Source organism: Gobio gobio (assembly GCF_949357685.1).
Source record: "Gobio gobio genome assembly, chromosome: 11".
NCBI lineage: Eukaryota > Metazoa > Chordata > Actinopteri > Cypriniformes > Gobionidae > Gobio > Gobio gobio.
In genome coordinates, this window is record NC_137104.1 from 16,828,930 (window position 1) to 17,103,037 (window position 274,108).

General features: G+C 38.4%; 6 protein-coding genes across 14 annotated transcripts; 4 read left to right on the forward strand and 2 right to left on the reverse strand.

The window, feature by feature from the left end:
* The first annotated feature begins 2,410 nt into the window (after positions 1–2,410).
* Positions 2,411–72,047, forward strand: pag1 (phosphoprotein membrane anchor with glycosphingolipid microdomains 1). 2 transcript variants are annotated; one of them, XM_079830031.1, is made up of 9 exons: positions 2,411–2,653; positions 50,534–50,565; positions 51,329–51,480; positions 52,047–52,268; positions 55,058–55,106; positions 58,834–58,930; positions 59,012–59,541; positions 67,431–67,487; positions 67,632–72,047. In XM_079830031.1, the coding sequence occupies exons 4-9, from the start codon at positions 52,102–52,104 to the stop codon at positions 67,944–67,946; spliced, it is 1,215 nt and encodes a 404-aa protein (XP_079686157.1). In that variant the 5' UTR covers positions 2,411–2,653; positions 50,534–50,565; positions 51,329–51,480; positions 52,047–52,101; the 3' UTR covers positions 67,947–72,047. The 2 variants fall into 2 exon arrangements, with proteins under 2 accessions (XP_079686157.1, XP_079686156.1); XM_079830030.1 differs by lacking the exon at positions 51,329–51,480.
* Positions 72,048–72,895: 848 nt separating this feature from the next.
* znf704 (zinc finger protein 704) lies at positions 72,896–132,823 on the forward strand. 2 transcript variants are annotated; one of them, XM_079830032.1, is made up of 9 exons: positions 72,896–74,180; positions 78,922–79,151; positions 117,000–117,103; positions 120,091–120,332; positions 124,083–124,183; positions 126,935–127,193; positions 128,162–128,272; positions 128,650–128,747; positions 132,139–132,823. In XM_079830032.1, exons 1-9 carry the CDS (start codon positions 73,935–73,937, stop codon positions 132,251–132,253), a joined length of 1,506 nt encoding a protein of 501 aa, XP_079686158.1. In that variant the 5' UTR covers positions 72,896–73,934; the 3' UTR covers positions 132,254–132,823. The 2 variants fall into 2 exon arrangements, with proteins under 2 accessions (XP_079686158.1, XP_079686159.1); XM_079830033.1 differs by lacking the exon at positions 128,162–128,272 and having other exon boundaries at positions 73,315–74,180; positions 132,139–132,822.
* Positions 132,824–144,195: 11,372 nt separating this feature from the next.
* tpd52 (tumor protein D52) lies at positions 144,196–172,379 on the reverse strand. 6 transcript variants are annotated; one of them, XM_079830037.1, is made up of 8 exons: positions 172,233–172,379; positions 151,178–151,299; positions 150,807–150,955; positions 150,443–150,544; positions 149,396–149,422; positions 147,620–147,661; positions 146,260–146,308; positions 144,196–146,178 (listed from the first exon to the last, which is right to left on the reverse strand). In XM_079830037.1, the coding sequence occupies exons 1-8, from the start codon at positions 172,249–172,251 to the stop codon at positions 146,056–146,058; spliced, it is 633 nt and encodes a 210-aa protein (XP_079686163.1). In that variant the 5' UTR covers positions 172,252–172,379; the 3' UTR covers positions 144,196–146,055. The 6 variants fall into 6 exon arrangements, with proteins under 6 accessions (XP_079686163.1, XP_079686160.1, XP_079686164.1 ...); XM_079830034.1 differs by lacking the exon at positions 172,233–172,379 and adding an exon at positions 159,053–159,652; XM_079830038.1 differs by lacking the exon at positions 149,396–149,422.
* A 1,514-nt stretch (positions 172,380–173,893) lies between these two features.
* zbtb10 (zinc finger and BTB domain containing 10) lies at positions 173,894–234,669 on the forward strand. Of its 2 annotated transcripts, none has more exons than XM_079829578.1 (4): positions 173,894–174,878; positions 181,315–182,236; positions 189,672–189,847; positions 233,791–234,669. In XM_079829578.1, exons 1-4 carry the CDS (start codon positions 174,222–174,224, stop codon positions 233,812–233,814), a joined length of 1,779 nt encoding a protein of 592 aa, XP_079685704.1. In that variant the 5' UTR covers positions 173,894–174,221; the 3' UTR covers positions 233,815–234,669. The 2 variants fall into 2 exon arrangements, with proteins under 2 accessions (XP_079685704.1, XP_079685703.1); XM_079829577.1 differs by lacking the exon at positions 233,791–234,669 and adding an exon at positions 192,534–193,155.
* A 22,764-nt stretch (positions 234,670–257,433) lies between these two features.
* hey1 (hes-related family bHLH transcription factor with YRPW motif 1) lies at positions 257,434–260,939 on the forward strand. The gene is made up of 5 exons (XM_079828907.1): positions 257,434–257,672; positions 257,928–258,003; positions 258,122–258,205; positions 258,550–258,631; positions 259,061–260,939. The coding sequence occupies exons 1-5, from the start codon at positions 257,587–257,589 to the stop codon at positions 259,693–259,695; spliced, it is 963 nt and encodes a 320-aa protein (XP_079685033.1). The 5' UTR covers positions 257,434–257,586; the 3' UTR covers positions 259,696–260,939.
* Positions 260,940–263,422: 2,483 nt separating this feature from the next.
* Positions 263,423–272,752, reverse strand: stmn2b (stathmin 2b). The gene is made up of 5 exons (XM_079829539.1): positions 272,498–272,752; positions 266,517–266,612; positions 265,982–266,157; positions 265,667–265,858; positions 263,423–264,635 (listed from the first exon to the last, which is right to left on the reverse strand). Exons 1-5 carry the CDS (start codon positions 272,514–272,516, stop codon positions 264,576–264,578), a joined length of 543 nt encoding a protein of 180 aa, XP_079685665.1. The 5' UTR covers positions 272,517–272,752; the 3' UTR covers positions 263,423–264,575.
* Between the last annotated feature and the right edge of the window lie 1,356 nt (positions 272,753–274,108).

Consider the following 274,108-nt stretch of genomic DNA (forward strand, 5'->3'; position numbering starts at 1 on the left):
TTCATAAGAATATCCAATCCAGACTTAAAACTGTGTATGTTGTCAGAGAAATTTGCTAAATAATGTCCTCTACAGAGGCAAAACCTCTATTCTGGGTCAGGAGGATATTTCTGTCTCGTGCAGAGTGGCATTTATATTTAGATGTCACTTCCGAAACTTTCCCCGTCGGTCCTCTTAGCAACAATAGTTTTGTTCAATTAATTTTATAGACTGTAGCATCGAAAGTGAGCCAAGATCGCTACGATCACTAAAATGCTGTTGCTTTGTCAGTTCATCGCGATTTCACAAAGTTACGTTATAAAAATGTCAACAATAAATCTCTTACTTAGGCTACATCGTGTCTTGACTTTGTTTCATAATGAGAGGTTTCATGATCCTGCATTAACTCTGAATAAAAACTGCCTTTTTGAGCGGAGATTCTGACTGTTGGCTACATTACTCACCCATGCAAAAACATGCTTTAAATACACTCACCTAAAGGATTATTAGGAACACCATACTAATACTGTGTTTGACCCCCTTTCGCCTTCAGAACTGCCTTAATTCTACGTGGCATTGATTCAACAAGGTGCTGAAAGCATTCTTTAGAAATGTTGGTCCATATTGATAGGATAACATCTTGCAGTTGATGGAGATTTGTGGGATGCACATCCAGGGCACGAAGCTCCCGTTCCACCTCATCCCAAAGATGCTCTATTGGGTTGATATCTGGTGACTGTGGGGGCCATTTTAGTACAGTGAACTCATTGTCATGTTCAAGAAACCAATTTGAAATGATACGAGCTTTGTGACATGGCGCATTATCCTGCTGGAAGTAGCCATCAGAGGATGGGTACATGGTGGTCATAAAGGGATGGACATGGTCAGAAACAATGCTCAGGTAGGCCGTGGCATTTAAACGATGCCCAATTGGCACTAAGGGGCCTAAAGTGTGCCAATAAAACATCCCCCACACCATTACACCACCACCACCAGCCTGCACAGTGGTAACAAGGCATGATGGATCCATGTTCTCATTCTGTTTACGCCAAATTCTGACTCTACCATCTGAATGTCTCAACAGAAATCGAGACTCATCAGACCAGGCAACATTTTCCAGTCTTCAACTGTCCAACTGTTTTGGTGAGCTCGTGCAAATTGTAGCCTCTTTTTCTTATTTGTAGTGGAGATGAGTGGTACCCGGTGGGGTCTTCTGCTGTTGTAGCCCATCCGCCTCAAGGTTGTGCGTGTTGTGGCTTCACAAATGCTTTGCTGCATACCTCAGTTGTAACGAGTGGTTATTTCAGTCAAAGTTGCTCTTCTATCAGCTTGAATCAGTCGGCCCATTCTCCTCTGACCTCTAGCATCAACAAGGCATTTTCGCCCACAGGACTGCCGCATACTGGATGTTTTTCCCTTTTCACACCATTCTTTGTAAACCCTAGAAATGGTTGTGCGTGAAAATCCCAGTAACTGAGCAGATTGTGAAATACTCACACCGGCCCGTCTGGCACCAACAACCATGCCACGCTCAAAATTGCTTAAATCACCTTTTTTTCCCATTCTGACATTCAGTTTGGAGTTCAGGAGATTGTCTTGACCAGGACCACACCCCTAAATGCATTGAAGCAACTGCCATGTGATTGGTTGATTAGATAATTGCATTAATGAGAAATTGAACAGTTGTTCCTAATAATCCTTTAGGTGAGTGTAGATGCATTCGACGCTCTCAAGAGCTCGGACACAAATGTGCAAATCTGTTTCGCCAATATTCTAAGAGTATCAACTGAGGGTACTTTTGCTTGCGTTTGAGGGTGCTGCTTCTGAGTGCGAGATGTGTTTTGAAGGAGGCCTGGTTTTGAAAAGCGCTCTGAAGGCAGGGTTGGATCTTATGCTTTCAAAGCTAGCTTGCTAGCCGCTCCGAAATTGCCTAACCTACCTTTAAGTTACTTATAGCTAAAGTTCAGCAAAATGTTTCATTGTCCCTCTCTCTTACACTGACTTATGTCGTTAAAATGTAATGTAGGCCTACAAGATAAAGATATGATTTGTATATCAATAAAAATATTTAATTGACTAAAATGTATATGACTTTGCAATGTAAGCATCATAATAAAATATAAAAATACATGATTATGGAACTATACACTTTATTATAGGCCTTGATTAAAATGCAAAACTCAATTCGAAAGAGCATAAAAGGGTTAACAATAGCCTAGCCTACTTGCTCTAAAAAAACCTCGCTACACAAAATGCCATTACTTATTTTTATTTTTGTTTGTTTTCACACCATCCATACCACAAGCTGAAAGCAGCAACCCGTGAACACACCCGCTTGCGATGCTTTGTTGCTGTGGCCATATGGGCAGAACTACACCTCCCGTGACACACTGCGCTGCTGGGATCTGTCACTCCACCCCTCTGCATCTGTGAAGTGTAGCGGAGGATCTCATTCGCAGCAGGCACAGAGTCACAGCAGCCCCGGACCGGTATGGTATGTGTGTGGCACACATCTCAGTGCGCACTGCAGCTCTCCAGCCTCACTGGCACTGTCCTCTGTGAACATTTGTAAATACAGCATGTTGTTTGAGTGCTGCCGGGAGCTCGCGGAACCTGCGCTGATCCTATAAACTCGAGACCGGAGAAACAGCTGATCCACGGATGGTCGTCTGGGGTAAGTGGTCCTTTAATATCAGCCCACCCGAACATTACATGACTGAAAAAGTTGCGCGGAGGGAGAAATGTCTGTAATGAGAATGTACCCGTTAAGACTGTGACTACATACACTGAACTTCTCTCATATATTTTGTATGGCGCGCGTGAGAGAGGACGGACACTGTATCCCAGTGCTATTTATTTATACAACGGAATTCCCTGCATACCGATTGAGGGGAAAGTGGAATGTAACGGAATGAGATGGAGTGAGTAAGTCTGGATGGTTAGGTGTTAGAGAGTCAACGCATAGCCTGTTATCGTGTAGAGACGAGAGTCATCTGTTGATTTCCCAGTTTTGCTCCTGTCTGTATAAGAGATATGGGATGTGTCAATACAACTAACATGTGATTTACCTTGAACAAAAATTATTCCAACATGTAAACAATCACTTGAAGACAGTGAGTTCTACACTTCCATAGATTTAATCTTCCTTTAGCCTACGTATGCATAATAAATCATTTGTTCATTTATGAGATATGAGCTTAATACTTTCCAAAATTATTTTGATTTACCGGATCTAAAAAATTTCCAGTGGTGTAATTATCCAGCAAAAAGTACTACATATTTTTTATGTAGGCCTACTTTCAGTAAATTACTATATATATATATCATTTAAAAGTAATTACAAAAATAATTTTTAATCTTAGTTGCTCTTTGATGAAAACAAAATGAGCCATTTCATTTCATCCAGTCTTTTAAAATCTATAATCTATATATATATATATATATATATATATATATATATATATATATATATATATATATATATATATATATATATATATATATATATATATATATATATATATATATATATATATATATTAGGGCTGTCAAAAGATTAATCGCGATTAATCCCATCCAAAATAAAAGTTTGTGTTTACATAATATATGTGTGGGTACTCTGTTAATTATTATTTATATATAAATACACACACAAGCATGTATATATTTAAGAAAAAAATATTATTTTTATATATAAAACATTTATATTTATATATATATTATAGATTATATAAATGTATATACAGTATATACATGCAAATATTTCTTAAATATATACATGAATGTGTGTGTATTTATATATAAATAATAACAGAGTACACACACACACACACACACACACACACACACACACACACACACACACACACACACACACACACACACACACACACACACACACACACACACACACACACACACACACACACACACACACACACACACACACACACACACACACACATATATAAAATAAAATAATATTAAAATAATAATAATAAATGATTATACCAAACTGCTTAATGCTAACATTTCTTTATTTCCAAACCCCAACTATTTTAGCTTTTCAATAAGTCTATTTTACAATCTCTGGACAGTTACATGCCAGACAAAATGCAAAAAAAAAAATTTTCTTTGTTCTTTTTTTTATCAGGCCGCAATTTTAGATCCGGTCAAAACAAATGAGCATCACATTTATGCTTTAATGATTTGATCAAAAGGCAAATGAAGACCTTTGATTCTGTAATATGTACTAAGTAACTTGCAAATAAAATGTCAAACACACACAATGCCTTTCTAACATTATTGAACAAGTCTTCTACAACTTTATCTTAAACAAATAGACAGATCTTTTTTTCCCCACATGCTCATTTTATGCAGCTGATATCAAACCTTTATATTTCCTGGTCAGAATAGGGCTAAGGGTAATGCCATTAGTTAGTGCATGAGATGCATGATAAAGGCTAAACACATATCACGCATAACTCATCATTACATAGATCTGCCAGATGGTTATCTGCAAGTCAGCAGTGTGTAAATACCAGTTCACTGTAAATGTACCCTCTCAGCACAAAATAAAGCCTATTGCGACATAAAAACGCCCTGACAGCCATGAACGCAGACTTCATAGCAGGTTTTTAAGTAGGATCACAAAGTATTGTCTTAAATCCATCGGTTTCCCCACATCTAAGAGGCATCTAGACACAAAAGCAGTTGGATTGAGGTCAAACACTCGGGACAGAAGCCCTGCCTCACATGTTTATTAGGCAGATAGTGTTTTTCTGGTTGGCAGAGCACAGATTCAGGCTCCGTTCCACTGCTGGCACTCTCAACTCTACAGCAGTGCAGGTTTTACTCTGTGTCTGCACCTGTCCTTTACACTTTAGTTTGCCCCGACTGATTCCTGTATAGCAGAAACCAGATTTCATGCTTTGGCACAACAGAGCATTGTCAGAAACGGTTTTTATTGTTGGAACTTTGGACTCTGTTCTGGCCTTGGAGCTGTTTCTCAAAACCGATGCAAATGAGCACCAGTGGAAGAAGGCTTTTGAATTCAGGATATGACGGTTCGCACAGCTCTGGTGCTTCATGGAGTTTTGCTCATAAATGTCAAAAGAAACGGTGGGAGTGAAAGAAAGTGAAGTTTCCCTCAAAGGGTTTGAATCTTAAATGGAACAGAACTCGTTTGAACTGCAAAGTCTGAAGCTGTTTTTGCAATTGAGAGTGTCTGATTGGATCCATGGATGTTTCTACAGCTGTGGCTGGAATCTGTTCTATAGGGGGTGTGCTAAATCCTCTCAAATGGGACACGATGGGGATGCCGTGATCTAATGGTATATAATCCTCAATGCATAAATGCATATTCTCTACATTATCATTGCACTTAATGTTATTGTTGTTCAGCGCTTGTTGCTAAGATACACAGCAGGAGATGAGATGTGATGTTCAATGTGAGTAAACAGAATAAAACCAGATGTTCTGCTAATGATCATTAAAGAACAAACAACCAGGGTGCAAAAATCGGAGCTGCTTTGATTCAGTAGGAGTAGAAAACATACCCATGCAGGTACAGTCAGTGACCCAAGTATATGTGTAGTCAAGGAAACAGGAAGCACTAGAATTCAGCTTTTCTTTTCAGCATTTCTCTGTACATGACTGACCTTTTGTTGATTAATTCACATTTAAACTTTTGGTTAAAGTTGTCTGCTGTCAAACAGATGTCGTTGAGGACAGTGCGTGTAATGTTAGACTTTTGAATATACTCAAATATTTGAAACAGAAAATCAGTAAATCATCATGGCAGATGGATTGGAAATGTTACATAATGTTACTTTGACTAAACTGTATGTCTAAGCAAATGATAAAGGCAAATCCATGAATAGTAGAGACAGCTTCCTGATGATGATGATAATGTTTCTGAGAACGGCATACCAACAAGAGCTGAAATTATTCCTCGAGTCAAGATATCCTTAAAGGGTTAGTTCACCCAAAAATGAAAATAATGTCATTTATTACTCACCCTCATGCCATTCCACATCCGTAAGACCTCCGTTCATCTTAGGAACACAAATTATTTTCATTTTTGGGTAAACTAACCCTTTAATGTTGAAACATGGAGGTGTTCAAGCACTAAATAAAGAGTAGAACATTCATGATGCGCATCCAAATTCACTTACTTATGCACCATTTTTTGCCGTTTTGTAGTAATTTGTGTGATTTAGTGTTTTCACACTGAAAATTCCAAAAAGAAAGTGCACTTTAAAGGGATGGTTCACCCGAAAATGAAAATGAATTTACTCACCCTCATGTTGTTCCAAACCTGTAAGACCTTCGTTCATCTTCAGAACACAAATGAAGATAATTTCTAATGAAATCTGAGAGATTTCTGTTCCTCCATTGACAGTTTACGCAACTACTACTTTGACGCTTCAAAAAGTTCATAAAGAGATCGTAAAACTAATCCATATGAATTGAGCGGTTTAGTCCAACTTTTAAAAAAAAAACTAAATCGCTTTATATGATGAACAGATTGAATTTAGGCTTTTACTCACATATAAACATTAGCACAGATCAGTTATGGTAAACAGAAGCTCAAGGATGCTTGCTTGATGTGTGAGAACCAATGAGGTTTATTCTCGCATAGGAGGTATAGCGCATCAAGAAAGTATAGTTGAGCTTCAGTTTTATGTTCGATGATCAATGTTTATATGTGAATAAAAGCCTAAATTCATTGTGTCTCTTCAGAAAATTTTGATTAAAATGCTTTTTTAAATGCCCAAAACTGTCACTTACTGATCACAGCAAGCATTTTAGAGAACTATTGAGTTTCTTGAAAAACATATTTAGTTCTAATGAGAAATGAGAAGTGATGTGGTCAGCAGAGTGACAGTTTGAACATTAGAAATATAATACATTTTTACATTATGATCTGACAGTAGCTTTCTTAGATGTCATTAACAAATGGATTAGTATTTTAGTACTTTACATTCTTTTTAATTATCTACATTTAAAGTTAACTAACTGTTAGCTAACTTGTTAGCTTTTTCTGCAAAACTGTAGAAAAAACCTGTAGTATAACACAAAAATGAAAAATGTGTCATCACTTACACTTACAGGCTTGGAAGGACATGAGGAAGGACATTTTCATTTGTGGGTGAACTATCCCATTAACATGTCATTTTCATCACACATCCACACTATTTCAAATTGTTTTAGTATAATTTGTCATCGTGTAGATTTATGATGAAAAATAAAGTTGCATGATTAAATTTTTTAAGTGATTTAAGTGTCTTAGGGAGTTATATTTTTTCTAGATTTAAAGTCAAAAGTGCTTCTAATTGAAGAATCACCCAACTGCAGAAAACTGCACAGCGAACCTAACTAGCTTAATATAGTGAACAATGCATTGAACGTTAAAAATTGACCCAAGACACGTGAGATAAGTGATGGGTTATTGAGTTACTTTTTGATAAAGTCCTGTAATTGTCATTAAAATACTTTCTAGAAGTTGTTTTCAGTTGTAGATCATGCTTTATTCTTTAAGGGTAAGGCCATTGCGAGTTTTTGTTACAAGGTACAAAATTCCCATTGTAGGTGTGTAATATATTATGATTTGACATGAGAAGAACTACAATATCTGCATAATGAACCAACATAAAACTAATTAATGACACAAAATGTTAAATTATGGGAAGCCGCTGCAGTCAGTTGTCTCGCTCCTGAATCACAAAATGAATGTGGACAATTTCTCTCGCATGTTGTGTCGATAAAATGTAACTCTGGAATGTCGATTCTCCGCTTCGATCTGTTTTTTTTTTTTTTTTACGTAAAACTGACAGCGTTAGCTGTCATCAGACATGTTTGGCCGGTCTCAGACACAACAGGGCTTGCCTGATCTTGTCGCACTCTGTTATCGAACGAGGGGCCAATTGCAATTTTCTCTGGATAACAGGGAGGTATGTTTGATTGTTGTTTTGTTGACTGCACTCACTCGCTCCATGCCGTTCAAATAGAAATTGCTTCCTGCTGAGGAAGTGTCTGACTCCTTCACGTAAAAACAGAGCAAATTTAATTAAACCAAATTATCAGAGTGGTGCTGGGAAATCAAAGGCTTCTGGAGAGCGTATATAATGTGCTACATCAAGCTCACCCTGTGTGTCATTTGCTTCCGTCCCCTATGGGTGGTCATGCTGCAGATAACTGGACTATTAGAGTAATGTGACATCCTATCATGACTTCAGTGAGCTACTACAAAGCCACAGATAATCATGGATTATATTCTTTTGTTACGATTAACATTTCACAGGGACAGTATAAACAAATAGGAGCCATGCAAGAGGTATATAACTGTACAACAGGAATAATAAAGGCATCATAATCGCATCAATTTGTAAGCCAACCTAGACATTTATTTGGACATAGGTTCCCTTGGGGAATTTCTAATGGGTTTTTAGAACAGTGGTTTCGGATTTATGAGTGAAATAAGATCTGTGGTTATTATTACTTGAAGAGACTTTGTTCTGCATCATAAATTACACGCAGTCATACCTCGAACATGGTTTCAAAACCAAGTTGCTGACAGTTGCTAAGTATAACTACAATGGTTGTCCGATTTATAAAGTATAGCTTTTTTGTGGTAGCTGTAGTCCTCATGTAGAAAATAACATTTACAGTTTGTATGGCCTAGGGCACACAATGATTTCAAATATACGTTTGAGGAATGACTGCAATTTCAGTTGTACAACAAAACAGGAATTGCTAATTGTATTTGGGGTTTTAGGACTACAGAACAATTGTGTGCTAAAAATATATAGATTAATCACAGTCCAGTGTTTCCTGCTGTGCCGAATGTGTGCCGCCGCTGCTTATGGCTAAATAAATCCTATTTTACTGATGGTGTGAATGTGAGCAGTCTGAAGTGCATAAAAAGTACTTCAGTACTTGAAAAGAATTGCACAAAAGCATACAGTGCAACAAAGGTCTGAAAACCCTTGTTACGTTATAGTATCATTCGAAAAGGCTCATCGTTTCTGGTTTGAATGAGTAAAAAAAAAATTCTTTACTGAATAAACTCATTGAATTAGTCAGAGTGGTAAACATTTGACTTGCTTACATTAATAGTTTACTTCTCAGTATCTCGAAATGAAGCATTTTGTGTAATTGAGGTTTGTGTGACTAATAGACCGCATGCGCCAAAGAAACAAACATGCAGCCATCTTTAGAATTGTGTCTTTGCACTTCTGTTTTTGGGGTAGCTCTGTATATTTCTATGGCTTTGCTGTCAAAGAGTAATTAGCTGGTGAAGTGGATTTACTTATTGTAGAGTTATTGAAAGTTATCATGAGCATTGTAATATTTGAAGTTGATGTCATAACACATGTCTGTAGACCGGGAAGATTTTAAAGAGGTCATAAAAAAAAGAAATAAAATTTTCAAATTTAAGAGGTCATCATACTATAAGAATATCGTGTAAGTTTCACAACTGAAAACTTCCTTGTTAGTCCAAAAACAGCTTTTATTGTAACCAAGCCTAGAGAATTACTCACTGTGGAATGTGTCAATCTATATTTGAAAAATCGACTCTGCTGAAGAAACTCAATAATTTTCGCTTTGGCCCCGCCCACTGGCATGTTAGTGAGATGACGAGGAGAAGAGAGCGATACAGAATCACTGGACTAAAAATAAAATTATCTTCAAAAGGATCCTAATGCTAGAAATGTGGTTATTTATTTTCAACAATGTGAATATCTCAGTTGGCCATTATTTATTTGTATTCGGTACATTTCACTAGAGGTTGACCGATAGTGGATTTTATAGATACCGATAACTAGGTTGGACGCACTTGCCGATAACCGATTAATCGTCCGATTTAACTGGATTAAAAAACAAAACAAAAAAACATAAGTAAAACAGTGCTGAACTTTATTACAAAAAATAAAAGACCGGTACTGATCCATGAAAATGTGCTAAATTAAAAACCTATGAATATGAATATTAAAATGAGAAGTTCTAACAGAAAACATTCCAAAAACATTAAAATATTACAGGTCAAATTTGGTCCTTTAGCAATAACCTAGAAACATGCATGTACATTTCCTAGGTAACACTATGCAAATCCCAATGCAACAAGGATGTATTACCTTACATGAACTATAAGCATTATGCAATATGCATTTTTACAGCATGTATTATTAATATGAGCACTACAATTGTACCTTGATCACACATGTTAGTCCATAGTGCATTAACCAAGGTTAACAGATAACATACTAACAATAAACAATACTTCCACAGCATTTATTAACCTTAGTTAATGTTACAAATGGAATCTTATTGTAGTGTTACCATTTCATACAAATCCAAACAGTCTGCTTTTTTAGAAGGCGATTAACGTTATCTAATAAAAAACGAGTGCGCTTCTGCTTTCTTTCGGCAGCATGACTATACAGTTTGCTTTCTCAAGTCACTAATCTTATATATGCAAAATTTGGGTCGGACTTGCGTGTGTTTTTATCACATTGTTTTAACTGCTTGAGGTACTGCTAATGTTAGCGTCATCTCAGCCTCGATGACAAACATACACACAGCTGTTCTTTACCTGCCAATGCAGCATCTAGTCAACAAATTAATTACTTTATAATGATTTGGAAACAAGTACTGTAGTGTTCTGTATTAGTACCGTTTTGCTGTCATGTTTTTAAACGCGCATCAGCCATGGTGCAGCCTTACGTGTGAATGTAAACAACAGTTTTTATTTCGCCTCTAGAGGTTGCTCTCGTGCTATATAATGCCAGCTGACCCTTCTCAGAGCTCTCTTACTGTGTAATGATAGGTAAATCAGTCACAATTTCGGCGCAAACTTTGCAAACTGACTTTTATATGGACTCGACAGTAATGCCTCAACATGTAAGTAACTGTGTTAATTCTATTGCCTGATCTGTGACCAGTGATTTCTGATATGTATTGATTCATGTTCAGACAGATGGTCTCAAAATCATTTATGGCTGATTATGTGTCAGTAAATCAAACCAGTGACTAAACGGTCAACTTCACATTGTTTCTCTTAGTAGGATGAAAATAATCTGTTATTTAAACTGTGATTCAATTATATATAGAAAGCGATCAAAATGCTCCCTTTACAATCGCTGGAGCTGTCAATCAAACAGAGCGAGTTCATCAATGGCTAAATTCTGGACTCTCGCCAAAACTCCCGTTATAATCAACAAATCTCTTATTTACATTGTATTTGCACTATTAGTTATGATGAAAGCATTCGTTATTGTGCAGAAATCGAGTTGCAATGACGTGTCTTTGATAGGCTACATGCTCATCTCTACAACCTTTAATAACACAATCTAAATATAATGCCATAGATCTTAATATAATGCTATAATCAACACTTTTCACGATTAGTTAACCTTGAAACCGTAATAGTAAAAATGTGAAGAGAGTTTTCAAGAGAGTTCCACATGTAATACATACTATGTCATATGCAACAATGTTAGCCAATCACAGCAGTGGGCGTTTACACTGAAGTCTCACAACAGACACGCCCCTTCAAACAAAGCGCTCAAATCAGAGGGCTAAAATCAGGGTAGGAAAAATGCCTTTTATTTATAAATGAAGACCATTTTTTGATGTAAAAGTCATAACACTATACGTGCACCCCAGGAAACGTTATAAAACAATAAAACAATGCAGTTCATGACCCCTTTAAAACGAGCAGGTCATTCATAAATTCGTAAGATCTTCACTTTATGCTGTGGACATACAAACTGGAAGATGGAACACAAAGTGTGCTGCGTTAAAAAGGGGCGGGGCTACATAAGGTCTATTTCAGTATCATTACTGACTAGTTGTTCATATGACATCCTTTAGTTAAAGATACACATTTGCAACAGAGTTTTTTTATAATTTTGTATGTAGCGAAGGAGCTACCCACTAATGCTCATGTAGTACTAGTGTTTATGGATTGTCACTCAATTATGTTCTTGCAACAACTGCTGTGAATGGTTTTAGATGGTGTGTCTACCTTCATGTTTATGATTGATTTAATTGAGAGTTTTCAGCTGAATGTTGGGTCTGTGGGGATGTCTGAAGGGCTGCAGACCGGGGTTAGTTTGGCATGCTGCCCGTGGGTTTATATGGCACACGGAGGGTTTTCAGCCTCTCTGCCTCTAACCATTCAGCCATACAGAGAGAGCCGAGCACTGCCGTCCAGTGCAGCCTGTTTGAGAACTGTTTATGAGAAATGAAAAATTATGGTGAATGTTTTTTCCCTCTTCTGCTTATGATTTCATTTCAGGTGCAATGTCATGCAATGTGGACACTGTAATGCAAAGATTACAGCGTCTGTCCTGCGGGCAGTGGCTCATGACCGAGCTGTACAAATGCTCTTCTGTTTGGTCGTCTTCAGAAGAAAATGAAGGGAGGCATATTTACTCACTGGCCACATTCAAACAATGTTTGTGTTGTTAAACAGAAATGTGTGAGTCAGGTTCCTGATGCGCTGCTGAAATAGCAGGAACGTGAATGAAGGAAAACTGCAATGACAAGCCATTTACGCTCATTTATCGAGCAAGGATTGTGAGTAGGGTTGCCAGGATCAGCAGAGAAAAATCTTTTTAGGAAAATACATTTTTCTCTCTTATTTTATATATCACATATGCCGTTTGAGAATTAAGTAAACCATTGATGGCCTCGCTTCTCAGTTACTCTACTTTAAGAGACCCGACAACAATTTTATCATATTTTTGGATCATTTCTGTAAAATTGCTCTTAACACATACAGATCCTTTACAGACTTGTATTATAAAAAAAGAGTTGCTAAGGTAGAATTGTACTGTAATATTTTAAGGCGGGGCTTGACAAAGGGTTGGTTGTTAATGTACATGAATATTTTTTATTTTATTCTGTCATTTTTAGCACTCTTTTCAAAACATTGATTCAGAATATTTGAAACAGTTTTAATACTCATTTTCCGCAGTATCGATACACCGTAAGTATTTAATAAGTATATAGTCTGTTGTGCATTCAAGAGTGACACTGTGATCATTTACATGCGATCAGCTCGTGATCCAGTGTTTTCACATTTGCATAATTTCCAACTTTTTGTGGATAGATGATTACATAATTTCACTAGATTTGTAATTAGACGTGTTTAGGGTTGCAGAAAATTTCCAGGAAACTTTCCAGAAGCTAGAAATTGTGGAAATATTTCAAGTTGGAAACTTGACGAGAATTTACGGGTATTAATTGAAAATTTGGGTTAATTTATTCTAGGGATGCCACAATTTTCAATATAATATTGAACCGTTCGGTACGGCATTCACAGTTCAATACGCGCTTGTGAATTGCGTGCACCTGTAAAACACGTGATTACTGGACTAAGTAGTCGTCTTACTGCGCTAATACTGTCAAATACACACAAGGTTAACATAAACACAGTCAGTTATGTCTAAAGTGAAAGTAAAATCGGCGTGTGTCTGTATATTAAATGCATGCAGGTCTTAAATTGACAGCAGCGCAGCCTAGTTAACACACTGCCGCTTGTCCTTAAAGGGACAGTTCACCTCTAAAATCTTGTCATTATTTACTCACTCCAATGTTGTTCCAAACCTGTATTCATTTCTTGATGACAGAATTAATAATTTTTTAGTGAACTATCCCTTTAATGTTAATACAACAACAAAAGACAAAGAGAAAATCACTCACTGCTCTTGACTGAAAAACGAATACAGTAGCTAAGAATCAATGTATATTTTATAGTGAAGTCTACTGTATGTAGTGTTTTATTTTTACATGTATTCATTCAATTTCATACTTAAATGCTACTGAGCTGCCAGTGTAAATTTTTATATATATTTATTTTATATTATACAATACACTAGGAATGTGTACAAGGTTTTTCAATTCTTTTAAGTAAAATAAAGAAAGAGTATTGCAATAAAAAATAGTATTTTTTTCTCCTTAATCTCTTGCTGTTCCTGTCGCCTAAGAATAGAAGAGCAAAAAACTGATGTGACAAGCCATCAGAAATGAACCGAACCGAAAACCGTGGTTATAAACCGAGGTATGTATTGAACCGTGGACTAAATTGAGCATCAGCGTCAGTTCTGGCCGGCCAAATAGTCAAGACGCTGCTAACGCTATTGGTAACAACACTGTCTCATCAGCTGATTTGCATCAGCTGTTTCAACTCCCCTCGCTGCTAATGGCTACGCTAAAAGCAGGGCGCCTATTTAAAGCAGATCCAGTTCGCTTTTACTACTTGCTGCTCGCTGCTTTGCAAGCCTCCCCACTTCCTCCTGTCGTGTATAACGTGGCATTTGTTTATGTCATCGTTGCTGCTCTGTTCATAGGGGGAATAGTTAAGCTCTCCCAGTCCTAAACTGTGTGAGCGTTCCCTAATGCTGCTGCTGTCCTCTGACTCTCTGCTATTTCATGGTGCTCATGAAAGGTCAGAGGACTCCCTGAACAGAGCCATAACGCCAAAAACAAATTTAATTGCTATTCAAAAAAAATTCTAAATCATTTTTATTGTCTTGTGTGTTCTTGACTTAATGGCCCTGACAGAACTGTATTGTTGCATCCCTAATTTATACAAACTGTATCATATACAAATATAAACATTTTGCTTGGTCATAAGTAAACATGCATGTAAACTAATAAAAATGTAAAAAATTACATTTTTGAACTTTAATAAATTCTTTCCTTCAACAACAAAAAAGCATGGATGTTTAATAAAATAAACGTATTCCCTATGATCCCCCTGCCAAAAAAAAGTACCATTAAGAAATTTGAAATGCAAGCATTTTCTCTTAAGCCTCTGGCTTCTGCATCAATCCTCAATCGCCCTGCAGTAAGTAGTGTGCTGTGTGCATGTGATTAAGAAATGCACAGGATAGAAATTCATTTAAATTTGCATCAATTGCATCATCTGAGGGTGTGACCTGTTGTCACAAACTTAAAGGTCTTCCTGCAGTTTTACAGTTGTATTACAATAGTAATATATTGTGTTATAATTATTATTAATATTATTATTAAATAATCCCCTTCAGAGCTATCTGGCCTGAGGAATCTCAAGCAGCAGAGTTTCAGTTGATAAGAAAATACTTTGACCATGGTTCAATTTTTATGACCTTGTTGTGGCATTTTTTCTCTCTGTGGTATCAAAAATGATATTCAATAAATATTTTACATTGGATTAAAGTTAGAAATTTCAGTATCGTGACAACACTAGAGGTATGAAAAGCAAATTAAAAATATGTTCTGTTCCCTTAAATACGGACAGTTCTGTATCATGCTGGATGGCTGGCTACCCTATTTGCACGATTTGCGTTCAATTCATTCCTTTGTCTCAGGGGACGTAAACTTCCTGATCACTCTGATCTGGTGGCCGCCATCCTGCATGACGGGGGAGGGGGAGACCATATCTGTAATGTTATATTGTAATAACCTGCATGCAGACTAGACTTTTCTTATTAACTAACCCTCCCCTTTTCCCTTCCTTTCGGAAATGTGCCATTATCAACAGAGGGCATATTAATAAAAGGCCTTGAAAAACAATGGCTAGCTAATAGAGAGCTGCCCTAGCCACTAGAGAGCTGCCCTAGCCACATCTGTGTCCAAACAACTTCAAAGAACTTTTTTGTGTGTGTGTGTGTGTGTGTGTGTTTATGACTGGGCACTTCGCTTGGGCATTGGATCAACAGTAGTTTCGAGAACAGGAAGTGCATGAGAGTTTGGCAGTAGTACTTATTGCTGGAATCGATTATAAATGAGTATTTGTTTTGCATTTTTGAAATGACTTGTAGAAGTGAAACAAAAATTATTCTCCAGTGGTTAGTGATGCTGTGAGATGATCAGGACACAATGAAAAAAACTTAGAATAGAAAGATGCAAGAAAGTGTCATAGTTAATTACAGAAGGGCATAAGTGTGATGTCTATATTTCGATTCGTTCTGTTTTTCTTTGTACTCTTGTCATATACACAGAAACAGTAGCTGTGTTCTAAAAACCTAGTGCCTCACTGCATCTACCTAGGCAGCCTCATAAATGAAATACAACCTCATATGGGACTGATTTGGAAAGCTCTACACAGACAGGAAGTTTCTGAACCAGAAGTCCTACAAACATTGCTCCTTAACTGCGCTCACATGTCATGACAGTAGCAATTTGGTGTTAGCGTGATGCTATGCTAAAAGTACCTGAGGGAGAATGAACCACGAAAACACACAATATTCTAGTTGTATGTATGGAAGTTCTGCCTTTTTAATGCCTTTTTGGATAATTTTCACATTGGATACAGTTTTTCTACAATTTGAGATGGAAGAGAGGGGAAAGATTTTAATGCTAATTTGAAATATGTTATATTGACAAATAGGGCTGCGCAATATATAGAAATGATCGAAATATCGCAAATGTACATATCGCAAGGGCACGCAATATCTGAATGATTTTAATAGGCTACTTCAACATTGTGAAAAGTGTACGTTTTAGGTCGATGCATATATCATAGAATAGACTGAGCACATGACTGTTACTTATGTGACTTGCTTGACGTTAAAAAGAGTTATTAAATGCAATAACTTGCGAAAAACAACTTGCAGTCTCGTGCTGTCTGACACTCACCATTCTTTTTTTGTGTCTTGTTACACACTCGAACTGTCAAATACACACACAGTTGTGTCAAAATGGCTGTCTTGATGAGTATTCATGTAAACACAGTCGGTTATGCTTTAAGTGAAAGATATCAGTTGGGGAAAGAAATAGATTTTACACACTTAAAGCAATATCGTATCGCATATCAAATATTGCATTATTTAACAAGGATATCGCATATCGCATTTTTCTTCAATATCGCACAGCCCTATTGACAAACTGATTAGGTGACTTTGGTCTTGCCTCTTTCAAGCACACTAGCGTTCAAAAGTTTGCGGTAAGTATTTTTTGCGGTATGTATTTCTTCTTAAGACATTACGTTTTCAAATGAATGCTATTCTTTTTAACTTTCTATTCACAAAAGAATCCTATAAATGCGTCACGGTTTCCACAAAAATATTAAGCAGCACAACTGTTTTCAGCACTATTCATAATAATAAGAAATGCCTCTTGAGTGTCACAGACACGTCAGGTTCCACCCTTCACCAATCACAGCACACTCCATCCCAAGAGTACTGATCACTATCACCTGCACCTCATCATGGCACTCATCACCAGCACTATAAGAAGCACACGCACACAGCACTCCACGTCCGGTCTCGTTCGCATATACTGCTACCTATGCTTACCTCAAGGACTCTCCTATCGATACTACCTGTCTCCAGCGTGTATCCCTCCTTCCGTGTTTCCTGTCTACTGTGTGGGTGTGTTCCTGTCCGTCCCTCTGACCTCCAGCGATCTCCAGTCTCCTGCGATCTCCAGTCTCCAGCAATCTCCAGGCTCCAGCGTCATTCAACCCTCTATGCAAAAGACAGTAACTCTCTCACTCATATCACCTTCCTTACTACCATCAACCGCTTAACTCACCTGCTCCACTTCCCATGCTCTACTGTGGTCAATAAACTCCCATTCCTGTTAACACCTGTGTCTGCCTCCTGTCTACATGTAACATTGAGCAGCAAATCGGCATATTAAAATGATTTCTGAAGGATCATGGGACACTGAAGACTGGAGTAATGATGCTGAAAATTCACAAGAATAAAATTATACTTGAACATATATTCAAAAAGAAAACAATTATTTAAAATTGTAATAATATTTTACATTATTACTGCACAATTTTGACTGTGTCTTTGATAAAATAAATGCAGTATTTGTATTACCAGTCCCAAACCTTTATTGAATGTTATTGAATAAAAAATGACATTTCATCTGGCCACCATTGAAGTGCATTATGGGATTGTCTTGCTTTAGAATTTAGACAAAATGAGGTATAATTATGCTGCTTATTGATTGGTAACATGAAAATGATGTCTAAAACTTCTAGTAAGTGAAGCAAGAGTTCTTGTGAGTTGCCTGAATCCTTACCAGGATGAAACCGGACAGCACAATAACATAATTTGCTCTAATGGCCCTGTAATATGAATAGGCCACATCATTGAATTTCCCTCATATCTTTGCTTTCAGCAGTGTATGTCAAAGCAAATCAGTAATGGGAGCACAACAGCATGGTAAAATGATGCGATTAGGGCCATTACCCATGTTACTCCATTATTTGTTGCCACTGTGCCCATCTCTGGGGCTGTTTTCTGACAGAGCAACATTGAGTCTATTGAAAGAAAGTGTTTGTAAGCAGTGGAAAAACCAGCGACTGGTGGCTTGCCAGGTCAAGACAATATGGAAATGTCTTTCCTTCAGTCTCGGACAATAGCTTGGGGCTCCATTGTGAATCTGGCTTTGCAATAAGAGACCCCTCTGAAAGACCATGGGACCGAAAGCACTGTCATGCATTGGTTTTGGTACGAACTGAAGGAATGCTTTCTTAAATAGTTGTATTATTATCAGAAACATGTTCCCAGTCCCACTTTTCAGTCTTGAGGTTCTTAGGAATGTGCATGTTTTGTGAGTGGGGAAATTCTCTCCAGGGAAAAGGGTCTTGCATTGTCAGTTTTTTTTTGTATGTGTGTGAGCGCTGATTAGTGTGACAACCATGGGTCTACAGACATTATTACAATGATAATGGCCACCGTTTTTTGATGCCTTCATAGTATCCGCTCACCAAAATAATTACCGGTCATGCTAAAGGAATAATGCTGAGGATTATGCTAATTCATACCAATGTGATTATGTGAATGAGCTCTTCAATTAATCTCTCTCTCTCTCTCTCTCTCTCTCTCTCTCTTTCCCTCTCTCTCTCTCTCTCTCGTACGCTTGTACGGCAGGATAATCTGTCCAAATGATACCAGTGTTTGTCAGCCATTGCCTTAATGGAGCAGCCTTCTCCCATAGACACATATGGCCTGAAAAGCTGCAGTTGCCCCCCTTATGTTGCTGGATTTGAATTAATGCTGCATATTTCAGTAGACCAGACTAGTTTAAGGATCGTTGCTGTGGTCTGTCTCCCTGTTATCTTTAATCATTGTGTCAGAGCTGCTAAAAAATGCACTTTTAGAGTTTCACAGCAGGGAAAACTCCAGCACTGAATTTGATCCAATTGGTTTCTCAAATTCCACAGCACAGCTATTGGAATTCTCTATTTTAAGCTTGGAGATTATCATTTAGAAGTGAGAAAGCTTGAAGAGGCCAAAGCTAAGATATATGGTTATGGTTTGGTCACATTTGATCAGCGTTTTCTCAAAATTCAGTATTTGTGCCCTGTTTTCTACACTCTAAAAAAAAAATGGTGCTATAGCACTAAAAGTGTTTCTTTGGTGCGTAATCATAGGGGAACCACTTTAAGTGCTGTATAGCACCAAATCTTGGTGCTTCAGTGGTTCTTCACCAGTTCTTTGGGATGACCGAGGTGCTATATAGTACCGCTACCATATACAGAACCTGTTAAGAGACATATAGCACCATTTTTTTAGAGTGTAGTAAAAAAAAATCTAAAACTCCTCAAAACAATACATTTACTTGAGAATTAAAATGATGTCACTGTAAAGAAAAGTTGCAGCCTTACATTTTTTAAGTACAATCAACTTGGATGTTGGAAGTTATTTATACTTAAATTACATTAAACTGATCGTTTCGCTAGATAAGACCCTTATTGATCATCTGGTACCGTTTGATGTGGTTTAAAGCCCTTTTGAAGCTGTACTGAACCTCTCATTTGGACCTTGGCTTGAACCGTATGGGGTCTATTGACTTCCATTATATGGAGAAATATCCTGAAATCTTTTCATCAAAAATCTTCATTTCTTTTCGACTGAAGACAGAAAGACATTGATTTCTTGGATGACAAGGGGGTGAGTAAATTATAAGCAAAAGTTTATCTGAAAGTGAACTAATCCCTTAAAACATTTGTTGAATCATGTATAACTTATACAAATAAGTTGAACATTGCTTAACTTATTTTGATGAGTTAAAGCAAACATATGTTGTCATAACTTATTGATCATATAATTTTTAAAGGATAATAAATATCACTAGATTTTGTTGAGTAATGCTTAAAAGAAGCATTAAAAACCTTTATGAACAATTTTACAGAACCCTTCAGATGATTCTAATCTCAAAGTTGAGCAGTTGTGCCTAGAGGAACATTTTATTGCTCAAATTGTTTTCATGGCTCTAGAGACCTCGTGGATTTCTCATTTTGATTTAACTTTCAAATGTGAATCAACTTTGTCTCATTTATCTTAAAAATGGACACAAATTAGACATTATGTACACTATAAAATATAATGTAAAAAAAAAAACGAAAATGACAAATACTTATTTAGTCTTTGGCTAGTCTTTTTGTAGTTAAAATATCTATAAATTCTTAAAACAATCATTTTTAACTTTCAGAAAATGTGTATTTAATACAAGAGTATTTTGTCTTACTGCACTGGGAGATTTTGTGACTTGTTTTATGAACAAGTGATGAAATTGCCAATGCAATAAGATAAAATACACTCCTATTAAAAATTATTTTGCGGTATAAAATTAATGTGGATAGCATGTCATGTCATTTGATCTTTGAAAAGAAATCTTTGAGCTCATATTGAAATCTGTGATTTTAGAGGTACCTGTCAGGGCTTCATGCAGGCCAGTCAAGATCTTCCACACCAGACTCAGTAAACCTTTTACTAATGGAATCCTATGAAAGCACCACTTTGAGTCCCGTAGAGGACTGAGCACTTTAGCAAACGCTCAAGCAGAACAGAAGAAAAAGCAGAAGAAAACCTGAGAACTGTTTGTTTGTCCTCATCTAATGAGAACTTTAAATCAGGATGTTCCTGGCCTTATTTTAATCATGTGAAGTTTGATATTTGACATGTAATTTAAAAGAAACATTTAGAGGCAGAGAAAGGAAGAATGAGGGGAGGGGGGCGCGTGTGACTCAGGGTTTTTGTTTTTTATGTGTGGCAGCAAATGGAGAACAAATGGTGGTAGCAGGAAGAAATCAAGGGCAAGTAAAAAAGGAGCGGGACTGAGGGTGATTCAGGATGTATGAAGGGGAAATCCCATTGATAATCACACACCAGGAGATGACTGAGAGAGACCTGAGGGTTATTTAGTAAGAGGCATGTTGTACAAGACATTGTTCAACTGTTAGTTTCATCTAATGCTTGTTTTCAAAAAAATTTGATGGATTTATCAAGTCAATTTGTGTTTTTTATGCATAATGGATTAATAGCCTATCCAGAATAGTGTTGAGTTTGGATTTTAGAATAGTGTTGAGTTTTTGGATTTCAATTAGACTGACCACAATTTAAAGCCTCAAATATAAGACAACAAAACCTATTTTCCTTCCATAATATCATGTTTCGGGATGAAACCAGATTCTCAGCGATCAGAGAACGTACCTTTTAATACAAGACTTTTTCATCTTACTGCAAGTTATAAGCATATTTTGGGGAACCAATGATGGAAAAAATGAAGGATATTGGATATATTTACTGGAACACCAATAAAAAAGATTGAAACTCAATTAATCACTCTTTAAAATGAAGTCATTTTCGCTGTATAAATAGCTGGTCACATTAACAAACCGGTGGCCTCCAATGTTGCCAAGAAGGTCGTTTTTAGAGGCTTTTTTCCCTTCTTTGGAAGAACATACACTAATGGATTGTGCATAGTAAGACCAAAGTAGGGTCCATTTTGATTTCATGGTGACCTCAACCATCCCTCAAATTTCATCAGATTCCTGCTGATGGGGCTGAAAGTGTTTCTCTTTCATTTGCCCCTCATTTTCAATCTCATCCCTTCAAATATGTGACAGGTCTCTTTTCATCGCCCAGGCTCCTTCTAGGCTGGATGCCAGTATTATAAGAACTTGTGATTTGTAAGTGAAGAAAAAGTACTTAAAGAACACAGGCAAGTAAATCTTTAGCTAACCTGTCTGCCGTGGTTTCTGTGAGACCTGTAAAAGTCGTAAATGTCATTTTTCCATCCTGACCCTCATTTGTCATTGGTAGGGACTGCGAACTAACAGGACCCTAAATCACACGTATACATACGATAACACACACTCCCCCAAGAAATCAAACTTCCACCCCAGCTGTTCCTGCCGTTTAACCGCCACTGAGCAGAAATAATTGCTACAGAACGTTCCGGAGAGTGACTTTGCGACCGAATCGCAGCGCGAGCCGAGAGGCCAGAAAGAGGCACAGACCATCAAAACAGATGCTTCATGTTCCCTCCAAAACTGTGAATGAGCCTTTATGGTTTGGACTGGTGCTAAGATCTCTCACATTACACTAGCTTTGTCTCTTCACTTCACACACAGTTCTCCATCTTTTCAACTGAAATATTCTAGACTAAATCCTTTTCACACCAAAATACTCAAGCAGCATGAAACCACAACATCTATACTATAACTAAATCGTAACTATAGCAGGAACGCCTTGTGGTTTCACACTGATGGTGTTTTGGTTTAGTAGCTGAACTGCATCTTCATACAGAAATAAAAAATAATAATAATTCAATACTATATTGAATATAAAACTGCATTTAAAAACTGCATTTCGTTGCCTTGTACTTGTACTTGTGTAATGACAATACAGTTGAATCTAATCTAATCTAATCTAATATTTCCTTTAATAACAGCCAGAAAATCATAAAGTTGTTTATCAAAAGTTGGCCACGGTGAATTATAACAAACTTGATAGTAGTGAAATTTGATTTACACTGAGACGCATTTACACCCAAATGATTACTAATCTACCTAAAATGAAACCCAAACCCCATGGCTATCTGTGAAATGCTTAAATTCAGTCAGATTTACTGAATAGAAACTGCATGTTTAACTTCCATCAATGCTGACAGACATATTTTTCCAGCAGTTCCCCCAGTATTTGCACGCCAGTATTGGCTGCTGATTCGACTTGGCTGATATTGCTAAACACTGTGCTGATAAATAGTTTTATTGTACATTTTCACTATATATTGCTGAGTTCAACACCAAAAAGTTTTGCTTGGGTGGACTGTGTGAATACTGTTACCTTGCAAAATGGGCGGTAAAATAAATATGCGTTGCTTCATGGTGACTCAGAATGCTGTAAAGATTTTTTACATTCGCTTTGAGAATATTTTAGTGTGATTCATCGGCTGCTAATGTCTCACACTAACACTCTTGGTCCATTGTCTGTTTATTTATAGGTTTTTCTCTTGATCTCTCTAATTACTTAGCCTGTCTGTGCTGGGATTTAGGGAGGATACAGTATTTTTCTGGTGCCATGACCCGAGCGTTCTTGTATTTTAATACAGAGCAGTGGAGTGGGCAGAGAGATGCCTGTCGTCTGCCAGATGGGCACTTAGATTCTCCATTTGGCCTTTTATCCCACAGTTAGCATTCCCGACAGTACTCGTCTTCCAGAAAAATTGCCCAAGTTCAGGATTTCAGCCAGAGGTGGGAGGGAAACTTTGGGAATTTTTTTCTAAATAAACTGTCATTTGAAATGTTATGTTATTGTAGGCTGGAAATGTTACATATTTTAGAATATTTGGCAAACCATGTAAAACGATCTTCTCTTTTGTGCGGCTTTAGAGGAAGTTTCCATGTCCGCTTTAGCATTTATATGAGAAGACAAGTTTACATTAACATAAAAAAAGGGAAATATTTGAAACTATGATGTGTGCTGGAACGACCAGGCCACATGTGTTGATTTGGTCTCTCTGAAGTTTTCTTTTCGCCAGCACTAGGGATAATGCTGGCATCTGTGATGAATGTGAAGCTAAGGATTATGGGAGAACAAAATGAAATGAGCAGAGTTGCCCGCTCATGGTGTGCTACATGTTTGTCTGTATCAATCCTGATGTTGTGATTGGACACAGATGTGGATTCTTGGACTGTGGTCATACAGTATATGTACAGTACTTGCCAACTACAATTGTTGGAAAAAGGTAATCACATGTTCAAAGATTCGGGGTTGGTAAGATTTTTTAATGTTTATACTCTTATGCTCACCTGGGATGCATTTACAGTAAAAACAGTAATACAGTGAAATATGATTACAAATTAAAATAACTTTTAATATATTTTCAAATGTAATTTATTCCTTACATGATCCTTCAGAAACCATTCTAATATGCTAATTTGCTGCTCAATAAACATTTCTTATTATTATCAATGTTGAAAACAGTTTATTTTAACAGTTTAGTGTATTCTCACTCGTCCAATTCACCAAGATACGTTGCGTTGCAACATCCTTTCAAGTCTCAGTCAAACTGTTTTACTTGAAGCTTAATTTACCATGTAGTGTATATGAGAGATAAAGTGGCTATCATACGGAACAGTCCATCCCCTCTGAGGACAGGACAGACGGGAGAGAGAATTACATCGGCAGCCGGAGTCCATCACTAGTGATTATAGTATCACAGCTTTGATGCCCTGTGTCGTAACTCCATTAAAGGTCCTTTGTGTGCTGTCATCTTTACAAACCAACCACTCGCAGAGAGAGAGAAAGAGATGGACTATACGAACAGCTGTGACAAATACAAGATTGTAAAAAGAAAGGATCACATTAAAAAGAAGCTGTTCCAATGAGCAACAATTATAATGCTTCTGAGATAACAACTTGTTTTAGCCAAGTGAGGCAACATTTACAGAGAAGGCAAAAACAGACAAATGAAATTAAAAAGTGACGATTTTACTCAATATTTTTATGTGCTGTTTATTTTTATGCACATTAAAGCATTGTGTTTTCTTAGCAACATTGTGTTAGCTTAGCAACATGCTATAGGGAATCAGTTGTGAGTCAGGAATCTTGATTCATGAGAGGGTGTTTCAAAGGTTCATTTCAGTTAGGATATTCATATTCATATATAAGACAGCTGTGAATGCATTAAGACAGCAAGGCAGCTTGCTAGGTTTTAAAATAGAGTCTCAGACTCAAGAATGTGAATAGAATAGAATAGAATGGAATGCAAACTCCAAGATGACAGCCTCAAAATTCGCAACTGTTAGTGTGGGGTTTAATGTCAACTATACGGTAACATTTTATTTTAGGGTTCAATTCAGTTCAGTTTATATATTGACTGTTTATTGGTACTTATAAAGCATATATGAATGCCTTTTTCTGCATGACCTTATTCTACATCCCTTAATCCCACCCAATACCTAAACTTAACGCTAGTAATAAGCTATTAATAAGCAGTAAATTTTGGAAGTAAACTTACCAACTAGTTATTGTGTGCATGGTTTCTTTTAGTAGATGTTTTATACAGTAATATTGTGAAATATTCTCAGAATATTTATTCCTGTGATGGCACAGCTGAATTTCAGCATCATTACTCCAGTCTTCTGTGTCACATGATCCTTCAGAAATCATTCTAATATCCTGATTTGATGCTCAAGAAACATTTCCTTTTATTATCAATGTTTAAAACAGTTGTGCTGCTTATGTCTTTCCTCACCATTTACGAAATCTTCCGCCATTAGTTATGACACAAAAACCCTTCCCCGCCATTGAAATAATTTTTTCGGCAATCAGTGTTTTTACTGTTATTGGCAGGGTTGCCAGGTTTTCACAACAAAACCTGCCCAATTGCTACTCAAAACTAGCCCAAAACAAGCTCAATCTCGTTTCAGGAGGGATCCCCAGTAAAAATCACGTTCCGGGGGGTAAAATCTGCGGTGGATAAAACATTTTTGGCCTGCTAAAATTAGCATTCCCGGGGCTAAATATCACATTATTGGAGTCGCTTCAACCTCCGGACATGAAAAACAGCCCAATTCCGCGGGAAAGGGGGCACTGTTACGCATCTTCTGAAAGAGTATAGAATCTCAGGATCAAAACACAGGAAAAGACGAAGCAGAAACAAGCGATAGAAGCTAGTGCTAGTGCACATGTAAAATAATGCAATCATCAAACATTAAACAGTATATAAATCAAAACTGTGTAACGTTACCAAATGAAATGTCGACCCAGGATAAGGTATAGGACTGTGCAACTGTGTGTTGATGGACTTGATCATCGTTCTAAATCGAATCCAATTTCTTTTGACTAATTGCATGTTCAGATATTCCTCAAATATTCTGGGGGTCATGAAAGTTTTGTGAAAAGGCTGGCTCTGGCTGGCAGGGAAAGAGTTAATATTTCTGTGGAAACCGTGATACTTTTCTTCAGAATTCTTTGATGAATAGAAAGTTCAAAAGAACAGCATTTATTTGAAATAGAAAGCTTTTGTAACATTATAAATGGGACAATTTGATGCATCCTTGCTTAATAAAAGCATTAATTTCTTTATAAAAAAAAATAAACTTACTGACCCCAAACTTTTGAATAGTAGTGTATATCTTTCAGACTCAGATCATGGTGTGACTCCCTGTAGGAAAACAGTCAATCCTCCCGCTTCTCAGATTTTTCTCCTGAGAAAACAGATCCCTCACACCTGTCTCCTGAGAGAGTTTCAGAAGATATCTCTTATAGTATGTTAGCAACTGTCTCTTTTGTGTCTATTTTTATTTCCCCTAAGGACTTTTAGTCTCTTGAGGAAAGAAAGAGCTTCTGAGAAATAGCATTTTCAAACAAAACGCTAGGCCACTTCTGACTTCTTGCTTAGCAGAAGGGAGATTCACTCTTTCTACCTTCCTCGTTCTCTTTTTCTTCTTTCTTGTCACATACTCGCTCTCATCTTAAAGGAGCCCACATCAAAGCACCCATTTATTGCTGGTTGGCAGGTGTAGGGTTTTTAGGACTGCGTAATGATTTTCTGTCAAAAACAAACCTCACATGGTCTTGATTTTTCCGCTCATAAAGCAGTGGGGTGTACCTTTGGGGTGTCACTTTTTGTTAAATTAAAAGTCCTAAAAGAAAAGAAGGTTAATACATTTTTTTTTAAAGTAAAAACTTGCTTTTAAAGCATTTGACTGTTTGCACTTAAAGCAAATCTATGGAAACGATACTTAAGCATTCATCATCTGTTTTTTGATGCACACCCAAATGGCTTGTTTGGTTCCCGTTAATGTCTAGAAGACAAATAATCAGAGTAACTATGTAAAATATATATGACCATTTCTACTGAGCACCTGATGAGCAGCTGTTGTTTTTCTGAATTGGGACACTTCGCTTCATTCAGTAGAGCTTCGTCATAATGGATGAGGAGAATTTGCCTTATTTACTGTAACAGGCTCATAATCTCCAGTGAAAATAGTGAATAGTAGCACTTCCCTAAGGACCTTACCGAGATTTTTTGGTGTAACAGTTTTTTTGTCCAAAGCATTGTTCTTGCTCATGATTGCAAGGGACAATATGAGAAACTGAAACTTTTCAATTGAACAACAAAACGGTTTTAAACCACATATGAAAAGGGGAAGTTGTAGTTCTTTCTTTTTAACAGCTCATGTTTTCAACATCACATGTTTTGTTCCTTTGGTGACAGTGACTCGAAGAGTTTGACCCGTTTGAGACCTCCTTCATCCCTGCTCTGAGACACTGTCCTAATCTCTTATTGACCTAGAAAATTCATTGTCCCAAGCAGAATGTCAAGTACAAGTACAATCATTCGTCACAGATGTGTAGCGAGGCCTTTGAAGGAAAGCGGAAGCAGCAGGCGTGTGTACTTTTTCTCCTCACTTGTAATTTTACTAGTTTCTGTGTTCAAGCAGACGCAACAGCATGTTAATCCACTACAGATTTGTGTTTAGCTTATGAGATCATAAACCTCCAGTTCATCATGCCATTGAAAACATTGATCCATATTCCTTTGTTATTCCTAATGCTGGTGTATTTTTAGGCTGGATTCTTTCTATGCTGCTGAATTTATGTTTCCTGTTGCCTTGTGCTCTGTCTGGTTTATTTAAGGCCCTCGAGGGTCCCAGGGCCAAGGCACTAGCCTTGAAAGAGTCCCTAGAAATACCTCCTGGTGGTATGGCATTTAGGCATATAGGGCTAGACTTGCTCTCTCTTTAATTATGAGGGGCTGTACAGACTCTGTTTACTGCAAAGGCTCAGAGAGGAACTAATCCATCATCCTGTTTGTCAACTCCAGCGGGAGTCTCAAACAGCCTGATATGTGGAGAGAGACTTTGGAGAACACAGTCCTGAGTATGTGAACACTTCTTCTGTCACAGGTAGAAATACTGCATTTGCTCACAGAGGATTACAAAATATTCCCTTTGTAGCATTTCAGGCAGTGTAGGAAAGAAATGCGATCTCTTTCTAATTCTTACTGCATGTGCTCTCAAAAGGAAAATGTACTCAAAAATGTCAGGAATTCCCCACCCATTACATTATATTATATTATATTATATTATATTATATTATATTATATTATATTATATTATATTATATTATATTAATTATATTATATTATATTAATTATATTACTAATATATATATTATATATATATATATATATTAGGTCTGTCAAAAGATTAATCGCGATTAATCGCATCCAAAATAAAAGTTTGTGTTTACATAATATATGTGTGTGTACTCTGTTAATTATTATTTATATATAAATACACACACATTCATGTATATATTTAAGAAATATTTGCATGTATATACTGTATATACATTTATATAATCTATAATATATATAAATATAAATGTTTTATATATAAAAATATTATTTTTTTCTTAAATATATACATGCTTGTGTGTGTATTTATATATAAATAATAATTAACAGAGTACACACACATATATTATGTAAACACAAACTTTTATTTTGGATGCGATTAATCGCGATTAATCTTTTGACAGCCCTAATATATATGTATATATGTATATATGTGTTTGTGTGCGTGTGTGTGTGTGTGTGTGTGTGTGTGTGTGTGTGTATAAACACACGTCTACACACACATATAATATTTAAAAGGGACTTTTATTTATTTATATAATATATAATATTATTATACTTATTTTATTATTATAGCCTATTATAAATATAATATAATATTTAAAAAAGGAAAAATATATACTGTCTCTCTATCTGAAAAATTATATAATTTTATTTTTTTGTGTAAACTATCCCTTAAATTACACATTTCCTACCCTTTTCCTACTATTATATTATATTATATTATATTATATTAATTATATTATATTATATTATATTATATTATATTATATTAATTATATTATATTATATTATATTATATTATATTATATTATATTATATTATATTATATTATATTCATTATATTATATTATTTATATTATATTATATTATAGTCTTTTTCTTGTTGTTTTGTCGTCATAAAAATAACATAAATAAAAAATATTTTTTTAAACAAATTTTAAACCACCTGTAACTGAGGTATATTCTAAATATAAAAGAATGGTAGAGTCCACACCACAACTATAGCGATAACAACAGAGAGGAACGATTATTTTATTTTCCAGGTGATGAACGATTAACACATTGACCAATCAGAATCCGGCTGACTATAAAGAGCTTGAGCATTTAAAGCAGCAGGAGTCAAAAGCTGCAGAATGCACTTATAATAAACAGAACGATATCCTCCACTGGTGTGGATGCTAATATAGTTTACCGTTATCGTTCTTGGTGTGAACTGGCCTGAAGTCTATAGCTAATGCAGTATTTACTTGATTTCTCGTCAGCCCAGCATTCAGATAGTTATTGTTTATACAGGATTGAGGTCAGGGTCCCGCAGTGGGTATAAGGTTTTCGAGCTTGTGAGGGGAAAAAATATGATAGCCATTAAAGAACCATTTTAACAGAATTATTAATGTCCCCGTAGGTTTGAGGAAAATATGAAAAGCGAGCTGCCGGACAGTGCGCTGGGACTCGGGTGCTTCATCATATTTCATGCTAACGACGTGGTCTTTGAACGGCTGCTCAAATTACATCCTGATAGAGTGATCAGGCAGAAAGCCAGGCAGACATGATGGGCAATATGTCAGCGCTGAAGAATGGTGAGGGAGGGCGTTGGTGTGTATGGATGTGTGTGTGAACTTTACTTCTTCAGCTTTATGTATCTAGGGAATTAATGCTCTGATAGGAGAAATTAAGGCAGTCAATTAAGATGTAATTGTTGCTAATGGAAGGTGGTTTTTCAAAACCTTTCAAGCCAGATTTCAGTACACACACTAAGGAGGATGTGAAGAGCTGTGGGGCTTTTGAGCCGTAGGTGTGGAATATAGTAACACTAGCCTGATTACTAATGTACCAACACATTTCCTAAAAGAAGTAGGCTACCAGTGCTTACAAGACAAGGCAGAATAAGAAAAGAGTTGATGTTTTAGCTAAGATTACATTCAGAATTCAGTAGCCTATTATGATTCAAAATATTCTATCATAGTTATACATTTACATCGGACGCCTTTTGTTTGAATTAAATCGCTCCGATTGATGATTCCGGACATGCTGTTTAAATGAACGCTAAATAAAGTGATCGGGTCGATGTGCGTGTTTATATGTCGCAAGCTTCAAATAGGAATTGACCTTATGACACACTACAAGATACGTTCATGTTATCAGAATTACTGTAATTATTAGATGGCAACTCTACTGAGATTCTACTGTTCACATCCTTGAACTATTTGTTTCTATGGCAATGAGGAAGTGCAGCTTATTTATTGATGACAGCAAACACTATAAATTCACCTTGATATGTTATTGCTAAAAATATAAGAACAAACTAGGTAACACTGGCTGTAATCAAATGTCTTCAATAAAATATATACAGTATAGAGGTTGCTAATAGTTAAAGCTGTTGCTATTTTAATTGTTTTATACATCGTCACAACGGTCAAGTGAGAGAAGAAAGAGCTTTTAAAATGGTAATAAAATGTAATTGGGACTTTAATGGGTTTTACAAGTTGGAAACTGTAATTATGGTAATTCTGACATGAAGGGAAAGCAGCAGAAGCTCTCAAGAGAATGCAATTACACATCGTATATAAATGTATCATTAATAACTAGACAGGAAATACAACAAAACATGTTTGAGGGTGGGAAGAAATGTCTTTATCAATCTCAAAAAAGATATGAAATTGATATTAACAAGTACATCAGGGCCTGCAAACTCCTTAAAGGGAAGAACTTGAACAGGCTTTTTTGTAGCTGATTGTACCAGTCTGAATCAACACGAGCATGCACACTCTGTAGCACTAAAGATAGGCAGTGGCGACTGGTAAAGACCCTCCCCTGCAGGATAATCGACTGCTTTTAAATCTGTGGTGTTGACTACAGCCAACTAAGCACCTAAAAGTGTCAAACACGTCTGCAGATACAGCTTCACAGCTTGCTAATGTATTCTCCTGCTCAGACTGAGCTCTGTAGGGCAGGCAGTCGCTTTAATTGGTTCATTTCTATTCTGTTACCAGACTATCTCAGTCGACTCAGCTCAGCCGAATCGCTCCGTATTATGGATTCCCTTTTTTGATTCATTTACTGTCATAAACTACTGGATTATGAGCCCAATAAGAGGAGAAATGACTGAGTCTGTAAATCAAAATGCTAATTAATTAATGTAATTGATTAATATTTGCTTTAATGAAAATAGCTCTATTACAATACATTGTTTTGGTAGACCAGTATAGCAGTAGAGGGCCCTCAGAAAAAGTTCTATATAGAACCTTAAGGGCCTGATCAGACAGAACGCGTTTTTCAGGTTTGAAAACGCGAGGCGCACCGCACTGCCTTTTTTGGTTGACGTTTTTGGCCCCGATCAGACAGAACGCGTTTTTGCAGTGAGAGGCACCTTTTTTTGAATAGATTTGTGTTGGCAGAGAGCGTTATGCACGCTGCTTATGCGCCCCGGGCGCCTCGCATTTCAAGTGTCTGCTGCGCCTCGCGTTTTTGAAGGAAAATCAACTCTGAGCAGAAAAGTGCCCGACGTCATCGCGTTTTTTTCCCCATTCTCCAATCGAATGAATGGAAAGGCGGCCTTCCGTTGTGGTGAAAGAAACATTTTTAAAAAACACAGCACTGTTATATTCTAAATGAAAAGGCCCCGATCAGACAGATTGCGTTTTTCAGGTTTGAAAACACGAGGCGCACCGCACTGCCTTTTTTGGTTGACGTTTTTTTATTTAGAAAATAGCAGTGCGCTGCGTTTTGTTTTTTATGTTTCTAGGCCACCCCGAATCAGCTGTGCTGTCAGTCTCAACATAACCGTCACCACAACGGAAGGCCCACCTCTCCATTCATTCGATTGGACAATGGGGGAAAAACGCGATGACGTCGGGCGCTTTTCTGCTCAGAGTTGATTTTTTTTCAACTTCATGCGCTCAGAGTGCTCCTTCAAAAACGCGAGGTGCAGCAGGCGGTTAATACGCGGGGCGCATAAGCAGCGCGCATAACAGAAATCTATTCAAAACAAGGTGCCTCGCACTGCAAAAACGCGTTCTGTCTGATCAGGACCAAAAGGGTTCTTTTAGGTGCTTCATTAAAGAACCTTATGCTGCGTTTACACCGAATGCGAATAGAGCATCTGGCGCGAGTGATTTCCATGTTAAGTCAATGGAAAGGCGCGTTGATGTGCGTCTGGAGGTCCTGTGCCGCGATAGACGCGTTTTGCGCGGTGCGATAGACGCGATTCCGCCTCATTTACGCGTCGGACGCGAATTGAGCGTCTTGCGCGATACGCGCGTTATGCGCGAATGGTGCTTTTTGTGCATTCACGCGTTTAAAGCAAATTGCAAACTGATGTCCGAGTTGAAAAATGTTCACTTTGGCGTCAATTCGCGCCGCGTTAACGGTCATGTGGTAAAGTGACGTGATGAGAAACCCTGCATAATTTAAAAATACTACTATTGTGTCACAAAATGTAGTTTTAAGACTTTTTCAGGTGAGAATGTAGTTGTTTAAAGCTCAAATCTGTGGTTTATTTATAAAAAGAGCGCCTATTTAAAAAAAATTATCTTGTGTTTTTGAAGTTGTGAGATCCAGGCGATCATTAACGTATATTTAAATATACATGCAGTGAAGATAATGTAGGAGTTGCCTGGACATTTGTGTGGCTATTAATGTTTAATATATTTTTTTTAAGAAAATGAAAAGCGGCAGAGGTGTTTTATGACATATATTTCTCCTGAAGCGCCTTGAACACGTGTCTATTTAGCTTCAAACGCTCAATTTTTACACGCGTCCAATTCGCTGTGGACGCGTGAATGGATTCAAAATGTTCAAGCGTCCAAATAGACGCGGTAGACGCGATTTTGACGCTCTATTCGCGTTCGGTGTGAACGCAGCATTAAGGCTTCCATAATGGGATCAACTTATGGATTTTATTTGAATACAATTTTTATTTTGATTAAATTTTATGAATTTAACAGCCACATAGGCCTACTTTATCACTAGAAAATGTTTAAATAACCCATTAAACATAAAGAAATCAAGACATTTCTCCTTTTATAGAACCTTTCTGGCATAAACGATTCTTTAAAATTGAGTCAAGAATCCTAGGGTTCTATATTGAAACCCAGTGAACCTTTTTTACAAAATTGCACAGTTCATAATTTACTCTTAATGTCGTTTCCAGACCTTTTGTGTCTCTGAAGAAAGCAAGTAAAATAAATGATGATGGAATTTTCCTTTTTGGGTTAATAGTAGCCTACTAAATACTCAAAAAACAGCATGTTTGATAAAGTCTTGTATATTGCATATACTGTTTGATACCAACCAGGCCGTATTGGTGCAATTCCACCATTATAGCCTTCATTGTCATTCAAATGACCCTTCATTTCACGCTGAGGTCGTATAGCTTCCATATTTCCCATCTATACAGGCTGATATTGAAACCCAGTGAACCAGTTTTTACAAGAGTGCACAGTTCTCAAAAATAAAAATTCTGTCATAATTTTCTAGTCATGTCGTTCCAGACCTGCATAACTTTTGTTCTTTAGGACATAGTTTTTTAAAATGTCCATACAATGAAAGTAAATGGGGTCCAAAAACAACATAATTGTATGGGGGTGGGGGTCGTTGGTGTTCCTAAAGAAAGCAAGTCATTAAGGTTTGGAACAACATGAAGGGTAAATTATGTTGGAATTTTCTTTTTGGGGTTAATTGTACAAAATGAATGTGTTGAAATGACAGGCATAAAAATGACACCTACTAAATACAAACTACAATTTCTTAAATCAGATGTTACTCAAAAAACAGCATGTTTGATAAAGTCTTGTATATTGCATATACAGTATTATACCAACCAGGCCGTATTGCGCATTTCCACCATTATAGCCTTCATTGTCATTCAAATGACCCTTCATTTCACGCTGAGGTCGTACAGCTTCCATATTTCCCATCTTTAGAGGCTGATATTGCTTGATGATACTGTACATATTGTGGAAGCAGAGGATGTGATGAGATATATAGAGAAGGAGACATCCTAACAAAAGCAATATGGATTCATAGCCTGTGGTGGCTTTGCTGATAAATGGTGTGTTGGAAAGGTCAGTGTAATCGCCAGGAGAGCTATGTGCTAAACCCAGTCTACACACACACACATACATACACAAACACGCAACAGACACACACTTGTTTGACCAGCACCCCCACTCCATGTGTACTAAATCAAATAAATCAGACGGAAGGGGGTGGGGTGGGGGGTGATTCTGTTCTGAGGAGCTTCCCCTCCCCCACCTTCAAATAAATCACATGGAGGTGCAGCCCAATTCTGCAGACACCCTCTCTGCTTGCATTTCAAGAAAACCACAAGGAAGGGTGGAGGGACGAAAGCATTTTTTCAGTTAAATATGAAATATTATTCATTAATGAATCCTAGGTATGAACACATTGATATAAAACAAGGATTTTGGACAAAGGACCGCTAAAAATCTGATGCAAAGGGTCCCTTCCTAAAACATAAAGGCCTACAATAATATTACTAATATTTTATAATGATATTATGATGACAGTGTTGTTTCTGAAAATCAAATAATTGGCTTTTATTTATCTTAAATATTAAAATGCTATCTGGAAAATATTTACTTTCTATTAAGTTAACATTGTCTTTAAGTTCATTTTAGTTTCCCCCCAAAAAATATAATCATTGTTCATTTTCAGGTCAAAAGTCGAATATAGTGTCATACAGCTAGTTAGCTCTGAATTACAGTGCCAAGAAAAACCTCCCTAAAAAGATAAACAATTACTCAGAACGTGTGTGTTGCAAGAATTGAGAAAAAGGTTATTACTTTTTTTTAAGTAATTTTAAGTAATACAAATATAATTGTTATTACTCCTATAGGGTGGAACAAACCACTTGACAGTTGGACAGTTTCACATCTCACTCTCTACATGAAATCAGACATGTCATCAGTTGTGGTGAATAAGTGCATGTTAAATGGATGGGGTGGGGTTTCATTTAGGCGTTTACTGACAGCTTTTAATAAATCCATTAGCCGTTGCTGAACTTAAGAGCTCTTATGAAGAGAAATATGATACTCCCATTTCATGTGTCCAGTGTGTTTCTTATTTGCTGCATTAAAAGCTCATTGCCCTGCAGCAGCTTCTCTGATAGGCTGAGATGTATGTAAGCTGGACTGGTGATTGGGTGTGGTCGTGCTCGGTTCAAAGGTTTTAATAAGTGACTAAGATGATGATGATGATGATGGGATATTCACAGGGAGGAAGCTCTGATGCTCTGTTTTGTGATTAATCCCTTCAAAGGTGGTACACTTGTACCTTCCCTGCAGAGCAGACGGAGAGCAGGGCAGGAGTTATTCTCATACTGCGTGCTAATCCCTTTATCTGCACAGCGATGCCTCTCACTGGAGCTCCAATGTAAACGCACTTCCATTGTGCCAGTGCCGAAACACTCTAACCCGAGGTGCCCTAATGACTACCGCCCTGTAGCACTCACACCCATCGTTATGAAGTGCTTTGAGCGGCTGGTCCTGGAACACCTAAAAGACTCTCTACCATCCACATTGGACTCACACCAGTTTGCCTACCGCAGCAATAGGAGCACAGAGGATGCCGTTTCCATGGCACTGCACTCTGTGCTCACCCATCTGGACCATAAGAACACGTATGCACGCATGCTGTTTGTTGACTTCAGCTCAGCATTCAACACTGTCATCCCATCCAAGTTAATAGCCAAACTTGGAGACCTGGGCATCAACACTTCAATGTGCAACTGGATTTTGGACTTCCTAACTGACAGACCCCAGAATGTTCGTTCAGGATTCACCTGCTCCACATCCATCACACTCAACACTGGTGTACCACAGGGCTGTGTGCTAAGCCCGTTTCTCTACTCCCTCTTCACCGCCGACTGCAAGCCTGTGTATGGATCTAATTCTATCGTCAAGTTTGCGGACGACACTACGGTGATTGGTCTCATCAGCAACAACGATGAGACTGCCTACAGGGAAGAGATCCAGCACCTGGCCACATGGTGCGCTGATAATAACCTGCTCCTCAACACCACCAAAACGAAGGAGCTCATCGTGGACTTCAGGAAGGAGTCAAGAGGCACACACGACACCATCCACATCAATGGAATGGCTGTTGAACGTGTCTCCAGTTTCAAGTTCCTGGGGATCCACATCTCGGCGGACATGTCGTGGACGACCAACACCTCCAGCCTGGTCAAGAAGGCTCACCAGCGCCTCTTCTTCCTGAGGACACTGAGGAAGAATCAGCTCTCCTCGGCTATCCTGGTGAACTTCTACCGCTGCGCAATAGAAAGCATCCTGACCAACTGTGTGGCAGTGTGGTATGGGAGCTGCTCTGTTGCGGAGCGCAAGGCACTGCAGCGGGTGGTGAAAACTGCCCAGCGCATCACAGGGACTCCACTGCCTGCCATCGAGCACATCCAGAGGAAACGCTGTCTGCATCGAGCTCGCAGCATCCTCAAGGACTCCTCTCACCCAGCCCACAGACTGTTTTCTCTCCTGCCCTCCGGCAGGCGTTTCAGGATCCACCGGACCAGGACCAGCAGACTAAAGAACAGTTTTTTCCCCAGAGCTGTCTCTTTATTGAACTCAAACCCCCGCTGATCCACTTCCCTCATATACTGATAACTCTCCTACCTCTCATCCACCTTCACTTTGTTATTTGCACTACCGACTGTTTATCACAGTAACAACTGTTTACATATGCATCTTACACTGCCATATCTTAACTGGATTATGCTCATTTGCACTGCTGACTGTATTTATAGTACCAATGTTTACATTTGCATTTTTGCACTGTACTTCTAAATGTAATATGCAACCACTTTCCACTGCACTTTACACTTTTTTTTCCGGATAGCTCTGTCCATAATTTATTGCACTACCCTAATCCACTGCTATTCCTCATATTAGCCTAACATATTATTGTATACCTCTATCTGTAAAATTCTGATTATAGTAATAGCCATCTGTATATTGTATTCATAGTACATATTCACCTGTAAATTCTTTTTATAGTAATAGCCATCTGTATATTTATTCACTGTACATATTCACCTGTAAATTCAGTTCTGTTTATAGTAATAACGTCTCTCTATTTATACATATTTATACATATTCAGTACATATCCATGTCCTGCACTTACGCATCCATTGTATATCCTGCACTTGCTGCTATTGCACTTCTGGTTAGACCTAAACTGCATTTCGTTGCCTTGTACTTGTACTTGTGTAATGACAATAAAGTTGAATCTAATCTAATCTAATCTAATGTCAGGCAGCAAAGTTATCGGCATATCTATCAATCTAACTTATATGGTCTCTCATTGAGAGACATGTTCTGCCTGTTAATCTAATAAACATTGTCTCACCAAGACAACCCTTTCTCCTCCCCCTCTCTCTCTTTCTCTCTCTCCCTGTTTCAATTTAGTGTGATTTATTGGCATGAATATAAATATGTTTTATAGTTTCAGAAAATACAATTAAAAATAATATTTCGAAATTCTTTAATGTAATTTATTTTACATTTTAATTTCAAATTATTATTATTTTTTACATTTATTTTAATAAATATAAATTATCAATCAGCATATTTAACAAAATGTATACAAAATGAGTTATTAGAGGTTAAAAATAAGGCCAAATATGACAATACTTGTGGTATTCTAAATCTGCATATAGTAATAGAGACAGATCACTCACTTTGTCTTTCTGATGGTGTAGATATAAAAATATATTCTCTGTTTTTGAAACTCAACTGCTTGCAACATCAGGGTTCCTAGGGAGAACATGTAATGTTAAAATGTATATACCTCGAATGTTCTCTTTGGATCAGTTCGACCCCTCACAAAATGACTATGTTTCCACCATTTGTCAAAATATAGATATAGATTGATAGATAGACAAAGTTCTGGCAAGAAAGTACAGATTGTGCAGACTGATAGGTCCTTAACTCATTTGTTAGCGATCGCATTGTCATCTACATAGCTCAGCTGATTGGTTGCTGTTGTATCAGCGGCCAATGAGCTGCGGCTCAATATTCAAACAAATACCGGGTGTCTGCACAGTGCACTTTCTGTCAAGACCAAGTGGCAATCTCCTGCGGTCTCTCTTGAAGCTAACATGGAAGTGACTTTAACTGCAATTCATCGACTGACCGCTTGAGACAGGCTTTAAAAAGGGAGTCAAATCTGTATCTCCCCCATGTTAAACTGCCCAACTTTACAGCAGAAAAAAAACATGTTTACAGCCTGGTAAAAAAGTGGGTCTATACAGCTAATTTTGCCCTTCATAACAACTGTTTAAATTCTATTAAGCCTTGAAGTTCTGCAAAATTAAGGGCATGGCCACTTGAGTGACCAGTGTATTGCCACTATGGTCGAGCTAGGCGGGCGTGGTTTCAGAAACCAGGCACCTCAGCTCCACCCATGTCCCGCATCTTTGCCCATTTTTAGTTATTCCGGGAGTGACGCGTGGTGACGCGCTGCCAAAATGGTAAAACGGTAAAACTCAACTGTTTAAAGAGCACCTATCATGGAATTTTGAAATTTACCTTTCATGTAGTGTGTAACATAGATCTAAGTGAACAAAAACGTCCTGTGATAGCTTGAAATATGACAGTGCACCGTATATATAGTTATTTTCTTTCAAAAGTAAGAGTCGACTCGGAGTCATTTTTAAGAATCGTTAGAAGACCGAAGCTTTTTCTCTGACTAGATGACGTCAACTTGTCAAGTTATTTGAATACGATACGCCCACTTATTGCACTCCAAGACGCCAGTGAAAACTAGAAAACATCATGGCGACGAGACGCTGTGTTCTGAAGTGCCACTCAAAAGCAAACTTCTTTCATCTGCCCAAGGATGAGCATTTGAAGACTAAGTGGCTTGAAGACAAACCATACATCGTCGCGATTGTGTGTTTATTAGTCGTCAAATGTATGTTTCGCGATCTCAGGAAGCTTTTATTATGGACTTCTATTATGGCACATGGTTCTTCTTCGTCTGTCTGTACCATACATGGACTACATGTGCACAGAGCGCCCTCCGGCTGCCAGTATGAATTGAAAACAACACGTAAGAGACTCAATCGCTCATGATTAGTCTATAACTGCCCATTTTGAGGAAGTATTGAATAAAAAATACTCCTCTGTTTAGAAATTTGACACAGACATATGAGAATCTATCAATATGTCTCCTCATCTGCACACTTTTGAACTAAAAGCCCTGAGGGATGTTGATTTGTCGCGAGTCTTCGTGAGGAGAATAGAGGAGTTTTTTTATGAATGAGATCAGCTGAGGCTCATATTACAATCAAACAGTACCGACGCGGTTTTCATATTCATAACTCCTGACACATATTAACAAATTACTGTCACTATAAGACTTTGATGGGCGTTCCGTTTCCGAAAATATCTGCACAGACTAAACCAATCACAACTGACTGGGTCATCGGACCAATCACCGCAGATTAGCGTCACGTAAAGGCGGGGTTTTGAAAAGTGAATCACTAAAGGAATCATTTGAGAATCGCTGTCAAAACAGGTAAAAATAAATGCATATTATAAGAAAACTAAAGTCTTTTTTGTCATTGCATGCATGCAAAACTGTTGTTGGGGACTTCTAAAACAATATTTGGAACATTTTAAATGCCATGATAGGTGCTCTTTAACTCTAGGGGAGTTGGAAAATGAGCCTATTTTCAAAAAAAGTGAAGTGTTCCTTTAATGTCAATATTTAATGAACAACGTACTTCGGGAATTTAGTTTTATTAACGGGGAATCAGAATGCCAGGATGGAGAGGGTCATTAGCTCCGGAGAAATGCGATAGCTGCTGATAATACTGAAGGAGCTTATATACCGTATGTATGCTGTGATAGACATCATATTCCTATAGGTAGACGTATATTAGCTGACAGTCAGCTGATGCGAGCTTGACTAACGTGACCTGCCAGAACTAATGCTACGCTTGATTTCAGAAACCCTCCTCCTTCCCCAGCTCCACCTGTATCGATCTGCTATGGGGGTTATTGCATGTATGTTACAGGTGGTGCAGCAACAGCAACATGTCTTATATGCTCACAGCAATGAATGTATTGGCAGTAGCAAGTCTCTGTACTCGCATAGCATAGCAGATCTATTCCGCCAAGACCTAGCATTGCCATATCCATTACCATGCCAATCTGTTCAAGAGTTTTCATGACAGAATTACTGTTACTTCTATAAAACTAAAAGTATTAAATTACTTTTGTGTAATATCTTGTTTTGATAAAGTGGTAGTTTGGCAGACATTTTGCAGGCATGTTTATTTGAAAACTCTTAAAATTTTGCTACAAGTGTGGGGAAATACACTTGACTGAGTTCTGTCAGTCACACACACACACACATTTACAGTAGGATGTGCCTCTTTTTGCAGAGTGCAAGCATTGTTTGGCCGCCCGTTGTCAACACAGTTCAGTGGTTCAGTTCTGGTCTAAATGTGTTAAGGAATGAGATAAAGGTCAAGAATAATCTGTGACGCTCCCTGTAACTCTGGCAACATGTCACTGTTCATCTGTCAGCGCTGAATGTGTTTAGCATTTTAAAATGATGCAGTCGCTCTGCCAAATCTCTGCATCTATCTGCAGCGCAGTGATCATTTTCTTGCTCTGCTTGATTAGCACCTGAGCATTATCTCCGCCACAATGGCTGGGAAAATTTGAGAAGGGAAATTTCTCTTTGTTTGTGCTGAATACAGAGAGAGGGAATTCAATACGAATGAATTGCGCCCACTGATAGTGTCATTTATTTGCTCATGCTTTAGTGTCCAGTTCACTAAAGGAATTTGCAAATCAGTTAACGTGCAAACATGCCTACAAAATCCGTACTGAACTCAATTTGTACTGACAATTTGTGCAAAAATAGCACAATTTGCCCCAGAGTGCTTTACTTTCAGCTGATTTCTCTCTCTCCTCTAAATAAGCAGTGTCAAATTCATTTACTTGAGCTGGCACAGCCTGCTTTTTTTCTCCTGTGTTTGCTAAAGTGTGAGAGAGAAAGCGGAAAAGTGAGTGGAATAGGTTTACACAAGCTGATGTGGAACGACAGCCAAGTGAACCAAGGCTTTGCTCGTTTAATTTGGTCAAAACAGGGGATACTGGAAAAAGAGGCTAAATTAGAGAGAAAAAGGGGGAAAAGCGAATAAGGGGTCTGTACCAATAGACCAAATCCCAAATACGGGATAACTTTCAAATGCACCCCCCACTCACCCTCACAAATTCCCGACACTTGTGTCATTTGCACTGTTTTTTTTAAAAGGTTTATTCTTGTTTTTGCTGTGGTTGAGGGTGTTTTTGTGTTTAAATAATGTTCACAACTTATAGTGGAACATTAACGCTGAGTCTAAGTTGTTTATTACAAAATAAACGTCATGCCTGGTTTAATAGTTAGGCTATACAGTGTAGCATTAATTCTATTTAAAAAGATTCATAGGTTAATGTTAATCTAGGTTATGCAAGTGTATGTGTTCAGGTGTACTACTGATTACACTTTATATTTTCTACTGTAAATATGTGGCTCTTATGATAAATTTGCAACATCGTTCCTCATTTGTATTGTATCCTTGTGAAAAAGAATTAGAATAAAGAATTAGAAAAAGAATAAAAGGCCACTTAAGTCTACTTAAAGAGAGTACACTTTCATGACTCTTTCTTAACACACTTAAATACCCTTTTAAACGTACACTTTGTAATAAAGATTTACTTAAAATACACTTTAAATGATTGTTTCAATAATCGCTTGTCGTGCTTTAAAGAAGTGTACTTATTGTGATGTGTTGCTAACATACTAAATCACATATAAAGTTTTTTTAAACTAAATGCATTTAATATAAATTTAAATGATAGTACATTTTAATTTCATTGTAAAAAAACATGCATTAAGTTCACACTTAATCCTAACCCTAACCATACAAATACATGCTGTTAAATAATATTAATCAGTACTTATAATTACACTGTACACAATCTAGTGTAACCATATATTTTCTTATAAAAGTATATTATTTACGTAGTATTTTTTTGGGGGGGGTTTAATCCCAAGACGATAACCGGACATCACTCGCTGAATTAAACATGAATCAATGAATAATGAGGTCTTGTGACAACAAAAGCATGTAAAAGCACCTAAACTCGTCTCCCAGCTTGGTCTAGCTGATCTTTTGGCTGGTTTTAGAAGGGTTTTGGCCCCTTTTCAGCTGGTTAGACTAGTTTATATCTTAGGGTGTTGACTGTTTTCACACTCGGCAGGTTTGGTTCAATTAAAACAAACCCTGGTGCGATTGCTCTGTTAGTGCGGTTCAAGTGTGAATGCTACCATCTGAACTCTGGTCTGAGCAAACAAATGGACCAAGACCCCTGAAAAGATGGGTCTCAGTCTGCTTTCAAACGAACTCTGGTGCGGTCCGACTGATATATGAACGCAACATGGACCAAAGACATGTAAACGAACCAAAAACAGGACAGGACAGAATGCTCAAGCATGCCTGTTTTTTATTGTCATAGTCGCGATGTTGCCCATCACAGTACGGAGGGATTCCTGCCGCTGTTTTGACTCCTCGACACATTTTATAAGCACTTGTTTGCTGCGCACTAACAGAGCAATCGCAAAGCAAACATGCCAAGTGTAAACAACACCCTAAATGTATCATTTTCTTTTTTTGGTCCAAACCAAAATAACCAAGAGAACCGAACTACAAGTGTGAAAACATCCTTAAACCAGCTAAGACCAACAAACCAGCATTTAGTATGTTTATTTCAGCAGGGAGTGTATGAGTGCATAAAACTCAATAAATCATTATTCCATTCCCATCATACCCTGTGTGGATGCATCTCTGTGTGTGGTTACTGAGTGTTGGTTCGAGGGAGGTCAAGGCAGGCTCGTGGTACGTGCAGTAGGAAACGACAGTGTCTCCAGAGACGGCCCTTAATGGGACATCACTCTGTCTGTCTGTGGGAGAACAGAGAGGCACAGCTGTTGCATACACACTTCAACACACTGCACGGGAAGCTGAGACTGTGGTTTCATAACTCATGGGCTTTTCGAGAGCAACGCGTCCTCTTTAAACATCTGTCACATTTTAGAGAAGGATGTCAATCCAAACACATGCTTTCAACCTATCTGTGATATGTAGAAGTGTTCCACAAACAGCCGCTTCCTCTGTGTTTTATAGTCTCTCTGCGGTGATGCAGCGATTCTAGGCCGTCTGACCTTCGCAGATTGTTATTAGTGGGGGCATTAGTACATGCCGTTGCAAGTTCTCTTTATATGCAAGCCATCAGGGGATCGATTTCCATGCCAGCTGATTAACCCATGGGATGAGTGCGGTTGCCATAGAGACACCAAGTCAGTTGATGTGGCCATTTTAATTGGAAGGGCCCTCTGGCTCGCGCTCGACTACGAGCTCGCTGATTGGGTAGTCGGTTGCTGTAAGGCACAGATGACAAACCATTGACCCAAGGAAATTGCTTCCTGTTCATCTGCCCCCAAGACTGGTCTTAATGAAACCTTCCACAGTTCATTAGCTGTCTGTAAAGGGTATTATTTCATCGTCCTTGTCTCGAAGGAATATGGGAATACAGTGAGGATCAGTTTTATTCTTCTAAACAAGCTGTCCTCTTTTGCTCATCCCTCTGTTTCCACCCAGACACATGGCCTTGTAGCATCCAGACTCAAGATGGCCAGCGTTCTCTCTTTCTCTCACTATGAATTGGCCTCAGTCTGGTAATGAGGAGGGGGTTGGGCGGACAACTGTGTCCTGACTGTTGTCATATTGGTCATTTTGTGAAGCTGAGGATGTTGTAGAATGTTGTTGCACATAAGCTGCAGTGTTGCGTTTAAAAAAGAGCTACACTCTTAGAGGGCATATTGCAGGTTAAATTGAATATATAAATGAAAAGTTAATGCAGGATTTAAAATATTTTAAAAAGACATGAGGGCACAAATTTAGTGGATAAAGTGACCGTTTCATTGTAAAAAAAAAGCGTCTTTTTTTTTTCAACATCACGTCATATTACGTCACAAGAAGGAGTCGTTCGCTGGTTCTCCTCACACAACTCAATTTGTCTCCTCTAATTGTTGTTCTGTCTAATCTTGGCCTGTCCCTAATTGTATGGCTGTGGTCCGTGATATAATAATGAATAAACATTTACAATTTCCCCAGCGTCCAAACTGTCATTGCGATCAATTGTTTTCCAATTGTTAAAATCAACCGCACTCCTTCCCATTACGTCACTTCCGTTTTTGCCATTTTTAGATGCGGAAGTAAAATTCTCTCACAAAAACGACTCCAGAAGCCTTAGTAGCGTATTTATAAGTATAAATCTTGTTCCTAAATAATTTTTCTATACATTGACTCACTGGGGGCTCTAACCTGCAATATGCCCTTTAAAAATAAAGGTTCTCTATTGGCATTGATGGTTCCACGAAGAACTTTTAACATTCATGAAACCTTTCCATTGCACAAAAGGTTCTTTTATTGTGGAAAAGGGTTCTTTAGATTATTGAAGGGATAGTTCACCCCAAAATGAAAATTAGATTTTTATCTGCTTACCCTCAGGGCATACAAGATATATGTGACTTTGTTTCTTCAGTAGAACACAAATGAAGATTTTTAACTCCAACCGTTGCAGTCTGTCAGTCTAATAATGCATGTCAATGCCACTGAACGATCGGTTTGTGCGAGAAACCGAACAGTATTTATATCATGTTTTACCTCTAATACACCACTATGTCAACTATGCCGGAAGTGACCGCGCGCTCAAGGCTGTTGGACATAGTGGTGTATTAGAGGTAAAACATGATATAAATACTGTTCGGTTTCTCGCCCAAACCAATCGTTTTGTGTCTTAAGACAACAATGTGTCGTCACGAGCCGCAGGGTTTAATTTGCATTTGTCTGTGCATGTTTTTTTTTTACCCTCATAGATTTTGTATCTTGGATGCCGTGGGGGTAAGCAGATAAACATCAAATTTTCATTTTTGGGTGAACTATCCCTTTAAAATGCAAAGAATGTTGAGAAAATAATGGTTCTTTTAAGAACTGTTTAATGAAGTGTTCTTTGGGGAACCAAAAATGGTTCTTTAATGGTATCACTGCAAAAAAATGAGTTTAGGTTTAGGGATAAAATGTTTTTTATGCTCATCAAGGCTGCATTTATTTGATCAAAAGCAATATTGTGAAATATTATTACAATTCATATATATTTTAAAATGTCATTTAAATGATGTTTTAAATTACATTTATTGACTAGAAAGTTCAAAAGAACAGCATTTATTTGTACCATAAATATCACTTTTGAACAATTTTATACATCCTTGCTGAATAAAATGTCAATTCCAATTCATTCGTATTAAATAAAAGTGTGAATCATTTAGAACAGGATCACTCAATTCATTGAAAAGTTTTCATGAACTAATGAGCCAGAGCTAATGTCAAGATTTTCAGTGAACAATGGTCTGTTCTTTACATAACGCTATCGCATGACTTCAGATGGAAAACTTGAAATCTAGTGCAAATTTTGGAGCATTTTGACCTCATTCACCTTCATTGTTTAGAAATAAAGTTTAGAATATTTAAAAAAAATCCCCTTATGTGTTCCAAAGAAAGCCATATGGGTCTGGAACGACATAAACGTGAGTAATGATGACACGAACACAATTCTTGGTTTTGGGGGAACTCTTTCTTTAAATTAAGCAGACTGAACTTCCTGTCACAGTGAGTGCAATGTAACGGCAGACGACATGCACCCCCGTGTCCAGCAGAGAGCCAGAATGCGACATATGTCGAATGTGTCATTCTACTCTAACATGGCCAGAGAGAAGCTGTGAAACCGTTGGTGTTTTATAAGCTAACAGCCTCTTGATTGACACCTATGGAAACTGTATTATTCTAACCCCCTCCTGCTGCAAATATTTCATCATTTTAAGCTACACAGAATGCAGACTTCCATTAGGGGTTACAAATGCCGCAGTATTACAATGTTCTTTATTTAGAGCGTGCCCCTTCCTCTGCTGGAGATGAGTTATTATCAAAGCTTCTGTCAGCAAAAAAACTTATAATAACAGAGCATCCACAAAATTCCTTATTGCATTACTCCTGCTCCAGTGCAATTATTTATTCAAGAGCTGCCGCTGGCGTTCGCATGAGAATCTTTTACCGGATGCGTTCTCAGCAGCAATCCAGCTGTGCTTTTCCACATAATCCCGCCCTCTCTGTGACCCCTGGGGAGGAAAGTTCTTCGCTGTAAGGTTGTCTGTAACTATAAAGTAACTATATGCCAGACATCTGTAGGTACAATATGGTATCCACACTTTTGTCCTATTCTGACCCTTGGCAGCCAGATGCTGTGGATTTATAGACACAGATACACGGGATCTTATTTGATGGTATATCAAAGGCTCCAGATGGAGGTAGTTCTTAAACATGATCTGGCGATCTGGATCTTGAAGGTTCTTAGTGATTCTGGCAAAGAAGTGACCAATGGCTTGCCCAAAGTGTGTTGCCAAGGACCACAGTTGCTCACCTCGATCTGGGACTGCAGCCTTTCCAAACACATTCCCCCATTAAATGGCTTTTCCAGTACCTTATTTTATATGGCATGAAACACACAATCCTAACATTCCATGCAAAGAACTCAGTGAGAATGGGCCCCTTATTTCATAAGCTATAGTTGTGTATTAGTGTTGCTTGGTTTAGGTATTTTATTTAGAGGGTTATTATTTGAATGATCGATGATGGACAATGGGTACCAAAATCCCATAGACAAATATGAGCCTGGACCACAAAACCAGTCATAAGTCGCAAGGGTATACTTGTGGCAATAGCAACAATACATTGTATGGGTCCAAATTATTGATTTTTCTTGTAATGCAAAAAATCATTAGGATATTAAGTAAAGATCATGTTCCATGAAGATATTTTGTAAATTTCCTACCTTACATATATCAAAAATGTATTATTAGTAGCCATATGCATTGCTAAGGACTTAATTTGGACAACTTTAAAGGTGATTTTCTCAATATTTTTATTTCGACCCTCAGATTCCAGATTTTAAAATAGTTGTATCTCGGCCATATATTGTCCTATCCTAACAAACCATACATCATTGGAAAGCTTATTCATACTATGCTGGCTTGTTGGTCTCAGCTGGTTTAAGGGTGTGTTCACACACTTGTAGTTCGGTTCTCTTGGTTGTTTTGGTTTGGACCAAAAAAGAAAATGATCAGTTTATACTATTGTAGACTTTGGGATGGGTACTTTGGACTTGGGCTAGTAAGCATCTTTGAATAGATTTGAAAACACTAGGAATCATACACTTTGTAAATAGATACAGAGGAAAAACTGGGCATCACACACGACTGAGGATCACTCTACCAGATTTTCAAGTCATTACGAACAGAACAAACTCACGCTTTGTTGCCTTTAGACTCTGTTCTCCGACTGGATGGAATCAAACTTTGAAGCTAAACAATGGGAGACTGCGACCATCATACAATACGCGATTTTGTGTGAAATCTGTCAACTCAAATCCGCAGACAACTTGTCCAGACTGTAAATCAGGGGAAAATCTGGGCAAATGTCGTGTAGTGTATTCCAGCCTTTAGCAACCACATACCAACGTGTTAAAAACCACTCAGGACCAGACTATAAAAAAGATGGACGACACACCTTCACTCTCTTCCATTGTAGAAAAGCTGCCAATGTCCCAATATGGCACTAACATCTTGGAGCCAGAGTAGTGAGCACGAAGTAGAGCCATGCTATCAAGGCCCTGCCCACACTCTTGAAGAATCGGTTATAGTTTACTGCAGAACATCTCATTATGTTGGTGTGAAACAGTTATGGAAATGTTGAAATAAAAATTAAAGCTCCAATCTTCTCCTAAAAATCCAGAAAAAAAGTCTGTTGGTGCCTCAGTGACTACTTCGTTCAGAGAAGCTGTCAATCACAGCTGTCAATCATGGCGTCACACCCCCGTTTTTATAGCATCGAAAAACTTTTAAACTTTTAAAAAACTTGAACTTACATCAGCGTGATAAAAACGACCTAAAACGGCAAGAAACCATCTTTTTAAAAAATTTATTTGAAGTGTAATTTGATTGTTTAGTTTGTCTCACGTCCCATTAGATTACATGGAGAGGGCGGGGTTAATTAATTAAACTGCATCCAGCCACCTGGGGGTGATCGAAACGTTTTGGTTTCACTTTTCAGGACTCGGCTCAGAACACCTTAGCAAGTGCAAAGAAACTTTAAAGGGGGGGTGAAACACTCTCAATCTCATGTCAATCTTGAGTACCTATAAAGTAGTATTGCATCCTTCATATCTCCGAAAAGTCTTTCGTTTTATTATATTTATAAAAGAAAGATTCACTGTGCAGAGTCTTTCTGAAAAAAAAACGAGCGGCTGGGGGCATATCGTGTGGGCGGAGCTAAAGAATGACGAGCACGCGAAGCTATTGCGTTGAGAACGTCTGAAAGCTGTGAAATGACATCCTTAAACGTGGAAAAAACGTTATCATAAATAAACCATTGAGATCAATCAGATTTAGCCACACAAATATGATCCAGAATCAGATCTAGAGGCTGAAATTGAACAGGTGAAGCAGTAACAATGACTACAGCAGGACGTCTCTATGTGGTATGTACTGTAACCGATATATTTGCAACATTTGTGCTACATAGTTTTACAACATTTGTGTGTGTTTACTCGTGGTTTATGAGGACATCATTTGGTTAATGGATTATTGTATGCGATTCAATGTTAGCAGTAGCAAACGGAACGGCTTTACACATCAGACTAGTGTGTCTTTACATAGAAAGACAATGGAATAGTAGCGCATTTGAATGAACGAGTCGATAGCTAACAACACAAAGACATTTGAAGCAGTTTTACTCACCGCCTGCTTCCAACACACGAGTCACGACCGTGAACCTTAATCGCTGGGACCGCTCCATCTTTCAGCATTAGACAAGCTACAAATGCAGAGTTGAACTGTACCTTGTTCATAAACCATTGTCGCCGAAATTCAGGGAACAAACAAAACCACTTGCACAACTCCGTTGCTGCTCCGGAAAAAACAAACTCCAGCACTGTCCCTTTAACGCAGGGTTCTTTGAGAAGCTGTGCAGGGTTGTCTTGCCCTGACAACCAAATCACACATCTTTGGTGACATTGTTGATTTCGTGAAGTCCTGTGACTGCAGCGTGCAGCCGATGACTTCCCTAAAGCCGAGCAGAGCGGGTTAATGGGCGAGCGTTTGCTCTCTCGCTCTAGTCGTGCGCGCGCCCTTCTGGGAGAAAAGCCCGTACGGCCTATACAAGGACATTCCGCCCTTGCTGACGTCAGATAGACCCATACTCGGAAAAAAAACTTTCCGAAACTTATGAGAAACCGGTAGGAGTATTTTTGGCACAGAAATCGACTCCATCTAACGTCCAACTTTTTCTTTTTTTTTTGAAACTGTCCATGTTTAGCATGGGAATCCAAGTCTTTAACAGTGTAAAACAGCATTTCACCCTCCCCCCTTTAGACAACCACACACCCCTTAGTACTGTGTACAAAATCTAGTTTTATTGTTTTCAATCTATCTTCATCTGCATGTTAAACTCCCTGATATGGCATTAAATACATTCATTAGAGCAAATCATTGCACAAACTATCTTCAGATCATGGTTGCTATAGTTACTCTGGGGCTTGTTGTGAGGATCAGGTTCTTGATGCATGTTCTTCAGACAGATGTACAGATTTGCTTGAACTGCTGAACGTCACATGCTGGTGCTCGCATGCATTTTAGCCGAGGTTTGAGATGTGCTCATGCTGTGAGACTCATAAGTGCTCTGCTACTGGGAACCAATGATCCATAGACTTCCACAGACCCTGAATGCAGAATGTATCATTGCATAGGAGAGTCACTTTGTCCTTTGTTTTTTTCATTATGAAGCTTTATGTAACTGATTGTGATTTATGGTCAGTCGTTTGTAGGTTTGACTATTAGTATCTGGTAATTCAAGATTGCACATGTCAAGATGGTCTGCAGAATGTGTTGTCTGGTACTACAGTGTGTGCAGAGCTCCCTTCCTCAATCTAATCACCTGATCTCTCTGTTTCCCTGCAGGCAACAATCACCGGAGCCAAACAAGTCTTCAGGTAGGACTCGTTTTTTGGTACTGAGAACTGTGCAAGGCTGGTTTTTAAAAATGTGTTCGTTGTTTTTTTACAGCTTTTGGGGAAATGTGTTTTTCCCTACAAATGTATTTTATATATGTGATGTTTTTTGTGGTAGTTATATTTTAAAAAGATACGTTACGAATGTTTTCTTACGATATCCGTATGTTTTTAATCTTACACAGACAAATACAGAAAGCCCAGACTGCACGTATTTGATTACTTCTTTAGATCAAAAGCTAAAAATGTATTAAATAAACACAATCGAAATTAAAAACACTTTTTATTTGTTTACTTTCATGTCATGTGGAAATTAGCCAGCATCAGAGAACCGTGAACATGGACATGTGTTGTTAAATTATTGAAATATTAATTGTTATAGTTAACATTTTTATCAAATAACGTTCATATTTCATTCAAATTAAACCTACACTACTGAAACTAACGCATAGGAGATGTGCACACTTTAACAGTCATTATTTACAAATGAGTTTTAGAATCGGTTACTTAACATTTGCATAGTTACTCGAGTTGCACAATTGGCTTTTTCATCTCATACAAGCCTACTGTAGTTCTTCTGGCACGCATTAACTAAGAGTGGGATGATTGTATTTGCATTTTTTTTTCCTAAAGCCAAAAGACTTGAAAACAGCATGAAAACTTTGCATCTGTTCCGAATGAATGCCAACTTTATGCTCTTCATGTATTTGGGTGGCTTTCCATTTTTCTGTTTCTTATCGGAGAGTTTGAGCAAGCGGAGAGGAAAGACTCACCCCTCGGAGAGGCAGCTGAGCTGTCCATCTCCTCTCACACAAAAGATCAGAAGCGCTGCCCGGGCCTCAGTCTCCACTGGGATGCCAGCCATTTGATTGTTATCTGTCTATTCAGCTTGTGGAGGTGGGGCCCGCCATCACACATCATCCTGGACCAGGGCTCTGTTTAATCTGGCTTGGCTTTTTGGACTGCCGTCAAATAAAACTAGCCTACATGTTTAGGTTACTGAGTGAAAAGTCCAAGAGCCATTTGTTCTGAAGGTGCCGAGTTCACTGCAGTACCGCATGACAGGATTGTGCATCTGCACTAGTCTGCCCCCTTGTGGCTGTTGATTCGCAAAGCTCATGTAGACAAAGAATTCTACCTCAGTGAGGGATGTTTGCAAGTTTCTTCCATGACGTCATTTGGATCTGAGATTATCTATCCAGTTATTTCACCGTTATTTCACTTAAATATATAAACAATCTGACTCAGGGTCTGGATTTCACAGTTATTTCACTTAAATATATAAACAATCTGACTCAGGGTCTGGAACAAAAAGGTTTCAGATTTATAATAAGGTTTCATATTGTTCTTATTAATCTGATTTGGCCTGCTGATTCTATCAAGTTCAAAGGTCTTTTTGGTAAACCATCAAACGTTTTTATTCTTCTCTCCTCCCCCATTCTTCCATCCATTTTTGTGTCCAGCCTCTGCAGTGAGGTGCATTTGGTCGATGAAGGCGACTCATCATTGTGATGTATAATGGCTCCTGCTCTGAGTGCTATGTTGGGGTCAGGGGCCATGGGGTCAGAGGTCGCGGGGGCGGCGGTGCTGGCTAAAGGGGAGCTGGCACTTGTAGGCACACTCACGGGACTCACAGCTTTCCTGCTGCTCTCTGTCCTGCTGCTGCTGTGTGCGAGCTGCCAGGGGTGAGTAACATTAAAAACAATATTTTTTTGAATATTGTATTGTTCCAAACCTATAGACTATTTGGGAGCAGATGTCACAGTTACGTCCAGGGCTGTTGCTAGCAGGTAAAAAGGTGGTGACGATTCTAGGGGCCCCCAGCTTTAGGGCGGCCCCTGCGATTTTAACCGAGGGGGCCCACAGCAACAACCTGCACTAGGGCCCCGAATAACCAAGCTATGGCCCTGGTTACATCACTGCAGTTGCGCGTACGTTGTGGTGGCAGAAAAACAGTGGTAATAAGTGGAAGAAAACGGGCGAGATCCACAGAATAAGCGAAAAAATGCCTTGTTGTGACTTTGGATGTCAGAATCAGAATTTTTACAGAATACCGTCGTCGAAGACACTATTTGAAGCTTAACGCAGTCGTTTATGGTTGCAAGTCATTAAATGAATAGACAAAACCTGCGATGATTACCCTACTATTAAAGCATGAATTTGGTTTAAACATTAGATCTTATATTCACATATGCAGTTCATAGGGGGTATAATCTATTAGCCCTACAGTTAAATAATATTTAAACATGGTACATTTTTATCTCTCAATTCTGACTTTTTTCATGTCTGACTTTTTTAACTTGCAATTGTCAGAAAACCCGTAAGATTAAATTAATTTAAATTTAGATTTGAACCCGAGATTTAAACTCGATATTCTGCCTTTTTTTGAGAAAAAAAAGTCAGTATTGCAGGATATAAACTCAAAATTCTGAGGGGAAAAAGGCAGAATATCGAATTTAAATCTCACAATTCTGACTTTACATATCAGAATTGTAAGATATAAATTTGACCTTTTTTATTATTTTATTCCATGGCTTCCATAGACTGCTATTGCAGAACTGTCATTTTCTGCCACCAGGTATAGGCTCCACCCACAAAACACCTAAAGGGTCTATATAGCATGGAATCTGCACCTTCAGAGAATTCCAAAGAATTGGAATGCCATCAATCACAAAATTCAACACATCCCCTCACCCCTTCACTCTTTATTACATATTTTGTCTAGCTGAATTATACGCTTTCTAATTTTTATGCTTTCAGCTACTAATATGAGGGTCAAACTTTCATCTCCACTGAACACATTTGAACAAATTTGACCATACATTAATTCTGCTGGATTCCACTGATTTTGTTCCAAATGTTAACATGTTAACAAAAAGTCAATTTAGACCTGCAAATGAAAATTAACTTTTATTTTACACAATATTTACTGAAAATGTACTAAATCATTTGAAAACAAAAGGTGCACTCTGACTAGTCAAGTAAAGTCACATTTATTTCTATAGCGCTTTTCACAATACAGATTGCTTCAAAGCAGCTTTACAGTGATGATAGGAAATTAATTTTGTTTTAGATGAAAAGCTAAAGTAAGTTTTTGATTGATTAGTTTATGTTGTAAAAACTGATTTCAAAATGTGAAAAAATATATTGCACAAAATTAAAACAATAATGTCAATTATTATTGTGTGTATTAATATTATATAAGTGTGAATCAAAGAATGAAAAAAAACTCAAAAAATCAATAAATAATAACAAGCATGATTTCTTCCCTTAAATGTCTTAGTGTGTGTTTTGGTCATAATTTAGACTTTTTAAAATCTAATTTCTGCTTTTTATCTCATAATTAGGACTTTTAATCATAATTTAGATTTTTAAGTCATAATTTTTACTTTAGATCCAAAATGTCAAAAAATATCAACTGTTCATCTCACAATTACTTAGCATGTCATATTTTTAGCTGATAATGATGGCTTTTAAAATCATATTTTCAACATTTTATCTTATAATTATGACTTAGCATGTCGTATTTTTGATTTTTTATCTCACTATTATAACTTTTAAAATCATATTTCTGACTTTTTATCTAATAATGAGGACATTTAAAATCATATTTTCAACATTTTATCTCTTAATTATGACTTTATGATAATTGAAATGAGCGGATCAGTAATATAGTTGAATATTTGGTGTCCCCAACTGAGCAAGCCAAAAGCCAAAAGGCTACAGAATAACAAACTGTTACCAGAACAACAAACTGTTACTATTTAAAAAGGTAATAAAAAATAGTAATAATTATTAAAAATATATTATTTTATATATATATATATATATATATATATATATATATATATATATATATATATATATATATATATATATATATATATATATATATATATATATATATATATATATAAAATATTTTTTTTATAATATATACATTATAAAATATAAATAAAAATATTTTGGATTTAGATTTTCCGTTTATATCTCAAAGTGGTAAAATAAAAAATTAAATAGTGAATTAAAAAATTGGCCTGGCTCATAAATCAGTCTGTCGCTTATGTTTAGTAGCCCTATATATATCATGGATTTAAGTAACGTGCCATGCATTTCTTGACCAAATCAGTTGTAAATAATAATAATTATTATTATTAATAAATATTTTTATATAATAGTCAGACGTAAAATGTATACATATTTTCCTATTAAATATTTTTCTATTTTATTTTAACGTATTACCAGCAGTAAACTCCCAATGGTGATTTCCTTTGGAGCAGATAAAGCTTAATCCTTGATTCAGTTCTGTATTAAATGTGATTTTTAAATGCTTTGTTGTCTAGAACAAGGCTTAGTTTGAATCTTGGAGTATGATTTGAATATTCCCGGTACAATGACAAAGCAACAGATAATAGATTTAGAGTGCACAGCTAAAACAAAATTTCTCTGTAATGCCCTCCCTCTGACTCCACAGGCAGAAAAAAGGGGGGCCGCCAGGAGACCATGAAAACCTGATGAATGGGGTAAGCAATGCTTTTCATCTTAGCCTGTGCTGCCTCATTGCGGCTCAAACAGAGCCATACAATGTCCCTGTGAACCAGTCCTCTTTTTTTAATTTCAATTACTCAGAGTCCCAAGATTACGTGAACCATCTTTAGAGTGTTTTAGTCACGAGAATGTGTGACCGCTGTGCTCGAGGGGATGGTAAAGTCGGGAGAATGGACGGTCATTGTGAGGCCCGGGTTTTGTGGGAGGAAAGCATAAAGCAGACAGATTAACATTTTTGTTTGGCCGCAGGGAGATGAGAAACTTCATGCATGAGTCGCCTTTCACTCTGGGTCTGCTGCGTCTTGAGTGGGTGTCTTGTGTGAAATTATCATCCGAGGAAAGAGTTCAAGAGTTCAGGAGATGTTTAGCAATCAGGAGATTAGTGTGACCTACTGAGGGCATAATTGACTGCTTAAACACACACACATATCCATATACACATAAACAGCTGTATAGGCAGGGTCTGTGGGACTGTGTTATGCTTGAATTGTTCATTGTAAGTGTCATGAAATGAGGGGCTGCCAGCATGTGTTCATGGCTTGTTGACCGACTGCGAAGGCTTCTGGAGCACGTACGGATCATGGGGTCACATCACAGCCAGATCTTGATTTTATGTTTATTATAATGTTCATCAGGTTGTGTTTACCTCAACTTTAAACGTTAAAAAAGGATAGTTCACCCAAAAATGAAAATTAGCATGATTTACTCACCCTCAAGTCATCCTAAGTGTATTTGCCATTCTTCTTTCAGACGATTACAATCTGAGTTATATAAAAAAATATAAGGGCTAGCACTTTTATGGACTTCAAAACAGAAACAGCCATTCACTGCCATTAAAAAGCTTGAAAGAGGAAATGTTTTAATATAACTCAGATTGTAATCGTCTGAAAGAAGAATGTCATATACACCTAGGATTACTTGAGGGTGAGTACGTTTTCACATTTTTGGGTGAACTATCCCTTTAACTACGCAACATTTGCACTAAAATAACAGCACCATGAAAGCTGTAAAATGTCTAAACTCTGTGGCTCTTATGCAAATGATGGTAATGACAGCCATTGGTTATGCACACAGTACAACAGAAACTTCTGTATATCAGGAGTTCGCAACCTTTTTTGGTTTGTGACTCATTTTGGATTTCACAAGCGTAATTAGATGACTTGAAAATTACGTTCTTAACCCTTCTGTTCTGTGTACATTTCAGCAATGTTTTTTTGTGTGAGGTCGAAATGCCCACAGACATCACCGATTGGGTAAAAATGTGTACAGACTCTGTAAAACTCATTTCAGAGATGTCAAAGTTGCTTTTGGGGTCTATTTGACCCAAGCCATTACAGGAGGAATAACAACACATAGTTAGTTTACTTGTTGTTGACTGTGAAAAGAACTAACAAATCATTTGAGCACATGCAGGGATGTAGTTGTGAAAAAGAGGTGGGTAAACTATAAAACTCAATGGGCATCCTGCCACGCATTGGAAAAGAGATAAACCACCACTTGTATTGACTAAAGCTTAGTCTTTTAGATACTTTGCATGTCAAATACCTGATTGCAAACAATTGCACCACCTAAAACACAAATATTAAAAAATTTGATTGAGATGGCCAATCAAATCAAAGTATTTATTCACTAATGTGAAGAATCTCTGGACTAATATATTTAACGCAAATTAATGCAAATATTGTTTGCATATAGCCCCAAAAGGATTATTTCCCAACTAGAATTAGACCTAGAATTTCATTCACTGTTCTGTTTCTTTATGCTTTATAAAAATATATATATATATTTCCCCAATGTTCAAGACATGGTTACAACTTTGCAATAAAGTTTAAGTTTTACAAATGTTCCTATAGGGGTGTAACAGTACCCTCGTGTCACGATTCGATACATATCACGATACGGAACTCACGATACAATATTATTGCGATACTCCAAGACATATGGTAAATGGTTAACAAAAAATGTACTGTTTATCAAAATGCTAAATGCTAAAATACTAAAATTCATTTAGTATTAAATTGGGGGTGAAATTAATAGGCTTGTAACCCAATGCACAGAACAATGGTGACACCAGAATAAAAATATTCATGATTATGATACTAAAAAATACAGAATTATTATGACGAATACGCTTGCACGCTGTCACTGAGATATTTGGCATTATCATGACCCACAAATATTTCCTCATTTCATTAGTATACATTATATTCAACAATATATATAGTAGTTTAATGACACTAAAACTCTGTATTTTTTATTTTGGGTTACTATACACAATACCGATTGTCACTATCCACGATACATATTGTTGCAGTTTTGTTTTGCTATATATTGTTACACTCCGATTAAAAATTGTCAATATACACTACCATTCAAATGTTTGGGGTCAGCTTTTTTAGATAAATGAATACTTTTATTTATCTAGGATACATTTTATGGATCAAAAGTGACAGTAAAAACGTTTACATTGTTACATAAGTTTCAAATAAATTCTATTCTATTGAATGTTCTATTAATTGAATGATCTTGAAAAAAGTATCCCAGTTTTCGCAAAAATATTAAGCAGCACATTAGAAAGATTTCTGAAGGATCATGTGACACTGAAGACTGGAGTAATGAAGCAGAAAATTCAGCTTCGCCATCACAGGAATAAATTACATTTTATAATATATATTGAAATATAAAATGTTATTTTAAATTGTAATATTTCACAGTATTTCTGTTTTTAAAGTATTTTTGACCAATTAAATGCATCTCTGGTAAGCATAAGAGACTGCTTTAAAAAAACAAATAAATCGTATTGCCATTGCATTAACTGTAATTCATTTATTTTAATTTAAATGTGAGCAGTTCATAGTTTAACCAATTGTAAAAAATACATTTTTATTTTGAATCAACATTTCATTTTTTTCACATTGTAGCTGATATTTGTTACATTATACTTTAAGTTCAAGAGGAGCTATAGTCAAGAAATAACTTTTTTTATTTGATTAAAAATGGGGTTGTGACCTCAAGGTTGAGACCCTCTGTATAATATAAAGTGAGTATTAACGATTGTGAAATGCTTAAGCAATTGCCTGACATTATCTGTCTGTTAACACTGCAAACCTCTTTAGTTTTGATGGATATCCGAAGGCTAACCTTTGCACGATTATGTACATCTTGCCTGTCAATATATTGAGGAAGGCTTCATTTAAATGGCGGTGTCTGTCACAGCCTGACAGGTTAAATGGGGTCTTTGTCTTGCTGTGACAATCTGAGTGGCTCTCAGCTTTAACCTTCTGTATCTGAAGGACTTCATTACCCTGGCAACAGGCATTTTCAATGGGCTGCCACTAGGTGGTCCCATAGTGCTACTGCATGGTGTTTTTGCTATGGGTTAAAAGATGAAAACAAAGAGCTCGATCCAAGTGTCTTTGTCTCTGGTCTCTTTATAGCAGGGGTTCTCAAGCTTTTTTGGTCCATGACCCAATTTTAAAATTGAAAATCCTTGCACCCCTACCAGTTTCACAGAGTTAAGCCATGTACGCTTCCGTCTCGACAAATTACGTTACACGGATATAAACACATTTTACATTCTAAACCCATGTGCATCTGTGACGACCCTGCTTTTGCATGCTGTCTGAATAGTGATTGCATCAATGAATAGTGTTTAGTTCCCAAATAGTGCATAGGTAACATTTATATCCTGTTTCTCTGCAGGTGTCAGAAAAGGAAACATGCAGTCAGTCAATAGAGAGCCATGGCACTGACTTGGCGGTCAGCAGCTCCCATAATGGGCCTTTTACAAGTGGTACAGGTAACAGTTCTCCCCCAATGTCTCACTGACACTGTGTGCAACTTGTAACAGATATTCACTCTCTTCCCCCTTTGTCCTCAGTACTCACGGACACAATGGACACAAGTCCCCAGCCTTCAGAAGACATGCTGTCCAGCCAATCAGAGCTCAGATCCTCTAAGTATCACCAGGATCGTGAATTACCCAGCATTCCACCCACTGATACGCTCAAAGCAGCGGTGGTCGATGCTCAAGTTGCCTCAGGAGATGGCACGTACGAGGTGTTGAAGGACTGCGCCTCGCGTGATGTCAGTGTCGAGGACTGTCTGTACGAGACGGTGAAAGAGATCAAGGACATTGGCCAACCGAACGGTACACTTAGCCCAGAGGAACCACCTGCACCTCTTCTCAATGGGCACCCAAGCCCTGCTACACCAGACCACACAATGCTGCCCAATGGTGTTGAGTACGCCTCCGTCAACCTCAGCAAGAAGAGCCGCTACAGCACTGACCTGGAGGCCAGGCGCTACGCCGCCATTGTGAATCCCGCGGATCCCGAGGAAGAAAGACCACCTCCCATACCAGATAAAGTACTGGATGAGAATGACAACCAGCAGATTCCAAATGGACAGGTAGGGCTACCAACTTCTAATAAAAGTACCATTGTTGTCCTGTAGAGTTAATAAAACATTTTTTTTTTTTTAAGTAGAGTTTACTGCAATACATAATGTACCTGCACTTGTTTTGCCTGGCAGAAACTGTACAGGTACTGGATTTAACTGAAACTCTGTACTACCAATACTTCAGGAAGAATGTTATTATGACAGTTTGTACATTTTAGTATCGATTTACCAAAGTACCTGTGAGTTGGTACCTTAGAAGTGTCCAATCCTTCTCTTGAAGGGCACCTTCCTGTTGGGCTTAGCTCCAACATACCTGGCAAGGTATGCGTCCAAAATTGCGTTGTGACAGAGGATGTACTACATTGCATGAAAAACTTACTTTGCCGTATTATTGTACAACATTGTAATGTCACTACAACTTCAGTCACGTAACTTCCCCGCCTTATACGAATCCTCTCCCATTACCTCATGGGATAGTAAAGAATCCATAGGATACCATTTACAGTACCACTTTTGCTTAAGCCCCGTTTCCACCGAAATTACTCTGAACAATTTGTACCAGGAACTTTTTTTCCGACAGACCTGCTACTGTCTGCGTTTCCACTGCGGTCTAAAGTACCGTGAAGATCAGGCAAATTAGTCCGGTAACATAGGACTGCGCGTGACCAGTCAGCGACGGACAGTAATCATTTTTGTGCGACACTGTCTGCAACAATAACAAGTATGGAGGAGATTCAAGCTGTGCTGGTTTTGCTGGTTATGTATTGGTTTACTAACGAGGTAATTAACAAAACGGCGGAAAAGAGACGAGCACTGATACTAAAGTGTTTTCTGAAAGCTCGTAAAGCTAGATTTAAAATAAGACAACGTATGTTATCAGCCATTACGGACATTGACCGTGAGATGGCTCAGACGAACGTGCGCCATCAGACAGAAAGAGCAAGACTGATATTTACTGAACGCACAACGAACCTCGCAAAAGACTTGCTGCGTGAGCTCAACCAATCAGCATGTTCAGCGCCCAGTCCCACCCCAAGTCCCTGAACTTTGAAAAAGTACTACCTCGCAAGCAAACCTGGTTCCTGCGGTCAAAACACACCGAGTACCACTCCAAAGTTCCTAGTTCCAGGGGAAAGTTCCTGCGGTGGAAACGCGGCTTTATATACCAGTATATGGTTGGGAATAGTCACAGTACACTGGTGTTGATGATAACCATGATTTTTTAAAATTGTAATATTGATATTGTGTTAATATTACACATATGAAAATATCGCAAATAATCTTGCGACTGTTTGACACTCCAACATAGTAGTTGGTTAGTATTTGCACCTAGTTGCAGTTAGTATTGCACCTTATCCCTGGTTGCTACCCATCATAAATGGTAAAAAGATGGAGTTTAATTAGGGTTGACGGTAAAAACTAATGGCCTTCCAGGAGCATGATTGGACACCCATGGGGTAGCATGTAAATCTCATGGTAAATGAATGTGGCAATCATTCAGTAGTACCATGATACATTTTACTGTATCATGGGATACCACAAGACTGCTGTAAAGGTACACTAAAGTGAGTTAACAGCATCAGTTGCTGTCCTGCAATAATCACTTCCTTTAGCAGGAGCTTTTCCATCTCACTCAGGAGTAATGCGACCCTTCACACGTATAATCGAGAACAAAGAAGAATATTCTCAGAAACCGACCAAAAATGACTGCACTAACATTCAGTGCGAGTCAAACTTAGAGACCACAAGAGAACAGTGTGTTTCCAGTTTAATTACAATCTTTTAGGATATGTGCTATGGTTGACGGTGATATGCGTACACCCGCCTGTAGAATACAAATGTAGCCGTCTGTAGAGGAGAGCAGACAGGCTACTGTTGTGCCCGCAGTCAATGTCTGCGCACGTTGTAAGCATCCACTACAGCCACACATTACTGCCGTCAGCCGTGGACGCTACGCACCTCTTTTGTTCATCACTCCCTCGTGCACTCTCGCTCTGTCAATCTCTCTCTTTTGCTCACTCTCCTTTTGTTATTCTCATTTCATTTTTTGCCCTTTATTTCTGCTTTCTTTGTACTTGTACAATATCAATTGTATGTCTTTTCCACCAAAATGGTGCTAGTTCTCATGCTCAGCCAGAGATCTGAAAAACTCTAACCAAAAATGACCCGACGCTTCCACTGACTTGAGTTGACCTACATTTATGACGTCTTTGTTTACAAGATTTGAGAACATACTTTAACATCAAAAATGTTTCGATCAACTGAGTACGCATATTTGATATTTGTAAACAAAAGAATTTTAGTCGGATTGAGAAATAAAGTGTCGGATGCGACATGACATATAGGAATGGGATATTCACCAACTGAACTAATGCTAACTGTGAGTGTAAGTGCGTTAATTCTTTGTTATTTCTCATTGGTTATTCACGGTCACGTGGGCACAGGTGATCACTTCCGTTTTCTTTTATTATTTCCTTTGTGGGATTGTATGTTATGGTTGGAAGGGGCGAGTAGCGGGACCAACTTTCTGTTGACCGTATTTGTGCTGGTCTACTCATGTTTTTATGTGCTTAATAAACCAAAAAAGGCGAATTAAATCGTCCTTTAATATCAAGATGACAGAGTGCGAACGAGTCACAAGCCCGCTACCTAACCTCTATGTGGCTATTGGATGCCGCTAATAGTGAGTAATCAAGTTTTGCTTTGCACCAGATTTGCCGGCCCTCTGGCTTCTGACATCAATGGTTCCTGATTCCAAACCAGCAGATTTTAGGGGCCAGGGCAGAGCCAATTTCCCCAACCTTTCTTCAGTGGAAAATGTGTGTAAAGGCCGGGACACACCAAGTTGACGTCAAAGAACTAGCGGTGATGAAAGCTGACTGAGTTGTCGCCTGCGTCTCGACCAAAAATCTGTGCTCGAACACACCAAAAGGACTAAAGGCGACTGTCAACTAGCATGTGCGTTCTTCACCTGCGTGTAATTAAATATCTTTCTATATCAGCAGGTATCAAAAGCAAAACTAGGACTGCAAAACTAAGCAGCACTTCCTTACCATTTTAAATATCAATCACGCTGATCACTTTCTTCATTCCATTTGACTGGGTAAACCCAGCCTGATCTGCCGGCAATTTGATTTCGCCCTGCAACTCCGTCTGGAAACCTGTACATTCATTTCTACTGCTTCTGTTAAACTTTTGCGGGAACCAATCACAGACTGGCTTATCCACCTGGCGTGCTGTTGGAGGGTTTGACACGATGACGGATAGAGAAGCGATGGGTCGTTGCCTGTTGATCACGCCTCTTGTGGTCTAATTGGTTGAAGGACTATCCAATTGCATACAGAGTCATTTGAATTATGCTCGTTTATCACGCCTCTTGTGGTCTGATTGGTTGAAGGACTATCCAATTGCGTACAGAGTCATTTAATTTATGCTCGTTTTTTTACACCTCTTGTGCAGTAGAAAATACATAGCAGACTCCCCAGACCAATGTTCAATCTTAAACTGAGATTGGTCTGGTGATAGCCAGACAAATGAAAATTATAAATGATATAAAATTAAAACAGTGTTCTGTCTGTTCCGTCTTGACTTCTTTGCTCGCTTTCATCACTTTCCCCTTTATTCTCGTGCACCGACTCATTCGCTAGGCTGAACAGCCAGAGTTTTCTCTCATCTACGACCCAACACCGATGCAACATGCTGAATTGGCCCAAAAAACCCAGACGGCTTCCGACTAGAGCCAACAGTGTGGAACACACCAACTAAAGCTGGCCGAAGGCTTGGCGTGTCCCGGCCTTAATGGTTCCACTGGATCGGGCACTCAAGGGGCTTTAGTGAATCTCTTTGGAAGTCTTGGGGTAACCTGTCCTCCCCAGTATTCAGTAAAATCAGCGGTTTACTCTATTATCCTCTTGATAATTTCTAGAAACTGTTTGTACCCCTCTCCTACTACACTGTGGGTTTAAACTTGACACCTGTCATTCCATATCCCAGTCAATGTGGTCTGATGTAGACATGTAATGGGGCAGCAGTGATTCATCTTATCAGTCACATGTTTGTGCTAACATATGCGCATAGGGATCAGAGTGTTCCTGCTGTCCACTGCCTGACAGCTCACCCTCATGATGAATGAGACGGCAGAGCATGTGTTTACAGGTACATCAGTCTGCGTTTAAAAAGAAAATCTGTCAGTTAAAGCTGGGATGCCCAAACTGACAAGCGCATGCTGTAACACATGTATGCACATCGGACACATTGCCTCATTAGTTCACGGTATGGACTGTATTCTTGGTTATTTGAGCGAAGCACGCAAGCCTGGCTTGAGCGGAGTGCCATGTGTGTCATTATGCATTGGTGCCACTGTCACTATGCTAGCGTGATGGACTGAGGGCAGCTGTCTTTGATAAACTGTGTTTTCAGCACACCAACACCCAGAAGTCTCCTGCTGAAGGGAAGGACTTTTATTGTTAGTGCTGTTGCCTTATAAAAATATGCGTGGGTACATGCTGACATTTGTGTGAAAGCAAATACTAATTGACACCAATTGTGCGCAGTACTACAGGCCGTCGCCTCATGCCCGCGCTGTACTGTCAGCATCCTGTCACTCTCAGGGTATCTTCCAATGCAAACTTCAGAGAGTATTTTGCCATTGGGGTATTTAAGGGAACGTTTGCGTTTAGTCTGAAGGGCACTACAAACGAATATCAATAGGGAAGTTACCCACCAATCATTGCATACCACCTCAGTACTATGCAAAATTTGGCTAAGATTTGATCCACCTCAGGTATCTACGCTGTTGTTTGTGGGTATAGTTCTTTTCAAGTTAAGCCAGTTCACTAGGTGGCCATATTTGCTACGTCTCCGGGCAAGACCCCCTATCTGCCTGAATAGGGAAGTACTGAAAGTGCTTGGCAAAAAATCAGCAACAAAATCTGACATAAACTGCCCCATAATGTTGTCTCTTAAAAGCGTATATTACAGTTTGGTCTAACAAATGTGCATGTGTAGTCCTAAGCGCAACTAAATATACTTTGTAGATTACATGTAAATATTTATTAATATACATTTTTATGTATACATATGAATATGATATATATATATATATATATATATATATATATATATATATATATATATATGTGTGTATATATATATATATATATATATATATATGTATATATATATATATATATATGTATATATATATATGTGTGTGTGTGTGTGAACTGCTTGCAGAATGTGAAAATGTGAATAATTTTAACTAAATAAGAGAGATCATTAAACATTTTTTATATAGTACTGTCCTGAATAAGATATTTTACATTAAAAATGTTTACATATAGTCCACAAGCCAAAATAATTGTTGAATTTATAATTTAAAAAAATGTGATGGTTGTTCATGAGTCCCTTGTTTGTTCTAAGCAGTTAAACTGACGTTTATAACCCAACGTTCTTCAGAAAAATCCTCCAGGCCCTGCAAATTCTTCAGTTTTCCAGCATCTTTTGCATATTTGAACCCTCTCCAGCAGGGACTGTATGATTTTGAGATTCATCTTTTCACACTGAGGACAATTGAGTAGGGCTGTGCGATATTGAAGAAAGATGCGATATTTTTGTTAAATAATGCGATATTCGATACGATATTGCTTTAAGTGTTTAAAAAAATCTTTTTAAATTATTCAAAAAAATATTGAAAAACTGAGAATGATACCATTTATGTGTTTTCACATTCTTTCTGGAAAAAGAAAGCATCGGTTCTGGGAAAAGAAAGCATTGACAGTTCGAGTATGTAACAAGACTCGAAAAAAAGAACGGCTTGTGCGCACATTTTGGTGTGCATGGCGGACAGCATGAGACTGCAAGGAGTTGTTTTTCGCAAGTTATTGTGTTTAATAATTCTTTTTAACGTCAAGCAAGTCACATAAGTTACAGTCTTGTGCCCAGTCTATTCTCTGCTATATGCATCAACCTAAAACGTAAAATTTTCACAATGTTGAAGTAGCCTATTAAAATCATTTAGATATTGCGTGCCCTTGCGATATGCATATTGCGATATGTACATTTGCGATATTTCGATAATTTCGATATATTGTGCAGCCCTACAATTGAGGGATTCAAACACAACCACTAAAAAAGTTTGAAACATTCACTGATGCTCCAGAAGGAAACATGATCCAATAAAAGCCGTGGTGAAAACTTTTGAACAAGATGAAGAGGTCCAATTTGACTTATTTTGTTTAAATTTCAGGTTTTTTTTCATTTAGTACTGCCCTTCGGAAGCAACAGAAGATACTTACATGTTTCCCGGAAGACAAATTGAGTCCAATTTACCTTGATCTTCTTCATATTCAATAAGTTTTCACCCCCCGGCTCTTAATGCATACTTTTTTTTTTTTTTTTGGCAACTGTACAGTATATTGTACACCAATCAGGCGTAACATTATGACCTTACATTGTGTTGTTACCCCTTTTGCTGCCAAAACAGCCCTGAGCCGTTGAGGCATGGACTCCACTAAACCCTAAAGGTGTGCTGTGGTATCTGGCATCAAGATGTTAGCAGCAGATCTTTTAAGTCCTGTAAGTTGCGAGGTGGGGCCTCCATGGAAAGGACTTGTTTGTTCAGCTCATCCCACAGATGCTCGAGATCTGGGGAATTTGGAGGCCAAATCAACACCTCAAACTCGTGTTCCTCAAACCATTTTTGCTTTGTGGCAGGGTGCATTATCCTGCTGAAAGAAGACAGCCACCAGGGAATACCGTTTCCATGAAAGGTTTCCACATTTCCACTGCCATCTATGTGGATGTTACTTTGACACGTACCACCAGACTGTGTACAGCCTTCGTTCACCACTGTTCCTTCCTTGGACCACTTTTGATAGATACTGACCACTGCAGACCGGGAACACCACACAAGAGCTGCAGTTTTGGAGATGCTCTGACCCAGTCGTCTGGCCATCACAATTTGGCCCTTGTCAAACTCGCTCAAATCCTTACACTTATCCATTTTTCCTGCTTCTAACACATCAACTTTGAGGATATATATATGTGTGTATGTGTGTGAATTTATGATTAGATAAATATGGCAATTTATATCATATTTATGTCATCATACACAAAAACCCTAATATTTGTGATGATCCTGATCTGTGCGATGATGTTGCAGTGCGTTTTAAACGCTGATGATGATTATTCATTTCTTATATGGACAAATCAATGGAAGAGCCACTTTAATTAATATAGAGGGCTGGACAGAGACAAAGGCAAGAGTGAATTAGCAGATAAGCCCTATTGCAAGAGACATTTGTTAGTTGTGATGAGGTCAGGGGAGACTTCGCGGAGCTACGCGGATGGGCTATTAAATTAATTGCTTTGCTAATTAAACCAATATCACCGCACATCTGGCTAGCTCCTGATGCTCATTTTGCGTGATCATAATCAAAGCAAAACATATTTCAAGTTCATTGGGTGAGGTGGCTTCATCAAAACAGGCTTGACATTTTGGCACTAAAATTGCTTAGGATTAATCTTGATGGGGTTAAAGCAAATTTTTCCACTCGTCTGTATTCTCTCTGTCAGTGAGGTGACTGAGACGGGGATTGATATTCTTCTCCAACAGCCAAGGTGTCCGTTATTGATCCATTGTAGGATTTACTTTGTTAATTAATGACTGTTATTGATTCTCTTTGTAAATATACAACCGCTCTTCCAAGGAGAGGAACTGTACATTTGATTTCAATCAGTAACTCTTAAGTAATGAATGAGTGGCTTCGGTTTTGCATCAATCAGTCCTTGACACTAGCATGTGTCAGCTGAAGTGAGCTATTTCCTGTGCGGCTGTACGTTTAAATTGATTAAATATGTATTTAACTAATGGTCTCGTTTCAATCATTGTCCTACAGTTACACTCCCCGCCGATGACTCCAGAGCTTCAGGACAATGCGTCTCCGGACAGCGAGGTAGGGTCTATCAACATCTCAGAGCCTTGTGAAGACCAACAAGTCTTTGTAGGCTTTACCAACAATGAATAATATTTGCATTTTAATATCACACTGAACCGAGCCTGTGGAGTAAAGATGCCTCATTCTCTGTTGCATTTTCAGTTATCAGACATGTACTCCAAGGTAGTGAAGAATACTGTAAAGGAAACAGAGAACGACTACAGCAGCATCGGAGAGATCAAGGGAAGGGTGCCGGAGTCGACTTCCAGTGATCTTTATGCCACAGTTGGGGAGGATTACCCAATGGCTCTTGGCTCCCAGCCTCCGGAAGGGCTTACAGAGAATGCAGACCCTGCGTACGAGACCATCAAGGTCTCCAAAGCGGCTGAAGAGGCTCATCAGGGCAATGGGATCGTGGAACCTGACTACGAGAGCGTGGGGGAACTGGGTCTGAACGGGGACATCTCCCGTCTCTGACCACCCATATAAGGGACTGTGGACAGTGAGAACTCACTTCTCTGAGGTTTTGAAGTGGAATTTGGGGAGGTATCATACGAATAATGCACTTAACCTTTCCTGATTGAATGTTTCTCAGTATAGCATTTATGCACCCCATTGTGTTTGAACATTATTAGTCAAAGGGTTCATTCAGACCTGTGACCCAACATAGGAAACGAGTCTCTCAAAAGAGGGTTTATTATGCTATTCATGTGAATATATGGGTACCACAAACCCGAGGCGCCCCTTTTATATCAGCTTTTATATCATTGGCATAATTAATGACATACATGGCCAGTTTCATCCCCAACACTTTCTGAAATAGCTTGCAGTAGGAATGCATCTAATACAGAAGTGGCATCTCCATTTGCTAAGCGGGAGTTTTCAGTGCGTTTGTGTGTTGTTATAATAATGTCCCTGAAAGCAAGGATAGCAATGTTCTCTCCAGCACACGCGCCTGCTCAGATATAAGTATAGATGCTCCAATCTATCGCTTTTCCACGGTCGTTCCCGCTCTAGTGCAATCACAAAACAAACTGCTAACAATTTTGTTCCCACTACTGATATCCACTGATGTAAAGCTGTAATTACGGCTAGAGTTCCATTAGTGTGGATTAGAACCCCAAACCCCTCATATACAAAGGAATCATTTTTGCTAGACCAAAGATTCAGAATTCATATGTAGGAATATCCAGCGAGAATGACTGCTGCATCAACAATGTGCGGACAAATGTATCAGTTTAAATGATTTTAAGACACTTAATAATGGTAAAGACTTCTCAGATTTGACACTTGATCAGTATATTACATAGACTACTTATTAGAGCAGTAAAATATCATGTTAAATAATTTTTGCATATCCTAATTATATCATTATTTTGTGACATAACAGCACATCATGTGTAACCCCCTTTCCCACATGTCCCCACCGCTTTTCAAAACAACGTCACACCAATGGCTGTTGTCTTATGAGAAATATTTTATTCATAAAGTGTACTAGTAGTTTCCACGCTTTTGCACAGCGCACCTGCTGTATGCTGCACTCTGCACGCCCGTTTTCACGTGATGCTAGTTGAGCAACTGACATGGTTGTGTCCTTATATAACCCCGAAAAGAGAACCAATCAGATACAGTCAACAGCAGACCTCTCAGCTCAGTTCAGTAAGGAAGTACACTCATTTTAATCATTCAGAACTGCTGGAGCATTTTCGTTTTACAAGTGGTAAGCGAGTGATGTTCACGCAACACATATCAAATGATAAAAGAAGAACATTTAAATGTAGCCATCATTCTGAGCCTTTTATAATTAATGTGTCAAATGACAGGCTCAGGTGAGGAAGTGATCTTTAAGGTACGCAAAGTTAAGCACACTCATGAGTGTACTATAAGGGTATCAATGAAAAGTATCTATTGCTGGCGTTCAGTTGTTCACTAATTGCCATTTGTGATGTAATTGAGCTATGTTGCATCAATATGTGATTTTTTTATTGACGCAGCTGTATTGAGTGTATCAGATACATTATATATATTTCAGATATTGTTCGGTTTTTACATGTAATAGGTACGCAACATTTCAAAAGGCTGAAAAGCACAGGGGAAAAGAGACGTCATGGTACTGCCACACTGCAGCTTTGCCTGGCAGCTTAGTTAATGTACTTTATTATCAGGTATGCATTTAGCTGCTTTTACATTCATGTAGCAGTGTAATCAAAAAGCATAGCGTGTCCAGACGCCGCATGCGACAACTTCATGCCAAGAGACACCTGTAAATATTCAAATGACTATTTTGATCTGTTAAATTATATCACTGTTGGTGTATGAGTATGCTTCGGTAATAAGTGGCTCTCAAATGACAGCATGAGAACATTTTATAGTGTGTTTGTATTGAGGAACTAATGAAACTTTAAAAGTCAGCGGAATACATGCTGCTGTTAGATGCAGTTTTAATTAAAGAAAGTTTTTAAAAGGCTAATAGCAGGAATATGTATTGCTTTCTTATTTAAAATGTGAGGTTTAAATAAGGACTGTGGATGGAGTCCCAATGTCGTCTGTGTTTGCTTGTAATGGTACTTTGTGTTGGTACAGGTTCCATATTGAGAAGAACCTTGTTATAGTTGATATCATGGTGAAACTTCTGTGTACCAAATCTACAAAATTCTGTGTATTTAGTTGTAAATAAGAATTAATTTTGCATTTGTTTATTTCATTTTAATCTTTGTATTGTGTATTTGCTTCTTAAACAATATAGTCATGCTGGACTAATAATGTGTGTGCGTGTGTTTATCCACATCGATGATTTATTATATATAACCTACAGTACATTTTTCCTTAAGAGTGCTATATTTACATGGCAATTCAAGTAAGACAAGGACATTTACTGTATATTGCCTTAGTGCACAAAAACACAGTAAAATCTGTTGATATTTAATCCGTCGATACATACTCTCAAGTGTAGAAAAACAACCTGCAACTAAGGCAGTTTTATTATCATGTCAATGCACTGCACTGGTATTAGGGGACTTTAAGAACTTATTTCACTGCACAGCCTGCTATTGATTGAATCTGTGGTCAAAGCAACATTCATTTTCAATGCAATACTCCATAAGGGAGCTGTGGCAAACAAGGGCACTGAATAGATTTTTTTATTTTCACTTCATAAGGATAAATTGTTTCTTAAACGATTCTTTTCAGCCATGCCTTGAGGGGTTATTCCTATAGAGAGTTTGCTATATACGAATCATGCCCACAAGCACACAGTAATTATATACATTGAGAAATGATCAATGCTACCATCAATTCAGAACTTATATTGACAAGCACATACAACATACATGTGCATGTTTGTGTTTAACGGGACACAAAGGAAAAAGTGCCCAATTAAGGCGTCACAATGCAAAAAAGAGGGTGGATTACTTCTGAAATGTTATCGGTACAGATTGCACAACTAAAACTCTAATAATGTAAGAATCTTTGAGATGGCATTGTATTATTATTTTAATTAAAGAAATAAGAAGAACATATTCCTGAAACTACACCTTTATCCAGAACAGAAAGAGAATTACATATAGTTTCTAAAAAATGCTTTTTAATTGGGTTGTTTTAACCCAGCGATTGGGTTGTTTTAAGCAAACATTTAACCCAACCGCTGGGTTAAAACGACCAATTCACTGGATTAAAACAACCCAAAGAGAAGGGGAGCGCGGGGCACAACCTAACGCGGGGTTAGTTGTAACACGCATGTTTTAAACCTTTCCACACATGCCAGGATGACGAAACTAAGTGTATTTACTAGTTGCCATATCAACATTATTTAGAGAAAAAATAGCGCCAAAATTAAAAAATCTCTGGAAGATATTACTTAACATGTATTTAACCATAGCAAAAGTAAATTTCTTACTTAAGTTTAGATGTCATCTCTGTTTTTTGTGTTTATTTAAAATAAGACAAATCGATATTAAAATCTGTTATTTAACAGTTGAGATCGTTCTTTAATGCTGATCTAACCAGCAGAAGACACGAGCCGCGGTTTAAATCCCAGTTGTGCAGGTGGGGTGCGTTGTAACACCCTATTAGAAATATGCCATTATATTCTATACTTTTATGAATTCTTTTCAGAAACCATGAGAAAATGGTGAAAAATGACTGAGAGTCAATGTTCAGAAATTATTCATTATTATTATGTTTTTAACTATGCCGTTTAGCTGTAGGCCTATTTAGCGATGTGTTTGTTGTCAAACTCAAAAATGTGTATATTTTTAATGATTAAAAAATGCCATTATTTTGTTTTAAAAAGTTAATAATTGTATTTTGTTGACAAAATATTTTAGTTTGTCTTGGATATTTTTTTGATTATATCAGGTAACATTTTAAGCTGTCATTTGGTCATGTTACAATATGCCCCACCACATGTTACAATGTGCCCCATGGGGCATGTTGTCACATTTCACTTCCATTCTTTCGGGTTAAATCAAGAAAAAAGTATACACTGTATTAATGAAACAAAACCACATAATTGTACTAGACATGTGTGCAATTAATGTGGGAAACAATAAATACTCTGAACCCCAAGTGGATTTACACAAACTGAGAAAGTCAAAAAGCGTTAAGTTGTGCCCCGCTCTCCCCTATAGCCTACTGAATGAAAATCTAAAAAACTTTATTACAGATAATTTAATAATTTGTGCTGATAAAATGTATAGTTTGAATGCTTTGTAAGTCACTTTGAATAAAAATGCCAAATACATAAATGGCATAATAGTGAAATGTAAACTTTCTAATTAACTATAAAATTATATCATTTTGAACTGCAAATAAAATAATTGAGGCATAGTGGTTTTTCCATGTGTCTGAAGGGAAGATATTTCAGAATGAGTTTAAATATTTATATTTATTGTAAGTACTGCTGATATAGTAGGTCTTCCTGTTTGGAATATGCAGTTAATTTCAGTGTAAATATCTCGATTCAAGTTTGTGACTGATAGTTTACATTACATTGATATTATTTGTCATAATACATTTTAAGGGAGTAACCTGTTAGACTGGATGTTAAAGTCTATCCCTGTGTCCAAATATGCTCACTTCCACGAAAAACAGTATGTGAAAAGAGTAGTGCGTCACTTATCTAATGTCATTAGGCCTATTTAATTCATGTATATATGGGAGAGTTCAGCCAGAGATGAAAATGTCATCATTTATCATTTACCAATTGAATGTTGACAGAGGCTGTTATTTATATTCTGCCATCTCGTTTTGTGTTCTATGTAAGAAATTCATACAGAATTGTAACAACATGAGAATGACTAACTGATGATAAGATCCTCATTTTTGGGTGCGCTATCCCTTTAAGACGTCAAAAATAGAAATATGTCCACAACGTTTCCTTCCTCAGCATAACAAATCCTTTAAATATTTGCATTATGGTCAGAGTCAGGACAAGTTTTGGTATGTGGCAAGTGTGATTGATTTCGCATAAACTAACAGTCATTCTACTGACTACTAATGACAAGTCACAACATTGAGGACCCTCGGGAATCCCTACCGCCTGTCAATCATTCTCGCCGGGTCACACACTCTCACATTACACTCATAACCCAGTTTTGACGGGTTATTATCATCACTATTATTGATGTTATGTACATTGACCAACCTACCTAAATAATAACTACTCAAAGACTCTCGTCTCTCCATCCTTGCGTCGTTGTTTTAATCGCCCGGGCCGCTGCTTGTGTTTGGAGGGAAACTGCAGAAGAAAGCGAGCGCGAGCGAGTGGAGGCGTGTGTGCCGTGAGCCAATGAGAACGCACACTGGCTGCGCGAGCGCACATGTTTACAGGCGACATTCCGCCGGTACAGCCAGTGGCTTTTGAAAACCAGGATGGACTGTATGGAATGGAGTCTCTCTCACGCGAAACCGGATTTGCGCTGATCTGAGTGGAAACAACGGGTTATTTCAACAGCACAGTCGACACTGGCGACGTTGATTAATATTATAATATGAATTAAATTTCTGTTCGGCCGCGCCTCGGTGATTTATGACATAAATGCCCGTGGTGTGTATTGTGAAAAATACATCGTGTTTGTCGATCCAAAACTGCTGCGCCGCTCCGTGTTTTACTACGACCCGCCAGCTTTAAGGGAACGGCAAGCAAAACAAACAGGTCGACAGAAGAAAGATATCGGTTGCCGGTCGGTTGTTGGGTCGGTCGGACGGAGAGGTTATTAAGCGTAGCTCATTTGCATATTGTAACGGATCATCGGTTTCGTGTCCCGAACATGCGCGCTCACGCCGGTGAAATATGTGGATGCGGTCCAGATCTGTGGTGATGTTGTCGTATTATTCGCATCTTCGGCCCATGATGACGGTCGGTTCGTTCGGGTTTTGTCAACGTGACATTTCTTGTTTTTAAAGCTACATTGTTGTGCACCAATTAAAGTAATTATATTTGCGCATTTCATTGATATATCAGCTATGCATACGCGGCGGCTGGTGAAGCGCTCGGTCATTGGGAGCCGCGTGTACGCGCCGGGTTTAACGGGAGACGCGGCTCCGCTCACGGGAGTGATCCAGGCTGTCAAACAAGACAACAGAGATGCTTCAACCGGCCATCGGCGCAACGTGTACACGGTGCTCATGCAAGACGGGAGCTTGAAAGAATACTCGGAGGAAGAGATTGCACAGATGACTGCGAAAGCACCGCTGAAGTCGAGCTTGAAGGTGTGTGTGGTCAGCTGGGCTTGTTGTTGTTGTTGTGCTGCTGCTGCTTGTCGCACACAGTGTTGTTTACAGTGCATTGAGAGATTGTTTGTTTGATGGTCCAAATAGTTCTCATCTGAATGTGTGAGTTGATATTGCAGTAATCATGCTGAGGACGAAGCCCCGTATAAAATGACTAGGGAGTGACATGGAACTGGAACATTTAGGGGCCAATTACTTTTTTTGTATTAGAATTGTTCAGAAGCGCCGGTGTCCATGCTCATAATCTATTGCATTCAACTTTTTTTTTTTTATAAGGACTGTTTTGGCCTCGTTGTTAGAATGGGAATAGCTACAAATGACGGTGAAGTAGGCTAGATTGAATATGCAATTATTTCAGTGCGTAGCTTCTTTAATTTTTAATGAAACTATGCAATTGTTAGCTATAAAAACAGGCTAAAATGATTTAAACTATATTTTCTAGCTTTATAATTTAGTTTGACATGATGCTGCTAGTTATCCAGACTGTATTTGTGCAATATAAATATTTTGTGAGAATATTTGGAGAAAAAAATCTCTCATCTTACAGTCAAACCAAAGTTCTCCTTTCAGCACGAATCCATCTTACAAGTGGATCTCATTAGACAACTAACTTATTTTTGTAACATATTTGATCGTGACCGGTTTATTTTCAATCGAACAGTAGTGAACTCAAGGGCTGAATCCGAAATCGCCCCCTATACCCTCAAATAGGGCATTATTTGAAGGGACAGCCATTTGTAGTGGTGTCCGAAACCATAGTGGACGTTATTGAGTGCACTCATTCTATCCCACATTGCACCGCAATAACAAGTGTACAGCCGATGTACACACACCGGCTGTCCGACTTCACGCACTCGTTTTCATTCACTCCTTCAAGTGAACTATATTAGTGGACTAACGAAGGGAATAGTGAGTGATTCAGCCAATTACTCTGGCTCTAAACGATTCTCTGGATGATTCAAATCGAGAGAGCTCGACGCTTTTGAATCTTTTGGACTGATTCATTTAAAAGAACATGTTCATAATCATTTGTTCGCGAACTGGACATCTCGCGCTGTGCTCATGGCGTTTAGCAAATACAACACAACAGAAAGATGCAAAATAGATGCTGGAAACACTGACTATTATGTAATAAAACTATCCCACAAGCGCGAGATGAAATCTGACGAAACTCCATATGGTAAACACGAACACAAAGTTTCTCCGACTGACTAGATTTTAAACAATTGTCATAAAATAGCGTTGTTTTGTTGCCTTTGTGGCCGTTTTAGTCGCAGTCTGTAGCCCTGTAGGGTCTGTGTAAGCCGCTGTTTATCTGACTTTAGTGGGATGATAACAGTGGCAAACAAACCCGCTCTGCAGCATTCACGCGCCAGCAGAAGCATCTGCGTGCGCGCGCGTAGGTTACATCTCTCCGCTGCAACCTGCTCTTTAGTGTTTTCGACATTTATTGCTTTTACAGTGAGCGAGTTTTTGTATATATGTCATTTGATATTTAGTTACTGCTTTAGATCAAGTTAATTTTATTCAATGAACTCGGTGTGATTGCACACTAGGCTGAGTTGCTTGCACGTAATTGCAAAATACAAAGGTTTTTTTTAATATAATGACCTAATTGCAGTCAAGTTATACAGCCTGAGGTGCCATATCAAAACAAAGAGGGTCAAAATGACAAGAATGGCACCAGTTCTATTTCACTCTCTTACAATCAGAGCTGTAAGACTTTGGTTAATGACATCAGGAAATAATTTAAGTAAATTACAATAAAAACAATTAACGTAATAACTGAAATGTTCATGCAATATTTGCGATCAAATTTTATTTGGATGTTGCTGTACATTTAATGGTTTGTACCACGTGTTTGTTTTTGGCAAGTATGGCTACACCTTAATCTTTACTCTCTCAAACAGACAGACGTTTCATTTGTAATCAGATATAATTAAGAGCCATTTTTCAAATGTAACACAAGCTACTATTAAATACAAGACATGGGGACATCTTCTCTGGTGACGCATGATGGGGAAAAAGGTTAAGATGTAAGCAATGCAAGCAGGGAGGGATGTGAAACTAGGGTGGGGGCTAATGGTCCCGGAGCAGCTGCTTCATAACGGCAGCAAAACGGAGCTCTACAGAGGGTCATGCTCATTGAATCTGGGGCTTTGGCAAGGCGCCTGAATTCCCAAATGAGTGCCATTCGGCTTGGGGGAATGCCACTTGTTGACTGCATAGTAAGGAGGGGCTTCACGTTAAGTGTGTTAGTGTGGCATTTCCAGACAAAGGCGGACTGGATTGTTTTCGTTCCCCTGTTGTTTCCACTGCTTAATATCAAAATTTAATTAACCCACACAGGCTGTCTACCAGTCTTAACTCTTAATGCACCAAGGCTTTGTTTCTTGTTTACACTGAGGTTTTGACCATGATGGATGCATGCAACCCTCTTACAGAGGCAGAAAAGCAGTAGATGTGTTTGTTATGGGTTTATAAAGAGCATCATTGTTCATCATTGATATTTCAAACGTTGAGTGCAGCTTGAGTCCCGCACGTGAACGTGCATAGTGTGTGCGTTTATTTTCCTTGTGAATATTCAAATATAAATAAATAAATAAATAATTTGTAGATAATTAATTTCGAGTGCTCATCTGTGTGCATCCTGCTCTCAAATCTAATTAATTCTCTTATTAGATCAGCCAAGATCTGTTTAAATTGATTAAAACCCTCTAACTCTTTAGCAAAAACAAGATCTCATTTGAATAGTTTGACTGGCATATGAATTGTGACCCATATTTGATAAGTTTGGAGTCTGCGCTCCACGTGAGGTGAGAAAGCTGTGGCTGTTAAAATGCACAAAGCAAGGGTGTGTGTTTTGAGAGAGAAAGACAGAACTTAATAGTGTGTGAAATTTAAATTTGAAGTTGTCAACTGTGCATTTTTGATTTGACGCTTGAAAGTCCTGCACAACATGATGCCGGTTTAACAAATCTGTTCATCTCTTGAAAATACGCCAAAGCCTGGCATTCATCTTTTACGTGGAGTAGTATTATTCCTGCCCTATGACAGGTTTAAAGGAAGAGTTAAAAATTGTCATCATTCATTCAATATCATTCTGTTTGGATGCACCGGTATTGAAATGATGGCTGATAGAGATGAGCTGATATTTTCATGCTATGGCTGATAGGGGTGTAACGATACCCTCATGTCACGATTCGATACATATCATGATACTGAACTCGCAATAAGATATTATTGCGATGAAGACGTAAGGTTAACAAAAAATGTAATGGGGAGAAAATTAATAGGCTTGGACTTAAAAATATTCATAATTCTAAAGCTAAAAATACAGAATTATTTTAGACGAACATGCTTACACTCTGTCACTGACTAGATATATTTAATGTAGGCCACTTTTTACTGGAAACATAAGACATCTGGCATCATCAGGACCCACAAATATTCCCAAATTGCATTATTAATTTACACATCACAGGCACAATGGGAAAAATATATATTTATTTTGAGATTTGTATACTACATTTAACATTGTCATTAAATTATTAACATTTTTAAAGGTTAAGTGAGCAATAGATAACAGCAAAATGTAAAACTAAGGGACATTATATTCACAATCACCTAGCTATTTTTATACTTAATAATAAAATCTCTAATATTGGCTGATAACTTATTGTGCGTCCCTAGTTTTTCTCCCAAAGCTATTATTTGAAGATTTGGAATATTGTGTATAAGCCATATAGTTCATGTTTGTGGTGCATCTGTATCCTTTTTGGAAGCTTGAAAGCTCCGGTCCCAAGTCATTGTTTTTGCATAGAATAGAGCAGTCAGCACATTCTTCAAACTTTCTTCCTTTGTGTTCTACGGAATAAAAGAAAGCTAAATGGGTTTGGAACGACATGGGGGTGAGCAAATGATGACAATTGGGGAACTTTTTTTTAATTAATTCAACACTGTTTATTAAGATAACCACACTTAACTACTAGTGGTGAACTCCTCAGTTTTGTGTGTTGTTTTAATGTTTTCTAATACTGTTTTTAGTTTGAGTTACTTGAATTGGTACTGGCTATTGAGGCAGGTAATCAATCCATTTTATTTTTAACTACATTGTAGTATGTATGTAAACTTCCAGATGCTCAAAGCTCAGCATGATAGGCGTTTACCCTCTCTTCAGTCAAACTAATCGCGTTACGGTAAGATAATGATCTGTACTGCACGCCGCTCACTGTTAGATCATGCTCTCCGCTGGTGCATGCGGTGATGTGCGTTGTCTTGGCCCCTGTCTGTCCTTTCTGTAGCGTGTACCACAGCTTTAGTCACAGTAAATAGAAATGTCTACGGCTGCTGTGCAGATGAGACGTGCAAGAGGAAAAGCTGCTCGTCTTTGCATTAGTGTGGTCACGGATGGTGGCTTGTTGTGTTGTGCTAAGGGGGAAATAGCTGAGTGAGGGGGATTTATTTTTCGTTTTTCAGCAGTGTGAAGATATTCTAAAACAAACACATGCCTGCAGATCAGTGACTATGATTTCTTGGTCCAAAACATTGTTCAGGTGCTTGTATTGACTGCTGTATAAATTACAAACAGTTTAAATACAGCCTAATGCGCTGTGATTGCAAGCAAACAAGCCTCACAGTAGGGGTCTAGCATTAACGGCCCCCGTAGGTGTAAATAGGGCTTCATTGACGAGAAACTCGAATGTGTTTTCCTCTGCAGAGCACTTGTAACGGTGGCCAGCGGGATGGGCTCACGCAGGGCCAGAATGGGGGAGTGCAGAGAGTAGAAGCGCCCTCCCTCAGTCCGGAGAGCATAGAGGAGCCACGGGTGCTGGAGCATAAACGAACGGGCCGTGCGCTGGAGCCGGAGAAGGATCACACCCGCTCCATTTCTCTGCTGGAGCAGAAACGCAAGGTGGTCTCTTCCAGCATTGACGTACCACAAGCCAGGTAAGGCTACGGGATGAGCACCCTCTACAGGCACTGATGAGAACTGAAGGAATTATGTATGGCATTTACTACAAATGGTTCGTTTCCACCAAGCGGTAAGGTTCAGTATAGTTCAGTACAGTACGCAATTTTTGCTGTTTCCATTGTCAGAAGTTGGGAATGGTACCCTAATTAAGAAACCATACTGTACCACTTTTTTGGCACCCTTCCGTTGGGGAACTTAGCACAGTAGTCCAGTACTAAAGGGTGGAGCTAGACTCACTGCAGAACGTTGATTGGTTGACAGAGAATCGTCACTTGCGCATTGCTTTTTCAGCTGTGTTTTTCCTTGCAGCCTTGGCTCAAACAAAGCGTGTCTTCTTCTTGTGACAAACAGCCACATGGTGAGAAGCAAGAACAAGATTTGCTGTATGTCGTCCATTGTTGATTACTGTGTTGCTTGCTTGCTTTGCGCGAGAATGACATCCATCGCTATACCACGCCTATCATAGGGGTACTGTTGGTGGTGTAAACGCAAGCCGGATCAAGGTTTATGGCAGGGCTGTTACCACCATAGACATTGAGGGGGACAAGTCCCCCCCAATAATTAGAAATGGCCAAATTGCCCCCCCCCCAATATTTGAAATTCTTGCACTCCATTACACAGCGCTCTAGATGTTATTATGACAAAAAGTAACATTTTTAGTCTGGTCTGCCGACGCTTGTCAATATCAAAATGATTAAAATGGCCAATCAAATCAAAGTAGGCGGGGTTTTACGGTCTCGTTCACAGTCTTCACACAGACAAGCACACCAATCTATCGCTTAAAGCTACACTGTGTAACTTTTTTAGTTTATTCTTAGCTAAAAACACTTAATTCTTTCAAAAATATATGTGCTCATTAATGTATATTTACTTCTTTCAAGTAATAAAGTATTCTCGTAAGTTTATAATATGCCATTGAAAATACATATGGGTAAGGGGTTTGAATGCGGGTCGCCATGTTACCCCTCCATCTTGAAAGTACATTAGCCAAAGAGGGACAAACCCGTAAATTCAAGCTTCGCCTTTCGCGTTTTAACACTCGATGGCACTGTGTCGAATGTGGACGAGGTCGAACTGGAAGCCATATTAATCTTGGACTAAATCGGCCACCGTAGGAGTTAAAACGAAATCGGAATTGAGAGGAAGAGAAACTAATATTCACTGGATGGTCATATACCTTTTAACTACTAGATGGGGGAAAATATCACACAGTGTAGCTTTAATGCCATTGCGGGGACTTTCTTCTTTCCGGTGAAATCACAAAACAAAGTGCACACAAATGTTTCCATGCTCTTAATATACAATCATTGAACATCTTTGATTTTAATGAAGAAGAAAAAAACTATATGAGGGTGAATTAGAACCTGGAACCTTTGACACAGTTTACAAAAATTCTACCTCTAGACCACTAAAGAATTCAAATGTTAACAGCGGATGTATGGATTTATTCACTAACGGGAAGAATCTTAAGACTAACAATATTAATTTGACGCAAATTAATGCAAATATTGTTTGCAAATAGTCCCAAAACAATTATTTCCCAACTAGAATTAGACCCAGAATTTCATTCACTGTTCTGTTTTTTTATGCTTTATAAAAATAAAAAAAGACATAGTTACAGCCTTGGTTTACAGTCCCGAATCGCACTGTACTGAACTGTACCACTCGGTGAAAACGAGCCATATTTCTTTTCGTGTGTGATGCAAGTGAATACTTTCTGTATACTAGAGCTGCACATTTAATCATTAAAAGATTGCGAACTGGATTCAAACACCCATCCGATCTCATTCCTAAAGGGCAAAAATTCACCTTTGACAAGAAGAGCAATTGTCATGTATAAGTACTTCACAAACAGTCTTTTTAACCACACAGAATCGTTATTTCTGTGTTACAAATATTCATATTATCACAGAAGCACTAGGATAAAATATTATAGTTTGGATATAAACACTGATGTCTATGGTAGTGATCAAAATAGAGTATATCATATATCATAGTAACATGGTGAAACAAATTGTATCGATTACATTGTTACCCCACCAGGTGGTGACAAGACATTTAAACAAATGTATATGTCATTGAATCATTCATTCAAGAGATTAATTCCAAAACACTGATTCATCCATTAATGAAACAAGTAAAGTATTTATAAGTGAGTCATTGAATCATTCATTCAAGAGATTTGTTCAAAAACACTGATTCATACATTAATGAAACAAGTAAAGTATTTATAAGTGAGTCATTGAATCATTCATTCAAGAGTTTTGTTCAAAAACACTGATTCATCCATTAATGAAACAAGTAAAGTATTTATAAGTGAGTCATTGAATCATTCATTCAAGAGATTTGTTCAAAAACACTGATTCATCCATTAATGAAACAAGTAAAGTATTTATAAGTGAGTCATTGAATCATTCATTCAAGAGATTTGTTCAAAAACACTGATTCATACATTAATGAAACAAGTAAAGTATTTATAAGTGAGTCATTGAATCATTCATTCAAGAGTTTTGTTCAAAAACACTGATTCATCCATTAATGAAACAAGTAAAGTATTTATAAGTGAGTCATTGAATCATTCATTCAAGAGATTTGTTCAAAAACACTGATTCATCCATTAATGAAACAAGTAAAGTATTTATAAGTGAGTCAATGAATCATTAATTCAAATATTTTTATTATTATTATTATTATTTCAGATTAATTAAACATTTTAAATAAACTGCAGAAATTAACCTCTAGTAAATTATATGTTATTTTGTTAAGTTGTCTCTGTTCAGAATCGTATGAGACTCGTGATCTCTGTTTGATAAAATTTTTTTTTGTGATTCTCAATTTATCCAGAATCTGTATACAGTGTACTGACCATTTTAGTGATTATAATGGGTTCTATTTGCTTTTGACGCGACACAACGCTCCCATCCAGTGTAGGCAAATGGCAAATATGATGTTTTAATTGTACAAAGATCAAAGGCATCACATTTCAAAAGATCAGGACAAATTTGATTTTATGTCATGACCCCTTTGGTTTGAGGATTTACTGTTATATATTCACTAAATGAAGTGAAGTATATGCTTGTTATATTTATTTAGCACTGTGAAGTGTCAGTGTCAGTCAGACCACCAGTATATTGATACAAGCTTGTTTGTGGTTTGTGAATCTTGTGGTCTGAATGCTTGACAACATTTGTATTTTTTTGACACCTCTAGCATGCAGCAAGCTGTAGAACTACATAAACATTGATTTGTTTGTCACATGTTATTTGTACCCGCTCACACACTGTTTTAAGTGACTTTTTATTTTTTGAAATACCAAAAATCTATTGACTTACAGCTTTGTGTGAATTACAACATGAAGCATATGCCGTCTGATAGCTCTATTACTACACTCAGACTTATTTGTTGACGAATTATTGATCATCCATTCAGGAAAAAAAAATGTCTCATTGAGACATTGAGAAAGTTGTTTTATGGCTGACAAAGATGTTTATTATTTCTTTCTGCGTTAATTGGCCTTGCATGCTTGATTTGCTATAGGTTGACTACTGATATCTCCGGGTGTCATATTGATTACCTGAGTGGTGCTCTACTTATGAAGCTCATTATTTTTAATGCTTATAGAAAACTGCGATTAATCCTCCATGTACAACATATGATGTAGTTTTTCTTGCCACCAGGGACGTCACTAGGATTGAAAGACTGGGGGGGCTTAGCCCCCAGGGTTTTTGTAACTTTGCAAAATCTTTGCACTCCCATCTAGAGCTACACTTACGTCAACAACCAGTCAAGAAACCAAGATGTTAACAAGTAAAATGTGACAGACATATCCTCTTCTTCCCTTTCTACTCTTTTAAAGAAAAGTGACTGTAATGTTAGCTTTTAGACACATCAAAGCTGCATGGGGGTTAGCTGCAAAGCTGCGTTACTATAAGCAATGACTTAAATGCTATCTGTCTGCTCATGTAAATGTATGAAAAAGTAATAGCATACTATAATTAATTCCTCTCTATATAAGATAAGTTGTCCACAGAATGCTATTTAATTACACAGAACCGCATGTATTCAACCCATTTTTTAGCTAAAATACAAATCCTACAGCTAAACCTAAACCTACAGCTTTACTCTGTACAATAGCCTAATGACATAATATTATTTAATATTTGAATCACAGCTTATATTGTGTTTTGACATCGACAACCCAAGTGCATTTTACCTCAAACTTGCGACTAGTTAACTTTCTAAAGTAGGTCCACATCTCGGGTCGACATTAACACACTGACAAAATTATATTCTGAATTAAAAATATTTTATACCACTTTTTAATGTGTGATTGTGTAAAGGTGTTCACGAGATACCAACCTTTCGCGAACTTGCTTTCAACGTCGAACACTCGTTCTCAAGAAGACAGCGGTGTGTGTGTGTGTGTGTGGGGCGCGCGTGAGTAAGCAGCGAAAGGAATTGCAGCTGAACGTTATTTGCTCTATGAAAGACATTGATAAAGACGAAAACTAAGGACATTTAATCTATCATTTTATTTTAGTTAGTTTTGCCAAACACATTACAGATTTGGTTAGTTATCGTTTTTTTTTTTTGTAATGCCTCTTTATTTTACAGTTAATTGCAGTAGCGCTCCGGTCTGCACGCTCTGAAAGCTGCCACAGTTCATACCAATATGCAACGACGAGACGCGGTGCATCATCTTCATAGCACAACACTCTTTGTATTTCTGTCCAACTTCCGACTTTTCGGCTATTTTTTGTAGCTGGATATATATAATTTGTTGCATCTAAATATGAATGAGGATACGGTTATTGATAAATCTAATTGTTATTGTTGTTCTTATTATCATTTAGGGGGGCTTAGGAACATTTTGGGGTAGCTTCAGCCCCCCTAAAATAGGCCTAACGACGTCCCTGCTTGCCACATCTCCATCCTAAAATAATTATTGTAGAATATTAGCAGTTCAAACTGTCTGTAATTTAATCAGTATTGATAATAATAATTGCATTTTCCCAGTTATCTGTGAATATTAAATCACTCTAAAAAATGCTGGGTTAAAAATAACCCAAGTTGGGTTGAAAATGGACTAACCCAGCAATTGGGTTGTTTTAACCCAGCGATTGGGTTGTTTTAAGCATACCTTTAACCCAACCGCTTGGTTAAACCACCCAAATGCTGGGTTAAAACAACCCAATTGCTGGGTTAGTCCATTTTCAACCCAACTTGGGTTATTTTTAACTCAGCATTTTTTTGAGTGATAAATTAACACTTTTATTAGATTTCTATTTCAAATAAATGCTGTTCTTATGCATCGAAGAATCCTGAAAAAAATGCATCACGGTTTCCACAAAAATATTAAACAACCGTTTTCAACATATATGCTATAGTAATAATAAGAAATGTTTCTTGAGCACAAAATCAGTATATTTGAATGATTTCTGAAGGATCATGTGACACTGAAGACTGGAGTAATGATGCTGAAAATTCAGCTTTGCCATCACAGGAATAAATTACATTTGAACATGGGCGTAAATTTCATCTAACAGTTGGGGGGACAATAAACATAAAATTTCTCAAGGGCAATTTTTGAAGGGGACACAAATAATACAGCCAAAATTGTACTTGTAAGTACTGTGTATTTGTGGCATTTTGGTGCACTGAAAAATGATCTCATGTCCGTTTTTCTTTTCTGTGTCATTTAATCTGGCCAATAACACAAAGTAATAATTGTTTAAATATGAGTTATCATAGGTTCACCACGCGGTAATATAATTATTCAATTATCTTGCTACTTCCTCAAAGCATTGAGCAAAACCCAACACATCTGTAGATTTACAATATTAGCCTAAAGGCTAATATCTGTTCACACAGAGGCTTATCGCCATGTTAGTTGTAGTGGGTGATTTACAACAAGCTACCAAAACAACAATCGCTAAAATATTGGACTTATGCTGCGTTCACACCAAACGCGAATAGAGCGTCAAAATCGCGTCTAGTTGGACGCTTGAACATTTGCGCATATACAGCAAATTGGACGCGCGTATAAATTGAGCCTTTGAAGCAAAATAGACGCGCGTTCAAGGCGCTCCAGGAGAAATATCATAAAACACCACTCTGCCTCTTTTCTTTTTCATTAAAAATATATATTAAGCATTAATAGCCACACAAATGTGGTTCCGGCAACTCCTACATTATCTTCACTGCATGTATATTTAAATATCCTTAAAAAAATTAAGTTATGAAACTTCTCTTTGCCCTCAGTCAAAACGATTTGTCAGACAACAAATGATAGATTCATGACACCAAAGATCGCCCGTTAGATCCACACAAGACGAACCACTACATGACATCAGAGCCAGCTGCAAACGTCAGAAGGATTAGCCGAGGAAAGGCTGCTCTCGCCGGGGTTGATGAGCGATGGGTGCCCGGTGATCGCCTGGATCTCACAACTCCAAAAACGCAAGACCATTTTTTTTAGTCTCTTATAGTCTCTTTATAAATAAACCACAGATTTGAGCTTTAAACAACTACATTTCCACCTGAAAAGTCTTAAAACTACATTTTGTGACATAATAGTAGTATTTTTATATTATGCAGGGTTTCTCATCACGTCACTTTACCACGTGACAGCAGCGAGCAGGCTCCTGATTGGTTAACGCGGCGCGAACAGGACGCGCAAATGAGGACCTCCAGATGCGCGTCAAAGCCTCTCCATTGACTTAACATGGAAATCGCTCGCGCCAGACGCTCTATTCGCGTTCAGTGTGCACGCAGCATTATAGAAAAATACATTGGTTTACATAATTTTTTGTCATTGCTAATTTATTAATAACTCAGCATTGTCTGTTTTAAAGAGAAAAGAATCACTTCATCCGATGTTTAAAGTGAATAAAATAGCCTTAACAGCTACTTATTGGAGTTCAACATCTACTGAAGAGCTGTGTTCTCTCCCAACGGACTTGTATGTGTCTGGGTGAGGTGCGCGCCGCAGTGGACCAAACCACTGTGGGGCAAGAGAGCGGGGACTCAAAATGTTTAAATTTAAAACGCATTTTTGCCCCGTTTGCATTTGTATTGTTTTACTAATTACACAATTATTATTAGGTATATATAATATTAAGTATATAATATTATATTATTTACAATACACTATGTCGTTTTTAAATGCTATTTTTAATATAAAATAGGGCCCCGGGATTTACGCCTATGCATTTGAAAATATAATAAAAAATAAAAAATCTATTTAAAATTGCAATAATATTTCACAATATTAGAGTTTTTACTGTATTTTTGATCACATAAATGCAGCCTTGGTGAGCAGAGACAAAAACATGAAAGAATCTAACTGATTCCAAACTTTTGAACGGTAGTGTATCATGCACCTCTAAGCTGAGCAATTCATCATGACCATATCCTGGCTAAAATCGAACCATTTTTTAGATTTGTGTGCTTGAATTGATTCAGTCTCAGTGCGTGTAACCATGTTTGCTCATATATTTTCTTTTCTGTGTTTCTTTTGGACAAAACAAACCTCAAAGCATGTGTATGTTGAGCTCTGAAGTCTATTACTCACGACTTTGGACAAGAAGCAGCCGCAAGTTTAAATATCTCAAAATAATTATGGTGCCTTTTTGTTGGCAGGGCTGATCCATTTAGACAAACACAGACAAAGTTCTGGATAGTGTGCTTTTTGTTTTTTTTAGCTCCAAGATAGTTGATCGACCCCTCAAGCCAAAGTAACATGAGGATTAGCTTCACTGTTATTGTGTAAAGTGTCAGAATCAATATATAGAGCCTTGCGACAAATGATTTTATAGGGCGTACAAAAAGACCATTAGATCCCATGGGCCAAGAGTGTATTGTATGTAATCATGTGAGCACCAAGCACTTAAGTTGATGAACACAGAAAGGGGCTCTTTGACAAAAGAAAAGATCAGATATTGGTTCAGCAGCTTCTTTTAAATTTGGTAGCTGATATTGGTGTGATTACTCTGAAATTGTGATTCATTGCTTTGAAACAGTCATGGTTCTACCTAAATGGGAACGGGTGACACATAAGCAAAAGAATGGAGCGTGTTAGACTAAATCGTTGTGAGAAAGGCGATCCGGGTACATACATGTGGTTGGAGATCAGGCCGCACTCTCTTGAAGTCGTGATTGCAAATAACAGTGACCTAGATGCAGAAACTCAGTTTAATATCACAGGGCTGGAGCTTGTAAGTAGCCACTTGGTTTCTTTTCAATCAGCGTTCAATGGAGAGTGTGGTGGAGTTTATTTGGTGACCTGCAGGTCTAGGGGGGGTGGAGGGGGCCACACGTTTCCCACCTTTATGTCAGCTGTTTTATGTTTGTTATTGGAGACCGAATAGCTTAGCTCATCATATTTGTTTACAGTATTACACCACAAGCATTCTGTCTTGTATATTAGTTGACCGAACATGATTATTGACCTATCCCCCGGCTGCTTTGTTAAAAGAGAGGTTTATTAAAAGATTTTGAAATGCTGGAATGTGGAAACCATTTTTGGTTCCTCTTTTCAGTAGTGTACAACAATATTCTACAGCAGCTTTGTTTTTTTTCTGTAGCAGGAAATAACCTATTTGAACAAGAGCAGTTTGACTGTAAAGTTGCAGGCCTGACAAATAGCCTTCACTAGACTAATTGCAAGCAGGAAATGAATGATGATGGTGTGTGTGTGTGTGTGTGTGTGTGTGTGTGTGTGTGTGTGTGTGTGTGTGTGTGTGTGTGTGTGTGTGTGTGTGTGTGTGTGTGTGTGTGTGTGTGTGTGTGTGTGTGTGTGTGTGTGTGTGTGTGTGTGTGTGTGTCTCCCTTCAAAAGAACAGTTCGACCAAAAAAAGAAAATGTGGGCATTATTTACTCACCTTTAAAATGATGAACCAAAACCATATGTCTTTCGGTGATGCTCCGAAAAGAAAGTTCTGGACATACTGGGCTGAAAAACCAAAACAGAATAATTAGTATTATTTATTTTTTTTGACTTTGTTTGGAATAACTGAACTAATTAAAATATTACACACAACGTTTAAAATATTGATGATATTTTTTTAAATATTGCACAACTCTATAGATGGAATGTTATGGCATTTTTTCGGATTAACATTTTCAGTGGCTGACATTTTGTCGCGTTCCCTTTTTCCATACATTGAAGTCAAGCAAAATTATGTACATTTAAGTTGTTCATTTAAATTCTCAAATAAAATATGGTGAGAATGATGTTCAGTCTCAAGAATCAATGGCATCATTTGCAGTATTTTTATAGTTTATATGACTTTTGTAGTCCGTTTTAAGAGGTTCAGCGGAGAGGAAGAGTATGAGTGAATAGCCTCACTTAGGCCACGCACATACTGTAACGTTTCAGGAGTGACAACCGCATTTAAATACAGGAATGAGTCGTCTTAATCATTATTCCATGAGTGTATGGAAAATCCCAAAACTGTGATAATTGACACCATGGCAACCATAACATTGTTTTGTCATCTCGCGTGTTTAGTATCCACTATTTTGACCAAAGTAATAATATTACAGTGATAAAGGAGACGTTGTTTTCAGCAAGTTAACTAAATATTTAACAAAGACTGTTAAAGCACAGTCGATAGAGGTGTTGTTTTCTTCACAAGAAAACTTTCTTTTACCATGTCCACCTATGCGTTTTTGGGGTTGTTGTTTAAACTTGGCTCATACAGCGATTGAGTTTATGTAGTGGAGTTATTAAAGTGAGCAAGTGCGTGTCGCAATATTTCGATCTTATTTTCAGTATAAAGTATTTCAATGTATTTAGTTTGTTATAGGCTTGATCTTGTTCAATGATTGGCTTGTATGATCTGGCAACACGAGTCAGGCTTGTACCGTTTTACTTGTGATTTCTGCGTCAGAGATGGAGCTCTCATATCTCTCATTGTACACCATTAACAACTAGTTGTTCAGTTCCATACACACTACGCAGAATTTTTGTAAATACGGTTGTCACTACCTGCATTTTTCAGGAGTTAATTTGGTTTAAGAATGCACTGTAAACCCTAACGCTCAATATAAGTAATTGGTTTGAGCAGAGCCAACTCAAATTAAACCAATTAGTTCAATCAAATTAACTTTTTTATGAGAATTTAGAACTTTCTTTTTCTTTTGAGTTGACACATTTTAAGTAATCTGAATTGTTTCATTGTTTTGAGTTTTATGAACTTGTTTCCTTTGATTTAGACACACTTAAATGTAACTTAAATTCATCATGGTGACGAGTAGAGCATGGGCTTAGTTTGAGAACAGATATACAGTGTTAAATGTTATATACTGCTGTACTCACTCTGCAAATGCTATGCTATGCTAATGCTATCAAAGCATTATGTTATCAATTAGCAAGGTAGCATTTATTTAATTATCTAGTTAAAGCTAGCCAAGTTTCCACTACTAAAAATATTTAAGTTGATAGTTGATGTTAAGAGCAATTCAAATATATGAGTACAAAATAAAAATCTGCAAGTTTTGCCAACTTATTCGTGTTTGCAGTGTGCAGTTGTCACTCGTGTAAATTACTGGACTGTGTGTACAGAACAGGATAAAGCACTAAAAGGTGAACTGACAACCGAATTTTGCTGCAGTGTGTACGTGGCCTAATAGTTGTCTCTGCACAATAGAGTGTTATAACAATGACACACATTTTCGGACCTTTAAAGTAAGAGATTTGTGATCCTGAATCATTGTTTATGGGTCCTGAAATATAGCTTATTCACCTGTGGGAGACCGAGACTGTAGAAGAGACTGTGGTCAGGAAACCACATTGGAGGATTCTCCAAATGAACCTATTGCTCTGAGAGCTCAGTCCCCTGAGTCTATCAAAATAAGCCTTTGCATTACTGTGGTAAAGCTACGAAAATGAATGCAACCAAATTACTAGGTTTCCTATAACCTCTCATACAGCCATATTGCTTGAAATACGGGGGTGACCTTTGCTGATGCTTTTTTTCTTTTAACAACAAGCTTTTTCCTTCCTCCTTTTTCCTCCCTGTTGATCCAGTGTCGGGATGTGCTGGATGAAGAAAGTGGGGAGGGGACTCCTCTGGCCAATATGCTTTCTCAGTAGAGCAGCTTAAGTGGCTGCCAAAGAAAACAGTTCCTTCAGTAAGCGTATGGCGGTTGGGCTGCAACTTTAGAGAGCATGTGATTAACATCTGAAAAGCACCACTGTTTGCAAAAGCTGGAGTTCTGCGATGCTGGATTCTTTCCAGCACTCTCACAGCAAACAACTGGGTGTCTTATCAGACTGGACACTGCATGTTTTTCTTTTTTCCAGACTTCCCTGAATTTCACAATGATTTAAATAGTTTAGAAATAGTTCCTTTCTGATTGGCTCAACATGCAGCAAGACGACGACGCAATCCAGACACACCTGGTTAAACTTAGTAGCAGGTGGTCAGTGACTAACACACTTTTTAAGATACAAAAGTGGTGCAACTGTTTCCCCATTAGTGATTTTTTTCCCCCCTTTAGTGGCTTAAGCCACTAAAATACATTATTGTGTTTTCTGTTTAAAAAATAATTAGGTGGCAATTTAATGGTAAAATACATGCAATAATATGATAGGTTTAGGTTTAATGTAGAGGTAGTGTTGTTAAGCCCAAGCTATAAAATCAGTCATCTGGAAATTGTGTTAAAAAAGGCTATCCATGAATAGTTTCTCTTCCATTGCTAAGCAATAATGGCCTTTTCCATAATAAGCTTTAAATCACCGGACGCTTGCATGTCACAGCTTTGGAAATCAGACCACCTGTGCTGGTTTGGAATGAAATGTGCTGGATTTTTTTAATGCAAATTAGTGGTTTAATTAAAAATCCCTGAATATCAGTGAGGGGGAGTGGCTAAGAATGGATTATGTCTTTCAGAGCAATAATGCAGCTAGGTTGTTGGGTTGTCCTCACTAGCTGATTAAAGGGTTAGTTCACCCAAAAATGAAAATTCTGTCATTAATTACTCACCCTCATGTCGTTCGACACCCGTAAGACCTCCGTTCATATTCGGAACACAAATTAAGATATTTTTGTTGAAAGCTGATGGCTGAGAAAGGCTTCAGACAGGCCTCCATTGGCATTCAGTACATTTACATTTACCCAAGACCCATAAAAGGCACTTAAAACGTTGTTACAAACTCCATCTCACCACAGTGACTCTATAATAATTTTACGATGCGACGACAATAGTTTTTGTGCGAAAAAAAAATCAAAATAACACCTTTATCCAACTTGTTATTGTCTTCCGTGTGTGCCTCCACGACGCATGCACGAGAATATGAAGTAGCGCCGGGGTTCGGGAATCCATGAAATGCACACTTTAGTCCGATTTTGAGAACTACGCCGAGACCTAAAGCACGATCAATGTAGAATCCAACAGCTTAGATTAGCACGTCTTCCTCTGCTTGTAAACAAATCGCTTCTGGGTCATGTGTCCGAATGCCGGATCTGCGTCATATTCTCGCGCATGCGTCGTGGAGGCATACACGGAAGACAAGAACAAGTTGGATAAAGGTGTTATTTTGATTTTTTTTTTGTGCACAAAAACTATTGTCGTCGCATCGTAAAATTATTGTAGAGTCACTGTGGTGAGATGGACTTTGTAATGACGTTTTAAGTGCCTTTTATGGGTCTTGGGAGTATTAATGTACTGAATGCCAATGGAGGCCTATCTGAAGCCTTTCTCAGCCATCAGCTTTCAACAAAAATATCTTCATTTGTGTTCCGAATATGAACAGAGGTCTTACGGGTGTCGAACGACATGAGGGTGAGTAATTAATGACAGAATTTTCATTTTTGGGTGAACTAACTCTTTAAAGTTACCAACATCACCATAGCTCGATACCAAACATACCAGATCAGAAATGGCTTCCCATTTACATCCAACCTCCCTAAAGATGCCTTTCTGAAGTGAGTCATTTGTTTAAAAGATCAAAGTATGATTCCATCAGCCTTTCTAGTCACGATAATATGTGTACACGTGTAACACGCTGCTTTCAGTTATGACAATCCCTGATGTGTTGCCAGCCTGTCAATTTAAAGCTGTCGACACAAGTCTATTTACATTTATTAATGTTGTAAATAATGAAGTATCGCCTCGTTTTATGAGTTTAAACACTTCTATACTGCAGTCATGGGAGTAGAAATAAATGTTCCAGCTGTGTAACTCTGACAGTCATGTTACTGTAAATCACAATGTAAATCAGTCAGCGGTGGAGAGACTACTTTAAATGTAATTGCAGCACGGCTTTTCATTGCATGCCGCCAATTTGAAGGTGTGTTAAGAGTGCCAAAATATCACATCAATACTGAGAACATATGCAGTGCTTTGTTTGAATTGTTGTTGGGTTGTCTCATTATTTTAAGAGGCTGCAACTATGAGTGTGAAAGGATGAATTGATTGCATGTTCGAATTGATAAGTTATGTGCTGTAGCAATAATCAAATTGACTAACATCACGGTTTTGCCTTTGAAATACAGTCCATTTGACTTTCAAAAAGTGTTCTCGGTCAGAGTTTCACAAACAAGGATTCATAACGACACTATGGGAGATTTGTGAGATTTTAATAGAAATGCCGTAGAAGATTTAGTAACGATTTACAAAAAGGTCCCACAGTGTTTATTCATCTTTGTTAACGTTACTTTGTAACTGTTATGTTCAGTTTGAGTCTCGTTTGCTTTGTTTCTGGTAACTGCCTGTCTGAGTTGTCATTAGTCTCCTTGATTAGTCATTCTGTTCAGCTGTTTCCTAATTAGTTCCCTTTGTTTGTTCCATGTATTGATGCCCTGAGTTCTCTGAGGTCTGTTTTTCGTAGATGTGTTGTATTTCTCCACGTTCTCCTAAGTGTTAGTCATTAAAGGCCTACTCAAGTGCCTTGAAACGCAGCATTATTCAATGTGTTGACGTCATTTCCACTGAAACAGGAAGACAGGGACATATCGAACTGCTCCCTCCTTTTTTAAAATAGCCAATAGCGTTTAATTTATATCACGGCTCCTAATCTCCTCCATATCGCTTTAAAGTAGTATTCTGTGCAGATCCGATACGTTTTATGTTCTGTGCCGACTCGCGCATATGATCCGCTCTGTGCTATCGTGTCTCTGGACTGGCGCAGACATGTGTGCACGATGCGGTTTGCATGACACTAACGTGAAACCAGACTTCATTCGCCCCAATGGAAAGCATGTTTACACTGTCTGAATCGTTCCCTATCCCCTATATAGTACACTATGTGCCATTCACCATGTAGAAAATAGTAAATGTGTGAACAAGTGACCAATTTTAGCCGCAGCTATTTATAAGGGGGCGGGACGCTTCAGATTCTAGAGAGCATTTGATTGGACAGAAAATTGCAGAGTGATGACATCAAAATCATTGATCCATATTGACAGAAGTGAGAGACTGTTGAATGCTTATATCTTCTAAATGCGAATTTTGTCATTGTTTTGGAGCACACTGTAGCTTATAGATAACAGTAAGGCTAACATATTCATACTTCAAGCCAAAATACAATTTTGATTTCACGGGGACTTTATTTTGATTCTCCTTCGTTGTGCGATTTTATATATATATAACTATCGTGTAACATGTTAGCTCAGGTATATTAAATAAAATTAATACAACTTTTGATTTTGAAAATAAATTTGCTGAAATTAACTAAGATTAGTATTTTTCGTTATCAGTTCATGCTAAATGTTAACTTTTGAAATCAATTATATTAATAATAGTGCTGTCAATCGATTAAAAAATTAACTAATTAAATCAGACATTTTTCTATAATTAATTATGATTAATAAACCCTAACATTTTAAGTTTTTAATATATTTTTATTTAGTAATAATTTCACATTTAATCTCAAAATTAATGTAGAAACAGCATAAATCCAGTAGCTTATATTTTAAATATTTGTTTAATGGCATATTTTTTTATGAAAGAAGGCATCACCGATACACTTATAATTATAAACCTATAATAATAATGGCTAAAATTGAGAAAAAAATCAAGCAGTATTGAAATATCGCTGGGTTTGTCCATTTTCAACCCAACTTGGGTTGTTTTTAACCCAGCATTTTTTAGATTATACCAATACTGCTACTAATGTCTCTGGCATTTTTCAATTTCAGCCAATTATTATTATTATTATTATAGGTTTATAATTATAGGCATTCAGCATTATAATTTTTTTTTTTTTTTTTTTTTACATTTATTAGGCTTTAAATAATAAAACCACTTTGAATTTAAGTGATTTTAAAACAATATTCACATAAACCCATTATATAAATGTCACATTTACCCGTGCCCCTCGATATATCATGGCTCAATTTTTTTCTATTGGCCCAGTCAGACCATTTCAGATATTTACTTGCCCTGAAAATGCACAAAAAGTTATTGTTTCTGTTGTTTTTGACCCATGTGACCTTGTAAACAGTGCTTTAAGATTTAGGTCTAACAGTTAGAATATACAGAAATTGAACAAAGTCATCAAACACTTCACAGTCTGCATAAATTATAAATTGATATAGATGAATCCTTTTTAAAGCTAATGTTATTTAGTCAAGAGCAGTGAGTGATTTTCTCTTTTTTCTTTGTTCTTTGATTTACATTAATGACAGGCAGCAGGTTTATTAGGCTGCTGTGGTTTTGTCCGTTCAAACTCTGTCTGAAGCGGCTTTCTGTGCGCACGAGTGTGCGTGTTTCACACAGACAGCGCACGCCAGTACCACACCGCATTCTCTTTAGTGTCTTACTGCGCAACCCTCTAATGGTTTAAAAGCATTTGCATGAATAAGAGAGTGATCATACAATGTAACACTAGCCAAAGGATGACCGGGGAAAACGGATACTGTGTTAATTGCGTTAAATATTTTGTAACGCATTAAACTGAAAAAAATTAATTGTGTGTGTTAACACGTTCATTTTGACAGCACTAATTAATAAATGTATTATATTAATTATATATTACATTTTTGAATTTGGTTAACACATTTTTTGACCGATAACATTGGTCTAATTTTATACTGTGTATTTGCCTTAAAAGTATATATTTATATAAAATATTATATAATTATTATGAAATATTTAAACTGAACTAACAATAAACCTTAATTATGTATAAGTAATTAAATATAACATTTGTAAGTATAAATATTTACTATAAAGATATATAATTCATTTAATTTATTAAAAGTGTAACATTAGATCAAATCATAGTGATAATTTAAGCCATGGGAGTTCACCTGAGAAAAATGGTTGGTTAGGTTCAAGTCTGGATATAAATGTCTCCGTTTCTCTCTTAAATAAAGGTAATTGTAGCCTAGTTTTTATGAGTCTCCTCTTGTGGCTGCTGTGAAGAACTAATTCAGTTGTAGTTGGGGGCAAAGATTGTCTGGCAGGGGGGCATCATGATGTCGAGTTACTCAAGCGTGTCCTATTAAAGTAAACCTGCGTAAAATGTTCTGCATTTCTAATTATACCTTTCAGTTTTGACAGTGTAGTTAGTAACATAAATTATTGATCTCTGTCGAGCTGAAAGACTTTATTAATTAAATGGAGATGTACTAATTAAGCTCTCAGCATGGGGGTGTCGCTCACCAATTGTGGCATAGTTGAGGGAGATGAGAATGAAGGGAGACTTTAGGCTGTGACAGTGGGAAAGTAATGCACAGGCTTTTTTTCACTATTAAAATACATAAATTTCTCCTATCCCAGTTCAGTGTGTGGGTTGACTTCCTGGAAGAGCAGGAACATTGCAACTCTGTGGTGTATGGCTCAATGGCATGAAATATTCCCGCAGTCTAATATATATATATATACAGTGAGGAAAATAAGTATTTGAACACCCTGCTATTTTGCAAGTTCTCCCACTTAGAAATCATGGACGGGTCTGAAAGTCATCGTAGGTGCATGTCCACTGTGAGGGACAGGGACATAATCTAAAAAAAAAAGTCCAGAAATCATAATGTATGATTTTTTAACTATTTATTTGTATGATACAGCTGCAAATAAGTATTTGAACACCTGAGAAAATCAATGTTAATATTTGGTACAGTAGCCTTTGTTTGCAATTACAGAGATCAAACGTTTCCTGTAGTTTTTCACCAGGTTTGCACACACTGCAGGAGGGATTTTGGCCCACTCCTCCACACAGATCTTCTCTAGATCAGTCAGGCTTCTGGCCTGTCGCTGAGAAACACGGAGTTTGAGCTCCCTCCAAAGATTCTCTATTGGGTTTAGGTCTGGAGACTGGCTAGGCCATGCCAGAACCTTGATATGCTTCTTACAGAGCCACTCCTTGGTTATCCTGGCTGTGTGCTTCGGGTCATTGTCATGTTGGAAGACCCAGCCTCGACCCATCTTCAATGCTCTAACTGAGAGAAGGAGGTTGTTCCCCTAAATCTCGCAATACATGGCCCCGGTCATCCTCTCCTTAATACAGTGCAGTCGCCCTGTCCCATGTGCAGAAAAACACCCCCAAAGCATGATGCTACCACCCCCATGCTTCACAGTAGGGATGGTGTTCTTGGGATGGTACTCATCATTCTTCTTCCTCCAAACACGTTTAGTGGAATTATGACCAAAAAGTTCTATTTTGGTCTCATCTGACCACATGACTTTCTCCCATGACTCCTCTGGATCATCCAAATGGTCATTGGCAAACTTAAGACGGGCCTGGACATGTGCTGGTTTAAGCAGGGGAACCTTCCGTGCCATGCATGATTTCAAACCATAACGTCTTAGTGTATTACCAACAGTAACCTTGGAAACAGTGGTCCCAGCTCTTTTCAGGTCATTGACCAGCTCCTCCCGTGTAGTTCTGGGCTGATTTCTCACCTTTCTGAGGATCATTGAGACCCCACGAGGTGAGATCTTGCATGGAGCCCCAGTCCGAGGGAGATTGACAGTCATGTTTAGCTTCTTCCATTTTCTAATGATTGCTCCAACAGTGGACCTTTTTTCACCAAGCTGCTTGGCAATTTCCCCGTAGCCCTTTCCAGCCTTGTGGAGGTGTACAATTTGGTCTCTAATATCTTTGGATAGCTCTTTGGTCTTGGCCATGTTAGTAGTTGGATTCTTACTGATTGTATGGGGAGGACAGGTGTCTTTATGCAGCTAACGACCTCAAACAGCTGCGTCTAATTTAGGATAATAAATGGAGTGGAGGTGGACATTTTAAAGGCAGACTAACAGGTCTTTGAGGGTAAGAATTCTAGCTGATAGACAGGTGTTCATATACTTATTTGCAGCTGTATCATACAAATAAATAGTCATACAAAAATCATACATTGTGATTGCTGGATTTTTTTTTTTAGATTATGTCTCTCACAGTGGACATGCACCTACGATGACAATTTCAGACCCCTCCATGATTTCTAAGTGGGAGAACTTGCAAAATAGCAGGGTGTTCAAATACTTATTTTCCTATAGGGAACTGGAATGAATTGCTATTCCTCTGATACAAATACATTGAGGAAGAAAAAAAGCTGTATATGATTAATGTGATTTATTTGCAAAATCTATATCCCTCTCCCACAGGTTTACGGCTTATAAAGATTACCAAGATTACTGAGGACCGAAGATTACTGGCTTAAACCAAAACAACACTGTATAGATTAGATGTTATGACTTTGATTTACTCATGCATGCTGTAATGTAGATATGGAAGGTCTTTACTGACCACAGACATTTTAGTAGACCACTTTAAAGGGCTACTCAAGTTGAGGTTAGCTCATACTATTCTTGGTCTTTTGGTGATTTTTCAGCGGTGCGGAGGGAATGTTCCAGATGCTTGAAGAATGTCTGATGAAACACTATATGTATTACATGTTGCAGAGCCTTTGCACTGAGGTTTCGTTATATTGCCCAAGGGATGGAGTATCATTGTGATCGCTAGCTCTCAGCTTCATCATTCAGAAGCCTCATTATGCCTGTTGCACTGAGGCACAAAAACTCTCTCGTGCACTGTGAAACTAATCTAACTTTTTTTAGTTTTTATCTGCATATTTTTCTTAGCCACTACAAATAATACCGCTAAACAAAGTGAATGAATCTAGAGACGCAACTTCTCAGAGAACATGATTACAATAACTGTTGACTGTCAGAAGGCTAAAACTCTCTCTCCGTGAAGCATTTCCAAATTCACCCCCTCCTCCGCTACTGCAATCATCAAAGCTGCACTTTTTAATAAATTATTCAGCTTCAACAATACATTTCAAGACAATTACTGTCAGACTGTTCCTGTTATTATGCATAATTCGGGGTTCTCAAATTTTGAGGACTGTGATACTATAGTTTTTCACAATTAGATTTGTATCCACTTCTACTTTTGATCTGATTGTTTTTAAATATGAATGACAGTAGTGACTTTATTACTAATTACATTCTAAGGGCCAGATTTACTAACCGCTTGCGTCAGTGCAAACCCTATTTTGGCATTAAAAAACTACTGTCAGGAGACAGTGAAAAATTAGATCTGAAAAGGCGTGGACAGGGTTATTTTTGCGGCGGACCTTATTGCTTATGCATTTGTAGGAGTTTCTAGCCTGACAAGCCAGACCCACATCAAGATTTGCACCATTTGCAGGGCTCAATCCGAGAGGCGGGATAAACGGTTGTCTTTCAAATTCCCTCTGCACACAATAGGATGGCGCTACAACCAACCAGAGCGGTATCAGTGGTGACAATCACAAGCGGGTTGTGGCTGATTCCCATGCGTTTTCCCACCAGCGGAGCTAGTTGATAGATTAAACTTTTGCCGTATCCGGTCGGCAAAACTCAGAACACATCTTCCTTTTTAAAGAATGTCTTTGTTAGCAGGGATTTCACGCGGAACCCTCACAACTCTGCCGACATTATGTTAAGCCTGCCCCCCTATACACGATGTGATGGGCCTGACTAGAGCTTGGTTTTTCAAGCTCGCAAGTCAACGGAGAGTTGCTAGAGGACCCTGGATGCAAATTACATTTGCTGCCGCTAGGGTGCATCTAGATTTCTAGGCTAAGGAGTTTCCCTTTCAGGTGCAAAATTCATGAGAAGAGAGTATATAAATAAATCATGCAAGCTATTTTACTAAGGTTTGCGCTTGTCAATGTACTGGTGTTTGCACCATTATTTACTGCACAAAAAAGCACGTCTCAAACCAGATGCTAACTGGTTGACTGCACTGGTCATTATGGAAATGATCAGGTTACGTCTGTGTTCTTTAATTTGCGCGTCATCAGTAGATCATGCACTGAACTTTACACTCCCATCAGAGCTTTTTTGGAATTGCGCTCTCTTGCTAATTTGCCCTATTCAGCAAATCTGGCCCTAAATCCCATATCAGACCAGTTGACCAATACAAGAATAGACATGAAACTGCTCTTTTAATTCTTTCAATTAATAATATAAAATTGCTTAAATAATTTTTGAACTAGCCAAAGTATTTAAAGGAATAGTTCACCCAGAAATGAAAATTATTTGATAATTTACTAACCCTCAAGCCATAGGTGTATATTGCTTTCTTATTTCAACTGAACACAATCAGAGGTATATTAATTAATATCCTATGTAATGGCATTGAATAGTGCCAGAGTTTTTGAAGCTCCAAAAAGCGCATCCATCCATCATAAGACTCCAGTGGGTTAATAAATGCCTTCTAAAGCAACGCAATGGGTTTTTGTGAGGACAAATATCCATATTTATAACTATATAAACTATAATCAATGGCTTCCGGCAATGGCCGTGTGTGCGTTCTTTAGAGAGTTTAGTTCTGCCGGAAGGGTGACCTCTGACGCGACGAAAACTCAAGCTCCTCTTCTCTTATATCAAAATCCACCAAAACTTTTCTTTAAAACTTCTCGTTTTAGACTTCTAATTCGTGATCAGTGTTTTTTCTCTCTCTGTTCTTCCTTCACTCTCAGGTGCTGAGTGCCAAAGATACCCCTCCATCTCACTATCTCTCTCTCTTACCCTCTCCTTTCTGTTTGTACCCTCTCTCTCTCGCTCCCTTGCTCGCTCACTAAGTTTACGCTTACACTTTTCTTGACAAATTGTAGTTTAATTAATGGCATAATAGACAAGAGCAGGTTTGTTAATCTGTGTTTAAACGCAAGACCTAAAGCATAGATTTCCTTTGTTTTCTCATCGTATTTAAAAAATAAATAAATACATTTGTATTGACTTGGTGCCAAAGTACTTTTGACGCTATCAAAACAATGCTTAGCAAACAATACTTCAGTACAAGTGAAATAATTTGATCCTAAGCTTTTCTTAAGAGCTGCTGGTGCTGATCTTCGCATTCTGTGCTTTGAGAAGCATGTAAGGAGAACGGCTCAGATCCATTTTTCTCAGTTTGTTTTTTCTCTTTGTGGATGTGACAACAGGTAAAGTCTCCCCTCAAACCGCCCTTCAAGAAAAATGTGGGCCATGTTGTGTTTTTCTTGCTATACAAAGACTTCCCAGTCTCCTCTGAATGCCTGTGGCTGGAGCTGTGTGCTGGAGTAAACAATAAGACGGTCACGTGAGGCGCAGCAGCAGCAGCTCTGCAGCATCTGTGGGAGCGGCTGCACTCCTCTTACAGGCGCTGAACTTTGCTCCGTTTGGAAGGACGGCGATCGGTCCTGCCAAACCCGAGAGGCTGCTCCTCCTCTGCGCTCAGAGGCTTGTGTGCGTTTTGAAGTCTCTTGTGTAACTCGAGGAACTGTGAAAGCGAGGGGTTAGAGCTTTGGCACTACCTCACAGCACGTAGTGACAGGAAACGCTGCACAAATGACTCGGCCAACTCCCCCCCTCTTTCATTCTTTGTCTCAGTCGTTCTTTACGCATTGCTTGTTGCTTCGCAGCTGTCTGCCTATTAGGGATCTGGAAAATAACATATTTTTGTCTTGGAGTCGTATAGTGTCTGGGTGTGTGTGTAATAACATTTGCTTTTTGGTTATCAGCCAAAACTATATGTACTTAAAAATCTATAATGTCTGTAAAATGCCCTACTAAAAATTACATTTTAAAAGACAAGTTCATTTTATTAAAAAAATATATATATAATAATAAAAATGGTCTGTGTGAGCAGCGATGAAACATACATTTTTAATTTGTCATATATTTATATAATATTTGTTTTTGTTTAACAGCACAATATGCAATTAAATATATAACAATAATTTATTTTAATAATTTAATTGACAAATTGATTTTATTTCTAATTAATAAAATAATAATAAAAAAATAAAATATTGTCAGTGTGTTATTTATCATGAAACATATTTAAAAATATATATATATATTTATATAATAGTTGTTTTTTGGTTATCAGCAGAATATGCAATTAAAAATCTATAATATTATATACTAAACAGTTGTTTTCTAAAAATACATTTTGAGACAAGTTGATTTTATTTCTAATTAAAATAATACAATAAATAAAAATGGTGTTAGTAGTGAAGAAACAGCAATATTTTATCACTCTTATTTTTTTTTAAAGATTTTCATGCAGATGTCATTGTTAGTTTTGTAAAAAAAATTATAATTATACATTATTATTATACACAGCACTATTTTACTTTTTGGTTTTTGGTTTTAGCCATCACCCGATTAATTAGTTATTGGCCAAATTTAACACTTTAGATATGGAAAATTAATTATCAGTTGACGTATAGTCTGAATATTAACTCAATTAGCCTGTCGAGTAATCATTCAGAAAACCCAATCCAGTTGGGTGAACTATTTCTTTAAAGCACTGCAGCTACAAAAATGTCATGGACAAACTAGTTGACCTCCAGTATCATCTTTGTTTTTTGTCTTTTCTTTCTTGTTGTATTTTCCAGATTTACGTTGGATATTTACACTAGAACAAGCCATTGGCATAAAAAGCCACCGTAATGTGTTTCACCAGTGATAAAATGGGGCTGAAGCCCTCTTGAGACTCCAGTGGCTAACTTAACCCCCCTTTCATCAGCTTGCTGTCATTCCCGGGGAAGGTAGAGCGCTATGTGACGGCCATAAATACAGCAGCGGTCCTCCCACAGCCACTTAAAAACAATGAGCGCGCCGTCCCTTTTCTCCCTCTGTTCTTCCTTCACTCTCAGGTGCTGAGTGGCAAAGATCCCTCTCCATCTCACTATCACTCTCTCTTACCTTCTCTTTTCTGTTTGTACCCTCTCTCTTTCTCGCTCCCTTGCTCTCCCCCTTTGTCTCTGTGGCTCGTGTTTTTCTGCGGTGTAAGAGAACGGCTCGTCCAGCACTGTGCAGGGCATTGAGCTACACCTCCTCTCGCTTTCAAATTTACATAAGGAACAGTAGCCTGGCGCCAGCTCTACCTTAACCAGGGCATCTGCTGCTGTTTACCAAAAGTGCGTGCACAGAATCACCATGCCTTGACGAAAACAAAGGAAAATGAGTTTACATGCTGTTACTTTATAACTTGTTTACAGTTTTGGAGATGCACCTGTTTCAATTATGTGCTAAATCACAATGTGACTCTCATGCATAAATCAAAAAAATATAAGCATGAACAGAGCAAAAGATTTTTACATTTTGTGAATGTAGATGAGGTTGCCAAGGTGTTCCTGTGTATGTTGTGATGCCTAAATTCACTTGTAATATTTAAAATGTTTGTTTTTACTGTTAAATCGCCTAAAATCTAAAGGGGGACCATGCAGTTTGTGTTGCTGCCCCCTCATATCTGGAATAGTCTGGCACTTCACCCATCTTTTTGCTCTTGCTTATATGAGGAGATTTAGGTATAATTATGTATTTTGAGTTATACAGTCAAACCAAAAATTATTCAGACAGACACCAGATATAATTACTAGTGGGTGCAGGACACTATAGTTCATTTATGTAAGTGAGGATAGCAAAATAAAATAAACTGTGACATTATACCCATAAAGTCTTCATACAGTGGAATACCAGTAAAATGTATAAAAATTTGGGACCAAAATTATTCAGACACTTTGACCTGACCGTGTTTTTTCTTGAATGGCTAATACTGCGCTCACACCGAACGCGACTTGAGCGTCTGGAGTAGGGATGGGCATTTCAAGCAAAAATAATATTCGATGATCGCTGGGAATTGTTTAATTATTATTCGAAAATCGCTGCATGCACACATGTATAGGCTACACACACATATAAACCGAGAGAGAGGGAGGGAGACCGTTCACGCTCTCAATCTATATGTTAACAAACTGTTTAATTCATCAGGGAATAGGCCATATCATTATCTAATTGTAACATGCTGAAACATGTGAGTTCCATGTTAAGTCAATGTAAAGACCCATTGACACCCGTTTGGAGGTCCTTTGGACGCGCAAGTGGATTCAAGATGTTCAAGCATCCAACTGGACGCGATAGAAGCGAATTTGACGTTCAATTCACGTTCGGAGTGAACGCAGCATTATGCAACCGTTTACACCACACACTGAACAAAAGTGAGCATTGCTTGGTAATTGGTTGACCTAAATTGGTATTATCTAATTGTGTACTTAAATTTAACAGCTGATTGGTTGATTGTAATCCATTACATACCTTTCTGAGTTATCTGACATTATCAAGATGAATTTGTTCTGACACAGTTTAACTCTGAGTTCTTGTCATATTTTATTACCATTTTCTAAACTATTGCAAATAAACTGTGATAATGTGAGAATGTTGAAGGTGTCTGAATACATTTTGGTTTGACTGTATATTTGTTTTATAATGTTATATGATTTTATAGTAGGACAGGGCAATAAAAAAATATCATATCAAGATCACAATTAAATGTTATGTCCATTTCGATGATAGGCTCTGGATATTTTGCTCGATATGGATTAGACAACAGCCAGTCAGTCTGCAAGGAGCCAGTGAGGGAAACGAAAGCGGAAGCAAAACCGAACTTGGGTTAGGAAATTGTTCCAAAAAAGTAACACAACGTCAATTATATGGAAGTGGTTTGGGCTTCTTAAAAGCAGCGAAGAGCAGATTAAGGACACCGAATCCATTGTTGCGGTTAAAAATGCATGCTCTTGAGATGAGTTATACCTTTTACCTTGAGTGCCACGTTTTTAGAGCGCCATGTCATGCACAGGTCAAACACATCCGTCTAGTGCATTTACATAGAAAAACAATGGAAAAGTAGCGCAATGGAATGCAAAAGTCCATTCTGTGTGAACAAAATATGTCGTTAGTCAGTTCCAACCAAGGAGGAAACGCAACAAACCTTTTCCATCACCTGAAAAGGTTCCGTCCCAGTGACAACACAAAGAGTACAAAAATGCGGTCCCATGTTAATCTGTGTAGCATAATGACTGGTTTACAATGTTTACATTTTGCACTTTTTACTCAGATTACCTACAAATCATTTCAAACAGTGCATAGTTAATATTTTTATTTTATCTAACAGTGAACCTTTTTATATAGGTTGTACCTCTTCAAATATTTAAGATGTTTACTGCCACTATTTTAAAGGGTTAGTTCACCCAAAAATGAAAATAATGTCATCTATTACTCACCCTCATGCCGTTCCACACCTGTAAGACCTTGGTTAATCTTCAGAACACAAATTAAGATATTTTTGTTGAAATCCGATGGTTAAGTGAGGCCTGCATAGCCAGCAATGACATTTCCTCTCTCAAGATCCATTAATGTACTAAAAACATATTTAAATCAGTTCATGTGAGTACAGTGGTTCAATATTAATATTATAAAGCAACAAGAATATTTTTGGTGCGCCAAAAAACAAAAATAACGACTTGCATAGTGATGGCCGATTTCAAAACACTGCGTCTTGAAGCTTCGGAGCGTTATGAATCAGTGTTTTATCATGAACAAAACTTTATGTATATTATATTGCATTTCTGTCAATAGATCCTCCTAAATATTAAACAGTGGACCTTTAAGGCAGAAAAGGCATGTTTGCACAGTTGAAGATTATTATGTTATTCTATTTTTGTTAATAAACTATAATCTAAAATGTAATTATTGAACCCTCTGGCTTCTCCAGTCTTCAATCGTTGTCAGGATACTCTTCAAGCTGGTAGCATTATCAAATTATAAATTGTGTGTAATAAATGGAAAAAAATATCATGATCATACTTTTTTGCCATATTGTCCAGCCCTATTTTATAGAATAAAGCACTTTAGTCAAAATGAGTGTTTTTCTAAAGGTGCTATAGAAATGCCTGTGATTTGAAGGATTTGTTTTCATTTTATTTAGTTTTCTAGACAATTAAAGAATTTTAATACCAGCCAATTATCGGTTATTTGATATAAAAGTTGACTATTCGGGTCTCTATATATATATATATAAGACCCTCTTCATTGCATGACTATGAGTTAAAAAAAATAAAGCTGAAATCAAATAAAATATACAAATGTAAATATTATATGGAAAAACAAACGAAAATTTGAAATGTTAACTAACTAAAAGAAATAAGTCAAAGTACTCAAATTTGTCAAATTTGAATAAAATAAAATAAATTAAAGCTTAATAGAAATATTTTTCACAAAAACCAATAAAAATGACAAAAGGAGGTAACAATTACTTAAAATAACTCAAAATAACACTGCCACAAGGCGATATCATTGCATGAATTATGTGAAATTAGTACTTATTGCTAAGGGTTTGTTCAAATCCCTAATTTTACTGTAAATATTAGCAATCGTGACATTGATGTTGCCTTGGCAATCACCACTTTATATACTTTAAGCATGTCTTTCTATTGAATGTGTTGTGTGTGTGTGTGTGTGTGTGTATTGTTGTTCTGCAGCTCTGTAGCAGAAGGTTTATGTTTCCCCCTTTCTTTATGCATAATGTTGATAAACAGATCACATATTAATGGAAGCTATGTTCCTTTGAGCTTCTAACCAGTCAACTTCTCACTCTTAACCATGCACCTGCCATTTTTATTACATCCCTTAGGCGGCTTTGTCAGGAGTCCGGTGAGGAATTAAAGCTGGAAACCACTATAACTCCCCTAATAAGTGTCCATAACACGCTCGCAAGTGACAGGGTCTTTGTCCAGCCCTGAGGCTGTTAGGACATGATGTTCAGGGGAAGACGTCTACCCCCACCACACACATGCTCTCTTACCCATCAGCCCCATCTCATGAAGTATGGAGTTTTATGAGGCACTCCAATACCCCCCACACTGTGTAATTGGGAGCGTCTCTGTCGTAGTGATGGCTCCCTGGGGGAGATGGGTGATGCGGGTGATGCTGGAAGGGGGATGGAGGGGGTCACGTGCTGGCGTGAGGGATGGTGGGCATGGGAATCTACGAGAGATAGGGACACTCTGCCTTTGACATTGAAGCATAGACTTTAAAAGGTACATCATTACCCATAAATCAAAGTTTGGTAGGCAGTCTACGTCCGTTCTGTTGCTTTAAGTCTGTCTAATGTGGAGAGAACAAGGCATGTCTCTAACGGGATGAATCACAGGTGTTTGTGTGCTTGCGCTCAATAATAATCACATTGTCACCAGTGAATTCCAGCGTGACATTTGTACTCTTGACCTCAGCTTTGTGCGTATCACTGTTGTTACCACAGACTGCTGCCTTCCTCCAGGGAAGTTCCTACTTATGAGTTGTTCAGAAGATATGTTCAAGTGAATTACACATTTTAGGCTATATATATATCTGTGTGATATTTCATATTCCAATTTTAGTTTTGATGGCCAGTAGATTTTAGTTTAACTGGCCCTGACAACATTTTCACTGGCCCCACCACAAAAGAATGATCCTTTTTTATTTTTTAGCTTCACAACCCTTCAAAAGTTTCTGATTCTGATTGGTTGAGCCACATTGAAGCCATTGTAAATTACTCTACAAACATACACCTGTGACCTTGTTACATTAGTATTAATTTATACAGTATTATTATTATAACCGTTTATAACTCTGCTCCTCGTCATGCCTAACAACGCTCCTTAGCTGTTCTTTATTCACTGTAAACCACAGCTTCTTGAGACGTATTGCTATAATTTAGCAAGGATCTATTAAATTGATCAAAAGTGACAGTAAAGACATAACAACATTTTTAAACACTTTGTAATAAATGCTGTTTGTTTGAATTCTCATCAAAGAATCTGGAAAAAGTTCCCACAAAAATATTAAGCAGCACAACAGTTTTCAACATTGATAAAAATAAGAAATGTTTCTTGATCACCAAATCAGCGTATTAGGGTGCTTTCACACCTAAGCGTTTGTTTCAGAATCTGGTGCGTTTTTTCCCCTTGGTTCGGTTTGTTTAGGCATATGTGAACACGGCAATCGCACTCGGATCCGCACCAAAATAATCGCCTGAACGAGGTGGTCTTGGCCCGTTTGCGAACGAATCCTGGGGCGGTTCGCTTGAGGTGTGAAAGCAATCCGACCCAACAGACCAACAAACCAAGTGGTATTATTATTCATAACGGGAAATGTGCTATAATAGCAATAGTGTCTGATTCTGTGAGTACATAAGTTATCACAGTTGAAAACCAAAAGTCCCTCTTCATCTTAAAATGTTGTGTAATTGCGCTTCTCTTTGCGAGAACGATGTCCTTATGAAGCCTTGACAGTGTTTGCGTGTGTCTTGAAGCAGTTAACCTCTAGACAGCGCTGGGAGATCCAGTGAGAGCGTTTGAATTTGCTGCAGTATTAATGCAAATGTAGTATATAATTTAACAGACGAAATGACGGCTACATTCATATGTTTGCTTTTGTCTCGACAGTTACAAAAAGCCACAATAAGCTCATGGAGTGAACTTGTCAATCATCTTGATGGATGATGCAGAGGAAACTCTGACCAATAAGAGGACAGTTGTGCTCACATGTGACTTACATAAACACATTTTGGTACGCTTTGAAATGTTGCATTATGAAAGCGAACCGATCCAAGAAGAAAGTGCAACATTGTAACAAATTAAGTCCCTGTTTCGGAACAAAACAAACGATCTATAAGATTGAAGGATCATGTGACACTGAAGACTGGAGTAATGATGCTAAAAATTCAGCTTTGTCCGCACAGGTTTAATTGACATTTGAAAATATATTAAAATAGAAAAGTATATATTAGTTTGTACAAATATTTCACAATATTACAGTTTTTACTGTGTTTTTGATAAAATAAATGCAGCTTTTGAAAGCATTTCTTTTAAAAACATAACTTACTGACTCTAAACTTATGAACGATAGTATTTGTATATTCGCTTACGTTTTTTTTTTTTTTACATTTCATTTTCTTCACAAAAAATAGCTATAATGTAACTTCTACATTCATAAACAGTCTTTTGCTGGAAACCGTTTACATGTGATGCATAATATCTTTATACTTTGGTTTGTAGTTTTCAACACATGCCAAGTACATTTCTACAAAACCTTATCTATGTTAGCCAGCTAGACGAGGTTATCTGGTGGAAAATCTGCAGAATTTGCTGTGACTGCTTAGTGAATTTGGCCCTTACAGTTATTATGACTTATTATGTCATTATGGCTCGCTCGCTGGGGGGAATTAAGGCAAGATTTTCTTTAAATCTGCTTTGAAATAACACTGTATGCATTGTGAATGGTGCTCTACAGATTAAACATACTTATTATTAAGAATACCAATTAGTATTTTACAATGATTCTTTAATTGACTCACCCCTAACTCACAAAGTTACCTTAAAAAAGTCATTTACTTGCCGTCATGCCGTTTTCTTTCTTGAAGAACAAAGATATTTTGAAGACTGTTAAAGCAACATTAAACCCCTTTGACTTTCAAATAAGTAACAAAGAAATAACATTTATGGCGTGTATAAATAATGACATAATTTACATTTTTGGTTAACCTAACCCTTAAGAAAACCCTTAGTTTCCAATTGGTTAATACGACATTGTAGTGTCCCATCTCATAAATATGATGATTCCGACTTGAAGACAACATGTGAATCTGGCAGGTAGCCAGCAGGAACACACAGGCATTGATATGAGTTCAGTATTCAGGGAATAGAACAGGACCAAGTGTGATCAGCAGTCATTGTTGCCGCTGTAGACTTTATAAAGACTCCTTTTTCACGTGGTTGCCTCCTCTTTTCACTATCACCTCGCTCTTTTTCCTGACAAAAGGGGCGGCTAAATGAATTGCTTGCAGCAGCAACAAGCTCTGTATTCCCATCGCTCATTAGGTCAGACAGAAACATCAATTCTCTGAGTCCATCAAAGCAGTTGCTATGCCTGCTGAACGACGCGGCTCTTAAACATCCCAGCGCTGGCTTTGTGAATGCAGTTCAGGTACTCCGTCATGGCGCCTCTCTGCTGGGGGAGGTGACGCAAAGTCTACGGTTGGTCTTTTGCCGGTTCCTTTTGTGGGTCATATCTTTGTGTGAACTATACTGTGGGATGTAGACTGAAATGTAGGGCGCCGATGCCACGTCTCATAGATGCACAAGACCATATTTCACATTCATTTCTCCTGAGGTGGGACAATGTTTGAGGTTTGAAGTATATAGGTTAATATACATCACTGATTCCCAACCTGGGATAACCAGTGGGTACCAGTGGGTACTTGGAACAATTTAGTGTGGCAAATTAGGTCAAAAGGGAAATATGAATAATTAATTATCACTTGGGTAAAGGGTTTTAAAGATTATTTGTTAAATATAATAAATAATTGTGTCTGATTTGTCTCAGTCTTTACATTTAGGTTTCAGTTAACCAATAAAACGGGAAAATTTTATTAAAACAAGTAATTGTGATATGCAACCCATATTTTTCATTATTGAATTTATTTAGTTGTTAAGTGACTTTTATATCATTAGGCCTGATGTGATTATAACATAATCTCCTAATCAACATTGTTTGATCTCATCACTTTTATAATTTCATGATTAATATGTGAACGCTCTTGTTAAAGTATTATCAGTGCTTAAAATGCATTTTTTGCATGACAGCAAATATTTTTGGCCTTTACTGGCTAGACCATCTTTAAATGCTATATAAAAATGTGATTTATTTTAACTGTTGTTATTTGTTGATGATATTCTAATACACACAATAAAACAATAACAATTGTAAATATTTTTATATAATAGCATTATAGCAAATATTGATAATCTTCTTAATAATACAAATATTTATATTCATATTATATTAATAGTAAGAATATTTTCAAATTGATTTATTATTCATGTCATTCTACCCCTGTGCAATATTTGTGTACAAAGGAAATGAAACATTATTGGATTCCAGGTCTAAAGTGACATTTTATCATCCGCCAAAGTTTCATGATTGTGACAGCCATAACTAATGATGCAAAATGATATTCAGTTAAAATGAACAATTACCATTTCTGAGCACATTTCTGTTCTCAAGGGGTATTTGGGCACATATTGTAAGAAAAAAAGATTGGAAAACACTGATATACATGTTCAGAACAAAGATGTTCACCTGCAAATGCAGCCATTTTTCTTCGACGTGCTTATCAGAAGCTTGTCATATCAAGCATACTTGTCTTTTCTTTTCTTTTTTGACCCAACAGCATAAATGACTGGGATTTTTCACCTATTCTTTCCTTCATGTAGGCTCTTTTACAGTGGCAATGTGTAATGGAGTCAGATAAAGCCTTGTTTTCTCTTTACTTCACAAACATGATCTGGTCCTACTGGTAAAAAAGAGCACTATCCTGAGGTCGAGGTTAACCCTTAATCCCGCAGTTCTTACACAGTCCATGTTTTGCAGGAATGTGGAAACCTCCCTCTTTGTGAGCGTGTTTACCCTCTTCACATTGAGGAGCGCTCATGAACACTGCGGGGAACTGTAAAAACTCGACCCAACCATGCGGGGTGGGGGCAGGGGTGGCTATAAATGCTGTACGAGCGGTCAGTATAGCCGAAACGCAGCACTCTATTTTGTCTGTTCTGTTTGCAGATTAGCAAGTAAACAAGGCTGTCCAGTATTAAGGGAAATCATTGTTTGACTCCAGCTTTGCATCTGGCAGTGGGCCAGTTTTCACAGGCACAATGTTTATCCATACTACAGGGAGCTGGGCCGTGTGTGTGAGGTAAGAGGAGGCTGGCTTTGGGCCGCTGCCAACCACTATGATTTCTGGACCGCCTCGAGCATCCCTGTGTTGACCGACAGTACCCCCCTCGGGCCCCTGAGATCGGCGCAGCCCACACATTCAGCGTATCCCGTGTGAGCGCTCAGCCTACGGGCGTGAGGAGAGCACTTCTGAAGCCGGGGTGGAGGGGGCGAGATGAAACGAGCGTGGCATTGAGAACAAAGAACGTGCGTGTGTTTGTGCCCTCTGTGTCAACGACACGCTCGACCTGTAATGATACAAAGTAATAGATGATGAATGGATTAATCTTTGCTTTAATCAAATTAAAAAGAGATAATATGTGTGTATGTATGTCAGGTTGCCAAGGTTAATGTCTCTCGACTCTCGCTCCAGAGCGTTTTGCAAGTTTGCCTTCCAAAGAGAGAGAAAGGGGGAAGAGCAGTTGTGTGGTAGAGCGTGCAGTAGATTCAGTCATAATCAAAGCTGGAAACAGTCTTGGATGGGTCCTCTGGGCGGAGCAGATTCAAGAGGGTTTCTAAAGTTTCTATGATAGACAGGGTTCTTTTAGTCCGACTTTTAACTGTAAGAATACAGTTTGTTCCATTTTGCAGCTTATTCTGTCCAAGAGCTGTTAACTTAGACAGAGATTGTCTGAAGTGACAAACCACCATTCGTTTTGTTTTGTGTTTTTTAGGAGTGGCATATAGGTAAAGTAAATCCAGTGATTATTTCCTCATAAGCATGGTGAATTTTTTTGTGTGCTAATGCATCCAGAGGTCCGTGGATGTACCGTCTACAGCTGAGACTTTAGGGTCTGGAACAAAACAGCTGATAATTTAAAGACAGGGCCTAAAATTAACACTCACCAAGCACCAAATGCGAGTAAAAGTTTGTGTTGGGGAGTATATGAAATGGTGTCAATCACCAGTTGGCTGGTAACATTTTTATGAATTCTAACAATGCAATTTTATTAGAACATAAACGTGAACAACACTTGGGACAGTTGACGGGCCAGTGCTGCATCATCCCGAAAGTTGTAAGCCTTGCCTATTTAAATATTCAAGCGCAAGAAGACGCGAAAGGGAGCTCATTTCATTACTCGCGCGCTGTGTGGGAAGTTTTGCGTTCTTGAATCCATTCTTCAATCCATTTGGGTACTTAAATCCTTTCTTGAATCCTTACCTTCAATAAGGATTCAAGAATGTTTATTTAAACCGTTAAGACAATCCAGTGTCATTTTACATTTGATTAGTTTATACCTGAAAACTACTGTTACTTGTTTTAATAATTGTTTTAATTTATTTTGGCTTGTAGTTTTAGCTGTGGTATCGAAGTTGAAATAAAGAATTGTGATTGTTTTTGTTTTTTTTCACTGGTATTTAAAAATGTTGGGGTTATAACTGCCTATTTTTGCTAAATTGTTTTCATGGCCGGTAATATTTATGGCCGGTAAATTTTCTTAAGCCACAGCCATTGGCAGGTTAGTTTTAAAGGCCCTGTTTGGAGATTTGACTTTCAGCTTTTGTCGTTTCCATCACTTCAAGAGCAAAAATGCTCTTTCTTTAAGTTTCTATTCTATCCTATTATCAAAGTGACAGAAATATTTTGTAATGTCTTAACTATTTCAAATAAATGCTGTTCTTTTGAATGTTCTGTTCATCAAAGAATTCTGAAAAACATTGTGGTTTCCACAAAAATGTTAAGCTGAACTGTTTTTATCATTAATAATAAGATAATAATGGTAAATGCTTCTTGAGAACCAAATCAGCATATTAGAATGATTTCTGAAGGATCATGTGACAGTGGAGTAATGATGCTGAAAATTCAGCTTTGCCATCACAAGAATACATTTTGAATATATTTTAAACATTTTAAAATATATTCATATAGAAAACAAACGTGTAATAATATTTCACAAAATAATTGCAGCCTTGATAAGCATTAGAGGCAAAACATTATCTATTTTTTCAGTGATCTAGTGACTTTAAAAATGGACGTCGATGCAACCCAAAAGATAGGATAATTAATAGTACATCAGCACAACATGATGGAGCTCCGTTAAATTTTAAGGGCGACTCTAAAAAGTAATGCATTACAAATCTGATTTAAATGGTTGGAAAATAGCTTATATATGCAGTATATTCACTTGACCGCTCACCAAATATGTATTGATGTGCTAAATTAATGCTTGCTCAGTAACCATAAACAAAAACGAAATCGCTCTATTATAGTCAGTGAAGCCATCTACATTGGAGGCCATTCACGACACATTTCGCACACTATAGTTTTCTGCTTGGTGTAGATTATAAATTGCGCCGCAGGTATAAATGGCAGAACACATTTGTACTGCCGTACAATATATAGTACAGTCATACCACCTGAGCTGCACTGTAATGATATTGCACAGGAAATTGAAAGATATCAGCCCATATACGCCTCCGCTATTTTATCTTTTAAAGGTATGTGATGGTGATTGGATCTTTGCACGGCTATAGATAAACGCTGGGGGCTCGGTCCATGACCATATCTGATGAGTATCTGACAGTCAGAGGTCACAGTCACAATGCTACATGTTTATAGCAGGTTAACGTTTTATAATGCCTCAATGTCTCTCATGCATATTTGTCCCATGTCGTATGCAGATTTTTACGTGGATGACAGTGATAACAGAACATAGGAGCTCACGCCAGGAGGCTTGAGGTGTCTGATTTATTGCCCGTTATTTAGAAGGAAATGAGCGTCATACACTAGTGACTGTAATAAATGATGGACGGCCCAGCTCGAACCAACTTCAAAGGAATCTCTCCGCTCCCTCCTGTTCTTGCTCAAAACCGAACAGGAAGGGGATGGCTGCAGGGGAGGAGCTGCGTGCTCTGGTTTTTCGGGGAATTCCCCTGATTTCCCCAGTGCTATTTCAGAGTTATCAGTGTTTACTGACACTGAAATGCTCTCTGAATTCTGAATGGAGTGCAATTTGTTTTCGATCGTATTGGTACGTTGAATGGTGCTGGTATTTTGTCAAACCGCAGTTGCAAGGACGAATGGCTTGAATGAGTCCACAGTGATTAAATGCAAGACTGATATTGGCTTTGAAAAAAGTGACTGTAATCCAATCAGTTGTTATTATATCCCCCTAAACCACCGTTTTGTTTTAAACTGGAAACATCTTTTCTGGCACTGTGGGCACAGGCCTCCCCGATTGACTAATTAAACACAAAGGTCCAGATGTCTGAAGGTACGTAGGAGAGCCTTTCTCTGGCCACCCGCTCTATCATTTGTCTTGCGAGTTTGGACAGCTACAAAAGTTGGCACATCTGTCCATTGAATCGCAACAGATGTCTGCAGACTGCCTCCCTCTCCTGGCTGGCAGTCATCTCACGCATTTACCCCCATGACCAAAAAAACCCATTGACGTTTGACTTCGTGCAAATGAGGGAGGCCACTGGAAGAATTAACGGGTATTAATGACTCTTAAATCTGGGAAATTCATACCCAGGCTCATTTCTACAACACGGTCATTAATTTATACCTGCCTGATTGGAAATGAGCAGAAAGAGCATGATCATATTGTCCCACTCCTATTGAGACGTCAACGGAGATGGGAGATGAGAGATGAGAGTAAGCCAACATCAAATGAGATACAGCGCAGGCTCAGTTCACAGCAGAGTGTCTGTTTTTCTGTTCTTTTTCTCTATTTGAGAACCGTAATACTCCCATAATGTGTTTTTCCAGCTTCCTGGTTGAAGATATTCTAGTGATGATGGGATGTGCAAAATGACATCTTTTCATAATCTTCTAGTCAAGTCCTGTGTAATTAGGCTGGTTTATGGTCATGATCACCAGAGACTGATCAGATGTGTTTCTTAGGGGGACATGCATCAGAATTGATGGATTATTAAGACGCGTCCTCTGCCCACGAGACCAGTTGATCATTCCAACTCATCCCTAACCACGGCGTATCTATTTGCAAAGGTTGTTTTTGAAATCACCACACTATATGAATCAGCCCTCATACAGTTTATGTAGAATGGGTCATGTTGTGAACTGTGTGGATGAGCACACCGGTGTGAAACTAACGACATTGACATACTTTCACACTCGCGGTTTAGTCCGAAATGGAGCACAGTTCGCATGAAGAATTGGTCATGTGAAAGCTGTCATGTGGTTCCGTGAGCACACTGGGGTACCGAACCATCTGAGTTTGGTTGCATTGGAACTGTGGCTCAATTTGCGTGAATGTGAAAGTAACATGGACATGGGTTGCACGCTTGTAACTTGCGCTTTAGCCGATAACGAAGTCATTAGTTCAACAAAACACATGCAAGGGATGACAGTGGTGATGATTTACCTTGGACACGCAAGAGTGTGCGCCAAGTGTAATTGCACATAGTGAGTGCAATCAGAGTGGCTAATGAATGGCTCGCAATCCGCTGTCTCTACAAAATTGTCCGTTTGCAAGCAGCAGAAAGCCGCCTACATGCGACGCACATACAGTAAACCCACAGCAAACGTGCCTAGTATGAAAGCCCTCTTAGTCTCCTGTCAAATGTGTGTTTTGCAGCTCTATGTATTGCCCACCATCTCGTTTAATTACTATTCATAAATGTGTGGCCGGCTTCACTCCCGTGGCTTGATAAGGACACTAATGACTCATGTGATTTGGGACTTCAGAGATCCTTTTTGTTCAAGAGTGGCAATATATCACATGTTAATTACACAGGATCTAATGCATTTCTTGAAATTTACAATATTCCATTGGATGAGAGATATTAAAGCTCTTAATTAGCCGTCATCCAGGAGCACCAGCGTGGCATTATCTGGGAAGCTCCATCACTCCCAGTGTGCTCTCCCAAGGTGACCAGGAAGTAGCTGTAATAGTGGGGTCCTGGGAAAAGCGGCATCGTTGGCAGCCTACCGTGATTTATCCGAAAGCCGTAATGACATCATACTCGCTGCATGAGAAACATAAATTAGGCCTATCTCTAATGGAGGTCCCGGGCTTCTCTGTCAGCCAGAGGTCTCTCTCTTTCCCTGTCTCTCTCTCTCATATGAGATTTCATGCTGTGCCTTTGGCGGGGCAGCTCAGGTTTTCCCAGGAGAGAATGTGCTCCTGTGAGCTGACAGGTGAGAAGATTTATTACTCCTTCCACACGTCAGCGCATTCATTGTCCATCCTTCAATCACAGGCATAAAATACCCATCTGAGATTGTACAGATGTCCTTTGCCATATAAAAACAGCGACATGTCTTTCATGCAGCCCTTTTTTATTGTTTAGAATCCGGTAAACGGCGCAACATCAGCCGGTCCGTTCCCAAAGCGGAAACGGGTTGCGTCGCGATATCATCATTTGCCATCATGCTATCATAAAGAGACATGTTACACTGCATCTGTGAGTGATGAGAGTCATCTGTCAGGACAGATGTTCCTGTTCTGTCCATCATAGGAAAGCTTTGCGGTGCAGCTTTTGAGATCCCAGAACAATGAACGCAGCAGCTGGCGTGGAAGCTCGGAGCAATGTGTATATCATTTTTGTGGCCTGAATCAAGGAGGTCTTTAATACTTAACCATTAAGGCCCCAAATATACTCAAGGCGCAGTCCTTTTTCGTTCTTCGCTTAGAGGTAAAAACAAGTTTTGAAATACCCGAGCAGCGGTATACTGTTAGTGAACATCCCGATGTAAATGTGTGCTGCACACATTCCTCTCAATAAAAAAATTAACACAGCAAAAATGACAGCAGTGAGAAACCAGCAGTTATGAAAGCATCTGATCAAAGCGATTTGGATTTCATGATGAGTTTAAGTAATGTTTCTTGCTCTTGCAGGAAATCTGAGGAGGAGGTGGACATGGACAAAGTGACAGCTGCCATGGTGTTGACCAGCCTGTCCACTAGTCCTCTGGTGCGGAGCCCTCCTGTAAAAGTTAGCGGTAAGTAAATTTAGATCATAACTACACCCTGATCTCAGCCCTCATGAAGTCATTTTCACACTCTCTGCTTTGAGCTGCAGAATCAGCTTGCTATTTCCTGTTTTCACTGTCACATGCGCATGAAAAAGTGAGATGTCACATGAGACAGTGCATTAGTTCAGCCATCATGAGACCAGCTTTTGCGGTCTTAAAACTGTCATCTACCAATAACTTAAAGAGGCCATATTCTACATTTCTGTAGCATTGCATTTTATTCCCTGAAGTCCTATTTGATGCTAGTAAACCTTTCACCAAAACAGTCATAAATGAGTTTAGATTTTATCTCTGACCTTTTTTTGATACTGTACCTTTTAAGTGTTCTACATCACTTATCAATTCTGATAAAACAATCATGTTTTCTTTGCTTTACCCTGGGCAGAAAGTCATATGTTGACAGTAGATTTTAATCATATAGATTTCTGGTGAAATCATTCTTCATTTAGTTCACCGCTTACAATGCGCTATCACTTTAATTCTGCATGTGCAGCAGAGCCAAAATAGACTCTGTGTAGAAACGATTGCTGCGCTGCTGCATCTGCACCACTCCCGCTCCTGGAACGCATTGCCGGACTGCATCCGTGTTCAGTGTGAATGCTCTAACCTGTTAACAGCATACATACTGCAAGCGGATCTTGTGGGAAATTGTCATTTAAAGGGGCTGCATGATGTAAAACTACATCTTACCTCAAATTTAGAAAAACAAGGCAACATATGGGATAGCACTCTCATCGTGGAGGTGGAAAAACAAAGTTCTGTATGACCCGCAAGATTTAAATGCAAAAGAAAAGGCATGGGAGTCCGCTGTTTGTGTGAATGGTAAGTTTTATTTAAAGTGCCCCTATTATGCCATTTTAACGGTTCCTGATTGTGTTTTGGATCTCCTACAAGTTTACATGCATCCAAGCTAAAAAGAAAGAAAATTATTTTCTCATAATATACATTGCACATCACCTAATTTCTCAAATAGTTTGAAAACGGTTTGTTCGAAGATTCTTCTGACTCGCTAAACTCCTTTGCGACCAATCAGAGCCTACTCTGCTCTGATTGGTCAGACGGCCCAGTCTGTTGTGGTGTCGGAAACAAAATGGCTATTACGATATCTGAATTTCAGCTCCGGAGGCTTCCTCGGCACTTGATATACAGTGATACAAACAGTAACAACGGCGTCAGTTTTACCGTGTCAATTCCTGATCCTTTCGAAGTGCATACAAAGTGGATTCGCAGCGCTGAAAACAGCGTCTTCTCGACATGTCGACAAAACAACCCAAACACTTCCAGGCCTCAGCTACAACTACAGTGTTTGAGGGCAGGTCAAAGTAGACATTGTTTGCGGACAGCCAATGAAGGCAATAGGCTGGCATTATGTTACGTAGGTATTACTTACATTGTTACATTGGTATGTAACAGGAAGTAAGACTGGAATTCAGAGGTGGACAAAGTACACAACTCCATTACTTGAGTAAAAGTAAAAATACTATTGGTTAAATATTACTTAATTACAAGTGAAAGTTGTAAAGATAGATTCTTACTTAAGTAAAAGTACAGAAGTACTTGCTTTTAAAAGTACTTAAGTATCAAAAGTAAAAGTAAACGCATTGTTTTATTATTGTTGCATTGTTGTATGAATGCATGCTGTTCCATCATGGTGGTTTAAGCCAGTCATGCTCCATCTGATTTGCTAGCATAACTGATTTGAATACTTGTTTAAAAGTTACAAAGCTCTTATCAAAGTCAAAATCATACTAGGAAAGAAAGGTTTCTACATTGTGTTTATTTGACAGTATTATGTTAAAAACCTATTTCTAAAAGGACAGTTAACATTATTAGCCCAACTATGTTTTTGCATGCTAACTAACACCATTGTCGAATGTTACCTATGCGTTAGCGCTGTATCCACAAGGCTATGGCAACTTGGCGGGTAAATCTATAAATCATTTGACCAACCATACTTCATACCAGTGTTAATTTTGACAACAAATTTGTATTTAGTTTTAGTCATAGGCTTTTGACTATAACATTTTAGGCATCTGAATTGTTTTAGTTTTAGTCTAGTTTTAATTGACTATAATAAGATTTTAGTAGATTCAATAGACTAAAATTCAGTACTAAAATTCGGCTACAACTTTCTACTTCGAGGGCCTTGATAGAAATGTAGTGGAGTAAAAAAGTACGATATTTGTCTTTCAAATGTAGTGAAGTAAAATAAGTTTCCAGAAAAAATACTACTCATGGAAAGTACAGATACTCAAAAACTGTACTTAAGTACAGTACTCAAGTAAATGTACTTAGTTACTGTCCACCTCTGCTGGAATTGCAGAATCGATTCTTTCTTTTAGGAGACAATAACTTTATTTGTTGTGCACTTTGATCTTTAAAACTTTGCAGACCGTGTCAAAAAATTCAAAAAAGCATAATAGGGGCACTTTAAAATGTTTGTGATACTACCTTTTAATGTAAGTACCATATGTTCATACTGTATGTACCATGTTACAACTTCTTTGTGTGTACAGAGAATCACAATGCTAAAAAAGCATTTTCAGTATAAACGTTTAAGTCAAAATAATGAATACATGGATAACTAATAGTTGTATTTGTGGTACTCAGCTGCACACGGCAAACGCGTCCATACATACTGCAAATGGATCATGTTTGAAACGGGCGCGAGACCTTGATGAAGATGTGTTATAACTTTTGAAGGCCTTTAATGGAGCACTATAATTGTGGCTTTTATGTCATATAATTAGGACTTTAGCTTTCTGTTATGACAGTGTGTTAAAGCACTACTGCACACTGAGAGTTTCATAAACTAACATGACGTTAATGTCTTTTCACTCCTCATTACACTTAATTGAAAGTTTAGTGTATTATAAAGCAGCATATATGTCGGGATGATGGTAATTATTATTGCACTTAATGTGTCTTCACTGTGTTCCATTCTCTCCTTACAGAAGGTCTAAATGGCTCCTGGAAGGACGGAGGTTTCACTCCATCCAGCTACAGCAGCAGCGGATACTGGAGCTGGAGCGCGCCCAGTGACCAGTCCAACCCGTCCACGCCATCCCCGCCCCTGTCCGCTGACAGCTTCAAACCCTTCCGGATGCCCAGCCTCAGCGGCCCGCCAGACGACAACATCGATGAGCATGATGGCAACAGCTTGCTGTTCGACGAACCCATCCCCCGCAAACGCAAGGTTGAGCCACTGTCATCTCACCTTCACTTATGGAGATTTGATCAGGCGTAACTTAGTTAAGTGCTACTATAGGAAGAATGGATAAAGGAAGATAATAGATTTACAATGAGCGGCACGCAAATCCGCAGCCGCCCGTGTCCCTGGCACAGTTTGTAATCCTTGAAGTGAAATTCAAATGCAATTTAGAATGAGACAAAGACTCTTGTGTGAGTGCGGAATACTTGAATATTTGCATATTCATAGGCACCAAAATGGCTTTTGCAAATATTGAATATCTGCAAAAATAAGTTCCAGTATTATAGGTTTATTTTTAATTATGGCTGGTGTAAATTGGGTTAAAATGAGGAGAAAGAAAGTTAGAAGTGGTTACAGTGTATTGAGTATCATTTAAACTGTTTGTGCTATATTTTACTTTCTGTATAACATGAATATTCATTTCTCTAGTTCATTTTTGGTTGTACAATAATACTGCTCCTGGGATTTCATATATATTGTTGACTCCTTTAGTCTAAGGAAATTGTTTGACAATCATCAGCATAATGAAGAAAGAAAAAAACTAATCCGCTGATTCAAATCAGGCCAATAAGAATACATTTTTTAAAACTCTTAAGTTAAGGGTGTCTACAATATCTAGCATCAATCAAACACTAGTTAATGCCATCATGCCTTCTTTTTTAGGGCTGTTAATGTATGTGATTCAAGTGGACTATAAATTGTAAGGGGAACATTCCAACAAATGTAAAAATGGCTCAATTAAAATGGTAAAAATGTCTACAGTTTTTATTTAACAGATATAATACAACAACCTTCTACAAAGTGGGAAAGGAAGAGTCATTTGGTTGTGAATAGGACTACACTGGATGTGTTTTTGACTCACTAAAAGTAACCGGTTTAAAAGAGTCATTTGTAGTAAAAGGTAGAAGCTGGGATTTTAAGTCAATTTTGAGATTGTTCAAACGAAGACCATGATGAATGGAAAAAGCCCTAATCAAAGAACTGCAGAAAACTAGCGCAAAAACAAGATTGCTACAGTTTTCCCTGTGTATTTCAGTGCACTTTCAGAAATATGCAATTTGAGAGATGAATAATGATTCAATTATTTTATATGATTGACAGCCCTTGTACTTTGTATTTTATTCCCGCATGTGACGTGACTCCTGAATTTATAGTGTAACGTGTAGAGTAGATGTGTAAAAGTGATTTATATCTGCTCTCATACAAGCATTGCAGACAGATAATTTGAGAAGTTGTGGGCACATATTTCTTTACTTTTAATAACACACTGTCCTCTCTGGGATGTGGCTCATTTGGAGGTGCCATTACTAGACATGATGACGCTGTGTAGAGAGGCAATTTACTTGTCTTTACGAAGATAAGTTACCAATGCACTAGGCTGCTCACAGGCACCAATCTACTTTATCTTCCAGTTCGTCAGGCTCATGTCAGGTGCATCCCTGATTCTGTCAGTCTTCCCTCATTTGTGGGAATGAATAGACCTCCTTTATCTCAGTTATTGTCTCTCTAGCTCAGGATTCCAGGACAAAAGCAGTTGCAGTGTTTGTCAGTGCCTTGTTTTCATTATCACTACTATTATCCTTGCATTTCATGCCATTGACATAAATATATTACATTTTTGTTGCATTTTGTATTATAAGAACTTACATTTATTTTATTTCAGCTATTTGCCAAAGAAACATTTCTCATTTTCATTTAGTTTAACATTATGTACTAAAATAATAATTAAAACTGAAATTCAAAAACTAATACACAGCTCTGGAAAAAATTAAGAGACCACTTAATTTTTTGCAGACCTGTATATATTTTTTAATTACTAGAAAATATAAAAATTACAATTATTATTTTATAATTTTTAAATAAAAGTATTAGTTTATTATTTATCAACTACAATAGTATCGCAATGCTTAAATAACACTAATATACTCATATAAAGAAATGGACAAATTTTGTAGCTGTATATCTGTTTTATTTCTAAAAAATATAAAAAGTCATATTTACAGCCATTACAAATTAAAATGTAATACCTTGGTACAGTCATGGTTCTCATACTGAATGATTGCCGTTTTCATATATTTACATGGCCACTTCAAGGTACTTTAAAAATACCTTAAAACAATAGTGGGTAACACTTTAGAATAATGGTCATTAGTTAACATTAGTTAACTACATTAGTTAACATGAACTAATAATGAACTGCACTTATAAAGCATGTATTTATCTTTGTTAATATTAATTTCAACATTTACTAATGCATTCTTGTTAACATTAGTTAATGCACTGTGAACTAACATGAACAAACCATGAACAGCTGTATTTATATTAACTAACGTTAACAAAGATGAACAAATACAGTAACAAATGTACTGCTCATGGTTAGTTCATGTTAGTCAATACATTAACTAATGTTAACTAATGACCATTATTCTAAAGTGTTACCCAATAGTGTTACCATAAAAAACTGTTGTAGTACTATTACTATACTGAATATTTGCCATATTCATGTACAATGGTACTTACAACCTTCACAAAAATTACTTTGACGGTACCATGGTACAGTGAAATTATCATGTGGTAATATCATAGTACTCTTCATTTCTCATTTTAGTGTTGTACATCATGGTGTTTAGATGGTACTCCAAAGTACTTTAAAAAACACGGTAATAAACGATAAAAAAGTGCTATGGTACTGTTTACTTCTTGTGTGCTGATAGGTGGTGATGCTCCAAAGTATTTTTATCAAATATTATGTCCGTAAAACATGGTAATACCATAGTACTTTAATAAATACTGTGCTAATGAACGATTACCATATGTAATGGCATTTACACACTCAATGGTACTTCAAATAATACCGTGGCACTATCATGGTTACCATGTCCTAAAAATCTTAGTAGTACCATTTTAGGTAATGATTTCACATTAATTCCTACAGATAAATCTAATTAATAATGCTGTTGATGAAGAAATGAAATGCCTTTTAGATTAATTTCTAGGAATTGCTTTGAAATCATGAGCTGCCTCCGAACACATCAGTCAGTCATTTCTCAGTGTCATTCCTGGCAGCAGCTTCTAAAGAGTCTTTCCTAAAAGAAGAAAAATGGCAACGCTTTCTCCTTTGACCTTCAGCTGCCTTCTAGAGAGTTGACTTCAGCACGAGGACACCAGCCAGTTTGAACTGTTGTTAATTAGTAGCTGGTTTATAGCACTGGGAATTGCGGCGCTGTTGTCATCCAGGGACATGGTGAACCGATTATGCGGGAACGAGCTGCTTTGTTTGCCAGACCAACACAATGGCCATCCAGAGAAAATTAAATTAGCGTCATGACAATGGTAAACAAACTACCACATGCCGCACCGCATAAAAGCATATGTCGAGAGATCGAAGTATTAAAAATTTCATCTTCACTTATGCTTTCAACTCGAGTGCAGTTTTGACACAGGAGCCGCAGCTCACAAATGACAATTGTGTAATTAGTGCAGACACATTGTGTGAAAAATGACATGAGCTTTGAAAGACTGCGCTATAGTGTCACTCTCAATGCCGACCAATTACCAGACACAGAATAGAGCAAGAGAGACGTCTAAGGTGGGCGTCCTGCTGAGGCTCTGGGTTGCGCTCACCCCTCGCATCCCCACTGTGTTAGTCTTTTGTGAGCATCTAAATGCTGGGTACAAGAGGTCTGCCAATTGATGTGGATTAGTGTACTCACTGTGCACCTGTGTCCTTGACAGAACTCCATGAAGGTGATGTTCAAGTGTCTGTGGAAGAACTGCGGGAAGGTCTTGAGCACAGCCGCCGGGATCCAGAGGCACATTCGAACCGTCCACCTGGGGTAAGGCACCTGTGGTAATCACAAAAAAATCGTCGTATTCACAAACCACCCACAATACATTTTTAACAGGCGCTGAAATACCAGTCATAGTCATTATTTTCAGCACAAGCACGCCTCATTTTATGTCAGTTAGGCTTGTTATAGATTGTGCCTTATTTCCCTTGAGCAATAACGCATGAGTAATGAGTAACGCAATAACGTAATGCAAATTGTTAATGAGAGGGGTATTTAATACATTACCGTTCAAAAGATTTTTGGTCATTTTTGATCAAAAGTGACCGTGAATAAATACATTTTTAATAATTTGCAAATAAATGCTTCAAATAAATGCTATTCATCAAAAAATCCTGAAAAAAAAAATGTTTCCACAAAAATATTAAGCAGGACAACTGTTTTGAACTTTGATAATATGATATGTTTCTTGAGCACCAAATCAGCGTATTAGAATGATTTCTGAAGGATCATGTGACTGAAGTAATGATGCTGAAAATTCAGCTTTGCCATCACAGGAATGAATTACATTTTAAAATATGTTAAACTAGGAATTGTATTTCAGTTGTAATAATATTTCAAAATATTCCTGTTTCAATGTATTTTTAATCAAATAAATGCAACCTAGAGCATAAGAGATTTAAAGGCGGATCAGTCCTGCTTGTGCTTTCAAACGCTCCCGCTTTCAAAACACTCAAACACTTCCATGTGCTGTCAAACGCTCCCGTGCGTTGATCATTGCAGCCAATCACAGACATATCCGATGAGTGCATGAACACAATGGCCAATCAGAGGTGTTGACGATTCCGCTCAACAGCGCTCAAAGCATCAATTTTTTTTAAATTTCAGTACTGACTTGATACCGAAGTCGCTACTTTTGACAACACTACCATAAAGTGTGGGAAAACGGTTTAATCATTGCAGATTATTATCGTGTTCACTGCATTTCTCTGTGTATTCACACTGATCATTTTATAATCGAGGTAACGCTTTGAAATAATCCCAGTATATCAACCCAAGCATACAAAAAAGTATTTGAAATTCTAAGTTTAATATTTATTAGCAAAAAACTTTTCATGTACACTCGTGTACACATGGGCTGAAACCTATTCACATTTTTATGCTGTTATACCATCTCTTGGCTGACATCCATCACCGTGATCTCTGGATAGCATATAGTGAGAGATAAGAGACAACAACAGGCTGCTCCTGATTCAATGTCAAAACATGAGACTAATTCCAGCAGGATTATCACCATGCTTACACTATTACGCTGAGCACAAAGTAATGACAGCAAAGGCCAGATGATTGTGAAGGAAGGTTTATGTTTCTCTCGGCTGAAGTCTAATTAAAGCACACAAGTGTCAGTACTACTGGGAGATAGCGGGAGCGCAAGGATTTTTGAGAAGATCTCTTTTGCAGAAGTATGGTTCAGTAGAAGGAGAAACTGACAGTTTTATGCATCAAGTAACTGTTGAAACATTCAACGTGTAAAGTATTGTACAATATACCATACCGTACTATACTACATTATACTGTAGAACACTACATTATAATATACTACAGTATATCATACTGTAAAACAGAATGCTACACTATACCATTGCCATATTATACTACACTATACAGATTCTTAAAAAATACTTTTAAGGATGCATTAAATTGATCTAAATTGACAGTAAAGACATTTATAATGTTACAATGCAATTACAAAGTAAGATAATACAGTTAGATTTCTATTTCAAATAAATGCTGTATTTAAACTTTAATCAAAGAATCCTGAAAAAAATTATCACCAAATCAGCATATTGGAATGTTTTCTGAAGTATCAGGAGGCATTATACTATGCAACTCATACAACACAACACAATAAAATACCACACCATATTATACTACTACACTGAACAATATATTATATATATTATAAACAATATACAATATATTGTAAACACAACACTTTTGTTTTAGCCCCCATTTTTCATGAACTGAACTCAAAGATCTAAGACTTTTTCTGTGTACACAATAGGCCTATTTCGCTCAAATATTGTGCACAAATCTGTGTTAGTGAGCACTTCTCCTTTGCCGAGATAATCCATCCACCTCACAGGTGTGGCATATCAAGATGCTGATTAGACAGCAGGATTATTGCACAGGTGTGCCTTGACTGGCCACAATAAAAGGCCACTCTTAAAAAAAAAAAGTTTAAGTGATTGTAAACCATTTAAGCACAAGACGAGGTGAAAGATAACTAAATTCTGCACAAACAGAGAATGGAGTCAAACGGACACATACACACAAAATGATCTCAAAATACCCGTCTCAAGCATGTATTCTTAGTAAACACTGTCGGTTATGTAGTATAACCCTTACTTTTATTTGTAACTTTTTCTATTGTATTTGTGCATGTTCTTATTTTATTATTAACATTTGTCTTGTTCACTTGCCTTTAGTATTGTTTGAACTGTATTAGTTAGGCTAGTAGTCTTTACTGTGGTATCGAATAAGTACTTAAAGTGTTCTTAATTAAAAATGTAAAGAAAAGTTATATTTTATTCATATTAAATCAGGCAATTAAAAAACAGCTTCAGCTTCAGTGTGGAAGAACTGTGATTTGTCTTTATAGGGCTGTACAGTATGACAGAAAAGCATAGTGCTGTATAGTATAGTAATTAAAAGCAGTTATATTAGTAGTGCACATTAGAAATCTTAATGAAAGTAAGTCATAGTGTTGATATGTTTCAATGATCTGTCTCTCTTCAGGAGGAATTGTGACTCAGAGTGTAGTGACGGTGAGGAGGATTTCTATTACACTGAGATTAAGCTGAACACGGACTCTGTGGCGGACGGTTTGAGCAGTCTGTCTCCTGTGTCCCCGTCTGTGCTGTCTCCCCCGCCGGGTTTGGACCAGAGACAGCCGGATGGCACTAACGGGGCGAAGAGCGAGAACAACACCACCACCCCTCTCAGTCGCTCTGCTCCAAGCGCACTCTACCTAGTGCACGCAGACCACGCCTACCAGGTACAGCCCATCCAATCACAAGGAGTTTACGCACATTTACATAACATTACATCACTTGAGAGATGCTCTCGGTACACAACCTCTAGACAGAAGTCAAATGAATAGGGCCTAGTAGTTCTATGCAATTACAGAAAGAAAGAAAAACATTTAAAATCAGATGACAGCCTCAATATGACTGAAGATTCAACAGGCCAAGCTGTGCATAAAGATAAATGACAATATGGAGGATGAAAATTTATGATGAGAAGTCAGATTTCTCTTGATCACATACATGGCTGTTCAAAATTTTAGGGTTGGTTCTTAGGAAAAAAAAAAGTATTTTAAGCTCACCCAAGGCTGCATTTATCTGAAAAAAATGCAGTAAAAAAGAATTTTGTGAAATATATTATTACTATTTAAAATGACATTTTTCTATTTTAATATATTTTAAAATATAATTTATTCCTGTTATGGCAAAGCTCAATTTTCAGCAGCCATTACTCCAGTCTTCAGTGTCACATGATCCTTTAGGGGGCTGGAATGGCGCGACACACAGTTTATGTTCATCCCTAATCCCCTATCATGTTTCACACAAAACAAAACTCTAGAGCAGATGCTAATGGCTAGTATGCCACTTTACACGACTGCGTTCATACAGCGTTTTGTTTTTTTAGGAGCTTGACAACCCCATTCTATAACTGAACTGACACCTGCACATTTTCAGGACTCATAACCCTATTCTCGACTAACCAGGACAGGGATTGAGAACCAATAAACAGACTAAAGCACAAAACAAAATGATAAAAACCCTGTTATAATAATAACCTTTTTAAACAATGTATGGAAAGTTACATAGCTTTAAATGACTGTGATCGATAAAGGAAAGCCCACTGCTTGAATGGTAGATGGTTATAACAATATATACATGCAGCCCAGTCATAATCCCGGGCCCGTAGAGACTCTATATCAGTGTGACTGTCACTCCACAGGCCACAGCCCCTGTTACCATCCCCTCCACCAGCTCCACTGGCTTCACCCCCTCCAGCAGCAGTTTCAGTATCTCCTGGCAGTCCCCACCTGTCACTTTCACTGGCACCTCTGTGAGTAAACCACACGCACACCCACACACACTCCTGTGCCCATCACACACATGCACACACTGAACTCCAGTGTGCCTTGCATTAGACTGTCCCCTTATACACACCGATTGTCTCTCATAATCACCCACTGATCTACCACAGTTTGGCCCCTCGTTTGATTGACAGCGATGTCAGGTAACTCAAATGAGTCAGTCTGACAAACATCTCATCACTGATAGATAACCAAATACCAAAACTCTCACAAAACAAGATAAACAGACACCATTTTATGCTCTCTGTTTCTGTAAATTATGCTTTGAGGTTTTTATGACAGGAAATGGATGAATGATGTCTTTGGCCGCGTGTGAAGGATTTTAACCGTCTCGCTCTGACTGCAGGCCTCTCCCACTCACAGCCGGACGCAGGGCTTTGGGGAGCAGCGCTCTCAGACCATTGCAGTGCTCTCATCTCCGCCCAGAGCTGCAGGCTCACTCAGGTACAGTCTTAAATACACTTCCACTTAAACCTGAAGAAATGAATATTGTACTTTAAAATGGCTGTGTATAATAGTTAGACCTGATGAATGCTGGAGTAGCCGTAAGGGACATTCTTAAATGTTTTATGAGCGTCCAAATCTAGCCGCACATCATAAAATCTGTAACTTGTGTAGAAAACTACAATTAACAATAAGTTCTGTTCTCTGTGATGCCAATCCATTTTTCATACTGTACATTATAGGGATAAAACGATTACCGTTTTCACGATAAACCACGATAAAATTTAGTGAAGGTTAGTAATATCGTTTAAAATGTAATTATCGTTAAAACCGCGTGTGATTTATCTCGATTTTGAAAACTCACAGTAAATCTTGTCCAGTCAACGTCAGTCTGGTGCAGGCGCGGTGCGCAACGCTGGTTTTTGAATGAGAAGAAATGGCAGATGGCAGTGACAGCGCCGGCGGGAGATTGTTCAGACTTCTAAAAGGACCAAATCTGAGGCGTGGTCATATTTTGGCTTTTACAAAAGTCCTGAGGGAAACTTAATCGAGTATGGTCACCCTGTCTGCAGAACATGCCAGAAGACAGTCGCTGTAATAGGGGGAAACACTTCAAAACTACGAACGCAAGGCAAGTGGACTTTGACCTCAATACCAAAACTAACGATACGTCTGGGAAATAATAACGTGAAGCGAACGAACAAATTCAGACAAGACTAGGGTGACATTTAAGGGATAATAATCAGGGACTTGACATTAAAAACCGCCATTTGCGGGTGTAATGTTATTTCGGCTGCACACTAGCCACTATGGCGGTTGAACTTATTATAGTCTTCTCAAAAGCCATCTGTTATAATCGCGTTGCGCATTATAACCAATCACACGTGTTTCTGTTGAGTTTATGAATGCAATGTCTCATCAGAGGCGTTCAGATTAGCCAGAGTTTTGTTCAGAGTGCGCGCCGCTCTCACTCGCTGAAATCTGCACTCAAAGCAGAGATGTGTGTGTGATGTACGCAGGAGATTCATTCATCATACAGTGGTTGACTGTTTTTGTTCTATTTCAGCAGTGAAAATTGTTTTAAAAAAAACACAGCAGAAAAACAGCGCATCTGATATGACCGGCATAAAGTTGGCGAATTTAGGGACCGTCTCTAAAGTTACATACAACATTGGTAACGTTTTAAACGTTTCAAACTTCAATAGCATTTGAAGGGAATGACAGTCATAAAACTGACTGTAAAGTGTTCATAAGTGTCAGGTATGATGCACATATTGTGATATTTAATAAAAGAAACCAAGAAATCATATGGAAACATGGAAATGCATTATTTCACTAGGATACTGTTTGGGCTCTTACACAAAATATGCTAGATTTAAATGCATCATTGCTGAACACTGATGAGATTATTGCTTGAGAATATATTTACAGAGATAATATTAGAGATTATATTTACCACAAATTATTATTTATGCGTTGCTATTGACAACGGCCATTATAAGGAAGGAAATCCCACAGAATCTAGCTTAAAAAAAGTGCATAGAGCTGCTTGATTTATTTGTTGTTTGTTGATTTTCAAATATAAAACTTGTTGAAATGTTTTAAGTGTGTGCATCTGTTCTTTTTGATCTTTCATCTCATTTGAACAAAACCGTGATAATATTGATAACCGTGATAACTTGGGTCACTATAATCGTGATGTGAAATTTCCATACCGTTTCATCCCTAGTACATTATCATCTTGTCTAAATGTCTAAATTCACTTGATTTTAGTTAGGGTAACTAAATTACCTAACCCTAATTACTGATTTTAGTTTTTAGTGTTTTTATTTTGATTTCGACATTATCGTCCAGAATTTGAATGTTTTTATTTTATCGTTTTTATATTGCTTGTATCATGTTTGCTTATATAAAAAAAAATGTATATAGAAAATTAATAATAATTTGTACAAATAATATGATAACAATTATGTACACTCACATGAGATAAAAATTCCAGCCATATAAGGGACATTGAAAATCTGTTTTATTCTGTATTATATATATAATACTAGGGATGTCACAAGTACCAGTACCTGTCGGTACCATGTGAAATTATAAAAATTTGACGATACCAGCATTTCTGTAGTAGACTCCCGAGTATATTCGGTACCTGCAGCTGCGTTTAGTGGCTTCCGTATTTATCTAAGCGCAGGGCTCCAGACTGTAGCCAAATATATACTAGTGTCTGTGAATATTAAACTGCAAAATACTATTTAAATATTACTCCTCCATGTTCTGCGTCTCTGTGTGAATGATGGGGCGCAGAGGCGCGGGCGGGCGTTGTCTTTGTAGTCTCTGCCATGTGTCACTATCATAGACTGTAAAAAAATATATAACTATATGAGGACACGAACGCATAAACCGTCACTTCATGAGAATTTATCGCTTAATTTGAGAAAACTGTTATATCATGAAACAGACACTCAAAGGTCTTCATGGCAACCCGTCAAAATAAAAGTTTGGTTTAAAAAAAAAAAAATTGACAGAATATATCAGTAGGTTTATACAGTAGGTTTAGCTATATGCAATAATAATACGTCTCTACTAATAATACAATTTATGCCTAGATGGTTGATTATTTTTTACTTGATCTTTTTTTTAAAAACAATGTTTACTTTTAAACAGCATACAGCCTTTAAATGTTTGTATTATTTACTTATAATGATTATCATCATAAATAATAAACTTAATACATTTAATTAAAAAAAAATTAAATAGTTAAATAAAAAATAAAAAACATTTAGAAATTGGTACCGAGAACCGTAAAATTTTTATGGTATTGGTACCGACTACTGGAATTTTGGTACCGTGACATCCCTATATAATACTATATTATTTGAGGTCACGTGACCCACATCTTACTATTTGACAGTTAATGGAGGATTGACGCTTACTTTTTTTTCCCCAAGGAGCTCATTAAAAAACTTAAGGGGTGCAATGCAAATTTATCAAATAATGTGTTTTACCTTTATAAAGGGATACAAGGAGACATTTGCAAACAAAAATTATATATATTAGACGTCACAATCATTGCTGAAGATTTTATCACAGTATTTTCCATTCATAAATTGACCTCTTAAAATAATAATGAAGATGTTTGTTATACCATTTAAAATATTTAAAACTTTTTTTCGCAATCATGCTCCTAAATACATTTTAGTTTGCACAGGTCGATTTTAAGTGAGAAACTCACTTTCTAGCCCTGAGTAAATAAACATAAGCTTCAGATGAACTTGCCTTGAACTCCAAAATTGAATTACGCTAGTACACTATTTTTGCTAAATGTTTACTTTTGTATGTTGAACAACTTTTGTGAATCTGTTTTTGTGTTTTGTTATGTGCTGTGCAGTAGGAAGTCACGAGGCGAGGGGAAGAAGTGTCGTAAGGTGTACGGCATGGAAAACAGAGACATGTGGTGCACGGCCTGCCGCTGGAAGAAAGCCTGCCAGAGATTTGTTGACTGAAACAGCTGAGACGGCTGAGACATGAAAACAGGGTGGGCTTCCTTCTGCATGCATAGCATAATGAAAAACATCCCTTCTCTTTGTTACTGACCACAGACCCACCCTGCCTCACCTTAAACCCACGTGGACCCCGAGGGTCAAACCCTTATGCATTCCCTCCCAAACCAACGGACGCACTCTCAATCTTTGAAGATTCCCAACTCTCGAGTTGCTTTACACTGCAAAAAAAGACAAAGACTTGTGATCCATCTCTTTTTTTTGTTCGTGTTCGATATACTGATTAAAAACATTCTTGTCAGTTCCTAAAGGACCAGTTGAGGCAAGACCAGCCTCTGTCCAAGCTCTTTTTAAAAGAGAAGAAAGCTCTCTTTCAGACTGTGCAAGAGTGCTATAAAACAGAAACAGAGAAAGTGTTTCTTTTTCCATGGGCACTTTTTCTGCATTTCTCCTGCCCATTTTATTACAGGTTAAGGGTTGGACAGCCAGAAAACCCTGTCTTCTCAAGAATGTACCACCACAGGGTTTGTTTTGAGATGTTGACTGGACAGCTCTCTTGAATTCATCAATGCAAAAAAAAAAAATTCAAAAGTATGGGAAGAGAAAGACTTTCAGCTCCCCTTTTCAGCCGTGCTGTCACAAGCAATTGCACCTACAAAAGATGGATTTTATATCTCTGGTTTTATATTTGCGTTTACCAATAGGACATTTCTTTCAGGGATGCGATCAGTAAAAGCAAAACCAGCAGTTAGATTTAACGGCAGAGAACTCAGTGCTTTTTGTCACAGGAATATCTTCTTGCTACCAAAAAGGGTTTTTTACGTGCCATTTTCTTTCCTTTTTTTTGTTGCTGTGTGTAACTGACTTCAACTGAATGAAGTACAAAGACTGCGATCATTAAAATCCAACAGCACAGACTTGCATCAAAGTTGGCAATCGCAAGAACCAGCCATTCAGGCAACGCAACCTCTACTTCCCTTAGGACTCCATCAGCAGGAATGAACTGCATTCATATTAGAGCCATAAATGAGCCCGCGGTGGTTTTACACCACAGTCTGTTGCCTAGAGAGGTTCGACCAACATGCCTGGGTAAAGAGTATACAAACTTTGCAAAGTGGTTAATTTTACCTCTGAAAGGTGAAGAGTTCTTTTCCTCTCACCTTTTTCCTGACCTCACAGGTTCAAGTAAGAAGTAATAAAAATAGCAAATGCCACATCTACTCCAGCGCAGAAGCTCACGCTGGAAGCACTTAGATGTGGTGTTGTTATTCTTCTGTAGTTGGTACAGTATCGTGTAACATGGCGGTTACAGGAGGATGGACGTCTTTTCACGATGGGATTCTTTGCAAAAGATGATAGAATGAAAATTGTTTGAGACCCACATGACATGTCGACACTTGGTTTGGCTTTCAAGGAATACGGCAGCTCAGTTGGAAATCGTAATCTGGCACTGTTTTGGTGGCTCTGATACAGTCTACATAACATCGACACAAGCTAGTTATCTCATCATATGCATGCAAACAGTGTTCATTGTGATCAGCACAATTGTCTGTTTCTGTTTTGTTCATCACACGGTTCCCTTCTCACTTACTATCGATATGTGTATATAGATAAGGTATACAGGTATTAATTTCTCCAAAACTAAATGTTTTAAGCCCAGAGTAACACATGGTTTTATTGGTAGAATTTGGAGTAAGGCTTTGTTCACACTGCACATAAATCTGATTCCATTTCAAATTAGATCCATTTGTTTAAACAGTGTAGTTAATATCCTATGCATCTAAATTGGTTAATTTAGGAATGATCTAACAATCAGGATGATGACAAGAAACTACTTGAAATCGAATTTCTTCACACCTGATATGGATGTGGTTTAGATCTTTAAAACTCAAAAAACTTGATTGATTGACAAAAAAATCTGATTTTTGCGGCTTGAATAAAGCCATAGACTAGGCTAATAAAAAACAGGATCTATAATTAAAATTCATGTAAAATAAATATACATTTGACTATTTAAATAGCATCTCCAAAACAAAAACATTGGTTTAGTGTGCTTTGGGTCTTGTTTATAGAGTTCATGTTTATCAAACAAGATATATATGACTGTTTCCGCATTTTGATCTATAATTTTCTATTTCCCCCCACGTTCTGTTGACATGATTCAACAGATCTTGCATGGAAACGGTCTCTAGCGTCTTTCCATATGACGGGAGGCAACCTGTTAGTGAAAGCACAGCTATGCTGAAGCCACACACCAGCACCCAAGGGCTCTAGCACTCCAATTCTACTCCGATGCCCATCAAAACATTTTGTGATCTCACGCCAGAGATGAAGACGAGTTTCAATAATTAATAGCTGCGTATTTTGGCCCCTCAGCTGGTGTGAGGAACATCTCAGAGGCTGCTGCTTGTCCCTCCATTCCCTTCCTGGTGCTATAATAGACCAAAGGGTCTGAGAGATCTCAAGCTGATGTCTACAGCTGTTTACACTCAGTATATACTTGAGGAAACTCTTCATCACGTTTCCAACAAATGAGATTGAAGTCATTTTTAGGAGCGAGTTTTGGTAATATATTTCTAAATGCTCTAGTCTCGGATAAGCTGTTGTGTGAAGTAATTGTACTTAACATCACGGTGCATTTTATTTCTAATGATGTTTCGCACACCTGTCACCTTGGTGCTTCGGCTGAGGTTTTGTTAGCTAGGCCACGGTGCATTACTCGTGTTCATCGGGGGTGCTAGTTTTCTTGTGCACTGGCCTTTGTTGTGTTGTACAGCATGAAATTTAACAGACACACGGTGCATATCGAGCTGCAACGAGTAGGTTGTGTTTTCACAATTTTCTTTGTTTATGGCCAACTTCATTCACAAGTTAAACCGTATATAATGTACCTACAATACATATATAAGCTACCTGGTAAACAGTATTTAGGATGCTGCTCATGAATACCTATACATGGGTCCATGTCTCATAGTAATGCAGTACCAAGCTTTTATCGTTCAGATCTAGCTGGACACCGAGGTGTTAGCTGTCTTTAACCTATAAGTAGTTCTGTGTAAACATACCGCATAGGTAATAACCAAGATAACTAATAATACTGTTATATTACTCAAAAATGTGTAACTGTTCTGATCCATATTTTAAGCTACTTTAACACACCGGTGTACAGATTCTAGGGAACAGAATATAGTTCTGCTTCTTGTTCTGAACTTTCACAAGGTCCAGAGTTTAACATGCTAGCTAGTCGCCATCTCACCAGAAAATGGGGTGCTAATCGGATACCCATATGGCTTTTGGTGGTGTTAGTGTTGGATTTGTGCAGATGTTTAGAGTGGGTGTGTGTATCCTATGTCAGACTGACCCAATCTGAATGTCTTTGCTTAGACTGAATCGTTTGTGTAACTCCAAACCGCCACTCCGCTATAGCCAGATGGCAGATGGGCCACTCAGTAGTGTACTTACATAACTTGCATGTTTGTGTCGAACCACAAACAGAAAGAACGAATAGAGGCTGTAGATAGTGCAGATACTGAGTCTGCAAAAAAATTAAAGAGAGGCTGTAGTCGAAAGGAACATTCCAGACTGCACATTTAAATCTTTTTGTTATGAAACAGTGTCATCATAATAGAACTTGCTCTCTCTTAGAGGGCTTATAATCTCAGCTGTCATTGGACAGTATTAGCATTCTGCAATGCATAGTACCGACAAAATAGCTGCCAGGTCCCCGTGGTGCATGATCAGGTCATGTCTATCCTAGTTCAGGGGGTCGAGAGGGGGCCTGAGAATTTTTGTTTTTGTTTTCTGTGAAGGGGGACAGTCCCTCTGACCGCTTTCAGGAATGTATTAGTATGAGGATATATAGGAGTCTGACTGTGCCTTGGTGAGGTCTGATATTGTGCGTAGAGATGCACAGAAAAGCAAAGGAATGTTTCTGGTGTCGGCTTGTCTGAGTTCATCATTTCATCTGGATTTAAACGTGTGAAAGTGGAGGCCCTTTTTTTACTGATTTAAGGACTAGATCTTGCTTTTTTTTCCTGCTCAAAGTGTCTTTTAATGAATTTGAAGGGTGGGGGTGTATTTTCCCGGTTGTGCTTTGTAAAAGATTTTTAGCTACAATATTGTAGTTGTTTTTGTCTTGTTGTTTTCATCTCCGGTTTTGGAAACGCAGCGGGAAACATTTAATCAACATTTCAAGCAGGGGTTTGTTGAATACTGCTGCGTTTTAAAGATGGGGGGACGTTTTTCTTACGAGATGCTTAAACAGTGAGATCATCCATTATTGTCAGAGACTAAAACTCCAGTCTAACAGATAAGACCATGCATAGGAGAACTTAGGGTTATGAATCATAAGCTTGGTTGGATTCCGATACAGATTTTTGCATTTCAATCATCAAGTCGGGCTGCATGATTTTGGAGGGGGGTCGAATTGCGAATAATTTAATTATTTATTTGTTTGTTTGATAAAAAAATAAAAAAAACCTTGATAATAATTGAGTTTCGCAATTTAAAAAGAAAATTTTTTTTTGTAGGGCTGCACAATTTGGCCAAAATTTTGTAATTTATATATTAATATGACTTCATTTATAATAATAATAATAATAGTACCGTGGAATTACATTTTCATTATTATTATTATTATTATTGAATTAAAATAATAAACAAATAAGAAATATTTTAATATTTTGCTGTCAAATTTAGAGAAAGTACTTTAAAAAAAAGTCTATAATAATGTTATTTTACAGTACAACTGTATAATAACAACATTATATGACTGCCTTATTTCTTCATTTTCAAGTGTTAAAGGAACACGCTGACTTTTTGGGTCTTTAGCTTATTCACCGTACCCCCCAGAATTCGATAAATCCATACCATTCTCATCTCCGTGCGTGCCATAACTGTCTGACGCACCCACCGCTAGCCTAGCTTAGCACAAAGACTGGAGGTAAACGGCTCCAGCTAGCCTACTGCTCACTAAGTGACAAAATAATGCCAACATTTTCCTATTTACATGTTGTGATGTGTATAGTTACATCGGTGAAGACCGACGGAAAATGAAAAGTTGCGATATGGCTGGACGTCTTTTCACGATGGGATTCTTTGCAAAAGAGAGAACTATTCTCTCATTCCTGCGTAATAATCAAGGAACTTTGCTGCCGTACCATGGGTGCAGCGGCGCAATGATATTATGCAGCGCATGAAAATAGTCCCCTGCACGCTCTCTGTGCAAGCAAGCAGGTTGTCACGTTGGTTATGTCTATTTTCAGGCACTGGGTAATATCATTGCGCCGCTGCACCCATGGTACGGCAGCAAAGTTAATTTATTATTACGCAGGAATGAGAGAATAGTTCCTAGCCATATCGCAACTTTTCATTTTCCGTCGGTCTTACTACACGATGTTACTACACACATCACAACATGTTAATATGAAAATGTTGGCGTTACTTTGTCACTTATTGAGCAGTAGGCTAGCTGGAGCCATTTACCTCCAGTCTTTGTGTTAAGCTAGGCTAGCGGTGGGTGCATCGGACAGAGTTATGGCACGCACGGAGATAAGAGTGGTATGTATGGACTTATCTAACTCTGGGGGATACGGTGAATAAGCTAAAGTCCCAAAAAGTCGGCGTGTTCCTTTAAACCATCAAGCTTTTATCTTAGCCATTAAGCTTCACTTTTGTAGACAACAGGCATTTTTGAGAAAACGATTGGCATATGTTGTGATTCCAAATGCACAAGCGATCCAAACTCAGAGCACACGCAGAGATGAGTTTGTGTGGAGCAGCATTTACTGCGAACCGAGACGCTGAAAACACTGGATGGGGAGCTGCTCGCATGTAAACAAACACACGCTTCCCTATCAAACACGCAGCACATGTATTTATTGAAATCGCAGCCTTTGTGATTTTATTATTGCACTAAGCCATTTGAGGTTTATTTCGATCAATCATGCAGCCCAACTTCAAAGGATCCCAGAGAAAAAGCCGTACGTAATTCAACACATTTCTAACTCAAGCCATGGGTTGTGAGAAAGAAAACCAACAATGACCCATCCAAAAAGGACTGCATGGGAAAGTAGGCTAAGCGCTCTGAATGGGTTATCTCACTGCTGACCATTGTCAATCAAGAACCATGTTAACCTCAAGAACTCAAAGACTGTCGCACTGGATTTTTACACTTTTTCAAGTATTTACTTATCTAACTGTATTTTTTATTACTGCATGTGCATGCCGAAGAAAACAAACAAAAAAAATATGATCTGAATTTATGAATGTGTTGTTTGTGATGTTTTATCTGTAAAAACAGGCACAGGGCAGGCAGGCTGCTGTTACTATAGGAATTTCTTGCAAAAACCACTTCCTCTGAAAGCGTATTAATTTTCATCATGCGATTTCAGCACATTTTCATGGCATGTTCTGCCACAAAAGGACCCCCCGATAAAATAAAAGAATTAAGTTAACCCTCATGTCTTTCCAAACCCAGTTTCAGTTTTTTCACTGAAACGCAAAGGAGATGTTTGGAATATTTTCAGTCCAAATGCAACCAAATGCAACAGGCCAAGTTTAAATATGCAATTGAATGTGCAATCAAGATTTTTCTTTTTTTGTTCCCCAAACAAATTCATGACTTCAGAACACTTATACAGCCCACTACATTTAAGGTACTTTTATGTAGTTTTTTTGCATGGGGAAAAAAAAGCAGCGTGAACATTCTTCAAAACATCTCCTTTTGTGTTCCACGTGAGAAAATAAGTCATACAGATTTGGAACAACTTGAGGGTGAGTAAATGGCAATTTTTATTGATTGATTTATTTTTCGGTGAATTATGCCTTTAGGAGAGAGTGCTCGAATCTGATTGGCTGAAGCGCTGATAGAAACTGCCATATTCTTCAGTCATTCCATTGCGAAAGTCAAATTTGTGTGGCTTGTTCTATACTTAGCAGCATGTGCTCACATCTAGTGAATGGGTGGATGGGGGGGGGGGGGGGGGGGGGCTGCCATAAAAACAAACAGATGCTGACAATAAAATAACCAGCGTCTGACCGCCGGAGCAGAGACTATAATAACAAATGGCTGATGAATACTACATAAGCACTTAGAAATGATCCAAATCAGAGGACCAGTTCATCTCAAGGACCAATGTTGTCAGCCCAAACTGTGCTTTTTATATTTTTAGTTCACACATTCTGTCCCATTGTCTGTTCTTTTGACATTCCTGATTTCACAAGTATTGTTTGATGTTAAGGATGGGCATCTGATGCCCTGTGCACATGATGGAAATCTACTGTGTAAAGAGAAAAAGGGAAAACTCAGGATGTCTTCATCTTTGCATAGCACTGCTAGCAGGAAAGAAAGATGCAGCAGTTGAGTTGTAAAGCCATAAAGGAAAAGAGATGTGTTTGGGTGATCCATGCCATTTACCAAAATTATTGTTTTGACCAGTAAGCAATGTCTAGACTATATTCAATAACTGTGTACTATCCATTATTGCACATTGATTATATGTATATTGAAGCTGTTCATTTAAGAAGGTACTTAATGTCTCTATGCCAATGTGAATTATAAAGTCATTGATGGGGGACAGATTCTATTATAGATGCAGTAGCTATGAATAAATGGATGGTTTATTTATATGCTTATCAAAAAATATTATCAAGAAAAGGGACAGCTTTGAAATTGGTGGGTTTTCAAAAAATGAATTCAACTTGATTGTACCATGTAACTTTGTGACATTAACACTAACGACACAGCTGAAATTGTTACAAGGTTAAAAACCAAGAAACCCAAAGACTATCTCTCAAATTTGACATGATAGGCTATGATAACACAGCTAATAGTAAGTAAACTGTATGAATGTCACATAAACTTAGCGTAAAATTAAGACACAGTAAGGGCCGGTTCACACAGAACGCATTTTTCCATTCAACTGCGCTACTTTTCATAGTTTTTAATGTAAACGCGCTAGACTGACATGTTTGACCATTGCGCTCATGTCTTTTGCAGGGTCTAGTGCATGACGCAGCATTTTAAAATGTGGCGCTCAATATAAAACAAGATAAACTTTTAAAACCCCGTCTCTAGACCTTTACGTTTTTTTCTTCTTCACTGACTGGCGTCTCGCATTTTATCCGCAAAAATGCGTTCTGTGTGAATAAGGTGCTGTCACATCTTTTTATTTAGGCTATTTGCGAAATTTTGCGATCATGACATAGGCCTACTATTAACACAAAGGTCACTTCCAAATATTCGTATATTGCTATTAGTACTATATTAGTAAACGCTGCAAAATCGAATTCGAACAGTTCAACAAACATGAATCCGAGCAGGGAAATGTTCGTCTCACGCGAAATTCCAGATTGCTTGAATTCCTATAGAGTGCATCAGGTATGACATAACTTTGTAGGCCAATCGGTAGTTAGCATCACACTGGTTCCCTCGGGGGAAAAACGACAGGATTTTTCCAAAGGCTTTTGGATTATCGCAGAAAAATAGCTCTGTGTTCAATAAAGGTTTATGATACTCACACGTTTTGTCCATAAAGATAATTTTGTGAATAATTAAGCCACTTTTATGTATTTTTAAGCCGAAATGCAGTCGCCAGAAGTAAAAAGCTAAAGGTTGCTCGACTTCAATGTCACCACCACGTCCGAAAACTCTTTCTCGGTTTTAAGTTTGAGTAATTATAGTTTAGGAGAGCACAATTATAACAAAGCTGTAAAAGCAGACTGAGTTTATTCGTTCAACGTAATCTCCCTGACAACCTCTGTAGTCCTAAAATCACAAGTGGGGTAATACTGGTGTATTTTATGTCGTAGAATAAAACGTGAAAGTGTCTTGGGCTTGTGTTCACCACAAACCTTATTTCAGCCATTTAACCAAAAACCCAATAAATAAAAAAAACATTGACTTCTGCATGAACCGGAAGTGCTAAAATGCTAACTCGCTTCCGCGTTTTGGCCTACAAAGTGACGTCATACCTGCATTTTTGCCTGAGGAATTTCGCCATACAAAGTTAAATGTGGCCGCACTTAAAGTCCATAAACAATAAACGGGTTGTTGCGTTTAAGAACGCCAGAGGCAGCGCAGCAAAAATAAAAAGGAGAGTCTCGAGGCACGTTTTAAAAACGTGGTTCAACCTCAAAGGCGTAAGTGTAGCAAATAGGAAAACAATCGAAAGTCAGTTTTTCAACGCAAAACCGCATTCTGTGTGAACCACCCCTTCTGCCTATTAAATCGTGAAAATGTTGAGATGTAGATGTCGCCTGAAACACACTGACCTGTATTTGAAGTGATGGGATAAATGAGCTGCTCATCTCACATTAATAACACTTCACCTGCCAGTTCAAGCCGAGTGCGTCGCAGTCTCGCGCCAGGCTCACGTGCGTAACCCCAGCGGGGGTTTGACTTCACGGGCTCCATCAAACTTTACATTTCTGTTAACCCATCATAACGCAGTGCAGAAAGATTTGAGGCGCAGGGTTCAGAGGCTTTTCTTAATGCTGCTGAAGGCTGTTAGCCGGCAACAATTAACTCTAATGAAATGAACAAAATGTAGCCCTAAACGGTGTCAAGTATCAGCAGAAACGAGGGCCTTAATTAGAGGATATTTTTAAGGCGTCATGCCACTATATTTTGTCATTGTGAGTGTCTAGTCCGTGTTCACTCGGATACAATTATGCAATTTTATGCTTTAGTGCACAGGTTCGCGCAGCAACACCTGACAAATAACTCGTAGGCCTAATAAAAAATATTTTTTACACCGCTCGCAGTTACGCGCACTAGTCTCGTCTGTGGATACCATATCATGGAACTGATGATATTTCATTATCTGGACTTGATAAAATATCGCAATACATTAACAGAAAGCACTTGCTATATGTACAATGTCTTACAATGTTTATCTAAATGCATCGTTCTGTTTCTTTTCGTTTCCCCAAAGTATAGATTTTCATCTTCCTCTCGAGGGAGAAACACTTGGTGACTGTTATTATTATTATCTATCTCACTTGCTGGCTGTACTAGTTTTTAACTCTGAGCTGTGTGTAAATAGAAACTGCCATTGTAATTGTGCTACGGTGACAATGTTCTGGTGCTCGTCAGTGCCGCTGTTGTTGTTTTCTTTGGTGTGAAGACCTTTCAAAGGTGCCTGTGTTCATATGAGCTCCTGGTTATTGGTCACGAAAAAATAAAAACGATTTTTTTTTCTCCCGTCAGCTGTTTACTATACAATGTCTGCTGGTGTGTATTTATTCATCTAAATAACATGGCCTAATGTGCTTATTTCAGAAACTGGCCTTGATTATAATAGGTTGCAGACTGAACTGTTGGAGTTAATTAGCAGCCTTCGGTCATTCAAAAAAAAATGCTCACAAAGCTTTCAAGTTTTGGAGTGTTTGCAGACCCCATGGTAGACGACTAATTAAAATAGCCTTTAGGATATTATGTATGAAATGTAGGCTTAACTATTTGTAAATATTGACTGGGAAAATGTTTGAGATAATTGATTTTTCTCAGTAACACTTAATTTTACAGTGTCCTTGTTACATATGTTACGTGTACTTACCATAGTAGCCTAATAACAGTAAATTATGCATAATTACATGCAACTAACCCTCAACCAAACCCTATAGTAAATACATGTTGTTAATCAATATTTCTCAGTACTTAAATATATTATAACACAGTAACAACGACACCTTAAAATAAAGTGTAACCGACTTCTCATAGTTCTTTGTCTTTATATTAATAATATTGTAACATCCTGTAAAAATGCTAAAACATGTCGATTTAGTGTGTTTATAGACTACAAGACACGTCCTGAATTGCATTCATGTGGACTGTAGGCCAGTGATGGGCTTGAAAATAGTATGAAAATAAAACATACTGTTTCTAGAGACACTTTTTACAGTGTCTATTCAAAGATAATATGACAGAAATGTAACGTCTACTCTGAATTGTCATTTAGTTGGCAACTATCAATTACGGTGTATATGTGACTTAGTCAGTACAGCGTAATTTGATACAAAATATTGACAGCCGTAAAAAAAAAAGTTACATTAAAGGGATAGTTCACCGAAAAATTAGCCCATGATTTACTTACCCTCAAGTCATCCTAGGTGTATATGACATTGTTCTTTCAGACGAATACAATCTGAGTTATATTTAAAAAAATATCCTGGCTCATCCAAGATTTATAATGGCAGTGAATGGCTGTTTCTGTTTTGAAGTCCATAAAAGTGCATCTATCCATTAGAAAAGTAACCCACACAGCTCCGGGAGGTTAATAAAGGCCTTCTGAAGCGAAGCGTTTGTGAAAAATATCCATATTTAAAACTTTACAAACTGTAATCTCTAACTTCCACTAAGTGTTGTACGCGCGTTCTAGCCTAGCGTAAATTCCGGTGATGAACACGGAAGCACAGAGGATAGAGCAAAACAAAACTTGGTTTTCACGAGAACTAGCATATTCACATCAGAGCGTCTCTCGTGAACACGCGTACGACAGTTAGCGGAAGTTAGAGATTACAGTTTATAAAGTTTTAAACATGGATATTTTTCTTACACAAACGCTTCGCTTCAGAAGGCCTTTATTAACCCCCTGGAGCCGCGTCGAGCACTTTTATGATGGATACATGCACTTTTATGGAAACAGCCATTATAAAGTTTGGAAGAGCCAGGAGATTTTTTAATATTACTCCGATTGTATTCGTCTGAAGGAAGAATGTCATATACACCTTGGATGGCTTGAGGGTGAGTAAATAATTGGCTAATTTTCATTTTCGGGTGAACTATCCCTTTAAACCATTAAAGAAAAGTAGAATCTTGACATATTAAAGTCACCTTGAGAAAGTAAACATTGTGGTGCCATCTAGTGTTCTGTAGCAGTAGTACAGCTGAGAAATACAGCTGCGTTGACTTGCTGCAACATTTCAAAGAATGACTGGACAAAGACAGTGTGTGATGTGCTTTATTATGCATCGGACATACAAAGCAACAAATGTTTATATTAAAGTAGTTCTAGTCTTTCAGGGTGCTAATCATAAATGAACAACAGCAGATTTAAATACGACTGCTACCCAAAACAAAAGTCCATTAGAGACATTCAGTGTAAAGCAACATTCATATTCAAAAGATGTGAGGAAAGAGGGAAGAAACGTACAACACCTGAGCTACAGTATGACATCGGTGAGGCCGAAGGGGGATACAACAACATTTTTGGTCGCACTGGAGATTTCCACCCTCCATCTATCAAGTCACAACACAAAACACACTTAAAACTGTTTTAAACAGATTACCGCTGACCATAGTTTTCATATTAGATTTTTTTAAATAGGAGATCACTACCAGATCTAGACTGATAGAGCAAACACGTTGAACTTAAACCTCTGTAAACATCTATATTCCTATATATTTCTCACAACAGCATAGCAGCAAGCATACAGCATTTGCTTGTTTCTGTATATCAAAGCAAAATGCAACAAATGTAAAAGTACACTCGAATTAAGTGCCAAGAATGAAATATTCATGTATGAGAACACATCTGCTTTGAATGCCACAACCGGTTAAGTACCACATGTAGAAGCCCCTGCACTAACTAAATATAATACAACCTCAAACAATAATCAATACAAAATATACTTTTATTTAACCTATAACATCAACTTAATTTTGAGGTTTAAGAACTACTAGAATTAGTGCTTGGAAATATGATGTAGTTGCGCTGGATGTAAAGCTAATCATTTTATATTAGCACTGCTTTTTGGCTGTTAGACCGTTTAAAACAACAGAGAAGAGGTGTCATATAGTCTAAGAGACTATGATATCTATCCTTCTGATAATATGTCCTGTCGCCAATTACAAAGCCATCAGAAACACCATCAAAGTGAGATTAAAGGAATACTTGACCTAAAAATGAAAAGTGTATAATTTACTCAACCTCGAGTTGTTCCAAACCTGCAATTTCAGTCTTCTGCTGAACACAAAAGATGATATATTGAAGAGTGTCAGTTAGTAATGGGCCCTATTGACTTTCATAGTCAATCTTTAGCTACCCATATTCTTCAAAATATCTTCTTTTGTGTTCAGCAGAAAAAATACATTCAGACAGGTTTGGAACAACTTGAGGGTGAGAAAATGACAGACATTTCATTTTTGGGTGAACTATCCTTTAAAAATCTCCCTATGTTTAGCAACAAAAGGCACTGGGATCTCAGTGGTGCATCTATCCTAACGCTTGAAATATAAAGTCACAAAGCACGCAAGTTCATTTTATGACACAAACTCTCTAAAACTAGAATCCAAAGAATAGAAAAAGATTAAGGAAATATTGTAACGTCACTACTGTTTGATCATATTTGGTATTAAAGTAAAAGTACACAAAGTTTAAAGTACACACTTAGAGACAGAACTCATGTTCTGCATCTTTGGCAGTTGTTTAAAAAAAAAAAAAAACGAAACGGAAAAATAGCTATATACACAGACAATGAAATTTGGTTAATTTGGCTGGCCATTTTAAGCAGTTGGATGTCTAACAGAAAATGTACACAAATAAGGAAAATCAAATTAAATTATATATTTTAACTTTTTATAATGACTTCAGGATTCTTTTTTCTTCAAAAGGGACATTTGAAGGACAGCCTGAACATACATCTCACATTCTAACACAGTGTAGGACTACCACGTCCCGTCTGGAGATGAACCAGACTCCAGTAGACAAAAGTGGCCACAAAGCAAAGCTCACTAACTATGCTGTGAAGCGGAAGGAGGAGAACAGGAGGTAAAAAGAGAAGAGCGTTTTGAGGGTGGATCCTCAGTGCGGTTGTTGATCTGGTAGAAGCGTTCCCTCTGGCTGTTTAACCACTGGCTCTCCGTCAGGTGTGGAGTCTGAAACCTCTTCGATATCGCCTGTCGATGGTGTGGGGCTCATCTTAGTCTGCAAAGTCAGAAATGAGACTGGGATTTTCGCCATTTTCAACTCGCATACACAGTGTTTATATTATCCGTGTTGCTTCACCTTTAAGGTTTCCACTTTATCCTCAAATGACTTGAAGGTGGGTGTGTTCCTGCAAGAGACATGATAATGTTAGAAAACAGACTCTTCACACTTCACAATCAATATGCCTTTCATCCGCTATAGCTGTGCTCCAAAACAGTTTTATGTATTGGACAATCCTGATGGCTTTCCAAACAGTAGGAGACCAAAATTATGCTGCTTTATAAGATATATATATATATATTTCACGGTTCTCTGATGTTGGTTAATGGTCACATGACATGCAGGAAAACATCTCAAATATTCCTTCTAATATGTTTTTTTATCAAGTGTTTTATTTTCATTTGTTATTAAATGATTAATTTACAATATAGGGAAAAGAATATGTGAATATTCATATTGACATATGTGTATATGTGAAAAGAAACACAAAGTGAGACAACACTAGCACAGCCATGTAGGAAATCGGTTGCCAGGTCAATAGATCGCAACTTCCGGAAGTAAAATCTCCATTCAATTTCTCCATAGGGAAATCGATTTTTACTGGTAACTTATAAACATTTATAGACAGCCATTATGTGAGCTACGAGGTTGTTAATCGATAGTATTTGCTTCTGTTGAAGCCGTTAGCTCGCATTATTTCAACTTAGTTTTAAAATAATCGTGTTTAACAGCAGAATTCATGGTGAAAACTACATTACCCATGATGCTGTACAGAAAATTCCACCAATCAGTGACGGAACGTTCTCGTTAACTCACTCCTATGAAGCACTGCTGTATGCTCTCTAAATACTTAATATATATGCATATTTTGCAATACTTTTGCAATGCTTCATGGGATTGTAGTTCTTTCTATCACTAAAGCCGTTAAGTACACAGTCTTAAATTGTACCTTTTGTATTTTTGTCCAATTTTCAAATACTTTTCTGCTTCAAATCAAAGTTTGTAGTGTTGTGATTCACCTCGTAGCTTGATTCGTGGCTTATAATGCTTTAACTTTTTTGAAATCTCTATGGGAGAAAAAAAAAAAAAAAAAAAATCCTGTGTGTTCTGTGTTAGATTAACTGAGACTTGTTACAGCACTTGCATACTGTAGCCTCTGACTGTTGTAGTTGCTTCTATTGCTCTCATTTGTAAGTCGCTTTGGATAAAAGCGTCTGCTAAATGACTAAATGTAAATGTAAATGAGAAATGAATGGAAATAAATAATTCCGAAACCAGTGCCACTGAAAAATTGGGAGGGCGCTGTTGCACTCTATTATACAATTAAACATCATTATACAACAATGTTGGACCACAGAATGCCACAACTGACCAATCAGAATCAAGTATTCCTGTGAAATGCAGAGGATTATGTGGGTCTGTCAGAACTGTTCCTTACCTCATCACTGGCATGCTAGCCGAATGCTGTATGGAGCGTATACTATCCGTCAGCAGCAAAGAAGAGCAAATAGGAGTCAGCTAAAGCTGTGAGTATTACACGTATTACATGAGGGGAAATCAAGTCATGCACCTACACACGTCTATGAGTTAATAATCAGCATGAAAAAACGCCTCAGCCCTTCATGCTGTGTGAAATTGAGTAAGAGTATAAGGCTTTAATCCATGAGGGGTTTAAGACTTTATTACTGCTATCATTGACTCGGATTCACACCACAGCTGGGACGCCCAGTTTGGATGAACAGGGTGTGTGAGAGAATTAGCAGGGTATGAACAGGGTTTAAACAAGTCTGCATCACTGTCAGAGGGGATGATATGTTAAGCAGAGCGACAGCAAGAAGAGCGATAGACTTGTGTGGAATACGAGCACATACACTATGAAGAATGCTGAGAAACAATGAGAGGTGATGCTGCTTTTAATGACAGGAAGCAGGACGGACGTCTTTGCATAAGACTGATGGAAAATCGTCTTATTGACTTCTATTCTTTCAATCTTTGATGACAAAATCAATTTAAAAAGCATAATACTTTGGGTGTTTTTTTAGTTACAGGAATAGTTCACCTAAAAGTGAAAATTGCCATGATTTACTCCAAACTTGACTGTTTTTCTTCCGCTGAACACAAAAGAAGATATTTTGAAAAAGGTTCTGGACGCATTGACTTTCATTGTACGTAGTTCTTCAAAATGTATCCTTTTGTGTTCAGCGGAAAAAAAAACAGTAATACGGGTTTGGAGTAAATGATGATGTCAATGATACATTTATGCATTAAAGGGATAGTTCACAAAAATGACACTCATGTTGTTCCAAACCCGTAAGACTTTCATTCATCTTCGGAACAAATTAATATATTTTTCAGAAATAGAGTGATTTGTGTCTCTCCATTGACAGTCTACACAACTACTACTTTGACACTTCAAAAAGTTCATAAAGAGATCGTAAAACAAATCCATATGTATTGAGCGGATTAGTCAATTTTCTGAAGAGACACGATCGTGATGAACAGATTGAATTTAGGCATTAATAAACATTCATTAACACACATCAGTTATGGTAAACAGAAGCTTAAGGGGTTGTTCACACGTATTTTGCATGCTTAAGTTCATTACTTTAATTTTCATTAAAAAAAAATTTTGGGGGGTGCGGGTTAGTTTTACGATCTCTTTATGAACAAATTTAAAAAATGCACTTAAGCATGCAAAAGATGAGACGTGAACGACCCCTTAAGCTTCTGTTTACCATAACTGATGTGTGTGTTAATGAATGTTTATTAAAGCCTAAATTCAATCATCACATAACGTGATCGTGTCTCTTCAGAAAATGTGGACTTATCTGCTCAATACATATGGATTTGTTTTATGATCTCTTTATGAGAATTTTGAAGGGACAAAAATGGCAGTTATGAGGACTGTCAATAGAGGGACAGAAATCTCTTAGATTTCATTTAAAATATCTTAATTTGCCTTTCGGGTTCTGAACAACATGCACACTCATATAGAGAGATGAGAGCTCTAGTTTTTTGGGGTGAACTATCCCTTTAAAGTAAAGGTTTGAGAAGAAAAAGTATGCATGCAATGTTGAAACATGTAGGGGAAGAAATGGGAGACTAGCACTACCTCTAAGTACATGCCACACTATAAAACCATTCATCACACTACAGAGAAGTGTAGCAGCCAAAATAACCAGCTTTTGTTTGAAGCCACTGTAAACAGTCTTACCCAAAAGAATTGGAAAATGACTGTAATCTGTAAATGGCAGAGGTGTCATTAGCGAAAACAGTTAACAATGTTGCCAGCGTTGCAGCAAGAGTGTCGTGAGATGGTGAAATTGAGCACATGTCAATTCCTTTGACTTCAGTGTATGATGTGGGTGTCTATGGTTAATGGTTTTATTCTACCTCAATTTTGGTAATTCCACTGTGTGTGGGTGCAAAATTCAGTCCTTTGCCATTTTGTCCAGTAGTGTTAAGCTAAGGTACATGTATGTATAAGTGGTGATCACAATGGCTACGCTCACACAGATGAAGCAGACTGAATACGGTCTGTATGATCAGATAACTGAATTCAAGTCTCAATTGTCTCAAATAATGCCTGTAAACACACTGACAGACAAATAAAGCACCTACCAAAATGTTCAATTGAGTCATTAAAGAGAAAAAAAGCTCACTTTACCATTTGATGAGCTGCATGTATGAGTATTGATCAATGTTTATATTTGAATAAAAAAAGATTGGGTCTCTTCAAAAGGATTACTTTTGCAATGTCCTTATGAACTTTTAGAAGTATCAAGGTTTTGGTTACATGGCCTTTCAATGGAGGGGCAGAAATCCCGAATGGTTAGAAAGTATTATGGGTTTGTAACAACATGAGGTTGAGTAATTGATGAAAAAACAACTCCTTCAACTCATCATCTGGTCAAAAAACTCCACCAAGCATTTAGCAGGACTTCTGTCTCATTCTCTGACCACATAACCTCCCAAATTTGCTCTCAAATTGCACTTGTGACTCCTTAAAGTCACATTGGGAAATAGATTGAGAAAAAGAAGGTGAATGTGACTCCTTAAAGTCACATTCACCTTCACTAATTTTCATAAAATAATTGTGTGAACTGGAGTGATAACGTTATCTGTTGTTGTGTGAACGTAACCAAAGTGGTTTGGAACAGACATTATTAGTAGGTATTAGTGAGTATTCATTCATTTGTTACTAGGTCAAAAGGGTACACTGGATGATAACTTGGACAAGGACTTCAATTTCCCTTCTCACCTTACGTCCTCCAGCTTTCTGCTAATGGCTGAGCCCACGCTGGAGAACGCCGTCGTCGCCTTCTGACCCACTTGGGATAGGGTCTCTGAGGTCTTCTTATACCTGTACAGCACAGATGGGAGGCAGATGTGTAGAGAAAATGTGTTACCAACAGCACAACATAACCGTAAAACACAAGATCATGTAATTCTAACAGCTGGAGCAAGCTAGTAAAGTCAAGCATGTTCACAACTGTATTCCTTTAATGTAATTCAGTTAAATAGCAAGTGTGAATGCACAGCAGAAGCATTGACAGATGGAGCCGCTCCGCAGCAGCAGTATAAGAGGCAGCACGCAGATGCCTGATGCGAGTGAGGGCACGTACGCAGTGGAGGTGGTGACTTCCTGCCAGCCCTTGCTCAGGTTCTGTTTAAACTCGTTGAGTGGAGAGATGCCCAACTTCCGCTTGATCTCCGCCACCTGCTTTTCTTTGGCTGCCAGCACCTGAGAAAGAGTCTGGATCTCATCTTCCACCTGTAGGGAAACAGGATAGAAGAATTCATCTGGTAAGACTCAGAAAATTCAAATCACTGATACAGTTTATCCATAAAAGACTGGTCCAGCTAGCAGCATATGTCAAAATAGCGAAGAAAGTAGCCTTGAGAATCAACCATACTTGGCCTGAGAGAATCTCAGCCATCGAATGGCTGCAGAGACATTGGAATCTGAAATATAACTGGACTGAGGGAGGTTGACCTTAGCTAGTTCACTGCAGAGATCAGATTGCTCTTTCTCAGTTAGGGCCATGCAGGGTGAACAGGGTACTGCATCCACTGCATCTTCGCCTACTTCTGGGATGAAGTCTGGTCCCTGGGTCCCTACAAAAACAAAGACATGCTATATGAAATATTTTAAGGTGATGTAGACTACTAATAAAATTGTTGGCCTAAGAAAAGGCCGCAGGTTTTAACCCCACAAAGGGCAATGGAATGGTGAGACACTTTGTATGTCACACTATATACAATATATACATTAGAAAAAAAGTTACAATTCAATACAATACAAAGTCGCAATTATGAGAAATAAAATCACAATGTGATATTTAGTTACAATAATGATAAAAATTCACATTAAAATAAATAAAGTCACACTACGAGATTTAAAGTTACAATTATGTGAAAAGTTGCAATTACAGGAAATAAAATTACACTGATTTGTGATTTTACAATTCCAAGAAAAAAAGGCGCAATTACAATACAATCACATTGTGAGATATAAAGTTAAAATTAGGGCTGAAACGATTCGAGTTACTCGAATTCAGAAAAGCCTCGAGGCAAAATCATCTGTATAGCTTCGTGTAGTGCATTTAACTACAAACGGTCATGTTGGAGAAAGATAGTGTGAGGACTAGCGGTTATATCCGCGGGTCAGGTGGGTAAAGTAATAAAAAGTAACATTCTAAAAATTGCGGTTGGATGAGAGATAAATTTGTTGATTTTAATAACGACAGAACTCATTTCATGGTAAAACGCAATGAATGTGTCATTCTTTAACTTTCGACTTCAGCTCATTTCAAGATCAGAGACTGCAATGCGAGAGAGAGCGGCATCAGCACTGGTGATATCATTTAGTCTAGGTATTTTTAAATGAAGACAACTGTGTGTTGAGCTTCAGGATGCGACGCTAAGCATTTAAACCGCTTATAAGCTTCATTTGCGGCAGTTCACGGAACTTTGCGCGTCAGCTGAAGAGATACTAGCACTCGAAACACATAACCAGCATGAATGGAGTTTACACATGCATCACCATCATTGTGATGTGTATGTGAAAAGTTTAATGAAACATATACTTGATATCACCGAAATACACCATTAAAATGTTCTCAAAGCTAAGCGCAACAAATAGCAGGACGAGCTGTAACTGTTGTGTGCGCGTGATGCGCCGCGTTCGTGCTTTCAGAGCTGCAAATCTGACAATATAATTTTAACATCAATGTAAACAGACAAAAAATGTAATGCCAATATTTAAATACCAAAAACTCTTTGCTTGACTTGGTAATATATAGTTGTATCAACCTAAAACTTCACATCAAGAACATCCAGGTAAACAAAGACACCTGAACTAGGGGTGGACGATTATTTTTGTTATTAAAAATTAGAACTAAAAACAGTAGTCTTCACATGAATTACATATATACTGATACATAATAAAGCTACAAAGGTTATTCAGCCAAGAGCACGGAGTGATTTTCTCTTTTTCTTTTGTTGTTTGACAGACAGCGGCAGGTTTACTGTATTAGGCTGAGACCTAATGCACGGATCCTATTGACACGCATTTGGTTTCTTTCCCCAACTGATATCGTTCACTTAAAGCATAACCGACTGTGTTTACATGAATACTCATCAAGACAGCCATTTTGACATAACTGTGTGTGTGTGTGTGTGTGTGTGTGTGTGTGTGTGTGTGTGTGTGTGTGTGTGTGTGTGTGTGTGTGTGTGTGTGTGTGTGTGTGTGTGTGTGTGTGTGTGTGTGTGTGTGTGTGTGTGTGTGTGTGTATGAATTTGACAGTTCGAGTGTGTAACAAGACACGAAAAAAAGAATGGCTTGTGCGCACGTTTTGGGGTGTGTGTCAGACAGCGCGAGACTGCAAGGAGTTGTTTTTCACAAGTTATTGTGTTTAATAACTATTTTTAATGTCAAGAAAGTCACATAAGTAACAGTCGTGTGTCCAGTCTATTCTCTGCTATATGCATCAACCTAAAACGTACAATTTTCACAATGTTGAAGTAGCCTATTAAAATCATTCAGATATTAAGTGCCGTTGCGATATGCATATTGTGATATGTACATTTGCAATATTTCGATAATTTCGATATATTGTGCAGCCCTAATCTGAATTAAACACAAACACATCTCTCGTGTTTCCTCACGCTCCAGCAGTTACTCCTCCATGTGCTGCATAGGTTTTCGATGGTTTAGGTTATTTAAGAAATGTAATTTCGCCAAAGAAGGTTTTTTTTTTAAAGCAACCTACTTCAGTGTAGCTTATATGCTTTGATAGCATTGCGCTTAACACTGAGAATGTGAATAATTGTAATGTGACGATTGGGTGTGGAGATCTAAATCACGATGGTTTGTTTTTAAGAAGCTGATTCGGTGATGTTAGAGCTGATCCGCCCATCTCTAGTATGCCCATCTCTACTCTTGTTCTTGTTCCAAGTATTTTTTTGCTTCTTACAAAAGCCACAAAGCCTTCAGAAGACAGTAAAGGCTTATGTCATGCCTGAGCTGAAGCTGAAACTTGAAAGTTAATTTGCACAACATAAATGCAATGTTTAGGCATTATATTACTATTATTTTGATTTATAGGTTGTAGGTTTAATAGTAAATAAAATAGTTGATAGTAGTTTTAAATGCATTTTGTATTTATATATTTGCATTTTGAATATAATATGGCAATTGAATGCACTAAATTGGTTTAGTTTTCAGTTATTAATGTATGCAATTTCAGCAATAAAATGTAACATTTTTCTAAAAAGGAAACAAATTAGTTGTTCACTTTAAGATACCCATCTTATTTTCTCTTGTATATTTAGTATTGCTCTTTAATAAAGAAAAAGTACTTATTTTCCGATTACTCGATTAATCAATGGAACAATTGGTAGAATACTCAATTACTAAAATATTCGATAGCTACAGCCCTAGTTAAAATTACGATAAAACATCATATTATATTTATTATTTTTTTCATTTATATTTTTAAATTAATATAGTTACACTGTGAGTGGCAATCACCTTTGTATTTTGGTATTCTGAAGCAGAAATTGACTCAAACAATTAGTTCCGGAAAGGAAAAAAAAAACATTATATAATATATACAAAACAAATATGCATTTTAGCACCAAGTAAGTTTTAGTTCACTTAAAGTTGAACTGTCTGAGTCCTGTTAGCTCAGTGGTGAGTGGTAAAAAAGATCCTAGTTCTGATTTAGAGATTGTGTTGAGTCAGACAAAAGACCAGGAGGCGAAAGAAAAACAAAGGAAGATGAGGAGGGCAGAGAGAAGTCATGTGCCAAAGAACTTTAAAACTTTATAAGGTGCTTGTCACATGATGGACACCCACCCAAGGCCTTACGCATGTCTGGAAGATGTACTTTGATGCCTCCACTGACAGGCCATGCAATGGAAATACTAAATAAATAATTAAACTCCTGGATGACACCCTTCAGTGGGCTGATAACTAGGAAGAAAGGACAAAATTTCAACACTGTCAATCAAACTGACGAGAATATGACAGCCCTGAATGAATAGATCTGCACTGCACTGTACTGTATAGTACACTGTAATGTTATCAGCTGATGTTTTGATTTAGTCAAATCAGTGGTTTTGTGCTTCCCATGATTATTGGATTAACAAAATTACCTGATAAAACCATTCACTTTGTTAAACACCGATGCCAGAGCTTGGACAGAATCAGCCTTTTCTATGTTAAAAGTAAAAAAATAAATACAATTATAATAATTAAAAGTAAAATTTAAAATCAAAGCTCATGTCGATTTGATGGACCTAATTTTATGCCTACCTTCAATAAAGGTCAAATCTGAGATTCAGGTCTCAGCTTACAGCTGGGAGGTTTAACAAATGTTTTGAGGAAGAAACTCACTGCAATAAAGTTGCATCACTTGAGGAAGGTGTGTAACTCATTGTTTGGTACTCAACTTGTTTGGTATTTCTGGAAAAACTGGTAGGCTGGCCTTTCATTTTAACTCGCCACAAAGGTAATTAGGAACAGAAGTGAGGAGCTTGTCTGACAACAAATGTTTTAAAAATCTATATAAATTCTCTCTCTCTCTCGATCTTAAGTGATATATATACCGATCAGGCATAACATTATGACCGGTGAAGTGAATAACACTGATTATCTCTTCATCACAGCCCCTGTTAGTGGGTGGGATACATTAGGCAGAAAGTGAACATTTTGTCCTCAAAGTTGATGTGTTAGAAGCAGGAAAAAATGAAAAAACCGTAAGGATCTGAGCGAGATTGACAAGGACCAAATTGTGATGGCTAGAGGACTGGGTCAGAGCATCTCCAAAACTGCAGCTCTTTTGCGGTGTTCCCGGTCTGCAGTGGTCAGTATTATATCAAAAGTGGTCCAAGGAAGGAACAGTGGTGAACCGGCAACAGGATCATGGGCGGCCAAGGCTCATTGATGCACGTGGGGAGCGTAGGCTGGCCCATGCGGTCCGATCAAACAGGCGAGCTACTGTAGCTCAAATTGCTCAAGAAGTTAATGCTGGTTCTGATAGAAAGGTGTCAGAATACACAGTGCATCACAGTTTGTTGCGTATGGGGCTGCATAGCCGCAGACCAGTCAGGGTGCCCATACTGACCCCTGTCCAAAAACCCCTGGCCGAAGGCACCAACAGTGGGCATGAGCATCAGAACTGGACAACGGAGCAATAGAAGAAGTTGGCCTGGTCTAATGAATCATGTTTTCTTTTACATCACGTGGATGGCCGGGTGAGTGTGCACCCATGGCACGAGGATGCACTATGGGAAGAAGGCAACCTGGCGGAGGCAGTGTGATGCTTTGGGCAATGTTCTGCTAGGAAACCTTGGGTCCTGCCATCCATATGGATGTTACTTTGACATGTACCACCTACCTAAGCATTGTTGCAGACCATGTACACCCTTTCATGGAAACGATATTCCCTGGTGGCTGTGGCCTCTTTCAGCAGATAATGTGCCCTGCCACAAAGCAAAAATGGTTCAGGAATGGTTTGAGGAGCACAACAACAAGTTTGAGATGTTGACTTGGCCTCCAAATTCCCCCGATCTCAATCCAATCGAGCATCTGTGGGATCCGATCAAGTCCGATCCATGGAGGCCCCACCTCGCAACTTACAGGACTTAAAAGATCTGCTGCTAACATCTTGGTGCCAAATACCATAGCACACCTTCAGGCGTCTAGTGGAGTCCGTGCCATGACGGGTCAGGGCTGTTTTGGCAGCAAAAGGGTGACCAACATGTTGGGTTATGCCTAATCTGTGTATATAGGTGTGTTTGGCATGTTTCACGTCTCTTCACAAGACTTTTGCAACTTGATGGGAGTAGGAAAGCATACTCAACCATACTTTGATAATGCAATTAATATAATACAATTATTAATAAAAAAGGTTATTGGAAAGCACTGAACAAAGATTATATGAACTGGTTACATTCTTACTAACATGAACAGGATGAATACAATACATATCATACAAGTTTTGGCCAAGTGGGAGTGAGAATGTTTCAAAATTAGTAGCAGTAATTAGCAGTTTGAATAAATTAAAGTGTTTTCCCACCTTCTATGTTCACTTCAATGTCTATTTGATACCCAGTTATCTCTCAAAACAAACTTCTTTTGAAACTACATCTGCTGACTGTTATAGTTACACACTAGCGCACTGACACTGGTGTCACGTTCATTCATCATGGGAAAGTGTCATGTCATCCAAGTTCAATGGTCGATTTGAAACAGTTGAGTGGTTTACAGGAGGACTCACATGACATCACTTGCATAGTAATTATGACTTGAGAGGGATGAGCACTTCCTGAAAGATTTTATTGTAAAAGCACAGTTCATCTACAGAGTTGTTTTGCAGTATAAAACAGGTTCAATGCAAACAACATTTGTGGCTCATTCCTCCAACGGAATTCTTTGCAAAACACACACACACACACACTGTTTTTTATACAAGATCATATCATTCAAGTTAACTTTCTCAATCTTTTTTTCTTGAAGTTCTTTTATCGCTTGTTAGAAATAATTTTTGGAAAGTCATGTGGCATTAGCTTAAAAACTGGCTCATTACCTTGATGTGGTGGGAAAAAAAAGATAATAAATAAATAAAATGACATTAAAAAGATGAGCTGTAATGAAAGCGTTTCAGATTTGTTCAGACATCCCAGATTTCATCACCACCTTTACTGTCACAATTTGTTCAACATCTGTCCTCTAGTTGAATCGATTTCTCCACACATGGATTTCCAGAATAACAAGATTACGAACGGCTGCCATCTCACGAATCACCATATAAAATAAATATTTCCAACCCTGATGTGCCATGATGGTTCACAGATGGCTTGATCAATGACCTCTCTGTATAATGAGATTGAGGGCCCTGTGTAAACACACTTGTAATTTGTTAACCAAGTTCACTGCTCTTCCATTTAGTGATTAACATCTTAACTGCATTATAGTAACACTGCTGGCCACGGAACAATTTATAGATACAGTTTTACTGTACCGAATGGTTAAGCGTTTGTCATTTGAGTATGTGTTAGTTCCGACGAGTCCTGTCGTCCTGTTAATTCAATAAATGTTTAAAGGGCCCTGCACTGCGGTTCTGTTTCTTTAAAGGGCCATATCAAGCATAAGGCTATTTTAATTTTTAATAAAAGGGTTTGATGAAATATGATAACATACAGGCACAGTAGTAACATCTGTTATCAGTCCATACTAGAGAATTTTATTTTATTCCTTAAAGGAAGATTATTGTATATTTAATTGTGCATGCTATTTTCCTCTATTTTTAGATTTAGATTACATTTGCCGGCATTGAACAATCACTTAATTTGATTGTTAAATACACTAATAACTAAAAACTGTTAAATGTAATCTTTAACAAATCTCATCATGAATATCTATAGTTCACACTGTACATTATAATGTTGTGATGCATTAAAATTAATTTAAAAACATTTATTTTAGTTTTTAGTGCTGGAATTAATTTATTTTTATTGCCCATTTATCTGCCATAATATGATGAAAATACAGATTTTAAATATCTGTGCATTACTAGAAAACATTCTGTATTTTCAGAACTCAAAACCTCAGTACAAAAAGAACATTTATTGAAACTAACCTGCAAAATCGAATTTGCACATGAATGTCCACATTTACACATCAGTGATGCCTATTAAGTGATCAGAAACTTGGCCCACCCAGTCTCGGTGAGGTAATAAGGAGAAAGCAAGATAGATACCATTCATCTTAAGCACCAGAAAAACTGACTATTATGTGTAGGAACCAAATTCTGTGCTGTTCTTGGATTTGTGTAGCACCTACAGCTCTGCATATCCTCCTACAGGACCCCAATGATAGAAAGGAGGAACTGGTTTAATTTTTAATAAGGTCCCTGATTGATTCAGTCTGATATTTCCACATCTTAAGGGGATGTGGGCGGCATTTCAAAATACAAATATCAAACATACACAGAAAAATGAATTCTAACAGCCAAAGAGATGGAAAATGGCATGGAAAACTAAAATATGACAAATTACAACCATCATAAGTGGTATAATAAAAAATGGCTATTAGAGATGGCACATTTCCTCAGACTGCACTAATCTGGTGTTTGGGGAGTTATTCTGCAAATTGACGGCCCACCTGAACAACATCTGCTTCTGACGGCTGAGCTTCTCCAAAACATCAGTAATTGGCAGGAAGAGGGCTCTCCCGTACTTTTCATAACATTCTTTGTCTTCGTCTTCCTACCACTGCTTGTCTCTCACTATTACACTGACAAACACCAGTCCACACCTAAACACACACAGACATCCACTCAGCACCTGAACAAACAGTTACCTCTGAGCGATGGTACGGGTGAGCCAGGGGGAGTGAAACTCTCTTTGGGTGACAGGTAGAGGTAGCTGGTGTTCACTCCCTGCTCAAAGTTGAACGGAGACTTGTACTCCTCGACAGGTTCCTCCATGCTGCCCATGAACAGGAAGCTCCCTGGACACTAAGTGATTACATGTGACTGAGCGTGTTAGGATCACTGTGCCGATTGTCCCCTGTGCTAGCTATGGTTGCGAGTTTAAGTGTGTGTTGCGGATCCTGCAGCGCTAGCTCACATGATGTCCAGCCCAAAACGACGACGGCGGCACGTTAATAAGTTACCTCTCCAGAGCGACCTATTTCCATCCCAAGCCGACACTCCCAGCTGTAATCTCAACGGTCCTTATAGGGATTGTTGACAATCCTGTAAAAGTGCCAGATTCTCAAGGTCTGAAAAAAGCAATCGCCATCGTCTTTAGCTGCTCCTGTGCTCAGCTGTCTCATGCTCAGCCCCCTCCATCTATCTTATCATCCATGGGAAATGAAGATCCATTTGTCCCCTGGTCACATGGCACTGGGGCAAGCCCACGAAAGGAAGCTGTAATCTGTGGTGGCCCAGATTACAGTGCTAATCCATTACAAAAGGCCTCCGCATCGCTTCAGATACACACTGCACAAACCATTACAGACTGAAATGGATTCAGCCAAGCGCAAGACATTCAGAAGTGCTGATCCATAAAGGCCAACACACACTCGTGGGTCTTCAGCACCATTATACTGCAAACATATACCACCCGTGCTGCATTATATTGTGGAATGCAGATTTCATAGGTTTTATTAAACTGGGGAAGATCATGATTTTTTGAATATATTGAATATAACAGCCTTTTTTTATATATTTTTTAATAATCACATAGTGGTCAGTTTTGTTGCCAGAGCCACAAAAATATTGATGGCCATCTGATATTTATTTTAAATAAATCGGTCATGAAGCAGTAATTGCGACCAACTTTTTTTCCTTATTTTGACATATCAGAGTGAAATGGCTTCTCGAACAAGAAAAGATGTAGGGTGGAACTTGATTTTGTCCAACAGGAATTGATAGGATTCTTGGATCATTGTCGTTTGCTAATTGCTGCGGTCTCATGTGAGTGACAGACTGTTGGAGAGGATAGATTATTGTCCCGTACTTGCACTGGTGCACACATCATCAGAGATGTCATTGCGAGGGGGAAGGGAAATTAATGTTTTTGATTAAAGATTGCAATGGCACAAAAAAAAATAAAAATAAAAAAAGATATATAATCATGTAATCGTCAAATAAATTAAGTTAAAATAATCACGGCAAAATTCCATTAAAAAAAAATAATTGTCCATTTTAATTTCATGGCGAGTAAATTTTTTTTTACTTTAAATATTTTACTATAAAAAATATTATTATTATTAATAATAATTATTTCACTATAATATATATATATATCTGATTGGATGACGCCTGCGTTGGCGCTTGAAAAGTTGAGAAATCTTCAACTTTTGCCGCTTGCAACGCGAGTGAAGCGCCGCGACGGAACCCACAATTCAGTTCGGCAACACATGACGTCACCCATTCAAAGTAAACGAGAAGCGTTGACCCGACGCCCCGTGTGAATGCGGCCAATCAGATCACCCTATGCAAATATCCTAGAGCAGACGCTAGCCAATCGCGTTCGTTTAAAACACCGGTGAATGAAGAGTGAATGAAGAGTAAAGAACGATCTAAAATGGAGGAAAAGCTAATAATTGCGGTGGATAATCACCCGGTCCTTTACTACCAATCATTATTTACATACCGGGACACAAACTGGAGAGACCAGGCCTGGAAGGAGGTGGCAGAGACGGTTGGAGAATCTGGAATATATCATGCTTGTATTCCGTCCGTGCTCTGTTTATCATTGAATGACAGCAGCATATCATATCATGTGTGGTTCAAATAGGCGCTATCCCCCAGCCAAATGAGGAATCAAATATTAAAGTGATCAGTTTTCATACACAAAATAGTCTCACAGACTAGCTGTCAAAAAAGGTGCTTTTTTTGTGTTGTGTTGTGGTCCAAGCGGCAAGTAATGTGATTAGCTGTTGTCACTATGACGGTCGCGTCAGCACCAAGCTTCAGCAACGCCCTCCATCAAGCGTTGACGCCGAAGCCCCGTATGAATGCGGCGTCACTGATCACGAGCGTCTATGATCACGACGCACCAGATGTCGGTGGGACGGGAGGATGACGGCCTGGGCGGGGGATAGTCGGTTCTGCAGCGGATAGGTGTCGGTGATGATCCTCAGCTCTCCATCAAGGTTGCTGTTCACAAAATTAATTCACCTCTTCATCGTTTTTGTTTTGTAAGCTGTTATGTAAGTTGTTGACTATAGTAACTAACAGTACTAACAGTAACTCGAGATCGAACTGATGCGTATGTGCTCTAGTTATGATCGTGTTAGTGGAGGAGCCAGGCTTGGTGGCTCCAGTGCGTCATCGAGCCACCGTTTTAGCCCCGCCCAGAAAATCCTGAACACAGCAACGGTGAAAAACTGTTTAACGGTCTAACTTCTGAATTCAGTACTTCATAGTTCAGAGTCTTTGTAATGTGTTTCAGCAATACATTTCTAACATTTATAATGTGTTTAGAAACAAATCTCAGAATTGCCTTTACAGGGACTTTAAGTACAAATATACCGCTTTGCTTGCTAAACGTATAGTTTAGCAAGCAAATTTGCAGCCCGTATCGGTCATCGGCTAAGGCTGATGAAAAAAAAAATCGGTATCGGCACTAAAAAATCCATATCGGTCGATCCCTAGTTTCTTTCACTGGAATAACAACCCCACACCAAACTTCACACTTGGCACAATGCAGTCAGGCAAATACGTTCTCCTGGCAACCACCAAACCCAGACTAGTCTATCAGATTGCCAGATAGAGAAGAATGATTTGTTGAGACTCCAGAGAACACGTCTCCACTGCTGTAGGGTCCAGTGGCGGCGTGCTTTACACCACTGCATCCGATGTAAGTCTTCAATGCAGCTGCTCGGCCATGGAAACCCATTCCATGAAGCTCTCTATGCACTGTTTTTGAGCTAATCTGAAGGCCACATGGAGTTTGGAGGTCTATTGACTCTGCAGAAAGTTGGCGACTTCTGTGCACTGTGCACCTCAGCATGCTCTGACCCCGCTCTGTGATTTTAAGTGGCCTACCACTACGTGGCTGAGTTGCTGTTTTTCCCAATTGCTTCCACTTTGTAATAATACAACAGTTGACCGTGGAATATTTAGTAATGAGGAAATTTCACGAATGGATTAATTGCACAGGTGTCAATTTATCACGGTACCACGCTTGAATTCACTGAGCTCCTGAGAGTGACCCATTCTTTCACAAATGTTTGTAGAAGCATCTGCATGTCTAGGTGCTTGATTTTATACACCTTTGGCCATGGAAGTGATTGGAACACCTGAATTCAATGATTTGGAGGGGTGTACCAATACTTTTGGCTAATATATATATATATATATATATATATATATATATATATAAAATGTTTATTATTGTCGTAAATATTGTAATAAGTAAATATTTATTGCATTGCCAGAATTTCACTATCAGCACATGCCTACAAAGAGTGTAAACACTTTCTACATGGCTCTGTTTGTTTAAACAGCTTGATGTAGCAACACCTCCTCCTCAACCAATAATGCCACTCTGGGACGGGACTATATCTAATGCCGATTTTGCTACTGAAGTTTAAATCAGAGATGCATGCTATTAAATCAACTCTGACAAAATCACAATACATAATAGTCAAATAAAAAGCATGCTCAAATCGTCGCAATATTCATAAAATTGCCTGGAATTCCATTTGGTACCCCTAGCAGTGCGGAAACACAAACACAACACTGTTCGTTCCCAGTCCAGTTTTCATTTCCCTTGGTTTTAAAATATGCACATGCTATGTATGACACACCCTCTACACAGCATTGTCCCTGAGGAGCTGGAATTACACATAACTGCCAGACTACAGTCTTACGTGGGACGTGTCTGCTCTCTCTAGTAGAGATCAGCCAAAATAGTCAAAGACAAAAAAATCAGGTTATAATGAGAGTCACAGCAACTCTATTCAGCTATATTCATATGGGCGTACGAGAGCTAAGTCGAGATGTCTGTGCGTGTCAATTAACACCATAACTAAATTCACCTCACACGTCTAGGACGACAGAACCTTGACGCCTCCGCACCTCTGTGTGCAGGTTAGTACCCGGATATTTGCCTTTCACTAAAGTCCTTATTGGCTTCCATCCAGACTAAATTGCACAACAAAAGCCTGCAGATGTTCAAATAGAGACATGAATGCAATCCGCAACCATCGGCGAAATGTAATTTATGTTCCTTTGCATGGCAAATCATTTTCACACAAAACTAATACAATGAATTTTCATTAACACTTCAGCACATGTTGACAAGTTGAGACAAAGCCTTTTTTCATGTGCTTTACAGGGGCTTGGTGCATTGTGGGAGACTTTCAGATCATGTGACAAGCCCCCACAGTTAGAAGGGCCTGTCTATGACAAAATAAAACGGAAACAGAACAGAGAAATTCAATGAAGGAAGATGCTTGACTTCCCTTTTTTTTTTTTTTTACGGACGTATTGTTTAAAAGAGGAAATAAGCAATAATCACACTTTTTTTTTTATGACTAAACACTGTTAAACAACACAAATACATGGTAACTTCCACCTCTGGCCCAGTAACATTCCCATAACCCCACATGGAGTGGCTGTGATCTTCACAATGCCAATAATAGGATGGGTATGGATGGAATCACATGACCTCATATAGAGTTGGACAAGCCTTTTAATGGGCTCGTGCCTCGTCAACATCAGGAACCCTTCAGAACTGGATCTCGTATGACTTGCATTTAAACTTAGAGAGCTCGAAAACATAAACACCCCAGTAAAGAAACAAAGAGCACATTTGAAGCACCTAATAAACCACAGCTTCTAATCAATTACTGGGTTATTCCAAGCGCATTGCGTCCCGTGATTGGGGCAAACGAGAATCATGGGACAGTGCGACTCTAGCAGCCTGGACAGACATAGGAGAATAATAGGCGGGAAATGGAGAAGGTTCAGCAGCTTATAGGGTGGAAAAGGGTTACTTTATTTCTTCAAAGGGTGTAAGAATTGGCAAAAGCATGACTAATTGGAAAATGGACGAGATTTTAGCCAAACACGTTACTGACATGGTATGTGAGGGGCATTTTGTGAGGGGTATTATTTTCTACCGAGTCCGACGCTACTGAAATTACACAATCTTAAGGTTGGCTGTTCAAAATTGTCTGCGTGTTCACATGAGTGAAAGAGGATCAGTTCAGAGAGTTGGAGGGTCACAGGGAGGCCTCAAGTTTCTCCCCTCAGTGCAATGTTAGTCCACACCTTTATTAGGCCAAAACTCTCAGTCATATGAAAAATACAATAAATAAGACAAATGACACATTTGAAATAAGGTGAAAACGGTTATTCAGTTTTATGCCATGAAAAAAGATCCTGCTGATTTAATGATCTAAACCATATTTTGGAAACGGTGAGAAAGCGGTTCTACTGCTACAATCACACTATGAGTGAAATGTGATCAAAGGAACCTGTGAGACATTCACACAGGCAGATGCTTCAGGAAGATCTTGCAAAATCAGATTACAGTCTATCAGTGAAATAAATGTGTGTTATTGCACTAAAGAATTGAATGATTAGTGAGTTTTTTTGTAATATTACAACCACAACAACACATTTTACTATTAATGTAAATATCACATTGGTTTGGCGGTCTTAAAGGAGAAAGAGCCAATATTCAGGCCCACAGACACTAAATCTAGATTATGTCATGATTTACTCACCCTCGTGTGGTTCCAAATCTCTATGACTGACTTTCTTACGTGAAATACAAAAGGAGGATGTTCTTTCTGTTGTTCTTCATACAGTAAAAGTCACTAGGGGCTGTTAAGATTCAAAAAGGCACAATTTAGGCCAAGTATCATACACTTACAATAAACATATTTAAAGGGATATTTGACCTGAAAATGAAAACTGTCATCATTTACTCACCCTGTATGCATTTTTTATTCTTCTGCTGAACATAAAAGAATGAAAAAAGGTTTGTAACCAAACAGTTGATGGACCCCATTGACTTCCATAGTATTTTTTCCCATACTATGGAAGACAATGGTTTGGTTACCCATATTCTTCAAAATATCTTATTTTGTTTTCAGCAGAAGAAATGTATAAATGATGACAGAATTTTCATTTTTAGGTCAACTATTCCTTTAATGACAGCTTTGCATAAGGAATAAATCAAAAACTTTCATTACTTTTGCTTAAGTTTTTTGTGTGTGTGTGTTTTTTTTTTTTTAAGTCATGTAGTGTATTCCTTCCTTCAATGCTGAGAACATTTTCATTGGAACTTTTTGTGTGAACTAGTTCTTTAATGGAAAGCTGAATTTTCAGCATCATTACTCCGCTCTTTAGTGTCACATGATACTTCAGAAACCATTCTAATATGCCAATTTGGTGCTCAAGAAACATTTCTTATTATCAATGTTGAAAACATTCAAGATGTTCATGTAATACGTGGCACATTGCAGAGCAGCGCAAGACAAACATTTGTGGCTAAAAAGTATATAATTTTGTATATTTTTTTGAAAATGACCAATCGTTTCGCTAGATAAGACCCTTATTCCTCGGCTGGGATCTTGTCGAGCCCTTTGAAGCTGCATTGGAACTGCAATTTGGAGCTTCAACCTGTTGTACCCCATTGAAGTCCACTATATGGAGATCATTCCTGGAATGTTTTTCCTCAAAACATTAATTTATTTTCGACTGAAGAAAGAAAGACATGAACATCTTGGATGATGTGGGGGTGAGTAAATTATCAGGACATTTTTATTCTGAAGTGAACTACTCCTATAATACCTGTGAAACATTTCTGGGATTCTTTGATTAGGTCCAAAGAGTTAGCCTGGTCTTACCAGACTCTCGTACATTTCATTTGTACATAGAGTCTGGCCAGTCTCCATTGACAAGCGTTTACTTCCTTGAAGGCGCGTACTCTGTTGAAGTTTAAAACTATTGGATCTGCCAAGAGTCACTCTGGATCTGCCATAACCAATCGCTAACGTTTGGTCGTGACGTATGTCACGCGCCGTTCGCCTTTGATTCACACCACCTCAGTGTCAGTGATAAAAAACTTGTGCATTCGGATTGTGATTTATTCACTGTGGAGAGGAGAGTTTTGTGATCCGACACGCTGCTCTCATGGTGCATATCTCGTGCAATCATAACATGATTGTATGCTGTAGGGATGAAACGGTATGGAAATTTAACATCACGATTATAGTGACCCAAATTATCACGGTTATCAATATTATCACGGTTTTGTTCAAACGAAATGAAAGTGTTCAAAAAGAGCAGATGCACACACTTAAAACATTTCAACAAGTTTTATATTTGAAATTCAACAAACAACAAATAACTAAAGCAGCTCTAAGCACTTTTTTAAGCTTGATTCTGTGGGATTTCCTTCCTTAATGGCCGTCATCAATAGCAACGCATAACACATAAATAATAATAATTTGTCGTAAATATAATCTCTAATATTATCACTGTAAATATATTCCCAAGCAATATTCTCATCAGTGTTCTATCAGACACATTTAAATCTAGCATATTTTGTGTTAGAGCCCAAACAGTATCCTAGTGAAATAATGCATATCCATATTTCCATATGATTTGACAGTTTATTTTATTAAATATCAAAATGTGTGCATCATACCTGACACCTAGATGAACACTTTACAGTCTTTTTATGACTGTCATTCTCTTCAAATGCTAGTGAAGTTTGAAACGTGTATAACGTTACCAATGTTGTATGTAACTTTACAGACGGTCCCTAAATTCGCCTGCGTTATGCCAGTCATATCAGATGCGCTGTGGTTCTGCTGTTTTTATTAAACCATTTTCGCTGCTGAAATAGAACAAAAACAGTCATCCACTGTATGATGAGTGAATCTCCTGCGTACATCGCACGTTTAAATCGGCTCTGAGTGTAGATTAGATTACAGCAAGAGAGAGAGCGGTGCGCGCTCTGAACAAAACTCCGCTAATCTGAACGCCTCTGATTATGAGATATTGCATTCATAAACTCAATAGAAGCACGTGTAAGTGCTTATAATGCCCAACGCGATTATAACAGATGGCTTTTGAGAAGACTATTATAAGTTCAACAGCCAGAGTGACTAGTGTGCAGCCGAAATAACGTTACACTCGCAAATGGCGGTTGTTAATGTCAAACCCTGATTATTATCCCTTAAATGTCACCCTAGTCTTGTCTGAATTTGTTCGTTCGCTTCACGTTATTATTTCCCAGACGTAGGTTTGGTATTGAGGTCAAAGTCCACTTGCCTTGCGTTCGTAGTTTTGAAGTGTTTTCCCTATTACAGCGACTGTCTTCTGGCATGTTTGCAGACAGGGTGACCATCTTAGATTAAGTTTCCCTCAGGACTTTTGTAAAAGCCAAAATATGACCACGCCTCAGATTTGGTCCTTTTAGAGGCTGAACAATCTCCAGGCGCTGTCACTGCCTTCTGCCATTTCTTCTCATTCAGAAACAGCGGTGCGCCTACGTCAGACAGACTGCCGCTGACTGGACAAGATTTACCGCGAGTTTTCACAACCGTGATAATCACACGCGGTTTTAATGATAATAAAATTTTATACGATATTACTAACCGTCACTAAATTTTATCGTGGTTTATCGTGAAACCGGTAATCGTTTCATCCCTAGTATGCTGTAAATAAAATGTCATGTGCTTGGTATAAGAATAAATGCTGCCGTAAATAACAGCCCAATTCAAATGTTTACGTGCTTCTTTTATTTTTTGAGCGGTGATTAAATATTTTGCTCTTGTAAACACTTGCCAGCATTTAAAGAAATACAAGTATAGAAATGCAAATTACAGCTCACGCAACCGCACGGTCCTCTGCAGGGGTCTAACAAGGATATAAACAGTGAATTTTGAAGTGATATATTCTTGAAAACTCAGAGATGTGGATTCAGAGAGCAAAAGCAGTCAAAAGCAGTCGGTAATTCAGCCTGGGTTTTTTTCGCGGGTGGTGGGAGACGGACGGCTTCAGCCAACTCCTTCACCACTAACGGAGCGAGCTGAAAAAGACATTTCCCGGACCATAACATCATGGCCACCAACAAAACTCAGCAGTGATTGTTCTGGCTCTGTGTAACGGAGTTTGTTTGTTCAGGGAAGAAAGACGCGGGAACCGGCGAACGTTTAACAACATTTAATCAAATAATAAAACACAAAATGAAAGTAAAAGGCGGCAGCCCCTCACGGACAACTGCAGCGCACATGCATCACAAAACGTAAACAAAACACAACTTAAAATCCAGGCCTGGTCCTCTCTCGTCCTTCACCGGTGTCGCTCGTCCTTATATGCCTCCGTGCTCCCTCATGAGAGGACTCGAGACCGGTGTGTCTAATTCTCTAATCACGCACACCGATCTCGCTCACTCGTCCACCTGCTTTAACTTCTGGACATTCGTCAGCGGTGCCACACACTCGCATCTCTCACCGCCGCCATTACTGAACTACAACTCAAACTAGCGCATGACACCAACGTCATCGCTCTAAGCCACTCCCTCTGTTCGCTGATTGGACCGGTAAAAAATTGTTCGGGAGAAAACCTAAGCATCTACCACAGTCCCAGACGTAGTACTGAAGGAAAATGAAAATTGAGCGGAAGTATGTAGGAGGGCGGAGCCAGGCTACCAAAGAGTAGCATTTACATACATTTTTTTGTAGCAATGTAAAAGTCTCTACTGTTACTTTTGATTTAAGGTGTACTATGTAACTTTTCCGTCCGCTAGAGGTCGCCTATTCAAAACAAAAGACGTAGTTTGACGATCTTGGAATCTTGGGACATGTGGGGCCGGCGCCAATCCCGCTTTTCCTGTCATGAGTATGAGGTAACGCAGCTATGTTTATCATATTAGATACATTTGAGCGTGTTGAAAATGATGTTATGACGTTACTCTGTGCATTCGCTCGGCGGCTGCTATGACACTTGTTGCACACTGCAGTGAGAGTAAAGCATTTCTACAAAATAAAACCGGAAACCGAGGGTAACGCAGATATGACGCCATCGACAGGCGACTACCTCACACGTCCCAGTTCCTTGGTTAAAATAATTTTCTCATGATTTACATATAGTTGGTAACATTTGGGATATTGTAAGTACTCGACTGAACAAAATATATAACACTGGCCTTGTAGTTTTAGGATATTTTACTGAAAAAAAATTACATAGTGCACCTTTAATTGAAAAAAAATCTTACTTTGAACAGTAGTGTAATGCATGTGTGCACGCACAGAGAAAGAATGACAGATATGTAGCTATAAGCCTTGAACAATGAGAGTATTTGGAGCAATATCTGAAACATCTTCTTTAAAATTAAATTGGAAAAAAGCTTCCTGTGCTACTTCAACTTCGCATGAAAACACGGAAATGACCAGACTCAAGCCATCACAAATCTGACATTCTGCTTTGAGCTCTGTTTTCAGTGAGCTGACATCAAAAAGACGGAGAAGTAACTGCGTAACTGTTAAAACACGCAGACTAGACTGAGTTAAACACTGCAGAGCACACGGACATTTCCATCAATGAGATCAAAAGAATTCCCTTCTAGCTTTTGGCAGTGGTGTAAACTTTCAACCTTGAGTTGCTGAACAGTCCACCGAACGGATTCATGCAAAATGTGCAATGACCACAGTCATAACAGAACAAATGCAACTCTCACTCTCTGGCATTAGAAGATTTGATTGCAGCTTCCTCATTCCTCCCTGTAGTTATGTTAATCTTTCGTCTTTTTTATTTTCCTATGTTGCCATGACAGCAAAAGGAGAACAGTGTGCAGATCCACCAACAACTAGTGATTGGAGAGGCAAATTATGAATTAAAAACATATGCTGATTTTGACAGTGTTAGATCAGATGTCCTTATCCACAGGTTTGCCCATCGCTTTTCTCTTGGGTGAAAGGTCTTCCATTGAAGACTCACTCACTAATGCAACAGAGCTAAATAACTCTACAAATCATAGCCACATTCACTAACGGAGTTCTTGGCACTTGATTCATAAGATGGGGGTATAACTGGTTTTTAGAGTACTCTCATAAGGTCAGTATACCTAGGGTAAACAAACACCTCAGGTTTTGTCCTGCACTTTGCTTGTCACATTGCACAACGGCCCATGGGCACCAGCTGCCAAAAGACATGGGCACGCAGAAAAAAAAGAGGAGCAGATGGCTGCCCTGCGTGAGAGAGATGAGGGGAGGGGGACAGAAGATTCAGACAGGAAGGCTCTGCCTCCCGGGAAGGCTGCTCACCGGCTCACAGCAGCCCAGGAGGGATGAGAGAGAACAGGCTTCTCAGATCCAACGAGTTGGGCGGAGACGAGGTGACCGTGATGAAGACAGGATGGTCAGGAGGTCAGAAAGGACTATGAAAACAAGCACGAGGTGACCTATAGTGACGTCAATGATATTTTTTCCAAGATGTAAACATAAATGACTGTATCTGCCAGGCCTTTATTATATATTTAAACAAAGGCAATATCTTAAATCAGTTTTTTGCCAAAAATGTATAGATTTGTTGTCATCCTCATATGAACTAGATTTGAGAAATATTTTTGTTTGTATTATATAGCATTATATATGGCCCGAGAAGCTGGAAAAGGCTCAAGCATCCCCACGACCCTACAGAAGAAAAGCGGTATGGAGATTGGATGGCCATATTATATATTTACAGAGTTTTATTTAAAAAAAAAAAAATATATATATATATATATATATATATATATATATATATATATATATATATATATATATATATATTACACAGTAAGGCAGTAAAAATTGCATTTATATTAATAGGTGTCAATGCTGATCAAAAACATGATCATAGTAAAATTTGGAAAACAGACTTTCCCCAATAATGGATAGTGTTTTAACATAATATACTATAATAATGTATTTGCATATATAGACTATATTTGTTTTACATTTTTTCAGTAAAATATTACATCAAAACATAGGGCATTCCAGCCTCTAGTCTAGTAACACAATAAATACCAAAGACTAGACTAGACTAGTCTAAATCAATAGAATGTAGGCCACTGCGTTTCCAGACAGATGATAACCTCAACACAAGGCATCTGAAACACAATTTGAGAACGCTTTGAGCTGGAAAAATAGCACACTCCAGAAAAACAATGCCGTCTTAGCAGACTATTTATGTAATAATGAAGTGGCAGAACAGAAACCCAAGTTGGCCAGATCATATCAGAAGAAACAGACCACATTACCAAAAACCTTACATTATAATGATCAGGTATGATCCTGCTGATGATCTGACCTTAACTATCATAACACAAGTTCTCATTTCTAGGTCCAAACTCTGCATATGAACAACATCACACAAAGGGAATAAAAAAAAAGAGATGATAAGGAAAAGGGAGAAAGCTTATTAGTCTTGATAAGAAAGCTTATCAATAGTCTATGCTTTATTTTATACAATGTAATGAATTAAAATAGAAAGATGGTTTATCTGCAATACATTCAAATACAAACTCAATAAATGGAATGGCACGATAGAAGCTGGAAATAATAGAGAGATGAAAAGAGAAGGTTTATCATTTACAGCAGGTGTTTAAAGCTAACATATGGTTCAACGATGCTGCAAGTAAGTTAAGCCCACGCAAGTTAAATAAATAGTCACAAACATAATTATTAATAAAAAATAAGGTTTTGCTGTTGGATAGTGGGAGACTATGGTTCTGGTAGTTACATATTAAGTTAACAGTATTCAAAAACACCATTAATTATTAGATAACAAACTATTTATGATGTGCGAAACTACTCTAACCCAAGTAAAATCCCGGTAAATATCTATCTTGATTGACTGTCACATTACCAATATTCATCAAAATCAAACAACCACTATTCCATTACCAGCTGTTGGCTGTGCTAACAAACAAGCTAGCTAACTTCTGAAAGTTGAGTTTTGTTGCATTTCTAATCTGTGCCGACATGACATGTCACGTTCTCAGAAGATTTCAGTTACCTTGATCGGCTTCCTCCATGTCGTCTTTGCGGATGCTTTATGTTGCGAGTTATTCTGATCCTTGCGGTCCCTCTTTCCCACTTCTATCTCGCAAATTTGAGCTCAAAGCTGCCACTGCAACTAGGCTGCTGCTGCGCGAGGTGGGGTGGGGTCGTACGTGACGTCAGGACGCACAGCACGTAGATATGTAAACAGACAGAGACGGGCACGCGGTCCCACCTGGCGCGCCCACTAAAGACTAAAAATGCGTTCGTTTATTCAAACTTATTTATGTTATTATGTTAATTAAATTAACTAAAAGAAACTAGATGTGAAATAACCATTTTATATTGCCATCTGTGGCAATCCACTATAAACTATATTTCCTCTGAGCAGGTTATAAAATAAATACTAGTCTGTGTTGACATAAATACTAAGAAATGTTATCACGTATAATTACAATAATAATAACTATATTTTATTACAAATAATTGTAAATAAACAAATGTTTCACAGTAAAATAAAAAATACACGTCAATTGCTATTGCATGTTTTAGAATTCTTTCTTTCTTTTAAACGTAGACCTCTTTTCTATTTAAGAAAAGAAAAGACCAGTTTCTGATTAACGAGGAAACCATTCTTTTTTTCACCAGGCCAGAACTAATATGAATTTTTTATTTATGTTAGTTAATGAATAAGCTTTCTAATTTCGCCATGATGGGGAAAATTATCAGCAGAGGAGAAAAAGCCATGTCAGAAGAACTAGACGATTATTGCTGGCTTATAAATCGTCAATCATGTTGGTGCTGTTGAAAATTACGCCACCCACTGGGTGACATGATTTAATAACATAATCCTACAGTAGGCTATATTTTATACAATCTATATAATATTGTTTGTTTGATTGTTTTGGGATGTTTCTTTAACCCCCATATCATATAGCCACTATAATAAAATACAACTAATGTAAACGTAAATATTGCTTTTAAACTGTACATTTTTATAATTCCATTTAACTTAACTCAAAATAATAACCTATACGGTATAAATAACTCTATAATATGGATTTCAACTCGATTTCCGTCATCAGTAGGCTATACAATTCAAAGGGACTGAAAAAGTGCAATGAACTTCACTAGTATATCCCTTGGTTCACGTTGATTTAGTCTATTTAAAAAGGCAAATTTTACTTAATGCAGCAATTAATTTAGACAGCAGCGAAATTAAACTTGACACAAAGTTTTCTATTTATTTTTTTACAGTGTATAGTAAAAAAATTATATGTACGCGTGTGTAGCGACAAATTCGATAAACAAAGTAATTCAATTAAATTCAATTAAAATATTTTGCCTTTAATTCAAGCTCACTAAGATAATGTATTTGACAAAACGGCGTTGTTAAAGTTTCTAGATTTCCCGGAATTCATAAAAAAATATTAAATAAAGTTTACAATTTACAATATTGATAACGAAAAAACTCCGTCACCACCTGGAAAATACACCTATGCACGCGCTCGTTTTAACTCCAACCAGCCCACCTGTCCCGATCACCACGACTCGCGCGACAAACATGGTGCGACGTCTTTAATGTCAAGCACAGGGGAGGGCGTGAAAGGGATACAAGGACTTATTGGTTCGAGACGTGTAGCTCTATAGATGAAAAAGCATGCGGAAAATGGGTGCAGTCATCGACACAAAAGACCCCTGGCTGTTCGTCGTCACCCCCATCTTCCTTTAACACGAGAGCCCCCCCTCCTCCCTCTGACCGAGATGCATTGTGGGGGAAGTCGTTGCCATTCGACCTCTGCGGGGCCTGCGCGGACGCAGACAGAACCCTGAAATTCATTATGCCTTTAAAACCCCTATTTATTTCCGCATAACCTACATACTCTCACCAGGAGGCCGGAGCGCAGAAAAACGGCTCATTTCATGCGGAATACTTAATTTAAGAGAGCTGCGATCGGATTTTTGTTTTGTTGGGAAAGTGTAGATTGTAATTTATTTCAAGAAAATGTCCGGAGAGCGAAGCCGCAGGTCGCTGGCTTTCCGAGGAGGTGGATTAGCCGTCACCGGTGCCAGTGCCGTCGGAGGAGGCAGCAACGGCAACAGCTGTGAGGCCCCGGCCTGTCAAGAACGACATTTGAACGGGAACAGGCCGGATCAAGAGGACGATAGGGATTTGGGGGCGAAAGGACCATCGCTGGGGAAAGTCGAGGGCGGGGGGTCCGTCAGCGACAGCACGGAGCCGGAGGAGGACGAGGACCCGGAAGGGGGCAATTGTACAGCGGGGAAACATCATGACAGAGGCGCTTTAAATCGCGTAATGGTGAAAACCGAGAGTTGTAAGTGGGCGACCGGCAACGGCGTGAACCGGGAGGACGGTAGCACGGGAGAAGCGGGGGAAGCGGCCGCTAGAAAGCCGCTGCTGGAGATGAGACCTCATACGCTGCTGTTGCAGAAACACTCGCTCTTCCAAGACTCCTGGCTGCAGGAGTTTCCCTGGCTCAAATTTAGCCAGGAAACAGGACTGATGTCTTGCTCCTGGTGCCATAACATCGCCACCAACAACAGCGACGAGCTGGTAAAAGGCAGTCGGAATTACAAGCGGGCCTTGCTGCTGAGACATCACCTGTCCTCGGAGCACGGCAGGAATGACCCGACCAAACAGGTACGTTTACACTGCGATATAATGGGGACAAGAACACTCGGATAGGCGACGAAGCCGAGCTGGGCTGTGCTATTCGGTCTTTAGTTAACACATGCCGCTGTTTTCCCTTGTCTTTTTGGAGCGGGAATGCTGTTTTTCAAGCTGTTTAGCGAGCTAAAGGTCTGTTAGCTATAGACTCAGGTCGGAGGTAGCAGGTTAGCATGTGTGAGCTAACTGGATCAGCGCTGTCAGTCAGTGAGATGAGCTCAAAGACCCACGACTAGGTGATTTTAGAGCATAAAATCGGTATTTGTGCGGTCATTTGAAGCCTTATATAAACTGGGCCACCGATAATATGTGTGTAATCGCATTTTTACATGATCGTATTCTCTATTTAGGTGATTTTTATGGAATTTATTATATTAATTATTTAATAGACCAAAAGTATCATAAATGAGGACTGTGGCTCTCCCTGTTTCCTGCGTTGCACTGTAATTATCAACCATGGTTGTCATGGTAACTAACCTGATGGCCACAAAGGTCACACAATGGCAAGGGCTTGACCCTGCTACCTTTGGGGAGCCGCACCCCTTCCCAACCCCCTCGCTGTAAAAAGTGACCTCTGGCACATCTCACCCTCCCCTTTTAGGGCACCTAAATTAGAGGCATTGTGTTAGGTGACTCCCCAAGATCCATAGATAGCGTGTGTCACTTGCTACATTGGGCTGGAGTGAATTATTGTCATCTGTAACAACATGCAGGTCACTGCAATGGACAGAATAAGATTAGGCTTGAATAAATCATATCAGCATCTGAGAAACACTTTTGTAAACATAATCCGCTGTAATAGTGATAGATACCTCGTTTTTGATCTAGATGCAGTGTATATTCTCAACCATGTCTTCTAAGATAAATTGTTATTGAGCAATATTTTTTATGCCATTCAGAAGATGCAGTGTTCCTGGTTTTGCTGTAGAATCCCTCAGGATTGCGTTGTATGATAATGTCCAGTCAGTCGTATCAGGGTGACACAAAGTGTTCCTCTAACTCAATTTATACCCCTCACTAATTAGGCAGGAAAGGAGAGATTACTGCCGCCTCCCTAGCAACAGAGGGGTTAAGAAGCTACAGCAGATCTGAACTCTGTTAGGCTTTCCTGTTTGCTCACTTTCAAGTGACCTCTGACAGTCAACCTTTTTACAATACTTTTTGTGTTGTATACATATGTGGGGTAAATGTGTTAGGCTACATTTATTACACCGGAATAGACATGCATACACTACTGCGATTTTATATTTAGTTTGTACATATTTTGATTCAAAATTCCGTTCAGACCTGCATCCTGTACACGTTTTGACCTCAGTGTACGCTGGTATGATTTGCGACTCTAAACTATGCAAAAAGCTGGTGACACTTTTGTGTTGAATTGTGTTAGTTGAGTACGCTACTCAAGCAAAAGACATCAGCGGAGCCTGCCGAAAAGCAAAAGAGGAAGAGGTTTTTTATTACTGTACTGCAAAAATGTTTACAACGCCAGCATAACTTTGTTATTAACCATCTGAGCTGCATTGGTCCGTGATCGTCTAGCAGGGCTCGTCAAAAGTCAGAATGATTGAGTAGTCAATCAAATCAAGACAGGCATTAACGGTCAAAAAGTGTAGCTGAACATTTTAATATTTGACATGTTTCATGATATAAATGTTAAATGACCTACAGTAATATACAGGGATGTTTCGTAATTTTTAATTGAAAATATATATACGTGATTCGCAATGGAATGGCTCAAGTGTGTTTTGAGGTTATGGTTAGGATAGTCGTTTAGTTTGCATGAAATGCAAGTTTCTTCCCTATAGTGATGTATATCAGAGTGAAACGGCTTCTCAAACAGGAAAGAGGGGAGGGCGGGACTTAATTTTGTCCATCGGGAATTGATCGGATCGTTGGATCGTTGTGGTTTGCCATTGCTGTGACAGGTTGATCCCACCCTCACACCAGTAAACACGTCATCAGAGAACAGAAGAGATGTTGCTGCAAGAGGGAGGGGAAGTTATTTTGATGAAAGATTATGAAGGCATAATAATGACGCGTAGTCGCGCATGCAAAAATCATCGCATTATTCATTAAAAACCAAGAACTGGTCATTTTGATAAAGTGGTGACTTTAAAATAAAAATAATATTTGCAAAGTTCAAATGCATTTTCATTGTTTATAGGGCGATATATCATGATTTGCTCTATGACATAAAAATATATCCGCCTAGCACAGGAATACTTAAAGTTATTTTTACACAGATTGATAAAGAAACATTATACTAATATTTCATATTTACGATATATATTTCTGATTTACTTGTGATTTTTTTATGCCATTGACGTCTTTGGAAATGAAGAATATGATGGCGTACATGGAGATCACGAGATCTCGTGGATGAATAGTATCTGTCTTAAAGGAGACTAATTGGGCAAAACATTAGGATGTCTGCCGTCTGGGTAAAGAAAGGCTGTTCTGATAGGCCACATCCTCCAATAGCCAATTTCATAATTGTGATCTATTATGTTCTTCAGTGCAGTGTCTGTCCGTCATAATGGGCTAAATTTCTTCACTGGTCCATATCAAACTCCCGTAATTCAATTACCCCTAAAGAAGGGTATCTGGGTTGCCTCACTCTTCAGTCTGGACTTCGCCCTCAAAGTATTTGGCCCCTCTTCCCGTTATTAGTGAGAGCTCCAATGAAGACGAGGGTCTCCACCCCTGTACTGTCTGCCCCTGTGAGATATGTGTGTATTGGGAGGCTTGTTGTGTTGTTGGTGCTGGTGGTTGTGCTGGTGGGGGAGAATTCCCAGGAATTTTGTATCGATGAGCCCTGCTCTTTGTTGGGAGGCCCAGATCCTGGCATTCCCCTCCCACACCTTGGGTCAAGCACACTGCTGTATTGTTCATGCATCTGGATGAGGGGACCAGGCGCTGGCCTCAGGGGCTGGGATGGCTCAGGAAGACTATGTGCAAGGAAAACAAAACCGCCGTCCCTGTTGTCTGAGGCACAATGTCCCCCTAACGTGCCACTTGTGTAGTGTATTCTCACCGCGGCCCTGGTAGGTGATAAAGGCACGGCTCGCTGTAGCTGAAGGCTATGTGTTTAAATTTTGGGGAGCTATTGTTGGTTTACGGTGAATGGAAAATGTTGGAAGTGTACAATAGAAGAATGGGTGTTGGCAACTCATCGCCTGAAGAGCTTTAGACGGCTGTCTGTTCAACTGCAGCACAGGAGAACGGCAGCGGTATTGGTGGTGGTTGTATAATGTTCCCATTTCGCATCAAAATGAAAGTCTGGGGTGGGTAACCAGAGAGAGAAACCACAGCGAGTTTCGTATACGACATGTTTAAGCAGAAAATAACCCGTTTCCTATTTTTTGATGTGTCATTCTGAATCGGAATATGTTTTTTTTTCTTTGATGTATACACTGTTCAAAAGTTTAGGCTTGAGTCTTTTTGAAAGAAGTCTCTTATGCTCACCAAGGCTGCATTTATTTGATTTAAAAAAATACAGTAAAAACAGGAATATTGTGAAACAATATTACAATAAAAAAATAACAGTTTTCTATTTAAATAGTTTTTAAAATGTGATGTATTTTGGTGAATTTTCAGCAGTAACCATAATACTTTTTTTTCCAGGATTCTCTAATGAAACGAAAGTTCATAAGAACAGCAATTATTTGAAATATAAATCTTTTGTAACATTATAAATGCTATTATTATTACTCTCAATTTTGATCAATTTAAGGGATTAAATTATTAAAGGATTAAAAGGGATTTAAGTAAATAAATAAAAAGAAATACGAACAGTACAAGTTCCAGTTCTGTTGTAGTTATGAAGTAAACTATTTGCAAATAATACATACATGTTTTAAATATGCATACATTCACTCTTATTTTCTTCTGCCTAATATGAAAAAATCCAAAACGTTTCTTGTCACGTCAAATTCAGTTGTGATTTACATAGTCATATTTTCAATTCAAAATGGTGAAATTTCATAAAAAATGTCAAGTAGTTTGCATCACTTTATATTACTGTTACTGTTGATAAAAGTTTTTATCGTAAAACAGTGGTCAAATATTAAATGTTTAGCCACTTTCATCTTATGCCACACTCTTTTACGGCTAAAGTTTCGAGTTAGAATTCGCACTAACAGTAAGTCCCGCCTTCTTTGATTTGATTGGCCATCTCACTCATTCTGACAGTGGCGAGCGCTGTTAGACCGCTGAGGCAGACCAACCTAAAAATTTAACATTTTACTTTTGTCATCCTAGTAACAAACAGAGCAGTGTGTAATGGAGTACAGCATAGCAGCATCAAGAATATTAAATATTGGGGGGGACAATTTGGCCATTTCTAATTATTCGGGGGGACTTGTCCCCTTCAATGTCTATGGTAGTTACGGCCCTGCCTTGCTGAATAAATGTATTAATTTCTTTCAGAAAAAGAAATGAACATGAAGAGCAAACATCTCAGGGTTTCTCATAACATCCAGGCAGTTGTGAGTGTAAAAAAATAGTCTGAGAAACACAATTAGCATCAACCGTATGAGATCACAATTTTGTTTTTTATAGATATTGTAAAAGTAATGTGTTTTCCTTTCATTGTACAGTTTGCAAAGTTTAATGTCGTACAAAAGGTGGAACGCAAATGACCCAGTAGCAAAACTGTATAGTGTAGACAATAACAAACATTCAATTAAGAAAAAGACCACGTCGAATTTCAAACCGTCACCACAGACTCATTTTGACTGATTTTAATGGGGGGAATCCTTAGAAAGCATCTGTTCTCTTGTAGTGCGTTTACACGTGGCACATCTGGAGAAAGGATGAACTGCGTGTGAGCGTGTATGAGAGAACGGAGGGGAGAGAAAGAAATGGAGGTTAATTCTGGACTAGTATGTTCTGACACCCACTTTCGACTGCCACCTCATCTGTTCTCTCACCATAGCTTGGCTTGGCACACAGTCAGGCTCTCTCTGGATAGACAGAGGCGAACAATAGTGGGGACATTGTGACCACAAATGGATGTTCATTCTTGTCTAACACCCCTGTTCCTCAACCTCATGCTCATTCTTCAAACCTGCTCTCCACCAGACCCCTCCGAACTCAACAGTGCTGCCATTTAGACTTTTACTTTTTATTTTTTGGATTTTCTGTAAACCATTTCTTTAAAATGATTTCCTCATTAAAACCATTTACTCACCCTCATGTCATTCCAAACCCATATTTTTCAGTGTAACCCAACAGGAGATTTTGAAGAATTGCATACAGTTCTCATTCAGGCTTGCCATGTCCCTTTTATTAAAGAAACACACAAAAAGCCGTTTTCAAACAGGCTCCTCAAACACGTCAATGTCTGCTGTTGTTCGATCAAACCGATAGTACCATCCCACACTCACACCATTAGTTGCTGCTCAGGATTCTCAAACAAACAGAGAAATGTAAGGAAAGCGCCACTGAGACGGTATTTGCACACAAAAAAAACTACACAGCCTCCTCCTCTATAATATGACTTCAAAAGACTTGGAATACAGTGCGTAAGCAATATGGACTACTTTGGGTTTCTTTTTCACAGTTTCCCAAGAAACATTAAACTGCATTTTTCAAAGTATTATCTTTGACTCATACAGGTGTACATGAGAGTGAGTAAATTACATAATTTTATTCCAGCTCTGATTTTGTAATTCCAGTTGTCTTTCGCAACCTTCATGAGTAGTTTGCTAGGGAATTGTAAGTGCTTTCTTCACAAAGCTTCAGTGTAGCACTAAGGAGTAGTGAACAATGAGCCTGGAGGAAAGGACTGGCATTGTGTGGAGAAATGGGGTTGCGCTCTCTCTCTCTCTCTCTCTCTCTCTCTCTCTTGCTCTCTTACTACTGGTCGGGCTTGCTGTTGCTGGATCAGGCTACAGTAATAACCCCTTCTACCAGGACAAGCCCAGCAGTGTGGAGGAGGGGGCTTGGAAGGCCTCCGCCCTGAGAAATAGATTTAATCTGAATTACTCCAGCAAAAACCCCAGCTGTGTGGTAGGAGGGGAAAAATGTAGGGTGATATAAATTTCAGCGTGGATTAGGACATCTGCTTTGCAGTCCAGAAATATATTGTGAGGATTCACTCCCATTGGTAGGTACCAGCCGGTTCTCTCTCTTTCTCTCTTAATTGTGAGAGCAGATGATGGGAGATTGATGGTGGGATGGGATAATGGCCAAATATTTCTCATCTTAAAGAGCATTAACAAGGGCATAGAGCGTGCTTCCTGTGAGTGGGGGTTTTATCGGTGCTATAGTTCCCACATTATTGCAGCTTTCCAGCCTGTTAAACCAGTTCTCTTGTCGGAGTTGTCACTGTACACCTGCTCTCCACCTTGTGTTTACACTGTAGACTAATGCTGATTGTCATTTTTGTTTGTTGTCACTCCACTAGGAGATGGAAAGGCCTGAGGATGTGGAGAGTCCAGAGGTGGAGGACTACAGGAACAAGCCCAACGAGAATTCGTACTGCTACCAGCTTCTGCAGGAGCTAGACAAGCAACGCAAGAGCGGCATCCTATGTGACGTCAACATCATGGTGAGCGGCCAGATGTTCAAGGCACACAAGAACATCCTGGTCGCCGGGAGCCGCTACTTCAAGACCCTCTACTGCCTGACGAAGAGCGAGAGCTTTGACCAAACTACGATCACGCACCTGGATGTGGCAGCCGTGCAGGGCTTTTCCGTCATCCTGGACTTCCTGTACTCTGGCAACCTCTTTCTCACCAGCCAGAATGCCATCGAGGTGATGTCCGTGGCAAGTTACCTCCAGATGACCGAGGTGGTCCAGTCCTGTCGCGCCTTCATCAAAGACGCCCTCAACATAAGCATCAAGCAGGAAGCCCCCGACTCCGTGGTGGTCGACTACAACAAGCGCCGGACGGTGGCGAAAGATTGCCAGGGTGCCGACAAGAAGCCCAGCAACTTCTGGGCCACCAGCATCCTGTCCAAGCTGTCCATCAAGGCCAGTGGACATGTGAAGGAGGAGCCCAGCGACGTGGAGGTGTCTGGGGGAGAAGGTTGCGCATTGGGAAGCTCCAGTTGGGGAGGAGAGAATTCGTCAGAGTCCACGGAGATGGAGCCACAGGGTCCGGGGCAGGTGTTCATCTGGAACGGTCCAGATCCCGGCACTGGGGTGGCCATCAAGAGGGAGGAGCATCCTGTGCCGGGCAGCAGAAAGCGGAAAAAACAGGCCGCCAAGCGCTTTGTCTACAACATCCCACCTGAGCCGGAAGAGGGTTTCGACGAGGGCATGTTCATCCAACCATCTGCCTCCTACACCAGAGAGGACTTCTCTTACCTCTCAGAGAATGCTGGTACGTTACCCATCATGCCCTTTTCTCCTCTACAGGTGCTTCAATGGCTTTTCAAACCAAGTCCAAATCAAGAAATAGAAATAACACACCCAGAAAGGTTACATGAAAAAGGTTTTTATTTCCTTGTGTGCTTGAAGTGTCTTTTGAGCTCTTTCAGGTCTTGGGAGTTTGGTTATTTGAATAATGTTGCCGCCCCATTCTGTAGACTCATCAGCACACTTTAGTGCTGTCATTAGGATTGTCATGTATGACAATAGTGTTTTCGACACCTCTCTCTCACACAAAGGCCAGTATGCATTTCTTTAAAGCCTTTGGTAATGGTATAATCAGTGATGAATACACAGCCTTGAGGAAGAGGTCATGCCATGTTCCAAATAGCATGTTATCACACTACTAGCACTATTTGTGAATTTGACATGTAGAGTACAAACCGAGCACATTTTCAACATGCAAATGGTTTACATTCGACTATTTCGACAAAGTTGATTAGAAAAATGGCTTGTATCTGTGGATGCGATTAGATCTTAGGTTATTTACATCAATTTGAATATGGTTACATGTCTAACATATTGTGTACTGTATTAAAAAACAGCAGCAGCTGTATTCAGTATGCAATTTTTTAGTGGGCCTGATCAAAGACTGTATACCAAGACAGTTGGCACTGGTATTGCTGTGAATGGAAGAAAGTGGAACACGCAGCAATATAATGGAATAAGTCCTGCCTTCTAAATATGAGCCAATCGCCAATAGTCGTTGCATCACTGCTTCTGCCGTTAGAAGCTCTGGTTCCCATAAAACAGTAAACAGTATTGAAACTCATGCTTAGGACTGGCCAACCAACCTGAAATATACACATTTTTAAACGCTATTTGATAAAAAGAATTTAGAAACATTTTATTGCTGATTTGAAATTTAAATGTGAGTTTGGCAAGCACAGTGTTTTCCATTCAAGTAGATAGGAGTTGGTCTTGAGTGAAATCTCTGTCAGGAGGCGTTGCAAATACGGCCACCAAGTGAACAGATTTTCAGGGACTTTGGCTTGATGCAGTAGATTACTTGTAGTATAAACAGACCTTGAATCAAACTTTTTTGGTTTACTCTGCCTTATGTTACGTTATATTATTCATAATTTATCAAAATGTATTAACTTGCTCTGTCTCTGAAATGACTTAATTTCTGTTGAAGTCTGCTTAAAGGGATCGTTCACCCAATAATGAAAATTCTGTCATTTTTGTCCTACTATTGAAGTCAATGGCTACCGTCAACTGTCTGGTTACCAACATTCTTCAAAATATCTTTTGTGTTCAACAGAAGAAAGAAACTCATACAGGTTTGGAACAACATAAGGGTGAGTTCTGGGTGAACTATCCCTTTAAGTTTTAACCAATGGGTGTCGGCAATGTTTAAGGGGGCGTGTAGTTCATTTGACCTCAAACTCTGGTATGAAATGCGCACTTTTCACAATCCAAACAATTCCCTTCCTACATTTTTCTAGTTTCAGGAAAATGGGTTGCGTGTGTCATTTTATCTTGACTTTAACAGTATTTACAGCTCACTCACTATAGCTGTTGGTTCTTCTGTGTATGTTGTCACATCCTTTCTTTGCAAGCAGGAATATCTCTTGTAATTCTAAAGCACATTCTTCAACCTTCAGCTGTGGCAGGCAGCCAGCCAAGGTCTCACATTATGATTGCTCCTCGTCAGGCCCTGTGTAGCTCAGGGCCACAAGACCATCTTCCCTTTTTAATTAGAATGGCCAGTTCGTTTTCTTCTGCCCTTATTAAGGGAGTCGACCCTCCCTCCGCCTCATACCGCAAAAACCTGCGTAATCTCCAGTCTGCCGAGCTGTCATGCTTCAAACTCTCTGCCCCCATTAAGCAGAGCAGCGTGTGGTATAGTATCATGTCTTAAGTGACGCTGTTCTGAGAAGAGGCTTTCTCTCGCCGTCGTCGACTCCTCTAATGCAGGATAATGAAGTAAAGCAGAGGAAACGTTACCCTCAGGCTTCCTAAACACTCTCAAATGCACTTAGCTCATATTCCTGAGGGCACTTAAATGTGCGGAGATGACGGCTCACACCTGGCAGGCATGTGTGTGTGTTGGTGTATTTGCCTACACATGCCTACGTATGCTTACGTATTCGTCTGTGTACTTACGTCCATGTTGACTACCCACTTCCTTTTTCACACATGGGGCTTTTCTTGTGAAGGGTATGTAGATTAATGCCTGTAAATTTAACCTGTTAATATAGGATTAGTTAAGAAAAAAATTAAGTTGTGTGTGTGTGTGTATATGTATATACTGTATGTATGTATGTATGTATGTGTGTGTGTGTATATAAATATAAATATAAATATAAATATATATATATATATATATTAGTGCTGTCAAACGATTAAAATATTTAATCGCGATTAATCGCATTAATGCCATAGTTAACTCACAATTAATCACAATTAATCGCACATTTTTATTTATTCTAAATGTCCCTTGATTTCTTTTTGTCCCATTATTTTTTCTTATTTTAATGCTCTTATCAACATAGAAAAGTGGATCGGCTTGCTTTGTTCAAATGTTTGTTTTATTGAAAACAACATTGGCATACTGTAGTGTTCGATTTCACACCAACATTCTCACTTGAAGCAGTCATTCACACTTGGAGCAAATAATCGCTCACACAATGTAACACTGTCCATCAATAAAAGGGTGAAAAAAAATACTTTGTTGCACAAACAGCCCCTTCAACAGCCCTTTCTAAGGGATCAAAACAGGGTGATACAAAATAAAATTACAAAGTGCACATGCAAGGTAAACTAGGACTCCGCCTATAGTGCAGTTAAACCAGGGGTCGCCAACTAGCGGACTCCGGTCCAAATCCGGACCGCGAAGCCTTTTGACGTAGGCTAATGAAACAGTTAACGTTGCAATGCTCACTGTTGCGTTCAGACCCAGACGCGCGGTCAAGCATGCAGAATCACACCGGACGCGAATGACGCGACATGCACGCCGCTTAATTCGCGCCGCAGAATGTCTATTTGCGTCTTTGCATTGACTTAAATCACTCGCGCAAAACGCTTCATTCGCGTCCGGTGTGAATGCACCATCAGAGCAGAAAGCAGCGCTCAAGACAAGCACTTTTAGTTGAAGACCCCTGAGTTAAACCATGGCATAATACGTTTCTCATTTCGGCGTCTCACGCTTGCCATCCACGTCTACTCTTTTAATGGCCCAAACAAGTGTGGGCAGCCGCAGCGTGCCTGATGTTTTGTTTCCGGTCTAGCTACATCCGGAGTGGTGTTGTAGTTTTTCTAACGTTACTAGTTGCTGCAACAGCATGTGAAAAAACTACAAAGTTTGTTAGACCAAAAAGAACGTTAATCTCGCGATAAAAAAATTGACGCCGTTAAAATAGGTTTGCGTTAACGTCGTTAATAACGCGTTTAACTGACAGCACTAATATATATATATATATTAGTGCTGGGAATCGATTAAAAAAATTAACTAATTAATAAAAAAAAATCCTGTAATTAATCGCGATTAATCGCAAGTTTTTAATATTTTGATATTGTAATAATTTCAGTTACTCTCCAAATTAATGTAGAAACAAGTTAAAGACAGTATATTTTAAATATGTTTTGTAATGGCATCTTTTTATGAATGAAAGCCAGTATCACTGATACTAATGTCTCTATAAAAACATTAATGACGTTACATTACAGTATAACTGAAAGCTCCCAATTTCAAAAATTTATTAGGCTTTAAAAAAACAACTTTTAATTTAAGTGAACTTAAAACAATCTTTACTTAAACCCATTATAATAAATTTTATTTTTACCTGTGGCCTTCCCTGTTAGACATATACAGAAATGTAATAGTTATCAAACACCTTTCTTAACTGCATAAATAATAAATTAAATATAGATTAATCATCATTAAAGCTACAATTTTCTCTGTTCCCGTTGTTCTTTGATGAACATTAATGACAGGCATCATCAATGCTCCTGTCACTTTAAGAACGGCCGCTGACGAACATGACGCGAATCTGACGCGTTGTCCCGCGCATCTCATTTCCTCACAACTCTTTAAGTTCATTTAAGACTTTATTTAAAGGGTTATGTCACCCAAAAATGAAAATTCTGTCATTAATTACTCACCCTCATGTCGTTCGACACCCGTAAGACCTCTGTTCATCTTCGGAACACAAATGAAGATATTTTTGTTGAAAGCTGATGGCTGAGAAAGGCTTCAGATAGGCCTCCATTGGCATTCAGTACATTTACACTCACAAGACCAATAAAAGGCACTAAAAAACGTTGTTACAAAGTCCATCTCACCACAGTGGCTCTAAAAAATTTTTACGATGCGACGACAATAGTTTTTGTGCGCAAAAAAAAAAACTAAATAACACCTTTATCCAACTTGTTCTTGTCTTCCGTGTAGACCTTCACGACACATGCGCGAGAATATTACGCAGATCCGGCGTTCGGACAGATGACCCAGAAGCGATTTGTTTACAAGCAGAGGAAGACGCGCGTGTCAAAGCTGTTGAATTCTACATTGATCGTGCTTTAGGTCTCGGCGTAGTGCTCAAAATGGGGCTAAAGTGTGCATTTCATGGATTCCCGAACGCGGGCGCTACGTCATCTTCTCGCGCATGCGTCGTGGAGGCATACACGGAAGACAAGAAGAGGTTGAATTTTTTGCGCACAAAAACAATTGTCGTCGCTTCGTAAAATTATTTTAGAGCCACTGTGGTGAGATGGACTTTGTAACGACAATTTTAGTGCCTTTTATGGGTCTTGTGAGTGTAAATGTACTGAATGCCAATGGAGGCCTATCTGAAGCCTTTCTCAGCCATCAGCTTTCAACAAAAATATCTTAATTTGTGTTCCGAAGATGAACGGAGGTCTTACGGGTGTCGAACGACATGAGGGTGAGTAATTAATGACAGAATTTTCATTTTTGGGTGAACTAACCCTTTAACTAATTTAAGACTCCTAATATGACAATACTCAAAATTCTCTGTATTGTTGTTATTGTTTGTTCAAGAGCAAAAGAGAACTCGATGTGAGCAGGAGACTGACGCGAGTTTGTCTGTGCGGCGAGTGTGTGTGTGTGTGTGTGTGTGTGTGTGTGTCAGAGTGTCCCTCGATTAGCTGACATGAGACGCAGCCACACAGACAGGACATTGACATACAGCGCGTTCTCTTGTGTCTTGTCGCGCTTGGAAGCATTTACATGAATAGGAGCGTGATCATGTAACGCTAGGCAAAAATGGATATAAAAACGGACGCTGAGTTATTTGCGTTAAATATTTTGAATGCGTTAAGCTGAAAAAATTAATCGCCCGCGTTAACGCGTTAATTTGCCTAGCCCTAATATATATATATATATATATATATATATATATAATTTTATGTATCTATATATACATACGTACGTACGTACATACATATATACAAAATATACATAGCCTACACACACACATTTTTAGTTTTCATTTGTTTTACACATTTTTATTAGTTTTTAAAATTAAAAAATTAAAAAACGATTTACATTTTTTTTTGTTAACCATAATAACACTGGTATCATGTAGCATATTCACTTTCGGTGTGGACAGGCAATTTACTTTTTCCCAAAAAACTTTCCATGTTGCGCCTGAATGAGCCCTGTCTGTTCTCTCTCACACATCACACAGCAGGATCCGTCACCATAAATGCTTAAGTCCTTTCCAAACTGGACGGTTTAATTGTTGATTTGCGGTAGTGACACATACACATGCTCTACCCCCGATTCTCCCTTCTGAGGTGCAGCGCTGCCAGGGGCCGTCCCGTCCTAATCCTGCTAATGCAGCCCAACTATCTCTGCCATTCCAAATATTGACCCAGGCAGAGTGGACCCACTGCAGAGGTACTTACAATGGGATCTGACGGCTTTGGCCCGCCAGCCTGCTAATCCACAGTGTGTAAGATGATCCACTGTTAGGGCTTCACCCATTTATTTACACATCATATCGCGTTCACACACCCACACAGACACACATTTACAGTTGCTGCCTTATGCAAAGTAGTGATCTTTATAAATAGGCACGTATAGTGGTGTAAATTTAACAAGGATTTATCCCTGATGCGTTACAGTGAGAGTGAACAGTAGGGCTGGGATGTACAGCAACATCAACACAACCTCACCACAATGTTGCAAACATGAATATCTGTACTCAAAGAGGGGTATTGTTTTCTACAAATGTGGTTATTTAGTTAATGCTAATGCACTTGCGTACTTGCATTATGTTTTGAATTGCGTTTGGATACTTTTCTGAAAACAACAGTGGAGTTACTAGCTAGAAGCGTTTGCATTCATTTACTTGCGTAATGGAGTATATTTTGGGCCTTTTTGAGCCCGTTGATGTTTCCTTAGGGGGTTGAGGTCAGTCTTGGCAAATAAAGGGTGGGGTCGGTTTAAACCTTGAGCCCATTTACTACCAATCTCTCAGTTGTGGCGCAGCAGGTCTCATCCTGCATACTGTAAGATTCCCAACGAGGAGAGTCTCGCCATTTGCACAATCTTGAGCAGTCTCATGACTCAGGCATGGCCATTGAGATTCCTGGGTTAATCGTTAACCATTTTAAGTACCGACAAGCCCATAGTAACAGATTGAACTTTAATTTTGAGCCTGCCGACACAAATGAACAGCACAGCTGCTGCCGGGCCTCCTTTAGCCCGCAAGGTGGTGTTTAGAGCCTCGATTGAATTCCCAGGTGATCTGGCTCTCATCACCTCCTTGGCAACCTGCTTGACGACCTTTTTGTTTTGCCCATTTTGCCTCAAACAAAGCTGGACCCCCCCAATATCACATGTAGTACAGACAGCTCTGGTCTAATTGTCACGAGGCAGCGCTCCCAAGAGAACTCGAGTGTTGGGATGAGTGTTTTCAGCAGCAAAATGCAGAGATTGCAATTCCAACTATACAGTAGTCTCTCGCAGATAAACAATCAGACTGTTTAGGCAGTTTCTCCATGTTAATTTTGAGGAAAGAAATGGTTACCAGAAGGAAAGAGTTCTTGCTTTTCATACAGCTTGTTTATCAGTACAAAATTGCATTAGACTAATATAGTTATGGCCTCTGGCATGAGGTTTCCATGGCAACTGGCACACTTTCACAATGCGTTTTTATTAGTTTTTTTTCTTTGCGAGGGTGACACTTAAAGGTACATGCAGACACGGCATTTATATGCACTCATTTTCTCTCTCAGCCACGTAAAGCTACTTTTTGCATGCCACAACTGACAATTAGAACTGAAAATGCAAATGGAGACGATCCTGCCTCTGACAAGAGAAATTACATCGGCTGCAAAATCTCATGCTGAATTGTTTATATCCTAGAATTCAGTGTGAAAAGTGCTGAGAATCTGTTTGTTTGTGTGGTTTCTCCTAGGTGAAGCGCCTGAAAATGCCCTTAATAAGCTGAAGTGTCCCCACTGTAACTACATTGCCAAGCACCGGCGAACACTAAAGAGGCACCTGATCATCCACTCGGGCGTGCGTTCTTTCAGCTGTGACATCTGCGGAAAGCTGTTCACTCGCAGAGAACACGTCAAGAGACATTCCCTGGTAAGCCAGAAACATCAAGTCTTGTATGTGGGTGAATCTCACTTAAACATTTCACCCTCAAATCTAAAGAACAATTCTTTTCGAGATAAAAATGAAGCCTATTTTTAACACCACAACAAATGTTTGCATTGTGACATGATTGTCATGACAGTTGAGCATATTTTCCTCCATATATATATATATATATATATGTATGTATAGAGCTTTTCACAATACATATCGTTTCAAAGCATTTTTACAGAAAATGCATGTCTACATTACAATTTAGAGTGATCTGTTATCAGATCCAAGTTATGCATTTCAGAAATGTACATATACAAATCACAAAGTTAGCTAACAATGTATTAATTTAAGGAAGAAACAATTAACTCATTAAAGTAATGAATACATGTTAACAAATGATTAGGATATATAGAAAAATTTAGCTTTGGTGCATGTTGATTTAGAGTTTGCAGCATCTGAAGTCCTCGCAGGAGTTAGAGTCCTCTGGAGTCATTTCTACACAGGTGTTGGGGCATCTGAAGTCTTCATAAGCGGCTGGATACAAACTGGAGCTGGCATACTCTCTAGTTACCTCAGGATGGGCATCCCGAGATAAAACAGAAAAGCAAATGGAGAATAATTAGTGTACCTGCTGTTCATAACATGCATATCGTTTGGCATTTGATCTGATGTAACTGGAGTACAAGGTTAGGAGATGCATTATGGGAATGCTTGGCTAAAGAGATGCGTCTTTAATCTAGACAGGGAGCCCTGAGCATTATCAGGAATGCTATTAGGAGCCAAATGCGAAAACGCTCTCCCTCCTTTAGTGGACTTCGATATTCTAGGTACAACCAAAAGTCCAGAGTTTTGAGACCTTAAAGAGCGTGATGGATTGTAAGGCGATATAAGATCGATTAAATACACAGGAGCTAAACCATTTGGGGCCTTATAATCAGTAGCAATACTTTGTAATTGATACGGAACTTAATAAGTAACCATTGTAGAGATATTATATGATCAAATATTCTTGACCTAGTAAGAACTCTTACTGCTGAATTTTGGACTAATTGTAGCTTGTTTATTGAGGATGACAACCAGTTAGTAATGTATTATTACAGTAATCTAGTGTAGAGGTCAGGAATGCATGAACTGCATCAGAAAGAGATAACATGTTCCGTAGCTTAGCTATATTTTTGAGGTGGAAGAAGGCTGTTTATGTAACAAATATAAAATTAGATTTTTGAAAGTTAAATATTAAGATATATAATATCTAACTATATAGATATGTGTATAAAAAAATATATATAAATAAAAACCTTTAATATATATAATATGTACACCGATCAGGTATAACATTATGACAGGTGAAGTGAATAACACTGATTATCTCTTCATCACGGCACCTGTTAGTGGGTGGGATATATTAGGCAGCAAGTGAACATTTTGTCCTCAAAGTTGATGTGTTAGAAGCAGGACAAATGGGCAAGCGTAAGGATTTGAGCGAGTGTGACAAGGGCCAAATTGTGATGGCTAGACGACTGGGTCAGAGCATCTCCAAAACTGCAGCTCTTGTGGGGTGTTCCCGGTCTGCAGTGGTCAGTGTCTATCAAAAGTGGTCCAAGGAAGGAACAGTGGTGAACCGGCGACAGGGTCATGGGCGACCAAGGCTCATTGATGCACGTGGGGAGCGAAGGCTGGCCCGTGTGGTCCGATCAAACAGACGAGCTACTGTAGCTCAAATTGCTCAAGAAGTTAATGCTGGTTCTGATAGAAAGGTGTCAGTTGGGAGCATGAAATTGTCCAAGATGCCTTGGTGTGCAGAAGCATTAAGAGTTCCTTTTCACTGGAACTAAGGGGCCAAGCCCAACCCCTGAAAAACAACTCCACACTATAATCCCCACTCCACCAAACTTTACACTTGGCACAATGCAGTCAGGCAAGTACCATTCTCCTGGCAACCGCCAAACCCAGACATGTCCATCAAATTCAGATTGCCAGACAGAGAAGCGTGATTCGTCACTCTAGAGAAACGTCTCCACTGCTCTAGAGTCCAGTAGCGGCGTGCTTTACACCACTGCATCCGACGCTTTGCATTGCACTTGGTGATGTAAGTCTTGGATGCAGCTGCTCGGCCATGGAAACCCATTCAATGAGGCTCTCTACGCACTGTTCTTGAGCAAATCTGAAGGCCACATGAAGTTTGGAGGTCTGTAGCTATTGACTCTGCAGAAAGTTGCCGTCTTCTGCGCACTGTGTGCCTCAGCATGTGCTGACCCCGCTCTGGGATTTTACGTGGCCGACCACTTCGTGGTTGAGTAGCTGTTGTTCCCAATTGCTTCCACTTTGTTATAATACTACTAACAGTTGACTGTGGAATATTTAGTTGTGAGGAAATTTCACAAATGGACTTATTGCACAGGTGACAACCTATCACGATGCCAGGCTTGAATTCACTGAGCTCCTGAGAGTGACCCATTGTTTCACAAATGTTTGTAGAAGTGTCTGCATGCCTTAAACATGTTTAATTATAATGTTAATGTTCCATCCAAAAAATAATGTCTTATTTTATTTTTTTGACACCAATAACTTGCTTAATTAGGTTTTGTGAAATTCACCCACAGACTAATCTCACTCACAGTCCCTAAACTCAATAATAAAATATATTTTTTCACTGACTAATATCCATGCCATTCATTTGCAGGTGCACAAAAAGGATAAGAAATACAAGTGTATGGTATGCAAGAAGATCTTCATGCTGGCGGCCAGCGTGGGCATACGGCACGGTTCTCGCCGCTATGGCGTGTGCGTGGAGTGCGCAGACTCCCACCAAGGCACACAGGAGGGTCTGGAGAGCATGCAGGAACTGGAATTCGCACGCGACGAAGACTTTGATGAGGCCGTAGAGGGAGACGAGGACATGGAGGCGGAAGAGGGGGAGCCCAATGAGATTGACCAATCCAACTGCGAGGGTGATGCGGGTGCCATTCCCGAGAAAGACTAATTTAGACATAACCTGGTAGAGAAAGAAATCAAAATGCAAAGAAAAAAATAGCTGGGAAACAATCAACAATTCCAAAGTGCTATCAAACCTCTTTGTTGCACGTCAAGTTATGTCAAAGAGATCTATAGCTTTGTTAGAGAGGGAGTCCAATATTTAAAGATTGTTCTATGTGTCAGAGTCTGGGCCGCGTGCCTGTCAGAGAAAGAGGTATAATGATATATAACGAAAAAAATCAGGTTTTTCTGTGATGTAATTTTTTTTTTTTCTTTTGTAGGGGATGAGGGTGTACAGCGTTTTTGAGTTAAAATAGGCCAATCATATTAAAAGAAATATTAATTATTTAATTTATGAAGAAAGATATTATGGTCTTATGAAATTATAGAATTAGATTTTTTTTTCTTCGTTTTTTTAAATGTACGTCAGCTTATTTTCAGTTCATAACTGCGCTTCCTGACAGACCTGATCGTATATTGCTCGGAGGAGGACCTCGACAAAGGAGCATTATAGAAATTCCGCCTACAGGAAGATTTTTTTTTTTTTGTGTGTGTGTGTGTATGCGTGTTTCCTTTCTAGTTTAATGTTGTCATGAAATTTTTATGAAATATATAAATATATATATATATTTTCCTTTTCCCTGCACAAATCTTGGAACCAAAAATCTGTTTTGTGACTCTAATTGACCACAGCCATATTTATGATTAAGTTATACAGGGCTGTTAGATCGTGCCAAGCAGAACGCACACCAAGATTCTTTTGCAGGACACAAAACTACTGAAAATGCTGAGAGAACATAATGCAGAGAAATATAAGCGAGAAAAAAAAAAAACGAAAAAGAGAAAATGATAAAATATAAGGGGAATCTATTATTATCGCTAGCTTTATTTGAATCACAGCATCACAGTAACACTTTATAAAGCATTTTGACATTCACTTAAAGCTTGAATTTTGCCAAATGATGGAAACGTTTGGTGCTGTAACGCTTTTATTTTTATTCTTATTTTTAAATACTGGACCTACAAGCTGTATATGATGTTAATAATCGTAAAGCCTACTCAACTCAGTTATACTAATCAGCTTTGTATTTTACACTGTTGTGCTAAGGAGCCTATCAGGTATGCTTTTCTGTTTTTAACGTCTTTTCTATTACATGCACATGCATACATACACACACACACACACACATACATACCATTTGTTGTTGTTAAAACTACTGGCAGTACTTGTATAGATAGAACAACCTGATGTTCTTGAGTTGGTTAGTGGTACTGAGCTTACTTTGAATCACTTGAACGACCTGTGTACCGTTTTTTTTCTTTTGAAGAATGCAGATGGAAAGAGGTGGTTTGCAATAGACTCCCAAACGTTGGTTTTGGTCCCCCTTAACATTTGCGATCATTTCGGTTTCGTTTATTTGGACTCTGTCACGTGTCTGCTGAGTGGAAAACACTTTGCTTGTGCTGACCTAGAGCAGAAGGTCTATGAAAACGCATAGACGGGCACTTACTGTTCTACGTTCGATTAACTTCTTATTTCCCCAAAGCCGGTCTGGATGGAAATAAATTGAAACTGTTGTGTTTTTATTCCGTGCGGAACTTTTCTTTCTTTCTTTCTTTCTTTCTTTTGACATTTCATTATTTAATGCTATGTGTATTGACTCCAAAATGCAATCAAGACTGTTAATTTTTATTGTCCTACCAAAATCGTTGTTTAATTGTTAAAGATAATGTATAAGAAATCCAGGTAAATATTTAGTATAGATCCTTGCTTGTGTATGTTGTCAAATTTAAATGTTTTTATTCTAAAATCAATCATTCACTTTACCCTTAGATGCATATATTGTTTTATTTGTCCTTCCTTTTGAGGTTATTTTGTTTTTGTTCATTCGTTGTGTTTTTTTTATTTCGTTTTAAGCACATATTTTTTAAGAACTATTGTTTGTGGGTTCAATCCTAGGAGCAGGATTTTCTGTTCAAATGCAGTGGATATATTGAAGTGCTATACTGATACAGAAATCGTCTATCTTTCCCTTTACTCGAGATGAAAGTGTATTTTAAAAGCTGTATAGAAGATCCTGTTTGTATTACTTACCTTCAGATCACTGTGGGAGGGATATTATATAGATATTTAATGAGTTGAATTAAATGATGGCTACACCGCTGCAGTTAACCGGTTTAAAACCTCAGCCTGGCTTTCACTGTTCTCACCGACCTTCTCTCTATTCACGTTCACGTGCACGTTCACCATCATGTCAGTTTATACTTTTTCTTGTTTTGTCTGTGTATCTGTTCAACTCACATTAATGTACTCCTTTGACTTTATGCTGTATATGGACATAACAGACAAAAAAGAAAAAAAAAACACTACAGATGAAGGTTTTTTTCAGCTGTATTTTATAAAAGCTGTTTCAAAGATGTATTTTTCAACTCTTACAGTGATGCAAACGGGGCCACTGGCTCACCTCAAACACAAATCAAATCAGGTTATTCTTTTTATGTTTTTTCAAGAATTTAAATGAGTACTTTTTCCTTCTCTTTCAATTGTACTACTGTTCCTCTATTATAAATTTTAAAATAAAACTTTGATATTTCTCTGTGCTGTACTGTCTTATTGCACCAATCAGAGGAAGCCGTGAGGGTGCTCAAGGGTAATCCGTCATATCTTGTAATTCTATGTATTTATCAACGTTGACCTACAAATTTAACACATTTTACTCCATTGAGCCTTGTTAAATAAACAGAAAACATGTGAGCTGCTGAAGTTTCTGAAGAATTTTGAAATAAAAGCTCAAATCCACAATATTTAGTACAGTGGCATTACATATACAGGTGCTGGTCATATAGAATATTGATTTATTATAGTTGATTTATTTCACTAATTCCATTCAAAAAGTGAAACTTGTATATTATTTTCATTCATTACACATAGACTGATATATTTCAAATCTTCATTTCTTTTAATTTTGATAATTATAACTGACAACTAAGGAAAATCCCAAATTCAGTATCTCAGAAAATTAGAATATTGTGAAAAGGTTCAATATTGAAGACACCTGGTGCCACACTCTAATCAGCTAATTAACTCAAAACATCTGCAGAAGGCCTTTAAATGGTCTCTCAGACTAGTTCTGTAGGCTACACAATCATAAGGGGAAGACTGCTGACTTGACAGTTGTCCAAAAGACGACCATTGTCACCTTGCACAAGGAGGGCAAAAGGTCATTGCAAAAGAGGCTGGCTGTTCACAGAGCTCTGTGTCCAAGCACATTAATAGAGAGGCGAAGGGAAGGAAAAGATGTTGTAGAAAAAAGTGTACAAGCAATAGGGATAACCGCACCCTGGAGAGGATTGTGAAACAAAACCCATTCAAAAATGTTGGGGAGATTCACAAAGAGTGGACTGCAGCTGGAGTCAGTGCTTCAAGAACCACTACGCCAGCGTTACTCAAAGTGTGGGGCGCGCCCCACTGGTGGGGAATAGAGACGCGACAGGTGGGGCGCGACAAACGGGAGGAAATGTGGTCATTTTTGAGCCCATCTTTATTACCCTTTTGAGCGGTCCCACATGTGGGATTTTTATTTCGGTGCACCTGAGATGAGATGTGCTGCGCTGGTGGAAACAACATGAGACCATGACACCGCGACTGTCAAGATGACTCGCTCAGTGTTTAGAGTGCCGCGGGGCTGGCGCTATGCAACGCATCGCCACAAATGAGTAAAGCAAGCCAACACGCAAACGGCCGCAAGTGAAACAGAAAATAGGCTACGTCTTAGATGCTCAAAAACACAATCATCTTCATTAAAACGAATGAGACTAAATGCTCTTACCAGTGCTCAGGTCGCTCTCTCATTTTGTGGTCTTTGATCTTGAAATGAGCTGATGTAATGCAGCTCATCTGTTGCTTTCGTTGATGTGAACTCCGTTAAATGTGCATATAGCTCAGACCGGGAATTGAAGATCGGATTTATAATAATTTTGTAGATAGGTGTAAGGATAGGACAAACAGCATGTGTTTTGTGTGTGTGTGTGTGTGTGTGTGTGTGTGTGTGTGTGTGTGTGTGTGTGTGTGTGTGTGTGTGTGTGTGTGTGTGTGTGTGTGTGTGTGTGTGTTTTTTTTTTCTCGATCAGCCCGTTTTGTTTGTGAGCGCCGTTGCGAGCAGCCTGCCTCAGCTTGTAAAAAAATTCCTTTTTTAGGCTAAACGTTTAAATTAACATTGTGATGCTTGAAATGTTTTATATCTATGGATTTTATTATAAGCAAGAGACAAGTCCAGTGTTGATTTGAGAGGCTAAATTAATCAAACATGTGGTTAACTAACTGTCGGCTGCTGGCCGCTTGGTCGTTACTTAAAATAAAAAAAAAGATTTAACAAACAAATAAATGCTTCAAACATTTTTCTAAATTAACTTAATAAAGAAACGAAACGAAATATAACTACTTTGACATTAAAAACAAAACCGAACTATTTTAATGGCTGCAACAATGTGTAGGCCTAATAGGGAGGATAAAAAATAGAAGGAAAAAAAACACGGGCTTCAGTCGGACTCAGGCTGAAAATTTTGATAAGCTGTCGAACACGGGCCGGGCTAGGGCCTCAGTGCTTGATAATAAAAGCACTCGCTCAGTGCTTGATAATAAGAATAATAAAAAAACCTACTTTAGCTTTTCTTCTAAAGCAAAATGTAGCCTATTTACGATTAGGCTATCACTAAAGCTTTGAAGCAATCCGTGTTGTAAAATGCGCTAAATAAATGAAGGTGACTTAACATATCATGCACACTGTTTATTTTAGGTTTCAAACATTTAAATACACATAAGTAGGCCTACTAGTAAAACAATACATTTAGAGTTTGTAGAATAGGCCTACACACTGGTGTCACTAGACGCAGCAATAACAATCCATTCAAAAATAATTTGCCTACGTTTTATTCATATCAGATACACGTATAGGTAACTAAAAAGTTTACTATATTCTTCTCCCAGTTCACCGGTCACTTACTTGCATGTATTTCGGGAGAAACTGATAAATTCACGCGAATCCGACTGACAGGACTCTCTGAACTGCGACGCAAACAAACATAGGCACCCATCTCACGTTATAGATCAAAATCAAGATAATTTATGAAGGTTTTTAAATGGCAAAACACACTCACTTGCACATATTTGAGAATTCGATTATTAGATTTTATGACATGGTAAGCAAGTTTGTCAAGTTCGTCTGATATATCGGCTGATATATATATATATATATATATATATATATATATATATATATATATATATATATATATATATATATATATATATATATATATATATATATATATATATATATATATATATATAAACACAACGCATATAGATTTCCCTTACATTAGTTATTTGTAGTTATTCATGATCCCTCAGCCTCTCTAAAATAATGTGATAAAACAAACAAGTTTATTTTTAAACTGCATTATGGTCAAAACAGAGGAACATAAAAATATATTAAAGTTCTGATAAATAAAATGTATTAAAACTATGAAACACCAACACTCATAATGTGGTTGAGCGGTGTTTCATCCATTTTTATAATTTTGTCAAATATTAATTTATCGGCCATCATAAATACTGATACTGATAGTTTGGAAAAAATTTGTTGGGGCGATTGGGGACAGGTGGGGCTCGGAACCCTTCACTACCTCCAGAGTGGGGAATGGCAGAAAAAGTTTGAGAAACACTGCACTACGCACAGATGTATGCAAGACATGGGTTTCAGCTGTCGCACTCCTTGTGTCAAGCTACTCTTGAACAACAGACAGCGTCAGAAGCGTCTCTCCTGTGCTAAAGACAAAAAGGACTGGACTGCTGCTGAGTGGTCCAAAGTTATGTTCTCTGATGAAAGTAAATTTTGCATTTCCTCTGGAAATCAGGGTCCCAGAGTCTGGAGGAAGAGAGGAGAGGCACACAATCCACGTTGCTTGAGGTCCAGTGTCACTCTAAAAAAAAAGGCTCGTAATCATAGGGGAACCTTTTTTAGTGCTATATAGCACCAATTTTGGTGCTTCAGTGGTTCTTCAGCGGTTCTTCAGAGGTGCTATATAGCACCTTAGTCAAAGAACCGGTGAAGAACCTCTGAAGAACCGCTGAAGAACCAAAATTGGTGCTATATAGCACTAAAAAAGGTTCCCCTATGATTACGAGCCAAGAACCATTTTTGGTGCAATATAGAACCTTTTTTTTTTTAGAGTGATAAAGTTTGCACAGTCACTGATGGTTTGGGGTGCCATGTCATCTGCTGGTGAGGTCGCAGCCGTATACCAGGAAGTTTTAGAGCACTTCATGCTTCCTGCTGCTGACCAACTTTATGGAGATGCAGATTTCATTTTCCAACAGGACTTGGCACCTGCACACAGTGCCAAAGCAACCAGTACCTGGTTTAAGGACCATGTTATCCCTGTTCTTAATTGGCCAGCAAACTCGCCTGACCTTAACCCCATAGAAAATCTATGGGGTATTGTGAAGAGGAAGATGCGATATGCCAGACCCAACAAGAGCTGAAGGTCACTATCAGAGCAACCTGGGCTCTCATAACACCTGAGCAGTGCCACAGACTGATCGACTCCATGCCACGCCGCATTGCTGCAGTAATTCAGGCAAAAGGAGCCCCAACTAAGTATTGAGTGCTGTACATGCTCATACTTTTCATGTTCATTCTTTTCAGTTGGCCAAGATTTCTAAAAACCCTTTCTTTGTATTGGTCTTAAGTAATATTCAAATTTTCTGAGATACTGAATTTGGGATTTTCCTTAGTTGTCAGTTATAATCATCAAAATTAAAAGAAATTAACATTTGAAATATATCAGTCTGTGTGTAATGAATGAATATAATATACAAGTTTCACTTTTTGAATGGTATTAATTAGTGAAATAAATCAACTTTTTGATGATATTCTAATTATATGACCAGCACCTGTACATCGATCAAGCATAACATTACAACCTTCCTAATATTGTGCTGGTCCCCCTTTTGCTGCCAAAATGTCCAGGCATGGACTCTACTAGACCCCTGAAGGTGGGCTGTGGTATCTGGCGCCAAGATGTTAGCAGCAGATCCTTTAAGTCCTGTAAGTTGTGAGGTGGGGCCTCCATGGATCGGATTTGTTTGTTCAGTACATCCCACAGATGCTCGATTGGATTGAGATCTGGAGAATTTGGAGGCCAAGTCAACACCTCAAACTCATTGAGCTCCTCAAACCATTCCTGAACCATTTTTGCTTTGTGGCAGGGCACATTATCCTGCTGAAAGAGACCATAGCCACCAGGGAATACGGTTTCCATGAAAGGGTTGTACATGGTCTGCAACAATGCCTAGGTAGGTGGTACATGTCAAAGTAACCATCCACATGGATGGCAGGACCCAAGGTTTCCCAAAGCATCACACTGCCTCTGCCAGCTTGCCTTCTTCCCATAGTGGCATCCTGGTGCCATGTGTTCCCCAGGTAAGAGACGCACTCTCACTTGGCCATCCACGTGGTGTAAAAGAAAACGTGATTCATCAGACCAGGCCACCTTCTTCCATTGCTCTGTGGTCTGGTTCTGATGCTCACGTGCCCACTGTTGGCGCTTTCGGCAGTGGACAGTGGGTCAGCATATGCAGCCCCATACGCTACAAACCGCAATGCACTGTGTATTCTGACACCTTTCTATTGTGCCAGCATTAACTTCTTGAGTAATTTGAGCTACAGTAGCTCGTCTGTTTGATCGGACCTCATGAGCCAGCCTTCACAAGAGCTGCAGTTCTGGAGATGCTCTGACCCAGTCGTCTAGCCATCACAATTTGGCCCTTGTCAAACTCACTCAAATCCTTACGCTTGCCCATTTTTCCTACTTTTAACACATCAACTTTGAGGACAAAATGTTCACTTGCTGCCTAATATATCCCACCTACTAACAGGTGCCGTGATGAAGAGATAATCAGTGTTATTCACTTCACCTGTTATGCCTGATCAATGTAGGTTACAGTGCAAATCTTTTGAAAAACAAAATTACTCATACTTGCATAAGCACAGTTGTATGCCTATTACATTAGACTATTTGTATTTAATGTAATATGTGTTTTTCCTGAACCTTGTCACTCTAATCTCAACTTCCTCTAGACACACATGAACCTAACTTTGCCAAAAAGTTCCTCAATTATGTTATGAAAGATATTGCAGAATGATTTGTTTATATTATATTTACTTCCTTTTTAAACAATTTGTGCAAACATGGACAAACATGACATAGGCCTACTTTTCATCTCCATAAATACTTTTAGATTGTGATGTCAGTCAAAGAGAGGATGTTGTAATAGCAAAACGCCCCCAATAGTAGGTGTAGTATGAAGAGCCCACGATGTTCCTCTTTAGAACAGGACTGATGAGACTCGTGATTTCTCACTTATGTATCGCACTGCACTGCCGTCTAGTGGCCATTCCCCGACATCGTACTTATTTATTTATTTATTTTCTAATTTAAATTTAAATACATTTTTCAGAATTTGACGCTTTATTTATTTATTTATTTATTTACTGACCACCTTGCTACTTATTTACTTAATTAGGATATCCAAGTAATATTTTGATACAATTTCGTATCAAAATTAGCGCCATCTTTGATTTTTAACGGGAATGACAGCGAGGCTCTTTGGTGGGTTGCAGTGTTATTTCATGTTTTTAAATTGTTATGCTGACGAAACACTGCAAAAATATGTTTCCAGGAAATGTCAGTGGACAAAAAACTAGCTCTAAGAGCTTATACGGCTTTTTACAGAGGATGCCACTGAAACACGGTAAGTCTATGCCTCCATCGCTTTCATATCTGTCATGGCGCTGCTCTGAATAAGGTCTATATAGGTTAATAATAATAACAACAGTTAAGTGTACATATTATATGGTCGTGTTGAAGGAGGGTAGTAATGTGTCATTTGTTTCACATTCAGCGTTTGTTCACTGCTAAAAACACACAAAACAGTCTCTAAAGTCTAGCCCGGTTACCTCATTTTATTTTATTATGGTTTGTGTGAATGGTGGTAGCTGTAGCTATATGTACATGTCGTCATAACTGTTTGGTGTTATTTCACAGGCTTTATTTCACATAAGCGGTGCACAATAATAACTGATATAATGATAGGCCTATATCGACAGTTTGAAGTTTCATGAAGTCCCGCTTCTGTCCACAAGATGGCAGACAATTAACGTTACATTCTCGCCAACGTCTATCCACAAGGAAGTCCGTGTTGTTGATTTTCTCTTTATAATAATTCTGACAGTATCACCCAGTACCTATAAAACCATCTGTCCTCAGCGATTCATATAGATCAAAATATATATTGAACTAAATATATATTTATAAACATAAATGTGTATTGTGAAGCAATAGTAGTGCTATATGCCCTGACGAAAGAGGCTAATATACTCTTGTCAACAGTTTTCTACAACATTTATAAAAATCACAAAATATCAAGGTCAACCTTCAAACTGAAGCTCATATTTTCATATTTGACCTGCTACGAGGTGTTAAATCAACCACACAGGTGAGTTTAATAGTTTTGAAAATGTTAATTGCTTATGTTTTCTATAACAACCTTTTTTACAGTCTATGGTAACAACCAATTGATGATTCCCTGATGCAGTTAGATTTTACCTGTTTTTCCCCGTTGTGTTCAATGTTATAAATTTAGTATATTCAGTTGAAGAATATATTATTTATATTCATTTGAAAGTAGGTAAATAGGTAACTTAGATGAAAAATAAATAGGTTTTGCAGCCTAAAATCCAATAGTTTTTAAATATATGTGTAAGTGTGTTTGTTTGGCCAAGTTCATTCATCTGAGTGAATGTTTGTGTATATGAGTGTGTGTGTTTGTTTATGCATGGTGTGAGTGCGAGTGTGTGTGTGTGTGTGTATGTATGTGTGTGTGTGTGTGTGTGTGTGTGTGTGTGTGTGTGCTGTTCAAACATGCCCCTGGGCAGCCACACACTGGCTCATTCTGCTGGCTGTGTGAGAATGGATGGCTGCTTTTGTGTGGGTGTCTGTCAGTGCTGTTGTGTGAAGCTGGCCCCATTGTGCCCGACCACTGTCCCTTATTGACACAGGACCTTCTTGTTGCCTGTTCCCATGCTCCGACCCTCTGGCTTGGCCCATCAGCGCCTGAAACCGGATCCACTGAGCAGCGTACCGGTTGCGTTCTCTCTCTCTCTATGTCCTGGTGGTATTGTCTGCTGTCGTATTTCATTCTAAAGTGTGGTCGGGCAAATTAAAGAGCAGCAGGTAATGGTGCGGTCATAGCTGTTGACGGTGGCCTGTGGCGGCCGTTTATTGAGGCCAGGAGTGAATGCTTGCGGTTGGTTTCCCTCTCTTTTGTGTCTCCTGTTGCATGTGGTTGTGTCCTCTGTGACGGCATAGTTTCACAAGAGCTGATGAGGTCAGATAGAGGACGGGGCTGAGATTGAGGCAGTTTTGAAGGTAGGTGAGGAGATTATTGCCCTGGACCTCCCATGCCGTACGAGGCAGGTGGGATGGATCGCAGGTGTTAACTTGAAGAACAGTCTCAGCTGGAACGCTTAGGCTCATGGGTGCTGGGGTTTTTGTGACTCCAGGGGTTATACACTAAATTCCTTTATGTAAAAAATAAAAATATCAATTCTCCTTCATCTCGTAGTCTTTAACACTAGAGTTTTGGAGGTTCACTGCTTTCAATAGTGTCACGTAAATTACTCGTGATTAGAATTACCTGTCTGATTCATGAGGTAACCTAGACTAAAATGTTAGCTTATCTTACCATTACATTTAGTTTTGTTGGTGTAATCATGTAACGTATTTAGGTTGATTTAGTGATGTTAAATAATATTTAGACTTGAAGAAAATCAATTAATTTAGATTTTTTTAGGTTAACATTTTCTTCAGTTGAAAAATATATTAAATATAATTTATATAAAGTTAATATCATATAATTTAACATAATTAAATATGACTGAATCAACTTGATTATATTAGCTTACACCAATTAAAGACATTTTTAAGGGCCAGAATGGAAAGAAATCATTGCATCAATCATATTGTTTGTATATGTTTGGATTTATGCAATCAATGTAATAGTTACATCAAAATATAGATTGTTTGAATGTTATACATTTCTAAAAACATATTTTTCTGTGACTCACCCCATATATATCATTTTAGATATATAATTAAACTGCCTGGTGATACTTTACACTGCAGTTTAGAGTAATAAGCAACTTAGATCATAATTATGAGACAAAAAGTTGAAATTTTGAAAAAAGGAGTTTTAAAAAGTTTTAAAAAAGAGAACATTTATGCCATAATTTCAAATTTTGTCATAATTTTAATTTGTATTTCTTAATTATGACATTTTGTCCTATAGTTATGATTAAATGTCATAATTCTGACTATTTATGTCATACTTATAACTTTTTTTTGTCTATGATAAATTATGATTTACCAAAGCATATTTTTTAATGTGGCAGAAATAAGCTTCCATATCACTATGACCGTGTCTTATTTGATCAAGTGAATTTGTGACTCATGGGGAACCAAGAAAGCTGTAGTTTCATTTCTTTTCCATAGACTGTGCTGCTTTTGTGAGAATAGATGTGAGAGATCTGTCCGTTATAGAGTCGTTTGGGAGGCATTTTTTGGCCTGTGTCACAAAAGCCGCTTCAGTTCACACGCTGGAAGGATGTTCAGTATTGTGAACCATGGGGGTCAGTTTTGAAGAGCCAGTCGCTCCCCTGCCCTGGCACACTGGGGGCATTAGCATGTGAAAAAGGAGGAAATAAAGTTGTCAAGTTCGCTCAGTCCACACCGCCTCCCCCCCACACCCCTTTATTCCAGCCCTGTTTTCCCTACTCAACATTAAGTCAAGCACAGGAGTGATGCCTGACAGCTCACACACACTTCAGATGGCTCTTGTGCCTGCATTGATCAACACATATATAAACACAAATCAGTACAGAGCCCAGAGTGCTATAAGACTATTTGATGCCAAATTGGACCCCTGAATATGACAATATATGTGTGAGTTTGTACCATATTGTCAGGGAAATAATGTCGACAGTTTTTTTTACCCACTATAGTGTACTGTAGGTGTAAACCTAAAGAGAAACATTAAACTATAGCAGTCAAAAGAAAAAATAATTGCTATTAATCTCATGAATACAGACGAGTCTTAAGAAAGCAAGATGCAATGTTTTTAATAAATACATATAAACACATTTTATTTTAATATTGATTTTTGTATTTGTAATAATAAAAAACAATGAAATAATTATAAATAAAACACACAAATATATACTGTATAAATAAAACACACACACAAATATATACTGTATATGTATTAGTTTTTTATGTTAATATATATATATATATATATTAATATATATTTATTATGTATTATATTTAATTTTCATATGTATAATGTAATATAATTATATATATATATATGTATATATATATGTATATATATATATATATATATATATATATATATATATATATATATATATATATATATATATATATATATATATATATATATATATATATATATATATAGTGTTTTATTTCAATATTTGTTCATATTTTAATATAATTATACATACACTTAAATTTTTTACAATGTACAACATTATATTCTTTACATTTTATTTATAAATATTTTATTGTTTATATATATATATATATAAAATTATATATTATATTTATTATTATTATGTATGTATTATATGTAATATGCATATGTATAATGTAATATAATATATTAAAAAATATTAATAATTAAATATATATATATTAATATATAATTATGTGTTTATTATATATGTAGAGTGTAATCAAATTAAATAATAAATTATATATATATATATATATGTGTGTGTGTGATTTATTTATTTATAATTATTTTATTTTTATATATATATATAATATGTATATGTAGAATGTTATATTTATATATATATATATATATATATATATATATATATATATATATATATATATATATATATATATATATATATATATATATATATATATAAAATTAGATATATACACATACATATATAATATAATATTTTATATATATATATATATATATATATATATATATATATATATATATATATATATATATATATATATATATATATATATATATATATATATATATATATATATATATCATTATATAATTTTTTTTATTTCAATATTTGTTCATATTTTAATATATTTATATATACACTTGAAATTTTTACAATGTACAATTTAAATTATATTCTTAAAAATGTTCAAGAGTATTTGTGAGGACCTTCTAACGTAAGGTCCCTTGTGGTCCCTGGACCCCAGTTTAAAAAAAAACTGCTTTAAGAAACTAGGAATTACTGGTGCGACCAACTGCATGCACGTTTTGATAACAAAAGCACACATATGCATTATAATAAATGTGTCTGCAGTTGGTAGATGGGTGCCATACAGGTGTGTTTATGTCTACAGCCGTGCACGTTAATACGAGTGCGTGCGACAATCCGTCAGAGCGTGTTTGTGTACATAGCACAACTGCGTATGTGAGCGCTCAGCCATGTGTGCACACGTGTGTGAGTGTACGTGTGTGTGCCTGACGAGGTGCTGGTTCCCACAGCTCTGATCTAATTCGGCTGTAACCCAATCTCCGTGTGAGCGCCGCTCGGCCAGCACTCTCCCTCCCACCGGCACTGCATTTGTGTGTGTTTGTATGTGTGTGTGTGGCAGCCACTTCCCCTGTTAGTCCCCCAGGCCCCTCGGCGCAGCGGCTCGCCCGGATTGGTTTACTATGTCAACTCTGGGAGCCGGCAGCAGCAGCCGCGCTCACATGCCCCGATGCATCCTGTGCGCACACCATCCTGACACCTTATACCTGACATTCAGCAACTGCAGGAACGAGGGAACAGCAGAAGGGAGGAGAGAAGCAGGGAGGCGCGGTGGGTGGGGGCGTCGGGTTTCGTGACATTTTGCCTGCCGGGACCATCGGGAGGAGAGAGAGGAGACGAGAGATTGCGTGTTTGCATGTGTGTGTCGGTGGAGGTTCACAGACAGAGAAGAAATAAAAACAGATGTGGAGAAGTGTGGGAGAGTGTATGTGTGTTTGTTAGTGTGTGTGTGTGTGTGTGTGCGCACGTGGAACAAAGGCCTGCTTCACTGAGTTGAATAACAGGAGTCCTTGAAAGAATGCTTGTTAATTATGGACCCCCGGGCCTGTGGGGGGACGGGTGGATGCTGGTGTTGGTGGAGGGGTTTGGTTTGGTGTGCTTGTTGTTGTTGAACATGCATATGAGCAGTGGAGGATTGTTTTCATAGCAGCTCTGCTAATAAGAAATACAAAACTTGTCAGTTTGACATATGCATTCACGCTGATCTTTAACGAATAGTTCACATGCTTGTGACAAACCTGGATGACTTGCTTTCTTCCGTTGAACAAAAAAAAAATTCTATTTCAAATAAATGCTGTTCTTTCTTATTATGGTTTCCACAAAAAATATTAAGCAGCACAACTGTTTGCAACATTGATAATAATAAGAAATGTTTCTCGAGCACCAAATCAGCGTATTAGAATGATTTCTGAAGGATCATGTGACAGTGAAGACTGGTGAATGGCCAAAGGTGTATAAAATCACGCACCAAGGAATGCAGACGCTTCTACAAACATTTGTGAAAGAATGGGTCGCTCTCAGGAGCTCAGTGAATTCAAGTGTGGTATTGTGATAGGTTGCCACCTGTGCAATAAGTTAATTCGTGAAATTTCCTCACTACTAAATATTCTAGGGTCAACTGTTAGTGGTATTATAACAAAGTGGAAGAAAATAGGAACAACAGCAACTCAGCCATGAAACAGCAACTCGTATGGGGTCAGCACATGCTGAGGTGCACAGTGCGCAGAAGTCGCCAACTTTCTACAGAGTCAATCGCTACAGACCGCCAAACGTCGTGTGGCCTTCAGGTTAGCTCAAGAACAGTGCATAGAGCTTCATGGAATGGGTTTCCATTGCCGAGCAGCTGCATCAAAGCCTTACATAACCAAGTGCAGTACTTGCCTGACAGCAATGTGCCAAGTGTAAAGTTTGGTGGAGGGGGGGATTATAGTGTGGGGTTGTTTTTCAGGGGTTGGGCTTGGCCCGTTAGTTCCAGTGAAAGGAACTCTTAATGCTTCAGCATACCAAGACATTTTGGACACATTCATGCTTCCAACTTTGTGGGAACAGTTTGGGGATGGCCCCTTCCTGTACCAACATGACTGCACACCAGTGCACAAAGCAAGGTCCATAAAGACATGGATGAGCGATTTTGGTGTGGAGGAACTTGACTGGCCTGCACAGAGTCCTGACCTCAACCCGATAGGACACCTTTGGGATGAATTAGAGTGGAGACTGCGAGCCAGGCCTTCTCATCCAGCATCAGTGCCTGACCTCACAAATGCGCTTCTAGAAGAATGGTCAAAAATTCCCATAAACACACTCCTTAACCTTGTGGAAAGCCTTCCCAGAAGAGTTGAAGCTGTTATAGCTGCAAAGAGTGAGCCAACTCCATATTAAACCCTTAAGAAAGGGATGTCATCCCAGTTCATGTGCATGTAAAGGCAGATGTCCCAAAACTTTTGGCAATATAGTGTATGTATAGAACAATTTATACTTTTTAAAGAAAAATGTTGAGTTAATTGTTGATGTTTGTCACTGTAGTAATTAAAGCGAATTAATAAAATACTACTAAAGACAAGTATTAGAATATTTTATGGAAAATATAAAAAAAAAAATTAAGCTTAAAAACTCCTGATTTAGTGTTTCACGAAAGAAAGTCCTGTTCCTCACACAAAACTATTGTATGGCTCGAAATGTAGTGTACAAGTATCACAATAAAACACTCAAATCCAGGATTTAATAGTTTGAAAAATGCAAATTGAAGCTTTATGAAATTAAGCTAGTTTGAGTTATACTTAAGGTTAGTGAAACTCATTTAAAGCAGGGTGTTTTAAATAATAGATAAAAAAACAGATGTAATAGTTTGGAAAGACATAATGAGAGTGAATAAATTATGATAGAATTGGCTTTTTTTGGTGAACAAACCCTTTAATATAGGACTTAATGATGCTAAAGAGTCATGTGTTTCCTATGCTTGGTGTTATATTGCTGCTGGCCAGTAACTCTTACAGAATGTGCTCTGTGCTAAATCACTGCCATCAGCGTCTCATCTAGAGTAAAGGCTCAGTTACACACTGCTCACAGATCTGTCAGTCAGACATCTGTGGATCCTGTGCTCTGTCAGGGCTTGTCTGTTTCACTTTACCTTAGGGCAAACACACACACACACACACACACACACACACACACACATCTTCTATTTCCAGTCACACGTCTTACGACTCACCTCGAATTCTTAACACACACTCTCGTTCGTTCCCCAGCCCCATGACAAACAAACTCGCTCGCACATAAACACACACACCCCATTCCCAGCCCCCTCAAAATAAACATTGGGTATTCACCATCACCACCTACCATGTCAAACAAACAACACACTCGTTACGCTTCTCTCACGGTCCTAAACCTCCCCTGTCATTCATCGAGTCCGAGAAACACTTTTACATTGACATCCTCTATCATAAACAATCAGAAGGCCACACAGTTTTTTTTTATTTTAAGTTTTGACCGCTTTCATTTCATTTGAACATTTTTATGTGTGTGTTTTAGTGTGCTGTGTAGACTGAAAATAACTCTGAGAACTGAGAAGAGATGACATCAAAATACATTAAATATTGATGTATCACATCAGGCAAAAGGGTTACATTTTGTGTGTGCGCATTAAAACATATTAATTAAACTTTTCATTTGAATGTACAGCGATGAGCCAATACATTATGACCCACTTGCCTAATATGCTGTTGGTCTTCCATGTGCTGCCAAAACAGTGCCGACCCACCGAGGCATGGACTCCACTAGACTAGGGCTGGTCCGAATACCATTTTTTGAGCTTTGAAGCTTTGGTAGTAATCGACACCGAATATTCGAAGCTTCGGAGGGAAGGGGTTGAACATTCTTCTCTCTGATAAAGGCAGGAATCTCGAGAAGCGGCGCGCCTCACGCGGGCAGGGCTTATATGCTCCGAGAACGGACACTGCACCAGTGATACAAAACACACAGGTCTGTTCCGTCCCAGTAACAAGCTCCTATATTTTGTGTTCAGGCATAACACTTCACATCACTTTCCCACCGCGGCACTGCCCTCACCGTCGTTTTGATATATTATTAGTAAAAATAATTTCGTCTCGAGAGTGAGAAGCTGAATGACAAGATGATCGTGGAAGATTTGGTTTCAAAGTGAAATGTAAAAGCGCCTATTTAAGTGAGTTTGTCATTGTACTGTTTTGTTGCTGTGTTTTTCATTAAGAATAATAGGCAAATTAACCCACCATGCAAGCAACCCGCCCCTGAATTGGCGCTAATTCTAAACCGACAGTATAAAATGTGCACGGCCGCACTGTCATTCATTCACGACCGCACAGTGCACAAGCACTGTAATGTGACGATGAAGGAAAATGTCCCTAACGTAAAGAGGCTAATACACGTTTGATTCTATTATTCTATTTTCCACAATGTCAAACGAACGCAGCTTAACCCAAAATGCAAGCTCAGGCATGCGCTTCTTCCATATAAGCTCAGTTGTGCACTCTAGACAGAGAGTACTCAGTTGCAGCCTTGCAGGGAACACTTAGCCTAAGCCTAAGCCTATTTGTATTTCGCCAGATTTTATAGTGCAAATATTCAAGCACGAATGAGAACCGTTTCAAAGGCGGATGCCAGGTCTGCGAAAGAAAAAAACTAATATTCGAATCCGAAATTGAAATTGAAAATCGAATACCAACCCACCGAACGAATATTCAAATATTCTGGTTCAGCCCTACACTAGACCCCTGAAGGTGTGCTGTGGTATCTGGCACCAAGACATTAGCAGCTGATCCTTCAAGTCCTGTAGGTTGCGAAGTGGAGGTGCAGATCGAAGTGCAGATCCTTCAAGTCCTGTAGGAGCCGTGGATCGAACTTGTTGGTCCTGCACATCCCACAGATGATGAAATGGCTTGAGATCTTAGGAATTTGGAGGCCAGAGCAACACCTTGAACACTTCATCATGTTCCTCAAACCATTGCTGAACAATGTGTGCAGTGTGGCAGGACGCATTATCCTGCTGAAAGAGGCCACTTCCACCAGGGAACACCATTGTCATGAAGGGGACAATGTGCAACAATGTTTGGCACGTTTCAGATTTACGTCCACATGAATGGCCGGACCCAGGGTTTTCAAGTAGAACATTGCCTAGAGTATCCTGTCGGCGGTTTGTGGTTTGTCCCTCCTCGGATCACTGCTGGTAAATTCTCACCACTGCTGACCGGGACCAACACACAAGCCTTGCCGTTTCTAAGATACTCTAACTCGGTCGCCTTTGCCTTTAAAATGCCCTTGTCGAAGTCGCTCAGATTTTTATTCCTGGCCATTTCTCCTGCATCCAACACGTTGATTATGAGAACTGATTGTTTGCTTACCATCTATTCTACCCAGACCTTAAACACTATTTTGCCAAAAGTTTTGGGACGCTTGCCTTCACATGAACTTTAATGACACCCGATTCTTAATCCGTAGGGTTTAATATGGAATTGGCCCACCCTTTGCTGCTATAACAGCTTCAACTCCTCTGGGAAGGCTTTCCACAAGGTTTAGGAGTGTGTTTATGGGAAGTTTTGACCATTCTTCTAGAAGTGCATTTGTGAGGTCAGGCACTGATGTTGGACGAGAAGGCCTGCCTCGCAGTCTCCACTCTAATTCATCCCAAAGGTGTCCTATCGGGTTGAGGTCAGGGCTCTGTGCAGGCCAGTCAAGTTACTCCACACCAAACTTGCTCATTCATGTCTTTATGGACCTTGCTTTGTGCACTGGTGCGCAGTCATGTTGGAACAGGAAGGGGCCATCCCCAAAAATTGTCCAAAATGTCTGCTGGTATGCTGAAGCATCAAGACTTCCTTTCACTGGAACTAAGGGGCCAAGCCTAACCCTTGAAAAACAACCCCACACCATAATCCCCCCTCCACTAAACTTTACACATGGCATAATGCAGTCAGGCAAGTACCGTTCTCCTGGCAACCGCCAAACCCAGACTTGACCATCAGATTGCCAGACAGAGGAGCTTGATTCTACACTGCATCCGACTCTTTGCATTGCACTTGTTGATGTAAGGCTTGGATGCAGCTGCTCGGCCATGGAAACCCATTCCATAAAGCTCTCTACGCACTGTTCTTGAGCTAATCTGAAGGCCACATGAAGTTTGGAGGTCTGTAGCTATTGACTCTGCAGAAAGTTGTCAACTTCTGCACACTGTGTACCTCAGCATGCGCTGGCCCCGCTCTGATATTTTACATGGCCGACCACTTCACGGCTGATTTGCTGTTGTACCCAATTGCTTACACTTTGGTTCAATACTACTAACAGTTGACCATAGAATATTTAGAAGTGAGGTAATTTCACGAATGCACAGGTGGCAACCTTTCACGGTACCACGCTTGAATTCACTGAGCCCCTGAGAGAGACCCATTCTTTCACAAATGTTTGTAGAAGCAGTCTGCATGCCTTGGTGCTTGATTGTATACACCTTTTGCCATGGAAGTGATTGGAACACTTGAATTCAATGATTTGGAGGGGTGTCCCAATACTTTTGGCAATATAGTGTACGTGGCCTTGCGAAGAGATATTTGCTTCATCTGTGACTGGTCAAAATGTTTTGGCTTACCAGTGTTAGATAGTTCACAAATAAATCCGTCATATCATCTGCCTACACAAAAAAAATTGGTGTAGGATTTAAGGTGCATTCACGCCATGTCGTGATTACCGGAATTACGAGATTCCAACTTTTAAAAAGCGCTCTTTAAAAAGAACCCTGGGAATTTTCTGAGAGCTCCAACTTGTATCACGGCTTTGTACCACCTGACCTCTGCAGATTCATTTATGTGTTGAAAGTGTTGCCATAGAAAAGGACGTGACAGCCCGAGGACATGAACAGCTCCGGGTAGAACGTCACATGGTGTGAAAGTAGCATTTATTCTGCACTCTAAAAAATATCAACAAACCTACATTTTTAAACCCAATGGTTGGCTTTGTCCATATTTGACCCAAACATGGGTTGAAACAGCCAAGCATTTTTAGAGTGTACATAATGGAGATCCGCCATGTTGAGATCACATGCCCAGCCAAATATTTCTCAATTTATCTCTGTAAAAGCCAATATTATAAGAGACTTTCGAATTCAGAATGAATTTATCGTTTGGGGTTAGTTAGATTTTTAAAATGTTTTTGAAAGACTTAGGCTCAAAGCTGCGTTTATTTGATTAAAAATGGAGTAAAAACTCTAATAATGTGAAATATTATTAAAAAAAAATTAATCTATTTTTAGATGTTATATATTCCTGTGATGTCAAAACTGAATTTTCAGCATCATTACTCCAGTCTTCACTGTTGAAAACAGTTGTGCTGCTTAATATTTTTGTGGAAACTGCAATACTTTTTCAGGATTCTTTGATGAATAGAACATTTAAAAGAACAGAATTTATTTGAAATAAAAATCTTTTGTGGAATTATAAAAGTCTTTACTGTTACTTTTGATAAGTTCAATCAGTCCTTGCTGAATAATTTAATTCCAAAGTTACTAATGTCTGTGCGTGTGTGTGTGCATGTGTGTGTGTGTGTGTGTGTGAACATAAGTGTTTATACGTGTGATGATGGTTGGGTGAGTGGCATCAATGTCACATGCCTTTAGGGAGTCTCGGATGAATTGAAACCAAGTGGTGAAATCAAACCCTGTAGTTCCTCTTTGGCCCTCCGCATGCTGACACATGAACACACATCTCTTTCCCTGTCTGTCTGTCCACCCATGTCCCCTTTTTGTTTGAATCTGTCTAGTTTGCCCATTCGACTGGGTTTGTGTCACTGGCCTGTTGCTATTGAAAGCCCCCCTAAGGTCCAGTTCAGCTGCACAATGGTCCCAGCGCTCGCCACGTCCCCTCTCCTTGTGTGCAGAGTGACACATGACATCACTCAGAGGGCCCTGAACCCTCACAGGGCCATTCAGAGCCCTGGGTTTGATGCTGAGACTCACATGAGCTCCAGACCAGCGTCTGAATGGGCGGAAAACTCTAAAAGACATCAAGACTCCTCACCTCTCACTGCTTGAAGGCTGACGGGTCTCTGAAACAATGATGGAAAAGGTTTCAGAGAATGAACTGATATTATTACAGGTCTCTCTGGAGTACTTGATTCTGATCGGTCAATTGCGGCATTCAAAATGAATGTCTTTTTATATGTTAAATATTGTATGTGGGTCAATGTCAAAAAGTTCTTAAAATGGACTCTTTACATTCATGTTGGTTTCATATGGTTTTTGCCATATGAACAAGAATGAGAAAAATGTCGAGCGGGACTTGATTTAGTTCATCGAGAATTGATTTGATCATTGGATGGTTGTGGTTTGCTATTGCTGTGATGTCATGTGAGTGACAGGTTGTCACTCCAGTAAATATATCATCAGAAAAGAGATGTCGCTGCAAGAGGAAGGGGAAGTTATTTCAAGTTACAGATTACAAGGGCACATGAATAATAATAATAAAAAAAGATTTCATAGTGACTAATTATTTTCAAAAACAAGATATATATCATATGCATTGTATATAAAAAATGGTCTAAATATATTTTATATTTAATGACCTTGACACAATCATGAGGGTCTGCAATGATCTTCTCTATGATACTGTTCCTGTTTTTTTTTTTTAAATTATTATTATAAAAAAAAATTTATGTATGTTTCTACATGATTGTGATTTGGCAGGCAAAAGCTTTTTAATAAGCAGTGTGCAGCAATTTGGCCTTTTTTTCTAAGAAAAATATGTATTTATTAATTAAAATAAATTATTTTAAAGAACGTATCAATACATTTTAAAGAACATTGTTTTAATGAGGAGTTTACTTTATTATAATATCAGGATGGCTGTATTTTTCACTTCATGCCACCCAAAAAATATCAAAATAAACTGTAATTCAGAAATTATGAATAGCATTTTAATGTACTTTAAAATAAATTAGTACATGACAAAAAAGAGCACCATGTCATTGTTTTTTTTTTTTTTACATTTGATGGCAGGATGGCACAGTGTAAAGAGCAGTAATGAATTATGCATAAAGTGGGAACATGACATCATGACAATGTGACTTTATGAGTCACAATCACCCACTATATTAGATCTTATATGTTATAAAGTAAATTCAGATAAAAACGGCATATAGGTGATGAGGTTTAGCTGGTTTTCTCACAGTGTAGGGAGAAAGGAAACATAACTAATGGTCTGTCACAAATGTATCAGAGAGAAAGGTCCTTGTTTCAGGGGCACCGGCTCTTTTCCCAGTGGCTCCTCTGTGCCAGCTGTCTTGGCCGAAGAGCTCTCCGGCTTTCCCAAGCTCTAGCCTGTGGGAAAATCCACACTGGCCAATAATTGATTCCGCCCTGCCAGCTCCATTAGCGCTCAACACGGTCAAGCGGCCAGTGATCTACAGACAGCCTGAACGAGCGAATGAACACACACTCCCCCATCCGTCCCTCCCTTGTCCCCCTTCTCTCTTTTTTTAATTTCTCCCGTTCCTCCATCTCTCTCTGTCTCTCTCTCTCTCTCTGGTGCGGGTGCACGTCTTGTAAATTTGACCTTCAGCACAATTAGTGCCTGTGTGTGACCACCTGTTTGCAGGCCTGGCCACCTGACCGTCAATGTTCAGGCCCATTTATATGCAGCAGGCCAGCATGCCAGCCAGTGTTCACGCACACAGACACACACACGCCGTTAACACTTGCACAGCCCGAAGCTCAAATCCAAGGCACACACATGAAGGATCAGATGTACTGCACACCATCAACACCCTAAACTATTAATAACTAGCTAGCTACCTACAAAATTAATGCAAATCTAAACATATCCTCGCTATACACACACACACACACACACACACGTTTAGTTTCAATGTTTCATTGGGAATTTCCATAGACATGATGATTTTTATACTGTACAAACTGTATATTGTATCCCCAAACCCTAAATCTACCCCTAAACAACCCTCACTGAAAACTTTCAGCATTTTGCCAATACACACACACACACACACACACACACATATATATATATATATATATATGTATGTATGTATGTATGTATGTATGTATGTATGTGTATATATATATATATATATATATATATATACATATACACTGAACATATATAAATTATGCAATATAATAATATTAATTCTTATAGTTAATTATTTAAATAATGAATTAATTATGAATACCTTATGTATAAGTTAAACATGACATAATTCACTATATGGGTCAATGACATGACGTGCATATTTTTGTGTCAGAGTGTATTATTTCCTTTTAAAAGAATTTGATGAATTAATGACATATCACTTTATTATATAAAACCTATTTAGCTTGAATTAATTTTTAGTGCATTTAAATAATACATATTATTTTATTTTTTGTTATATTAAACCCCCAAAATATCTAAAATAGATAAGATTTATGTTTGAAACCTTAAACACATTTTATAAATATCAATAGTTTTAAAGCTGAGAAAATGTAAAAACTTTTGTCCAGCAATTTGTAGATTCTTAAACGTCAGGGTGGCACAACTGCAAACATGGCTCTTTTATTATGAATTGACAAGGTAATAACAGTTAACATTATAATGCATCATTCAGAGGATCCTTGTTTGTATCTCTTTCAAATACTGGTAAAAACTGCTGAATCCAAGTATGGGTAGGACAATACACTTTCCAAGTCAGGTGGTATACAACTAGAGTACACAACTATTTGGTTGTACCACCTGACATAAAAATGGTTATTTAACAACTGAAACTTCTTTAAACACATTGCTCATGGCTTAAAAATATGCATTACATCAGTTTTGACAAAAATTTTTTGGGGGAAAACACCTTTTTTGAAGCTTTATTTGCCAATGTCCCGTATAGTATATGTATACGTGTGTTAAATATTTGTGATTAAAAAGAGGTATTGTAAGATATTGCTCGCTTCTTGAGACAGTTTTATCTAACTATAACTATAGCTTATTTAAAACTACAGTTTTAAATAAAGCTAATTATAAAAGCTATGCACTAACCCTACTTTAGTCTCAAGTAGCCAGACTTTTGTTTATCTGTATAAATTCTGGTCCACCAAACTCAAAAAATACACTTAAAAAAAGGGGTTGTCTGACCGATATGTAAAGCAACCCACCACACTTCCTTCTATATGACATTTAAGGGCGAGTAAATTGGAAATCAGACATGACTTTAAAAACAAAGCGGTATGTACAGTCATTCTTGTTTACTTACTAAAAGTTTCACAGAGATTTTTTGCCCTGGATCATAAACATTGGCAAAACAATCTACGTTTTTTTGCGGCATTGCAGCGTATTAACAAAACCCCACGCACCCTAATTTCTGTATTTCACAGAAGTTAGCCAATCAGATTGCAACTGACAGTCTTAGCTTAATCATGCTATTTTTGTCTGCGAAGTGCATCAGACAGTCCATGAACAGTTCAAACTCTTATGCTAGACTCTTAGATATTATGAACTACTATTCCCTTTTTGGATGTCGCCAAAGTATAGCTGGGTTACGTAGACACAAACACAAAGATGTACCCTCACACACATCCCGCTCAGCTTATCTGTCTCCTCACCACACCCTTTTATCTGACAGATCGTGTTCTAGTATTCGGTCTGGCTCCCATTCAGTCCGTGTGTACCCTATGGCGTTCCCCACAGAGCACCAATTTCATCCCATCACAATCATTCCGGCCTTTCATTTACATCAAAGAGGGACGCTCCTGCTCCTTCACTCTCATCTGCCTTTCCGCTTGCTATTTTCATTCCTCACGGCGCTCTTTTGGTGGAGTTCAGTTTAGGCCATCCTCACGCTATTTTGACTTCGTACTAACTACTGCAACGCAATTACAAAGGAAAACTTCAGAGTCATACTGTGAGGGCTTGAAATCATTAATAGATGTATTGATTATGAAGAATGAAAACTTGTATGACTGACATTCTTCTATGCAACAAAAGAAGATATTTTGAAGAATGTTCTAGTCGCTCATTTCCATGAAATTACAATGAGGGGGAATGGAGCGTTCAAGGAAAAAAGATGAAAAGGCAGCATAAGCATCTTAAAATATCATAATAGTAGCAGATTAGTGAGTAAGGGAATGAGCTAAACTCGAAAGCGAGTGATTTGAGAATGAATCATTGGGACTTGTTTTATAAACTGAATCAAATGATTCATTGAAAAGATCTGAAATGAAGGAACTTTATTTTTTTTGGTGAACTTTCTTTTTAATGGAACACAATGAAATGCACATGAATGTAAATCGTAATTCTTCCAATAAATCCAGTAATTTCTCTGTTTAAGGTTAAGGCGGATCAGGATTAGAGCGTAAAGAAAGAGGCGGAGGCGAGCGCCCTTATCTCTGACCAGGCCTGTGTGTTTGACCCAGCGTTGACAGCAGCGTAATTGGGGTAATTACACCCCTTTAAACCATGCACCCCATTCCCCCCCGTCAGGCTTGAATGTTGCCCCCATTTGTTTGCTATGAAATATTAACTGGAGTCAGCTGCGCACACGAGAGAGTGGTGGTGCCCTCCCTGCTCCGGCACTCCCCATGCCACATGTCTGATGAAAGGTACGGCTCTGCCTTTACCAATTAGGACACAATGGCAGGTCGATGTGTCTTTCTCACTGCTTGTGCATCTGTGTGTCTCATCTGATCAATGAAGGAGAGAAAACAACTAGCATGAGGAGGGAGGGAGATGAATAGGTCAGAGGACGAGGGGGGAGGATCAGCTAATTCCTGCTCTGAACACTTGCCATGCTCACTCATTTTGACTAATACCTTTAATATAGCCTTAAATGATTTTAAGCCTGTATTGAAGGAATTAGTCAAATCATATACTATGAGTTTCATATTTATTTGTCCATTCATGCACATTTACCAAATCTTATTTCATTATTGGGTTATGTACATTGTAATTGTGTCCTCCAAACTAAAAATCCTAAAAAATATCTCCGTAATAGATGTGTAAATAGTCAGGACGATGCAGTTTGTGATATTCGTATTAGGGAAATTTTCATGTGTTGTAATTTTATTCAGTGTATTAATTGCTGTTAGCCAAAAAAAACAACTATCTATATATATATATATATATATAAAATTGGGGCAGCCATATTAGGTGGAAATGTTCAATGTTATAAAACTTTTTTGGTAGTGTAAGGTGTGTTTAAATGAATTCATTCATATAATAAATATATATGCATATCAATATTAATATCAAATTATCAATATATATATTCTATATTCATTTATCATGCACATTATATATATATATATATATTATATATGTATAATGTGCATGATACATGAATATAGAATAGAATAAAATAATTATTAAATGTAATAATGTGGTATTAATAAAAATAAAATAATGTAATAATTAATAAACATCATATAATTAATCAGGGCATAACTCAAATTTAACCTGACTTCAGATACTGCTTTCTGGTACTTTTAACAGACACTGATGTAACAGTTTAGCCAGTAAATGTAAATAAAAAAAATAAAATATATATATATATATATATATAAAAAAAAAATATATATATATATACATATATAAATATATATATATATATATATATATATATATATATATATATATATATATATATATATATATATATATATAACCCCAAATCAAAAAAAAAAAATATATATATATATAAACCCAAATCAGAAAAAGTTGGGACAGTATGGAAAACACACAAAAAAGAAAAAGAAAAAGTTGGGACAGTATGGAAAACACACAAAAAAAAAAGTGATTTGTATTTCATTGCAGACAATATGAACACAAAATATTTCATGTTTTGTCTGGTCAACTTCATGTCATTTGTAAATATGCATCCTTTCCTGTCATTCAGACCTGCAACACATTTCAAAAAAAGTTGGGACAGGAGATATTTAGGGCTAGTAATGAGGTAAAATGGTTAAATAATGATGTGATTTGAAACAGGTGATGTCAACAGGTGATTGTAATTATGATTTGGTACAAAAGCAGCATCCAAGAAAGGTCTAATCCTTTAGGAGCAAAGATGGGCCGAGGATAAAAAATTATCGAAATGTTTAAAAACAATGTTCCTCAAAGAAAGATAGGAAGAGATTTGGATATTTCACATTCAACAGTGCATAACATAATTAAAAGATTCAAGGAATCTGGAGGAATTTCAGTGCGTAAAGGACAAGGGCGCAATCCTAAGCTGAACAACCGTGATATCCGATCCCTCAGGCGGCACTGCATCAAGAATCGTCATTCATCTATAAGCGATATCACCACATGGGCTCAGGACTACTTTGGCAAACCTTTGTCAAGTACTACAATACGTAGTTACATCCACAAATGCCAGTTAAAACTGTACTGTGCCACAAGGAAGCCCTATGTTAACAGTGTCCAGAAGCGCCGTCGACTTCTCTGGGCTCGGAGGCATCTGGGATGGACCATCACACAGTGGAAACGTGTACTGTGGTCAGATGAATCAGTATTTGAGATATTTTTTGGGAGGAATGGACGTCGTGTGCTCCGGACCAAAGAAGAAAAGGATCATCCAGACTGTTACCAGCAACAAGTCCAAAAGCCAGGGTCTGTCATGGTATAGGGTTGTGTCAGTGCCCTTGGCAAAGGTAACTTGCACTTCTGTGAAGGCACCATTAATGCTGAAAAGTACATAGAGATTTTGGAGCATAATATGCTGCCTTCAAGAAGACATCTTTTCCAGGGACGTCCATGCATATTTCAACAAGACAATGCAAAACCACATTCTGCACACATTACAAAGTCCTGGCTGCGGAGGAAGAGGGTACGGGTACTTGACTGGCCTGCCTGCAGTCCCGACCTGTCTCCAATAGAGAATGTGTGGCGTATTTTGAAGCGCAAAATGCGACAACGAAGACCCCGTACTGTTGCCCACCTTAAGACTTGTTTGCAGGAAGAATGGGACAAAATTACACCTGAAACACTTCATCACTTGGTGTCTTCAGTCCCTAAACATCTTTTAAGTGTTGTGAAAAGGAATGGCAACATTACAAAGTGGTAAATGCTTTACTGTCCCAACTTTTTTTGAAATGTGTTGCAGGTCTGAATGACAGGAAAGGATGCATATTTACAAATGACATGAAGTTGACCAGACAAAACATGAAATATTTTGTGTTCATATTGTCTGCAATGAAATACAAGTCAAAGTAAATTTACAAATCACTTCTTTTTTTTTTTTTTGCGTTTTCCATACTGTCCCAACTTTTTCTGATTTGGGGTTGTATATATATAATGTGCATGATGAATATAGAATAGAATAAAATAATTATTAAATGTAATGATGTGATATTAATAATAATAAAATAATGTAATAATTAATAAACATCATATAATTAATCAGGGCATAACTCAAATTTAACTTCAGATACTGCTTTCTGATACTTTTAACAGACACTGATTTAACAGTTTAGCCTGTAAATGTAAAAAAAAAAAAAAAAAAAAAAAAAAAAAAAAAATATATATATATATATATATATATATATATATATATATATATATATATATATATATATATATATATATATATATATATATATATATATATATATATATATATATTGTAAGCAAAATTTGTATGAGGCCTAGTCCACACGTACACGGGTATTTTTATAACCGGAGTTTTTCCTCCTCCGTTTTAAAAAGCAATCGCGTCCACACAAGCACAGTTTAAAAAAAATCTCCGTCCACATCAAAACGCAAAACCGCGCTATGATTGGCTGCTTGATTTCCACATGGGTCCCATCCACGGCACCGATGCACTGAGGGATGCCATGGGCTCAGTGAAACCCTTCTACAAGTTTACTTTGGAATCAGTGACACTGACAGGTAACTGTAGGGGCAGGGCTCAAGTGGACTGAAGCTTCACACACTTGCCTTACTATGTTGTATTTTTGTATTCTGGCGCCTCTGTTCTGCAATACAATGAGATAACTGCGCATGTATCTGTATGTAATAAGCGCTGTTAGCAGAGTTATTAAAAGTTACGTCCGCCATTGCATAGACTCCACTCATGTATAAACAAAAGCGATAACGGCGCACAATCTGATGTCAAACAAAGGAGAGAACGGCGCACATTTCGACTTAACAAGCCGAAATCTCCGGTTTCACCGTCTACACGACAACGCTGTAACCGGAGTTTCTAAAAAACTTCACCCTGGCCGGAGTTTTCAAAAAAGTCCGGTTTCAGTAACCGGATACTGCGTTTGCGTGTGGACGAACAGCCAAACCGCGTAGAAAAAGCTGCGGTTTTGAAAATACCTGTGTTCGTGTGGACAGGGCCTGAGTTGATGGCTTATTTGCCAGCTTTCTGTGATGGACAGTGATAATGTTTTTTGTTACTGTAACTTTCCGTGTGTGTGTGTGTGTGCATGCGTGCGTGTGTGCGTGCACTGGTTTGACCTACATTATGAGGATGCAAAGTCCTTATATTGTGGTGCGTTTTCAGGTTTCAGGCTACGCCCCCCTACATTATGAGGACATGCCAATGTCCTTATAATTCAAAACGCAAAATAAACATACAAAATTGTTTATTTTTTTTATGTAAAAATACAGAAAGTTTTGTGTGATGGGTAGGGTTAGTGTAGTGGGATAGAATATATGGTTTGTACTGTATAAAAGCAATTACGCCAATGGAATGTCCCTGTAAACCACCTATACCAGTGTGTGTGTGTGTGTGTGTGTGTGTGTGTGTGCGAGGTGATAAGTGTGTATGCCTCTGTTAGCAGCTGAGAGTGCAGTCTTTCTGCCCGTCTGTGTGTGCAGTGCCACAGCGGGGCTCAGACAGTGCAGAGGGCACACAGCCGGTAACAAACTCCCCACACTGCTGTCAGCCCTGTGACATGGGAACAACCAGGCCTGCGCTCAATCACGTCTCAAACCGCACATCGCTTGCGGAGGTCCCAGATACCATGAATTCCTCTGACCCCAGCCGCTGTGAGAACCACGCGGGGAAAAAAAACGAGACTAGAATAGCCAATATGGCTCAGGACGTACCGCTACAGGCCATATGAATGCAGTACGCCCAGTCCTTCATGGGGTACAGTGGGCCCATACACAGTTATCACTAATGAGTTCTCTCTGACATTTCTGAGCGGCTTTATTGCGGTCGTTCTCATGCAGCTCTGCAGAAGGTCGCAGAGATAATGTGTTACAGTGAAGCTGCCGCGTTGTTGACGTGAAGTGCGTGTTACTCAGGAGAGCCTCACGGCTGGGACGAGGGGTGGCCGACAGCTGAGTGAAACACTTTCCCATGTCGTCAGGGGTCATGGGATCAGCCCGCAGGCCGTGCGGCAGTTGCTTTGTCCACACAAGGATGGCCTGTTTGTGACTGCCAAACTACACAGAGGGACTGAGAAACACAGAGCAAAAGAGAGAGAATAAAAGAGAAAGATAGAGGCTGCATATGCATAGAGACAGGTTGATTTGTTTCCTTTTATTATATGAAGATCACTTTAAAACCTTTATATTATTTTGAAAACCTTTTACTATCAGATCTTTTTTGTTGTTGTTGCTACTTGTAATACCTTGAGCTTGAATTTATTGGTTTACCCTTGTAAAAAGTATAACAATTCTAAAACATTTTAGACACACATACATGTACTCGGTTTCACTATCTTTGTGGGGACTTTCCATAGGTTTAATAGTTTTTATACTGTACAAACCGTATATTCAACCCCCCTACACTAACCCTACCCATCACAGAAAACTTTCTGCATTTTTAAGTAACCATTATTTAGTATGTGTATTAATCCATTTCCCTCGCTGGCTGGTCCCCACAATGTAATATAAATCTGTACACACACACACACACACACACACAGCAATTGGGAACAACAGCAACTCAGCCATGAAATGGTCGGCCACGTAAAATCACAGAGTGGGGTCAGCGCATGCTGAGGAACACAGTGCGCAGAAGTCGCCAAGTTTCTGCAGAGTCAATAGCTACAGACCTCCAAACTTTGTGTGGCCTTCAGATTAGCTCAAGAACAGTGCGTAGAGAGCTTTATGGAATGGGTTTCCTTGGCCGAGCAGCTGCATCCAAGCCTTACATCAACAAGTGCAATGCAAAGCGTCAGATGTGCTTCTCTGTCTGGCAATCCAAAGGATGAGTCTGGGTTTGGCGGTTGCCAGGAGAACAATACTTGCCTGACTGCATTGTGCCAAGTGTAAAGTTTGGTGGAGGGGGGATTATGGTATGGGGGTTGTTTTTCAAGGGTTGTGCTTGGCCCCTTAGTTCCAGTGAAAGGAACTTTTAATGCTTCAGCATTAATATGGCCCCTTCCTGTTCCAACATGACTGTGCACCAGTGCACAAAGCAAGGTCCATAAAGACATGGATGAGCGATTTTGGTGTGGAGGAACTTGACTGCCCTGCACAGAGCCCTGACCTCAACCCGATAGAACACCTTTGGGATGAATTAAAGCGGAGACTGCAAGTCAGGCCTTCTCGTCCAACATCAGTGCCTGACCTCACAAATGCGCTTCTAGAAGATGCGCTTCTGTCAAAAATTCCCATAAACACACTCCTAAACCTTGTGGAAAGCCTTCCCAGAGGAGTTGAAGCTGTTATAGCTGCAAAGGGTGGGCCAACACCATATTAAATCCTACGGATTGAGAATGGGGTGTCATTAAAGTTCATGTGCATATCCCAAAACTTTTGGCAATATAGTGAATGTGTGTATATACAGTGTATATATATATATATATATAACACCGATCAGGCATAACATTATGACCACCTTCCTAATGTACTCCATAAGTCCCCTGAAGGTGTGCTGTGGTATCTAGCACCAAGATGTTAGCAGCAGATCCTTTAAGTCCTGTAAGTTACGAGGTGGGGCCTCCATGTATTGGACTTCTTTGTTCAACACATCCCACAGATGCTCGATTGGATTGAGATCTGGGGAATTTGGAGGCCAAGTCAACACTTCAAATAAGTTGTTGTGCTCCTCAAACCATTTCTGAACAATTTGTGCTTTGTGGCAGGGCGCATTATCCTGCTGAAAGAGGCCACAGCCACCAGGGAATACTGTTACCATGAAAGGGTGTATGGTCTGCAACAATGCTTAGGTAGGTGGTACGTGTCAAAGTAACATCCACATGGATAGCAGGACCCAAGGTTTCTCAGCAGAACATTGTCCAAAGCATCACACCACCTCCGCCAGCTTGCCTTCTTCCCATAGTGCATCAGACCAGGCCACCTTCTTCCATTGGTCCTTTGTCCAGTTCTGATGCTCACGTGCCCCCTGTGGGTGCTTTCGGGCGGTGGACAGGGGTCAGCATGGGCACCCTGACTGGTCTGCGGCTATGCAGCCCCATGTGCAACAAACTGTGATGCACTGTGTATTCTGACACCTTTCTATCAGAACCAGCATTAACTTTGTGATACAGTAGCTCGTCTGTTTGATCAGACCACACGGGCCAGCCTTCGCTCCCCACATGCATCAATGAGCCCATTTTTTCCAAAAATGTTTATGCAAAAGGGGTGACATTTTTTTGTGTGTGTGCGTATTTAGGACACATAATATGCTGCTTATTGCAAATGGAAAAAAAGTTTTAAACATTATTTCCACCTCCATCATTTCCATGTGGTGGAAACCCCTCTAACCAATTCTTGATGGATAAAAAACTTTTTGTTGTTTCTGAATATCCTGTTTCACTCATAAATATGACAGATTACAGTAAAATGGCTTGCGGGAGCCATTTCATCTTGAATAAATCTTTGTAAATTGGACCTTCCTCATCTCCAGTGTTGTGATACCTGAGCTGACATCACTTGGCAAGCTGATCCAAAGGTAATTTACACTAAACCCAAACTTCAGAAGAACAATACTGTTCAAAGTTTCAGGTCTCAACATCTGCCCACTCTGTCATTCTATTATTTTTCTCCCTTCGGCTTTTGAAAAAACAGAGTTTGTCTTTAATTGTCATCTCCTCTTATGTAAAAGTTCAGTCATGAAACTCTAGAGGGCGCAGGCAATCACACCATTACCGCATTGCACAAGCTGATTGGACTCTTCAAAATCCTGCAACCAATGAGATTGCTTGCTCAACATTTAAATAGTCTAGTTTGATGTTTGCTGTAGGCTAGTCCTGCAGCATGCTATCAGAATCCACCTGCTCCCAAGCTCCACCTGCCAAAATCTACTACAGGATTTATGACTATTTATGCAGCAGCATATCGTACTCATAGCAGCGTGTCTGTGTATCTATTAGCAATACCAAGTTCATACTTGCTCTGGAGCAGCAGAAATAATCAGCAGCAGCAGTGTAGCAGATCTAGTCCGCCAAGACCGGAGCAGCAGAAATAATCAGCAGCAGCAGTGTAGCAGATCTAGTCCGCCAAGACCAAAAAGATTAACATTGCCATATTCAATAACATGCTAAAACTATATTTTGAGGGTTGTCATGATTGAACTAACACTTAATAACCTCAACTACACCCTGAGTTCATTCCTCATGCAACAGGTCTGGTCATGCAGGGAGGGTTATTTTACCAGGTGCAGGAGGACAAACCTCCTCCATGCCAGGGTTCATTTGGCCACTCAACCAACTCCAATGTAGGACCCCCGGGCATAAATACCTCACTCTTGTACTTATATAATAATATAAGACCTTACTGGTGAGATTTCAAATTGATAATGTTGGTCAGATCTTCATATGCAGCATCCGGCTGAGGGATGATATAAGTTTGGAAAAACAGATTTTTACTTTTTCATTAGTACTTTTACTATTTAATTACAAATGTCATGCCTTCCTGCCTTCCATTTTCTGACTGAAATTGGCAAACTGTTCAAACGCCAGGCAGATATTTCTCTAATGTAACACACATATTAAAGATGAGTCAATCCAACCGTGAATAAAAACAATCTATTTACTTTCAGCATTTCAGAGCTACATAGAATTTCCTAACCTCACCACGTTTCATTTAGCCTAGAAATCTAGGCGCACCCTAGCGGTAGCAAATATAATTTGCAGCCAGGGTCGTCTAGCAACTCTCCGTTGGCTTGCGAGCTTGAAAAACCAAACTCTAGTCAGGCCAATCACATCGTGTATGGAGTCGGTGGGCGGGCTTAACATAATGATGGCAGAGTTGCGGCGGTTCCACGTGCTACTTGTAAACAAAGAAGCTGGTGAACCGCGGTCTTTCAAATCGGCTTTGGCTGCGACTCTGGAAGACGAAGCTTTTCTTTGAGAAAAGAGCAAAGAACGGCACTGAAGTCATTCTTAAGAAAGGAAGATGTGTTCTGAGTTTTGCCGACCGGATACGGCAAAAGTTGAATTTATCAACTAGCTCTGCTTCACCTTCTTCGTTGCTCTGGTTGGTTGTAGCACTATCCTATTGCATGCTGAGGGAATTTGAAAAACAACCGTTTATCCCGCCCCTCGGATTGAGCCCTGCCAATGGTGAGTTCCCAGACCCAACATCTTGATGTGGGTCTGGCTTGTCAGGCTACATGTCATTATAATTTTTCTTAAATACTTTAATAGGAGCGAAAAATTGGTCTAATATTATCATAGCATGAAGAAATGCTTAACCATCAAAATCGCAAGTGCCATGCTCATTACTCAAATGGTGATATAATTATAACTGTGCCATTGAACTGGATGTGTTATTGTACAAATCATAAGTAGATGTATAAGTAGATGCCTCATTAGCGGCTGTTTCTATGGGCTGCTATACATAAGCCATCCGCCATATTGGAACGGTCAAAGCTGGTCCGTGAACATTTGAGAGCAAGTTGAATTTATGAAAATCTATATCTGCAATAGACTTCAGCAGCTGATTTTACAAGATGAAGGCATCAGCTAACACAACATTAAAAAGTTACCATAGTGAAAGTGAAAACATTAAAAAAGTACCATAGTAAAAACCTGTAATACTGGGTTAACACATAAAACACAAACCAACACATTCTCACCTGTAAAAGGATATCCCATTTCTTCGGGAATTTAAATCTGGGAGGTTTTACAACCAGAAGCTGCACCATGTTTTGGCTTCATCAATTCTTACTGTGAGTGACGACATGCTGACCATTCCAAGATGGCGGGCGCGTCAACGTGTCTGGCGCAGTCGAATGTGGAACATCTATGATTCAAACTGTTGCACCATCATGACAACAGTTAACCTGCCAGATAGAAGAAGCCAAGTTTATGCTAATGCTTGCTATAGTGCCTCTAGTGGCAGTGCTGAGAATGTGCCGCATATAACTTATTTGTCACATTTTAGAATGCAATGACAACGGAGCTTGCATAATGAATAGAAACAGTTGCATTCATGTACTTGCATAGAGTATGTTTTGAGCCTAAAGGTGAGGTCACATTAAATACATTTTAAGGGGAAAAACAAAGGTTCATTGTGTATTGTCAATAGTGTAGCGATGTATGAAGCACAGCTCAAACAGAAGGCACTTTCAAACCAAACAGCTTTCTGTTGCTTGATGAGGCAAATTGGGTGCAGCCATTTGTAACTTGAATGTGCAAGGTTTCCGGTGTCATCCGCTTCCAGTTACCTTAGCTGTACAAAAACAGTCAGTTATGCTGCTTGATAATATAAACTAGTATTTATTATATTACTTTAATTAATTATCGGAATTATAAACGCATTGGTTTCTAGTGCAAATAGTTTTAAAGTGTACTGCACTATAGCCCGGTTTCACAACTCACAGCAAAGTTATTTTTCTTAAAGGTCCCGTTCTTCGTGTTTTTTTTAAGCTTTGATTGTGTTTACAGTGTGCAATATAACATGTGTTCATGTTTCGCGTGTAAAAAAACACAGTATTTTTCACACAATGTACTTATCTGTGTACCGCTGTTTCCACTGTCCTAAAAACGGCTGGTGACTTCCTCTTTCTATGAAGTCCCTCCTTCAGAAATACGTAACGAGTTCTGATTGTGCCAGCGTTTACCGTGTTGTGATTCGACCGCAGCTTAGCGCACGTGCCAGCGTTTACCGTGTTGTGATTCGACCGCAGCTTAGCGCATGTGCCAGCGGGTCCTGTGTTGTGATTCTACAGCAGCTTAGCGCACGTTGGAAAGGTCACGCCTCTTAACGGAGAGATGTATGCGTTCAATAATCTCTAAAGCGTCCCTGGGAAAGCCAAACAAAGGTGATTTGACTCCTGGATGAAAATAACAGCGTCTCGATGACATGGCGATAAACACACTCAACGCAACAGTTCCTTTTCTCCACACGACCGTCCGCTTCTCCACGTGGGACAGCAACAAGACCGCGCCCCCTTTTTCGCGTATTCTTTGTGGGCGGAGGTTAGTCTGTTCTACTGCTCTACTGACGTAATTAAAGAAGGAAGTACCAGGATGTAGTCCAAGCCGGCCGTTCGCTGTAGGCTTTGAAAGGGAACTTCTGTTAAATAAAATATCTCGCTTGGCATTGAACTTTGAGCTTTATAATTTTACAGGTATTATTTATGCTCTAACAGCAACATTACACACTAACTAAAGTTTGAACAATGGGATCATGCGGAATGGGACCTTTAAAGAAAGGTTATCACACACAGTTTCTGTCAATCTCATGTCAATCTTGAGTACCTATAGAGTAATATTGCATCCTTCATATCTCCTAAAAGACTTTAGTTTTATCATATTTATAAAAGATAGATGCGCTGTACCGAGTCTTTACAGCATATTGTGTGGGCAGAGATAAAGAGTCACGAGCATGCGCTGCTATTGCGTTGAGAGCGTCTGAAAGCTGACAGCCAACAACACACAGACATTTAAAGCAGTTTTACTCACCGCCTGCGGTTCCAACGCACGACAGTGAACCTTTATCGTTGGGACGGCTCCATCTTTCAGCATTAGGCCACCTGCAAATCCGGAGCTGAACTGGGCCTTGTTTATAAAACAAAAACAATTGCGCAACTCTGTGAAAACAAACTCCACCCACTGTCCCCTTAACACTGGATTCTTTGGGAAGCTGAACAGGGTTGTCTTGCCCTGACAACCAAAAAAACACACTTCTTTGGTGTTGATTTTGTGAAGTCCTGTGACCTGTGCAGCGCAGCCGACGACTTCCCTAAAGCCGAGCAAAGCTAGTTGATGGGCGTGCTTTTGGTCTCTCACTCTGGTCGACGTGTGCGTGCGTGCGCCCTTCCCGGAAGAAGTGCCCATACAAGAAAGTTCTACCCTTGTTGACGTCACATAGGCCCATACTCGAGAAAAACTTTCCGAAACTTGTGAGAAACCGGAAGGAGTATTTTGGTCACAGAAATACTCCATCAAACATCCAACTAATTTTTTTAAACTTTAGCCATGTTTAGCATGGGAATCCAAGTCTTTAACAGTGTAAAAAACTCAGAATGCATGAAATAGCATTAGATTCGGGGTCGCCAACTAGCGGACTCCGGTCCGAATCCGGACCACGAGATGCGTCCATCCGGACCGCAAAGCCTTTTGACGTAATGAAATAAATAAATGCCGAATGCCATAAAAATAAAAAAAATCACATTTATATCAGGCAGCTCAGTAGAACCGTTTGGGTCCTATGTCGCCACGGGTTGCTACGACAGTTAACGTTACTATGCTCACTGTTGCTACGTTCAGACGCGCGGTCATGCATGCAGTGAAGAAGAGACTGAGAGCAGAAAGAAGCGGCGCGCAAAAACAATGGCATTTTCAAAAATTAGGAAAGTTGACACTGAAAACCGAGTTTTCCGAGATGAATGGGAGAAAAAAATTGCATTTATTCTTTCTGCATCCTGTACGAGGGTTGTGTGTCTCATTTTCACTGATTCTGTTGCAGTTGTCAAAAGTGGAAACATTAAATAAAATGTTTCTTGCACTTTTAAATTTTTCCAACACTGGTGGCACCTTATTTTTGCCTGTTTGTGTTTCTGAATGATATTGCTAATGATATTTTACCAGTGCAATTTGAAGCACAGAAGAGAGCAGTGTTCAATATTAGATACATCTACTACGAGACTATACATGTTAATGAACATAAAATGTGTTATGAGATTTCTGATTTCAGAATTTTTTTTTTTTTTTTTTTTTAACCAGGGGGGTTTCTACGGAAGCCCTGAACCACAAAGTAAAAAAAAAAAATCTGTATAAGTCTGTATAAAATCTGTATAAAATATAAGTCTAGATTTAAAATACGTGCCCTACACTAAATAAATGGTGCTATATGGCACTAAAAGTGGTTCTTGGCTTGTAATCATAGGGGAACCACTTTGGGTGCTATATAGCACCATATCTTAACAGGTTCTGTTTATGGTAGCGGTGCTATATAGCAACTCAGTCATCCCAAAGAACCGGTGAAGGACCACTGAAGCACCAAAAGTGGTTCCCCTACGACTACGAGCCAAAGAACCACTTTTAGTGCTATATAGCACCATTTTTTTGTGTGTAGGGAAGAAAAAGATTGAGACAAAACAATGGCACTGGCATATTTTAACATATGTCGGTGCAAGTTACTTTCAGTTAAAACAGCTCAAACATGCATTTTAGTCTGGGACTAAGCCTTGTATGTGAAACCGGGGTATGTTATTCAACTAGTTATTTACCTATAGCAGCTAATGAATAGGATGTCTCACACCTCCACGCTGCAAAATAAGGTGGATTGAAATGACTGAATTTGTGTAAATTCGCAGAACAGCGGTAATTATGACCCCGACTTTTGACTGAACTGCCATCTTTGAAAGGGCTGTGTGGTAAGTAGAGAGCAGTTAACTCCAGCAGTTAACATGAGCTCTTTGAAGGAGATCAATGCTGAGACCACTGTGTTTTAGATGGGCCCCCTTCTTTACTGTGGCCCCTCTGCGTGTGTGGTGTGGTTAAGGCCTGAGAATGACGGAAAACAACAAGAATCTCCATGCTATTTCCAATCAACTTTCTGTCTTCTTTCTGTATGTCTGTTTCTTTTTACCCACATTCTTTCTCGCTGGTGGTTAGGGTGTGGTCAGGGGGATTCTCGGAGCCCCTCTTTTCTGTCGCCTGCCAGCGCGTCTGGCCCAGCGAGGAACAGCTTGGTTATTCTTGGCTTTTGCAGCTTTGTCGTTGGTCCACAATTTAAAACCACTTCTCTTTTTTTTCCATCCAAGTTTTCACAAGGATGTTTTTTGAAACCTCACCCACATCAAACAGAACTGTCCGAATTTCCACTTTGTGCTCAGCATGCCATTATTGCGGCTCTGTTAGTGAAGGTTCTTGCAGTCAAAGTTGACATTCCTGTCTATAAGTAGAATGTTCCGTTTTAAATAGTGAGATATCAAGAGGACCTCAGTCGCCAGGGTGATGAGAAGTTGTAGAAAAACACAGGTCGCCTTGACATAGATGCAGCGCTCTTGGAGGAATTGTTGGCTATGTATTCTTCTCATTCAGAGCTGCTTTACTGCAAACAATGACTCAAAGGTTTATGTGTCAGGCATTACAAACCATTGTATGGAGTGAATGAGTCTGTTCCTAGTCTGGCAATCACGCGGTCTGATGCAATGGGAGAGGCAGGTTCTGTCAGGCAGGTCCGGACCTCCCGGCGCCTGGCCCGTCACACTGCCCAGGGGAAAACGGACAACTTGGCTTTGACCGACAAACTGAGCTCTAAGGAGAAGAGAAGCACAGTTTTGAACATCCATGTTTCTTGCACCATCAATTACAATTTATGAACCCTTTAGTGGTGCTTGCTAAGAACTTATGGTAGGAATATTTTAAACCACCAAGTATTAGTAGTATGTGCGGTTTCGTTTCTACTGTAAACAATCAGATTTTCGCTTGTTATACAGAAAAGAAGGGAAATAGAGACCAGAATATATTAGACATTGTTCAGACAATCAGCAATAACCAAGTTTTTGGGTGTTTCTAACTCAAATCTGCTAAATTTGTGAAATGTGAATAACAAAAGACCAAACACAATCCAGCACACGCTGTCATGCAATTTGTAACTATTTTATTTTGGTCGTGAATTGGTGGCTAATTCAAATGAATTTGTACGATATAATTTGAACCTTCATGCTTGTTTTTGTGTTTCCATTTGCAGAAAATCGTACAAATTCATTCAAAACAATCTGGTTTGGAAATCCAATATTTACAAATCTGATCCATTTATGTATTCACATTTGAATGTGAGTAAGTAGAAATTAATTAAAATTTCAAAATTTTAACCACAAAAGCAAACTTTGAATGTTGACTTGACAAAGCCTTGTTTGAATTTTTATAACGTTTAAAAGTACATTGAACAGGAGATATTTTTGTATTCTTCTGTGATTTTTTTTTTTCATGGATTTTATTCATGTCTTTTTTTTACTTTGTCTTATATTTTTAAAAATCTTTGGCTTCCTGTCATTGGATTCCCTTTCCCCCAATGATTGATTCCAGGTGTTTTTATTTTTTTAAATAATTCTTGTTAAATTGTTTGTCTTGTCTATGTGTCATCTTGTATAAGCAGTCAGCCGTAAAGTTTGCATTTGAAAAGAAAATTGTATTTGTGTGCAATGTAAGCAAAACTATACACACGTTTAGACCTTGACCACCAACTGCACCTAGCAACACCTTAGCAACCTTCTAAAAGTAATTCATCTCAGCAACCACATAGCAACAACCTTGTCACCCCTAACACCCTAGATTTTTGCACAAGTGCAATTCCCATTTTCTTAAGAACATGTAAAGCACCTAAAGCAATTTTTTTTCTCCATCCTGTCCTCTCTCACTGCTGTGGCCCACAGAGGAAGTTCTCACCAGGGTTTTGAGGCTCACCCGGTCATACTGAGGTGCCAAAAAGAACATCTGTGTGGATATTCTGACTACCACAAGCTGGATGGATTCATCTTCTCTACACTAAAGAGGGTGGGACAACTCTACATCTGGCTTTCCCATACACACACAATAACTACCGAAATTAATCATTTAATCATTTGTCTGTACTGTTGATTAGTCAAATATCTTTACTATGTTCAAATGTAGCGTGAGAAGGCACATGTAGTTTGATATCACTGAAGCTATTGGTTATCCAGTTTCCTGAGTGAACTCTTCAGGCATTAAAGGAAATCACACATTTTGACACAGTTTATGTCAGAAGATCTGCTAACTTCTCTAATATCTCTCAAACATCCAACCAGAGCCCCAGTTGAGCTGATATTTGAATTCATGACACTTTACAGTGGTTACAATAATGTACAGTCCCCTTAACTATTGACACACATTGACCGAGAGTATGTGCTGAACTCCAGTGATCTCTTTCTTGTTTTTCCTGTGTCTTCTGAGTATTACCGCACAGCTCAACCATGTGCTAGAACAGCTGGATCCTGCTGTGGCCAACGGCTGCTCTCCTTTATTACGGCAGGGGAAGTGACATCAGTAGCCCAAGACAACAATAAAGGAGACGAAATCACAACAGCCGACTTGTGGGACACATCAGTACTGTGATTTTTTTTTTTTTTTTTTCAACTGAACTCCAAACACACCCGGCAGTTGCAGCTTCAGAGGATGTCATTAATCCATGAACATATGCATTTGGAAAATATGATGTGTTTCGCGTCTAGGAATGACGTTAGTAGACATGCTCAAGAGAGGTAATAAAGCAAACATTTGTCAACAATACATGCTAAAAGAAGAACAGGTATTTCCTTCTAATGAGAAGCCTAACTGAGAAATAACTTTATAATATTATATTTACTTTTATTTTATTAGGCTATAAAGGTAAAAAAAAACCTGATCAAATTGAGTCTGTATAAATCGCTCTAGTGAATCGATTCATCCCAAACGGTACTCTCTCTCATCGGAAAGTCTCAATTGCTCTAGTAAATCGGTTAATCTCAAACGGACTCAAATGTATTGTAGGAATGTCCCGTTCACTCTAGTGAATCGATTCATCCCAAACGGTACTCTCTCTCTCTCTCATATGCAGTGTAGGAAAGACCAGTTCATTCTAGTGAATCGATTCATCCCAAACGGTACACTCTCTCATATAGTTCGTAAAGTCTAAATCGCTCTAGTGAATCGGTTAATCTCGAACCCCCTCAAATCTATTGTAGGAATGTCCCGTTCACTCTAGTGAATCGATTCATCCCAAATGATACTCTCTCTCATATAGGAAAGAACAGTTCACTCTAGTGAATCGATTAATCTCAAACGATACTCTTTCTTATGCAGCGTCGGAAAGTCTAAATCGCTCTAGGGAATCGGTTAATCTCAAACGCCCTCAAATGTATTGTAGGAAAAAACTGTTCATTCTAGCAACTCGATTCATCCCAAACGTTACCCTCTCTCATATAGGAAAGACCAGTTAATTCTAGTGAATCAATTCATCCCAAACGATACTCACTCTCATATAGGAAAGACCAGTGCATTCTAGTGAATCGATTCATCCCAAACGATACTCTTTCTCAAATAGGAAAGTCCAGTTCATTCTAGTGAATCGATTCATCCCAAACAGTACTCTCTCTCTCATATAGGAAAGACCAGTTCATTCTAGTGAATCGATTCATCCCAAACGATACTCTCTCTCATATAGGAAAGTCCATTTCATTCTAGTGAATCGATTCATCCCAAACGGTACTCTCTCATATAGGAAAGACCAGTTCATGCTAGTGAATCGATTCATCCAAAAAGATACTCTCTCTCATAGGAAAGACCAGTTCATTCTAGTGAATCGATTCATCCCAAACAGTACTCTCTCTAATATAGGAAAGTCTATTTCATTCTAGTGAATCAGTTCATCCCAAACGATACTCTCTCTCATATAGGAAAGACCAGTTCATTCTAGTGAATCGATTCATCCCAAACGGTCCTTTTTCTCATATGTAAAGTATGAAAATTAAGTTAATTCTAGTGAATCGGTTCGTCCCAAACAGTACTCTCTCATATGCAGCATCGAAAAATCTAAATCGCTCTAGTGAATTTGTTCATCTCAAACGCCCTTTTTGCCCAATGTTTTGTAGGAACATCCAGGGCCGCATTTCTCAAAAGCATTGTAAGCCAGTTGATCGTAGAACAACTGCCACCAATGGTCTCTACAATCAACTTAGGCTTACGATGCTTTTGGGAAACGCAGCCCAGTTCATTTAAGTGAATCGATTCATTACAAACAGTACTCTCTCTCATATGTAGCATAGGAAAGACCAAGGCTGCGTTTCTCAAAAGCATTGGGAGCTAAGTTGATTGTAGAGACCATTGGTGCCAATGGTTCTACAATCTATTTAGCCTTACGATTCCTTTGAGAAATGCAGCCAAGTTCATTTTAGTCAACTGGTTTATCCCAAAGAGTCATTTCTCTCAAATGCCATGTATGAACGTCCAATTATTCTAGTGAATCACCTCGTACGGACGATTCAACAATTTGAGTTTTGCTATGCATGCTTTTGCCGTATTTATTTAAATTAGGGCGATTTCATATAAATTGAGCTGTTTAAGTTTAATACTCTCACACTGAGTTTGGTCATTCATTTAAAACCCCTTGATTCTGAATGAGCAAAAATACAGCTCAAAAGTCAAAACTTGCACCTTTTTTGGTGCAAGCCATTTAGATATCTTTTTAACTTGACATTCCCATTTGTATTTGTTGTTTAATTGTCCAGTATACTTTTAGGGTGTCTGTATATAACATTATATCAGATCTAATATTGTAGCAGACTTGTATAAGACTGAGCACATGTGTGAGAGGAAGGCAAGACCTGGCTGACTATCTCACACGGGGATAGTGCCTCTTTTATGGGGCAGTCTGTGATTGTCCCTAGTTCCTGTTGTTCTATTTGTGACTCTGTGGTCGTCTCAAAGGTTTCCCACCAGATCGGATTGCTGCAGCGCACAGCCTAGACAAAACTCCATTCAGGTCCTTACCAGGCCAGCTTCTCCCTCTCTCACCACCCTCTTTCCTGTAACCCTTCCCCAGTCGGGACCCAGCTGGAGAACAATGTGTCGTTACCTACAGTGCAGTGTGGCTGGGTGAGACAGAAACCAATCCGCCCCAAAACTGCCTGGGAATTGGCTCCTCATGGGACAAAGGAAGCGTGTGTGTCTCCATGTGTTTGTGTGTGCGAGAGAGGGAGCAGGAGATTGAGTTTGTATTGAAAGTGTTTGTGCGTATTTGTTAAAGTAGGGTTATAACTTTTGGACTATTTTTCAAATAAAAGATCATAAATCATTCCTATCATAAATCGATAAAAACTTTTGCTTAAAAACAATGAAAAAGGCCCTGTTTAAAAAAAGATCACCCCAGATAAAAAAAATTGGAACAGCTATATAACAAATGTTACTGCTTATAAGTAGTAAATAGCACTTCCTAAAACTTTCTAGAACTGTTCAGAACTTTCTGGAATTTTCTAGGTTTGTTTTTCTAGAACAATCCAAATCTTGGTACACATAAGCAGAGAGGGACTGAGAGAGAGAAAGCTTTATGAGCAAACAACTGAACTTAATACTTTTTTGATATTTTTTCTGTAGCAATATACACAGATCAGGCATAACATTATGACATGTCAAGTAAATAACACTGATTATCTCTTCATCACAGCTCCTGTTAGTGGGTGGGATATATTAGGCAGCAAGTGAACATTTTGTCCTCAAAATTGATGTGTTAGAAGCAGGAAAAATGGGCAAGCATAAGGATTTGAGCGAATTTGACAGGGGCCAAATTGTGATGGCTAGACGACTGGGTCAGAGCATCTCCAAAACTGCAGCTCTTGTGGGGTGTTCCCGGTCTGCAGTGGTCAGTATCTATCAAAAGTGGTCCAAGGAAGGAACAGTGGTGAACCGGCGAAAGGGTCATGGGCGGCCAAGGCTCATTGATGCAAGTGAGGAGCGAAAGCTGGCCCGTGTGGTCCGATCAAACAGACGAGCTACTGTAGCTCAAATTGCTCAAGAAGTTAATGCTGGTTCTGATAGAAAGGTGTCAGAATACACAGTGCATCACAGTTTGTTGCGTATGGGGCTGCATAGCCGCAGACCAGTCAGGGTGCCCATGCTGACCCTTGTCCACCGTCGAAAGCGCCAACAGTGGGTAGGTGAGCATCAGAACTGGACCATGGAGCAATGGAAGAAGATGGCCTGGTCTGATGAATCACGTTTTCTTTTACATCATGTGGATGGCCGGGTGAGTGTGCATCGCTTACCTGGGGAACACATGGCACCAGGATGCACTATGGGAAGAAGGCAAGCTGGCGGAGGTGGTGTGATGCTTTGGGCAATGTTCTGCTGGGAAACCTTGGGTCCTGCCATCCATGTGGATGTTACTTTGACACGTACCACCTACCTAAGCATTGTTGCACACCATGTACACCCATTCATGGAAACGGTATTTCCTGGCGGCTGTGGCCTCTTTCAGCAGGATAATGCGCCCTGCCACAAAGAAAAAATAGTTTGAGGTGTTGACTTGTCCTCCAAATTCCCCAGATCTCAGACCAATCGAGCATCTGTGGGATGTGCCGAAACAAACAAGTCCGATCCATGGAGGCCCCACCTCGCAACTTACAGGATTTAAAAGATCTGCTGCTAACATCTTGGTGCCAGATACCACAGCACGCCTTAGTGGAGTCCATGCCTCAACGGGCCAGGGCTGTTTTGGCAGCAAAAGGGGTAACAACACAATATTAGGAAGGTGGTCATAATGCTATGCCAATCACATAGAAGAAGAGGAAGTGTGCCTTTAGAAGAATCTTCACTAGAAGAAAAGTGCAGAAAGGAGTGAATAGTGGAAATTTCCATAGAAGTCACAAAATTATGGAAGAATAAACTGAACTGTACCGTCCAATAATTTGCATTTGGAGGGGCATGCTGCACTTTTCTTCACGTATTAATTATTAAGTCGAGTTGTTTGCTAAAACTAGAGCTATATTTAATTTTTGCAGAACTCCTTTTTAATCAATTTTGAACACCTTTCAAAAACTTGGGGCCAGTAAGATTTTTTTTATGTTTTGAAAGAGGTCTCACAAAGGCTACATTTGATTAAAAATACAGTCATACTGTGAAATATTACTAGATATTACTAGATATATTAACATATAGCCTATACCGGTAATAACTGCTTGTATTTCAAAATGTAGTTTATTAATAATAGTAATAATATTATATTAGCTAAAAACATAGGTCATAAGAACAGTGTTTATATGAAATAGAAATCTTTTGTTAACAATGTAAAAATCTTTACTGTCACTTCTGCTCAATTGAATGCATTCTCAATGAATAAAAGTATTAGAATTAATTTTACTGACCTTTTACTAGTTTTCTTTAAAGCACATTGGAGTATTTTGTGAATACCATGGTATATTGTCATAATCATCTGATATCATCACTTGTGTACTGTACTTCCATAGTACGTTTGTAATGTTTGACAGAGTGAGAGAGCTCCACCCTCCCACCCGAGTTTGTTGGAATAGTCGTGCAGATGATAACACCCAGCTTTACTTCAGTGTCGACAGGTTTCTCTCTGCCAGGGAAACTGTGCTTCCTTGTCCTTTCCTCAACTCAAGAAAACAAACGGCATACTGTGCAGGTTAAACAAAGTTAGGGAATGTGCAGGAACTGTGTAAGCTGTTTTCACATGGCATTACGGAGCAGCCCGATATAATACGTTCCATAAATAAGCAACACAATGGCATGAAAAAAATGTCTCTGAAAGAAAAGATGTTTGCTTTCTCCTTTTCATTTTTTTTTTTTTTTACTTGAGCTTACGTTTCTTGGAGAGAAAAAAGTGAAGTATAATTACTTAAGCGCTTGGTTCTTTTTCTCAGGCTTGTAGAAGGGTCACCGCAGAGTCAGCTGCCCACTTCCTGTTATAGGGCAGCATAGCACTTCTGCTTGTAGCAACAGACTGCGGCTGACTGATTCAGAAAAGGTTTTTAGTATGCCCTGACTTCGGCTGTGTCCTAAGAAAGTTCTAGCTTGAATATGATTTTTAGAAAGGCCTGCGAAAAATGTCACAATGCTATGCGGAAGCATGTTCTGAGCGGTTTCTAGCACACGTCTTAAACCTTAGTAGGTGCTTAGTAGCCTAGAAGTTTAGTTGTGTACTAAGAAAATACTAGCTTCGATTGGATACATTTTCTGTGGTGCCTGCCTTTTATTTCAGTGCTGTGACGTATTTCCAAGTGAGATGGAATATTGAATAAAGGGCAGGGTTTTACTTCAGCACTCCTTCTCTCCATCTCTCGCTCATAGCAGACTTAAGGTTGGAGGGCCGTCATCTGAAAGGGAACGGCATTCCAGACTAGACATGTGCCGGTAAACGGTAATACGATATACCGCAATAATGAACATGCACAATATTGTTACCGTGGGCTCTTCAAAATACCGTGAATAATTATTTCTTATGAATTATTCAGATTTTTAGAATGCATATTAAGAATACTTTACCCATCAACCGTTTAAAATGAACAACACGTCAAAGAGGAAAGTGCACTGATGTAAACAAAACCCAACGAGCCGAGCACATGGCGGAACGAGTGAAGGACATGCGCTGAATGAAACGCACATTCACTCTCTGACAGCAAAGGGCGCTGACGAACAGCAGAAATGCAGCCGTTTCCCCAGTAATCCTCAAACAAAACTTTATGGTGCTCATCACATAACCAAATACTTAATACTTAAAGATTTAAGGCTATTCATTTTCAAACTTAAACATTTTATATTTTAATCTTGACAAAATGACATGCCCTAGATATTGTTTGAATATGTTCTGACTGTTGTTCAGTCACACACTTTACAATAAGGCTCTATTATTTAACATTAGTTTATTCATTAACAAACTGACAATGAAAAATACTTCTAAAGCATTTATTAATCTTAGTTAAATGTAAATTTCAGCAAAATAATAACACATTGTTAAAATCAAAAGTTGTAACTGTATTATTTAATGGACCTGAGCTAACACTAACAGTTGCTTTTTTAACTAACATTATCAAAGAATAATAAACTGTAAAAATGTAGCTATTCGCTCTTTAAAGCATTAACTAGTGAGACCTTTTTGTAAATTGTTCTTTATAATTAACTTTAAAATTTAACTTTAACTATTAATAGTTTTAAATGTTTGTTTACTTCATACATTTTTGTGTATTGCTTTATATGTTTGGTTATTTTTGTTATAAGAAAGTTATATAACCTGTTATAGTATGACAACACTTTTTTTGCAACGAATTTAAATAATAATACCGTATACCGTGATAAAAGCTTCAGCAATTAATTGCAACATGAACATTTTATACCGGCACATGCCTATTCCAGACCGGAAGTTACTTTTCAGATTTTGATTAAAGATTACCACGGCAAACAATTTTTTTCTGTGTATTAACTTGCCTTAATAGGCCTTTTACACACTTCCGCATTTTTCGACCGGAAATACGTCAACGAAGTGTATTAGAACTTCCTGTTGTCGTAGCGGCAGATACACAAAATGTCAGTCGCAGTTTCTGTTGTGTTCCAGGCTGTTCGTCTTCCACCCAAAAACAGCCCTACCTTTCATTTCATTATTTTCGTGTGGATCCAAACCTGAAACCCAAATGGATACAGGCGATCCGAAGAGAGGAAGGGGACAGTTTTAATATGTCTGCAGCTGGTACTTTGCTCCGGATGATTACATTGGTGGCTGCGCCGTTCGTCGCCCGAAGAGTGGTGTTGTCCCGAGCCTATTCCCTTGGAACAATTTTACTGCTCCTTTGAGAAGGGAGTCAGTATATGTCAGAACCTTTAAACGTCCGTCTATCCAGCTACTCTTCCTTGACGTGTTTCCGGTTTTTGCGTAAATGGTCTATTGTTCACCCTAAGACCCGTAATGTGTGCTAACAAAGTAAATAAGATCGATTTAGATTTCATGAGGACTCTAAAGTTAATATATTTTATTGCAACTTCATTATTACATGTCTAATTACAAATATATTTTAAACAAAACAAGTTTCATCAGAAACTATATTAAAGTTTATTGTAGTTTTCCACAAATGCTTGCCAGTAAATTCAGCAGTACACTTTAACCATATTTCAAAGACCATAGAAGTAATTATGAAATTACATATAAAAGATACTGAAATCTTCAGTGGGTCAAAAAAAAGCACAAAGACCATAGAAGTAATTATGAAATTACATATAAAAGATACTGAAATCTTCAGTGGGTCAAAAAAAGCACATTTAAATGCAGATAACATGCAGTTAAGAATAAAAAACACTACATTCAGTTCACACTTATGCCTTTTTCTGTAATAAGTACATTCATACATATGCTTCATTTTTTAAGAAGGGAATTCTATGGTATTCAGTCCCTCCCAAGCGGCAACCTCCCGCAGTTTCTCTTGAAGCCAATACGGAAGTGACATAAACTGCAATTCATCGACTGGCCGCTAGGGACAGGCTCCAGAAGGGAGCAGAATCTCATTGAGCCCCATGTTAAAATGCCCAACTTTACAGCAGAAAAAAAAAACATGTTTACAGCCTGGTACAAATTGTGGTTTTGGTCTATACAGCTAATTTTGCCCTTCATGACAACTGTGAGGGGGGTGAATTTTTTTACAACTCATTCCTTTACATTATATAAAGCATTCAATTTCTGCATAATTAAGGGCGTGGCCACTTCGAGTGACCGGTGGATAGCCATTTTTCTGCTGTTTGTTAGTCATCGCGTCACTTCTGCTCTGCCTACGTTCCGCCTTTTTGCCCATTTTCTATTATCTGGGAGTGACGTGCGATGATGCGCTGCCAAGATGACGACGGCCAGCTCGACCCTACTTTATGCTTCAAAACTCCTCATCAGAATCCTATGGGTGACGTCACGGACACTACGTCCATATTTTTTACAGTCTATGGTCCCTCCAGAAAAACGTGATTATGCTATCGCATAATCAGCCAAAGTATACATTTATGCGGGGGCATAATCCCTGCATTTTCGTTGCAAAAAAGTCACATATATCTTAGAAAAAAGTTTAAAATTGTTGCGTTTACTTCACAAAAGAGCAGCCATTTCCCCCTATTGCCATGCTAACGTTATGAAGTGACGTAATTACGTGACGTGAACATCATCGAAAAGCAACTTTACAGTTGTAAGATTGCACTTTGTGCATTGGAAGCATTTATTTTAACAGAAGATGTCTGTTTTGTATAGCTACCTCTGTAAAACAGGAAGCACACATTTTATTTTATTTTATATTTTATTTATAATTTTTTACAGAAGTTGTAGCATATTCCTTTGGTAAAGCTACAGAACTTGTTTGACTCATCAATGTTTTGTAAGTTTGAGCCATGTGTTTATTAAGGTCGGTTGGTTGGTTAAGATGACAACTTAAATATTCCCAGCACTTTCTGTGATGTAGTATGCTTGCTTATCATAGGAAGTAATAAGAAATGACTCTTTACATTAAGGTAGTAGCCTAGTGAGAACAGGGTTTTGGGGGAATCACTTTTTTTCTCTTTTCTCTTCATCAAACCGCAGTTTTTGCAAGTTCCCGCAATTTCATTGCGTAAAAATCCCGCATCGCATTTTTTAAGAAAATGTGCCGCAAAATCAAGGATTTTTGCCCGCAACAATCACAAAAAAAATCTGCATCTTTCAGGAAGGACTGGGTATTATGTGGTTGCTAGTGTTTTTATCACATACTGTAGCTATGCAGCGGCAAAGGTGCTGTGGGTGGTTGCTAATTTTTTCTCCTATTTTATCGACAGCTAGGTGGAAATTCTAAATCTAAACACAGAAGCAATAGAATAGCAGTAGCACATCTCTCCTCAAGAAGATGCTTGTTTTAATTATCATGCATGTCTGTAGTCAAACATTGCAGGATGTTATGCGCCAAAATGTAATACTTTGGGTTAGGGTTTCTGTTTAAATCTCAAACCCAACATATTAGCAATATTAACGATACAGCCTTATCAAACAGTTTTTAGGGGGAGAGCACTGTCGCATGATATATCACACACACTCGGTGTGCATATGCATGCACAGTTGCACAGACACACACACTAACTTACACTCATGACATACAGACACCCATACCAGCCTCCTCTGATCAGAGCTGCCCCAGGGCAGGGGTTGGGCCGTGTGTGTGTGTTTTGTAAGTACAGGATTGGGAGTGTGGTGGCTACGCGTCCTCGGTAGTAATCCATGACCCCCCCCCCGCTGTCCCTCTCCTGGCCTGGGAAGCAGCAGAAGGGGGGTCTTACACACAGGGTCATCGTGCAGACAGCTGCAGGGCTGGCGGTAAGCAGCCGTTACTGCAGCCCTGTCTACGGCCAATCTCAGCCTGAGTCACACAAGCTGTCTTAACAGATACCAGGCTAGAGGGGGGTCACGGGGGGAGGGAGGGGCCCAGACTACACTCCAGACATCCATCCACTCGCACTAGCAAAAATGTTATCAAATGTTTTTTTCAATGTTTTAAAAAAAAAAAGTTCTTGGTTCCATTCCATTTTATCATTTTGCTAACATTATGGAAACGTTACTTTTGAATGTTTGCTAAATATTCTGAAACTATAAGTAACATTTAAACACCCAACTAAAATGTTTCAGGAAAAAAAGTTCCATGAACGATGTATAAATAATGTTTTTGTGCTAATGTTTTGAGAGCATTAAAACCCAGATAACTTTGAGCAAATGTTCTATTAATGTTAAACTTAAAGTTAATCGTTTCGTAAAGTTTTTTAAGAGTATGGCCCTGTATGACGTCATAAAGGGTGGAATTCCTTGTATGGCCACTTCTTCCGGATGCGCGCATGTGCACACCAACCAGAGCGAGAGCAAGAGCGTGTCGATCAACAAGCTTCATTCGGGGTACAGAAGCCGTCTGTAGCTCTGTCCTTTTGTGTTTAGACCACGAAATCAACAATGTCACTAAAGAAGTGTGTTTTTGTTTGTGAGGGAAAGATAACCTTGTTCAGCTTCCCAAATAACCCAGCATTAAGGAAACAGTGGATGCTGTTTGTTTTTCCGGAGCAGCAACAGAGTTCTGCAAGTGTGTTTGCAATGTCTGTTTTGTTGGCAATCGGCGCGCAAGTGCATATAATGTAAACAACACCGTATAGTGAATCGAAAGTTATCTAGGGATAATGTGATGATGTATTGTGTGTGTGTGTGTGTGTGCTCGTGACTCTTTAGCTCCGCCCACTGCACGCTTCCACAAGCTCGGCTGGTTTCGGAAAGAATCGGTTCAGCGTATCCGTCTTTTATAAATATGATAAAACAAAAGACTCTTCAGAGATATCAAGGTTGCAATACTCTATAGGTACTCAAGATTAACATGAGACTGGCAGAAACTGTGTGTGTTATGTACCCTTTAATAATGTATGTTCGGACAAAACCCTGATGGCCCATTTTGAGTCCGTCTTTGCTCGCAATCATTCCTCCAGAAGGCCCACCGATCCGTCCGTGCCCAGGACGAGGCACCCTCCCTGGGCTAGCCTGGGAAGTCTGAGAGCCAAAGTTCTGAGAATGTTCCGTGTTAGCTTGGTGTCTATCTGTAAGTTAGTAAACATTCTAACTTCAAGGCTTTTTAAACTCTTTTTAAACTTTAAAGCAAGGTTTTGTAAAGCGCTTTTTTTTTTACTAACTTTACTTTTATATTTTAAAACAACAATCAAATATCAATATGAAGTTCAATACAGTACATATTCAATATATGTTAAGTATTATTTATTAACACTTTATTTCAATAGTCCACTAATTATACTTAACTTTGCATCTGCATATCAACTACCATTCATTAGAGTATTAGTAGAATTTCTGCTTAAAGGAAGGGTAGGCAATTTTCGGAGAGGCTAGCAATAACCAGCTAGCTTAGAAAAGCAGGAGATCCCACCCTCCCTTCACAGCGTCTCCAAAGCCACGCCTCCTCCAAAACACATGAACGCACACAGCAGAGTTGGCAAAGCATCACAAGAGACAGCGTTAAACTACCTCATGTCTCAAAGCACATAATATTACAATAATAATGAACATAAACAACTTAAAGAGCACTGACCTGTATCACCTGACTGCTGCAGATTAATTTTGGCGTTGATAATGTTGACAGAAACGCATAAATTCGAGTCTTAAACTGCTCCTATAATGTCACAGGTTTCTATATCTTCCAAATTACGGTAGTTATGGAGTGAATGCAGCATCAGCTTGTTGTTTTGGTTTAGGAGGAACTGTAAAATGTGGCTACTGTTTTGGTTGTGGTGCTGCATTGCATGAAGCTGATGGCATGTGATGTCTGTCCGAACAGGGTGTGCAGAGGTATGAAAATGCATACATTGACAGGCAGGTAGGACATCGTATCGTTGCATTCGGACTGAATGCAATGATTGGACGAACATTTTATGGTCCTACGCCTTCCACAGACGATATATACACTCACCTAAAGGATTATTAGGAACACCTGTTCAATTTCTCATTAATGCAATTATCTAATCAACCAATCACATGGCAGTTGCTTCAATGCATTTAGGGGTGTGGTCCTGGTCAAGACAACCTGAACTCCAAACTGAATGTCAGAATGGGAAAGAAAGGTGACTGAAGCAATTTTGAGCGTGGCATGGTTGTTGGTGCCAGACGGGCCGGTCTGAGTATTTCACAATCTGCTCAGTTACTGGGATTTTCACGCACAACCATTTCTAGGGTTTACAAAGAATGGTGTGAAAAGGGAAAAACATCCAGTATGCGGCAGTCCTGTGGGCAAAAATGCCTTGTTGATGCTAGAGGTCAGAGGAGAAGGGGCGACTGATTCAAGCTGATAGAAGAGCAACTTTGACTGAAATAACCACTCGTTACAACCGAGGTATGCAGCAAAGCATTTGTGAAGCCACAACACGCACAACCTTGAGGTGGATGAGCTACAACAGCAGAAGACCCCACCGGGTACCACTTATCTCCACTACAAATAGGAAAAAGAGGCTACAATCTTGATTTCTGTTGAGACATTCATATGGTAGAGTCAGAATTTGGCGTAAACAGAATGAGAACATGGATCCATCATGCCTTGTTACCACTGTGCAGGCTGGTGGTGGTGGTGTAATGCTGTGGGGGATGTTTTCTTGGCACACTTTAGCCCCCTTAGTGCCAATTGGGCATTGTTTAAATGCCACGGCCTACCTGAGCATTGTTTCTGACCATGTCCATCCCTTTATGACCACCATGTACCCATCCTCTATTTGGGTTTCTAATTGGTTTCTTGAACATGACAATGAGTTCACTGAACTAAAATGGCCCCCAAAGTCACCAGATCTCAACCCAATAGAGCATGTTTGGGATGTGGTGGAACAGGAGCTTCGTGCCCTGGATGTGCATCCCACAAATCTCCATCAACTGCAAGATGTTATCCTATCAATATGGGCCAACATTTCTAAAGAATACTTTCAGCACCTTATTGAATCAATCTCACGTACAATTAAGGCAGTTCTGAAGGCGAAAGGGGGTCAAACACAGTATTAGTATGGTGTTCCTAATAATCCTTTAGGTGACTGTATATATATATATATATATATATGTAGCCCACTTAACTTAATGATTGCTACTTTCAACCACTTTCAAATGTTTTTATATATCTGCTAACACTTAATTTTACTGCTAACCCTAACAGTAATTCAAATCGAGCGTATAGCGTCAGTTCTGGCACGTCACGTTGGTCAAGCTCGCGTCCGCTGCTTTCAGCAGGGAATACGACATCTACCTATAGGAATACGACATCTATCACAGCATACACATATAAGCTCCTTCAGTACTATGAGCAGCTATCGCGTTTCTCCAGAGCCCATTTACCCTCCTCCATCCCCAGCTCCTCCTGGTATTCTGATTCCCCTTGAATCAGACAAAATTCCCAATTATTTTGACATTAATTATATCTGCAAATACATTATGTTGGTTCTGTTCTGTTTACCTTAAAAGGGGTTATTGCTGCTCTCCCTGCTCTTATTCATGCTAGGCTGCATGGATACGCAGGGAGTTCTTGCCCAGAACAGAACCATGCCGCCAATCCAAACTGTATGCTAATAGTCAATCAATCATCTTTGACGATAGTGGTCCTGGCAGAACTGACTCTAATGTCAACTTATTCTACTAACAGACTACTAATACTCTAATGAGAGTTAGTCGACATGTAGTTGCAAATTAATGAGTTAGTTGACATGTATTTGCAAAGTTACTTATAGTTAGTAAAAATTGGACTATCGAAATGTATGTGTAACCATTTATTTTTATTTAAATTAAATGTAATGACTTGCTTACATTCAAATTACAATTCTGCATCCTGTTTGCTCCCTCAATTAAAATTCAGAAATTGATTAGGAGACACCCAATAACCAAAGGCATTAGGTATCCTTGATTTAAAATCCATGTACGTTGCATTTGTTTCTCAAAAACGAGTCAACATTATCACAACACTTATTAGTCTTGAGGATTTCTTTTATGATTCGAGGCTTGACATTCATCGCATCGTATGGGGCACTACATGAACATTCTCCTAATCTTCTCTTTCTCATTTTCCATGGAAAAAATAAAGTTAGAGAAGTTTGGAACGTCATGAGGGTAAGTACACAATGACGGAATTTTCATTTTTGGATGAACGAACCCTTTAAACTCCAACGTTTCAGCCCATGACATATATCTGTAAACGGAGTCATGTGAAAACTCAACGTGATGTAAAAATAGCACATTTCCAGAGTTCCCACAACTCTACTTTCAGTCATAACAAGGGCAGAGAGTGGCCAATGTTTCATCTTGCATGCTCAGTATTACAGGAACTTCTGAGCCGAGGTTTCGGAGGCTAGTGAGAGCGGTGAGAGTGAAACCCCAGTGTTTGTGTTACCGAAGCACTGGGACCTTTAGAAAACAGACTGTCAGAGCTGAGCAGTGGCAGTGGAGCAGCCTGTCACGTTAATGACTGCATAAACACTAATCAGACTATCTAAATCTTACCTTCACGACCTCTATAGGCTCACGCGTCACTCAAAACTCCTCACACACAACCGATTAGCCTAACAAAGAGTGTGAGTTTTAGCAAAAGGTAAACTTAGGCCAAGCCTTCTCACTTTCACAAACCGAATCTTATACTGAAACAACACTCTGAAGTGTTAGTTGAGAAAGTTTCCTGGTTTGTGCTATTTCCAATGGCCAAGTGAAATGTATTATTGTATTGCAAACTCCGCCATTAAACCTGTCTATACCTGTCAAATGCAATAAAACCACAGTCAGCAGAGTAAGATCGCATTACTTGTGATCATCTCTGGACGGAAACTGAAGTATATTGGGTAAATCTCAGAGCTTTAAGATGTCAAGCATTTAGTCTGTGACCACTGACAGTCCCGTGATGTTTATGAGGCAAGTGTGACCCCGCAGCTGCTGTCAGTGATCAAACTCACAGCTCCGCAAGACTGAAACACATCAGGTCAAACACTTGCACTGTTAAATAAGCAGACTTGTGTGCGTATGTGTGTGTTGAAGGAATCTGGAGAAAGCATAGACTGTATTGACAACACCTGCCCAGTTACTTTAAAGAGGCGAGAGCCAGAAAAGGGCGCCTGTATGGGTGAATCTTACCAAAAAGTCCAGGTCATATTTCACAATATTCTTCTTCTTTTTCTTCTCATACTTCTTTTTCTTCTCAAGAAAGTGATACAAAAAGAAACTAACGAGTATTCCTGAAAGCCTAATAATAAATACTTTTGACTTGCTAACTTTATCGTAGCCTGGGATTTCGCAACCCGTTCTCACTCCCAAGGCGTCAAAATGTGAAGCAAGTGCCTTCCGCGTCACATTGAAGACGCTAAAGGTACCCCTAGGCGTCACTATATCGACGCTCAAGGTACTCAATTGATTTAAATGAGAAACCTTTGGCATCATACATAGACGCGTTGGGCATGAGAACGTTATCGTCATGATAAAATTATATATTGGGTTATAATTTTGCCATTATGTTGGAGTGTGATTCTCAATTTAATCAGCCAGCATCATTTTATTTACATTTATTTTATTTGCGCTATTTAGACACGTTTGAACATGTAACCCATCCCATCCCTAAACCTACCCATTTGTGTATTATATGATATAAAACACAGATATAACAGGCAGATACGACTGCAGGCAGAATTTATTCAAAAAGTACAAATATTCCTAGTGTTCCGAGGCCAAACGATTGATTTGTGTGAAGAAAATCCCCAAAAACGATCAGCGTCTGCATCCACCAAATCATGCACACATTCAAATTTCAAAAATTGCCGCCCCGAAGAAACGTTATACCAGCTTTGATTGTGAAATTGCATTGGCTCTCGTGTGTCTCGTGACCAATTGCGTCATTACGTCAGCTTTGATTGTAAAATGTCATTGGCTTTTGTGTGTCTTGTGACGGATTGCGTCATGTTAAAGAGTCGTGAATCATTTGAATGAGATATGACTGAAGCCCAATTTATTCTTCTGCGTCAATTTTCATTTATACTTCTGCGTCCTTGTCTGCGTCAACGTGCAGTTACACATGCAGAGGGATCATGTGTACCCCTGAGGGAGGGGTTCTGGCAGACCAATCATACCCCTTTTCCACCAAGGCAGTGCTGGTGCTGGTTCGGAGCCAGAGCCTAGTTTCAAATCGGTTCTTTGTCTTTCCACACCCAAAGCACCAGCTCCGAACTAGGAATGGGCAACAGTGGTCGAGTAATCGAGTACTCGAACGTGACAGCGACCATCGATCATGAGAACGATGATCGCCCTGACTTTAAAAAAATATATTTGTCTTTTTTATTGGTTATTGCGTCATTTTGCGCGGTACCTGAGGTCTGATTGGTTAGCGTTATACAGCACGCCTCCAGACCGCGTCGAAATAAAGTGAAACTGAGGCGTGCACTGCAGTGATGTCTGGAATCACTGTGATCATTAAATGGTTAGTGCAATATGTGCAGCGCCAATCTGTCATAGCCAACATGGCATTATAATGAGAACACGATGGAAATAGAAAGCTGTAAATTCTCTGTGCTTAGAACACTCAGACTAGCGCGTGAAGTTCATGTGTGCATTCGCGTCCTTTTGTGTTGATTTAAGTTGTAATAGGTTCATATTAATCTGAAATAGGGTGCTTTTGGTTGAGTTTATTAACCAGCTAGCAAGCTCTGCAGGGTGGTGTTATTTCACAGTTTCAGCTCAAATGCAATGCTCGATATTACTGACTTGGTTATTTGAGACGGTCATTTTATAAAGATGTTTCTTTTTCAAAGACATTTATGCATCATAATCTAGCAGTTATTTTTTTGTTTTATATGTTCATGTTTTCATGTCACGTTTGTATTTGTCAACAACCATTTTCCTAACAGTATTTTCATTATCTCACTGACGGACATGCCCCGCCCCCTGCACACGCCCCGCCCCCGAGTACTCATTTTTGAGACCTATCAATGATCGAAATGAGAAATTGACAAAAATGCCCATCCCTACTCTGAACCAGAAAAAGTGGTTCTTAAGTAGCACCAAAACATTGCTGGTCTAGAAGTAAGAACCGCTTGCGGCTGGGGGCAGGGTTACCAAACTTGTGACTGCCATTTTTGAAATAGCAGCTAATGGAGCTAATAGTGGCTCATAATTGTAATCTCCGTCTATATACAAATCACGGTGAGCTACACGAATGCGTTGGATTCGCTGTGTTTTGATGCCGATGTAGGATCGTAAAGCCATGTGTGTCAATAGTAACGCAACGTTCACCATTGTTGATGGAAGGCTGGTTTGTTTCAGTGTTTGTGTTTCCCGCTGCCTCGCTAGTGTTGCTGAGAAAGAGACGTATACAGTGACGCAAGACCTGGCTCTGTGGTGGCTCTAGCATGTGGAAAGGCAAACCAGTTCTTAGAAGGCTCAAATTATAAATAGGGCTTTAGCTTCTTCATTTTGACGCGGAAGGCACTTGACCATGCTTCAGATTTTGACACCATGGGAGTCAGAATGGGTTGGATTTCATTATTATTTTATTTTTTTATTTTCATTTTTTCTCACTTTTATTGTTATTTCTTTTTTTACAGTTCACAGTATTGAACATTTATTTGAATGTACTCAGTTGCTTTATTGAAAATAAAGCAAAAATCTGAATAGTAGGCTCATTTAAACAAGAAATTCTTCTCTTAGCTTCACTCTGTCCTGTGTGCATTTACTCCTCCCCATCATACTTTCCCCTGTCAGGTTTCAGTCCCTCTGTAGTTCCAGACAGACAGAGACGGGTGGTGGGCCGGTCCGCTGCATGGGGCTTTTTCCGGTTGCGTCTGCTGCCCTGCTGCTGGCCCTGAGAGATTGATTTCACGGCTCAGGCAGGCCCTGGAGATCCCAACTCACACTGCTGTCAAACAGCCTGCCCTCTGACCCCCTGCATTACGCAGGTCACGGGGCGGCGCTCTCCCAGGCTGCCCGCACAAAGGCAAATATGCTGCCATTTTGTCAGGCCAAAGGTCAACTACTCGCATGTTTTGATCACTGGTAACTTTATCAAATTAGAAACTACAGAAGTGAGAAGTACTCTCAAGGCTGTGTGTGTGCGGGGTGTGTTTGTGTGTGTGTCTACCAGCACGGATACATGTGTCTGAATATGTCTGTTCAGACCTGACATCTATAGTGTTTCCCAAGCTTTTTTAGAGTGTACCCAAAAAAGTTGGTGTTAAGTATCAAGTTTGTCTCAGGCGTTTCTCCTAAAAATCCACATGCAGTAGGAGTTATAAATTTAATAGCATATAGTTCATATTGAAATCTTGAATTTATACTATATTTATATTGATAACGGTATATATATATATATATATATATATATATATATATATATATATATATATATATATATATATATATATATATATATATATATATATATATATATTGATACTGGTGTATCCTGAGCAGTTTGAGATATTGGTGAGATCACTTCAGAATCTCTAGAGGAGACCCATTACTGATGCAGAAGGCTCCAAAATATCATGTCTAGGAGAAACTTAATTTTTTTTTAAATTATTATTAATTGAAAGAAATCAAATTACTTTTTACCTATTTTTTTTTGGCATTACATTTTTATTTTTTTGTCCACATAATATACAAATTACCATTCAGAATATAAGAGTCTCTTATGCTCACCAAGGCTGCATTTATTTAATCATAAATAAAGTAAAAACATTCATAATGTGAAATGTTAATCGTTTTTTTTTCTAATATTTTTATTCAAATAGTCTATTATTACGTTCTATTTTAATATATTATAAAAAATGTCATATATTCATGTGATAGCAAACATGATGTTTTATCAGTCATTACTCCAGTCTTCAGAGTCACATGACTCTTCAGAAGTCATGTTAAAAACAGTTGTGCTGTTTAATATTTTTTGTAGAAACCGTGATACTTTTTTCAAAAGGTCAAAAGAGCAGCATTTATTTGAAATAGAAATCTTTTGAACCATTATAAATGTCTTAACTGTCACTTTTAATGGTGAATATTTGTTTTATATATATAAATAAAGGTATTAAAAAATTGTATTACCCAAATTTTTTAAATTCTATTTTTCTTTGGTGCATTGTACAATCTGTCTGCCAAAGCTTTGCTATTTCTTACATACTGACACACACACAAACACACACACACACACACACACACACACACACACACACACACACACACACACACACACACACACACACTACTAAATATGCAGACAGGAGATGAAAGCATGAAAGTTCAGAGACCCTTTTCCACCCGGACCACAGTCCCATGGCTGCTGTGGATGACCACCCACCTCGAGTCACTCGACGACTTAAAACACCTAATTACAAGCAACTGCGTCTTACATATGTGATCATATCGCGCCAATATCAACCTCATATCAACGACCAAGAAATCCATCAAAAATCATTCATCACACACCTAAAAATGACTTGGTTTAATAAAAGCAGCCATTAATAACTCTAAATCTCAGCCTAACAAAATAGCTAAGCCATCAAAGCAGCCTTGTTCCAATTTTTAGGGAAGACAATAAGGGTGAACCGCTTAATGTTGTATACTAAGTTTGAATATTTCGGCTGTCACAGAGTGTAGTTGGTATAATGCAAGGCTACTGGAAAAAAGGACACAAATATGGGAGGTGACATCCGACAGATCATCATTATGACACTTCCTCAAAGCGGTAGTGCATTGATGCGTAATTTCGTGGAAGAGGAAAGATCTTGCAATGCTCGGGGGGGTCAAAGTTGGATGACTTCAAAAGCATCTTTGCCACTCGGATGAGAGTATAATCCGTCTTTATGTGTGTACACACACAGGCAGACTCCCACAAACACGCACAAATGGCACAATGCAAGGTGTCACATGTATCTTAGAGAATAAAGCTCCACTTCCTCTCTCAGTGAGAGAAACAAAGCCGCTCTTCCTCTTCTGTGTGGACTGAATGCATTGCTATTTATAAACAATAACATGTCCCCCTGCTGCTCCTCCTGAGGAGGACAGGATTGTTTAACACATTGTTTCAGGGACCTGAACATCTGTCTGCGCAAAACGCACGACGCCACAGCACAGCGTGAGGCAGCGGCAGCCAGACAGTCTGCAGCGATGCGATCAGAGACCTGTCGCCCTCTTTTCTCAAAAGACTCCATAGAACATGCAGGAATACAAGCCGTTTTGTGGAACACTGATGCTGATAAATGAGCTGTGATCCTCCACATAGGCTGACACATAACTCCTAAAAAGCAGCGTGTCCGTTTTAAACCATCGTCTGCGCTCCTTGTGGGTAGACTAGGCTTCTTGGCATGGACATAAAGAGTTTGAAATGAAAACATGGCGACATGGAGACCCACTCGGAGGAGCAAAAACCTCAAGCTTGGAATGAGAAGAGGCTCTGGCATGCCTTGTGGGGGGAAATACTGTTGTGTTGTGGGCCCACACCTTCAAAAGGGAGCACTAATCACAACATGTGATGAGACACAAGAACAAAGACGAACGTCAGTAGAAAATAACAGCGTGGGAAACCTCTGTGAACTTGAGTTACAGCGACAAAAAGAGCCACCCCCGTCCCCAAGCACATAGAAAAACACGCTTACGCGTACAAACACGGCGGCCCGTGATCCACCCCGCTGCCACCCCTCTCGGAGGAAGTTCATCCATGCCGTCGAGCCGAAGCTGGTAGCAATAACAACATGAAATCAGCCAAAGAGCTTCCTCTCATTCATGTATGCAGAACCGATGACAATTAAGCATGATGTGCACGGGCTGATAAGGATCCAGCTGCGACATATCAGCCCACAGCACACATCAACACGTACTTGCTCTGTTCTATTGATTAGGAGCCCTGCTGATGCTCTTGCTACCTTAGGCAATATGGTCAATAAATGATGGTTTTCATGTTTGCTTCAATGTACACTCTAAAAGGGTTGTTTTAACCCATGTTTGGGTCAAATATGGACAAACCCAACAATTGGTTTCATTTTTATTTTAAACCCAATGGTTGGGTTTGTCCATATTTGACCCAAACATAGGTTAAAACAACCCAAAATTGTTTTTAAACATTATTTAGTGACCTGTGATTTAGTTCACAGGTGTTCATACTCCCTATAGTCCTTGATTTTTAATGTTGCAGATATTTGTTGTTTGTTGCAAAAATACAGAAGACTTGAATTGAATTTGAACTGATCCAGATTCATAATTAAAATATCATGAAATATTTGCATGTATAAACTGTATATATATATTTATATAATTTATGTATATAAATTATATATATTTTATATATAAATATAAAAAAATTATTAAATATATATATATATATATATATATATATATATTTATATATATATATATATATATATATATATATATATATATATATATATATATATATATATATATATATATATATATATATATATATATATATATATATATATATATATATATATATATATATATTAAGCAATATTTTAGGTCAAAATGGAAATAAAAATGAGGTTATAAATGCACTATATATAATGATTATTCAATAATTGGGAAAAATTGGCAAAAATAGATTTTTAGCTGGAATACAGCATATTACATTATGATTTCAATTTTAACTATATGTATTTTGTTTTTAATTTAACATTCAATTATTAATTTGTATTTACTATTTGTATGGCAATTGGTTTTATTTCAAAGTGTCATATATATATATATATATATATATATATATATATATATATATATATATATATATATTAAGCAATATTTTAGGTCAAAATGGAAATAAAAATGAGGTTATAAATGCACTATATATAATGATTATTCAATAATTGGGAAAAATTGGCAAAAATAGATTTTTAGCTGGAATACAGCATATTACATTATGATTTCAATTTTAACTATATGTATTTTGTTTTTAATTTAACATTCAATTATTAATTTGTATTTACTATTTGTATGGCAATTGGTTTTATTTCAAAGTGTCATATATATATATATATATATATATATATATATATATATATATATATATATATATATATATATATATATATATATATATACACACATATATATTTAAAAAATATTTGCATGTATAAACTGTATATATATATTTATATAATTTATAATGTATATAAATTATATATATTTTATATAAATATAAAAAAATCTTAAATAAATACATGCACACACACACACACACACATATATATATATATATATATATATATATATATATATATATATATATATGACACTTTGAAATAAAACCAATTGCCAAATTAATAATTGAATGTTAAATTAAAAACAAAATACATATATATACATATATAAACGTTTAGAAATTGAATTAAAGAATTATGAAAAAATATTGTCTATTTGAATTGTATTTTTATTCATTTATATTGTTATATTGGCAGAGTAAATTATTATTATTATTATTATTACATTAAAATAGTAATAGTAGAATAATATAATATGTACTTGACGAGCTTATTGCAAGTGGAAAACCCTCGGGATATTGCTGAGTACTTGTTGCGCATGGTCTGTTTTAATTGCAGTGCACCTTTGGGAATGCCGTCAAAGAAGGTACATGTTTGAGCTTCATGGAGTAGCCTACATTTAGACTTGGTAGCTTCCTCGTACACACTGCACTCCTTCGGATGAGTTAGTATTAGATTACAGGTTCACACGCTCACTCGCAGACCGCCCGTCGCCCCAACCAATTGCCCCATTCATTCCAGCGCCGGAGACGGCCGTCGCCCCTGATTGGTTATCAGCGTTCTGCTAAGAAACTTTCCCACGGCTTGCGCGTGCTGACAGCCGGCCAGCCACTCCTTTCAGCTGGGCTAGACAACACAAGCACCGGCGGAACCCGGGGGCGGAGCTCCGCTCTCACGGACGAACATTCTATTGGCCCTATGTTAAGCATATTCAAAAAGCGGGGCGGGGCTAAACTGGGACGTTGACAACCGACATGCCACTCAACCCCAGACTTGTTCGTTGATTGGCTATCCACGAGCTTAGCCACGCCTGTCTTGGCGAGCTGCGGAGTTGAAATGATACCGTGGGAAAGCTTGTCGGTTCATACGGATGAACTTCTGTCTCACCTGACACACGCTGAGGATACGCTCTCTAATATTATCGAAAAATGAAGAGAAATCACGATTTTAGCTCCTCGGACAGTGAGCTCGATGAGAATATCGAGGTGGAGAAGGAGAGTGCTGACGAAAATGCGTAAGTTAGCTTATTTACTGGAGTAGGCTTGCTTATTTTGTAATGAAACGTTTAACGTGCGACACGAAGAAAATGTAATGTGCGCACATTTAAAAAATGTAGATGTATAATCATTCTAAATCAAATGTCTGTCAACTAAATTAGCCTATGTGGAATATTAACAGGAAAATCGTTTCCTTTAGATGTTGGTCAGAATTATAATTTCATACTAAGTATCAAATGTATTGTGTTCTTATGCCTGTTTTGTTTTTAAAGCGGTGTGAATTCTCCACTCGGATCAATGTCTCCCTCCACAACCTCTCAAGTGCAAGCGAGAAAACGTCGCAGAGGGGTAAGAGCGTTTTTCTTTTAAACAAATCACGAAAACTGAATCTGTAACGCTGAATAAATGACGCTAGTTTCCTTAAATGACTGCATAAATAATGATTTCACAATCTGTGTACGTCCAGATCATTGAGAAGCGCCGCAGGGACCGGATAAATAACAGCCTGTCTGAGCTGCGCAGGCTGGTGCCCAGCGCGTTTGAGAAACAGGTGAGTGTCAATCAATCAGCACCTGACTGACTTACATCTGCAATCAAATGTCTAGGTGCTGGAACTGTCTATGTAAATATCTTTAAGAGATTAAATTCCTGAAAAAGTCCTGAAATGTTGGCATGAGTGGTTTGGTTTAGTCCTGTATTAACAGAGGACTCATTGAGACCCTTAAGATTTGTGATTAAAGTTTTTTTGAATATCCCAATTTTTGGGATACATACAACTTTGCACATGTGCTTTAAAATAAATTTGACAAAATCAGACAAAAATCCTCTTTATCAGACATTTAGCCATTTAAGTCTTATCACTCAACTCATCAACACATTTGTCCTTGTTCTCAGGGCTCGGCTAAACTAGAAAAAGCTGAAATTTTGCAGATGACGGTGGATCATTTAAAGATGCTTCATGCAGCTGGAGGAAAAGGTACGTTTATTTTAAAGAAAGTACACTTTGAGTAACACTTGTTGATTAACAATTTGTACTTATATTACAAATATAATAAGCATACGCTTTTTATACGCTTATCAAAACGTTTCTAACCATTTGAATGTGCAACGATTTGTTGTCATAGAGTCTTACCAAAAAATCCTGGCAGGTTTATTGTTGTATGTAGTCTTTCATTATGTGATCATCCAAAGTTTGGGAATCTGCTCAAGGAAATTCCCCACACTGAAAATAATTACTAACCCATACATGACTGCAACTTTTAATCTCTGTTGTTTATCTAGTGTCATGTCAGTTTCACTCTCAGCCCCTCCCAATGTGATCTATTAACCGCACAGTGTTTCCTGTCATGAGCTGTAATCATTATCAGATCAGATCACTCACCAGCTCTCTGTCTCTCTCACACAGGTTACTTTGATGCTCACGCGCTGGCCATGGATTACCGCGGGCTGGGTTTTCGCGAGTGTCTGGCAGAGACGGCGCGTTACCTCAGTATCATCGAGGGCCTGGACAACACTGACCCCCTCCGGATCCGCCTGGTTTCACACCTGAACAGTTACGCCTCCCAGAGAGAAGCTCATTCGGGTTTGGGCCACTTGGCATGGGGCTCTGCATTCGGGACGCCGCCCGGCCACCTGGCCCACCACCTCCTCCTGCAACAGCAGCAGCAGGGGGCGCCACTCCCGCGCAGCACCAGCAGCCCTCCATCCTCGAATTCTTCATCGCCCTCCTCCTCATCTCCATCCGCTTCCTCCACAGAGCCGCACGCCCCCAGCAGGCTGACCGGCACGGTGATCAGCGAGGCGGGGCAGACAGGACCGCTGAGGGTGCCGCCCAGTACCTCCCTGCCCCCTGGGCTCACACCACCCACCACATCCAAGATTTCTCCGCCCCTCCTGACGTCACTTTCGAGCCTGTCAGCGTTTCCCTTCCCGCTGAGCGCATTTCCTCTGCTGTCCCCGAGTTCGCTGGGCCCCGCGACGCCCTCCAGCAGCCTGGGGAAGCCCTATAGGCCTTGGAGCATGGAAATAGGGGCCTTCTGAACTCGCTGTGAACAGACAGTCAGTTAGAAATGACTTTTCTCTGTAACATCTGACTATTTCAAAGAGGTGGACAGAACCGCAGAATTCCTCTCTGTACAAAGGGGGAAAAGCGAATACAGAACCGTTGTACTTATTCGAATGACCCTGTCTTTTGAAATTGTCCCGTCTCAGGTTGAGCAGAAATAAGTTCTGGAGATGGTCGGGATCTCGCACATCAAATCAAGTTCTTTTGTGCCGCAGTGGAGAAAGGAATGCAGAGAGAGAGGGAGAGAGAGAGATGGCTGTTAATGGAGTTTAACTTAAACCAGATTTAATTATATACAGATAATAAAGTGTGTTATATATTTGCATCCTATAACTTCTCCTCCAGAATAAAAGACAGGATTAGATTTTTTTGTTGTTTTTTGGGGGGGGGGGATTCAGCATTTCCATGAAATTGGAAAATACTATGCAATGAAGTTGAGGTTTTCCAACTTTCTATCTGCAAATATACAAAGCCTATGCAACCGAACCTGTATTCCTCAGCTGAGTATACTTTATTTTTTTATGAAGATTTTAAGTCATTTTGGTCAGTGACCTGCAGGGTGTGTTTATTTGTTACAAATGTATGAATGAGTTTGTTGTTTGCAGGGATGGACCACTGGTACACCTTTACGGAGACAATCTAAATAGACAATCTGTCAGAACTGCACTAATTTAATTGTAGCAAAGGCACTGTTAGGTTTGTTAGCAGAATTGAGCGCTTATGGACACGTTCACCCTTCATGCCCCAAATCATCTCTCTCGCTCTCTCTCTCTCTCTTAGTTAACTGTACTTTGGAAAACCAGATTGTTTTTATGGTAATAGGGAATTTGCACTGGCAAATCAGATAAGATTAGGGGAATAGATAGTACTGGAAGAGATGATGTGGTACTGTGCCTGTCCCTCACTAACCTGTGTGACTTTCCTGTAATAAAAGGATACATGTAGCTAATAACCCTGGATTTGTGTGCTCATGTTATGATTTTTGACAGTCATAGACACACTCAATACTGCGAATGCACAATATATTGGTACCATAAGAGCATATGAGATATTTTTGGCTTTGCATGCTCATTTCTCCTATTTCTACATTTATATTAACTGTCTACATCTAACGCTCAATTAAAATGAATCTTTAAAAACACTTAGAATGTGATAATAATGTTGAATGTAATTTTTAATATTTATTTTTCATACTGTACATTATAATGTTATGATGGCTAAATTCAATCGTTTTTTTGTTTTATTTTTAATTTAATTAGATAATTAAATTAATGATTTTGGATATATTTAGATTTTATTTTTTGTAATATAATATAATATTAAAATATTGTCCATAACATAAAAATAATGAACTATCTATTTTTCAAACTATATTTTATTATGTTGTGATGCCTAAATTCAGTTTTAGTATTTAAATCATATTTTGTGTAATAATTTTTATTAATTTTATATTTATTTAGATACATTAAAAAAATTATGATTATTATATAATTTAAATATAAATTAAACTATCAGTTTTTCATTCTGTACATATCAAAGTTGTGATGCCTAAATTCAGTTTTAACATTTAAACTGATTGATTTTTATTATATTTATTTAGATAATATCATTTAATTTTAATATTGGCCATGATATGAAAATAATTATCAGCTTATTGATATCAGCCAGACATTTAAAATTGGTGCATTCCTAATCAAAATAATGACATATTTTTGTAACAAAATGACCATATTTACTGACATATAAATCAAAACGTCTATTATATGCAAACAGTCACAGTAAACCTGCATTCATACATTTTCATCGTCCGGAATTGTTGCTGTGTTTGAAATGTTCCAGCCACCCCTGTCTTTCACAGGTGGATATATACATAAATAGGCCTTACATATGATTTAATGTTTTGGGGAAGAATAGTTCCTTTCATGGGAGCGAGATGAGGCGCTGCACATTTCTATAGGCTTGAACCAGTGCCTGTATGCGTGCGTTTTGAACTGATATCAAACACGGCCCAGGGGCCTCTCTGTGGCCTCTCTATGTATCCAGGAAGCCATTAACAGCCAAGGGATATCCTGGACAATAGCAGCCTGGCTGGCCTGGACTGCACAGGGAGGAAAGAGAGAGGTAAAGAGCAAGAAGAGAGGGAACGAGAGAGAAGGAAAAGTAGGAGGAGAGGGCCGCACAGTGCAGCTTTGTCCCAAAGCAATCACAGCAGCTCACTGAGCTCCTGGTGTGGAGCACTCCCACGCCACCACGGGTACTATACTTCCAGCCAAACCCGTAAAACAGATTCCCACCTACACACAGCACACTGCCAACACACTTCTTTATTTCTCTAGCTGCCTTTAAATCCATATTAGCGGCTTTTATCGCATGTTTTTCCACTCATTCCCCCTAGAGACGATGGATTCCCTAAAACTGGAATATTAAGGAGCCTAGATACTGTAGCAGTAATGGCTAGGCTTGGAATAGCACACTACCCATACTATTAATGCAGCATGCAAATTGTATACATAAAATACCTGGATGATCATGATTTGTCGAAATATGCAGTATACAGCAGAGCATACTGTGTTTGGCATTCTATCCCAAAACACGAAATACTTGATGAATGGACCAGAAATAATTTGTAATTGTTTAGCGATTTACATTCTTGACTCATTATTGGATTGAATTATCAAAAGTTTTTACATAAAATTGGTTGCAAAATGATTGTATGTACAAGATGACAGCTGTGTGAAACTTGCTGAATTGTGCATGTATATAATTAGGTCAACAATAACAATGTATGCCTGTATTGAATATGTATGCTTATATTTGCATATTAGATAATGTTTTAAGAAATATTAATCAGGACTGTATATGCTGTGCAGTAGCCTATTCAGTAATCCATGTACTAGTGTACTACCAATAACCTAGGCCATGTTTGAAATGGAATAGGCCTAACTTAGTAGCTACTACCTTTTTATATTGTATGTGTATATATATTCGATGATTAACATTTAAAGCAGTATCCCAGTCAACAAAAACATGATCTAAGAAGGGTTTGCTACCGTTCACATTAAGTTATGAAGACTAAAACGTTTGAGGTGAAAAAAAAACATTCCATGAACGATGTTAAAATAACACTTTTGTTATCGTTTGCTAACGTTTTGAGAACATTATTAAAGCCCAGGTAACTTTGAACGAACGTTCTACTAATGTAACAGGGAAAACGTTTTAATTAATTGTTTATAACTTAGAGAGAACCTTGCCAGAACGTTGGTCAAAGTTCTGAGAACACGACTTTAGGCTACTAGCTTACTTCTTGTTCATCCCTTACCTAGCTTCATCAAGTGGAAGGTCAAGTCCAACACATTGCACTGAGATACAAAAAAAATTAACTATATTTCATACTGCCCATTTGAAAGCAAATTTAGTGGATCATTTGCTGTAGGTATTTTGTGCATAAGGAATATTCACACACTATAGTGAATGGTATCAACATAACACTAGAAAAGTAGCCTATGGGAGTTAAAGCATGTTTTCCTGCAAAGTCATTTATTGCCACCTTTTGGGAAACTAGGGTATTACACATTATTTCACGCATTATGCCAACACGTTTTTGTGCCCTACATACAACATAGCTGTTAAATTTGAAATCGAATGTTTGTGTTTATTTTAATGTATGTTGTATGAAATAAAAACGGAGCCAAAACATATAATATCATTCCAAGAAACCCAAGCCTTTATTCACCACAGCTTGCTCCCAAAAAGTTACATTGTGACGGGAATAAAACAGCTGGAAGAGAAAGATGAGGGTGGGCAGGTTTGTGACATTAAAGCTACTTACACAATAGCTATGGCACATTAAAACACTGTCTACCCACACTGCTCTTGACACACACACACACACTTACACACAAACCATCTTGAAATGTCCATTTCATTACCAGATATTACCTTTAAAAACCTCAGAATCTTTCAAGAATTAGAATTGGGAGAACTTCAGCACGCGTGATTCTCAAGATCCCAAGGTTGACTTGATGTTATGCTGTCAGCATCAATGCAACCCAGACTATGGTCACACACAGGTCAAGAGACGTCACATGATTTCGCCGTGGCTTAAACCGCAGCTCCTCTTGAGCAACGTGTCATTTTTTACTAAATCATGCTGACCTGGGCTGTGTGTTTGTGTGTGTGTGTGTCTGTGTGTTGTGACTATATACCAGATGAATGTATGAAGAAAGAGCTAGAGATTATTGTAAATGCTAGTGACCGGTTAGAGCTGTGTGTACTGTACTGTGACGGCTTTTACTCTCTCCACATGGACATAGAGACACTAACATGATCATTGGGTTTAGAGAAGACATTGCAAATGTCAGCTAGCCAGCAAACTCACAAACACCAAAGCCTGGTACAAGAGAAACTGTAGCAGATCTGATAGAGAGAGAGGAGAGAGAGAAAGAGAGAGAGAGGGGGAGGAAAGTACATCCACTAAAAGATAAGAGAGAGAAACTTATAAAATGGCACACCGCAATACTTTTCATCGTCTCATATAAAACAAATAGGAAGTATTTACAAAAAACCACACCCACTTTGACTGGTTTTGAATTGATCAAAAACATTTTTTTTCTTTTTCTGGATTAATGGTGTTCCTTTTGTTTTATGGACTATATCAGGGAGGATGCTGTTGGTGAGGGGGGCAGGGTCGATTCTTTTGGCCTGGGCGGGGCGGGGCAGGGGGGTGGGGCGCCAGAGGCTGTTTTCTACACGGGGCTGCGGTGGCCGGATGAGAGGGGGTCTCTCTGGGGACAGGAGGTCACAGGTATGGGGAGAGGGGGTGGGGTGATGGGACGGTGGGTGTAGAGAGATGTGCTCATGCTGTCAACTCTTCCCTCAGCTCTTTGTTTCTGCGCACCACCTGGGCGTGCTTCTCCTGAAAGCACACAGAGAAATAATACAGGACATTTATCAGCAATTTATGGCTTAAAGTTGATATCATGTTTATTACGTTGATACCATTCATGTTTAAAATTGCCCTTTGAAGTACTCTTTTACTATGCAAGTTTTATTGTACTGCAGTGCCCTCTTGTGACAGAGGATCAGATTAGATTTTTCTGAAGAAAATATGCGTTTTGATGCTGCCATGATGCTAGTGTGTGTGGTTGGGAGGTATTGCTAGGGTGTTTTGAGTGGTTGCTAGGTGGTTGTTTTTACTAGCCCCAATCAAAAGAGCCCACATTCAAGTCTCTATGATATGACTGGCTCCTAAATCTGAGGATTGTTCGCTAGTTTAATCTTCTGTTCTGTAAAAATGATAAAAATCAGATCACTATTTACAGTTGCAGCATGCCAACCCTCAATATTAAGATATTGTACATTTTGGTAGCATAAACAATTGTGTTGGACAATTTATGCATTTAATACTCATAGTTGTTATTTTATTATTAATGTTCAAATTACTAAACTTAAATATAAGAAATAACTAAAAGCACAATTACACTACTGGTGGGGTCAGTATTTTTATTTTTATTTTATTTTTTTATTATTATTAATCAGCAAGGATGCATTAAACTTTATTTTCCAAATAAATGATTTTCTTTTGAGATTTCTTTTCATCAAAGAATCCTGGGGGAAAATGTTTCCACTAAAATATTAAACAGCACTGTCAACATTTATATTAATAAGAAACGTTTCTTAAGCACCAAATCAGCCTATTAGAATGATTTCTGAAGGATCAAGCGACACTGAAGAATGGAGTAATTATACTGAAAATTTAGCTTTGGAAAAAATTACATTTTAAAATACATTTAAATAGAAAACAGTTATTTTAAATTGTAATATTTTTACTTTATTTTTTATCTAATAAATGCAGCCTTGGTGAGCATATGTGACTTTCAAAAACATGAAAAAATCGTACTGACCCCAAAATAGTGTTATAAAAAAGTTATAATAAAGATTCCTGACCTTCTCGTGCAGCCGTTCAAGCATGGCTGCAAGGTAGGCGTCACGGTTCTCCTTGATCTGCTCCATCTTCATAATGAGTTTCTCCTCTGCCATCCTGCTGAAGTTGCTGTTCTCCTCCATGGCTTTCAGCAGGACGTCCCGCTCATGGTCACGTTTCTCAGCCAGAGCCCTCAGGACTTGAGCCTCCTGGGACTGGCGGAATAAACAGGAATACAATAATTGGATAAAAATAAAAATAACATACACAGATATATAGTATGTCTATATATAGATATATTATATCAGATATATTATGAAAATAAATGGGTCACTTACTCTCCTCCTGTCCTCTGCGGCCTCCAGCTTCTTCTGGATGTCCTCCAGAGACATGTCCCTCTTTTTAGGAGGTGAAGTAATGCTGTAGCCCCCGTCAGCCGTGGGAGAGGGTGGCTTCAGGATGACCTCAAAGGCCTGGCCAGAAGCCCGCTTGTTAATGGGCTTAACCTCCATGTCTGAGCATGCAAGACACAAAGTGAAATAAATGTTGTTTAGAAATTGCAGTATGTCAGGCAGCAAATATTCATCTACACATTGGTGGGGTTTGAGCATCTGGGTCCATGCAATAAAATGCACAAACTGCCTTCTGCTCATGAAATGAGCTTGTATAACTTTGTTATACAGCCATCCTGAACATTTATCAGACATTTATTGATCTTTATTAGCTGTTAAGATAATACATGTGTAGTACTGCTGGAACACGTACAGGTCAATAAGAAGTTCAAACAGAATGAGGTCTATAAAGCACAGGCACATTATTGTAAATTCCTTCTGCATAACTTCTCATTACTGGTATTATATTTTCATTTCCTACCTTCAAACTCGCTCATGAGGTTCTTGCGTGCCTCTGGGTAGAGACAGGAGCATATGAGGGAGACGAGGGAAAGCTCCTTCATCTTCTCTTTGTATGCTGCAGAGAGACATATCAAACAAAAGTATTGACCCAGATTCTCTCTCGCTGTTTTATGAATGATTATTCAAAACTGCATCGCTAATGTTGCAGAAAATAACAAATAATCTAGGTTTGCAACCAGGCGCACTTACTTATATACAATATATATTTTAACAGAACAAGTAGTTAAAAATATGTAGATCAGTAGATATGTACAATGTATCTATCTATCTATCTATCTATCTATCTATCTATCTATCTATCTATCTATCTATCTATCTATCTATCTATCTATCTATCTATCTATCTATCTATCTATCTATCTATCTATCTATCCATCCATCCAGAGGGGAGAGAGAGAAATGTATATTGAATATTGAATATTGAAATATATGAATATTTTAAAATCCATATTATTATAATACATTTATGTGTGTGTGTGTGTGTGTGTGTGTGTCTGTCTGTCTGTAACATATTAAATTAATTTTATATAAAAAGATTATTAGATTTAGATTATCTAACATTGTACACAGTACACACACATGCACACACACACAATAATAATCTATATTAGATTTATTATTGTTATATTAGATATATAAAAAAATGTATGAATTATTTTATATATCTTAATTATATATCCTAATATATATATATATATATATATATATATATATATATATATATATATATATATATATATATATATATATATATATATATATATATATATATATATATATATCATATTATATTTGTTTGATGCTGTTATCATTAAACGTTTTTATACTGTATTATGTATTAAAAAAGAATAATAATTAAAATTATGTTAAAAATCTGATAATGTGAGGGTCCCCTGGTTGGCTGAGATTCTGGGTTGGGGTTATTGAGTCCAAAAACGTTGACAACCCCTCGTAAAAATACTTAACATCACTGTCTGTATTTCCATTTGTGCTATCTAAGAACAAACCAGCAGCATGTCCTCACATGCTCTGGTTTCCTACAAGACAATGTTCACCACAAAATCCACCCATCCCCCACCGCCCAACCATCAGCGTTACATTATTTATTGAGATCCATTTTTACTCCGACTACTGAGGGTGTGTGAGGGGAGTGAGTCGGCAAGACCGAGGAAGACACGAGGCGAGGCAGATTTCCAGATGATCCTAACACAATCATTCCTCATCCACCACTTCAGAATCATTTGTATTTTTCAGCATTTAATGCTCAAGTGCATACAAGTCTAAATCATACAACACATCAGTGATGGCAGATGCTACATGGTGCATTTTAATGTATCTGATTTTCCTTGAACACACAAGACAGCGTTTATCAAGGCCAGTGCATTTGAGTCATAAATCAATGTCTTGACAGCAGCGCTGTGTTGATGTTATCAAACCGTGCATGCTTGGGTTTCTCCAGCCAGATATCAAGCTGCCATCATGCTTTCCAGAACCAACCTACTTTCTTCACTCTCCCACTCAGAGGAGCCAGGAAAAATCTGATCAACTCCCTCACGCTCCCTGATGAGCTTATTAATCACTCACAAACAGAGGATGGAGAAAACCGGGAAGGGGAAGAGGGGAGAGAATCACTGTCTTCACTCCTGCTAGGATTAAAAGCCCTCTGGCAGGTTGCTTTTGGTGTAGGGGGCTTTAATTAGTAATTACTGGAGCAAACCATTTCTTCCGGCAAATTGAGGGGGTGGCAATAGACCTCGGTAAGCATTTTTCTTCTGCTGTCTAGTCAGAGTGAGATAAGGACGATAGACAGCTCACTGAAGCAAGTAATTCACGTCAGCCGGCTGGTGAGCAGGTGAAAAGGATCTCACACAGACGAATGAACCTGTACGCGTGCAAAACTGTGAGCTAGTGGAGATTCTGCTGGAAAATATCAGAGGGTTTGTAATTAGGAAAGAGTTGCCACACCTTTGGCTTGAGCGGTAGCTTGTGGCCGCTGGTCAAAAAAAGACATTGAAGATTATTGACGTAATGGGGTAATGTGCGTGTGTGTGTGGGTGATGGGTTTAGGTGTAGGTTTAGAGTTAGGTGATGGAATATACAGTTTGTGCAGTATAAAAAGCATCGTCTATGGAATGTCTTCATAAACATTTTGTAAATTTGTTTGCATAGTAAAATAAAACAAGTAGCTGTAGTTGCCTTTTTTGCCCAATAATTTTGTCAAATAAATATTTTAACCAAGTTTAGTATTTTGTTCTTCCCTCATATTTAAAATATTTTAAAATCAAACATTTCCCTCATATTTTGATGGTTCAATCAAACCTAGGGTTGTTTGTTTATTAATATTATTTTTTTTACATGTTACTACTTTTCACATTATAGGGGACCTATTATGCAAAACTCAACATAAATGTTTGAACATAAATGTGTCGGCAGTGTGTTTACACAACCACCCTATAATGGTAAAAATCCACCCACTCCTTTTTTTTAATCCTCATAAATCATAAGCAGTATCTCAGAATAAGCCGTTTGCAGTTTCTATGCAATGTGATGTTATATTGCACAGGCCCCGCCCCCCAGCCACGACTGGTGATGAACTCTACCCTATTAGCATAGACCCGCCTTGATTGAGCTGTACACAGCCCGCCATGTTTATCTCCTCACCAGAGCATTTAACCCTTTCCTCACCATTGAGAAAACGCTTCCCCGTCATTGACGGAATTGTCTGGCTTTCAGTGTTTTCACTGTTATATATGGTAGGAGGCGCTATTACACATCTTCTGAAAGAGTACAGAATCTCCTGATTAAAACACATGCGTAGAAGATGCATAATCAAGCGATATCATATGTATTCATACAACATGTTCAGATATTCATACAACAAAATATTCTGGTGGTGGCCATGACATTTTAGTGAAAATGCTCAAAAACGCTGGCAGGGAAAGAGTTAACAGCAGCATCCAAGTAAGAAATGTAATCTTATTAAAGATATTCAATCATGAGCAGTGATTGATTTTCTGTTTTTCTGGCAAAAGGTACTGTATATTAGGCTGCTTTCACTTTAATACACAGATCTAATATGCGATTTCTTTACTTGCTGTTTACGTTCACAGACATAACTGACTGTGTTTATGTGTACGCTGTGTGTTTTTGACCTAACCTGGTTTGTATTTGACAGTTTAAGCGCAATAAGACGTGAAAGAGAACTTAGTTTAATCCTCACAGGGCGCGCCATATGACATCCAGCTTTCTGCGCGCGTGCTTCGGATGTGTGCTCTCAGAAAACCATATATAATGATGTGGCTTTAAAACGCATGCAGATAACACACTTTTATGATGATGAAGAACTGCAATGTCACGTGAGCATGACCGCGATAGAGATGATATCAAAACCAAACAGATGTTTTCGTTTTTGGCAGAGTATCCGAGGCAAGAGCTGTAAAGGCTCCGCCCTCTTCCGAGGCAGCAGCTCATTTGCATTTAAAGGTACATTTGCATGAAAGCGGCATGTTTTTCCTTCCACTCAAAAATGGGCATTTACAAATAAGTGAATAAATGATCTGTGGGGTATTTTGAGCTGAAACTTCACAGACACGTTCAGGGGACACTGAGATTTATATTACGTCTTGTAAAAGGGGGGATAATATGTCCCCTTTAAGTAATTCCAATTCTCAGTCTTGACTGATTCCTAATATAAAATTTCATGCATTACAGTGATACAGACCATGCACTGCATTTGTCACACCACTGAATATGAAGTAGAAATAAAAATGTGCGCGTTCCTCAAAATTTGCCACCAGGATCTACGGCCCAGTGGACAAGCGAAAAGTCCTTTGTGTGGTTTGTTTGATAATGCATCAGCATGCCCACCCTGGAGATCAATAATGGCTCCTCCCACCTCTCTCGTTCCCTCTCACACATACGCTCTGTCCACTGAAGCTGGACAAATGCCCCTCTAGCTGAGCTTTCAGTGTTCAATAGTGATCATCATTACATCTGTTCACACTAAACCACTTCATTTTAATCAGTAAAACTGTCTTGAGTCCTTTTGAAACTTTTAAACAATGACTATATGTGTGTGCTATGAAACATATTTAGCGTATGGTTGACATTTTTTATCATAAAAAGCAGTGGCCCCACCCCACTGTGCAGCATTGCTGAATATGTAAGTTTGAACTTCCTGTTAGGTTTCTGATTAATGGGGCTTGATTGGATTAGTCATTCTGCTTTCACATATCCAGTCATCTTAAATGATTAAGGTGCATGGTGGGGGTTACACGAGGAGATCTATAAAGTAGATAAGACAAAGACAGGCGCCTGGCAGCTCAGTTTTGATATATGATACGCGATTCTGACAAGTAAAAATTATATTGTGGCCAATTATCCAATTGTTAATTAAAATGCATAATCAAAAGTATAATTAAATAAGCATGCTTTTAATGACTAATCTGGTTTACTTTAAAAGCACCAAGGTCTTTCTGCAGGCTCTTTTAAGCCGTATAAATATTCCACGCGTATTGATTATATTGATTGACATGTTCTTTCTCATTAGCGGGAGGATTCCCACAGGCATTTGTCAGGGCATTTTGTGTGTGCTTTGTGAAATGAAATGAAATCCTTAAAACACAGCCCCATGTAATTGCCTTGCATGCCAGGATTAAGTTGTATTCCACAAAACAGATGTCTCTCCAAGTTATCATTTTTACACTTCAAGTGACATGACAGCTAGAACAGAGACATTCACCCTCAGTCCAACAGTGCCCTGCCCTGCAGGCGTCTCAAAACGACACGATGAAGCCGACGCACACCTTGTCTATGGTATGCCCCAGTTTGGCCGCCTACAACATAATCCAGAATCACAACAGCACTGAGACATGCTTACCGGCGAGACGACTTCAGCCCTGACACACTTCCATTTAAAACATCAATCATATGGCGCTAGAAATGGTGTGAACGAAAGGATGCACATACAAATCCACAATTACACCTTAAAAACGTGTGTTTAATAATGAAGGAGGTTTTTTGGGTGACGTGCTGACAGACGGTATGTCACAAGACTATATTAAAAATGTGAGGATAGACTCTTATATACCGATTATATAGATAGCCTACACATAAGGTAATATAAAAATGCAGCCAGTGTGTATTATAGTCTTTGATAAACACACTAGCTAATGAGTCATGCCCCACACCACTGAAATTAAACTAATTAATCTATCATTTGTGATAATTGCCAAAAAACATAAGGATTTTCACTGTATACTGTATAATAAACATACCCGTGTGGAAAAATCAACAATTTGCAATAAGCTATTTCAAACACCCGAATTCAGTAACTACCATGTCGTATTTCACTACACGGCTTTGTTTGGCAATAAATATACCATCAACACCTAGCTCATTTTATGAAAATGGACAGAAATATCGTATATAAAGGACGTCCAAAGCTCTGAACTGTTCCGAGTCAGGCATTGTCAGGTTTTATTGGATTTTCTGAAGGCTGAAACACAGAGCTGGATCTTGGGTGGGGTCCTTCTGCATTATGCTGGAGATGCATGAGCCGGCAGGTGCGCCGTCATTGTATGGCTTTTAAAACATGTTCCAGTATATTTTAAAAGACGTGTGCACTATTTTAACACAATTTAATGCTTTTTCTCATTTATGAAGTACCCCCTTTTTCTATGTAGGCAAAAGTGAGTAGGCAGCCTGGGTGCACCCAAAACGCACAGCCATATTTGAAAATAAAACAGCATGGGGTGTAAAGAGAAAGCAGATTTATATATCAGAAATAGGAAGACGGTAACTGAAATCGTAAATTTTTTTAATATAACGGACTTCTGTTTCCCCAGTATCAGGGTCTTTTGTGCGCGCGACAGCATCTCTCAGCATCCTGCATCAAAGAGACATGAACCGGCGAACAAAATGAAGGAAGGTTTGTCTTACCGATAGCAGTTTTGGCCATGGCTGGAGTTGTTGCGGTGACTGGTGCGTCTCAGCTCTGTTCGGTGGCGAGGAACCAGTTCGCTTTGATAAGGCACTGAGTCAGCAGAACGGCGCTCTGAGGGAAAGAGTGCGCGAGAGCAGCTTCGGGAATTATGAGCGTGCGTGTGTTCAATCAGATTGGCTGCTGTTGTCCCTTCACGCGCAGCTCTAAGTGAAAGGCTGTCGCGCGCTCGGTCTAATGTACAGAAGGATGTCAACGGTGAGGAGCTTACAAGGTGACTAATTGTGCCCCCCCCCCCCCTTCTCAGAAATGGTGCAGACCGTTCGTGCACAGCGCCCATTGATTTATTAATGTCGTATGGTAGGCTAAGACGATGGTTACTGGAAGCGTTACTTGCATTTATGGCATTTCATACAGTAAACTAGCATAAATAATCTCGTATGGATTATTTTATATGAATAGCTGGCCGTCTTCTGTCATCACTGATTTCTGGAAGCTCCGTCTTCTTGTATTCATGATGATTATAAAATATGCTGCGCACTTGTATTTTAGAATTCATTTTACATAAATGTAATGTTACAAAGCATTTGGGAAGATATGATGGCAATAGCACCACCAAAGCAGCACGGGGACACGCAGTGCCCCTCCCAGCACTATTAAAGGTCCCTTGAGATGAAATGGCTGATGTGCAGGCCTAATGCCTTTATAATGAATCTATATATTTTCGCTAATTTAATTTCGATATTCAACATTATTTTAGTTATTGTTAAATGTGTTATATGTCATTTCCCTCTTTAAATTATTACAGACTAAATCAAAATATGTTTAGAAATATTTAGTCAATGTGTTTTGTAAATCTAGTAGATTTCTTGGAATAAACAAATTAATAAACAAACCCCATAATGTAGGGTTTACCAGGCCACACGCACACACACACACACACACACACACACACACACACACACACACACACACACACACACACACACACACACACACACACACACACACACACACACACACACACACACAATGTTGGGTTTTCATATTTTATGAGGACTTTCCATAGGCGTAATGGTTTTTATACTGTATAAACCGTATTTTCTATGCCCCTACACTGCCCCTGCCCCTAAACCTACCCATCACAGGAGACATTCTGCATTTTTACATTTTCAAAAAACATCACGTAGTCTGATTTATAAGATGTTTTCCTCATGGGGACCTAAAAATGTCCCCACAAGGACAAGGATTTCGGATATTGCCATCTTTGTGGGGACATTTTGTCCCCATAACGTAGGGATTACCAGTCCACACACACACACACACACACACACACACACACACACACACACACACACACACACACACACACACACACACACACACACACACACACACACACACACACACACACACACACACACACACACACACACACACACACACACACACACACACGATAGATAGATAGATAGATAGATAGATAGATAGATAGATAGATAGATAGATAGATAGATAGATAGATAGATAGATAGATAGATAGATAGATAGATAGATAGATAGATAGATAGATAGATAGATAGATAGATAGATAGATAGATAGATAGATA

What these genes read in the sequence shown, in the direction of transcription:
- pag1 (XM_079830031.1), top strand. Translation starts at nt 52,102, where the DNA reads ATGGCTCCTGCTCTGAGTGCTATGTTGGGGTCAGGGGCCATGGGGTCA. An exon ending in CTGTGTGCGAGCTGCCAGGG is followed by an intron (nt 52,269 to 55,057) that starts GTGAGTAACATT and finishes CTGACTCCACAG; the next exon opens with GCAGAAAAAAGGGGGGCCGC. An exon ending in AGCAGATTCCAAATGGACAG is followed by an intron (nt 59,542 to 67,430) that starts GTAGGGCTACCA and finishes ATTGTCCTACAG; the next exon opens with TTACACTCCCCGCCGATGAC.
- znf704 (XM_079830032.1), top strand. Translation starts at nt 73,935, where the DNA reads ATGCATACGCGGCGGCTGGTGAAGCGCTCGGTCATTGGGAGCCGCGTG. An exon ending in CGCTGAAGTCGAGCTTGAAG is followed by an intron (nt 74,181 to 78,921) that starts GTGTGTGTGGTC and finishes TTTCCTCTGCAG; the next exon opens with AGCACTTGTAACGGTGGCCA. An exon ending in ACGCAGACCACGCCTACCAG is followed by an intron (nt 127,194 to 128,161) that starts GTACAGCCCATC and finishes GTCACTCCACAG; the next exon opens with GCCACAGCCCCTGTTACCAT.
- tpd52 (XM_079830034.1), bottom strand. Translation starts at nt 159,188, where the DNA reads ATGGGCAGCATGGAGGAACCTGTCGAGGAGTACAAGTCTCCGTTCAAC. An exon ending in ACCCGTACCATCGCTCAGAG is followed by an intron (nt 151,300 to 159,052) that starts GTAACTGTTTGT and finishes TTGTTTTTGTAG; the next exon opens with GGACCCAGGGACCAGACTTC. An exon ending in GAAGTCACCACCTCCACTGC is followed by an intron (nt 150,545 to 150,806) that starts GTACGTGCCCTC and finishes TGTGCTGTACAG; the next exon opens with GTATAAGAAGACCTCAGAGA.
- zbtb10 (XM_079829577.1), top strand. Translation starts at nt 174,222, where the DNA reads ATGTCCGGAGAGCGAAGCCGCAGGTCGCTGGCTTTCCGAGGAGGTGGA. An exon ending in TTACCTCTCAGAGAATGCTG is followed by an intron (nt 182,237 to 189,671) that starts GTACGTTACCCA and finishes GGTTTCTCCTAG; the next exon opens with GTGAAGCGCCTGAAAATGCC. An exon ending in ACGTCAAGAGACATTCCCTG is followed by an intron (nt 189,848 to 192,533) that starts GTAAGCCAGAAA and finishes ATTCATTTGCAG; the next exon opens with GTGCACAAAAAGGATAAGAA.
- hey1 (XM_079828907.1), top strand. Translation starts at nt 257,587, where the DNA reads ATGAAGAGAAATCACGATTTTAGCTCCTCGGACAGTGAGCTCGATGAG. An exon ending in CCAGCGCGTTTGAGAAACAG is followed by an intron (nt 258,206 to 258,549) that starts GTGAGTGTCAAT and finishes CCTTGTTCTCAG; the next exon opens with GGCTCGGCTAAACTAGAAAA. An exon ending in TCATGCAGCTGGAGGAAAAG is followed by an intron (nt 258,632 to 259,060) that starts GTACGTTTATTT and finishes TCTCTCACACAG; the next exon opens with GTTACTTTGATGCTCACGCG.
- stmn2b (XM_079829539.1), bottom strand. An exon ending in CCTCATGAGCGAGTTTGAAG is followed by an intron (nt 266,158 to 266,516) that starts GTAGGAAATGAA and finishes TTGCATGCTCAG; the next exon opens with ACATGGAGGTTAAGCCCATT. An exon ending in TTGAACGGCTGCACGAGAAG is followed by an intron (nt 264,636 to 265,666) that starts GTCAGGAATCTT and finishes GTGTGCTTTCAG; the next exon opens with GAGAAGCACGCCCAGGTGGT.